Source organism: Penicillium brevicompactum, assembly GCF_028827555.1.
Source record: "Penicillium brevicompactum strain IBT 35665 chromosome Unknown utg000006l_segment0_segment0, whole genome shotgun sequence".
Taxonomy (NCBI): domain Eukaryota; kingdom Fungi; phylum Ascomycota; class Eurotiomycetes; order Eurotiales; family Aspergillaceae; genus Penicillium; species Penicillium brevicompactum.
The window spans coordinates 97,881-341,354 of NW_026623209.1; the positions used below are offsets into that span (position 1 = coordinate 97,881).

General features: G+C 45.4%; 77 protein-coding genes across 77 annotated transcripts; 42 read left to right on the forward strand and 35 right to left on the reverse strand.

Moving 5' to 3' along the window:
• Window positions 1–2,337: 2,337 nt before the first annotated feature.
• N7506_008228 (uncharacterized protein) lies at window positions 2,338–2,988 on the reverse strand (the record flags this gene model as incomplete). Its single annotated transcript, XM_056957521.1, has 3 exons — window positions 2,338–2,471; window positions 2,531–2,635; window positions 2,700–2,988. 3 exons carry the CDS (start codon window positions 2,986–2,988, stop codon window positions 2,338–2,340), a joined length of 528 nt encoding a protein of 175 aa, XP_056806911.1.
• A 12,527-nt stretch (window positions 2,989–15,515) lies between these two features.
• Window positions 15,516–16,347, reverse strand: N7506_008229 (uncharacterized protein; the record flags this gene model as incomplete). Its single annotated transcript, XM_056957522.1, has 2 exons — window positions 15,516–16,141; window positions 16,203–16,347. 2 exons carry the CDS (start codon window positions 16,345–16,347, stop codon window positions 15,516–15,518), a joined length of 771 nt encoding a protein of 256 aa, XP_056806912.1.
• Window positions 16,348–18,771: 2,424 nt separating this feature from the next.
• N7506_008230 (GNAT family N-acetyltransferase) lies at window positions 18,772–19,545 on the forward strand (the record flags this gene model as incomplete). Its single annotated transcript, XM_056957523.1, has 1 exon — window positions 18,772–19,545. One exon carries the CDS (start codon window positions 18,772–18,774, stop codon window positions 19,543–19,545), a length of 774 nt encoding a protein of 257 aa, XP_056806913.1.
• A 2,051-nt stretch (window positions 19,546–21,596) lies between these two features.
• Window positions 21,597–21,797, reverse strand: N7506_008231 (uncharacterized protein; the record flags this gene model as incomplete). Its single annotated transcript, XM_056957524.1, has 1 exon — window positions 21,597–21,797. The coding sequence occupies one exon, from the start codon at window positions 21,795–21,797 to the stop codon at window positions 21,597–21,599; it is 201 nt and encodes a 66-aa protein (XP_056806914.1).
• Window positions 21,798–23,382: 1,585 nt separating this feature from the next.
• Window positions 23,383–24,753, forward strand: N7506_008232 (polysaccharide lyase family 1 protein; the record flags this gene model as incomplete). The annotated part of the gene is made up of 5 exons (XM_056957525.1): window positions 23,383–23,582; window positions 23,639–23,782; window positions 23,842–23,967; window positions 24,043–24,139; window positions 24,199–24,753. 5 exons carry the CDS (start codon window positions 23,383–23,385, stop codon window positions 24,751–24,753), a joined length of 1,122 nt encoding a protein of 373 aa, XP_056806915.1.
• Window positions 24,754–26,115: 1,362 nt separating this feature from the next.
• On the forward strand, window positions 26,116–26,717 carry N7506_008233 (peptidylprolyl isomerase; the record flags this gene model as incomplete). Its single annotated transcript, XM_056957526.1, has 3 exons — window positions 26,116–26,158; window positions 26,209–26,485; window positions 26,543–26,717. The coding sequence occupies 3 exons, from the start codon at window positions 26,116–26,118 to the stop codon at window positions 26,715–26,717; spliced, it is 495 nt and encodes a 164-aa protein (XP_056806916.1).
• Window positions 26,718–28,408: 1,691 nt separating this feature from the next.
• Window positions 28,409–28,881, reverse strand: N7506_008234 (uncharacterized protein; the record flags this gene model as incomplete). The annotated part of the gene is made up of 4 exons (XM_056957527.1): window positions 28,409–28,516; window positions 28,560–28,632; window positions 28,683–28,756; window positions 28,807–28,881. 4 exons carry the CDS (start codon window positions 28,879–28,881, stop codon window positions 28,409–28,411), a joined length of 330 nt encoding a protein of 109 aa, XP_056806917.1.
• Window positions 28,882–33,001: 4,120 nt separating this feature from the next.
• N7506_008235 (uncharacterized protein) lies at window positions 33,002–34,197 on the forward strand (the record flags this gene model as incomplete). The annotated part of the gene is made up of 2 exons (XM_056957528.1): window positions 33,002–34,001; window positions 34,049–34,197. The coding sequence occupies 2 exons, from the start codon at window positions 33,002–33,004 to the stop codon at window positions 34,195–34,197; spliced, it is 1,149 nt and encodes a 382-aa protein (XP_056806918.1).
• A 1,360-nt stretch (window positions 34,198–35,557) lies between these two features.
• N7506_008236 (OS2 protein) lies at window positions 35,558–37,055 on the forward strand (the record flags this gene model as incomplete). Its single annotated transcript, XM_056957529.1, has 6 exons — window positions 35,558–35,613; window positions 35,683–36,039; window positions 36,084–36,540; window positions 36,602–36,677; window positions 36,732–36,915; window positions 36,965–37,055. 6 exons carry the CDS (start codon window positions 35,558–35,560, stop codon window positions 37,053–37,055), a joined length of 1,221 nt encoding a protein of 406 aa, XP_056806919.1.
• Window positions 37,056–46,230: 9,175 nt separating this feature from the next.
• On the reverse strand, window positions 46,231–47,695 carry N7506_008237 (endo-1,4-beta-xylanase; the record flags this gene model as incomplete). Its single annotated transcript, XM_056957530.1, has 9 exons — window positions 46,231–46,320; window positions 46,378–46,443; window positions 46,501–46,589; window positions 46,743–46,831; window positions 46,886–47,031; window positions 47,085–47,206; window positions 47,259–47,307; window positions 47,356–47,396; window positions 47,452–47,695. The coding sequence occupies 9 exons, from the start codon at window positions 47,693–47,695 to the stop codon at window positions 46,231–46,233; spliced, it is 936 nt and encodes a 311-aa protein (XP_056806920.1).
• Window positions 47,696–49,017: 1,322 nt separating this feature from the next.
• On the forward strand, window positions 49,018–50,001 carry N7506_008238 (uncharacterized protein; the record flags this gene model as incomplete). The annotated part of the gene is made up of 1 exon (XM_056957531.1): window positions 49,018–50,001. One exon carries the CDS (start codon window positions 49,018–49,020, stop codon window positions 49,999–50,001), a length of 984 nt encoding a protein of 327 aa, XP_056806921.1.
• A 31,496-nt stretch (window positions 50,002–81,497) lies between these two features.
• N7506_008239 (uncharacterized protein) lies at window positions 81,498–81,884 on the forward strand (the record flags this gene model as incomplete). The annotated part of the gene is made up of 1 exon (XM_056957532.1): window positions 81,498–81,884. The coding sequence occupies one exon, from the start codon at window positions 81,498–81,500 to the stop codon at window positions 81,882–81,884; it is 387 nt and encodes a 128-aa protein (XP_056806922.1).
• A 663-nt stretch (window positions 81,885–82,547) lies between these two features.
• Window positions 82,548–83,730, forward strand: N7506_008240 (uncharacterized protein; the record flags this gene model as incomplete). Its single annotated transcript, XM_056957533.1, has 2 exons — window positions 82,548–82,745; window positions 82,795–83,730. Coding segments are annotated over 2 exons (1,134 nt in total), but the record flags the coding sequence as incomplete, so codon positions are not given.
• A 678-nt stretch (window positions 83,731–84,408) lies between these two features.
• Window positions 84,409–86,147, reverse strand: N7506_008241 (sugar porter family MFS transporter; the record flags this gene model as incomplete). Its single annotated transcript, XM_056957534.1, has 2 exons — window positions 84,409–85,074; window positions 85,161–86,147. 2 exons carry the CDS (start codon window positions 86,145–86,147, stop codon window positions 84,409–84,411), a joined length of 1,653 nt encoding a protein of 550 aa, XP_056806924.1.
• Window positions 86,148–89,168: 3,021 nt separating this feature from the next.
• Window positions 89,169–90,699, forward strand: N7506_008242 (uncharacterized protein; the record flags this gene model as incomplete). Its single annotated transcript, XM_056957535.1, has 4 exons — window positions 89,169–89,325; window positions 89,436–90,139; window positions 90,215–90,341; window positions 90,404–90,699. The coding sequence occupies 4 exons, from the start codon at window positions 89,169–89,171 to the stop codon at window positions 90,697–90,699; spliced, it is 1,284 nt and encodes a 427-aa protein (XP_056806925.1).
• A 344-nt stretch (window positions 90,700–91,043) lies between these two features.
• Window positions 91,044–92,790, reverse strand: N7506_008243 (putative amino acid permease; the record flags this gene model as incomplete). Its single annotated transcript, XM_056957536.1, has 3 exons — window positions 91,044–91,872; window positions 91,927–92,126; window positions 92,191–92,790. The coding sequence occupies 3 exons, from the start codon at window positions 92,788–92,790 to the stop codon at window positions 91,044–91,046; spliced, it is 1,629 nt and encodes a 542-aa protein (XP_056806926.1).
• A 955-nt stretch (window positions 92,791–93,745) lies between these two features.
• N7506_008244 (zinc-dependent alcohol dehydrogenase family protein) lies at window positions 93,746–95,118 on the reverse strand (the record flags this gene model as incomplete). Its single annotated transcript, XM_056957537.1, has 3 exons — window positions 93,746–93,834; window positions 93,890–93,985; window positions 94,071–95,118. The coding sequence occupies 3 exons, from the start codon at window positions 95,116–95,118 to the stop codon at window positions 93,746–93,748; spliced, it is 1,233 nt and encodes a 410-aa protein (XP_056806927.1).
• Window positions 95,119–96,587: 1,469 nt separating this feature from the next.
• On the forward strand, window positions 96,588–97,811 carry N7506_008245 (TauD/TfdA dioxygenase family protein; the record flags this gene model as incomplete). The annotated part of the gene is made up of 3 exons (XM_056957538.1): window positions 96,588–96,690; window positions 96,739–97,318; window positions 97,382–97,811. 3 exons carry the CDS (start codon window positions 96,588–96,590, stop codon window positions 97,809–97,811), a joined length of 1,113 nt encoding a protein of 370 aa, XP_056806928.1.
• Window positions 97,812–98,007: 196 nt separating this feature from the next.
• On the reverse strand, window positions 98,008–99,795 carry N7506_008246 (LipA and NB-ARC domain protein; the record flags this gene model as incomplete). Its single annotated transcript, XM_056957539.1, has 1 exon — window positions 98,008–99,795. One exon carries the CDS (start codon window positions 99,793–99,795, stop codon window positions 98,008–98,010), a length of 1,788 nt encoding a protein of 595 aa, XP_056806929.1.
• Window positions 99,796–100,253: 458 nt separating this feature from the next.
• On the reverse strand, window positions 100,254–101,896 carry N7506_008247 (uncharacterized protein; the record flags this gene model as incomplete). The annotated part of the gene is given in 8 exon segments (XM_056957540.1): window positions 100,254–100,475; window positions 100,486–100,613; window positions 100,676–100,766; window positions 100,803–100,864; window positions 100,926–101,184; window positions 101,251–101,568; window positions 101,619–101,744; window positions 101,795–101,896. The coding sequence occupies 8 exon segments, from the start codon at window positions 101,894–101,896 to the stop codon at window positions 100,254–100,256; spliced, it is 1,308 nt and encodes a 435-aa protein (XP_056806930.1).
• Window positions 101,897–102,444: 548 nt separating this feature from the next.
• On the reverse strand, window positions 102,445–102,975 carry N7506_008248 (uncharacterized protein; the record flags this gene model as incomplete). The annotated part of the gene is made up of 1 exon (XM_056957541.1): window positions 102,445–102,975. The coding sequence occupies one exon, from the start codon at window positions 102,973–102,975 to the stop codon at window positions 102,445–102,447; it is 531 nt and encodes a 176-aa protein (XP_056806931.1).
• Window positions 102,976–104,064: 1,089 nt separating this feature from the next.
• Window positions 104,065–105,464, forward strand: N7506_008249 (Amino acid transporter transmembrane; the record flags this gene model as incomplete). Its single annotated transcript, XM_056957542.1, has 2 exons — window positions 104,065–105,360; window positions 105,411–105,464. 2 exons carry the CDS (start codon window positions 104,065–104,067, stop codon window positions 105,462–105,464), a joined length of 1,350 nt encoding a protein of 449 aa, XP_056806932.1.
• Window positions 105,465–107,704: 2,240 nt separating this feature from the next.
• N7506_008250 (SH3 domain-containing protein) lies at window positions 107,705–109,453 on the forward strand (the record flags this gene model as incomplete). The annotated part of the gene is made up of 2 exons (XM_056957543.1): window positions 107,705–109,174; window positions 109,238–109,453. The coding sequence occupies 2 exons, from the start codon at window positions 107,705–107,707 to the stop codon at window positions 109,451–109,453; spliced, it is 1,686 nt and encodes a 561-aa protein (XP_056806933.1).
• Window positions 109,454–110,416: 963 nt separating this feature from the next.
• On the forward strand, window positions 110,417–111,809 carry N7506_008251 (FAD-binding oxidoreductase; the record flags this gene model as incomplete). The annotated part of the gene is made up of 2 exons (XM_056957544.1): window positions 110,417–111,022; window positions 111,072–111,809. The coding sequence occupies 2 exons, from the start codon at window positions 110,417–110,419 to the stop codon at window positions 111,807–111,809; spliced, it is 1,344 nt and encodes a 447-aa protein (XP_056806934.1).
• A 197-nt stretch (window positions 111,810–112,006) lies between these two features.
• Window positions 112,007–112,819, reverse strand: N7506_008252 (A4/G1 family peptidase; the record flags this gene model as incomplete). The annotated part of the gene is made up of 1 exon (XM_056957545.1): window positions 112,007–112,819. One exon carries the CDS (start codon window positions 112,817–112,819, stop codon window positions 112,007–112,009), a length of 813 nt encoding a protein of 270 aa, XP_056806935.1.
• A 1,452-nt stretch (window positions 112,820–114,271) lies between these two features.
• Window positions 114,272–114,894, reverse strand: N7506_008253 (hemerythrin domain-containing protein; the record flags this gene model as incomplete). The annotated part of the gene is made up of 2 exons (XM_056957546.1): window positions 114,272–114,724; window positions 114,790–114,894. The coding sequence occupies 2 exons, from the start codon at window positions 114,892–114,894 to the stop codon at window positions 114,272–114,274; spliced, it is 558 nt and encodes a 185-aa protein (XP_056806936.1).
• A 750-nt stretch (window positions 114,895–115,644) lies between these two features.
• erg9 (bifunctional farnesyl-diphosphate farnesyltransferase/squalene synthase) lies at window positions 115,645–117,125 on the reverse strand (the record flags this gene model as incomplete). Its single annotated transcript, XM_056957547.1, has 2 exons — window positions 115,645–116,992; window positions 117,058–117,125. 2 exons carry the CDS (start codon window positions 117,123–117,125, stop codon window positions 115,645–115,647), a joined length of 1,416 nt encoding a protein of 471 aa, XP_056806937.1.
• A 314-nt stretch (window positions 117,126–117,439) lies between these two features.
• On the forward strand, window positions 117,440–119,170 carry N7506_008255 (DnaJ domain protein; the record flags this gene model as incomplete). Its single annotated transcript, XM_056957548.1, has 6 exons — window positions 117,440–117,545; window positions 117,604–117,647; window positions 117,722–117,815; window positions 117,875–118,382; window positions 118,423–118,933; window positions 118,991–119,170. The coding sequence occupies 6 exons, from the start codon at window positions 117,440–117,442 to the stop codon at window positions 119,168–119,170; spliced, it is 1,443 nt and encodes a 480-aa protein (XP_056806938.1).
• Window positions 119,171–119,751: 581 nt separating this feature from the next.
• Window positions 119,752–120,451, reverse strand: N7506_008256 (uncharacterized protein; the record flags this gene model as incomplete). The annotated part of the gene is made up of 3 exons (XM_056957549.1): window positions 119,752–119,771; window positions 119,840–119,976; window positions 120,036–120,451. 3 exons carry the CDS (start codon window positions 120,449–120,451, stop codon window positions 119,752–119,754), a joined length of 573 nt encoding a protein of 190 aa, XP_056806939.1.
• Window positions 120,452–122,294: 1,843 nt separating this feature from the next.
• On the forward strand, window positions 122,295–123,854 carry N7506_008257 (histidine phosphatase family protein; the record flags this gene model as incomplete). The annotated part of the gene is made up of 1 exon (XM_056957550.1): window positions 122,295–123,854. One exon carries the CDS (start codon window positions 122,295–122,297, stop codon window positions 123,852–123,854), a length of 1,560 nt encoding a protein of 519 aa, XP_056806940.1.
• A 350-nt stretch (window positions 123,855–124,204) lies between these two features.
• Window positions 124,205–125,992, reverse strand: N7506_008258 (uncharacterized protein; the record flags this gene model as incomplete). The annotated part of the gene is made up of 4 exons (XM_056957551.1): window positions 124,205–125,305; window positions 125,375–125,544; window positions 125,609–125,743; window positions 125,800–125,992. The coding sequence occupies 4 exons, from the start codon at window positions 125,990–125,992 to the stop codon at window positions 124,205–124,207; spliced, it is 1,599 nt and encodes a 532-aa protein (XP_056806941.1).
• Window positions 125,993–126,325: 333 nt separating this feature from the next.
• Window positions 126,326–131,479, reverse strand: N7506_008259 (uncharacterized protein; the record flags this gene model as incomplete). Its single annotated transcript, XM_056957552.1, has 17 exons — window positions 126,326–126,980; window positions 127,030–127,419; window positions 127,468–127,592; window positions 127,639–127,773; window positions 127,835–128,255; window positions 128,305–128,629; window positions 129,146–129,200; window positions 129,249–129,505; window positions 129,832–129,899; window positions 129,947–130,047; window positions 130,095–130,274; window positions 130,325–130,364; window positions 130,418–130,529; window positions 130,576–130,735; window positions 130,783–130,796; window positions 130,860–130,924; window positions 130,989–131,479. The coding sequence occupies 17 exons, from the start codon at window positions 131,477–131,479 to the stop codon at window positions 126,326–126,328; spliced, it is 3,594 nt and encodes a 1,197-aa protein (XP_056806942.1).
• A 361-nt stretch (window positions 131,480–131,840) lies between these two features.
• N7506_008260 (uncharacterized protein) lies at window positions 131,841–132,975 on the forward strand (the record flags this gene model as incomplete). Its single annotated transcript, XM_056957553.1, has 3 exons — window positions 131,841–132,049; window positions 132,103–132,318; window positions 132,378–132,975. The coding sequence occupies 3 exons, from the start codon at window positions 131,841–131,843 to the stop codon at window positions 132,973–132,975; spliced, it is 1,023 nt and encodes a 340-aa protein (XP_056806943.1).
• A 740-nt stretch (window positions 132,976–133,715) lies between these two features.
• On the forward strand, window positions 133,716–135,102 carry N7506_008261 (uncharacterized protein; the record flags this gene model as incomplete). Its single annotated transcript, XM_056957554.1, has 3 exons — window positions 133,716–134,015; window positions 134,063–134,649; window positions 134,703–135,102. The coding sequence occupies 3 exons, from the start codon at window positions 133,716–133,718 to the stop codon at window positions 135,100–135,102; spliced, it is 1,287 nt and encodes a 428-aa protein (XP_056806944.1).
• A 555-nt stretch (window positions 135,103–135,657) lies between these two features.
• Window positions 135,658–137,470, reverse strand: N7506_008262 (uncharacterized protein; the record flags this gene model as incomplete). Its single annotated transcript, XM_056957555.1, has 2 exons — window positions 135,658–136,438; window positions 136,494–137,470. 2 exons carry the CDS (start codon window positions 137,468–137,470, stop codon window positions 135,658–135,660), a joined length of 1,758 nt encoding a protein of 585 aa, XP_056806945.1.
• A 607-nt stretch (window positions 137,471–138,077) lies between these two features.
• On the reverse strand, window positions 138,078–139,984 carry N7506_008263 (Y-family DNA polymerase; the record flags this gene model as incomplete). The annotated part of the gene is made up of 2 exons (XM_056957556.1): window positions 138,078–139,778; window positions 139,847–139,984. 2 exons carry the CDS (start codon window positions 139,982–139,984, stop codon window positions 138,078–138,080), a joined length of 1,839 nt encoding a protein of 612 aa, XP_056806946.1.
• Window positions 139,985–140,144: 160 nt separating this feature from the next.
• Window positions 140,145–142,456, forward strand: N7506_008264 (DNA damage response protein RcaA; the record flags this gene model as incomplete). The annotated part of the gene is made up of 5 exons (XM_056957557.1): window positions 140,145–140,181; window positions 140,235–140,297; window positions 140,353–140,432; window positions 140,485–140,636; window positions 140,689–142,456. 5 exons carry the CDS (start codon window positions 140,145–140,147, stop codon window positions 142,454–142,456), a joined length of 2,100 nt encoding a protein of 699 aa, XP_056806947.1.
• Window positions 142,457–143,419: 963 nt separating this feature from the next.
• N7506_008265 (uncharacterized protein) lies at window positions 143,420–145,152 on the forward strand (the record flags this gene model as incomplete). Its single annotated transcript, XM_056957558.1, has 3 exons — window positions 143,420–143,486; window positions 143,550–143,864; window positions 143,915–145,152. The coding sequence occupies 3 exons, from the start codon at window positions 143,420–143,422 to the stop codon at window positions 145,150–145,152; spliced, it is 1,620 nt and encodes a 539-aa protein (XP_056806948.1).
• Window positions 145,153–145,410: 258 nt separating this feature from the next.
• On the reverse strand, window positions 145,411–146,810 carry N7506_008266 (glycosylphosphatidylinositol-alpha 1,4 mannosyltransferase I; the record flags this gene model as incomplete). The annotated part of the gene is made up of 3 exons (XM_056957559.1): window positions 145,411–145,596; window positions 145,670–145,777; window positions 145,827–146,810. 3 exons carry the CDS (start codon window positions 146,808–146,810, stop codon window positions 145,411–145,413), a joined length of 1,278 nt encoding a protein of 425 aa, XP_056806949.1.
• A 1,958-nt stretch (window positions 146,811–148,768) lies between these two features.
• N7506_008267 (DUF3712 domain-containing protein) lies at window positions 148,769–150,222 on the forward strand (the record flags this gene model as incomplete). The annotated part of the gene is made up of 3 exons (XM_056957560.1): window positions 148,769–148,974; window positions 149,042–149,475; window positions 149,522–150,222. The coding sequence occupies 3 exons, from the start codon at window positions 148,769–148,771 to the stop codon at window positions 150,220–150,222; spliced, it is 1,341 nt and encodes a 446-aa protein (XP_056806950.1).
• A 248-nt stretch (window positions 150,223–150,470) lies between these two features.
• N7506_008268 (uncharacterized protein) lies at window positions 150,471–152,876 on the reverse strand (the record flags this gene model as incomplete). The annotated part of the gene is made up of 3 exons (XM_056957561.1): window positions 150,471–151,466; window positions 151,520–152,591; window positions 152,647–152,876. The coding sequence occupies 3 exons, from the start codon at window positions 152,874–152,876 to the stop codon at window positions 150,471–150,473; spliced, it is 2,298 nt and encodes a 765-aa protein (XP_056806951.1).
• A 1,693-nt stretch (window positions 152,877–154,569) lies between these two features.
• N7506_008269 (glycoside hydrolase family 2 protein) lies at window positions 154,570–157,299 on the forward strand (the record flags this gene model as incomplete). The annotated part of the gene is made up of 5 exons (XM_056957562.1): window positions 154,570–154,691; window positions 154,745–155,695; window positions 155,745–156,175; window positions 156,223–156,458; window positions 156,526–157,299. The coding sequence occupies 5 exons, from the start codon at window positions 154,570–154,572 to the stop codon at window positions 157,297–157,299; spliced, it is 2,514 nt and encodes an 837-aa protein (XP_056806952.1).
• Window positions 157,300–157,451: 152 nt separating this feature from the next.
• On the forward strand, window positions 157,452–158,354 carry N7506_008270 (translin family protein; the record flags this gene model as incomplete). The annotated part of the gene is made up of 1 exon (XM_056957563.1): window positions 157,452–158,354. One exon carries the CDS (start codon window positions 157,452–157,454, stop codon window positions 158,352–158,354), a length of 903 nt encoding a protein of 300 aa, XP_056806953.1.
• Window positions 158,355–158,703: 349 nt separating this feature from the next.
• N7506_008271 (RPEL repeat-containing protein) lies at window positions 158,704–159,299 on the reverse strand (the record flags this gene model as incomplete). The annotated part of the gene is made up of 3 exons (XM_056957564.1): window positions 158,704–158,879; window positions 159,008–159,108; window positions 159,169–159,299. The coding sequence occupies 3 exons, from the start codon at window positions 159,297–159,299 to the stop codon at window positions 158,704–158,706; spliced, it is 408 nt and encodes a 135-aa protein (XP_056806954.1).
• Window positions 159,300–159,805: 506 nt separating this feature from the next.
• Window positions 159,806–161,153, reverse strand: N7506_008272 (uncharacterized protein; the record flags this gene model as incomplete). The annotated part of the gene is made up of 2 exons (XM_056957565.1): window positions 159,806–160,965; window positions 161,033–161,153. The coding sequence occupies 2 exons, from the start codon at window positions 161,151–161,153 to the stop codon at window positions 159,806–159,808; spliced, it is 1,281 nt and encodes a 426-aa protein (XP_056806955.1).
• Window positions 161,154–161,569: 416 nt separating this feature from the next.
• On the reverse strand, window positions 161,570–162,647 carry N7506_008273 (sulfurtransferase; the record flags this gene model as incomplete). The annotated part of the gene is made up of 2 exons (XM_056957566.1): window positions 161,570–161,627; window positions 161,686–162,647. The coding sequence occupies 2 exons, from the start codon at window positions 162,645–162,647 to the stop codon at window positions 161,570–161,572; spliced, it is 1,020 nt and encodes a 339-aa protein (XP_056806956.1).
• A 263-nt stretch (window positions 162,648–162,910) lies between these two features.
• N7506_008274 (anaphase promoting complex subunit 11) lies at window positions 162,911–163,332 on the forward strand (the record flags this gene model as incomplete). Its single annotated transcript, XM_056957567.1, has 4 exons — window positions 162,911–163,052; window positions 163,108–163,139; window positions 163,189–163,252; window positions 163,307–163,332. The coding sequence occupies 4 exons, from the start codon at window positions 162,911–162,913 to the stop codon at window positions 163,330–163,332; spliced, it is 264 nt and encodes an 87-aa protein (XP_056806957.1).
• A 730-nt stretch (window positions 163,333–164,062) lies between these two features.
• N7506_008275 (uncharacterized protein) lies at window positions 164,063–165,121 on the forward strand (the record flags this gene model as incomplete). Its single annotated transcript, XM_056957568.1, has 1 exon — window positions 164,063–165,121. One exon carries the CDS (start codon window positions 164,063–164,065, stop codon window positions 165,119–165,121), a length of 1,059 nt encoding a protein of 352 aa, XP_056806958.1.
• Window positions 165,122–165,435: 314 nt separating this feature from the next.
• On the reverse strand, window positions 165,436–169,102 carry N7506_008276 (putative kinesin family protein (BimC); the record flags this gene model as incomplete). Its single annotated transcript, XM_056957569.1, has 3 exons — window positions 165,436–166,386; window positions 166,437–168,584; window positions 168,635–169,102. 3 exons carry the CDS (start codon window positions 169,100–169,102, stop codon window positions 165,436–165,438), a joined length of 3,567 nt encoding a protein of 1,188 aa, XP_056806959.1.
• Window positions 169,103–169,413: 311 nt separating this feature from the next.
• Window positions 169,414–171,138, forward strand: N7506_008277 (UPF0183 domain protein; the record flags this gene model as incomplete). Its single annotated transcript, XM_056957570.1, has 3 exons — window positions 169,414–169,477; window positions 169,528–170,951; window positions 171,085–171,138. 3 exons carry the CDS (start codon window positions 169,414–169,416, stop codon window positions 171,136–171,138), a joined length of 1,542 nt encoding a protein of 513 aa, XP_056806960.1.
• Window positions 171,139–171,950: 812 nt separating this feature from the next.
• Window positions 171,951–173,589, forward strand: N7506_008278 (uncharacterized protein; the record flags this gene model as incomplete). Its single annotated transcript, XM_056957571.1, has 5 exons — window positions 171,951–172,109; window positions 172,161–172,422; window positions 172,474–172,665; window positions 172,718–173,112; window positions 173,179–173,589. The coding sequence occupies 5 exons, from the start codon at window positions 171,951–171,953 to the stop codon at window positions 173,587–173,589; spliced, it is 1,419 nt and encodes a 472-aa protein (XP_056806961.1).
• Window positions 173,590–175,347: 1,758 nt separating this feature from the next.
• Window positions 175,348–176,808, forward strand: N7506_008279 (2,3-butanediol dehydrogenase; the record flags this gene model as incomplete). Its single annotated transcript, XM_056957572.1, has 6 exons — window positions 175,348–175,431; window positions 175,517–175,550; window positions 175,608–175,856; window positions 175,918–176,004; window positions 176,074–176,565; window positions 176,663–176,808. The coding sequence occupies 6 exons, from the start codon at window positions 175,348–175,350 to the stop codon at window positions 176,806–176,808; spliced, it is 1,092 nt and encodes a 363-aa protein (XP_056806962.1).
• A 374-nt stretch (window positions 176,809–177,182) lies between these two features.
• N7506_008280 (VIT and vWA domain-containing protein) lies at window positions 177,183–180,041 on the reverse strand (the record flags this gene model as incomplete). The annotated part of the gene is made up of 1 exon (XM_056957573.1): window positions 177,183–180,041. The coding sequence occupies one exon, from the start codon at window positions 180,039–180,041 to the stop codon at window positions 177,183–177,185; it is 2,859 nt and encodes a 952-aa protein (XP_056806963.1).
• Window positions 180,042–180,558: 517 nt separating this feature from the next.
• N7506_008281 (ABC transporter ATP-binding protein) lies at window positions 180,559–184,787 on the reverse strand (the record flags this gene model as incomplete). Its single annotated transcript, XM_056957574.1, has 9 exons — window positions 180,559–181,233; window positions 181,295–181,482; window positions 181,536–181,651; window positions 181,719–182,248; window positions 182,306–182,481; window positions 182,529–183,703; window positions 183,755–184,411; window positions 184,463–184,650; window positions 184,716–184,787. 9 exons carry the CDS (start codon window positions 184,785–184,787, stop codon window positions 180,559–180,561), a joined length of 3,777 nt encoding a protein of 1,258 aa, XP_056806964.1.
• An 880-nt stretch (window positions 184,788–185,667) lies between these two features.
• Window positions 185,668–187,689, forward strand: N7506_008282 (fungal specific transcription factor domain-containing protein; the record flags this gene model as incomplete). The annotated part of the gene is made up of 6 exons (XM_056957575.1): window positions 185,668–185,918; window positions 185,990–186,117; window positions 186,181–186,341; window positions 186,391–186,810; window positions 186,883–187,128; window positions 187,279–187,689. The coding sequence occupies 6 exons, from the start codon at window positions 185,668–185,670 to the stop codon at window positions 187,687–187,689; spliced, it is 1,617 nt and encodes a 538-aa protein (XP_056806965.1).
• A 142-nt stretch (window positions 187,690–187,831) lies between these two features.
• Window positions 187,832–190,825, forward strand: N7506_008283 (isoleucine--tRNA ligase ISM1; the record flags this gene model as incomplete). The annotated part of the gene is made up of 1 exon (XM_056957576.1): window positions 187,832–190,825. The coding sequence occupies one exon, from the start codon at window positions 187,832–187,834 to the stop codon at window positions 190,823–190,825; it is 2,994 nt and encodes a 997-aa protein (XP_056806966.1).
• Window positions 190,826–191,162: 337 nt separating this feature from the next.
• On the forward strand, window positions 191,163–192,274 carry N7506_008284 (opsin family protein; the record flags this gene model as incomplete). Its single annotated transcript, XM_056957577.1, has 5 exons — window positions 191,163–191,293; window positions 191,353–191,419; window positions 191,476–191,963; window positions 192,010–192,144; window positions 192,193–192,274. The coding sequence occupies 5 exons, from the start codon at window positions 191,163–191,165 to the stop codon at window positions 192,272–192,274; spliced, it is 903 nt and encodes a 300-aa protein (XP_056806967.1).
• Window positions 192,275–192,820: 546 nt separating this feature from the next.
• N7506_008285 (uncharacterized protein) lies at window positions 192,821–194,449 on the reverse strand (the record flags this gene model as incomplete). The annotated part of the gene is made up of 3 exons (XM_056957578.1): window positions 192,821–193,773; window positions 193,854–194,237; window positions 194,329–194,449. The coding sequence occupies 3 exons, from the start codon at window positions 194,447–194,449 to the stop codon at window positions 192,821–192,823; spliced, it is 1,458 nt and encodes a 485-aa protein (XP_056806968.1).
• A 1,099-nt stretch (window positions 194,450–195,548) lies between these two features.
• Window positions 195,549–196,586, reverse strand: N7506_008286 (40S ribosomal protein uS5; the record flags this gene model as incomplete). The annotated part of the gene is made up of 3 exons (XM_056957579.1): window positions 195,549–195,806; window positions 195,884–196,141; window positions 196,317–196,586. The coding sequence occupies 3 exons, from the start codon at window positions 196,584–196,586 to the stop codon at window positions 195,549–195,551; spliced, it is 786 nt and encodes a 261-aa protein (XP_056806969.1).
• A 577-nt stretch (window positions 196,587–197,163) lies between these two features.
• On the forward strand, window positions 197,164–197,907 carry N7506_008287 (Mpv17/PMP22 family protein; the record flags this gene model as incomplete). The annotated part of the gene is made up of 4 exons (XM_056957580.1): window positions 197,164–197,174; window positions 197,226–197,280; window positions 197,339–197,444; window positions 197,507–197,907. The coding sequence occupies 4 exons, from the start codon at window positions 197,164–197,166 to the stop codon at window positions 197,905–197,907; spliced, it is 573 nt and encodes a 190-aa protein (XP_056806970.1).
• A 550-nt stretch (window positions 197,908–198,457) lies between these two features.
• N7506_008288 (eukaryotic translation initiation factor 4E) lies at window positions 198,458–199,279 on the forward strand (the record flags this gene model as incomplete). Its single annotated transcript, XM_056957581.1, has 3 exons — window positions 198,458–198,631; window positions 198,684–198,755; window positions 198,812–199,279. The coding sequence occupies 3 exons, from the start codon at window positions 198,458–198,460 to the stop codon at window positions 199,277–199,279; spliced, it is 714 nt and encodes a 237-aa protein (XP_056806971.1).
• A 3,911-nt stretch (window positions 199,280–203,190) lies between these two features.
• N7506_008289 (putative C6 transcription factor) lies at window positions 203,191–204,633 on the forward strand (the record flags this gene model as incomplete). Its single annotated transcript, XM_056957582.1, has 2 exons — window positions 203,191–204,285; window positions 204,337–204,633. The coding sequence occupies 2 exons, from the start codon at window positions 203,191–203,193 to the stop codon at window positions 204,631–204,633; spliced, it is 1,392 nt and encodes a 463-aa protein (XP_056806972.1).
• Window positions 204,634–207,235: 2,602 nt separating this feature from the next.
• Window positions 207,236–209,060, forward strand: N7506_008290 (peptide MFS transporter; the record flags this gene model as incomplete). The annotated part of the gene is made up of 2 exons (XM_056957583.1): window positions 207,236–207,276; window positions 207,335–209,060. The coding sequence occupies 2 exons, from the start codon at window positions 207,236–207,238 to the stop codon at window positions 209,058–209,060; spliced, it is 1,767 nt and encodes a 588-aa protein (XP_056806973.1).
• A 936-nt stretch (window positions 209,061–209,996) lies between these two features.
• N7506_008291 (syntaxin) lies at window positions 209,997–211,219 on the forward strand (the record flags this gene model as incomplete). The annotated part of the gene is made up of 5 exons (XM_056957584.1): window positions 209,997–210,002; window positions 210,074–210,227; window positions 210,280–210,752; window positions 210,807–211,086; window positions 211,146–211,219. 5 exons carry the CDS (start codon window positions 209,997–209,999, stop codon window positions 211,217–211,219), a joined length of 987 nt encoding a protein of 328 aa, XP_056806974.1.
• A 426-nt stretch (window positions 211,220–211,645) lies between these two features.
• N7506_008292 (BolA family protein) lies at window positions 211,646–212,149 on the reverse strand (the record flags this gene model as incomplete). The annotated part of the gene is made up of 3 exons (XM_056957585.1): window positions 211,646–211,820; window positions 211,886–211,992; window positions 212,048–212,149. The coding sequence occupies 3 exons, from the start codon at window positions 212,147–212,149 to the stop codon at window positions 211,646–211,648; spliced, it is 384 nt and encodes a 127-aa protein (XP_056806975.1).
• Window positions 212,150–212,316: 167 nt separating this feature from the next.
• On the forward strand, window positions 212,317–214,254 carry N7506_008293 (acyl-CoA synthetase; the record flags this gene model as incomplete). The annotated part of the gene is made up of 5 exons (XM_056957586.1): window positions 212,317–212,614; window positions 212,668–212,963; window positions 213,010–213,875; window positions 213,930–214,156; window positions 214,214–214,254. The coding sequence occupies 5 exons, from the start codon at window positions 212,317–212,319 to the stop codon at window positions 214,252–214,254; spliced, it is 1,728 nt and encodes a 575-aa protein (XP_056806976.1).
• A 190-nt stretch (window positions 214,255–214,444) lies between these two features.
• N7506_008294 (uncharacterized protein) lies at window positions 214,445–215,698 on the reverse strand (the record flags this gene model as incomplete). Its single annotated transcript, XM_056957587.1, has 2 exons — window positions 214,445–215,499; window positions 215,560–215,698. 2 exons carry the CDS (start codon window positions 215,696–215,698, stop codon window positions 214,445–214,447), a joined length of 1,194 nt encoding a protein of 397 aa, XP_056806977.1.
• A 2,210-nt stretch (window positions 215,699–217,908) lies between these two features.
• On the forward strand, window positions 217,909–220,429 carry N7506_008295 (ankyrin repeat domain-containing protein; the record flags this gene model as incomplete). Its single annotated transcript, XM_056957588.1, has 5 exons — window positions 217,909–218,345; window positions 218,423–219,281; window positions 219,332–219,362; window positions 219,384–219,408; window positions 219,469–220,429. The coding sequence occupies 5 exons, from the start codon at window positions 217,909–217,911 to the stop codon at window positions 220,427–220,429; spliced, it is 2,313 nt and encodes a 770-aa protein (XP_056806978.1).
• Window positions 220,430–221,915: 1,486 nt separating this feature from the next.
• N7506_008296 (putative C6 transcription factor) lies at window positions 221,916–223,069 on the forward strand (the record flags this gene model as incomplete). Its single annotated transcript, XM_056957589.1, has 3 exons — window positions 221,916–222,049; window positions 222,096–222,446; window positions 222,505–223,069. 3 exons carry the CDS (start codon window positions 221,916–221,918, stop codon window positions 223,067–223,069), a joined length of 1,050 nt encoding a protein of 349 aa, XP_056806979.1.
• Window positions 223,070–223,561: 492 nt separating this feature from the next.
• Window positions 223,562–224,543, forward strand: N7506_008297 (Frag1/DRAM/Sfk1 family protein; the record flags this gene model as incomplete). Its single annotated transcript, XM_056957590.1, has 5 exons — window positions 223,562–223,616; window positions 223,694–223,775; window positions 223,826–224,095; window positions 224,151–224,359; window positions 224,410–224,543. The coding sequence occupies 5 exons, from the start codon at window positions 223,562–223,564 to the stop codon at window positions 224,541–224,543; spliced, it is 750 nt and encodes a 249-aa protein (XP_056806980.1).
• A 212-nt stretch (window positions 224,544–224,755) lies between these two features.
• N7506_008298 (MARVEL domain-containing protein) lies at window positions 224,756–225,465 on the forward strand (the record flags this gene model as incomplete). The annotated part of the gene is made up of 4 exons (XM_056957591.1): window positions 224,756–224,902; window positions 224,971–225,083; window positions 225,146–225,271; window positions 225,324–225,465. The coding sequence occupies 4 exons, from the start codon at window positions 224,756–224,758 to the stop codon at window positions 225,463–225,465; spliced, it is 528 nt and encodes a 175-aa protein (XP_056806981.1).
• Window positions 225,466–225,635: 170 nt separating this feature from the next.
• Window positions 225,636–228,918, reverse strand: N7506_008299 (exoribonuclease II; the record flags this gene model as incomplete). The annotated part of the gene is made up of 2 exons (XM_056957592.1): window positions 225,636–228,653; window positions 228,727–228,918. The coding sequence occupies 2 exons, from the start codon at window positions 228,916–228,918 to the stop codon at window positions 225,636–225,638; spliced, it is 3,210 nt and encodes a 1,069-aa protein (XP_056806982.1).
• A 2,249-nt stretch (window positions 228,919–231,167) lies between these two features.
• On the forward strand, window positions 231,168–232,907 carry N7506_008300 (FAD-binding oxidoreductase; the record flags this gene model as incomplete). The annotated part of the gene is made up of 6 exons (XM_056957593.1): window positions 231,168–231,424; window positions 231,473–231,705; window positions 231,755–231,868; window positions 231,916–232,282; window positions 232,333–232,528; window positions 232,581–232,907. The coding sequence occupies 6 exons, from the start codon at window positions 231,168–231,170 to the stop codon at window positions 232,905–232,907; spliced, it is 1,494 nt and encodes a 497-aa protein (XP_056806983.1).
• A 1,244-nt stretch (window positions 232,908–234,151) lies between these two features.
• N7506_008301 (uncharacterized protein) lies at window positions 234,152–234,861 on the forward strand (the record flags this gene model as incomplete). Its single annotated transcript, XM_056957594.1, has 3 exons — window positions 234,152–234,313; window positions 234,397–234,725; window positions 234,777–234,861. 3 exons carry the CDS (start codon window positions 234,152–234,154, stop codon window positions 234,859–234,861), a joined length of 576 nt encoding a protein of 191 aa, XP_056806984.1.
• A 260-nt stretch (window positions 234,862–235,121) lies between these two features.
• On the reverse strand, window positions 235,122–235,382 carry N7506_008302 (MoaD/ThiS family protein; the record flags this gene model as incomplete). The annotated part of the gene is made up of 1 exon (XM_056957595.1): window positions 235,122–235,382. The coding sequence occupies one exon, from the start codon at window positions 235,380–235,382 to the stop codon at window positions 235,122–235,124; it is 261 nt and encodes an 86-aa protein (XP_056806985.1).
• Window positions 235,383–235,571: 189 nt separating this feature from the next.
• On the reverse strand, window positions 235,572–236,794 carry N7506_008303 (cystathionine gamma-synthase; the record flags this gene model as incomplete). The annotated part of the gene is made up of 2 exons (XM_056957596.1): window positions 235,572–236,600; window positions 236,648–236,794. 2 exons carry the CDS (start codon window positions 236,792–236,794, stop codon window positions 235,572–235,574), a joined length of 1,176 nt encoding a protein of 391 aa, XP_056806986.1.
• A 124-nt stretch (window positions 236,795–236,918) lies between these two features.
• N7506_008304 (uncharacterized protein) lies at window positions 236,919–240,670 on the reverse strand (the record flags this gene model as incomplete). Its single annotated transcript, XM_056957597.1, has 5 exons — window positions 236,919–236,992; window positions 237,042–237,388; window positions 237,436–237,487; window positions 237,538–237,735; window positions 237,787–240,670. The coding sequence occupies 5 exons, from the start codon at window positions 240,668–240,670 to the stop codon at window positions 236,919–236,921; spliced, it is 3,555 nt and encodes a 1,184-aa protein (XP_056806987.1).
• Between the last annotated feature and the right edge of the window lie 2,804 nt (window positions 240,671–243,474).

Genomic DNA, 243,474 nt, shown 5'->3' on the forward strand with positions numbered 1-243,474 from the left:
TCCACTTGAAGGCTGACAGCTTGTCGTAAATGGGGTGAAAAAGGCATTCGATCAAGGAAGACCCTGAAGTCTCATATCCTGTAGGCTCACCCGTATCCGAGAGAATCTGCCGAAAATTGTCGGATTCGGTGGCGAGACAGGGAGGTGGTGTCGGTATGCCAGAGCACTCATGCCAGATGGCGTGAAGGTCGAGATCCAAATCACAGTCTACCAATATTAGCACATAGTAACCACTGAGACAACGGGCACACACCATTCGTGTTCGATTCGTGCATTTTAGTTCAAGTCGCCGTCAAAGGCTGGCGGCAAATTACACAAGTGTAGAAAGTAGCAATTTGACGAGGGTTGGGAGGAACAGAATGCCGCAAGCCGAGCAGGAATTTTATTTATCTTCGAGTACGGAAGTTCAGGGCAAATAAGGGAGGCTTTATGGCCAGATGCTAAGTTCTTGGAAACCAAATGTTTGGTGTATCAACAGCCGTGAAAGAGTCTGTTCTAGACCAACAAAAGCGACACCAAGACTACGGTAACTCCCACCGATGTACCACTAGGCCTGAGAATAGACCGAACATTTAAAGGGCCAGTAAACAGGTACCACAACTGTTCACCCTCAGTCTCACCCGAATCTTGCCGCGAAGTACTCAATTATATGCGGAAATGAATCACAACCCAAGCGTTAAATAAATCATTGTTGAATTTATCGCACAATAAAAATCTGAATGCAGTTCTGATGAATGGATGCTATGCTTCAAGTTGCAACCGTTGAAACTTTACCGTGACGTTTTGTGACTGCAAATTTTTCGGACACGGGGGAGCGTACAATTTGATTCCGAGTATCGCTATCAACTGACGTTGACCGCAGCCAATATCTCATATCACGAGAGCAACCTGAAGATACTACCACTAACTCTTATAGGCCGCCAATTCTTCTGCTCGACGACGGCGTTAAAGAGGGCTGAAGAGTGTTGTGGTCTTCTATCATGCGCTGAATAGCCCTCCGGATCCAGCGATTCCTTACGAAATATAGCGAGCTCTTCAAACTGCCAATATTCCGTCTACCATCCACCGCGAGCGCGTTTGTGATGGGGAGATGACCACCCTTGGCTGCCAATATCAAAATAGCCTCGAGCCGCCGGCTTTTGGGGTTGAAATCAATATGGTCATGACAAAGCAGAACTTGGACCATCTCCAAATCAATATCATTTGTGACGGTATGCAGGACCGTGTCGTGAGTTGTGATCATATTTTCGTTGATTTTCAAGTGTTCTTCTTGCTGCACCGAGAGTCTGAAGTTTTTGGAGGACGAATTGGCGACAGATGCGGTGAGATCAAAGGCAGCCAGCATGGAAAATGCGAGGAACTTCATTCTGGGATTGGAAAGTGTAGTTCGTGTATGTTGTGGTTTGTGCTTGGAAATTTGAGAGTGAAATGACGAATCGAACTGCGAAGTGAAAAGTCCCTTGACTATGAACCTTCAGGCACTGGCCGAAAGCACGGAACAAAATTTAAGTGCATAGGTTGAATAGGCCCTAAACTTCAACAAATTAACCATGGAAACCTCAAAAGCATGTCTAGAAGCTGTGTATCCCTTGGGAAAACCAACCTAATCCCTAAGGCCCTTCATATCGCTGGGAAACTGAAAGTCTGAGATCTTCGGACCAGGCTCCTGAGTGAATAACGAATTGGATTTGGGGACACATGGAGTGATTCTGGGAGCTTTTCCACTCCTGGAACCCCTACTTCCGGGTCTTAGGGTCAATCTCTTCCCCTGAGAGTTGAGAAAGTCCTCACACGACACCTTCACCAGAGCTGCACACAAACCTAAGATGTCCTTCCCCTCCCCCAATAGAAGGCCAAGTCATATTCCTTCGGACTCACCTAACGTCCTAGGAGTTGATGTGATTTTCGAGGTGGAGGAACAAGATTCAAGAAGCTATCTCGGGTTTCCTGGGGGCTATTTGGCCCCTAGAAGCTGCTTATATGTTCCCATAAACCGTAACAAAGATCCCGGGAGCAGGGGAGCTCCTAGGGACAAGATTTGTGTTCCTAGCACTGGTAGAGCGGTTAATAGGAACATGAATTCCGATCTCCAAGGTGGAGTCAGTCAATACAACCACGATATGATGCGTTGCCTTACATAACACCTTTTGCTTCCTCTAAAAGTGGTTTCTACTATGATATCACGGTGTCACTAGCAGAATTTACATAGCACAGAAACAAGACTTGCTTGAATTCAAAGTACTTTCATATTCACCTTCGCTCGAAATAGCTAATAGCTAGCAGACATTAAGTCACTAGCCAATCATTTAGTGCTATAAAAAGCAATCAATTCCACTGTTACCGTATGTTTTTGATGTGCTCGGCCTTCAGCTGGACCTTGCTGCAGCTGCAGCTGCAGCTGGAGGGGATAGTGGCGTCATAATAGCGGTTCAAGTAGAACAACTGGGGCGCATTGTGGTTCCAGTCGTAGACTATTAATTATTAGTATGAGGTCGTCTTTTGGCGAAGAGTAAGGATGTCGGGGTCTCACCGAGCCATCCACCGAAGCCGTTGGCTTCTGACCACAGGAAGTTGTTGCTTTTGACTGAAAATCCGTTACTACCTTGGCCTGCGTTTATCAAGATCAGATCCCAGGCTGGACAAAAATGTTCTAAGATCACATTCAAATTAAAATGGGACTTTCCAGGACAGGTGCCCACAGGTGTATTTGGTGTTGCTGGTGGCCACGAATCCCCAAGGGAATTTAGTGTTGAAGTCGAAGAGGGCATTTGTGCCATTCAAGTAAACAGAGCTAGCAGTGTTCACATCGTTGGTCAGGGCGACATCACTGAGGCCTGAGCCAGTATGGTATGCATAGATATAGAGGTTGTTGTGCTCTTGGTTGGTGGCACCGCTGGACTTGAGGTGGAAGTGTTTGGAGGAAGAACTGGCGACGGTTGCCGCGATGGTAGAGGCAGTCAGCATCAAAAAGGATATGAGAAACTTCATTTCGGAGGCTGTTGGGAATAGATTGTAGGTTTGACTTAGGGCTTTGGGAGTGAAATAGGTAATTGAGGTGTGAAGGGGAATTTCATAAAGTTTAAAGGCGGGTCAACATCAGGAGGAAGCCATACTTATATGAACAGATTGATTTCGATGACTTTCTTATTGCACTTACATTATTGAGCTGGTTCTTCAGTTCTTTTGCATTTTTTAGTCAAGGGGAATTGAGCGTGAGCCTCATTCCGTACTCATTCCTCTAGTCGGTAATTTGAAATCGGGTGGCGGTGAATATGACAGGGGAACAGACTTCCACAACATGAATCGCAATTTGTGATATCGATCGAGTGTTTTAACATGGCTCTATAAATATGCTAGTTAGATAGTGTACCTCTCTTACTGGTACGGAAAGTTTTCACCTGGTCTTTTAGACGAATGGCTGGCTTTATTGATTTAAAAAATGTATTGAATTTAATCATATTTTCATTATATTTTATCGTAGTGTTCATTCATTGCGTTCACCCTCATTTAATGTATTCTTTCAACAATATTGTTTATGGCAAGTGGGGTTTACAAATGACCTAGGGACACGCAGCTTAGGGGTGCCAGGGTGATACGTGAAGCATAAACGATGAGATGAAGGTGAGGCAGTCTCTCTTGCTTCCTTGCGCTACGGTTTGTATCTAGAAATGACTATATTTAGTCGCCCTTGATATTGGTCGTTTATCTTGAGACGCTATCCACTTTAATGCATACGTGAGAGCCTCACAGAGGAGTTAGTGAGCCCGTCAGGGAGCAGAGCCTCATTTTTCAAGAAATAGACACGAGGCTGCAGAGGCTGCATCAGGTTCCTTGGGGGCTACATGGATCCGGGAATCAACTCACCGTCAACCCAATCTCTGATATGGATCAGAAGTTCACAGACACTTCCACAATGTGGATTATACAGCCGCATTTCTAGCCTAATCTTGGTAAAGGTAATCCCAAGCTCTCTCTCTCTTTTTTTTCGTCGAACATATCATATTAGTTTTCACTCTTGCAGCCCTACTGACTGTGCCTCAAATCTGAAGCTTTTATATCAAGCTTTTACGAAGCCTTTCCTTCGGGCCCGTAATAGCTGGTCCGGGCTTTCACGTGAGCGAATATAACACGTGAGGCCGAAGTTGGTAATCGACCGATATCATAAAATCCGTGGAAGCTGACAACTGTTATGTGCTTTGAGACTAAATCGCCGGGGTAGATAAGAAATCGGATCAAGTCCCATTTTGAGAAACAATTGTATTGTAACCCATGAGAATTAGGTTTATAGTCTCGTTTCCAGCGCGTAGGGCTTTGCCCATGTTCATTTCAATACAAAAGCCTCATCGTTCACACAGTCGTGTTTATTCACCATTCTCTGGTTCTTCAAAAGGGCATTAAAAGAGATATATTGGGTTTCCGATAACCGCTCTCAGTTTCAGGGTGAAACATGAAAAACACGAATAATGGTGGGCTCTGCAACTATTAGAAATTTCTGTGTTACAATTCAAATTACGAGGATTTACTAATTCTGTTTAACTTGTATGCTTCTTCGAATGACTTGACATGCATCATCTCCATAGCGACGACTTTATTAGCTTTTGACTGTTGAATCTCGCGGATAGTTTGGAAAGCAGCGTCCAAACGATCTAGCGCAAGTGAAGTGAAAATGTTGGCCAGCCGCAAAGCCAAATTGGCTGTACTTATGTTAAACGCTGGATCAGCCTGAAGGTCGATTTACTTACTTCTGTCCAAGCATCTCTCTATATTGGTAAGCTGGTTCTGCCCAGTGCTGTAAGTGATATTCTCAGCTTTGCTCAATGAGGCTAAAATCTTTGGTAATAGTGTTGGGTCGAAAGCTAGAAATGCCCGTCGATAATATCCCAGCACTTCTAACTGGCTTTCAATCCTTAAAGTCCGAAACTTCTTGCTGGAAACCCGAATTTCTTTATATTGGAAAGCCTTCTGAAGGCTTAATATCATAGACTGTAAATGGAGCATTGAAACTTTAGGGCCAAATAACGGCGATTCTTTTAGCTGGGATGCCATCATTATCAGGAAACTTTTGTCGCGTGTCTATATTTCCTTTGATTCGTATCCTTCCATTTCATCAACCCGAATGCCCTCAAAGACAAGACAAATTAGCGCGATGCTTGCCCTCGCCCTAAACGGCCGGTACGGAGGGTGCTCGCTTTGGAAGCTTTCAGCTAGAAAACTTGAGTGAGGGGGTGTATTATTGTTCAATTATGAATAGAATGTATCTTGTTTGGAGTTATGTCTGCTAATGTGGTTGTGTGTAGCCCGTCAGATTTGGTTAAAACGTTTCGCGTATTGATAAGCCACCTTTGAAGCTGACCGTGCTGTAAGACAGAGCTCTCTTCCTAGTCACGGTCACGGCGATATATAACCTTCTATAGAGCTTCTAAATCCATAGGGAGCATCGACGAGACGAAAAGGGAGCTCAATACCAACAACAATTAGTGGGTCGTATATAGACCACAATTGTGTCTACTAGATATTATAAGATTGAAGTTTGGTCGTAGAGGTAAAGAAGTCTTGTCAACAGTTAGCCTTGTGGTCTTAGGTTTCTCGTAGGTTGGTATTGATTACTGGAGGGGTTATCTGTGAATAGAGCTGTGCTGGCAGTGATACTAATATGCTTCGCGGCCATTCAAAGATATCTTTATTAGCTACACGGCTATATTCTGGTTGGAAAATCAAAGCTTTCTTCGTAATTATAGTCGCGATACTCTTTGGGGGCGTCTCATAAGCTGCTAAATTGTCTTTTCCAGAATAACTTTGATCTAAATCCTTGTTGTCTGCTTCCTTTGTGGGCTCTATGGAGTGTTGTATCTTTTCATTTGTACTCTTCTTGTGCTGCAAAGACTGTTTGTGTTCAATGTGTTGTGGCTTAATAGCCCTCTATTGAATCCGTTTCTCAATAGATGCTGCTCGTTCCTGCTTTTTCAATTGCTGCTTTGGCTGTGGCTCTGGAAGAGCAGGCTTCCGGTCTGACACTCTTTTACGGTCTGTAACGCTTGCTTTATAAACGCATATCGAGAACTTACCTCGATTGACGCACGTTTGGTAATGAGGAATTTCGCGGGTGCATCGGATTTTTGAAGTATGGTATGGCCGATAGGAGCGAAGAGATATAGTGGAGGAATTGAAGAAAAAGCTGAAGAATGTAGAGACAGTTAGATTGGACCTCATGAAAAAGATTTATGGCGGCTATTTGGAATCATACAACAACTGGTGGCAGATGACCCGCGGTGCTTGTGGGTGGTGCGATGGTGGTACTGTAACGCACAAAATTGAGTGCACTGGCTGTACGTTTGAAATAATGCAAAGTTATACATGTAATAGTGGAGGTTTGGATGAAGGAGGAGCACTATTTATACATGAACCATTCCACGTTAAGTAGGCCGCCAGATTTCTTGATGATTGCACTTGGATTGTGGATCTAGGAGAAGCTCCCAGGAAATGCTTCTCTCGTTCTAGGAGCAATCGAAATGTTCCCTATAGGGCTGACCATGTATTCTAAGAATCTCATGGTGGAACCTTGAGGATGCTTTGTAGAGCTGTGATGGATTGCATGTGCTTGGGCTGAACCATATGCTATATTGGCTGAAAAGACACAATGTGAGATCGCTGATAAAACATTGGAACTGCCAACATGCTTAAGGTCTAACAGAGAGGTTTCGGTTTCTCAATTTGTAGGGAATAAGAAGAGTATCCTAGGAGTTTCTTCGGCTGCTATTAGGGATATACATGAAGTACATAGGACGTATAGAGATATGATTTTCGAGATCTACACGGTGCATCTGGGTCCCTTTGAACGCGAGTAAATCTGTCTCTTTTGCTTTCTCGCGCTACGTTTTCAAAAGTCGAATATAGCTTCTATCAACATTCACTTTTCATCTGGAAGACATTTTTCTCATCTATGTATACGTGAGACACTTATAGCTGCCCTGGGGTCTGCTTGCTGCTGGTGAATAAAATTAGAGGTCCCATGGCTTTTTGACAGGAAGATTGAAACCATTTGAATAACTCAACATCAATATTTCTCTAGGTTCTATCACATCCGCTGGTTCCTCATTGTTTCCTCTGTCAATCTGCCACTTCACATTAGGCCCGATCCTCACAAAGAAAATAAAACCATGTGCTGAAGAAAAGAGATTTCCTTCCACCACCATTATAGTGATAATCTTAAAGAACCCATACATGCTCCGACAGGGCTGTTGTCATTGGTTCAGCTTCAACTTTGCTAAATTCATATGCGAAATGGTCAAAATAGATCGCTCCTCTGTTTTCTAAATACTCACCAGAGCATCTCGAATTTAATGAGACAAACCAATTTGAACCCCTTGCTTCCGCTATTTTTCTGGCTAGAAAAAATTATGGCTTGCTAGGGATAGACGCTTCTTCCCAAAAACGTCAGACACGCTTATCCATGGAGAGAACTGACCCGCCGGCACCGCATTGGGTAAATCCATCTTTACTGTAACTAATTGGCTTGATAGGATAGTCGCACATCTGGTCTGGGGATTTTCTATCTCAAAGAATGCGACATCATTGATCACCTCGCATGATACTTATTGTCAAGGCTCTCCAGATATCCGATTTCTACGTTATTCCAAGACACAACCGAGATTCTTCGCAATTCTATTTTTGTCTGCGGGTCAGCCACCAATAGGAGTATTGAAGGAAACTTTTATCCTTTCCCATAGCGATTGCACAGTAGAAGGCTCGCCCGTGTTCTCTAAAGAGCTTTAAATGCTCAGCCGTATGATATCCGCTTGTAAATCATCCATACAACAAAAGAATCTCAAAAATGCAAGGCGAAGTTTGTTCTTCTCTATCTCTTTTGCTTTTTGCTACGAGATTTTTGAGCAGCGGGGACGCGAGGACAACGTCATAGTTCTTCGTTGATAATTGTATGGTCATTGGTTGACCTACCGAGGAGGCGCTGGGTAATTTGAGCCTACCCTGAGCCCACTTTGAGCCTACCCTGAGCCAACCCTGAGCCCACCTTGAGCCTACCCTGAGCCAACCCTGAGCCCACCTTGAATCTACCATGAGCCGCCCGAGCATATGTCATTTCGGATGGGGGGTAAAATACCGTGAGTTCCCCGCATTGTATTGTCGGTACATGGTCATTCAGCACCATTCCCATACCCACATGTCATGTATAGTAAATGTGAACATACCGGAAGAACTGTGTCGTAACATGCAATACATAGCCCGCAGAGTCAACCATCTTGTCATTAATGCGCCATTCCGAATACTGGCTAGTCCAGGTATACGGCGTCTCGAAAATCTCTTCTAGTTCGAGTGGTTGGCGCGTTGAGATTGTTTCAGCCTGAGAGCCTGTATGCCTCTACAATATACAGCCAATAATCCTCGATACTGATTAACGCTATCATCCGCTGTTTATATTATCCCTGGATTCAATTTCTAAAAAATTTCAAGACAAGTAAAAATCGATGGCCGGGCCTCACGAACTTGACTTCCTATGCGTGGCTACGTTATATCACTTTTGCATGTCTTCTACTATGCATCTCATGCAAATGATCAACCCCACACATATAATATTTTAAATATTCTAGATGCTTCTATCAGTAATAGCTCAATGTCAATATGTCAAGGAATAAGAACAATGGGGAAAGATGGCCGTTTTTTCTTCAGTGTTGTGCTCCAGTACACTTGTATTGACCCCTCGCTCCGCCCGGGGAATTCTCGTGAAAATTGCTTGACCACCTCCGACCAAGCGAGATTTTGCTTGTCTCTGAGCTTTATCAAAAGGCGGTCTTCCTCCACAGACCATGGTAGTCCCTTTCTGGAAGAGGTATGCTACGTGTCAATCACCCAAGTGTTTAAGCTCGTGTGATCACAATTGGCATTTATATCATCATATTGGCTTAAGATACATCCCGATACAGAATAGGCATCGGCGCTAGAGGGCGTGGAAGAGCAATGAGTTAACGTACCCTCAAAAAGCCAGGACAGAAACTATAGTCGGTCTTCGACTGAAAGGGTCGAGAACTGGGCACAGACTGTAGGGAAAGAAATGCTCTAACGATGGCCGGAACCTTTCTTAGGCCGAGCAGAACTATTTCTTAAATGCCTTTGTCTCGTACCCGACCATTTTTTTATTTTTGAGGTCTGGCAGTCAGTGTCTATTATCCCCTTTGAATCCCGTCTATATTGAAGGGACGAGACTTTGTGCTGAGAGTGTATTGACTTCGTGGGGCATTTTTCCGGATGTGCTACGAGGTCGGCGATATCTATAGTTCTTTAAGCCTGTTCGGCAACTGGAGATGCATGGTCATTTAGGATTGCAGGATCGATTGTTTCAATATTTAGAAGCTCTTCATTTTAAGTAGGGATTCTAAGATCAACACTTTGAGAATGCTGCTTGGCAAAATCGATAGGATACGAGTCATCCAATACAAAGTTGCAGAATTGATGCTCTATTTCCCAGGGCATTTCATTGGTAAAAGCTGTAGAAATGACTTCATCAGCACCAAATTTGTTTTATGATTGTAAAATATTCTCGAAGTTGAGAGACTCTAGGTCACTAACAGCGGAAAGTGTCCAGCCTAGGCCCTCCGGTTCTCGTCAAGTGGTTTGAGCCTCCAAATGTAACCCATCTAAGCAGACCTCCGTCGGCGGGCGGGCAGGAAGAGGGTGTCGCTCAGCTTTACAGGAATGAATCTTTTGGCTCTTTGGGCCATGGTCGCTATAATTAGAGCTTGGCGGGGTGGTAGTGATTAAGATCGGACTAGGGTAGCGAGAAGTATCAAGAGGGTCGCGCAATGGCTGACCTTTGTCTTGGAAAGGGTTCCATGGACGAAACGATTCCAGGCGAAAATTGGTGCTTGACATGTTGAGAAAGGTGTATAGCCAGAAGGGTCCTGTGGATGTAGTTTTGAACCTGAACAAGAAAGGGGCACTCAGATATGGGGGTATGGGATACAAAGCAAGTGCAAGGGGAAGGGAAAGGGGGAAATTGATGGGTTTCTGTCAGATTGAGCAATTCGAAGGGATTGTCGTCTCTCTTATAGACGAGGCTTGCCTTTGGCGGCACAGAGGACTCGGTCCACCTCCTTCAATCCGAGCCGTTTCATCCAAGGCGTAGAGCCACACCGGTTTCACAACAAGGGACCGAAGGCCATCGGCAAAGCTTCCGCATACGTGGTGGCGTCATATTGTAACCTGGCTCCACAGCGTCCGTCAGCATGGTCTCCAGTTGCTCATTCGTGCGCGTGGTTAGAGGCCGTCTGTGTAGAATGGACCATCGTCGGCCTCCTGATGCAGTGCTTGGCATCGATTGAGACAAAGCGGAGATGCGGCAATTTCGCCATTGGTTCATATCACGGCGTTCTCGCTCAAAGTCTCGTCGACTGGGAAACAAAGGCCAGATGAAACCAAGTATGACGACAGTCTTACCACGAGGCACTCTCGACCAAGCGGATCAGGGCGCGCCTTCACCACTAGAGGCTGTACGGTGCAACCTCGCATGGAATGTGGCAAATCAGGACATGCGTGTCGCGGATTTCCAAGACACTGTCCTCCGGCCGAGCCAAAAGCCAGCAGAGTAAGCGAGGCGCTCAGCGAGAAAGGCTCGCAAACAACATGTGTTCTCGAGAGCTAGTATTATTGTGGTACAATCCAATTAAGCAGAAGCACTGGTATCGTAGCACACAAGATGATGAGGGCTTCGTGATCTCGAAGCATCAATCTCCAAGGGACCGGTCCGCGGTGCAGACAACGCTGGCTAGAGCCGGCTGAGCGGTGGATCGAGCGACATCTCCGGTGAAATGAAAGGGGCGATGCATCAGGTGGCGAGCCAGTGCGCAGAAGTTGGTGGAGACCAGAGAAAGGGGGTCAGAAAGGAAAAAGAAGAGAAAGTGCGTCGACAAAGCTGCGGAGAGGACGAGCGGTGTTTTATAGATGGAAGACTGGTTGGGGGCGGTAAAAGCGGCCAGCGGCGGCACTAAGCCCGAACGGGAGTGCGGGTGAGGGCGCCAAACCCAAAGTGGTAATGGGATGGCGGAGACGGGCAGGCGGTCAAGGGCGGCAGGACGACCGTGCAATGAGAGCCGTTTTCGGCCCCCCGCTCACCGTGTCAAATGTTACTATCTTTAAATCTTAATTCTTTTAAGTTCTTTAATCTAAGTCTTTAAATATTAATTTAGATATAAAGATTGTAGAAATCTTATTATCTATAATGATTTTTGATAAATCTAAATATTATTTATTTTATTAAAATAATAAAAATATCTAAATTTAAAGAATTAGATTAAAAGTTTAAGAGAAACCATAATTTATAATATATAAAAGGAGATTATAATATTCAGATATATATTTCTATTATAGATATAGCTGAAATATATAAATATAGGATTTCTATATTATTATTATCTAATTTTGTAAATTCAATTAGTAAAATAATAGTAACTTTTTATATAGATCTTATAAATATAATCATTTTATAATATTTCAAATAATTAACTACTCTAAAAGAAAGAATTATTTAGTTATAACTGAATATATATAAAGAATGGTAATTAATTGTAAGTAGTTATCAAGTTGTGTACGTTAAGATCTTTCTTTCTAGGCGATTTATGCTAGCTCTGGGCTAGCACGGGTTTGTTAAGAACCTAAAACCTAACCTGCGGGTAACCCGTGGGTTGGGTACGGGTTTAATTTTTGGACTTGCGGGTTGGGTTAGGTTCTGAAAGTTGGACCCAAGTTGGGTTTTGTTGAGGTCTAATTCTAGGAGTAGATTAGCTTTCTTATTTGGCTAATAGTATCTACCTGTCCTAACATCTTATTTCCTATCATCAAATTAACTCGTTTTATAACCAATCTAGACAAATAGTATTAGGCTACCCTTAAATAGGTCTTCTGTTATCTATAAGGCTTAAAGGACTTATATATTTTCTTTATAGACAAGTAGCACTATCTAGCTAAAGGCTCCACTACTGTTTACAATGCTAAGAATCAAATGTGTGATATACTTAATCCTAAATTAATAGACCCTAATCCTATCTCTAAATATCAAGATTTAAAGCTTATTAGATACTTTAATGCTAATTAGTCTAGCCTTTATTTTAAAAGTATTCTTTCTATATCTAGTTTTGTCTTTATATTTAATGAAGGACCTATTTTCTAGATTTTTAAGAAATAGCTTTATATTATAATTTTGATCACTAAATCTAAGTATATTGTGTAAACCTTTATAATCTAGGAAGCTATCTAGCTTATTTATCTACTTATTAAGTTTTATATCTAGGTCTTTAAATCTATTAAAATCATAATAGATAATAATAGAGCTATTGTATTTATTGAAAACCCTGTTTTTTATATAAATACAAAATATATCTTTATATGATTTTATAAGATTTAGGAAGAAGTTAAAACTAGTAACGTCATCTTTATAAAGATCTCTATAGTAGAAATAGCAGCAAATAGCTTTACTAAATCTCTTATCTATATTCTATTTTAACGTTAAATAACTATATTTAATTTAAGAAAGCTTTCTGACAGTATACTTCGTATAGATATAATCTTTATAGCTCTCTATACTATAGATTTTTATACTAGTAGCTCGTTGACATAACTATATACTAGTACTTTATTAGTAAAAAACACTATCACTAACACCCTTTCGCCTAATTTCTTACTCGTATAAAAAGAAATCGCTTTTTCCCCCTCTCTCTAGAAAGGATTTTTTAATAATTAAGCATCTCTTTACGAAACTATCTCTATTTCCTAATCGAGATATTATTTGATATTATACGCTCTACCTATATAGTCTACTTTACCTTGTTTACTAGACTACTCTTTACTTATTCTTTAGACCCTAGATGCATCTTTTGTTTTACCCCTTTACCCTTTCTTATCTATGAACTTGGTGATGTTGTGCTACGTTTTCTTACATTATTGCTAGCTCTTTTTCGAAGAGATGGATAGATGATCTCGTGGGGGATGTTGGAAGGGAGTTCTTGTTGTTGGTGGATTACGTGATTGTGACCCTCCTGTCTATTAGTTCTTGCTCCTCCATAGCTTCTCTCTTCTTTTTTCTTTTCTCTTCAGACGCACAATACTATTCTTCGAATAGCCTTCTTTTCTTCCTGCCTACATTCTAGTAGACCTTCCAAGATGAGGTCTAAATGTAAAGAAGTCTTTCTGAATCTTTAATCTAATAACACTGGGATAAGGCTTCTTCTAATCTAGGATGTTTGTATACGATGGAATTTGATATTCTTGATGTTCTAGCGGGTGAAAAGACTTTATAATATATTCAATAAGTACTATGAAGACTATATCTAATCCTATTTTATATTGAGTATAGAGGGATGGCGATAGATTGACTATTTACTTTATATTCTCTAGCCTTTTTTTACGTTTATTATATTAGTTTATCGTATTAAAGACTCGAGTATTTATTTTATCTTTAGGATTTATAATAAGCTCTTTGATTATTTTAAAAGATCGATATGATAACTTTGTTGAAAGAAAGTTTCTTAGAAATAGCTAATACTTTCCTTTTTTGAAGTTGTAAAGGAGAAATTGAAAAAATATTATAGTGATATGAATGATATTGAAGGTAATCTCTATATAATTAAAATAATCCTGATACCGTTGAATAAGATAGAGTTCTTTTCAACAAATGATTAGAACCTAGATCCTGAGATAAGAAGAGACTATAAAAAGAAATATTGCAAGAGTTTTTAGTCTTTTTTTAAGAGATATAGCTAATATATATCACTAGATATAATATAGTTTAATAGCCAGTTATCAATAACTAAATCAAAGCTTAAGAAAACCTTTGACAGTGATTCTTTATTATAATTAATTACTTCGTAATATAATAAGCTTATTAAATATCTCTAGAGTAGTAAATAAATAAGATTATTCTATAAATTATATAACTAATCTCTTTATCTAATTAGATATTATTAAAAAATCTATCTAGATCTTCTAAAAAGATTATTAAAGAAAATTCACTATTCTTATAAGTGTTGTCTATGATATTATATTAATTCTAGCAACTAGTATTAAAGTTAAATATCTATTTAATTCTATTTAGGATATATATTACTATTACTAGAGGTTATTAAATCTAGAGACTATTTGTAATATCATGTTGTATATATATATAATAAGATTTAATATCAAGGAGGAGCAATAGCTAATTCTCTAAAAATATCTTTTAGATTATAAGATAACAGCTTCAATAGAAGTACTTAATATCTAGATATATATCTTTAAGACTATTAGTGATAATAAGAAAAAGGATATCAAGATCTATCTTAATATATCGACTATTATATTAATTACGTAAGTAACCCTAGATATATTATTACTCTTAATAATTGCTATTAGAAAACGGCCTATAGTTAATTCTAGCAATAAAGAAGATGCTAATATTAATAGGTTTATAGATCTAGAAGAGAACCTATTATTATCTTTTTCTAATATATAGTATCGTGTATTAGGTAGGATACGAAAGAAGTCGAGGTTACTAGATAGATATATAGTTTGACTCTAAGCTTATTAGAACCATGACTAAACACTATGCTATAGGTACAATATAAACTATTCATAATTAAAACCTCTATTCGAGAATGAATCTATAGTATACACTAAGAAGTAGATATATAGTTTCCTTCTGTAAGATTATATAGTAATGAAGTTTTAGTTTACAATTACAATAGAATACAGTCTATTTCTACATAATTTATGTAATTGACGTCCAGTCATGTTTTTTACCTGTTTGTTATGTTTGACGACCCTCAGGGTCCCTGCAGGTAACCCTCATAAGGGTTGGCCTTGGTACGACCCTCCTCGCGGGTCCAGGTCTCGGACCCTGACCTCCGTATGGTGAGGTGAGGGTCAGGGTCATGGAGGGTACCCGCGGGTCCTAGCCAGGTCTATACATGTCTGCCTTTTTTTCTTCGTTGATACAACCTGTTTGGCGGTGTATGTCCTGTTTGTTATGCTCCTTCCAGGCCTAGATAGCGCAAATGGTGAATGGTGAGAGGTTCTTTCCCTCCCTCTTCTTCCTTCTCGTCTCTCACAATTCTACAATATCGCACATGTCTGTTTGCGTTACTCCCGTCGATCCAACCATTTTTTTGAATTCGGTCGACAAATTTCACTCCAGCTAGGTAACTCTGGTATTTCGCCAGCCGCCCACCATGCTTCCATCAATAATCAAAATGATTACTACCGGTCCGAAAAATCTTTATTCTTGGATCATCATTATATTTTATCTGACCCGAGATAATTATGGATGCACGCAAAGCACTTGACTTGAAAGCTAAATCTTAGATGACCTCGAAGCTCGAACATAGAGTAGAAGGTACTAGGGGTTCACGATTCACAGAAGAACTTGGACAGAGAAGGGTGAGATAGGGACAAAACCACTCAAATATCCACCAACGAAAATAAAGTTTCGCGCCCAAGTATCTCTTTCGTTTTCTTGTGCCTGATGATATTGAACTTCAAATGAAGTTCCCATTGCCCGAGCATCGGGAAAGAGGGAACTCCTTCTTGGCACACATTGTAATTGCCCCAGATACCCACTTTACCCCTGCGTAGGATCCATCTTGGAATGAATCAGCGGAAAACGTACCATCTTGAGTTTGTGACCCCAGACAGCCCCTTAAGACCCTACCATTTTTTCGTGTTTTGATGGGCTTTGTAATCATCGCACCGGAGTAACCGTCTGGGACTGTTGCCTTTACAGTCACAACGGTCTGCGTAGTCCAAGTGCGAGTGTAGTCAACGCCGACTGAGCTTCCTAACTTGTCCTTCACCAGAGACAAATCGAGGCCAGCGCTAACGCTAATCCCATTGCTGACACTGTAACCGGAGCTGACAGATACATCAATCCCATTTCCAGTGCCAATCACAACAGGAGACATTTGAACATCCCAATCGACAAAACTCTGTGTGGTATCAGTGATGACCGCAGTAGTGAGGTCACATGAGTCGCGGTGCTCAATTTTGGATGTATCTTGGCGAACGGCCTGGCTTTCAAGAGACACGTCATTGATCTCGAGCACAGAATGAGAAAGCCCCTGCGAGATGAGAATTTGGCGATAGACACTTTCATGGACGACCTCCACTAGACGACGGCGGTCAGGAGATGGTTGGCTAGCAAGTCAATCGAGCGCAATCTCACTTACTACGGCCTTCTCCAAACAGAATGACCTCCTCGGGTTGAAGAACATAGTCTGAAGTCCATGCGGTGCTATTGAAGTGTCGTTGAACCACAGGCTTAGCAGCCACAGATATGCCTAGCAAAGCACACAGGATGCTGACGAGAAGCATGTTTGAGAAATAAGATTTTGATTGAAAAGCTGTTAGAGGAGAGCCTTGCAGAAGACACACAAAGCCACGGGAGCATGCTACATCTAAATATACAAAATTTTGCCGTGCCTCAACATTTTGTACCCGACGCGTACTCCCTTATTCCACCCAAAATCCTTCACTAGAACCGTGGATAGTCAATGGCTACTGTTTGATCCTTCAGGAAGTAATTTGTTACAAACTCGCTGTCCCCACGTGCGATTAGAGATGAAGAAATGCCTCAGGTGACGCATAGAGAGCCAAAGTAAGCAGCCGACGATAGACCGATGCAATGATCGACACCGGAACCCCCTGCGTTATGCTGTTTAATTTGATTTGCACGGCGTGGGTTTCTCTAATTGCGTTGCATTTGACCATATTGAACTATGAGTTCTGTCGATCCTCATCTTGCCAAACTTATTTATATAGACATCTATGGATGTTTCCGGGGTTGTGGCAGTAGATATGTATGGCCGTAGCTTGCATGCCCCATAGATAGTGAAACATCTTGTGGGATTGAGGTGAACACGATGTCTCAAATTTGGCCCCTCAACCTCAACATTTTCTAATACAGATGAATTGTGCAACTGATTATCACTTCCGTTGTTGGACATATGTTTGCCTTTTGGCATTGTTCCAGCACCAAGATTCTCCGAGGTTTCCCCTGATAGCCGTCTGCTACTCCTCATGCGGCAACCGTTGGCAACAAGGTTAAAGTCTGAGACAGTCAGGATTGCGCAGACCCCATCTGAGCGGATTTAACATAGAGTATTGTCTACAAAGCCAATGGATAAGATCCCATTTGCGAAGCTGAATAAACTTTTAGGATCAGGCGCTGTAGATCTGATATCACATTATATAAATTGAGTGACATGATGCTACTTAAGTACTCAGGCACCGGTGGTTGGTGGCCACTTCAATACCAACGTTGATTCAGTTATTCTTGGAATCCTTTTCCCCCTATCATAACACAAACAGCCACATCAGAGCAAATTCAACCATGCGAATCTCCAAGGTTTCTTTGTTGACTTTTCTTGCCAGAGGGTATGTATGATTTTACCTTCCCCTGAAGTGTACTTCCTAGGTAGGCTTTTAGCACAGTTAACATATTCTTGTACAAACAGTTGTCTAGCTGATTTGCATAACGTCGCGGTCTGTGTCACGGGTAGAAAGTACTCGGAGATAGGTGGCACACCGTTTAGCCCCAGCTACACATGGTCCAAAGATTATGAGATTCTGCCAAGTGAGACCAAGTGTGCGTGTGATCTTTATAGACAGCGCAATACGGGAGACAAGCAATGGGACAAATGTCCGGATTGTACCTTTGTGAGTTACACTCCAAGATTATCGTGAGCGAATGCCAAGTGCCTAACATATCTTGATTGGTCCAGGACGGGAATTACTGCAATTCTGCGGGATGGCATATCGGCGGTGACGAGGTGGGTTTGCATCTGTGTCGTTGAGATACATATGTAGCTAATTTGCTGTGCAGATGACATACTACTGTGAGAAGATGTGTCATGCCCAGGGAGCAGAAGGCAACTAGCACTCGAGTGTCACGTTTGGAGAGCATATACTATGGGTGACATATACTGCGTATGAAAGCAATGATCAAAATCATTCATAATTGTTAAGATGGTGGAGGTTCAGGGAAAGTAGATGACAGGCCTGCTCTATCGGTCTATCGCTCTTTCACCCTTTCGCTCTTCTTTTCTTTCCCCCATCCGTTTAGTCCCGAAAGTTCTGAATCTACTGATTTGCAGCGATTTATGCTCCACTTACGTAGTTCAGTCGTATTGTCAATGATGCGTGAGCTTGGATCAGGATTTGAGTCATCGAAGCTTTGCCAAAAGCCCCACACCCAGCGCAGTCGGTGAGAGGGTGAGAGGGAGAGCCTATATAATAAGCCTGGGTATGAAGTGCCATCGATTGGATTTCATATGTAGTTCAAAGAAAAGCTTGACTCGTAGAAGTCTCGGTCGCGCGTCCGGCTTAAATCCTCAAATTGAGCTGGTAGTAAGCGACTCAATAGATCAGAACATTGTTAGGTTCGAAAGAGAAAGGAGGGAAGAACAAAGATGAAGAGTAGACTGAACTTGTGATGTAAAGGGCTGTAGTCGTGCTCGTCCGAAAGCGTGTAAACAGCCTAGCGAAAGTATAGAGAGAAAAGGAAAGGGAGGGTGGGCGAGAAAGAGAGAGAGAAAGAGAGCTAGCGGAATGGAAGCGTAGTCACTTCAGTTCCTCCCCGGGGCCGTACGTTGATGTAATTACGCCAATCCCAAGTGACACTTTTAGCGCCTTGGCATACGCAGAAGACAAGTGTTCGGATGAACACCTTTCGATCTCAAGGCGACATCCAATCCGTGGAATTACAACCACACCTTTATCTGCGCAGCCAACTTCTCAATGGCGTCTATGAATAACAACGACGGTGATATGGGATTACGGATTGAGCTGATTGAGCAAGCTGATGATATCATCCAAGCGTTCAATTGTGTGTGCGAGGCATTTGGTCGCCAGGTGGAGGACGGGATTTGGATTGCCATGAATCCAGGATGGGATACACAGGAGGGGAAGAGTCGTGGAGCGGCGCGCATGGTGGATCGTTGGCGCCGTACGACAATAGACAGCAACGGCAACCCCAACACGATGTTTCTGAAAGCCACACTGCCGGAGCCACAGGAGGCAGGCAGGCGAAATATTGTTGGCTTTGCAATTTGGATTCAGGCCTCTAATCTTGAAGGACATGGGGATCCGCAAATTGAGCTCCTGGAAAATTCGTCAGACCTCAAAAGCATATACCCTGGGAATCGATCAGAACGCCGTTATCTCTCGCAGGTCATGTCGGCACTGCACAGTCGTCGCAGAGAAGTGGTTGCCGAATTACAAGCATCGTTTCCACCATCACTGTTCGCTCTGGATCTTTGCGCCGTGGATCCCACGCACCAGGGAAAGGGGATCGCCAGACAGCTAGTGCAGTGGGGTCTTGCGGAAGCTTCACGACGTGGGAATCTGGAGTCTGTCACTGAGGCCTCTAGCATGGGACGTCATGTATATGAGAAGATGGGTTTCAGGCCTGAAGGGGTGGACATGGAATATCTTGTTGACGACGAGTTCACTTCGCGAAAACGACCGGCCAACGTATTCATGCGGACTCGGAGCAATGCTCAGACAAATTGAAATTGGGAAAAATGACAGAGACCAGTACCACAGAAACTCGATTTTGGCTTGATGATGCTGTGGCTCACCCCAGAAAAAGAGTCGAAGCCCGTGGCTGCCCATGTGCCTCGAGGCTCCAGGGCTGGTTTACCGACCGTATAATCGTCGACCGAGAAGCTAGCAAGGAAAACTCGAGTTCAATCGGCAAGCTATTTAGTTCCTATTACAGTCCTCACTAAGTATGACACGTCTTTTTCTCGAAAGACTGGCGTGAATCTTAGCACCGTTTTTCAAGGTTCCTCCCGCGCAGTAGAGAGACAAACGAATAATCTTGCTCGATGCCCTCATCTTCTACAATGGCAGTCGTGTATTTCGAATACAAGTGCCATGACCATTCTCATTTCTACTTTGTGAGTATCGACTTGAGAGTCTATAGGGCTGGAGAAGTATCTTGTAATGCGAAATTACTCAATCCATAATCCCGTCGATCCATACCCCCACATACCTAGGTACCTATACAGCAACCATGATGGAAGCTCATACGACGTTTACTGATAGGATATGTCGAGTTTGATGGGGACTCTATTGGCCGCACACGTCAATACCGCAGAGGTTGTGCTCATCTTTACAGTCTTCTGTTCAATTTTCATGTGGATATTCTCCTTCTTTCTGTGAATGATGCTTGGTTGGCTGAGTATATTTGCTGCTCATCACGAATGGAAATTCGATATCACCTGGTGGGCGACCGTATTCCCCTATACAGGGTTTGCGTTGGCGACGATCAAGATTGGGGAGTTGATTGCCTCCGAGACGATAAAATGAATTGGCACTGCAGCCACAGTTATACAGGTCGTCCTGTGGCTGGGCTGCTTTGCTCTTCATGTTTGAGCGTGGTTCACACGCCGAGCGCTGTGGCCGGGGATGGATGAGGGATTCGGACCGGACGGGCATATTGGTCAGGACCTGGGTATGGATGGTGAAATCGTGCCCCATTAAAGTAATGGTTCTTGAGCCGTCCTATCGGGGCCTATGCTGCTTTGAATGCACAACGCTGAGCACCGCTGTTTCGAATGATCCAGTGTGGAAATGTTCTATTGGGAGGTATGATTTCAAAGTCGACCTCAAGATCTCATATATACCTCGTTATTCAAGCAGAGGATCTGTATCTTAAAATCCGCAAGCTGGTGGATAATGAGGGTTAACAAATGAAATGCATCGTCTTATTGTGTCAACATTAGAATCAGTCCGGGTTCACCAAGGGTGTGCTATCTACATCCGTCACCAGCCTTGGAAGCTTAATACCGGAACCAGATGCCTTTTACAGAGTCTTTGCTCTGCAGAGTGTTGTGTTTCCAAGGTTGATCTTTTCCTGGACGATAGAGAATCATCATTTCGAGCCCCAGATTAATTTGAGACCAACCTTGGCATCCTTGGCACGCAGTGTTTGGTCCGCGATCTGATGTTCCACGGTTGTCCCGGGCTGCTCTCAGAGTGGATCGCTTTTCACAGTCGCATTTTTTTACTTACAGTCTGTAGGCACTCCGATTTTTTTAGATGTACTCCGTACTCTGGAAGACTCACAATGAACATAGTACCCGGATGCCGACACGTTGAGTCCATTGAGCCGGTACAGCGAGGTCACGTGCTTCGGTTGAAAAACAGACGCGTCACTCCTGGAATTTTGGGTGCGTTATACTCCGTACTCACCTGTCCCTACCGGTCCCTTTCCTTCCAGACGTCTCGAATTTGAGTTTCCCCAGCAGCAGTTCATGCGACTCCAGGCCGATTCCTTGATTGACACTCGAAGTTCACTCACTTTGTGACACAAATATGGGTATCACAAGCAGTTTCGGTTGAGCACCGCAGAGATTGAGTGGAGTCCCTAATCCCACGCCCCCACTGGTATAAGTGTCCACGGGTATTTCCTCGGTGAAACCTCGATGACTTTGAGTTGATGTTGCTGGATACAGAGAGCTCTTTGCTTTGGTAGCGACATCCCCCCCCTCTTCTACCCTTCCGATACTTGAGTGCAAGCATATGACGTTGAATCCACCTGAAACCGTTTCTTCGCGTCACTGCCACTGATCATCCTCCTCCGAAGACCGTTCCTTTCTGTGAGACATGAGCTCAAATCCATAAACTGGAGGCATCATCTGGACAAGCCTCTCGCGCTCTCTGGCGCTCTCTGGTCGCCCGTGATGTAAGCCATCGCCAGCCCGCGCCTGATGGCCCAACCATAGGTATCTCCGCTTCTCGCGTACGAATCGAGCCATCCTCAAGCCGCCCTTGCAACCGAAGAACCCTTTACCCACCCGCGCAGGTCGCTGCGTGCTGAAGCTGAATCTGTACTCGGCCGCACTACCATACCACGAGTCGATCTTCAGATCCTTGACCTGCAGGCGGGCAGATCAGCCCCCACTGAGCTTTCGAGCCCGCTTGGAATTTCCTTCCTGGCTTTGCTCGCCCCGCTTAGATTGTTCGCTCATCACACTCGCCGCATTGTTCTTGACTTACTCTACGGCCGGGTTAAGAGATAGAGGCTGATCAGTCAGCAAGGAGATACCCCGGGGCCACCGTCGAGGTCATCGTAAGCGGGTTCTCCAAGTACAGACCAGGCAAACGCACCAAATTTCCGACGCCTCGCACGAGCTGGAGGGCGAGAAACACACAGTGCTGTCAGGCATGCAGAGCATCATTCCCACGTCCTGTGGTAAATCTTCACCCTTATTTGACAACATGACACCAGTCTTCGCTACCCGGCAACAGTGATGTAGAGGGAAGGGGTAGGCTCATTGGAGGTGTGAATAACCACTGATCGGTGTCATGACGGCCTCATTGTTTTCCGACGTCAATGTCAGTTGCACTAGAACAACTAAGATACAGTATCCGTGGTCAATCAACGAACTTTCAGCTGTTTTCACACATCGAAATACATTTTCCATCGAGGCGTCTTCAAAGACTGATGGGAATCCGTCCACGTTGACACCGGAATCTGCTTTTCGAGGCTAATGAACTCTCTTCGGGAGAGATCAATGGAAATTGACAGCGGGTAAATGGTTGAATCGTGATTATTTGCTGCGGGAAATCAACGAGAGATGCGTTCGCTATCTCACGCAACCCCGTCACCTTCCGCACCCAGACTACTTACGCGATTCGGGTCTCGGTGATCCAAACTCGAGGTCTGGCGCCGTCCAACTGGGTCCTTCGGTTCACCTGACAGATTGCTCCGGCGCTAGAGAAATCAGAAAGCTGTCGCTCCTGTCTACACGGCATGCATAGTAGACACGTCATGCTGTCTTACCGATCCGGTCTGATATTGGCAGTTAAGTGATGGTTTAGCCGTGAAGACAAATTAAAGCGCCTGACGGTTAATCAAAGACAAGAGTACATGGACAAGCGTGGACACACTTGACATCAAGATGAAACATAGTTAAATGAAGTGCCCCCACCGCTTCTGCACTCCGTTCCGGACCGGCTGAGGAAATGATTGGCCAAGATTGATGGAGGTGTTTCGGAGAAGAGCTTTGCTGACGATCGCCTTCCCGAAGCAACAGTCGCCGAGTGATCGGCGGTGGCATCTCCACTACGGAGACCCAGGTGTTTATTTCATCCATATGGCTCCGAAACCACTTTCGTCGAGAACTAAGCCCTAGAGGCGTCCTGGCCCCCTGAGCCATGGTATCAGATGGTCGAGAAACTAAAGATCGCAACTATATAAGTCCCACAGCCTGACTCCTTCTCTGACAATTCCATTCTTCTTCTTACATTCTATTTGTTTTATTCGCCTTATTCGTTCCCTTCATCGTTTCTTTTGCTTTTCGTTCACTGTCATTCATTATATACTCCCTGACTTCCACAATGAAGTACGCATTTGTTCTCACGGCCATTGCCGCCATTGCCTCAAAGGTCGCCGCTGTTGGCGTCTCAGGCACCCCCGAGGGATTCGCATCTTCCGCCACCGGTGGTGGTGATGCCACCCCAGTCTACCCCTCCTCCACCGACGAGCTGGTCTCTTACCTCGGTGACGATGAGGCCCGTGTTATTGTTCTGAGCAAGACGTAAGATGTGGAGCTTTCTCGTGGACGACCACAGGCTGACAAAGACGACATTACAGTTTTGACTTTACCGACACTGAGGGTACCACCACCACCAGTGGCTGCACTCCTTGGGGTACTGGATCCGCCTGTCAGGTTGCAATCAACAAGGATGACTGGTGCACCAACTACGAACCTGATGCGGCTACCACCACTGTTACCTAGTAAGCATTGCACTGGTTCCGGGGCTACCAACGTTGCCACAATGCTAACATGCCTATAGCAACAATGCCGGTATGCTTGGTATCACCGTCGGCTCCAACAAGTCTTTGATTGGAGAGGGCAGCAATGGCGGTATCAAGGGCCGTGGTCTGCGAATGGTCAGCGGTGTCAAGAACATCATCATCCAGTAAGTTTTGATTGTGCCTTTCCATCATATGGAAATGCGTTTAATCAGAATTACACGCTAATACTTTGACAACAGGAATATCGCTGTTACCGACATCAACCCTCAGTACGTTTGGGGTGGTGACGCTATCACCCTAAATGAAGCTGACCTGGTCTGGGTTGACCACGTCACTGTAGGCGACTCCTCCCCATATTATTGTCCCCCATGAAAGAAGACTGACTCATCAACCAGACCGCTCGCATTGGTCGCCAGCACTACGTTCTGGGCACCGAAGCCGATAACCGAGTTTCAATCACAAACAACTACATTGATGGCGAATCGGATTACTCCGCTACCTGCGACGGTCACCACTACTGGAACGTGTACCTGGATGGCTCCAGCGACAAGGTGACCTTCAAGGGCAACTACCTGTACAAGACTAGTGGACGTGCCCCTAAGGTTCAAGACAACACCTACCTGCATGCAGTCAACAACTACTGGGACGACAACTCTGGCCACGCTTTCGAGATTGGGTCTGGTGGATACGTCTTGGCGGAGGGTAACTATTTCTCCAATGTTGACACCGTTCTCGAGTCCTCGTCGTTCGAAGGTGCTCTCTTCGCTGCCGATAGTGCCTCCAGCACCTGTGAGTCCTACATCGGTCGCTCTTGCGTCGCCAACTCAAACGGAGGTACCTTGACCGGCTCCTCCACCGACGTTCTGTCGAACCTGAAGGGCGAGACCCTCGCCACCGCTTCCGAGGCTAGCACTGACCCTGCTGGAAGCGCCGGCCAGGGTAACTTGTAAGGAACCTTCTGCAGCTAGGTTGGATGATTTCCTATGATTCTGTGTCAGTCTCTACAGCAACTTGAGCCTACTTTGCTACTTTAGAGTAGTCTCGGCAAAACTCACATCACAATCAAATGAAACACATCTGTAAACCTATCAGACTTGCATGCTTTCCACGGTATGACTTCAGGATTCAAGAATTCACCCACTGGTACGGAGTACACAAACTTGGAAGTTCCAAGGGTGTTCCAAGGTTGCTCAGCTGTATGATTTTGGACAAAGCAAGGAGAGACCTCGGGATAAGTAGTAAGCTCGTGTCATTCATTTCAGAGACAATGTGAGACATGTCGTAGGATTGTCGCCCAAATATCCACCAAGCTGACAGCACGTATGTACAAAGACGAAGCTACCGGGATGCCAGTTTGGAATGACCTCGGGAGGCTTTGCCCTCGGGGCCCATGATGCTTTCAAGGTTGAGCGAAAACTACACTGAATCATTCGATTTGACGCTTAGGAAGGTCATATTTGATTGGCGTTTGAATTCTGCAGAGCTCCCATAAACTTTCGCATCTTACGGAGTACGTCTCGATTATTTGCCAGGTATCTCCGAGGCTCCACTTGACATCGTGTTAAGAGCTCAGCACCCAGGTGTGCTTACCACTAGGCCAAAGGCCTTAATATGACGGAACATCGTATTCGACATCCCGGGACCGCTGTATACACATCATGCTACGTCCTAACACATCGCCAGTACTTGTGAAAAATCGACTCACCACCCCGACACCGCAAGACGGCAAGCTCCAACGCAAATGATGGATGAGAGTTTCCGAGGTCGATTTTTGATTTGGAGGACTCCCAAAGCCATCGAGTACAGAGTAGACATGCTGGTCTAGAACATCACACATATATTCGGTGTTATGTCTCAGATACGCTTTACCATGTCGACGACGCTTTTTTGCATGCCGAGAATCTTGTAGAGAGCCTTGGAATCATAGGCCCTGATTCGAACAATTTAGCCTTCAGGAGAACAAGAAGCTGGAAGGCGCAATATGTCAATGCTGCAGGTGTAAGATCATTGTTGGGGTATCATGACTAGGGCAGTTCAAGTAAATCGGATTAATGGACCACCCGACCGGAACAATCAGCCGAATTCAGGCTGTGGTCATGTGACGCCAAGACCTACATCACACCACGTGACTCGGCTTCCAACCTTGGTGGAGACATTCTCCACTTTGGCGGCGCAGTGCTCGGAATTAGTGAATATCATTGGTGCTCAAGCTCCCGGTCTGCAGGGCTCTACAGTAATACTGCCCCGCGCTCTTCCAGAATACCCCTCCATTCCTCACTTTCTCCTCACAACTATCCTTTCATCCTCATAAAATGGCGCCCACCCACGTTTACTTCGATGTCACCATCGGCGGCAGTGTGTAATCCGGGCCTGTCAAATATTGGCATTAACTAACTATTTTCCAGAGCCCGCTGGCCGCATCGTCATGGAGCTATTCAGCGACGACGTTCCCAAGACAGCTGAAAACTTCCGCGCTCTCTGCACCGGTGAGAAGGGCTTCGGCTACGCCAACTCTACCTTCCACCGTGTCATCCCCCAGTTCATGCTCCAGGGTGGTGACTTCACCAGACACAACGGTACTGGTGGCAAGTCCATCTACGGCGAGACCTTCCCCGACGAGAACTTCAAGCTCAAGCACACTGGCGCCGGTGTCCTCTCCATGGCCAACGCTGGCCCCAACACGTATGTCCAAACCAGCCACCTCTTCCGAATAAGCTAATGTCTTTTTTTTTTTTTTAGCAACGGCTCTCAGTTTTTCCTGACCACCGTCAAGACTGACTGGCTTGATGGCGCCCATGTCGTCTTCGGCCGTGTTGTCGAGGGTATGGATGTCGTCAAGGCTGTTGAAGCTCAGGGTTCCAACTCCGGCAAGACCAAGGCCCCAGTTGCTATTGCTGCTTCTGGACAGCTTTAGAGTAGCTTCTGCACGAGAATTTCATATTCACGTACACCCACAATTCTGACCTGGCACGGTGAAATGGAGCAGATCTATTACCAAGGATGTTATTGCAGATATCTGCTTGCTCCCAAACCAGTGGGTAGCAGATGTAGTAGTAATGGTGTAGTAGTAGTTATAGTAGTAGTTAATATCCGGTGGGGAAAAGGACGGAGCCTCTGTCCCCCCAGGGCTGGGCGCTCCCCTGGGATATGAGGATATGTAAAGCTATAATTTTGTGTAAATGAAGCTTCACCATATGGTGAAATACTTTCGGACATACGACCTATTAACCACCTCCAGGGCTGGGCAGTCAACATAGTTTGTTCGTCTTTGATGGGTGGAAAAGGGCGGACGTGGGGTCATGGCTGCTACAGTCACAAGTCGATGGCGTTTGAAGCACGTCGTAGTTGTCATACTGATATCTGGGAAGCTCTGAGCAGTAAACTGTGTATGGCCTATCGCTTTCTTTACGGCAAAAACGGGATTGACCCCAGGACCTGACCTATGTACAGCGAAGCTTGTGTGCAACCACAATCACCTGGGCTCCTCGCCGTACTCGAGCTTATCTACATATTTCAACATGAGAACGTCTATTCTACAAAGGAGACTGAAGATGAATTGGCTGCGAAGAGAAGGTAACGTAGCAGATGGCCCCCTCCAACATGTAGTCTAGTTTACCTGGCATCACTCTTTCGCGGACGAATGTCACAAGGTCCAAGACCCTTGAAGAAGGATGAATGTTCAATTTAGGGCCAATTCGAAGGATGACAGGGGAAGCAAGAAGCAGAGAGGAGGGAGAGCCCGAAGATCTTGCCTCGCCCCGCTGCCTGGAGCACAACCTCTCATTTCCCCCAATCCACACAATCGCGGTAACCCCCGAGCTAGCATCTGATTCCATATTATTACACTACCAGTGATTTGGATAATCTCGTCAAAGATTCCTCGACAATGCCCATAGGCAGCCATGCATAATAAAGGATACCTATTAAAAAAAAAAGAAAAGAAAAGAAAAAAAGATCCTCGACAAACCGATGGCTTGGCCCTTGTAGCTACTAGTTGATTACCGTCTGTCTGGGTGATCGTTCAAGTTTGGGTGATTCCGGCTGCTTGGTGTGAGGGGATAGTTACTGTTGTTGAAAGCACCAGGCGACCAGTGAGTATTGCGGGTCACGTTTCAGATGCCCCATAGAAACCACTTTCGCATGGGGATTATCTTCTTTCCCCAGTTCGAGGGTAGACGGCATGCAATGATAGCTCTTCCCAAATTGATGCTGCTAAGACCCCATACCTACAATGATATTCTTCTAGCAAATAGGCTGAAGATGGTGGATGATGAGGTGACGCAGATTGCAGGCCTGATCTATCGCTCTCCCCTCCGGACCCTCCCTCTTCTCGTCTTTGCCTGTCCGTTTTTCCTTTAACAGTTCGTGATATACTTTTGTATCAGCATCTATGATTCATGCTGTAGACCAGCTCTGTTATCAATAGATTGGTCTACTCTCCGAACCGTCGTGTCAAAACCTCCACTATCCCGAATATCATCTTTCTAGCTTTAGAGCTCTTTATGGTAACTTGATGAAGGTATTGGGTACGGAATACTTTTATTGATTTATTGCGAGTGAAATACTCCGTATGCGATATCTTTATGCAATTCCATGGCCAAGGCACTATGCGGAACAGGTCAGGCTACCAACTTTGAATGGCTTGCTGAATTGTTGCCCCTTGATTCCTCCCTTGGTAGTGAGACTGTACTTGTCTCCATCGCAGTGCGCCCCCTGGTTGTATTAGCGTTTGTCGAAACGATGAGCAGAAAGAGACAAACGTGTAGAAGTCACAGGTGACAGGGCCTGGTGCGAATGCAGAAATGTTGATGCTGGTCACATCTTTCTCCCTATCGTATTGATTAGTCAAAAGTCCGCAAGCACAGAGCACAAAACATACGGAGCCTTGGAAGTCGAACATTCGCCACCGCGCCCTTGGTATCTATCATAACCGGAGTGATAGTTGATATCGACCTATATGAATTGATTAACTCAGTCCATCATGGATTGAAGTTCCCGCATACCGAACCTGGCACCACCTGGGCCAAAGTCGGAGCAACAAGCGCAGCGAGGGCGAGAGAGGGGATAGAAAACTTCATGTTTGGTGAGATAAAATTGATTGAACCATTCCTGACTGCCAGGAGATCTTGATTTATATATTCTAAGCTGCAGCAAGGGTCATATGTGTATTTTGCAGCGGATAGTCAAATTGCAGCCGGGTTGACCGCTACTGCATAATTTGGCATGAGATTTCCCAATCCATACGTACGTGTCCAGCCAGGTGCATTCCTTGTGAAGCGCGGAGTACTCCGTTTGGAGTAGAAAATAACGGAGCCCCATAATTTGCACTATTTATTTTGTCCTGTCTTGATCCACATGCGCAATAATTCTGGTGCTATCGATGTGATCTCTCGTTTTAATTAAATCCCTAGCATGGTGGATTTGGGCATAATTCTACCCTGCACTCCGTCATCTTATATACGGAGAATGGAAGGTGGAGTACGGAGTACAGAGGACGAAGTCCACCGAACGGTTGATTTTCAGTCCTTATTCCGCTTTGTTGGCCTGGGTATATTCCAAGCTGGTACTCCGTATGGGGTTCGGGGTTCGGGGTTCGGGGTACGGAGTGGATACGGAGTAGAGGCATTTTACTCCGTAAGCTCACTGATCTTCGCATGCTTATGTATACATTGTTGACATCTCACATATATCCCTTGCAGTCAGTCTCTTTTGTCTTTTAATATTGACCAGATCATCATTTTGTACCCTCCAGGGCTGTACAGAGCACTCCGTACTCCGTACACTATGACATGAGGTGAGATGCAATAGACGCGTAGGATTTTGGAAGTTGTGTCTTTATTTAGATTTTGATACGGAATACTCCGTATGAGCGACCGTTTTCGTTTTCACTTCTTGTTCTCGGGCATTGTTATACTTATGGAAACTGTTTATACATCGATACAGTGTTTTTGTGTATATACCCTTGGGGGACATATCCCCTAGACCCAAGGTCGCTTGATAGCTACACAAATAGAGTTTGGATAAGCTTTGCAGTAATTCAGCATTCACTTTCCCTATATGTTACCAACCCATTGTCTTGGTGAAAGATGAGGCCATAAAAGGAGAGGGAGGTATACAGAGTACTCCGTACGGAGTGTGGAGTACTCCGTAGAAGTTGGAATTTCATGTCGTGTGACATGAAGCTGATAGTTATTTAATATGGAGTGAGGATTAACCGGGTATAACCATGTAGAGCTAAAAGCAGACGTAAAATACTCGCTAGCTGATCGGTAAGGAGTGTGTGAAGTTAGGGAATAACATTGAATCTCCTTCGGAGTACAAGTTTGGTAATATCGAGTTGTGTCCACATGTATTGATTTCTGTCTCATCCATCGATTGGGAAGTTACTGGACATATCGAATTATCCTTACTCTATGCTTAGGTAGCAATTGAATTATGGAGTAATCATATGTAATATGTATGCACGTCTACTCCGTACACTTCACACTCGTCTTTAGAGAGTTTCTCATGACTAATTTCTTAGTTCCCCGAATTGCCACGGCTGGTTAAATTCTCGATAATATGAAAGAGTCACAAATTAAGGGTTGAAGAATAGACTGATATCTTAGTAGAAGTAGCAATACGCAGAGAAATGACGAGGAAAGAAAAGAAGAGAAAGAGAAAAGGGGGAGAGCGAGAACGACGAGATCAGACCTGTCAACCAGATCGCCAGATCACCTGACCATCCAAAAAGGGTCAACACGGAGTATAAACAATAAAGCTACTCCGTAATACGGAGTATATGCGGGGTAAATAGGAGGAAGAATGGACAAGGGGATGGAGAAGGAAGAATAGAGTTGAGAACTACGGAGTAACCGGCAGCCTGATGTATCGTGCATGAGCTCCTAACGCTCCTAGATACTAACTACATGTTCGCTCTCCTCCTGAATCGGCAACTGATCGTATACTTCATGTTGTCAGCCGAACTATGTAGTACGGATTATTGATTGTAAGCTCATGATTCTTTTTACACATCAAAGAAGTGACTTAATTCAATATACTCCGTACTCTATACTCCGTACAGAGTATACCATGAGCCTTAACTTATACCACAATTTGACGAATGTGAGATTGGGGGAGAGAGGTGTCAACCTCTACTTCATCCTCACAGGAGAGGGATCATTCTTGACAGAAGAGTAAGGAATAAGACTGCGGTGAGACTTCCAATTTTCGTTTTCTTGACAACATCAGATGATACTAAGGCCAAGGTACGGAGTATGTAATACAGAGTATACTAGGTGGGTCAAGCACAGTAAGATGGTAATCGAAATGATAGATGAGGAAAGAAACGAGCCGGCAAGTTACGGAGTAGGCAAGAAATAAGTTGACAGGTGGATTCTGAAATGATGTGAGGAGCATCTTTACAATGGACGGCCTGTTAACCAATTGAAAAAGTGCACAGAGTAAAGCTGCCCTTACTCCGTACAGAGTACAGAGTATCAAAAAAGGAGAAATAGAGGGGGGGAAGGATACCTACGTCACAATACTCCATACAGAGCGATCGATTTATTTCTAGATATAATTTCATAGTGATCTATTTGATCCTTTAGGGGTCAGACTTAATGGCAGCAATGAAGCGTTTTATTTGAAATAGTCCTGAGGTAGCTCTCACAGTAAGAATATACACTAAGTAAGATAGACAAAGAATAGAAAGATCATCTTATCGAACTTGTAGAATTTGATGGTGATGGAGTTATATCACCTGTGCAACCTGCAGTTCCTGCAAACCGGCTTCAAGTTACGGAGTACTCTTTCAATATAGTTATTTTGCCTTCAATATCCATTCAGCCAAGTAATATATAACGTAATGATATGTTCCTACTTTCGTACTCTTAGTAAACAGCTTGTAATGTGTAATAGTCCCTAGTAAGCCTAGGTATAATATAGGAACCATTTGGTTAATGATATACATCATTTGGGTCAAATAGGGTGCTCTATCAAGCAGCCAAGAATCCTTTTGAAGATTACTAGGTCTTGTTGCTGTGGCCAAGAACAGCCCCCAGTATTACATACAGACTTACTATAGGGTAAGTCAATCCATTTTTATTTGACTTTAAACTCTTACACTTAGCAATAATCGCCACCTTACAAAGCCTCTGAGTAGCTTTTGATCAAGTTGGATATCACCTCGGTAGCTTGAATGGACCAACTTAAATACTACTCTAATCTACTAACGCAACCTGAATCACAATATTACCCCAATAATAACATTCTACATTCTACTTGTCCGTGACTTCACGTCGTCTGAACCAAAATTTGACATATCTGTGGGAAGTGGTTGTTGATGTGTGACTTACACATTGTTCACAATTACCTCAGATCATGAACGGTCTTTAAAGAGATTCTGATATTTCTTTCCTTACGTCCATGGATGTTGGACGCACGGGATTCGTTTCTTAACACAAAAATGGGCCACGGAGAATATTCAAGAACACATAGGCGGTACGAGCTCAATGCCTCGTGACGGCTGTGGGAGAGGAATTATACATCCAGGCTCTTCTGCGATTCCATTGCTGACTGTATATATCCACTCCAACCTGGGTTGCGACAGTGACGTTCGGGTTATAGTTTGTCCGAGTTGCCACTTAAAATAGTGCGGCAAAAGAGACACTTACATACATAGAATTTAGACTAGCTTATTCCATACTGTCTCATTCGTAGCTTGGGCCCACAGCGTGTCCCAACAGGGGGAAGAGGTCACTCCATCATCGCCCTCTCTATATTGCCATGCCCAGTCTAGATAGCCTTCACTGCCGAGAATGACTCCCAAGCGAATGCGCTCCTCAAGCTCACGCGTACGGACTGGTTGTCTAACGTGCAAGTATGCTATCAGCACCCTAACCTGCCCACAACGCATCTGACCAGAGCATAGAGCACGACGAGTGAAATGTGATGAAGGTAAACCAACCTGCAAAAGGTGCCAGTCCTCTAGGCGCGAATGTGCCCGGTATCTCAATGCAGAAGTTGCAGCCACGCGCATGGTTCCAGCCAAGTTCACCGTCTACGTGCCAGGCATCGAACGGCCAATGAGTGTATGGGGAATACGATCTAGTAAGAGCAGTATGCACGTAAAACAGATTGTATGATGCGTGAGAGAGAGAAGAGAGAGAGAGAGAGAGAGAAAACAGAGAGATCTATCTACTGGGGAAGCCCTATCACATGACCACGTCCCATGATCTCCAACAGAGTGTATATTTCCCGCAATTTGACGGGGACCAGGATCGTATTGCCTTCGAGTACTTCTTCCTCAGGACGGCTAAATCTTTTGAAGCTGAATTTTCCACCCTTCTACTATCCTTGGTCCGTGATGACCCGGCTATCAGCCACGCCTTGATGGCCGTCGGCGCATACCACAGAGCTCTCGAGTGTGGGAGCATCCACGACACATCATTTCAAAACCCTATCCAAGTCTTCGCTTTCCAGCGATATGGACATGCCATCCAGTCCTTAGTCCACCCGGCTCAGGCGCCCGAAAGTGCATCCTTCCTGGCAGCTAGTGTTCTTTTCGCTACCTTTGAGGGGCTCCTGGGAAACTACAAACTAGCCTCCCTTCATCTGCGATCGGGAATTCAACTTCTCCAGGAGATGCTGAGCGGCCGCACATGTCACTCGTCGACTGAAGCAGTTGTAAGGATGCTACCACTGAATTCTCTGTGTATGCTGCGCGGTTATCCACGCTTGTTCCCATGTGGCCCGTGTCCAGAAATTCCTCTAAAATTTCAATCTCTGGAGGAGGCACGCAAGAGTTTTCATGACCATCTCGCATTGCCATCGCGGCTTCACCTCTTGAAAGAAAAATTGAACTTGGATGGCCTGTTAAATGATGTCCACGCTCGGCTGATCTTGAGAGAGGAAATAGTTCAAGCCCTGGTCCATTGGGAACAATGGGCCTCGTCATTCGGAAACCACGAGACCTCCAGGGGACCAGAATACCTGAATCTCTCTACAGAGGCTTTTGCTGTCCGGACATGCTTTGTGATCACCAAGATTTACTTGTCGTCTGTTGACGAACCCATCACACAAAACGAATCTCAACGAAATCCCCTTGAAAATGGCCGGCTTCCAGAGGTCTACTGGCTGGAGGAATTGTGCTTCAGACAATCAGGCGGGTCCCCAGAACGTCCACCAGGTCTAACCGATGTGCAGTCTCAGAAGCATCGTCTACCGTATCCCTTCAAGAGAAACAAGTTGCTGTTACCTGTAAAGCCGGTGCCTTGGTCGGCGTTTTCATCGGTGCTTTCTACTGTGCGGTGCCTAGTTTCGAGCGTGCCATCGACCATCTACATAGCGTGGGTATGTGGAGTTCGGAAATCAGTATGGGTGTTATGCAACGTATGACCAACTTACGCATTTGAGAATTTTTGTGAGATTCGTATGATTTGCTCTATCTATTCCCATTTATCTCATAATACAATCGGGACATAGATTATACGACGGTTTGCAATAGGTAACTCATTCAATGTGCGGGGATGGAGCTGCCTTGGAGGGCTCATATTGAGGCCAGCCGGCCTGTGCGATTCGAACTTACCAAGGGCCGAAAGAGCAGTCTGGATGACCTGCATCCATGTAACCCCCAAGATCTCACTTTTAATTCGAAGCTCGGACCGTAGAACCCGTTGCCCATCTTTGATACCACTTTTCATCAAGACGACTTCCCTTAACTCCTACGGCTTGTGACACCCCCAACCGACGTGTCAGGGCCATTGAAACTGAACTACAACGAGCAACTGCCGACAAAAGTTTTTGTCTCCTAGCAACTCCGGGAAAGCTAAGGCTCTAAAGTCAGAGCAAAGATTGTGTGGGGCGGGAACGCCATGTCAAATTATGTTGTCCTACAGCCACAAAAAGGGATTGCCGGCTTACGAAACGGTCTCAACAGTAGTCCATAGAGCATTGGTCCCATGGATGAGCTTCGTATTAGACTAACCATATAAGGCATCAGGTATGCCTGGGGTGAGAAAATTGCGCCAAGGAAAGTGTGGGTACGAGCTAAAATTGGTTATTGGCCGCGTGGTGGGCCATTGCCTCCAGTTGGTTAATTCCATCTAGATTGTGGTATGTGAGCTCAGCGGGGGCGCAGATCCCGATCCAATATTGTTTGGTGACAAGATACCGCGAGTCAGGGTGACCCTGTTAGGATGAGCCCCTTGACAATCTAGAACTGCCTGATACTAGTCATGGGAAAATATCGAGCCACGGTCTAACGCGCGGACATGAACGACCCATAGCATGAAACATCCCAACCCGTCTTTTTTTTTAATTTGGACTTTATACACTTCAATTAACTGTTGCAAGCGCGTTTGCATATGGCACAAGAGAAGATCAAACACAGTAAAAGAAGAGAAGACTAGACGGAATAGAACTGTGATTGTCGTCTTAATTGAGCAAACAAAAAGACCATCACCAATGCTTCTCATTGGTCCAGCGGGGGTTGTTCGACCCATAATGACTTGGTGGTATGGAGTAGCAAATCTTGTAGCTGCCGCAATGGGAAGTATCCATGGATGTCATTAGTCGCATCCGCTGGAGCGTGCCGCAGTACGTCTCTACAACATCCATGGATGGAGCGGGTCCCTCATACACAATATATGTTGCTTGCCGGTTGAGTCTTTCGATCACATGGCGTAGTCTAAGCCAACTTATCTACACCGTTTTTGCCACATCCCACTGAAAACTTGTTTTCCTTCGGCACATGTTTCCAGTTGCCACCTCACAATGTCAGGTTCCATACGAACCCACCTGCTGGGCACGGGGTTTGAAACTACAGACAGGTATCTGATGAATCTGAGTTGCGAATCTTGTACGATGATACTAACAAAGCTTATATTCTAGATATACAGATATACAACTCATCGGAATTGGTGTCCACGGGCTCGTTTGGTAATAATACCCCATGCAGCTGGATCTTTTGTCCATTGGCTCTCGAGAAAATGGCTGGGGCTCACAGTATATGCTTTACCCAGCTCCGCAAAAGACAAGGTCACTTCTCACACCGTCGCTATCAAGAAAATAGCGCAGCCATTCAGCAGGCGCGAAGTAGCCAAGCGTACGTATCGCGAAATCAAGTTACTCAAGCAGCTAATGCATGAAAACGTTAGTCGCACAAAGGTCAGAAACTCGACAGTCACTAATATAGTACAGATCATATCCCTCAATGATATTTTTATCTCCCCTCGAGAAGATATGCAAGTATTGATGTGATAAAAATTCCGTACTGTTGCTGATCTACTCCATCAAACAGTTATATTGTGACAGAATTTCTAGTCACTGATCTTCAGACACTGCTCAGTGTACGGCCACTCGAAGAGCGCTTCACGAAATACTTCCTATACCAAATCATGCGAGGATTGAAATATGTTCATTCTGCGGGCATAATCCATCGAGATCTCAAACCCAGCAACCCCCTTGTGAACGAAGATTGCGACTTAAAGATATGTAATTTTGGGCTTGCTCGTCCTTATGAGCATCAGATGACAGGTTATGTCACTACAAGATACTACCGCGCACCAGAGGTCATGCTATTATGGCAAAGCTACGGCAAAGAGGTTGATATATGGAGCGCTGGCTGTATCATGGGAGAAATGCTACAGGGGAAACCTCTTTTCCCTGGCGTTGACCATGTGGACCAATTCCGTGTTATAGTCAATTCTCGCGGTACGCCGCCAGATGACGTGTTGGATCAAATACCAAGCCGGAATGTAAGTATCTTGGAGATTTCTTATAAATACTGGATCTAAATGCTAACATATGGTACGCAAGACCCAGGATTTTGTTCGGTCGCTTCCTAAATGCGAACGGCAGAACTTGTCTTACCTTTCCAACATTACTCCGGAAGGTAGGTTTTCCCAACAAATACCAGAATGACAGTAATGAACATTAGGCAAACTAGGGGTTGAATTACTGGAGAGAATGCTCGCTTTCAATCCAAGGGAAAGAATCAGTGCCGATGAAACGTTGCTACATGAATATTTGGCTGCATACCATGATCCAACAGATGAGCCCACGTCAAAGGAGACCTTTGATTGGCCACTTAGCGGCTATCAAAATGATCCCGAGACATGGAAGATGATGGTGTAAGGTCGCTCTATCGCTATTCTTGATCTCGCTAACATAATCCTATAGTCACTGGGAGATTCTCGACTTCCATTTTGTAGAACAGTCAATGGAAAACTCGCTCTTTTACGCCATCACGGATGATAGCTCAAGTGCCTAGAAATCGCTAGCGCTCTTGTTGGGGGTTCCCTATGATTATTGAGTGCACTACATAATCCCACGCCAAGATATTTTCCAGCTTTTGAATTGAAGCATTGCTCCCAAGGTCCAGACGGAGAGCTGAGGTTAGCCAGGCAGGGCTTGATCCGCCAGATAATTTGCCAAGAAAGCGGCTCGGCAATCTGGCTCCACTCTGAGCTAGCTCATGTGCCTTGCGCGAGTGGCAACCCCCCTGTCTCCATGGAAAACACACCCGGGTGATTAGATCTATTCTAAGTTTAGTGAAATCACGATGCTCCATTAAAGCGGGTTTAGTCCCGGTTATCGGAGAACAGGCCATGTGGTGGTTGATTCCTTGGCCAAATCTTGCCGGCCGCTAAATAGGCCAAACCGACTGAGTCCGAGTGCGACGTTGCAGCTGGGGGATCTGGGTGAGATGAGAAAGTTACGCAGGCTTATAGCGGCCCGGCTCGTTTATTGGTCATCAGGCAGAATCAGGCATCAATATTGCCCAATTTGGATAAAATCTCTACCGCCTAATATACCGCCCTATACAACGTATTGTAATAGGAGTCCCTTCTTAATGACATGCTTCTTCCCGCACCACCCTGGGGTCGTGCCTACTCTATGTCTACTCCCGAGGGGAATGCCTGCTCTGGGGGGCCCTCGGGGCACTGCACCCTGACATCTTCCCTCTCTGTACTACTATATATACTGTAGTGGGGAAACAGCGCCGCACCTCTCTTGCGCCACTGTGGCGCGTTTTGGCAGCTTTTGTCCGCGTTTCCATAGTTTAGCATTCAAGCATCCTACACCTCTCTGGCAAACAGCATCTCATTCCTATTCCGGTAGTCCTGGGGGCCTGCGTAGCTCCCTGATCCCGCCGAGCACTGAGCACCCCCGTCGTCTTGTCTGCGATGTCAGACCGCCAGCGCGCTCTTCCCACTACAATACTTATTTTCTGAGGGCTTTTAGAGTGTTATCTTTTACGAGTTCCTTTTTTTATACTGTTATATAAACTTTTTTTAAGGAAGATTTTAAATAGGCTATTTTCCTAGAGCTACTTTTTTTTTGAAAGATAGTACTTCGTAGAGGGGGTAGGGAGAAAAGATTGAGGAGCTGGAGGGAAGTAATGCTTGCATTGCAAAACTATAGCGCTCATATTATGCTGGGCCATTCATACATTTTCCAGCGCGACCTGCGAAAGAACGGTTCCACAAGCAACCCTACCCTTAGAGATGAGATAGCAGAGTGGACAATAGATTCTGCTTCGGATTTTCTTCACCTTAACTTGAACAAGTCAAATACGTCCAGATCTACCATATCTCCCCATGGTGGTGTATCCTGCACTACCTCATGCAAGTGGCGAGCACCCCCCCATTTCGAGCTATTCTGCTTGACCAGCCATGAGCCAAAAAAGGAACACAGACTTTTCATGCTTGCCATGAAAGCCATCTGGTGTCTTCACGCAATATCAAATCGCAACTTTGCCTCATGGCGTGCATGGAGGCTCTATGATATGACCCTTTCCAAGATGGCAACCAAAATGGCATTTGACACCAGTGAAATCTCCTTGCATTTGGACCAATATCTTCCACATACTGTCTCAGTCACTTGAGACCATCACAAATTTGGGTAAGAGAATGCGCGGCTGTAGCAGTAAATGACTATCGGCTTGAAAGTAGACATGGTAGGTAGTCTAGGGAAAGCTCCGACCTTCGTTTAGTCATGAATACAATTGGGAGAATAAGAGAGTAAAAGATTGACCTAAGGAGGCTGATAGCAGAATGGACTTACAAGGGGCGTGTTGCATAACAAAAGAGTAATTCTCATGAATAAACGACGGACAGAGAAAAGAAGAAGAGGGGAAGAGAGAGCGACGCAAGGAGATATCTATCTGCGCTACTTCCAGGGCTCTTGCGGATGCAAAGGTTTACCGACATTATCAATTCAGTCGAGATATATTATATCTAAATCCTCTGCATATACAATCAGATTTATGTGTAGCCACGTCAAACCTCGTACCTAGTTATATTCCAACTTCTTGATATATAAGAATTATTAGATCCAAACTAAATCGAATTGAGCTTTAGCAATCGCACCAAAATTTGTTGCGAAGGGTCTGTCAGACCACTGGAAGTGGTGAAGATAGAAATATGTGCGTGAATCTCTATGCACCACGCTTTCAATAATTGGACAGCTTGAACATGATAACCATATAATTGATTGATTTGAATTGCTTTTGGCCTGGTTCCATCGACAATTTCCATGATCAATAGTAGAAGACATGATGAATAATAGCAGAGTGGAAAATAAAAAATTAAGAATCCAATGCGCCTTCCCAAAGGATAGTGTCCCTGTCAGTGACAGTAATCCAACAAAATAACTTGTAGGTACTGATCGATATTACTCATTTAGGTTCAATAGAGTTAGTCCAATACACCTTCCCCCCTCACGAGACTCAATATCACGCTTTTCGGGGCTACTCGTCATAGCCTCTTCAAACACAGCATAAAGCTCATCAACCTGGGCATCCTCAACCTTACGAATCTCCTGGACACCACGAGCCTTGAAAATGCGAGACGTGGGGTTTTTACACAACTTGTCTGGGGGAAGCACTTGCCAGCGTTCGGGGCGGGACAGCAAGTGGTGACGCATACACTACCCGGGATAGGACAATCCTTTGGACCCTGGCAGTTCGTAAAGTCACTGCAAGGTCCTGGCTTGTTGCAGTATCCGTTGGAGCCGCCCCGGTCATCAGGCTGGCAAAAGCATGAGGCGTCCGGGCAGGGCGGGTTACCCACACACGAACCAACACTGACGCAGTTGTTTTGAGGGCGACAGACCCCGGCCTCACAGTTGACTCCTGTGGGACACTATACTGAGGTAAATAGTTGAGTTTTATAGGGCATGGATGCTGGATACTCACTTTAGTACCACACTTTCCACAGTTGTTTTTGTCAGTGTTAAGATTAACACATTTCTTCGAGCATAGCTCCTTTGTTGAGATTTTCTTATGCGGCCCGCAGTCGAAGCATGGTCCCTGGCCAAGAATAGAAGGGGCAAAGCATGTGGCAAGGCCAAGTATGCCGAAATTATCTTTACACCAATCAAGGCATCCTGCATTGTTGATCAGGGCGACAGCGCCTAGTAAAATCGTGAGAGATGCCCCTAGATTGTGGTTCAGGTATCCTTACCACCTGCAAAAACGATAATGTTGCAAACTTTCATGATGAGATTATTGCTTGACCTGTTTTAGTACTGTTGTATTGAGTCCGGGTGGGAAAACAGAAGGTAAATTCGATGACACGAGGATGGTATTTATGTTTTTTGTCGGGCACAGGTCTCTGTTCTATAGACACTAGATCATTCGAAACTTAACAAGTACAGCCCATCTAAGATATGACATGTTTCTTTCTCATTTTTATTGCCTAGAACCCCAGAGATGCAGCGACTACGTATGCCAAGAAAAGAATCCTTCGTCATTGTGATTGCAAGTCCACCTCCTTGTATATAGAGTTGGCCTAAAGATATATCTAACATTTGAAGATATTCTATGGCGTAGGGGTGGGGCACCAATCTCGATTAGAGTGGCTCCGCATGAACACACACACGAGACTGACTCGGAGAGGCTTATGATTCGATATCAATACGAGTAGATTTAGCTTAAAGCTAAGTGCCATACCGCATTTTCCTCGCAAAATGATACTTTAGGAACAATGTCTAGATCCCCATCCAAGCTCACATCTCAAGGATTTAAAGTTGATTAAAGATCGTATAGAGATTCTCAAAACTACTGAAGTAGTGGGTTTATTCAATTCTGTACTTTGATTACCTTGATATCACCTCTGTACTTTTGTGTGGAGTCTATACTATTTTACATAAATTCACAGTACATTTATCGCTATTCTAGGGAAAAAAATGATGGGAATTTTCGACAAGTTTATTTGGGCTATTATTGGTACGAGGACTGTTCCGGCGCTAATAAATTTAATTCTCCCGACCGCCACCATCTAGGCGCTGATCGTCTAACGAACTATGGTTCGATTTCATCTACCCGTATTCGCGCGGTCAAATGATGCGGATAATCTATCCTGCAGATATAGAGTGAAAAATAAGAACTGCCACTTCCACGGAACCATGGAGCTATGCTAATTCATTATTTGGGGGTTTTAGACAAATTGGTGTTAGCATTCATTACATTCTCCCCCCATGTTATTACTATATAAACGAATGAGACACTGAAGGACCTGGATCATTCAGTGACAGGATTATTGTAACAGCGTATGTCCAGGCGCGCAGTTGGCCACTAGGCCAAAAGACCACTATATCTGACCTGATGTCAGATATGCCTGGAACCGCCTTATATATGACCAATCTGGCTCCATGGGCGGCACCATTGGAACCCCGTTACAATTATTCAATTTAATCACTTGACTCCTAAAAGGCAGTGACAGTATTCCTGGATCCGTGAAGTTGTCAACTAGAATTGTTATACTTCTATGAAGTCTATCTACAGGGGGTGTAAAACCCAGCCTGGGTGCAGGAATTAATTATGGCGGGTAAAAGTAGGCCTAGTGTCTTTTGATCTAGGTATAACTGGATTATAAAAATTGATAAATCTTGGAAGATCTACAAGATCGTAGGCAGGAAGAAAGGAGGCTATTCGAAGAATAGTATTGTGCGTCTGAAGAGAAAGAAGGAAGAAGAGAGAAGCTATAGAGGAGCGAGAACTAATAGGCAGGAGGGTCACGGTCACATGACCCACCAACGACAGGAACTCCTAGACCTCGCCAAACGCGGGTTTGGGTTGGGTTTTCAATTTCCTTACCCGCCCATGGGCAACCCACCGCGGGTTTTGGCCTTGATGAACCCGCCCATGGGTTCTTGGCGGGTACCCGCGGGTTGCCCAAAATACCCAAAAACATGCATAAATCGTGGATAACCCTGATTAGTCATCTAGTGTAATTTTGGTCATTTATTTCTGTCACGCTTTTGAGTGGATATTACATTGAAACAATGAACGCCATCGACCTGGAAATATATATTCTCTACATGTAGAACACTGCTCCCATCGCCCTGCTTTACACAACTGAAGGGATTACAGGCCACATTGATGATTTTATGTAAATTTATCAATTGAGAATCTTTCGAGTGAGCTCAAAAATATCATCTTTAGTTCGATCATTTAAAATCAGTGATTTGGACCTTCTCAGTGTCCTCCCAAAGTCGTATTCATCTCCGGGCGGGTTGGGTTGGGTTGGGTTGGGTTTTGGGTACCCGCGGCTTTTACGCAACTCAGGAATAGATAGATCCAAACGCACGACGCGACTGAAACAAAATCCACAATCAAGTACTCAAGATGAAAAAAATCTCCCCTTCTTCCAATATCAGTGGCCTTTTACTTCAGTATGGCGTCTTCTTCCTCATCATCGCGATCAATACATCGGCCTTTCAGTCCACTGCTCTCTATTGAGCCGTCATCTGACGGCTTCTTGGATTCTGAAATTCAATCCTCCGTAAGAAAATGGTCCCTTCCACTAGCCTCTGAGTGTTGCGGCGTTATCTACATGTATACTAAGATGGACCGCAGCCTTTGACAGGACCCCGCAAAACCTACGACATAACTACTCGAAGACCTCCAGCGACACTCCGACGTGTGGGACCTCAGCACAGAAAGAAATGGATTGCGTACGAGTCGCATCTAGAGACAGAGTTTCTTGAATGGTGGAAGGAAACAGAGTACGGCCAAAAGCTGAATGGAGAAGGCCAATCCCAGATCAAATGGTCCACCGGATCGCGTCACGCTGATGTGTGGAAACACTTTGACCAGGTTGCTGATATTGATTCTGGGCGTCCTCGAGTCATCTGCCAGGCTTGTCTCACTGTGCTTGATCATCCACAGTATAAAGGGAATGGGACAAGCGCCATGAGTAGACACAAAAAGTCTAACACTTGTCGTAAAGGGAAGAAAAAGGGATTTAATCAGTCATTGATTTCGGATTCTTTGCAGAACCATTCCATGAGAGACTCACCCAGTGTCCACAGAGTGACAACATTTCAAATCGAGGAGCAGATATTGAAGACAATTACGTGTCTTCGTTTGCCTTTCCAGACGGTGGAGAACCCGGTGTTTCAGAGGCTACTCAGCCTTTTATATTCTGGTCCCAAAGAATTGGAACTCCCGTCAGCGAAGACCCTGCGAAGACGGCTCCGGGATGCAGTCAATTGCCAGCAAGAGTTACAGTTACAAGATCTGCCTGAAGATGCCAAGGTTTCCCTCGCTTTAGATTGTTGGACCAGTCCATTTCAGCAGGCATTCATGGCAATCACGGTTTATTTCATCGACAAAGATTGGAACTATAGGGAAATGCTCCTCGGCTTTGAGCCGTTGCACGGTCCTCATACAGGAAACAACCTTAGTGATGTTTTGCACCGGTTACTGGAGGAACGAAAACTTCTCGATCGTATTTTTAGCGTTACTACAGATAACGCTACCAACAACGACACCATGATACGCGCCTTGCAAGAGAGACTGCTCTCTATTGGAGCTATTAGCTCCAGGGAATCAATAGTCCGGGTTCCCTGCATGGCTCATGTGATCCAGCTTTGCCTGAAACAGCTACTGGGACATATCAGGGCAGCACCTAAGAATAAAGAAGTCAGAGCCTTTTGGTCCGACACCCAAGCGCACGGGTTGAAGGATTCGATCAATTATGGAGACGTGGCTCATACACTGACAAAGGTGAGCCAAGATATTCACCTTTTCAATATACTCAGAGCACTGACAGCATTAGATTCGATCCTTTGCGATCTTTGTCAACGCAAGCCCACAACGGCGTGATGCTTTTTTATGCCTCCAATCAGGTGGTACTCGGCTTTTTCCGTTACATGACGTTCAGACACGCTGGAATTCAACTTTTTTGATGCTTCGCCGAGCACGCCGGCTGAGAAATGTAATCGACAAATACTGCTGCGATCATGAATACTCGCAGCTCAAGGTTACCGACGTTGAATGGAGGCAAATTGACTACCTCGTTCATTTGACCAAACCGTTTTTTCAGTTCACCATGGCTCTGATGAAGACCAGAGACGTCACAATCCATAGTGTGTTCCTTGTGTATAGGAAACTACTGGAGCATATCGAACGGTCGAATCGAAGATTGAAGAGAAAGACAACACCCTGGAAGAAAGACATGTATGGCGCGTTGCTTGTGGCGAGGCAGAAGCTGAAAGAGTACTACGAAAAAACCTACCGCGACCACGGTTTTCTCTATGGCACTGGAACATTACTTGCCCCTCAGTATAAACTGAGTGCTTTTGATGATCGAGAGTACTCAACTTGCCATGAAGATACGTCAAAAAGGTACTGTGAATATTTGAGAGCATCTTTCACACAGTATCAGCAGCAGAACCCCGAGTTGCTATTCCGTACAGTCCAGCGATCTTCCAATTCGCATAGCACAGAGCTTGATCGGCTACTCGAGCCACCTGGTGCATCGATTTTCCATGAAGGAGTAGAGTATGACGAAGTGGACCAGTATCTTCGCGAAGGCACGAGCAATCAGTACAACACACTGGAACAACTGACTGACCTTGAATAGCCAATGTCCCTGTGTCGCCGCGACTTTATTGGAAAGAACACGAGCGCGAATTCCCAGTGCTGTCTCGGCTCGCACGAGACTTGCTTTCGGTCCCTGCCACCGGCGCGGGTGTAGAAAGGCTCTTCAATAGCGCACGAGACATTTGTCATTATCGCCGAGGGTCTCTTCACGAAGGGACCATTCAAGACTTGATGATGTACATGTGCTCAGAAAAGCTCACACTAGAGGGACAGCAATTGATTCGTCTGGAGAAACCGTTGGAGAGCGAGAGCCAAGAGGCACTTGAAGAGGATGAAGCGTTGAAGGCAATCGAAGAGGATGCAGAGCCGATCAGCGACAATGAGGAGATTGAAGAGAGCGAGAATCTCGAGGGTAACTCTGAGCCAGAGGAGACATACCAAGTGGAGTGTACGGTGGTAGAGACCGGCCGGAGCTCTATACACAGACATATTCACGAACCTGAACAAGAAGAAGAGAGTATGGAGGAAGACGTGGTTGATTACGACGAAGCAGATTTACTTCCGCCTCCAATCATGCAATTGAGTGATAGAAGCCAGAAGAGATCTTCTGGTCGGGTAACAATGCCCTCCAGCAGACTGCGAGGTTACGAGGTATACTAGTCTTTATAATTAGCCAATTTGATTTTTTCAAGCCCTTCATGTTCCTTTCCAAATATTCACAGCCAGAAGCTAGTAGTTACGCCATCGAAACAATTAGATAATCGAAAATTACTGCATAACTTAGTGTAAAATGATCAGTCAGCTTTGTTTGCTTTTTTGGGTAATCGCGGGTACCCATTTGGGTCTTGGGTTGGGTTTCCCGGATGACAACCCGCCCACGGGTTTGCTGACTAAGACCCAACCCGGCCCATGGGCTGGGTTTTCGCGGGCGGGTTTGGGCGGTGGGCGGGTTTTGGCGAGGCCTAGGAACTCCCTTCCAACAATTAAGTCTAGTCTCTATTAATATCACTTATATATATTAATATTACTTATAGTTGAATACTATATTCTAAATTGGCTCTAGTGTTATATTAGCTATCTCTATTGCCGTTATTAATATCGTCGATATCTAGAAGGGTCATAGTCTAGCTGAAAAGTATGATATTGGTCTCGAGTACTCTGTTGGACTTGTTGGTCTTGGTCTGATTGTGGGTCTTATTATTGTGAGAGAAAAGAGCATCGGGCCCAAAGATCGAATGGGTGCTGGTCCTGTTGTCATCTGATTACGCATGATGTATATACCGTTTGACTTTTAGATGATAGATGACGATTCTCTTCTTTTTTTTCAACTTAGCGTGTTATGATAAAGACTACGATACTTTTGGTCGCAGTAATATTTAGCATTCATGAAAACAAATACAATAAATTGTGTTCCTTGCCAAACTCGATCGCATACTGAAGTAGCCATGTACATCCAAATTCTCTTCGCCTAGCAACTATTCGATCAGAAGAAATCAACTTCGCTTTTGCCATTTCGGTGGATGCACAGCAGTACTACGGAACCGTATCAACGGATTCATTAAATCCGACTGAGTGAGCCGCATCAAAGGGATATTGGGAATCGAAGTCAAACTCAAAGGGCATTTGCGATAGCGCTGTATGCAGCCTTGGGGTTGTAGTTTGTATCAAAGAGCAGAGGGCTGGAGCTGGAGCGCCACGAATCCTGCAAAGTTTTGAATCATCAGTAAAATATTCTTCATGTGCACCGGAATGTAATTACCGCGTCAGACAGTCCCCAAACGGTGATTCCAACACATTTGGACTGGTTCAGGCAGGCGTTCACAACCTATTTGTGTGTTAGCTTTGGAACAAACCGAATTAGGTCAAGGAATAGGAAACATACATTGACATAGTCAGTGGAGCCGGCACCAGCAATATCAAGCTCGGTGATAGCAACCTCCTTGGTTCCTGCACCGGCGAGAGCATTCAGAGCTGTAAAATCCTATGAGCTATATTTCCATGAAGGGAGATTGGGGGGGGACTTATCCAGCAACCGCCGCACCGCCACCGGCGCTCAGGTGGGTTTGAGAACCTAGAAGGGAGTAAGTAGGTATACAAGGAGAGAAAGAGTGGCGCATATCTTACCAATTCCATCAATCGGGATACCGGCAGCAATCCATTTCTTGACATGGCTCACCATACCGGCGACCTTCGCGCTCGAGGCATTATCCAAGCTTTGCAATATCAGCACACAATACACGACAAATGAAATCAAGTCTATAACTCACTTGTAGTCGTTGATGTAAAGCTTCGCATTGGGATCCACAGCACGAGCTGTCTCAAAGGCGATCCGCACAAAGTCCTCACCAAGCACGTTGGAGAAGACGCTTTGACGGAGAGAGCCATCTTCGTTGAAGATTTCGTTCACGACATCCTGTAAAGATTAGCAATTTGTTCAGTAGCATTCAAATTATTAGACTGTTGTACCCAGGCGTAAATCTGGCCCTTGTAACGGGTCATCACCGTGGTGATGTGGTTCTTCAGGACACTTGTCAGGGTTGTCTTGTCGGTGATAGAAGACACCCAGCTTGGAAGCTGGGAGTGCCACACTGCTAAGTTTAGCCTCGATGGCTCTAGCAGTCCAAGATTTTTACTACTCACCGAGAGTGTGGCCACGGATCAGCTTTCCGTTGGATTTAGCGAAGTTCACCTATAGTTCATCAGTAAAATGTAGAACATCGAAGTACAGGGTTGATACAAGATAGTCAGCTCCGTTGAAGGAGAATTGTCCACGGTTTGCTAAACTGTAATCAGCTTTCATTTATTCATTTTTCTTTCAGGTTCTGATACTTACGCTCGGTGGCATCCCATTTCAAGCTGTTCTCCGGGGTCACTTGGCCGAAGTTGGCTTTGAGGATCGCAGGAGTCTTTTGATTCTTGGTCAAGGTGCCCTGATCACCGATGTTGCCGAAGTATTTCTTCCCATGAGCCTTGAACTTGGTATCAAGGCTGACCGAGGCTTGACGGGGTTCAACTGGCCCAGCCAGTGCTTGAACAGCGAAAAGAAGAGCCAGGGCAGTTGTCTTGATGTAAACCATGGTGAAGAGTGGGTAAGGCTATACGATGCAAATCAAAGAATAGTGAGTTGGTAGATAGAAAAAGAACGTGAAGGATTGAAGGCGATATTTATATAAGGCAAGAGCCAAGCTATCCCGTCTTCCAAGGTTGCGATGAGACTATGATGATTTCAATGAGATGGCTCGATGGAGTTGTTCCCCCGAATGCATAGGTCTACAACGGCCGAGGTCCTTCTTCCATTCGTGCTGAATGCTCAATTGGGAAATATTCTAGGTCGACCTTGGCCGCTATAGACCTGCATACAGCGGAGGTGGGTGCGTGCTAATGTTTCATCGATATGGATAAATGTCACTCATACGGGTAGGATATCACCGCATTCAATCGATTTATCTTTTTTTTCCTCCATATCCAATGGGTATAAACTCAACTTGGTGGTGGCGAGGTAAATCAGCCCTTGCCTGAATGTCTGCATAGCTTCCAAAGTTTAGCCTGGACCCTGGACCCTGGACCCCGCTTGCCAAGTTCGGCTAAATCTTCTACCAACTTTGATTAAGGGGGGGCCCACTGTGGATACAATGTATGCTTAGAGATGGCTGATCAATCGACCCTACGGGCGGGGGCATATACAGCATATTGCGGCTGGGTGGACCGAAAAATAGGGGCCGAGTGGGGACGAGGAGCAATATGCATCAAAGCAATCCCCCTGCAAATCTTCCGAGAAACCCCCGAAAGGAATGATACCCAACGTTCGGAGAAGGCCTACGCCATGAGTACTGGGGGCCAAGGATTCTCAAACCGGAATTGTTCGAAGTTAAGTGCGTCTTATACTAAAACAGCCGTGGAATCGTGATGTCTCAGTTCCAATTACACCCGCGGATACTTTCAGCCCGTGGATCCTTTCAACGCTACCCCCGTTCGTTTCAATACTCCCCTTAGCGCTTCCACCTAGCCTCATGAAACGGTCCCAAGGCCAAGTCTTGGCAGACTTGAATTATAGCCTAAAGAATGCCGTTGGTGCAGCATGCACGTCGGCTCCTGCCCCATCTTCAGGAAAGCCATCAATGCAGCCGGTGAGATTTTCCGGCTAATATGCCTTTGCCTGAAGAATTGCTTTACACATTGGGAATTGATTAGAAAAAGAAACGACACCATACGTCAATTGTCACCTGGGCACCCGCCGACTTGAAACAGCGGAGCTTCCCGAGGTCCAACGTAACGTTTTTGATATAAAAACCAAAAAAGATACTCTGTTTTTAAGCGTATTTTTTTATTTGACAGATCAATCCTTCGATCATCTTGCCATAATCCGTATTCAATATTCTGCCGACTTAAATCCTTGAAAATGATGTTCCCCAAGGTGAAAGCTGGGATATTCTCATCCGCTGTGTTGCTGCTCGCATCTGCACCAACTACCATCGCTGATTGCGCGCTCCCGTCAACTTACAGCTGGACATCCACTGGCGCTCTCGCACAGCCGAAGTCCGGTTGGGTGGCGCTCAAGGATTTCACCAACGTGGTCTACAACAACAAACACCTCGTCTATGCATCGACTGGTTCGGCAAGTGGAAACTATGGTTCCATGCTCTTCAGCCCCTTTTCAAGCTGGTCCGATATGGCCTCTGCAAACCAAATCGCAACCAACTTCAATGCTGTTGCGCCCACTTTGTTCTATTTCCAGCCAAAGAATGTTTGGGTCATGGCCTATCAATGGGGCTCCAGCACCTTCACCTACCGAACAACAAGTGATCCCACCACGGGAAGCTGGTCTGCAGAACAAGCCCTGTTCTCGGGAAAGATCACCAGTTCCGGTACCGGTGCCATTGATCAGACCTTGATCGGTGACTCAACAAACATGTACCTTTTCTTTGCCGGAGACAATGGAAAGATCTACCGCTCCAGCATGCCTATCGGCAATTTCCCTGGAAACTTCGGAACAAGCTACGAGGTCGTGCTCAGTGACTCCAAGAACAACCTGTTCGAGGCGGTTCAGGTGTACACCGTCAAGGGCCAAAACAAGTATCTGATGATCGTGGAAGCCATTGGATCCCAGGGACGGTACTTCCGTTCATTCACTGCGAGCAGCCTCGGCGGCGCGTGGACCCCGCAGGCTACTAGCGAAAGTAGCCCATTCGCCGGCAAGGCTAACAGTGGTGCATCATGGACCAACGACATCAGTCACGGTGATTTGGTCCGCACTAACCCTGACCAAACGATGACCGTCGATGCCTGCAATCTGCAACTCCTCTACCAGGGCCGCAACCCGAACGGTGGTGGTGATTACAATGCCCTTCCATACAGACCTGGTGTGCTCACTTTGAAGTGGTAGGGGGCTGGCTGTTGATATGAGATGGGGTCAGAGGATTTTGCGTGAATATCGACGGGGTGACTTGGCGCCAACATGTTTCACAATGTCTGTGGATACAAGATGGAGTGATGTTCGGCAGCGGTGGGCGAAGATGTCGTTCTAGGCCATCATACTTTCGTCCCCACAATTTTTGTAAACATGCAGAACTAGTCCTTTTTGAGACAATATCGCTTAAACCTTGGTTCTTGGAACTCTTCACGAGCAGATCCTCGTAGACCAATCGACAGCTGACGAATTCTCGATGGCATGTCAGCAAGAATTTCAAAATATCAAAAGCAGGGTGCGACTTGATGGCTGGTCATAACGCCAAAGGAGGACAAAGGAGGACATTACCTAAAACAGAGATGGTCCGACATCGAGGCCCCTCTAGCCTGACCTCGAGAGTTTCAAGCCAGAATCTGGTCAGATCTCGTTGAGAACAGGTGAGCAATCCCAAGAAATCTGGGAGCCGTTGATCTTCAGGTCAACCGGGTAAATTCTAAGCGAGCAGACACATTTAAGTTAAGATGTGCAAGTATAAACAAGAATCGGGATATTTCCCGATTTGGTAGTGGGGACAGATACCTACCGAGTTAGGAAATCCTAAAAGGTCATTTTGAGCTCAGGCGAGTCGTCAAAATCTTGACCTAGCTCAGGTGACAGTGAGTCGCATGAGCTATATTAGAGAATCCTAAGCTTCTTTTGTGGTCGCGAAGTGACAGAATCGATCAAAGTTAGGGTAGTCAACGCCCCACTGCAGCGCCTGAGGCTCCAGCACCATGTGACCCTCATATTTCTGCCATCGACCAGACATCTCGCAGTATCTCAAACCACTCGGTCTTCCAAAAGGGTTTCAGGTCTGGCTCAAAAGACTCCGCTATACAAAAGTAGACGCGACCAGGCCGAGCAGTCAGGCAGAACGTCATCTGATTTCCCCACACATAGACTTCCGCAAAACCCCATTTGGGTCGAAGATCTCGACCCAAAACCCAACCCCATATTAGGTATATATTAGGCAAAATGTAGGTCCTATCCACTTCCACAATCACAATCTTTCATAATAAATTTTATATCAGCCGATAGCTAAGGACTAGCTATATTTAAATATTTTCTTTAAATTATAATTGACCCTTTTATTATAGAGTTATAAGTATTCAAAGTTAGTTAAATTTTATACGATATCTAAATTACGAGATATCTTAGACTATAATATTAATTATATTCGAATTTCTATTATATATATTAACTATATTTAAATTTCTATTATATAACTTTCTTTTAACTATCTTTTAATTAATTTCTATAAAACTTTAAAGATAGACTAGAATCTTTTTTAAATATATTATATTAAAATCTAGATACAAAGAGATCTTTTTAAAAAAATAAAAAAAAGTATTAAAAATTATAATATTTTATATATTTTATATATTTATATAATATTAGAGATTAAAATCTTAATATTATTTTACTTTAATAGAATTTAACTAAATCTTAACTAATATTTAGACTTCTGCAGGACCCGTTAAGACCCAGACCCAACCTAGACCCAATCTATAATAGATTAGGTTTTAAGCTTACCCTAAGAATCTAGTAACGGGTCTAGGTTTTTAAATTAGACCTAGCTAGGTAATTTAGGTACCTATTAGGTTACAAATAAGACAAACTTGCCAATATTATAGGATTCATTTCTTATATAGATTTTTACTGAAATTTTAAGTTTTCTTAATATAGTATCTTAGAGTGATTATTAAGTTAATAAAATTATAGAAGCTAATTAAATAAGACAATATTACAAATAGTTAATACTATAAAGACTAGCTTCCTAATTACTTCTCACTAATTATCTTTAAATCAATAAGCTAAAAGATCTTATAACTAGATTTTATATAGGGTATTAAAATAAAATGGGTAATTAAGTACTACTTTAATATAATTATTAAGTTAATAAAGTAATAAAAGCTAGTTAAGTAAGGTAAGATTATAAGTAGTAAATAGTATGTAGACTAGCTTCTTAGTTACTTTTCGTTAATTATTTTCTAATTAATAAAAGTAAAGGTTATAGAAATAAAGTTTATATAGATAATTAAAAGAGATTAGAGAGTTGAGTAGTATTTTAAGATAATTATTAAGTTAATAAAATAATAAGAGCTAATTAAATAAGACAATATTATAAATAATTGATATTATAAGAATTAGTTATCTAGTTATTTCTTACTAATCATCTTTAATTTAATAGACTAAAAGGTTTTATAACTAGATCTTATATAATATATTAAACTAAAATAGATAATTAAGTAATATCTTAATATAATTACTAAGTTAATAAAATAATAAAAGCTAACTAAATAGAGTAATATTATAAGTAGTCAATACTACTAGAACTAGCTCTCTAGTTATTCTCTATTAATTATTCTCGACTTAATAAGACTAAAAGTTATATAATTAGACTCTATATAATTAATTATAATAAAGTAAGTAATTGAATAGTATCTTAAAGTAACTATTAAGTTAATAAGATAATAGAAGCTAATTAAATAAGATACTATTATAAATAGTTGATATTATAAAGACTAGATTCTCGATTACTCTTTGTTAATTATCTTTGAGTTTATAAGATTAAAGGTCTTATAGCTAGATCTTATATAGATTACTAAGCTAGACTAGATAATTAAATAGTGTCTTAAATAATATTTTATAATAATAGTTTTTATCTATTGTATTAATTAGAGAGTAGAAAAAGATATTAAGATAGTAGTCTCTACTCTTAATTTTAATAAGATAAGTTTCCTCTAATAAAAGCTTTTTGAAAGAAGGAGATTATATAGACATATTAGATAATAGACTTGAAGATTTATCTTTCAATAAATAGTTAGCTTTTTATAAAATACTATTAGATTTTTATTAAGTTAGATTACTAATATATAACTTATCTTATTTTAGTTTTTCTAAAGATAATCAAATACTATTAGAAACAATAAATATATTAGTATTAAAATAATACTTATAATCTATAATATATATATTTTAGACTAATTCTTAACTGTTTTTTCGATATTGGAGGAAAGAATATTAAAGATTGTGAAACTAGATATTAAAAAATTAGTTTAAAGTTGTTATAAAATATCTATTTAAAGAAATAGATTAAATCCTATAATAAAAAGACTAATAATTAAAAGATAAAATAAGATATCAAGTTAAAAAAGTTAATAAAAAGAATAATAAATAAAAATAAATAAATAACTATAGATATTATAAGAATAATAATCTAGCTTTTATTATTAAGTATCTTTAAAACTAAAAAGATCTAATAGTTATAAACTATTATTAAAATAATATAGTTAAGCTAACTATAAAATAAGTATTATAATTAATAGATATTAATCTAATAACTAGATTAAAAAAGAGAATAACTACTTATAGTAATATAGATAATCTATAGATTATCTATAGGTCCTATAAATTACCTATAGATTATCTATAAGTTTTCTAAATTATCTATTTAATAAGCTAATTATAATAATAGTATCTATTTATTATAAATCTAGAAATAATAGATTATTTTAAGTAAGAATTAATTTAAAATTAAATTAATCCCTCTTTATAAAATAATAATACTCTAATACTATAAATATATAGTTCTTTTCTATTAAAATAAACACAATTCTTTATCTTATATTATCTACTCTTATACTCTTTCTAATTATATCTATAATATTATAATAAGAAAGCTAAATCTTTTAATTATCTAATATATATATCTTATTATTATTTAATATTAATAAAGTTAACCTTTTATAGATTATTCTTTTAAACAATATCTCGATTTCCTCTAATCCATATTATCTAATACTATTAATAGTATCTAATTTAAATAAGAATATCTTTTAACAATCTTATCTTCTTTCTTTAAAACCTCTATCTTTAATCGAATAATATATATCTAATTAAATAAGATTCTATCTTATTTATCTAATTAATATAGTAAATAAATAAAAAGAATTTATTTAGTAGTGACTATAAACTAGATTTAGATAATAAAGAAGGATCTATTAGAATATACATTATTTATCAATAGTCTAATAATACTTTTCTAAGATAGTAGATAGAAAGATAGACGCTCTAAAAGTTAAATGTTTAAAATATAAAACCTTACTTAATTATCTAAATTTAGATAATAGTACTTTTACAATAAATAAATATATTTAAAAGAGTAGATATTAGTAGATATCTAAAGATCTAGATATTAGATAATTTATTTAATTAGTATAATATTAGTCTTATATTTTTTTTTAGTTATATTAAGTTAATCTATATTGAAAATAAGAATTTATCTTAAACAATTATAGTTATTATATAAGAAAATTAAGAAAATATCTAAATTAGATTTTTTATAAACTCTAATCTTCTTTAGAAGCTTTTAAAATATCCTAGTTTCTATAACCTAATTTTAATAGCTTAATATATAATCTCGAGACTAGATCTCCTCTATTTATAAATCACTTAATATCAAGTGACTATAGAGATTATTTCTTATTAAGAAAAAATTTTAAAATCTTTTCTAATAGAAATTAAAGTATCTCTTATTTTTAATTATTAGACTTTTTTATTTATAAATATATTTATAATTATTACTATTTATTTTCTAGGTTAGAATTAAAAATATCAAAAGATCTTATTTAACTTTAAATTTATTTTTAGATCATATACTAATATAAATTTAAATATAGTAATAATAGATATCTTCTAGAAATATAAGTTAATAAATTAAATACTTGTAATAACAACTAATAATATATCTAATAATATTATATTTCTAGAGAAGCTCTAGGACTATATTAAACTTTTTAAGTTAGATAATAATACTATAGTTATTTATATCCTATATCTTATATATATAATTTAACTAAGTTTAAAAAGTCTTTTTAAAAAGATAAAAGCTACTTTTAATAATAATATAACCAAAAAAATCTAGAAGTAAAGTAATACTATTTATCCTCGAGATTAAAAAGATGATATTATTAATATACTTAAAAAGGTTTAGATTTTAAAATCTAATTTTAAATTATATATTAATATATCTTTTAGATCTAAAAGCTTATTATTTATATAAATAATAGCCTATAATACTAAAAATAATTCTTTAAACTATAATCTAATTTATTAAAATTTGTTCTTATTTAAGATATATATATCTAATAGAATTTAATATTTCTAATATTACATTATATAAAAAGACTTTGGCTAATCTTTAATTAATATTATCTTTAAAAGAATCTTATTAATCTTATATTTGATTAAAAATATTAATACTAAATTAATTATTTATTATAAATTATATAATCTTTTTTAAATTTACAATTATACTTTTAAAGTTAAAAGATATCATTATTTATTTTGTATTTAATATCTACAATATACTTTTTAACTATTTAAAGAAATTAATTAATTAACTTTAAAGAAAGAAAGTTTTTTAAAAGAAAATAATACTTAAAGTTTTAGAAGTTTTTAAGTAGAAACTTGAGGATTACTATTATAATATTAAGAAGATTTATAGTAATTTATTTATAATTATAACTATCCTTACTCTATAATATAAACTCCAGTTTTTTAGTAATTGGATAAAGAATGGGATTGATTATTCTAAGTGATATTAAAAAAACTTTTAAACTCTTTTTATACTATATTAGCAATAGTTATAAAAAAGACTAAAAAAGACATTTATTTAATCTAATTTTATTAAAGATATTAACGTGGATCTTGATTTAATAATTAATCTTAGATATCAAACTAAAGAAAAGAATAATAAGTTTATATAATATATCTAGCTTAGTATATATCTTTTTTTTATTAAAATTTAATATTACTAATATATATTAAGATTAGTAAAATTAAAAAGTATTCGCTAATAATAAAAAGAATATAAGATTAAATTCTTAGTTTTTATAAGTCTTACTTATGATATTTTTATAATCTCTATAACTAGTATTAGAGTTAAGTATCTGTTTAACTTAGCTCATGATATCTACTATTATTAATATAGCTTATTAAATATAAATACTATTAAAGATCTTATACTCTGAAAGTATACTATTAAATTCAAGGTTAAGTCTACTAAACTTATACTCTATAATATATATTTGACTAAATAGGATATATAGATAAGATAAAAGAAGAAAAATTAATCTCTCTAGAAGTTAATAAAGCCTATTAATAAGAATAAAAAGAGAGAGAATAAATCTATAGAGCTTCTAGAGAGATATCTAACTATTATTATTAAACAGAGCTTTACATATAAAAAAGAAGATAAAGAGATTATTAAACTACCTTTTCTTCTATAATCCCAACGACAAATAAGAAGAACCTATAAACAAATTAAAAGAGATAATTTTATAGAGTATTAGTTAATATTTAGAATTAGCAATACTTTGTTAAAATCTCAATCTAATTCTAAATTTCCAATTATTAAATAATCCTAACATCTTTTATTCAATGTATAAACAAAATACACAAAAATATAGTTGAATTATATATAATTTATATATTTCCTATTTGTCTTATTTAACCAACCCATTTTATCTATATAACCCGACAAGTTTTAAAACTAGAACTGTGACCCAACCTGCAGGTCGGGTTAATAACCCGTAAACCCGTTTCTTGGCGGATTTTGGGTAACCCGTAATAGGTAACCCACAGGTTATATCAAGGTCTACCTAGAATTGTTTGACGTTAGTTTTGGATATAAGAATTTTAACTAGATTCACAATGAGAATCATCTTTTTATTTATTAGTATATAGATATTATTTAGCTTATATAAACTAAATTTTAATAGGGTTTTGATAATATAATCCTTTTAAAAAAGATAAATCTCTTTTAGACAATAAATAATATCTATTCTTAGAAACTATTTAACTTCTCTTTTATTAGTAAGGTTAAAATATTTTGTAAGTTTAGTTTTAAATTATATAATAAGCTATTTAGCTAGAAAAGTAATAAGCAGGTTATTAATATAGATCAGGATATAAATAAGGTTATCTTTAGTAAATTTAATAAAGATAGATTGATCTAATTCTAATATAGTGAATCCCATTTTAATTAGAATATCACAAAGAAGTAGATATCATTTATAAGATACCTATTTTAAACTATTTATACTCTAAAGAAGTAGGTCTATTATCTTAGAGAATTACTTATGCTTTTTTTTAAGAAGCTTAATATAGATAGATTTCTTTATTTCTACGTTTAAAAATATAGTAATAATATTAACATAATAAAAAGACTATCTATTTTTAGTTATAATAGTTGTGAAGACTTTAAACAATATAGATTTTGAAATAATAGTATAAAGTTTATAAAAATTGATATTTTTAATCTAATTAAAGTTATAATAGATTAAGTAAGCTTTATAAATATTATTATATTTAATTATCTAAATCTAATAAAAGGTAAAAAGCTATTTCTGACCCTTTTAATAACTAACAATATACTAGGTATTATTTTTATTATAATATTTTAGCTTCTTTTTTATAGTAATAAGTTATTTATTATACTTAAAGTAGGTCATAGCCTATTTCTAGATGTATAGGATATAACTAGGATCTTTAAACTCTAGTTTAGAGGATTTATCTTTATTAAGAATTATAGAAATATAGATTTCTTTAGTAATATTAAGATTACTTACTAATATAAAGATAATATTAATATCTATCTTTATATACTTCTTTAGATATTATAAAATTACAAGAGATAGTAGATTAATTATTGTATAGTGAATTCTATATAAAAGGATTAAAATAAAAGTAGTTAAATAGTGATATCTTAATAAAATAAATACTACTTTCTTTTTAGATAGATATTATACGTCATATATTAATTCTCTACTAGAGATATTAATAATAACTTATAAAAGAATATAACTAGATGGAGATACTATAAATAAGCGATTTAATGTAATTTTAGCACTTATAAGTATAGTTAAAATAGATAGAGTAGCTATTATAACTCTCCCTTAGTGTTATCCTTACTATATCTTCGTGATCTATTTAAATTAGTGTAATTAAAGAACTAAACTAATATTACTATTACTATTTATTTATATTTTTCTTAAAGCTTCTTTGCTTATAACTATTAGATAAGGAAGGTAAATTTGAGGCTTCGAAGCTATTTAAATTAGCAGAGGAAATAGATATGTAGAAATCGGTGAGGATTAAAGATATAAAGGAATTGAGAGTGATTTAGACTTTGTAGGAATCGAAGGAGATCTAGAAATTATAAAATCGACAGATAGCTAATTATCTATTAAAAAATTAATAAGAACAAACCTTATAATCTCTACAAGAGAATACTTAAATAGAATTAAAATAAATCAATCTCTATATATCTATTCTCCTAATTCAGTATTATATTAAAGCTTAGATAAGCTAGCTTTCTTGATTTTATTGAAAATAATATTGCAAAAGTAAGTTATCTTTTTTATATAGATATTATAGATTATATAGTGATTCCTAATATCGTAATTAACTAAACAGCCTTTATTTATATAAGAATTAAGCTTATTAGTATATTGTTTTTTATTAATATAATATTAAACCTAGTAGCCTAATATCTAGAGATAAAAGATGTCTAGCTTATAGCTATAGAAGGCTTTATATAGGGTTATATTAATTCGTGAATAGTATAGTCGATTAATTGTATAATTTACTCTTTATAAAATAAGCGACTAAAAGTATTTTAGAAGCTGATTTTCAATTATTATAGTGATTATAGGCTCTATTAAATATCTATTAAACTATTTAGTTATACTATTTAGCTACTTTATATATAGAGATATTAGAGATATAATAATACTATAATACTTATAAAAGGCCTAAACAAGCTTATAAACAGGGACATTATCTTTCTAAATCTATTTAACCTTAATCCTAAATTACTAGTCTAAAAAACTAATCACTTTTTATAGATTTAAAAAGATTTTAGTCATCAATTTTATTATAAAAACCCATATGTAATAAAAGATATTATTAGAAATTATTATAAAATAGATCTTATACTTATAACCCATATAAAAGTAAGGTCTCTAGATATCAAAGTATAGTAAATTATCTAATTTAATATAAATTTAGCGCTTTTTATTATATAGAAGCTAATAGCTTTTAACACTAATATAGAAAATATAGAAATAGATAATATCCTTATCCTTTTTTAAGATTATACTAATAATATTATACTCTATCTTATAAATTTAGTTCTCACTAGTATAATAGATACAACGATAAACTAAATTAATAGAAATAAGATTATTCTTATATTTTCTAGTAACATTAATATCTATAAAAATAACTATATTTATTATATTTGTAATATCTTGATCGTTTTAAACCTAAAAACTATCTTCTAGACTATTAATAAAATCCTTAGATAAAAGTAGATTAATTAAGAGTAAATAGGTTACTTGTATAATACGAATAAAGTATTTTATTAAATCTAATAAACCCTCTAGATATTTAAGCTAATAGTAATCTTTAACAAAATTAGCAATATATAGATCTACAATTTTAGATTTGTTCTTATACAAGAAAATAACCTTTTTAGTCCTAAAGCTGATTTAGTAATCCTACTTATTAAATATAGAAATAGAGATTAGATTATTATTTAATTCTAGGATAAGCTAGATTTCTTAAAGAAGTAGTTCTTCAAAGTCCTAAGCTATAAGATCCTAAATAGATAGAACAATATTATTAAAGCTTTTAATAAAGAAATACTAACTTATTATAATAATAACGGGCATATAATAAAACTTGAAATTAGTAAAAATTAACTAGAAGGATATTATATATTTAAAAATACTAGAATCAATCATCTAATTAAATTTGGTAGATAATAATAGAGAAATAGCAGCGTTTTTTGATATCTAAATACTAACCTACTATATCCAAAGATTATTATAATGAGCAAATACTAGATTAATAATCGCTATATTAGCCTATATATTATATACTAATAGGATATTAGTTAATAGAGTAAAGGCAATTATTAAATTAGCTAAATTAGCTAAATTACTAGAGCTACTCTTCTTTAAATAGTAGTCTTTAGGCTCATAAATTCTCTAAGACTTATAATACTAACAATAACGAGTATTCTTATTGTTTTTGTATTTTTTAGACTTTGAGAAAGTTGATCCTTTACCTTTATTTAATATCCTTTTTATTATCCTTAGATAAAGAAGTATTAGATAAAGACAGTAAGATATTTCCTAGAAAGATATCAGTGATAGTTAAATTCATTAAGGGTAGATTAATTAATTTATTATTATTATAAGCATACTAAATTAACTTATTGGTTATTTTAGAAATATAGAATTCCTGATATATTATATATACGTTTATTAGTTTAAATATCTAGACAAAAGTATTATAACAAAGATTCAATATAATTGCAGTTATAAAAGCTATATACTCCTATTTAAAGAAGACCTTATTTAGAATAATAGTCTCTTTATAGTTATAAAGTGCTTTTTAGAACTTATTTATAAAGCTAGTAATATTATTATCTTTATAATAAAGTTTATTCTATATCCTAAATCTCTATATAATCGTTTCAAACAATCTCTGTCTATAAAGTTTCTTGAGGATAATAAAGGTTTTAAAAGGCATATTATATATTAAAATCGCTAATTTAATATTAGTATCTATATAGATATTAAGATAATTTATAATTTAGGAATAAGTAATGATCTAAATGCTTTAGTTCTATTAGAAACTATTTTAGAGCTTATTATTAATCTTATCTAAGGATTCTTAAACTTTGCTAAGATTAGATATAGTCGGAGTATCGATGTTTTTTTTGGAATTATTAAAATTAATAAGTTGGGGCTTAGTTATCTTTCTAAGGAAATATTTATATTTAACGATGTCGTTGTTAATAGATATAAAGTATAGCTATACAAGAAGACTAATAATACCTAATATGATATCTTTAAACGTGTTATTTTGTATATTTAAAATATCTAGAAACTTAATCTATTAGTTTACCTAATTAGGCTTCTCTCAAAGCTTAAAGATATTCTTGAAGTAATGGATATTAGCGGAGGAAATAGAAAGGTTTGATTTGAATTATATAGTCTATATTTTAATAGATTTGAACTTTTTATTTACTAGATTAATATAGAGCTCGCAATTGTTAGCAGATAATTTAATAAAAGGAGAGAGGATTTTAGATATATTAAGAGATAAGAATATATCTTTAATAAACGTAGATTGTATAATTAAATTGAAATTGGGGATTAAGAGTAGAGAATAGGTTATTAAGATATACAATAGTTTATATAATAACACCACAATATTAAGATTAGATATAGCCTTGGATAGCTATATGGTACATATATAAAGATCGGCAAATATATTGTGGTATTGCTATTATGCTAGACTGTCACAACGGAAATCTAGCTATCGCCTATTAGTAAAAACTACTTACTAGAAGAAGAGTTTATAGTCATAATATACGAGGAATACAGTTATTACACTAACTCTCAATTTGTATAGGGATTACTGGTATAATAAAATTAGTAGATTTAATAGAGAAGTGATAAGAATATTGTCATAATAAAATATAAGGAATTAATAGGGTAATAAGATATTAGCGAGGATTACGAGGATCGATAACGATAAAAAGAGATATTGTTAAAATAGAAGGAATTAATAACGATAAATAAAGCTATTAGATTACTGGATTAGGAAGGTAGATCTAATAATAAGACGATCTCTTAAGATAACTATTGTAAACAGATAATCTTTTTGATTCATTAGGATAGTTGTTAAAGTAAGGAAGCTTCGATAGGGTTGATTGGTTGGCTTGGTATATAGAGTCGGGGTAAAGCTTTAGTGGTTAATAGTTAATTAATAGCGTGTTAAAGGACTCATAACCTTTTAGAAGGTCTACTAGAATATAGACAAGAAGAAAAGAAGGCTATTTGAAGAATAGTATTATGCGTCTAAAGAGAAAAGAAAGAAGAAGAGAGAAGCTATAGAGGAGCGAGAACTAATAGGCAGGAGGGTCACAGTCACGTGATCCACCAATGACAGGAACTCCCTTCCAACACCTCGACAAGTCCCATAGGACTTAAAAAATTTTGGTCCCAACTCCTGGTCCCATTAGTCCCATGGGACTAAAGAAAATCTTGGTCCCAAAACCCTAGCACTCCCATAAGAGTCCTATAGGAGTAATGGGACTCTTATATAGTCCCATTAGATACATAACTTTACTAAGTACTTCTTATCTAGAATATATAAGCCTGCTGATTAAGTTAATAAATTACTGTTTTTTATTATTATATTGTTTTTATTATATTTAATATACAAAAAACATTTGGAAGTTTTTGATTATAAATTTGTTATTTTTATATTGAGTTATTATCTTTCAAACTAATAAATCTTAAAATAATCTTGATCTTGATTAGCTTATTATATGGTTATTAACTAAAGTTAATATATAATTATCTTTTAAAAGATTATATATTATAATTAAAGAGGTTATATAAGAGATTATTATAAGATAACTATAAAAATATATATTTTTATTAATAACTTATATTTTATATTTCTTTTAATTATCTTATAATTTATTAATAGATTTAATATTAATAATTCTTATTTAATTTTAATATTTTTAGAATTATAATATCCTAGTTTAGCTCTTTTAATTTAAGAATACTAATAATATATTATAGTTAAATAAAAAATTAATATTAAAAATATTAAATAATTTATTTAAGATCTAGAGGAATTTATTTAATCTTAAAAACCCTTTTTTTAAATAGTTAATAAAACTTTTATAATATTTTTATAGGACTTTTATAAAACTCTTATAAGGATTTTATTAATCTATAAGATCATTTAATTAATTAATATAGATTATCTAGATCTATTTATATCTATTTATAATATATTATAAATAAAGACTAAAATCTCTAATAAGTTTTATCTAGAGAGAAATAAATCTTTTATCTTTAATAAAAATAAATATATTAAAGATAATATAATATTCTTTTTCTTATTTTACTCTTTTAAATCTATTAAATATTAAAATATTATATCTTATTATAATACTTATATAGAGATAAATTAAAACTTATAAATTATATCTTTAATAATTAGAATTAATTAATTATCTTCTATTTATAGTTTTAATATTAGAGATAACCTCTTTATACTAAATAAATTAATTAGTTAATAATCATTTTATACTTTATCTTTATCTAATATCTTTAATACTAATATAAATCTTATATTATCTATTTTTTATTGAAAAATTAATCTATAAAACTAAAAGTATTAGATACTTTAGATAATAATAAATAAGATTAAATTTATTAAATAGTAGTGCTATATTATAGGAGTATATTTTAAGCTTTCTCTTTATAAGATAAACTTTAATATATATTATATTTTATCTTTATAGAAGTAATTTAATTAAATAGCTTATTACTAGATTAGAAAACTAATAATATTTTATTAAAAGTATAAGAAAGTGATTATTTATCTATTATTAACTTTAAATAAATTAAAATTATTAAAGACATACTTAAATAGTCGCATATATAAAACTATTGTCAGGCAGGCAAAGCACAAAAGAAAAAGATCGCTTTTATGGTCTAAGAAACGACGATAATAGAACTAAGGAAGAAAGAAGAGGGAGAGAGCTAGTAGGATCTATGTAAATGGGGGTGCTGCCTGAGGCAGACATGTTGGGCTCCCGTCTCTTCCTGTGCAGGGATCTGGTCCCAAGGTCATGGGTTCGAGTCACAGTCCTGTCACTTCCTGACAACTATAGTATAAAATAAGTTAATATAATAGCATATTAAAGAATCCTTTAAACTAGTAATATATACTATTAATATATTTATTTATTAATTTATATTTATCTTTCTATTCTATATAATCTATTTATACGTCTATTTAAAAAGAATTCAACTAATAGAGATTTAAATATACTTAAATTAAATTTATTATAAACTTCTAGCTTCTTTTTCAAATACTAGAATATCAAGACTTCTAAGATCTTATTATAGAGGTTTAACTTATATAATAAACTTTTACTTTACTAATCCTTATGACTATCTAATATTATCTTTATTTAATTATTTAAATAAAGTAATAAAAGTTATTATCTTTTCTTTCTATTAATACGAAACTTTTAATTATACTAGATTATTAGATTTTATTATTTTAATAAATATTTATAATAATTACTAGTTATTTTATTAATTATAAATAGGATTATTATAAGATTCTTCTAAACTTTATATCTATTTATAGTTAATATATTAATATCTATTTTATTAAGATCCTATTTGAGATTCTTTAAAAATATTAAATTATTAATCGAATAATTATAATTATTATTAATAATATATCTAATAATAAAATAATAGTTAATAGTCTTTATAAATTAATATAGTAAATAGATCTCTCTTTTTTAATAGAGATTATTTAAGTTTCTTATCTAGTATATATAATCTAATTTAGTCTTAAAAATCTATTTAGATTAATAAAAGTTAATTTAAGAAATAACTAAATTATAACTATATAGTTAGAAGAAAATAGTAATACTTTATAATAAGTAAAATAATAGAAAAAGATAATCTATATACTAATAAAGATATATCTATTTTTCTTATTTAGATTTTAAACTAATCTTTTCTATTTTATTAGATTGATGTTTTTATTATATTTATTAATATTAGTTTATAATAATAAGATATATTTCTTAGTTTCTAAGATAAAAAGCTAAAATTTATATTAATTTAAGATATATAGATTTAATAGAATTTAATATTGTTAGAAGGGAGTTCCTGTTATTAGTGGATCATGTGACCGTGACCCTTCTGCCTATTAGTTCTCGCTCCTCCATAGCTTTTCTTTTCTTCTTCTTTCTCTTTAGACGCACAAATACTATTCTCCAAATAGCCTCTTTTTCTTCCTGCCTATGATCTCGTAGACCTTCTAAAAGGTTATGAGTCCTTTAGCACGCTATTAATTAACTATCAATTGTTGAAGTTTTACCCTAGCTTTATGTGCTGAGTCAACTAATCAACCCTATCAAAGCTTCCCCGTTTTAATAATCTTGATAAATCAAAAAGATTGTCTATCTATAATAGTTATCTTGAGAGATTGTCTTATCGCTAGATCTATCTTCTTAATCTAGTAATCTGATAGCTTTATCTATTGTTATCGATTTCTTCTATTTTGATAGTATCTCTCTCTATCGTTATTAATTCCTGTGATCTTTACTAATATCTTGTTACCTTATTAATTCTTAGTGTTTTGTTGTGACAGTATTTCTATCACTTCTTTATTAAATTATCTGATTTCGTTGTGCTAGTAATCTCTATATAAATCAAGAGTTAATATAATAATTGTATTTTCTATATATTATAATTATAAACTCTTCTTCCAGTAAGTAGTTTTTATTAATAGATGATAGCTAGGTTTCCGTTATAATAGTCTAGCGTGATAGCGATAATATATTTATTGATCTTTATACATGTATAATATAACTATTAATAGCTATAGCTATCTAAAGCTATAAAAAGTCCTATTATTATAGCTTTGTTGTTATTTAAATCACCTTATATTGTGATAACTTATTCTCTACTCTTAAATCCTGATTTTAGTTTAATTATATAGTTTACATCTATTAAAGATATATTTTTATCTCTTAATATATCTAAAATCCTTTTTTCTTTTATTAAATTACTTACTAGCAGTTATAAGCTTTATATCAATCTAGCGAATAAAGAGTTTAAATCTATTAAAACGTAAATCATATAATTTAAATCGAACCTTTTTACTTCCTCTACTAATATCTATTACTTTAAAAATATCTCTAAGCTTTAAAAAAAGCCTAATTAAACAAATTAGTAGATTAAGTTCCTAGATATTTTAAATATATAAAATAATATGTTTAAAGGTATTATATTAGGTATTATTAGTTTTCTTATATAGCTATATTTTATATCTATCAATGATAATATTGTTGAGTGCGAATACTTCTTTAGAAAGATAACTAAGCTCTAATTTATTAATTTTAATAATTCTAAAAAGGATATTAATACTTCGATTATATCTAATTTTAGTAAAGTTTAGAAATCTTTAAATAAGATTAATAATAAGTTTTAAAGTGGTTTCTAATAAAACTAGAGTATTTAGGTTATTGTTTATTCCTAAATTATAAATTATCTTAATATCTGTATAGATATTAATATTAAAATAACAATTTTAATATATAATATGCTCTTTAAGATCTTTATTATCTTTAAGAAACTCTATAGATAGAGATCGTTTTAGGTAATTATATAAAGATTTAGAATATAGAATAAACTTTATTATAAAGGTAATAATATTATTAGCTTTATAAACAAGTTCTAAAAAGTACTCTATAATTATAAAGAGATTATTATATTAAATAAGATCTTCTTTAAATAAGAGTATGCGACTTTTATAATTATAATTATATTAAATCTTTATTACAATACTTTTATCTAGATATTTAAATTAACAAATATATATACTATATATTAAGAATTTTATATTTTTGAAATAACTAATAAATTGATTTAATATATTTATTCTAGTGATAATAAGTTGATAAATCTTTTTTTTATAAACTTAATAACTATTAAGATCTCTTTAGAGAATATTTTGCTATCTTTAAATACTTTTTTATTATCTAAAGATAATAAAAAGAATATTAAAAATAAGGGTAAAAGATTAATTCCTTTAAAGTCTAAGAAGTATAAAAATAACAAGAATATTTGTTATTATTAATATTATAAGTTTTAGAGAATTTATGAATCTAAGAATTACTATTTAAAGAAAAATAGCTTTAGTAATTTAACTAATTTAGCTAATTCGATAACTGTCTCTATTTCGTTAATTAATATCTTGTTAGTATATAGTATATAGGTTAATATAATGGTTATCGATCTAGTATTTATTTATTACAATAACTTTTAGATATAGTAGATCGGTATTTAGATATCAAAAAATACTACTATTTCTTTGTTATTATCTATTGAATTTAATTAGATAATTAATTTTAGTATTTCTAAGTATATAATATCTTTTTAATCGATTTTTACTAATTTCAAGTCTCATTATATATCTATTATTATTATAATAAATTAGTGTTTCTTTACTAAAGGTTTTAATAATATCGTTTTGTATGTTTAGAATCTTATAGCTTAGGATCTTAAAGAATTACTTCTCTAAGAGATCTAGCTTGTTTTAAAATTAAATAATAATCTAATCTCTATCTTCGTATTTAATAAATAGGGTTATTAAACTAGTTTTAGAACTAAAAAGGCTGTTTTCTTATATAAAAATGGATTTAAAATTGTGAATCTATATATTACTAATCTTATTAAGGATCACTATTAGCTTAAATATCTAGAGGGTTTATTAAATTTAATAAAATATTTTATTTGTATTATATAAGTGATCTATTTATCTTTAATTAATCTATTTTTATCTAAGAATCTTATTAATAATCTAGAAGACAGTTTTTAGACCTAAAATAGTTAAGCTATTATAAATATAATAAATATAGTTATTTTTATTTCTATAGATATTAATACTATTAGAAAATATAAGAATAATCTTATTTCTATTAATTTGGCCTATTATTATATTTATTATATTAGCGAGGATTAAATTTATAAGATAAAGTATAATATTATTAATATAACCTTTAAAAAAGATAAGAATATTATTTATCTTTATATTTCCTATATTAATATTAAAAGCTATTAGCTTCTATATAATAAAAAATACTAAATTTATATCAAACTAGATGATTTATTATACTTTGATATCTAGAGATTTTATTTTTATATAGATTATAAATACAAGATTTATTTTATAATAGTTTTTAATAATATCTTTTATTATATATAGGTTTTTATAATAAAATTAATAATTAAAATCTTTCTAAATCTATAAAAAGTAGTTAGTTTCTTAGAGTAATAGTTTAAAATTAAGGTTAAATAGATTCAAAAAGATGATATCCTTATTTATAAGCTTATTTAGACTTTTTATAAGTATCATAATATTATTATATCTCTAATATCCTTATATATAAAATAGCTAAATAGTATAGCTAAATAATTTAATAGATATTTAGTAAAACTTATAATTGCTATAATAGTTAAAAATCAATTTCTAAAATATCTTTAATCACTTATTTTATAAGAAATAAACTATATAATTAATTAATTATATTATTTATAAATTAATATAACCTTATATAAAATTTTTTATAGCTATAAACTAGATATTTTTTATCTTTAGATATTAGGATATTAGATTTGATATTATATTAATAAAGAATAATATATTAACAAGTTTGATTCTTATATAAATAAGAGTTATTTAATTAATTATAATATTAGAAATCATTATATAATCTATAATATCTATATAAAAAAGATAACTCGTTTTTACAATATTATTTTTAACAAAATCAAAGAAGCTAGTTTATTTAAACTTTAATATAATATTAAATTAGAAAAATAAATATATAAAGATTAATTTACTTTAGTTTTATTTAAGTACTTCTTTATAGAGATTATAAGATTTATTCCTATTAATTTTCTAATAGATAATTAGCTATCTATTGATTCTATAATTTCTAGATCTTTTCTAATTTTTATAAGATCTAAATTATCTCTAATCACTCTATATCCTCAATCTTTATTGATTTCTATATATTCGCTCCCTTTACTAATTTCAACGATTTCAAAGTTTTAAATTTATCTTTTTTATCTAATAGTTATAAGTAAAGAGGCTTTAGAGGAGATATAAATAGATAGTAAAAATAATATTAGTTTGGTTTTTTAGCTATATTAATCTAAATAGATTATAAAGATATAATAAGAATAATATTAAGAGAAAGCTATAATAACTATTTTATTTATTTTAATTATATTTATAAATATTAAAACTATATTAAGCTATCTATTTATAATATCTCTATCTAATTATATTCTTTTATAGATTATTATTAATAACTCTAATAGAGAATCGATATATAATATATAATATCTATCTAAAAAAAAAGTAATATTTATTTTATTAAGATATTATTATTTAACTACTCTTGTTTCGATCTTTTTATATAGAATCTATTATATAATAATTAATTTATTATCTTTTATAATTTTATAATATCTAAAGGAATATATAAAGATAGATATTAATGTTATCTCTATATTAATAAGTAATCTTAATGTTATTAAAGAACTCTATATTTTTATAATTCTCAATAAAGATAAACTTTTTAAACTAGAGTTTAAAGATCCTAGTTATATCCTATATATCTAGAAATAGATTATGATCTATCTTAAATATAATAAATAGCTTATCGCTATAAAAAAGAAATTAAAACATTATAATAAAAATAGTATCTAGTATATTATTAATTATAAAAAAGGTTAGAAATGACCTCTTATCTTTTACTAGATTTAGATAATTAAATATAATAGCACTTATAAAGCTTACTTAGTCTACTATAATTTTAATTAGATTAAAAACGTTAACTTTTATAAACTTTATATTATTATTTCAAAGCTTATATTATTTAAAGTCTTTATAACTATTATAGCTAAAAATAGATAGCCTTTTTATCATATTGATATTATTATTACATTTTTAAACATAGAAATAAAAAAGTTTATTTATATTAAACTTTTTAAAGAAAAGTATAAATGATTTCCTAAGATAATAGACCTATTTCTTTAGAGTATAAATAGTCTAAAATAGATATCTTATAAATAGTATCTACTTCTTTATAATATCTTACTTAAAATAAGATTCATTATATTAGAATTAGATTAGTCTATTTTTATTAAATTTACTAAAGATAGTCTTATTTATATCCTAATTTACATCGATAATCTATTTATCACTTTATTAGCTAAATAACTTATTATATAGTTTAAAACTAAGCTTATAAAATACTTTAACCTTATTAATAAGAAAGAAGTTAAATAGTTTCTAAAAATAGATATTATTTATTATTTAGAAAAGATTTATCTCTCTCAAGAAGACTATATTATTAAAACCTTACTAAAATTTAGTTTATATAAGCTAAATAATATTTATACGCTAATAAATAAAAAGATGATTCTTATTTCTAATCTAGCTAAAGTTTCTATATCTAAAATTAATATAAAATGATTCTAGAAATAAATTGACTCTTTTATTTGACTAATAGTATCTACTTATCTTAATATCTTATTTCTTATTATTAAATTAGCTTATATTATAACTAATCTAGATAAATAATATTAGATTATCTTTAAATAGATCTTCTACTATTTACAAAGCTTAAAGGATCTATATATTTTCTTTATAAATAAATGATACTATTTAGCTAAAAGTCTTATCGCTGTTTATAATATCGAGAATTAAATATACAATATATTTAATCCTGAATTAGTAGATCTAGATTCTATTTCTAAATATCGAGATTTAAGACTTATTAGATACTTTAACACTAACTAGTCTAGCTTTTATTTTAAAAGTGCCTTCTTTATATCTAGTTTTATCTTTATATTTAATAACAGATCTATTTTTTAGACTTCTAAGAAATAGCTCTATATTATAATCTTAATTATTAAATCTAAATATATTATATAAATCTTTATAATCTAAAAAGCTATTTAACTTATCCATTTACTTACTAAGTTTTATATCTAGATTTTCAAATTTATTAAAATTATAATAAATAATAATAGAGTTATTGCACTTATTAAAAATCCTATTTTTTATATAAATACAAAATATATCTCTATATAATTTTATAAGATTTAAAAAGAGATTAAAATTAGTAATATCATTTTTATAAAGATTCCTATAATAGAAATAGTAATAGATAACTTTACTAAATCCTTTATCTATATTTTATTTTAATACTAGATAACTATATTTAATCTAAGAAAGTTTTCTAATAGTATACTTTATATAGATACAATTTTTATAGCTCTTTATATTATAGATCTCTATACTAATAACTTACTAGCAATCTCTTATAATAGTAGCTTATTATTATTAGATCCTTATATTAGTATTTTATTAACAGAAAATATTATTATCAATATCTTTTTATCTAATTCTTTACTTATATAAAAAAAAATCGCTTCTTTCTCCTCTCTTTAAAAAAGATTTTCTAATAATTGAATATCTTTTTACAAAATTATTTTTATTTTTTAATCAAGATATTATCTAATATTATATACTTTGTTTATATAGTCTATTTTGTCTTATTTATTAGACTACTCTTTACTTATTCTCTAAATCTTAGATATACTTTTTATTTTATCCCTTTACCTTTTTTTATCTATAAACTTGATAATATTGTACTACGTTTTTTTACATTATTACTAGCTTTATAGAAGGCTCTTTTTTAAAGAGATAGATAGATAATCTTGTAGAGGGTGTTAAAAAGGAGTTCCTATTGTTAATAGATTACATGATTATGATCCTTCTGTCTATTAGTTCTCGTTTTTCTATAGCTTCTCTCTTCTTCTTCTTTCTCTTTAGACATATAAATATTATTCTCCAAATAACCTCCTTTTCTTCCTATCTACAATCTAGTAGACCTTTTAAGAAATATATTTTATATTTTAATATATTAATTGTTTTTAAACTATATTCTAGCGATACTATATAGAGTATTAATAATCTAAATTCTATTTAAATAAAGATAAATAGCGATAAATTAATTAATTATTTTATATTATAAAGCTTTTTGACAAATTCACTATTAATCTATTAAAAATTAAGATAATAATAATCTATAATATATTTTTAGTTTATAATTAGTTATTTAGCTATTTTAAATAATTTATTATCTATCTTTATTACAAATAGATCTTTTAGAAAAAAGCTATACTTTATATCTTTAAAACTAGAATATAGAAATTATTTATATATTATAAATTAATAGAAAAAGTTTATAATAGTTTATATATTATTAAAATAATTCTTATATTATAATATAAACTAAAGTTTTTTTAAATAATAAAATAATAAAACTAGATTAAATTTAAAAGTAATCTTTCTATTTAATCTAAAATCTATAAAAGATCTCTTTATTATTATTTTAAAGATTATTCTAAAGATTAGTTTAAAAAATAAAGATTATTTTATTAAAAGAATATAATAGTAAAATTTAAAGATAAAATAACAAACCTTCTTATAAAAGACTAACTATTAATATTATTAATATAAAAGATAACTAGATAATAAGAAGAACTAAGAAGATACTTAAATCTTAATATATTATTCTTACTTTATTTCTAATTTATACTAATAGTTAATAGAATAGAGCTTAACAAATCTATATCACTTCTAAAAAGAGAATATATATATTTTTTTAACCTTTATAACTCTAGTTTAGAATATTTTCTTTATCTTTATTATAGATATAAAAATAAAACATCTTTTTAATATTATATATAATATTTATTATTATTATTAAGATTTATTAAATAAAATAATAATCTAAAACCTTATAATACTTTATTATTTATTAAGATTTAATATTAAAATAAAATCTAATAAAGATATTTAAAATAAATCTATATTAAATATAAATAAATATATTAAAGAGAATATATAAAGAGAAATAATATTATCTAAATATATCCTAGATCTAATTAATAATAATAAAGATAGTAATTATATTAATCTAGATAAAGTGTTTTAGACTTTATTAGATATCTTTAATTATAAAAAATCTTTTTTAATAATTAAACTAAATTAGATATATCTATAAAGAATATTTAAATAGTAAAAAGATAATAATTTATATAATTATAAGTCTTAGAGATAATATTAAATATAAAGTATTAGGAATATAATTAAGCCTAAATATTTCAAAATTAATTTTAAACTTATCTTTCCTAGAATCCCTATTTCCTAAAGTAATCTAAATACCCAAAATTATAATCCCGTTATTTATAACTTATATAGGTCACGTTTTTAAAGATATTTACATTGTTTACAGTCTTATAAGAGTCCTATCAAAGTCCTATAGAAGCAGACCGGACCTCTTAGTCCCATACTTGGCACTCCCATAGGACCTGATAGGACTCCTATATAGTCCTATGGGGTAGTCCTATAAGATGACTCCTATAGGACTTGTCGAGGTCTATTTACATTGAGGGCTTCCATTAATATAAATCACAAGACCCCAGACCTATAAGGATGATTAATATTATTAGATTATAATTTATAAATAGAAGCTTTAAGCTTACCTTATTTAGAATATCAGCGATCTCATATTTCTACTAACACGTACGAAGTGAATATATACAATCTTCAGACCATTCTATCTCAGTGTTATTATTCTTTAGCAAGGCCTTGATGTTACTAAGTAAATTAATTAGACTTAATTGAATAATATGTATAAAGTAGGACACTTAGATAATCGTGGAATCTATCTCAAGCTATGACATCTTAATCGAATCATTTACCGCTACAACAAATATCTTATTATTAGACACATTATCTATTGTTACCGCCAATATACAATCAGCAATCTAGTACTTCCATAAGATCTAGAGAACAACCCTACCGAGATTTACTCCAATATAAGATCCAGAAATTAGCTCAAACCCAAATAAAACCTCGCAATACTCCCATTCCTAGTCCAAGAAGTATCCTGTAATAGCCATAAATATTTACTGGAATAGAGAAATCCAACAGTTAAGCGCAATTAACATCTTTACACTAGATAAAAGCCATTATAGTGTCTCCTGTTGATATTCTAAAACAAAACCCTAAAGGCAATCGCGAATCACCTTTCTTAATAGAATATTTGGTGGTGTAGATGCTAGTCATACGTAGGAAAAGAGATTATAGAATTCTTGATACTTAATAAATAGAAAGGATAAATATGATATAGTGATCAGGTTTAAGATCTTCTACTCCCATATTTACTAGGTAAAGGTATATACTAGTTTTCTCTTAACCTAAATAATAGTGATTCAGTATTAGTATTGATATAGAATATAAGCTAGTTTTAACATATCATATCACTAAATAGTTACTAGATATTACCCTTCTTAGATATTCGCTATCAGCACCTTAGCCTATCAAGATATTTCTATATCAATAAGATTCCAGTATGGTTGGTACTTAGATGCTCAAGAATTATATGACATTACTTATATATAATATCTAGCTTCCCATCTTTAGTATTTGTAATTTATTAAAACCCTTTCTTACACTCTACACGATGATTCATATCCCAATTAATTCACTTCTTCTTACCAAAGTCAGTCTCAAGCTATCACTAGATAAATTCTACAGTCATTATCATTATAAAGATGATATACTTATTGATATAGTCTGGTTTGATTTAGATAAGAGTGTCTAGGACCTGAGGTACTATATACAATTGATGGGTTAGAAGGTCTGGAAGATCTAGAACTAATCCAAACTAGCTTTTAGATTATAGTTGACTCTAGCTTTCATGTTAGGATAATTAATCGTTAGGAATAAGGTATTGTAGCGCATCTAACTATACCCCATCAAAGCTAGATAATATATAGATATTGGAGAGCTGAGATATGATAGATTTAATAACTGTCAGGAAGTAATAGGACTGTGACTCAAACCCACGACCTTGTGACCAGATTCCTACACAGAAAGAGACAAGAGCCCAACATGCGTCTGCCTCAGGCAGCACCCCTATTTACATAGATCCTGCTAGCTGCCCTCACTCTCTCTCTCTCTCTTCCTTCCTCAGTTCTATTATCGTCGTTTCTTGGACCATAAAAGCAATCTTTTTCTTTTGTGCTTTGCCTGCCTGACAGTAACCAGAAGATAGTACTATGACTAAGGAGGAAGATATTAAGAAACTTACTGATTAGTTTGTACAAAAGAATACACGATATTCTTGAGACATCCGTTTATCCTTATTCTATATGCTAGAATTAATCTATCATCTTTTATATCTATATAGCTAGATCTAATTAGATAATATAGTGGATAACCTAATAAACGAACCTCAACAAACCTCAACAAACCTCAACAAACCTCAAATAGACCCTTACTTACCCACAACGACCCTCATCGACCCTCCAAGAAACCCTCACTACCCGTAGCGACCTTTATAGGGACCCTCAAAAAAACCCTCAAGTTGAGAAAATTAGACCTCGACAAGTCCCATGGGAGTCATCCTATAGGACTATCCTATAGGACTATATAAGAGTCCCATCAGGTCCTATAGAAGTGCCAAACATGGGACTAAAAGGTCCGGTCCACTCCTATAGGACTTTGATAGAACTTTTATAGGACTGTAAATAGTATAAATATCTTTAAAAACGTGACTTATATAAGTTATAAATAATGAGACTATAATTTTAGATATTTAGATTACTTTAAGAAATAGAGATTCTAGGAAAGATAAGTTTAAAATTAGTTTTAAAATATTTAAGTTTAATTATATTCTTAATATTTTATATTTAATATTATCTTTAAGATCTATAATTATATAAATTGTTATCTCTTTATCGTTTAAATACTCTCTATAAATATGTCTAACTTAATTTAGCTATTAAAAGAGACTCTTTATAGTTAGAGATATCTAATAAAACTTAAATTATCTTATCTAGATTAATATAATTACTATCTTTATTATTACTAATTAGATCTAGGATATATTTAGATAATATTATTTCTCTTTATTTATCTTTTTTAATATACTCATCTATATTTAATATAGACTTATTTTAAATATCTTTATTAGACTTTACTTTAATATCAAATCTTAATAAATAATAAAGTATTATAAGATTTTAAATTATTATTTTATTTAATAAGTCTTAACGATAATAGTAGATATTATATATAATACTAAAAAAATACTTTATTTCTATATCTATAATAGAGATAAAGAAAATATTCTAAACTAAGGCTATAAAGGTTAGAAAGATATATATATTCTCCTTTTAAAAATAATATAGATTTGTTAAGCTCTATTCTATTAACTATTAGTATAAATTAGAATTAAAATAGAAATAATATATTAAGATTTAAATATCTCTTTAATTCTTTTTATTATCTAGTTACCTTTTATATTAATAATATTAATAGTTAACTCTCTATAAGAAGACTTATTATTTTATCTTTAGATTCTATTATTATATTTTTTTAATAAAATAATCTTTATCTTTCAAACTAATCTTTAGAATAATCTTTAAAATAATAATAAAAAGATCTTTTATAGATTTTAGATTAAATAAAAAGATTATCTTTAAATTCAATCTAGTTTTATTATTTTATTATTTAAAAGAATTTTAGTTTATACTATAGTATAAGAATTATCTTAATAATATATAGACTATTATAAATTTCTTCTATTGATTTATAGTATATAAATAACTTCTATATTCTAATTTTAAGAGTATAGAATATAGCTCTTTTTTAAAGAACCTATTTATAATAAAGATAGGTAATAGACTATTTAAAATGATTAAATAGCTAATTATAAACTAAAAATATATTATAGATCATTATTATCTTAATCTTTAATAGACTAATAGTGAATTTATAAAAAGACTTTATAATATAAAGTAGATAGTCAATCTATTATTACTCATCTTTATTTAAATAGAATTTAGATTATTAATATTTTATATAGTATTACTAGAATATAATCTAAAGATAATTAATATATTAAAATATAAGATATATTAAATTCTATTAAATCTATATATCTTAAATTAATATAAGCTTTAACTCTTTATCTTAAAGGCTAAAAAATATATCCTATTATTATAAACTAGTATTAATAAACATAGTAAAAACACAAATCTAATAAAATAGAAAAGATTAGTTTAGAATCTAAATAAAAAGAGTAAATATATTTTTACTAATATATAGATTATCCTCTTCTATTATTTTACTTATTATAAAGTATTACTATTTTCTTTTAACTATATAATTATAGTTTAATTATTTCTTAAATTAATTTTTATTAATCTAAGTAAATCTTTAAAACTAAATTAGATTATATATATTAGATAAAAAACTTAAATAATCTTTATTAAAGAAGAGAGATCTACTTATTATATTAATTTATAAAGATTATTAACTATTGTTTTATTATTAGATATATTATTAGTAGTAATTATAATTACTTAATTAATAATCTAATACTTTTAAAGAATCTTAAATAGGATCTTAATAAAATAGGCACTAATATATTAACTATAAATAGATATAAAGTCTAGAAAGATCTTATAATAATCCTATTTGTAATTAATAAAATAATTAGTAATTACTATAAATATTTATTAAAATAATAAGATCTAGTAATCTAGTACGATTAAAAGTTTCATACTAATAGGAAAAAAAGAGAGTAGTTTTTATTACTTTATTTAAATAATTAAATAAAGACGATATTAGATAGTCATAAAAATTAGCAAAGTAAAAGTTTATTATATAAGTTAAACCTCTATAATAAGATCTTAAAAGTCTTGATACTCTAGTATTTAAAAAGAGAACTAAGAATTTATAATAAATTTAACTTAGATATATTCAAATCTCTATTAGCTAAATCTCTTTTAGATAGATATATAAATAGACTATATAGAATAGAGAGATAAGTATAAATTAATAAATAAATATATTAATAATATATACTATTAGTTTAAAGGATTTTTTAATATATTACTATATTAACTTATTTTATATTATAGCTTTATATATATAATTATTCAAATACATCTTTAATAATTTTAACCTATTTAAAATTAATGATAGATAAATAATCACTTTCTCACACTTTTAACAAAGTGCTATTAGTTCTCTAGTCTAGTAATAAACTATTTGATTAAATTACTTCTATAAAGACGAAATATAATATATGTTAAAGTTTATCTTATAAAAAGGAGGCTTAGAGTATATCTTTATAGTATAATATCACTATTTAATAAATTTAGTCTTATTTATTACTATTTAGAGCATCTAATACTTTTAGTTTTATAAGCTAATTTAATAAAAGATAGATAATATAAGATTCATATTAATTTTAAAGATATTAGATAAAGATAAAATATAAAGCAATTACTAACTAATTAATTCATTTGATATAAAAGGATTATCTCTAATATTAAAACTATAAATAAAAGATAGCTAATTAATTCTAATTATTAAAGATATAATTTACAAGTTTTAACTTATCTCTATATAAACATCATAATAAAATATAATATTTAAATACTCAATAAATTTAAAAAAGTAAAATAAGAAAAGAAATATTATATTACCTTTAATATAATTATTTTTACTAAGGATAAAAGATTTATTTCTTCCTAGATAAAGCTTACTAGAGATTTAAATCTTTATTTATAATATATTATAAATAGATATAAATAAATCTAGATAGTCTATACTAATTAGTTAAATAATCCTATAAGTTAATAGAACCCTCACAAGAGTCCTATAGAAGTCTCACAAAAATCCTATAAAAGTCTTATTAACTATTTAAAAAAGGGTTTTTAAGATCAAATAAATTCTTCTAGATCTTAAATAAATCATTTAATATTTTTAATATTGATTTTCTATTTAACTATAATATATTATTAATATTCTTAAATTAAAAAAGCTAAACTAGGATACTATAATTCTAAGAATATTAAAATCAGATAAGAATTGTTAATATTAAATCTATTAATAAATTATAAGATAATTAGAAGGAATATAAAATATAAGTTACTAATAGAAATATATATTTTTATAATCACCTTATAATAATCTCTTATATAATCTTTTCAATTATAATATATAGCTTTTTAAAAGATGATTATATATCAACTTTAATTAATAACCATATAATAAACTAATTAAGATCAAGATTATTTTAAGATTTATTAGTTTAAAAGATAATAATCCGATATAAAAGTAATAAGTTCATAATCAAAAACTTCTAAATACTTCTTACATACTGAATATAACAGAAGCAATACAATAGTAAAAAACAATAATTTATTAACTTAATCAGCAGGCTTATATATCCCAGATAGAAAGTACTTAGCAAAGTTATACACCTGATAGGACCATATAGGAGTCCCATTACTCCTATAGGACTCCCATGGGAGTGCCAGGGTTTTGGGACCAAGATTTTCTTTAATCCCATGGGACTAATGGGACCAGGAGTTGGGACCAAAATTTTTTAAGTCCCATGGGACTTGTCGAGGTCTAGAGAAAATAGTATTAATCAAAATAGCTAAGTCCAGTAATTGTAACCTTTAAACTGGATTAACGATATACCTAGACCATTTATCTTAAATTCTTAAAGACAGATTGATAGAAGAAGATATCACGATTTAAATGATGTAAGAAAAAGGGGATATAAACTACGTGACCGTCTTAATAGCTTTCTTAAAAAACAGTAGTTCTACAAGAAAAGATACATATAAGTTACAGTATTCACAATATATATCTTTACAACTTTGTATACGATTTTATCAATAACCGTCATTGACCACCCGCCATGTCGATATCATCAAATATTACTTATAATCTATAAGTAACTATACCTTTGGTTTACTTTTATATAAATATTTCTTTATAATTCATTATATTGATAGAGCATTCAGTGAAATATCTGCAAATTAACAGAACAGCTGTAAAAAACAGAGATGAATCATCAATTTTATCCAACCGAAAGAGGTAAGGCGTCTAAAATTTATGCAAATGCGGGTTGTTGAGGGTCGCCGAGGGTCCGCATAGTGAACCTCAACGACCCTCAGGGTAGGTTGAGGGTCGGAAGGTTGGAACCTCCCCTCTTGAGGGGAGGTTCGAGGGTCCCGGGTAGGGACCCATGCGGAGGGTCATAGCCAGGTCTAGACATGTACAATAGAGTATTGTATTGTGGGAGACAAGGAGAGGAAGGAGAGAGAGACCTCAGCTCCCGAGGTCTTGATCTACGCTGACTAACCCGCATAGAGCCTGACAAAGCTGGCACCCACCCCGGGCCGGCGCCAACAGATAGTAGTGGTAACCTTGGAGGTACAAATGTGTGGCTTTGGACTTTGGACAACTAGATTCCCTGGTTATAGCTATATATGTTTATCCTTTACTGCTCTAGTCGGTATTTCAATATTCTGTAACAAAATGCGACCGGGAATTCATATGTTCAATTAGCTTCTCCCCTCCCAAGTGTTTTGCAAACCCTTGGTCTCATGACAACCTTGGAATTGATCGAGCCAACCTCGGACCTCAAAATTTGACGGTGCTCTTATCCATGAATGCGCTGAAGGCTGTGTATGGCTCTGGGCATTCCATCCACAGCAAAGTAAGACATCAGGCGAGAAATACGAACTCAACAGTACGCCCCGCATGATGCTGATGCTGCAGTGATGCATATACACTGGGAAGCGCCTCTTCGTATTTTGTCCACGTTGAGCTTGCATGACCTACGTGCTGCCATAATTCCATCCTCCATTGGCATTCAGATGTTTTCAGCCCTCGGGGCTGGGGCTCGCTTACCTTATTACGTATCGACGGTCCTATAGTCAGGTGCCCTGAAGTTTCTGATTTCCAAGGGACCCTTTCTTCTAGTTTCTCGAACTTTTAGGCATCATTCTAATTCTCAGATATATTGACAGGGTTTGATGTCTACGGCAAAAGGCTACATCTCACGCTGTCCTCGTACAAGGGAGAATTTGACTAATAAGAGGTTGAGGTCGAGATGTATTTATAATGTGAATTAAAAGCAGTACCCAAGCCTAATCAATGGGTCTAAGTTGATGCATGAGTGTGCATGGAAAAGACGGTCAGCTCTGTGTTACATTTAGGCCGCGGGTTAGTGATCTGGTAGGAGTCCATGGAGTGCCTAATGCTCTACGATCCCAAATCTCCCGGATGGTTGAATGCACATAATCGTATCTGGTTAAACAACGAGATGTGAAAAATTGACCATGACTTGGGAACTCATACACAAGCTATCTAAACCTTTTTTTCGCTTTGATGATATAACGATGATTCTAGCAACTTTCGTTTGGTTTTATTTTCTTCATACTTGCAAATAATGCATAGCCATGTATGCAAAGAGAGTCCCTCAAATAGAGTCTAAGCTTCAACAAGCAGAGAACTCCACATTTTGAAGGCTGGGGGCCTTGATCGACGTCTCACCTGATTTATACGAACCACGGTGCCTCGACCTCTGGACTCCGAACCGGGATCTGGTAAGCCAAGAAGGATGTTTAGCCTTTTTATAGACTGATTTCCTAAGAATAACTCGTTTGCAAAAGTCAAGCAGTCTTTTATTTATCAAAAGTTTCGTTCGGAAAGATATATAAAGACCAGCTGTCCTCGGCATTGCATTCAATATACACAACCCTCAACCTTGGAAGATCCCAAAGACACATCAAGAGTCTTCATTCACCATCTAATATATACTCTCAAACATGCAGTTTTCACTCTCTCTTATCCTTCCTCTTTTGGCACTCAGTGTCTCTGCCATACCTCTGGAGGTGCGCCAGTCCAGTGCGGTTACCGTTGCTCTTTCGAATGATCAATCCGGGGCAACCGCTACTGCAACATTCCAGCCCGACAACATTGTGAGAGGCATATTTTCTCTCTATGGTACAACTTCAGTTGGAGCAGGCGGCACGGTGAAGGCCAGTTCAGCCTTTTTGAATTCCGCTCCGCAAAACATCAACTGTGTCATATTCAACGGTGGCGTCAAGATTGCTACGTTGACCAACGACAAATCTTATGCGGATCTCGATGGAAATCCTGGTCAGGCTATCCCAGTCAGTCTTAACAGTGCCACCATTCAGTGTCATGTCTGAATGGCCCGTGTCCAAACCTGGCGGACTTCATAGCTCGGTGAAAGTGGGCTTCGGGTTTTTTTTGACTCGCATCAACTGCGATTTGGTCGTCGAATTTCTGTACGTAGCAAGTTATATATTCTCTTATCTGTTTTGTGTTTGGTTTTGAATTTGATTTGCTTTGAGTTACTGTATCAGAGATGCATACAGAATACAAATAGGAATCCTGATATGCTTATACTATTCCAAACAACCACTAGGAGATGGAAGGAATAAAACTAGGATATCCTGATGCTATTTCGAAATTTTTTGAGTGTAATGGTCAGTTCTGGGATTATATTTTCTTGCGAATCTTGATCACCACTAAGGTCTTCAACCTTTGAGGTAGCCCCCAAGGTCCCTGCGGATCAGGAGCAAAACAAACTGGAAAATCACATTGACGTGATCATCTCTTTCTCGAAGAAAATCTTGGAATTTGGGATTTGAATCATAGCGAAATATTCTTTCAAACATTACGATGAATCAGCACAGCGAGATGGGAATTCGTAGCCAAGCGAAAGCCAACTTTTCTGACTATCCATGCCGGGATCACAACACAAGGATGTGCGATTTCCAACTTTTAACCAGAGCTCAGTCTCTCGGGGCGATTCACCTATCTCACTAACCTCAAAATGAACATCTAGAGCCGATCGCAGGGTTCTGCCACTTCTACTACTTGGTTTTGCTGTGTATCAATTGGACCGAACTAATATCGCAAGCGCACTTACAGGAGGCTTCGCAAGAATTATTTCTGTTGACACAAACACAATAAATCTTGGAAACCAGCTGATGTTCTTGGGTGTTATTTTGTTGGAAATTCCATCTAACATGATGCTGCACAAGGTATGTCAATACCACCGACTCTTGTTTTTCTCGTTCCTGAACGACCCAGATAGGTCCTCGCCGATGGATAAGTGGGCAAGTCTTTGTTTTCGGACTTGTGGCATGCTTGCAAATCTTTTTGCACAATAAGAGTGGATTTCTTGCCACGAGATCAATTTTAGGCCTCACTGAGGCTGGATATATTCCATGCGCAATGTACACATTGTCCACATGGTATGATGCGGATCAATTGACCAAACGAATCGCGATTTTTTTCTTCGGCATGTTTGGTGGAACTGCCATTTCCCCATTGCTCGGGGCTGGCCTGTTGAGACTGGATGGAAAGGGTGGACTGTTTGGTTGGCAGTGGATCTTCCTCGGTAAGGCTGAAATACTTCACACGCATCATGCAATCTTCTCATCGATAGTAGTGGAGGGTCTTTTTGCCATTGCGGCTTCGGTTGCTTTGTTCTTTTTTCTGCCTGAAGGCCCGGTGACTGCCCCAAACCTGGAAGACCAGGAGTCCGGCTCAGCCAACACGCCTTCAACTGACGCTCACCGACCTCACATATCTCTGCGTATCGTCTGGGAGACTGTGACCAATGTCCGAAAGCTGACCCACTTCGTCGCAACCGGATGTGTTTTCTCAACATGGAATCCACTGACCACATACACCCCAAGTATCATCGTGGAGCTGGGATTCGCAGCTATTGAGGCGAATGCACTTGCCGCAATAGGAAGTTTGCTCACTCTTCCTATTATTTTATTTTTTGCTTGGATGAGTGACAAGTCAGAGAGAAGAGGTGTCGTTGTAATGATTTCTATCTCAATATACTTGGCATCTCTGGTGATTTTGAGAGTCTTGCAACCCCATGTGAACGAATGGGGAAGGCTCGGGTTATGGACGCTGGTTAATGCCTTTGCTGTGGGATATCATCCGATCCACAATGCTTGGATTCAAGTCAATTGCAAGTCTAGCGAAGAGAGAAGCATCAGTGTGGCGTAAGTAATCGAGGCTATCCATGGATATTTGAGATGCAGTATGCTAACTTTCCGGTTTCGTGTGTAGGATGTGTGAGTATTTACCCTATTTCACTATTTCAGTCATCCACTGACTCTGAACCACCAGTTGTCATGTCTGCTACGGCTGGGCTAATGGCGGGGACCCAAATATTTCGTGGCGATGAGTCCAGTTTATTGTATGCTTTTCCTTTCTATCCCCGGGGTCACATACCATGATTGAGGTACTAACGGAGATTCGACTCATTAGTTATCCACGGGGACTTGCGATAATGATCGGTTTGGTTTTGTTGGGATTGGTACTAGTGGGACTACAGATTTTGACATTTCATGTTCTCAACAAGCGTGTTCCAACCATATCTCCAGGTGTTGTGGGGGCGTTGTATGTTTTATGATTTTGACTGATCCTCGGAAAGGTACACATACAAAAATTGTATAATCTTTCAGACGTTGATCTATAATCTATAAATGCAAGAGGTATATGGAATGTGGTATAAATATACAAAACGGGCGCATAAAAAAAGAAACCTTGGAAAGTCCACCCAGAACTCCAGCCTCAGGGTGATCTGAAAATGTGCAATCAAGTCATGCTACCACAGCGAATTGAAAATACAACCCCGGTAATTAAGAAGAATATGTAAATTTCAATAGAGCGGTGGTGTTCTCATGCGTTCTCAGTGTGAGAGGCACGATCTCCCTTGCGGCCGTAGGGGTTCTCCTCCGCAATCCAATCTTGGTGACGCTCGGGAATTTCGTAGCTGCTGCTCTTCCATGGGACAACTTTGTTGACGTACATCCAGTCAAGTTCTTCCAGGGTACGACCTTTGCCTTCGATGACAAAGAAATAGACGATGCCAACACCGACAAAAAGGCAGCCAGCAAACACGTATCCATAAGCAAAATCAATTTCCTTGGTGATGAAAGTGGTGAAGAAACTGATCAAGAAGTTCCAGAGCCAGTTGGTCGCGGTGGCAATAGCCATGCCCTTAGCGCGGTACTTAGATGGGAACAGTTCTGCGACGATAGCCCAAACCATCGGTCCCCATGTCATGGCATAAGCAGCGATGAACAAGCAGGCCACGACAATCATGCCTTTGCCTGCGTTTGGAGTGTTTGTGGGGTTCTTCACGTCGAGGACGAAGTGTCCGATGGAGGAGAAGATCATAAACATGACAAACATCCAGATGGCTCCAAAGATGAGAGACTTGCGACGACCGAAGTTCTCCACAACGTACAATCCTCCAAATGTAGTACCAAAGTTCACAGCACCAAGGATACACTGCGTGATGAAGCTGTCCGAAATGCCGGCGCCTTCGAAGATAGTAGTGCCCTATTGAATAAATTTGTATTAGTGACCCATTCGTTTGCATGGTGGAAAGGGAATCCAGGATGAATCAGTTGCGCGCTGGAACTCACGTAGTAGAAGAAATAGTTAGCGCCGGACAACTGCTGAAGTGACTGCAGGACCATGCCCAAAGCGATTCGGTAGAACATGCGGGGGGCAGTGATGAATTCATGCCATTTCTGGTCATCCGACTCGGCTTCGAATTGCTCTCGAATCTCATCCATCTCTTCCAAGATGCGCACATGGTTTTCCGGGATGCCGTAAAGCATGGCCAGGGTTCGTTGGGCACTTTCAGCCTTGCCGTGGCGGAACTCGTAGCGAGGGCTCTCAGGGAAGAACACCATCCCACCACCAAGGACCAGAGCGAAGAGGAAGGTGAGTCCAAGAGTGATGCGCCATTGGCCAGTACCATCCATGGTGTGGGTGCCCAGATTGATGCAGTAGGCCAAGAAGATACCGAGGGTCACAAACAATTGGTAACAACTGATCATGGCACCACGGATGTGGCGAGGAGCACTTTCACCTTGGTACATCGGCACGAGCAGCGAGCAGCCACCGACGCCGAGACCTGTGACCCAACGGCCGACGACCATCTGATACCAGTGTCCTGTGGGGGAAGAGATCTGAACGATCAGACCAACGTTCAGGATCATACACCAAAGAGTAATGGACCACTTGCGGCCCAATTTGTCCGCAATGGGTGCTCCCGCGAGGGCACCAATCATGGTGCCAATGGAAAGCAATCCGACGATGAGACCGGAACGGACTGTGCTGAATTTGTAATCACCGTTCGAATCGAGCTGACCGTACCGCTCCAGATAATTGCTCATTTCCTGGAACCCAGAGATCTGTCCAGTATCATATCCGAACAAGAGACCTCCCATGGAAACGAAGAGGGCCATGATGAGCGACCGCATGGTGATCCGAGGAATCGGGGTGTCAACACCTGCGGGCCCCATGGGCTTCTTCTCGGGGCTGGTTTGATAAGGGGACTCCAGGACTGGCTGTTGAGCCGGGGTAATCGACTCCCCATGGTGGGCAGACGTTTCAATGCCCATGGTGGTATGAGGTAAAGGAGTTATGACAATTGGCCTCGACGTTCAAGGTTCATGCAAGTAACAAAAAGGGACTTGAGGACCAGCTCAAAAAATGAAGTAGAATGATGAAAGGATAGAGGGAAACAAGCCCATGGGGAACAAACATGGGGGAACATGGGGGAATAGGGGCCCTTTTGTAGATCAAATGCCGGCACCAGGAATGATAATAAAACAAAAAAAAAAAAGAAATTTTGAAAATAATAGGAGGGACCAGTCCATTGGAGACTAAGTGGAGAGGAGATTACTCCGTATGGAGAGAAAATTCGTGCGAGATGACGATGTCCACCGCATGCTGTGCGCCAGAAGGAGGATGACAGCCAACCAACAGCCAACAAGCCGGCCGAAGCCGACACTCGCACGGCCCGGGGGCACTCCACAAACCAGGAGAAACAACCATACACGGCAGGTTCCATGTGGTCATCGGCTCTGGTTCGCCATTCAAGCGGATAGCCGATTGCCCGGCCAAGTCGGGGTCGGGCAGTGGCAAACGCAACCCGCGTCGCAGCCCAGGACCGAGCTGATAAGGTTCCAGATCGAACGGTCAAAAGTTTCGGGGCCGACGATATCGCTTGAATACCTTGCTCTGTAATCCGTGGGATTTGAAGTACTGACACATGGCGATATGCTGAGTTAGAGGTCGGATAAATTCTTCTGGAAGTCTGGAGAAAACGCGGTGGGCCGTGTGTCAGCGAAATCCCGAGAGTTCCGACCCCAGGCACGTTCTCCGGTTTCTCTCCGGACTCAAACCCAGCTCATACCCGATCGGTGTCCCGGTGAAAACATCCCCGGAAGCCATGTCATCTCCAGAGCCGGGCAGGAGGGGAAATGCGGAGTCTGGGGGTGAAACCCTGAGATCTCAGACGACATATGATTCTAACATTGGTCGACACACCGAGCACTACTGCAGGCTAGGAAGCAAATTCAAGCCCCAGAAACCCGATATAACCCCATCTCGGCACGCTGAGTACGGTACGGAACATGGAGGACGTGTAAAGAGTCTGTTGAATTCCGATGCCGAGTTTTCGTCAGTCCCGCGCCACACCCGCCGCCCCCCGTCTCTCCTACGTCATTGACGACTTGCGCTTTTTTTTTCTCTCTCTCTCACTCTACTCTGTGATGATTCTGCTTTTCCTGCATTTCTCTTCTGTGTCTTGTTTATTCTCAGTGGCATTGTTGATTGCTGTGCTGTTTCTTTAATCGTTGCCCCTTTCATTTTACCGCTGTATTGTTACATGTATGAATTCACTCAATGTAACCTGGCTGATCCAATATTCTTTAGGTAATAGCCTATGACAGCCTTGACTGTGGATTATCTTCTCGTACAGGATCTGTCTATGATCGAGCCTGTGTTGGCTCCGTATTTTCCATCCCGCATCCTTTCCCCCTTGGTCCCTGGTGTGGCAGTACTCTGTACGCACCAATTAAATCTGAAATATAACAACTCCAACATCTTTAACCAGCCATTCCGTAGTCACGCTTCGCTCCTCTCACTCTGTATTGAGTTCCAATTTGTCAAAGTGTGAGTGCTCTCTTCCCCGGAATAGCACTTCTCCGCCATCTCCAGGCTTCCAATGTTGCTTCAATGTTGCTCCACCCTATTGGTCATCCCCCGTTCCGACCTTGGAAGGCAATAACCCCGTGCCAAGTCCGGATGAATATCGGGTAGAGAACCCGCTCCATTGATTGACTGAACCATTGAAATAAATTGTAAAATTCGAGAATGTAAAACGCAAAGGGCGAGAGGTTGAAATGGAACCAATCGGTTGTCCCCGCGAGCAGGTAACCGTCATTTTATGTAGAGTCAGGTAGCGAGGTAGAAAGAGCTAAATCCCCGCTGTCTAGACCATTCGGTCATTTTCGGCATCAATTTGTGGAACGCGCATTATGCTGAGAATTCACCAAGTAAAGCTTGTTCTCTAAGCGAAGACCCTCTTCGGGGCTGTCGTCCCTTTCGGTCGTACGTCTAATTCACCACCAAGTGGCTTCGCGGAGACTTGCGTTCTGTGTAGGGTTTCTGACCCACCACGAAGAGCATCCAATGCTAGGTACAGTAGTTTAAACTTGTACTTAGACCAGGTCTGAGCTTAGTGGATTTATTGAAGGTTCGGCGCTAGCGATAAGTAGCAGGTGCCAGTCTAGATCAAATCAACAAACAAGCGACAAGCGGAAGCCAATATGTTCCTCTACCTCCTCCCCTCTAGGGTTAATCAGGGACCACACCCGTCGTATGATCGCAGATTCCACACATATCTCGTACTATCCGTTGACCTTGGCGTCACAATTACAACCAGAGCTCCGTTTCCATTCTCTATTTGCTGTGCCTCTGTCAGCCGGTTGGTTTTCCACATGCAGTGCTAGTTTTTCCAGACCCACAGTCCACTCTCGTCACGAGATTCACACTCAGGTTTCTACATGAGCAATTTCATGAGACATAGGATACTTATATTACAATGATATCTGGATGGCTAGAGATTCTATTCGTCTAATTCCTCCGTCGGGTACGCGGCTGAAACGCCTTGACAGATTGAGACAAGCGTGGCTCTGAAAGCTTCCGCTCAGCCAGCGCCAGGATATTTCCTCGCGACTGGAATTTACTCATGCCATTGCTGTCTTTTGTTTGCCTAACAGCCAAGAGAATATACCCATGTTAATTCCTGCCAGTGGTTTCGCGCCCTTGTTGTGGACTGACCACAACGGGGTCACCTTCGCTTTTCCCCATGCAACACGGAGGCCTTTAGTGCCCAAATGGTTTGATGCAAACAACTCGATTGGAGATTTTCAACTTCCTAATCAAAAGCGGACCCTTGCTGACTCCCATCACGGCAAAGTTCAATTGTTTGAAGTTGAGGTTCCATGACTCAATCCATATATATATCCCTACCCCGTCCTGTTTCTTTTCATGCTCATACCTATTGGATATCAGCTTTGGCGGGGAGATCGGGATTTTGGACCGAAACGTCACCTGAACATTCGACTAGGACCATGAAGCAACTGACAATTCTGGCATTGGCCACCCTAGCCTCTGCACAGGTAGGGGCTTATGGCCAGTGTGGGGGAAGTGGTTATTCTGGGTCTACAACGTGTGCTTCGGGCTACAGTTGTCAATACCAGAATGAATGGTATAGTCAATGTCTCCAGGGTGAGTCTTCAGCAACCTTGGAATAGCTCCACCTAGGCAGGGCTTGGATTTTGAGACCTCCCGAGGTCATTGGATGTACTACCTACCTAACTTACGCATCTTAATGGTAGCTTCTGCCGGTGGTACTACATTGACAACAAAAACATCGACCTCAGTGGCAACATCAAAATCCAGTACTACAACATCGAAGACAGCAACCACCAGTGCACATACCGAAGGCACTGGCTTCCCCACCACCAATGGACTGCAGTTCGAAATCGATGGCAAAACTAGCTATTTTGCCGGCTCGAATTCGTATTGGATCGGGTTCCTTACGAACAATGATGATGTGGATCTGGTGTTTGACCACATGGATGAGACTGGACTTCGAATTCTCCGTATCTGGGGATTCAACGATGTCAACAGCGTCCCATCCGCTGGGACTGTTTACTATCAACTGCTTCAAGATGGAACCGCCACTATAAATACGGGAGCGGATGGCTTACAACGTCTGGACTATGTGATTGCCTCCGCCGAAGCCCACAAAGTCAAGCTCATCATCAATTTCGTGAACAACTGGTCAGACTACGGTGGTATGGCTGCCTATGTGACAGCATTTGGCGGTAGCCAAACGAGTTGGTATACAAACACAGCAGCCCAAACGGCTTATCAGGCTTACATCAAGGCGGTTGTGTCCCGATACAAGGATTCGCCCGCGGTCTTCGCCTGGGAGTTGGCTAATGAGCCTCGCTGCAACGGATGCGATACTTCAGTACTTTACAACTGGATTAAGACTACGAGTGCCTATATCAAGTCACTAGACTCCAAGCACATGGTCGCAATTGGTGATGGTATGGATCCTTGATTACGTATTCGTTGGCCCTTCGATTGCTGACAATGCTTCCTAGAGGGCTTCGGGCTGAGTGTGGGATCGGATGGCTCCTATCCCTACAGCTACGGCGAAGGTCTCAACTTCACGATGAATCTTAGCATCGACACCATCGATTTCGCGACCTTTCACCTTTATCCTTCAAGCTGTATGTTTACCTTGATCCATCTCTTTGTCTGTCACTGAATTTTGCTAACGGTATTTCTCAAGGGGGAACTACAAATGATTGGGGTAATGGGTGGGCCACGTCTCACGGTGCCGCGTGTGCGGCAGCTGGAAAGCCTTGCTTGTTTGAAGAATACGGAGTAACTTCCGACCATTGCACGATCGAGGCCCCATGGCAGAAGACAGCGCTGAACACGGTCGGCGTAGCAGCAGATTTATACTGGCAATATGGTGACACACTCAGTTATGGACTGTCGCCTGATGACGGGAACACATTCTATTATGGTACCAGTGAGTTCACCTGCTTGGTGACCGATCACATTGCAAATATCAACTCCTGAGTACGGAATAAATGATGCAATGATTCGAGAGATCGGTCCTTTCGGGGTTGGGAAGAATTGATCTTCTCAATCCTAGACTTGGACGAAGTTTCGGAATTCAGGTCAGTGTTTGCCAGCCTCTTGGCAAGGCCGAGATAAGGGGATTTTGGGTTCGAAAGTTAAAAGGGTTCTTCGAGCCGTAAGACCTTTTGTGGGTATCAATATCTTTATTTACACGAGAGAAGCAAAATGTGACCTCGGGAACCTCACCAAGGCGCCGAACACTGTGACAAGTCGTACTTGTTTTTGGTAAACCAGAGCTCTCGATGGTGATGCAACAGCTGTTGCATGATAGCTCTTAAGCCTCACATCTTCTTCGACGCAACCTTGGGCACAACTTCACTGTAGGTCGGAGGTGAGGGCGATGATGATCCATCCCGCTCCACGGCGTCGGTTGGTGGCCCTCGGTAGTTGTGGTATCCCCATACACCATACCAAATAGCAGCGATGGCGATAAATCCGGCGAACACCACGGAAGCATAATTCATGCTTTCCTTGGTGACAACCTTGAGTGTTGGCATACAGAACAGAGGAATAGCGAGGATGCTCCAGCCGAGAGCAATGACATTCGCGATCAAGCCGAACACACCAAAATTGAAGCTCCCGTTCTTGATATCCTCACGGCCACGGAAAATCAGGGAGACAGCGATTGGACAAGCATAGCTGGTGGTCAAGAAGATGACACCAACACCAGAGAATGCATTGTAAGCAGCGGTGGAACCGAAATAAATCACACCAAGGATGATTTCCACCACCATGCCCAGAATGAGGGCATTGAACGGAATATCCAGTTTAGGGTGAACAGTGCTCCACCAGCCGGAACCGGGGATACCGCCATCACGAGCAAACGCCCATGTACAGCGGGAGGTCGCAGTGACGCAGCCCACCCCGCAGATAACTCCCAAAACGAGCAGCGGGATCAGAAGGCAGAAGGCACCAGCGGAATTCCCAATGGCAGCCTTGAAGATGGCCGGAGTCGGTTGACCGGAGGCCAGGTTGACCAGGTAAGTGAGATCGGGTAACACGAAGCAGACTGGGATCAAGAAAAGAAGGCCGGCGATGAAGTTGATGATGATCGTTCCGACCATTGCCTTGGGAACCATGATAGCGGGCTCTCGGACCTCCTCGCAGAGACTGCAGTGGGTTAGCACAGGAGCCAATCCGGGGTTTACAAAATTTGGCACTCACGAAATAATCATACCAGTTGCCGAGGTGGCGTAGGCTGCCTGCAAGAGACCGATGAAGAATGACCACCCTGCGGGCCACCCTGCCTGGGGTTCAAAGTGGCCAAACACCCAGGCAGCGTCGTGGCGGCCTTGCTTCGCGATAGCTAGCAAACACACGATAATGGCGAGCAGACCGGCCATAGTCCAAAAAATGGCGAATGTCTATATGGGGCGGTCGTCAGTATTGTCACCGACAGTATGTTTACACGTGCGAAATAATTCGTACCTCCAACCAGGGCAGCCATTTATTTCCGAACGCCGAGATAGCGTGGGTCAGCAGGGTGATGGCCAAGAAAATCAAGAAAGTCTGATAGGTCGCGAAGTCATCGGTGATGCCCGCGCCGGAAGAGGTCTCAAACACATTCAAACAGGCCACAAAGAGCAAAGTGGTCCCGAAATTGACGGCGAGGGTGATGGTGATATTTCCGGCCACATAAGACCAACCGCAGATCCAAGAGGCAACCCGGCGGCACCACAGTGGCGACAAGACGAACGTTTGATAATACACACCACCAGCTGTCGGATACACCGAAGTAATTTCTGCCAAGGAGATGGCCACACATAGAATAAGGAATGAGATGATGACCCAACCCCAGATAACATTGGCAGGTCCACCGGCGGCGAGTGGGTAGTAAAATGTAGTGGAGAGACCGTAGGGAACGGAGGAGAGGATAAAGCACATGAAAGTAACCTGCCAGACAGATCTATTGCGAGATAATTCGGGCTTATAACCCATGTCCTCGAGGGTTCTATCAGCATTGGTGCTGCTCACGCCCTGTTCAACCGACAACCCAGAGGGGCGACGGGACCCATCGTCAACGGCCATGACAAAAGTTGAATTAGTATGGATGATTGTTGATCTGCATACGGTGCAGATTATTTTCGAAATGGGATGATTTCAGAAGAAAAAGTGCAGATGAAGAGTGAAAGGGTTGAGAAGGTAGAGAAAAAACAAAACAAGATCAAGTACGGAGTACGGAGTAGTATAGTAGAAAGATGGAAGGGAGAAAACACAAGGGCAAAAAAGGAAGGGAAAAAAAAAACCGCAAATGCAAATCAACTGGAGAGAGAAAACGGCAAAAAAAATGACCAGCAGATTGCACGCGAGTGTAATCCACTTCAGTGCCCATTCCATACGAGGGCCGCGATATAGGGTTTGGACCAGTTAACGTCCGTTGAGGGGCCGAGAATGGGAGGGAAGATCCAATCATACTGCTTCTGCTTGGTAGTGCCACTGGCTAGTGAGCCTTGTTTCGAAGCCTTCGAGAAGCCACCGATTGGCAGTGGGGGCGAATTAGAATTAATTGTCTCGTGGTAGTCTGTAGTCCGTGAGAGATCGGGACCCCCGTGAGGTCCTTGTTATCAGAAGATGCTCAAACAAGGTAATGTTTCCCTGTTATCTTTTGAGGTTCTCTATCTTTAAAACTCCCGTATCTCGTTCTCTCTTTCTACACCCTATATCAGCACAGTGATACGTGAGGAGCGCCCTGTCATTGTCGTTCGGGGGCTAAAGGGCTAACGGGAAAACATCGCCTAACAAATCAGAACCAAACCGGACTTTAAGCCCAAGGCGATTTAATACATATGCAGAGAGACTAAGACACGCTAGTATGCAGGGATGGAGTCAGCAACACGACCGGAGGGCCGAAAGTGCCACTCACGCCGAGTTACGGCAAGTTGGCCATCCCGCAAGTACTCCGGATCGATCTCGAGTTAAGGGGCTGTGGTAGGATACCTACCCTTGGCTCTCTTCTGCTTTGATTGGTTTGTGCATCTTTCAATCAGAAATCAATAGCAACTTTGAGCGCCCGGTGCCGAGAGGCTGCTTGGAATGTATCGTAGGCTTGGGTTGCCTGGGAGCAAGGGAAGTCTAGACGAAGCAACGGGTTAGACAATTAATTCAACATGGACTTGGATAAACATACGGTGAGTCACTAGAGAGCTAATGTTCAATCTTCCTGATTCCACAAGCCGCAGGAGACGAGATGTCGTGGTAGCGTTGACAAGGGACATGTGAATGCCTGAGATGTCAGTGCAAACTTTGAAACAAACATGCCGTTTTGGGCGGAAGTTTGGGGGCCCGTTGGCTTGGACTTGTGGACTCACTGATGTTTCGCTCCCACAACGTCTCCAGGTGAAGATCCACCTTGGTCCCGTGCACACCCACATTGGCGATTCTACCCCCGATACCCACCAGCTTTTGACACAGGGCGAACGTCGCCGGAATGCCGACCGCTTCGATGACCGAGTCGAATCCATGACCCTCGCTCAGCTCCATGAGCCGTCGCTCTGCATCTTCTGATCCCGAATTTACCGTCGCGTGTGCCCCCAATCTGCCCGCCGTTGCGAGTCGCGTGTCATCCAGGTCAACCACCACAATCAAGGCGGGGGTGTATAGTTGGGCCGTGAGGAGGGCAGCCATCCCCACCGGGCCCGCTCCTACGATCACTACCGTCGCTCCCGGTTGAACATTCGCACTGAGCACGCCACACTCGAGTCCAGTAGGGAAGGCATCTGACACCGCGACTGCGGCGCGGGAATCAATCGACTCGGGCAGCGGGTAGAGTGAAAGGGTAGCGTGTGGCACACGGACATATTCCGCCTGAGTGCCATCGATCTGGTTTCCCAAAGTCCACCCACCATTCGTGCAGTGTGCACAGAGACCTCTTCTGCAAAATTGACATGCCCCGCATGAGGTCATACACGAGATGAGGACGCGCTCGCCGACCGCGAATGCATGGACAGCAGAACCGAGGGCCTCGACAATCCCGACTCCCTCATGGCCGAGAACCAATCCTGGTTGGATATTGGGCACGTCACCTTTGATGATATGCAGATCCGTGCCGCAGATAGACGCATGTAACAAACGGACAACGGCATCGGTGGGTATCTGAACGGTCGGCTTTGGGCGGTCCAAAAGTTCAACCGTTCCTGGTCCTGTGTAGACGAGTGCTTTCATGCTCATATTGCGATGTGTCAACTGACGTTTGGATATATTGTCTATGTTAAATTGCGGGGTAGATGGAGGGATCGATGGGGTATTCATGTCATACTCTCCATTGTACAAAGTACGCGGACCTACTTCGGAGGTATCAGCGAACACTTCGGAGAGTGAGCCGACATCGAAACCGGGGCGGTCAGCTCTTGGAGACATGGTCAGCTTAGACACTTGTCTGGACCCATGCAGGCTATACAAGTGAAGAGAGACCACAAGTGACCTTGCGATGTGCTCGATCTTTTGTAGGCTCTCCAGGCTCCTCGCAATATCTCGCTCCAACCTAAATTTCCTGAAGACGTACACAACCTTGGAAGAACCCAGGGCCTTCCCAAAGGCTACGCCGATGGTCTGCTTCTGTGTCCCTCTCCATGCCTTGTTCTTTCGTGTCTACAATTACGGTCTTCGTCCATGCTTAAGAGGGTTCGCTTTCTCCGTTCCGTGTTCACCACCTGCGCTGTTACCAATGACTTCTAAGTCAAGCGACGTACTCAGGTTAGTCAGAAGCTCACACTTCCTGCCTGTGTCGACGAAAATCAACAGCATCATTCAATAGGAGATGCACGTCGGTGCTAAATCGTTCCGTCACAAAAGACTGACCAAATATCAAATCCCGATCCTGTTCCAAGGTTATCCCCGCAAAGCCCCACTAGTGCAGATTGGAGATCAATCAGATTAACGTCAATCATTTCAAAAACTTGGAGGAAGTTATCTAAATTGGTACACAAACAACATCTGGGTCGCGATCCTCATGATACAGTTGGGACTTCCGAGGTCGAGCGAGGGCGAACAATGCTTGCGATCTTTGGAAATACTCAGATGCCCATCGATGCATGGAAGAGGACTCAGTAGAAACACTGCACAGGAAGCTTGTTGCATCTGGCGTCAGGAACCTTGGAAATTCAATTGGCAGAATTTTCACAGGATCACCATCTAGAAACCGACAGTCGCTTTTTCCTGGGCTAATACGAGCAATACGAGGGACCTCGATCAGTTCCCGGTCCATTCCAATGACAGGACGCGAACATGACAACTAATTTTTCTCATTGTCATTCAGGGCCCATAGATACCTAGCCCCCTGTTGGATTCAAATTAATCAGTGTCTAAGTAGCATAGAGAACCGTGATAAACATGACACCTAGGGGCAACTTGCAATATCAATCTTGGAAGTACAAAGCGGGGCGGAGTACGGAGTACCACACAAGTGACATATACTTGCCGCCGCTGTGGAATTGTCTTGCCTACATACATAAACTGGTTCAAAATGTGTACCATCCATGTATATTATGTGCAAGGGGGTTTTCAAACCTGTTTGGAGTGCAGACGTGGAGCAGATGGAGTCGGAGCGGGTGTGTTGTCCGCACTCACCCGCCTTATCACATTGCCACAAAATTGTCTAAGTATAAGTATAAGTATAATGGACCTTTAATATCTACACGAGCAACTGATTTGCGGCAATTACTCCTTCCAAATTTCTCCTGTATTCTTTTCCATTTCCCTGAATATTTACCACTCGACCCAGGTGGGGAGACTTTTGATCTATAAAAAAATTGGAACTACCTCAAGTGTATCAAGGTATAGCTTCCAAGGCTGCTCCTGAACGCAGCTTGAATCAAAATAGACAAGCTATGGCCGTGTCACCACTCACAGTCACTCCGTTTTCGCCTCCGGCTGGCTCGGTCATTGACTTCGGGGCAGAGATTCGAGGAGTCGACTTGGAAAATTTGGATAGTACGAACTCCACAATCGTTGCACGGGCACTCGACTAATAGGCTGTAGATGAGCAGTTTCAATTGATTAGAGGTGCGCTCTATACGCACCAAGTCGTGGTCTTCAAGAACCAGAAGGGTCTCTCGCCCAAGGCTCAATATGAACTGACCAAGCGCTTTGATCCGGTTTCGGAAAACTATGGGCACGGAAAGGCCATCGATGCAAAGAGAAGCATTCTGCATCCCGATCTCAAAACAGTCCCCCACCAGCCCCAAGTCCAGGTGATTGGGAACGGAAAGGTTCAGTCATATGAGGGCCTTAAGGATATTCAGTTGCGCCATCCTCATCACCGAACATTTCATCAAGATCATATCCCTGATGACAAGGATTATGATTTCACCCGGTTCTACCGCTGGCACATCGATGCTGCTTTGTACGATTTATACCCTCCTCAAGTGACAACACTTCTTGCAGTCAAGGTGCCAAAGGGTCGTCGTCAAACACTTTTGTATGACGATGGGACAGGGGAAACGCTGGACGTTCCACTTGGAACAACTGCATTTGTCAGTGGTGAACGGATGTTTGAGCTTTTATCGCCCGAGGATAAGGAGTTCGCCAGAACGAGCAATGTTGAATATGCACCTCATCCGTAAGATCTCGTCCTCGAACTCCCTTTTGCTTCACCTCCTACGGCAGTTAACCCCGGTGACAGGTATATTTGGATGAGTGCAGCCCGCTCTCGTTCAACCGGACTGGGTATGCAGTCGGAAGGACTCGAGCTGTCGAACTCGGAGCTGCCACCCATTGACCCTAGCAAAATAATGATCTTCCCAATGACCTGGAAGAACCCCGTGACGGGAAAATTGGCTCTGCAAATTCACCCGTCCGCCGTCCTCCGGATTCACTGCGGTGATGGTACCACGATCGATGATCTGCCCCGAGTTCGGGAAATTGTTTATAAGCTTCAGCGACCAGCCATCAGCCCACAGTATGTGTATCCACACGACTGGGCCGAGGATGACTTGGTGCTGTTTAACAATCGTGGCGTGCTGCACTCGGTAGTTGGTGCATTCAAACCAGACGAGGTTCGACTGTTCCGCCAATGCAACCTGGCGGCTTCCGAACCTCCTGTTGGACCATAGCCGAGATAAGAGGGCCATCATGTGCGTGTAGGAGTTAACGTGTTGAGATGGCTCCACATTCACTTGAGAATCATCGAAGACGAATTGGGCAATATGGTCTCAATCGAGATCGCTCATGATTTGCTATAATACATAAGATATTGTACATGTTCAAGGTTACTGTATAGTTAGAAGAATACAAGCTGTTGGCCATCGCTCACCGGACAATAAAAAAGCCGTTGACAGCGATCTGGCTCTCTCTGATCTCATCGGTAACAGATCGAACTCCGACCTTGTGCAATGGGACCTTCTCGGCCAACTTTTGCCCGCGTGTGATAATGTTGGCGAGACCTTCTTGGGTACGGTCGACCCAATTTAAGTTTGGTTGAAGGTCCATAGTTTGGTGTTCCGCAGCCCATGCTGGATGGGCAAGAGTCTCCTGCACGACGGTAACATCGTAGACATCGGCAAGCATAGCGGCCTCCATCGCCGCAGCTTGTGCATCGGCTAGTTGTTTACTTGTGTTTCCGGTAGGCGGAGGGATCTCAGCTCGAAGGTATCCTAAAACAAGAACCTCGATTCTCTCGCTTTGAAGGGGGACATTTTGTAGAAAGCGTAATGCCACCGTGCGTTTCGCAATTTGGGCCAGGTTCACACTGGCAGCTTGTAGAGGGTCCATCGCCCTCACGGACAGGATAGTCGGATACCACGAACTCACCGCAGAGCCCCTGTTCGCTGCAGCATCAAAACGAGCCCAGCCAAAATAGTATCCTCTCAGTTGTTCTGTTACCCAGTCGGGCATTTTTGTCAAATTCAAGTTTGGCTGATCTTCCTCGCTTCTGAGTGACGGGGGTGGTGCGGGTTGAGAACGAGCCTTGAAAGACATTGGAAATGGTGGCTGCGGGCCAACTTCAACAGTCACCGGTTCATTGCTCATAATCTCCGGAGTCAACCGATTTGGCTGAAATTGACCAATAGGACCATGGTGCCCGTTGATTATACCGCCAATCCGATTTTGGGCACCACTGGTGGTGTATACCTTTTGTGCCACGGCTTTCGTCACTCGGGAAGGGGCCAGGCGATCGACTCTGGCTTGGATGGCTACAGCTGCCGGCGCAGCTGCAGTACGTGCTGCAGTATTGGCATAGACACTCAGAACCATGGCTCCAACCTCCATTGGTAGAGTGCTCAAGCTCGCACCGCGGATAGAGCTCGGAGCGGTGGATGCGGACAACACGCGGAACACGGGGCTATTCCCGAGCACCTTTTTCTTGGGTCCTTGACAAAGGACGAGCTGGAAATAACCATCCCCCGCCTCGGCGGGTATGCGTACTACGGAAGTTTCCCGCAGCACATGCGCATTGCGTGGACGAGTAGTAGCCTTCTTTCGAAACTTCTTGATGTCGCGTTGCCACGCTCGCTCATCGTTTGGAGGTACTTGATCGGCTCTTACCGGCATTCCAGGAGTCACATCCAGCCAGCTGTCTCGGAGGCGGAGAAATGATTTCACTTGCATCCCAGTCTTGCCAGACCAACCTCGGTTTTGTAGCCAAAGAGTACGGTCAGCTGGTAGGTGAGCATCGGAGAATATTGAAATCGAGACTGATGTTGTATTTCCACGATAGAAGACGATCCCATGAGAGTGTCGGAGTATAGTAACATGTTTATTCGATTCAGTGGGATGATTGATGAGACCGCCGAGGAAATGCCGAGCTTCGGTATACGCCTTCTGAACAGATGTCGCGGGTTGGGGGTTTGGCGAGGCTGGAGGCCCGGCTGTCCGAGGCCGCGGAGGTAAGCCTGGACTTGGGGTCCTTGGGGTTTTTGGCGGTGGGCCGTAAAGGTCGGCGTATGATGGGGGCAGGGTCGATGGGGCCAGAGTTTCACAGGAACCAGCTGTCACATCCCGATGATCGGCACGCGCCGTAGCCCGCAGGTTCGGGTTGGACACTGGCTTCCGCCTCAATGCTGGGTCCAGGTGTTCTGGTTTCAAGTATGAAGACATCTTTGGCCGAGAGATTCCCTCCACCATCAGGAAAGGGGGCCCCAAGGGGGTTCAATCGGATAGTCCGGGGTCGTGACTGTTGTTGGCCCGAGCTTGGCTTACGGCCTAAGGCATAAACTTCCTAGGCCAACCTTGGATGTATCTCAATCTACCCATGCTAAGGGAGTTTATACTTCAAATGACATACCTAGATAATTATATTACCAGGTACTCAACACTTCTCGTGTTTCCTCGCCAAGGCGTTGCTAGCCCGAGGATCTCAGGGCGTGCACATGCAATCATTACAATTTCAAAATGCTAACCAGCTCCAAACAACCTTGGGGACATCGTTTTGGTCCGCTTCTGCTCGACTCTGTGGAGCATTGCTCTATGACCGATTCTGGGGTTCAACTTTGATATGTATGGCACCGAATTCCCCTTCCTCCACAAAGAAACAAAGAATACCTTGTGAGTAAACATCATCTCATGTTCGTGCTTGCGTTGGACTCGTTTTGAAGCAATGTTTGCGAGTGCTCAATTTCGTTGTATGAAAAACAGATTCCCATGAATTTGACCATCTCCGCGGCTGGATATATGTCAGCTTGAAGTCCATTCTCATGAATTCGATGCAAACTGACCGCTGATTCTGGGCCTGGAAGGGTCATTCTCGTTTGCTGCATTCGCTCGAGTGAAGTGGAGTACTAGATCAACTCGTGAACGGCGGGAGGTTTCATACATCTGAAGCCGGGTAGGTACAGTTTCGTTTGGAGTTCCGCAAGGCAACAGGGTCGCAATGCTAACGGCATCTTCAATGGCCATAGCTGCCCCTTGGCCCATGACTATCGTTCGGTCAGTTAAACAGATAATTGCAAGTCAGTTTCAACGGGCCCGGTATGCTTACATGGCTGGAATGGATGAGCCGCATCTCCAATCACCGCAGCATGGCCTCGGGTCCAAGTTGGTAGTCCAAGCATGTCGTAAAGATCCCAAACCTTCGGATTGTCTGCGCTTTCAATGATCTTTTGGACACCGGATGGGAAGTTAGAAAACGCCCTCTGAATGGAGGATTTGTTTCCATTTGCCTGCCAGTCTATTAGATCGAGGTACAAATTAGCATGTTTTCATTGATTGAGCAGAATCATGGCAATCACCATTATCCACGGTTTCCGCCCTCGCTTCACTTGAGGGCACGAAAGCACACAGGTTGAACACTTGATTGTCAGAGCAAGGGTAGGCTACAAGCCGCCGATCCTCAGAAGACCAATCAATGAAAACACCTGGCTGCTGCACAAACTTCATCGTATCGTCATGCTGTCTTAGTTGATCCGTTGGCAAAAGCCAGCGGAAACATGACGTGCCCACAGGGTACGCACCTGGAGCATCTGGAGCAACGCTCGAACGGACTTGTGACTAAAGAAGATCAATATTCAGCCTTCTGGAGGGGGTCTTCACCAGTGATTGGTGCTGATTGCATACATGTAGGCCATCTGCACCAATGAGAAGGTCACCATCGAAACTCCGACCATCGCTCAGTCGGACCGACGGCCGCGGCCCTTCCAATTCTACCTCGTGGATGTGACACTGGGTATGCAGCGTGGCGGTCTCAATGGCACGGTTCTTCAGGTTATTGTGCAAGTCAACTCGATGTACGAGATACCATTCCTGTCCGAACATCAGGATTTGTGTCGTATGCGTCTGTCTCACACTGTTTTCACTCACTGCTTGCCATGAATGGCGGACGCTGTCGAATTCCTTCTTGTATTCCAGGTCACCATGAGCCCCGTATCGATGTATCTATGGAAAAATGAGCGCACGCTAGGTTGTCATTGGTTTCCCGTACTGACCTCGCTGAGCAGCGTCCCGCCAAATTCAACTGGGTCGACACCCATCCATTTGAGCAATGCTGTACAATTCGGCGGCAAGTGAATTGCCGCGCCCGCTTCCCTGAGGAAAGCCGACTTCTCCAAAATCTGGAAGACTGAGTAGCTGATTCGCCGAGCTGCATGAAGTGGCAACATACCACGACGCGATGGCCTTGCTTTCCGAGAGCGATAGCAGCGGAGAGTCCGGCGATGCCGGCACCGATGACGAGAATATCCAGAGGTCGGTTTGATATATTCATCTTGCGTCGAATCGTTGGCCGAGACCTGTGCCTGGGTGAATGACAGCTCAAGCGTCCTATGTGGATTTATATGCTTCGAATTGTCCGGCCGAATCCCTCGATTTGGATAAATCCGATCGTTGTCTCCGAGTTCCCCGTTGGCCGCTTCGATGATATGAGACGATCTGTTTCGCTCGCTTCTTCACAGCCCCGTCCTCCGAAGAGACGATTAGTAGTGATCAAGTGGCACTTCGGCACTTCGGGCTACGCGAAAAGCGACTCAAATACACCAAGGGGTGTAGCCAAGGGGTGTGATGAGACATGATGAAACCAAGCGCGCTATCTGCGGTCTCATGCCGACCGGGGGTGGGACGATCGCCGTGCAATGATCTTTGCATCCTTACGGAGTGCTACATGTGAACTTTGGACCCGGGACAGCCTTTATTACTGGAAATGTGAGGGATGGAATTGAATTTGATTTTATCAACACAGCTTGATAGGATAGAGGGTGTGGAATGCCCCTCGATCTTCAGAGGTCACGATCATGGCCACATATCTCCACACCAGACTCACGGATTCGAAAACGCACAATTCATAAAGACAGTGTGTGGGATGGGAGTGTCATAATAAGGCGAGGTTTCCACGAAACCATGCTTGCGATATAATGCTTGCGCTGCTGACATTTCAGGCAGTGTGTCCAACCGAATTCCGCTGTAGCCCAGGGCTTTGGCCTGTTCCAAGATGGCTTCCACCAATCTATCCCCCAGGCGTTCTCCTCGCGCTTCTTCCCGAACGTACAGACGTTTCATTTCACACCACCCTCCGGAACTGCGGCGTAAGGCGACGCAACCCAGCACCTGGGAAGCGCGCGGAAGCGGTGGGGCGGTAAGCGTTGAGTCGCGTTGAGTGGGCCCTTCAATGGTTGCGATTAAGAGAGCACCCCCTTGAGAGGCTGCATATCTCCCAGGAAGGGAACTTAGCTCCTCTTGGAATGACTGAAATGTTAAATCGATTCCAAGTGATGTCGAATACCCACAGAACAACGATCGGACCGACTCGGCATCTTGGGGGTATTGTGCCTGGACTATGTGGATTGCCATGATATTGAGGCGCAACGCGGTAAAAGAATCCCGGTGTGAGGTACGGACTAAAACTAATGTGCGGAGTACGGCGTACGGAGTTCTTGTTCCAGTAGAAGTCCCAAAGTCTAATGTTAGAATGGTGACTCAGAGGTGGGAGATTGAAGCCTTTGGTGATTGCTCAACTTTAGCCCTGACAGGCCAAAACGGTCTACTGTCGCGGTGCAAGTATGACTCAAAACCCTCCTACTCCGTACTGAGTACGGAGTACGCTTGTACAAGAGACCCCCCCTGCATCACGTGGCTCTCTTTCAACACGTGACTCCACTTTTCTTTTCTCGTGACAAAACATGGATCCTTCGCAAATAGTGTCCCTGGCTCACCAATCGGAGATCTCTTCGCGCCTGAAGATCCATGGGCATCTCCACACCGAGAAACTGCCCGGGTACCTGGTTGGCCAAGACGCGATGGCAAAAAAAAATAAAAATAAAAATAGGCACGATAAAACGCGTGCCTGCTCGGAATTGTGCCGGTGAGGCGACAAGGACAGCAGAGAAGAATCTGACTGGTGACCTGGTCACGTCCTCCAAGGGTGGTACTGTATATTTGCAAAACAAGTGTACAACATGCAATATATACGTGTGCTCGTTCACCATGATTATAAGCTTTGAAGCCAAATTGACTAGGGTACCGCCATTGGAGAAGCTTGACATCAACATTGTTGATCAGTTGGGGGTGACGCCGTGTACGAGATTCAATATGTACCAGTGGAATACTCCGTACACTTGTGCTCTCTAATTGGAGTCTCGTATTTGAAAAAATGGAGTAGCTTGAGAGAACTATACCCACCTAGGGAGGTAGAAAACGTGGATGGTGTGATGATCCGAGGAATTTGACCGAAACCGGGCCACACTGTTTCAGGAAGGCGCTGACTGTGGACATCTTTATATCCGATAAGGTAAGATCCGGTGCAGATTCGGAATATTGGTTCTTGCTGCCCCCGTCGTCATTTTTGATTTTTTTTCCCTTTTGCTTCGCGAGGCTTGGGTCCTGGTTTCGAAGTCATCATCCCACCCTTCATACTTACCTCCGTTTGACTGTGGTGATCCAATGTCGGCGATCAAGGATGCGAGCAAGATCTTCCCGGGCGATGGCCCCGATATGACTGATCGGGAGCAGCAGATCTACGAAAGTGGTGTTGAGAAGTTCAATCAGCTAGGATGGAAGCGTCTCACCATCGTCCTGATTGTGGAGGCTGTGGCACTCGGAACCCTCTCCATCCCATCGACCTTCGCGACTCTCGGTATGGTGGCAGGTGTGATCTGTTGCGTCGGTCTCGGTCTCATCGCTGTCTACACCAGTTACATCATCGGCCAGGTCAAGGTCAAATTCCCACAAATCTCCAACTATCCCGAGGCAGGCAGGATGATGTTTGGCCGGTGGGGATATGAAATCGTTTTTATCATGTTGTGTTTGGAGTTGCTCTTGTCTGCGGGATCTCACTGTCTCACTGGAAAAATTGCATTCGAAAACATCGTTGGTGGCCACAAGATGTGCTCAGTGATTTGGGCCTTCATCTCCGCTATTATCTTGTTGCTTTTTGCCATACCCCCAAGCTTCTCGGACATGGCTATTCTCGGATATATCGACTTTGTCTCTATCATCATCGCAGTCGGAATCACCATCATCGGAACTGGTGTGGAGGCGAGTTCCACTACAGGCCTCGCAGCTGTCAACTGGTCTGCCTGGCCTAAAGAAAATCTTACGTTCGCCGAGGCATTCATTGCTCTTTCCAACATCATTTTCGCCTACAGTTTCGCGCTATGCCAGTTCTCTTTTATGGATGAGATGCATACGCCTACCGACTTCCCCAAGTCTGTGTGGGCCCTTGGTATGGCTGAAATTGGTATCTACACTATTACCGGTGCATTGGTGTATGCCTTTGTCGGCCAGGATGTCCAGAGCCCTGCTCTACTTTCCGCCGGTAATCTTTTGAGTCGGATTGCATTTGGTATTGCGCTTCCGGTAATCTTTATTAGCGGTTCCATCAACACTGTGGTGCTGGGTCGACTAGTTCATGGTCGCATTTTCAAGAACTCCAACGTCCGCTTCATCAACACGAAACTTGGATGGGGCACATGGCTTGCTCTCGTCGCGGCCTTGACTGTCCTCGAATTTGTCGTTGCCGAGGTCATTCCATTTTTCGATGATCTCCTGTCCCTGATCTCATCACTCTTCATTTCTGGATTTACCTTCTACTTCCCGGCTATCATGTGGTTTATGTTTATTCGCAGTGACAACACTTCAAAGGGTAGCAAAATCCTTCTCGGGGTGGTCAATGTCCTCATTTTGATCATTGGCCTGATTGTGTTGGGCGCTGGAACTTATTCCAGCATTGTTGACATTGTAAGTCTCATCCGGTGTTTTTTCACCGTGCCATTCTGACTCTTATACAGATCAACTCCTATGCTGAAGGTACCGTTGGGGGTGTCTTTTCATGCACGTCCTAAGCTGTAGAAGCGAACGCCCGGGCTGTTTCCAAAGTTTTGTATAAATATAGATATAGATATAGATATAGATATGATAGATATGATGGACATACTGTATATTTTCAGCTGCTCAAGTCTCGAAACGTCCACGGGTCCACCTGGGCAATACCTCGACCTCGGGAGTGCTACAGATACCCCTGGATCTAGCCTACCGCGGGTTCCCTACGGGTGTCGCATTCACTATTCTTTTTTTTTTTTTTTTTTTTCTGGAGGTTGATTACCCTCCAGTGTTGTTTGTCAGGTGAACCTAAATCCAAGGATGCTGCTCGATGCCCAGGTAGGTAGCTGTTTACCCCCCCCCGGCTCGGGGTGGCACCGACATCCATGGATCGACTCCCGAGCTCAGGAGGTTGGCTTTGATATATATATCTCGACCAAGTCGGAATCCACAGTTGGGGCCTCGAAGGATCTTCTGAGTTTTTATCCATGGAAGTCCTGGAGTTACTACAAAGACATAATGTTGAAATTTTGGAACACAGTCGATACCTACAAATAATCCCAAGGTTACCTAGGTAGCCCCCAGGGCTTGAAAGCCCGCCTGCATTTGACGGACTGCCGATGTAAACCAAACACCCGGGCACTACTCCGTACCTTCGTACGTCAGAGCCCCCCCTCCATGTAGACACTACACAGACCACGACTGTAGCGAGCTCCGCACTGTAGTTTGATTTTTTTACAGCCCGTAGCTCTGACCTGGTTTGAATCCTAGGTCACATTTGAGCGAGCTCCATCAATCAGGAACATTGTTGCGGACCGGGAGCTATAAAAGATGTCGATAAAATGATTCGATGCTCGACTTATGTCACTACGTATTCCATAGACTCCGCGGGTGGACTTTGGACACCCAAGAAATTGACCAGCTGGGCAGTACTACTCCGTAACTATACTCGAGTTTGACGTTCTTACCTTGCAAGGTGACAGGGGTGAAATTCTCGAGGTCCGAGGTCTGAGGTCTGTGGCTCAAACACACGTTGCGGTAAACCCACCTGGGCAGTACCATGTCAAGATCATTTGGAATCGATCTTACGAGTTTGGTCTGATACACCTGGGTAGATCCTCAGGCTTTTTCACTTTTTCACTTTTTGGGTTTTTCTTTTCGGGTGTGTTGTGGAGCTTAAGGGTTCTCCGTTGGAGAGTACCTTGACTTGGGGTTTGATTTGTCCGGGTCAAGAATCCTTGAAGCATAACATTCAGCCAAGCGAAAATTAGCACCAACAATCATTGCTTTAATTGGCTGGGCTGTGGATTCCGGGTTAACGAGATCGCTCACTGCCGGGGCGGCCCCTGGCAATTGGAGATATCTGCGTATTTTCTGGGATGTGATTGGCCTTCGGGAGTACAGGGGCTGCATGAGCCTTCCCATTGGCGTGAATCATCAAGTGAACCGACCGGTGGGGGCTTTCACTAGTCGATATGTACATCATCAATCAGGTATGCGGGAATGGTCAACATTGAGGGATTACATTTTTCGGTAGTCGTCCATTGAGCGCCAACCAATACCGAGCCCGGTGTGTCCCCACAATGCTTGGGTGAGATCCCCCTTGTTAGTGATAAAGCAAAACTGCTATCCTAGTATACTAGAATCGGTTGCCGTGAACGTCTTGTGAGTTACGAACAAATCGTGTGGTTAACGCCGCCAGATACGATCAGCGTGAGAGATTCGGATATCAACTCTTGTTGGGTGCTCACCCGAGATCTTCGCTAGTCACTCTGTGCATTGTTCGTGGCCTTACCGAATTGCTGGTGCGGTATGCGCATAGCATGCGCTACAAAATCTGTATGATGGACAGTCTTTACATCAACGTAACCCTTCATTCTTTCAAGATTATTATGGTGAGATCGTCACGTCTCAGGATACAACCTCACATGGCAAGGCTAGATTTTAGGCATGTCCCAGTGCACCAAGACTACAACAAACAAACAAATGGTACCTCAAGTCAATTTGCCGAACGGATAGGCAGAATGTATGATCTGCAAGCCATTTATTTATGAAAGGCTATCGCAGCCCTGAAATCTTGTCGTCTTTCGTACATGTCGCCAAACGCCAACTTTCGTCAATCTTTCGCCAATCAACGCCAACTTTTGCCAATCTTTCGATAACCTTGCAATCTCTCGAAAATCCGACATCGGGTAGTCTGCTATTGCGTTCCCGATTTAATTATCCGACTCAGTTCTTATTTTAGCCGCAACCTGCTGTGGCCATGTCAATCGGCGTGTCGGTAGACTTCTACAATGCCCGTTCACAGGTAGACCAACAGTCTAGCTGGGCAAGTCCTGTACCAGCAGCTCATATAGTTTCCAACACGGGTGCGACAGGAATCGGAGCTGGACAGTCCTCTCCCAATGGACCCCAGAGCTCTTATCAGTTGTCAGGGCAGCCGTCGACACCCAACACACAAAGCCCCGCTGTACCTGATGATGGCCAATACCACCCAAACCAACAGGGGTCAGCTGACAAAGGCACAGCATCCAACACCCAAAGTCAACAAGGTGGCAAAGCTCTATCTTCTGCAAGCCAGCAGGTGGGCAGTGGTCAGCAGACAACGGCTGGACAGCAAGGTGCTCTTGAAGGAGGACAGAAGGCACCAAGTAGCCAAGGCCAACAGTCGTCCTCGCAAAACATGACACCAGCGCAAAACCAAGATGGACAATACCATCCCGACTCGGCTTGGAATCAGCAAAATTCCGCGACTGACAACAGTGGCCAGGCCAGTCACGCTCCCTCGCAACAGCAAGATGGAAGTCAAGTCCAGCCAAACCAACAGGGCGCACCAGTGCAACACGGAGCAAGCATGCAAGCGGACAAGATTGATCAGTCCAACTGGAACCAAGCTGCTTCCACCAACGATTGGACCTCGCCAGCCAGTTCAGCTCCGTCACCCACTGCGACGGAGAAAGAGCCACAGCACACCAGCGCGGAAGCCTCGACCAGCGCTCCTTCCCTCCCTGCATCCCAGTCGTCCCAGTCATCTGATACATCTGCCACCTCAGCTGCTGCAAGTGCAGGCATAGCTTTGGCAGTCATCGCTGCCTTGGGGCTGATCGCAGTTCTTGTCTTGTTGCCCCTGTACAAGAAGCGGAAGCGTCTCCGCAAGGTACTTGGGCACGATCAAAAGGTCGTCGTCATGGAACAGCCCCCGAAGAATCGTATGCAGCCCGTGAATGAGTTCATGGCTAGAAGCTATAGTCACAGCCACCGCATGGTCAGGTCCGCTACTGGATACTTCAAAAACAAACGGCAAACTCCACCTCAATTTCCGCAAACCAGCCGAGCCCCGTCGAGCAGCAGTCGCAAGTCTTCGAATCAAGAGAAGCCACACCCCACTATTACTGCTGTTCAGGCTTCACATAGTACACTTCCTCCCACGCTCCACTACTCTCCTCCTGCTTCCTTCGCGACCTGGTCAACGGAAGGATCGAAGTCGAGCTCGAACAACTCTGTGGCCCCTTCGCACGATGAGCGACAAGTGGAATCACCAACCTCTAACCTGGGTCAGTTCTATGGGCTCGGTTCGGTGGAGAATCTCAGTATGGGCAACTTGGTCGCTGTCAATCCACTGATGAACAAAATTTACTCCGTGGAGATGGATTACAATTCCGGAAAGCCAGGCCAGCTTGTGCTTCGTGTGGGCCAGCGATTGACTATTTTGCAAGTCTACGATCATGGATGGGTACGAGGTTCTCGATTTCCACCACTCCTGCTTCCTATGCTGACAATTTCTCCTTTGCTGTAGGCAGTCGCTGTTCGCCTGGACTCACCCGAGGCCGGATTAGTTCCTCGCTCGCACATTTCCGCGGTCCCTGATCAGAACCCGCTGCAGACCAGTGACGCGATTCCCAAATCAAACCGGAACTCTTTGGTACCCCAACCTATCACTGCTCTAACCTCGCGATTCTATTCCTTGTTCTCCCATAATTCCCAAAACCGCCATCCTTCGTCTCCTGTTTAGCAAAATCAAGAAGTTTCTGTCGTGAAGTGGTTTAAATCGCTCTCCTTCTTTGTGATCTATACATCCCAAATTGAAGTACATACATGGTTTGACGAAGGATTCCAAATCCCAATCCCACCGCAAAAGGCCGCTCAATCCCATAGTGGTATCCAACAGATGTAACGCACATTCCTTTCCACACCTACATACATAAGACAATGGGGATGCTACGTAGCAACGCGGCACATTCCGTGACGATCATCGCACAATTGGCAGAGGAAAATGTACTGCCGAGGTCCTTCCTACCTTTGGGTGAGTACGCAACTACGAGTGTTCCACCTAGATTGGGAGCGTGACAGCACGAGGTACTCCGTACAGAGATAGAACAGATCTTCCCAGACAGCCGAGAATTTCGCTGCTCCATTCGCCCTCCAGAGCTTTATTTCAAGGGTTTGACACGTTGTCATGGCAACATGGTAATGAACCCCCCCTTTTCGGATTTGATGTGATGTATAAAGTGGAGATACGGGGGTTCCCCGATATCTCTAACCCAAGCCATCCTCAGCCCAGACCTCCGGGAGTACGGTACTTCCATAGATCACATTTGTTTCACCAAGTCTCCATAATCCCAATATCTCGGTCAAGCGACAACAAAATGATTGGATCCTAGCCTGCCAACAATTTGGCCCCCAATGTGGGATGGGTCATGCTTACACCTACTCCGTACAGTAGTGGGCCCCTTTTCCGAAGAAGCTAATGTTGCCACGAACCCATCTTGATCTGTTGACATTGGGCAGTTGGAGTAAACTCGTTCCGAACTCGCATTAAAAATCGTAGATGCTGGTGAAGTTTATGGTCTATTCCCGATCGTGCCAAGTAAATAAGCCACACCCAGCCAGCAGCAAAACTGCTCAACTCCAATTCCAGCGGCGCACCAAAACCCTCCAGGGCTCGCACCACCATAACCAGAAGTGTAAAAACATGATGCAACGACTCATCGATTTTCTCGATCAACACCCTCACATCCCTTATTCCACCCCTTCCTCCTCCGAGTTCAACACCCTTCGCCCAGGCTATGTGATCGACTCTACGACGCCAGCGATAATCCTGCGACCTCGCACGGCCGACGATGTTGCCGGTCTGATCTCTATTCTCAAAACAAATTCCCTTCACTTTGCAATCCGGGTTGGTGGACATGATATGTTTGGCAGATACCAGGCGGAAAGTGCGGTTACCATCGATCTCCGTGAGATTGCCTACATACATGTGGATCGGGAAGCCCGAACTGCGCGCATAGGAGGAGGTGTTATAGTCTCGGACCTGCTCTCGGTGCTAGATCAGTATGGTATGGTTGTGCCACATCCGATCATCTCAAGTGTCGGGTTTGTTGGCTGGGCCACACATGGGGGCTATGGCCTTATGAGTTCTGAGTATGGCCTGGGAGTTGATCAGATCCTGCAGGCCAAGGTGGTTGGCGCAGATGCAACTGTCTGCAACGCAAATGACGAAATGTTGGCCGTGATTCGAGGGGGAGGTGGGACACTTGGCGTGATTGTCGAGCTGACCATCAAAATCTACCCCCTGGCCCAGGTAATGCGGACTCCATCTGATCTTGACCCGGTCCTGATTGTCATGACAGCTGCTCGCAGGATTCATACTATACGATTCCAACGACCTCCCCGCGGCGATCAAGCGATACAACGATGCGTATCGTCAGCAGAAAGCTACACTCCCGAAGGAATTGAATCTCTTCCAGTCCGTTATGAACGGCCCCGTTGGAAAGGGATTTGGGGTAATCTTTGTTTGGGCATCCTCAGACCTTGATGCCGGACAAACATGGTTGTCCCGAGTGAGCTCCTGGTCACCTGTATCCCTGAGTACCGTATCGTCAACAACGATGGCTGCATTCAACGAAACCACAAAGGCCATTGCCCCTCAAGCCGCCTTTGGGAAATCTTTGACGCTGAGCTTCAAGGATCTTACCTCAGAAGTTATCAATGTCATCTGCAAGCATGCGGTATTGCAACCCAACAGTCCAGCCACTATCTTGGGTATGCACGAGCTGCGGGAGTGTGCCCCAAAGCCTACAATGGACACCTTAATTGCCGACCGTACCCCCCATTTGGTGATGGAGTTGCTTCCTACTGTGCGGGACGCTGCTTTGCTGGACGCTGCGCTTGCATGGGCCGAGGACCTTTACAAGGATCTCGTCAGCACGGATCCTGACAACAAGCTGATCTCTACTTACCTCCCACTGACCGAGCCAGATAGAGTCAATATGCAAGGTATCTATGGGGACAAGTACCAACTGTTGAAACTGATCAAACATAAGTATGACCCTGATAATGTTTTTGCGCGTGCTCTAGCTCAAGTGTGACATTGAAATATGCCAAAACCTCAAAAAGAGAGAGAGAGAGAGAGAGAGAGGAAGAAAGGAAAGTTGGACCAAACGGACCATACCAAATTACTCTCATTAAGATACAAGATTTGTCCACCACGAACCGTTCAAAGCCAGATCCCCAATGCCAGAAATTAAAATTAACAATTGTCCCCCCAAGCGCCAACCAAAAAGCTCTACTGGTAGGTGACAGTAAACTCGCTGTCGCTTTCAACGACCACGTGGGCCTTCACATCACCGTTCTGTTGGATATCCAAGAGCGCCGCATTGTCTACACCATAGGTGGCCCCATCGTCGGCCTTGGCCTGAGCACCGGTGAAGTCGACCCTGTCAAAGTCGGCCAAGGGAACCATGGTGTTGCCAGAGTTGAAGTCCTCAACAATCCATTCAGCATTTTGGCCAGCCAAAGTGGCGGATGTGGTAGGTGCACTCAGAGTCTTCGTGACACTCTTTCCGCTAGACTTGTTCTCAATGATAGCGACTCCCTTGCTGGGTGATGAAGATTCGACCTTCGCGACGATCACATCACCAGCGGTCAATTCCAGGTCAAAATTCTCAGCGTTCTTGGGGTACCACTCGTACCAAGCATCGAATGATTCTTCGCCATTCTGAATGTATGAGTCGATGCCAGTCTGAAGAATTGCCTCAGTATAGGTGTCTCCGTCGATGCCGACCCAGGCAGATACAGCTTGCAGCTCGTTGGAGTTATCGGTTGCCGTTGGTCTTGGGACGGTGAAAGTTGCCGAGACAGCAGTGTATGTAGCACTCGGAGGAGGCTGCTCACGCACGACTCCGGCCCAATTTTTGCTGTATTCGACGTCGGCACCTTGAGACCCTTGCTTAAGAAGAACACCGTTCTTCTCGGCTGGGATGGATTGGCGTGACAGAGCTCCGCGAGCTTGCAAGCGTTCGAGCAGGCCACTGCGAGGGGCCGCAAGGGAACCGCTCGTCAGCATGGCGGTGGCCAGGAGGGTGGTGGTAAACTTCATTCTTGCGTTTTAGGTTGGGTATTGGGGCGAAGCTTGGAGTATGTATATGAAGAAGATAGATGGTATCGGGACTCTGGATGGCTGACTGACATGGTCCAAGACAGGCCTTCTTGTTACTTATATTTTGAACTTCATACATTTTCGCATGCGTACACTGTCATGTTGAATCCGCATGGGGAAAGTCAAATCGCAGCATAGGAGTAGGAGTGACCGTATGCACCAGCTGAGACATGACCGTGGATCAGCCATAGTGAGCATGCGAGACATGCGAGTAGAAATCAAGCAAGAGCACGTTTCCGCAGGCATTTGAAGGGATGTTTTAGGCAAACCAGAGCCCCTTGGCCTTTGTGTGTTTTGACATGTGCTGATCTTGTCTATTCTCCTCCGGGTTGCCTGCAAATATTCTTCAAGCCGGGGTGTTTTTCCGTTATCGTCATCAGGCAGAGTTGAGATCAACCAAATTCGCTAAATCGAGCTTGCGTGTTCCAGTGGAAGAAGCATTCCTCCCGACAGAAACATCCGTCTGACAGCGACGGATCTGATGAAGATCGGCCTTAAATCCCGACATCAAATCTCCTGGCTGCAAGATTCACCTCACACCAAGAGCATCATACCGAAAAAGAAACGAAATTCAATTCAATGTCAACTCTGCTGATAATTGCACTGAAGTTGACGTTCAGGGGCGCCAAGCTTTCGTGACGCACTCCCAGCGTGTCCTCCGCTAGTGTATAGGTCTCCAGAGAGATCTGTAATTCTGCAGTCTTGCGATCTTTCAAACGGGGTTCGAAATATGATGGAGCCGGAGAAAATGTTAAAAACCACACATCCTTAATTGATAAGTTGTGTGTCGAACGTCATTTGGTCGATGTATTCATTTTGCTAAACAAGGGATGGCGATGAATCCACATTCCTCGGTATTTCTCAGCCTGGTGCCATCAACTCAACTTCCGTGAGCAGCATGCCTCCAGTCATAGTCAGCCGGTACAATGGTCTTCAGATCGCAAAGCGCATCAGGTTTGTGCACACGACATGTATAGGGCGGATGCGCTACCTGGCTGAGCCAATCTTGCGTCCACTGATTGCTGAGGTGTCCTTGTGCTGCCACATGAGAAGGCCGATCCCTGTTACTCGCGAATACTCCCAAGATTGGATTGATTTGTATCGCATGGCATTTGCCGATGACTCTAGGCTATCATGCTCAGACATGTGGTTAGGTAGCCAGAAGGAAAAATGTCCGGGTCTTTGTTGGAAGTTGAACCAGCAGGCCTTCATGGAAGGCCAGAGTAGAAGAATGATATATAGAGCTGGAAAACAGAAAGCAGCCATCTGGGCAGAGAGAACAACAGATTCAACCGGATTAGTTCAGTATACAAAACAAAGGCATTTGAAACCATTCGGATGTCATGTCCATGTTTTGTTTCTTGGCGAAAACGCGTGCTTTCGTGATCATCATTACATTGGGAGACGTCGCATCTCATCAAGCGACCAAAATTTCCGCATGTTGGCGGCTTCAAGTGTTTTGACCTCTTGGTCCAAGTGGGTCCATAGAACCTTTCCAAACCCATCCATCAGTCGCTTCACTTCGTCGCGGCGCATATCTTCCTCGCCGGAACGGCATTTCTCCAGATAATGCTCGAGTTTCTCAAGCCCAGCATGGATCTGCCGGTGCTGGCTTAACAGCTCAAGCTCTTTCCGAAACTCGGGCATCTTTTTGGCCAAAACAGGGAAAATATGCTGCTCTTCAATGGAGTGATGAAAGTCCAACTGCGAGCAAAACTGAAGACCCATCATAATCATTTGCCTGGCTGAGAGCGCCCCCTTCTTCTTGCTTTCGCAGGCCTCCCAAAGTTGATTCCAGGTCAAACGGAAATGGCTATGCTTTACCAGAATTTCAAGGTCAGTGATCTTGGCTCTGTTGATTCAAGAGAAAACTCTTGTATAGGTCAACTGAGGAAAAATGGGAGGCTTACAAATGCTTCCATTTGCTCGGACATGCGGTTATATATTCGGAAGTCACTCGCTGACAAGGGCAGAGGCTCGCCCGATTCCGAGGCAGAGGTCTTTTTGGCACCCATCGAATAGTTTGACGACAGTCTTGATGGAAGATGAATGGGAGAGTTGAAGTTTGCGCGAACAATTAGTGGGCGCAGAGGTAGGCGGATTCCACGCATGAGACGGCAGTTGAGACTTATTCAATGCCGAAGTCAGTGGAAACACCAGAAATGATATTATCGAAGTATACTTGATCTATGGAGAAGGTGAGAACACATGAGACACATGAGAAAGCAGAAATTTCTGATTCGGCGAGAGCGCCAAGACCGGGACTCCCTTTTTGGCAATCATCTCAGGTTGTCTGTGTCGATGTCGCCGCAAGACCTAGGCGCTTCCAAGGTTGGTTGTGTTACTGACGGTAATATTGTTACGGAAGAATAGGAACCCTGATGGGAAATCTGACACAAAAAACAAGTAATTTTGTTAAAAAACAACAAAATAAAACTAGTGTGCCCAAGTAAGCCGAGTCTCAACCCCATGAGCGTTGTGGCGAGACAACTTTGGCCATCAGAGGGATCGCTGATTGGGAGGCGTGCAAGAATTCACTAGACTAGATACGGGAGACTTTCAAAAAGTACAGGCGGAGAAAGAGAGAGAGAGAGAGAGAGAGAGAGAGAGAGAGAGAGAGAGAGAGAGAGAGAGAGAGAAAATGTATGTTATTATCAATACACGTCGGGGCACAGGGCGAGAAGATAAAAAGACAATGTGCCACCGGGAGGGGGAATCGAAAATTAAACAGTTAAAAGTCGTAACGCCGTGGATATGAAGTCGAATCAAAGCTCGCCATGCTCAACGGGTTTGGGTGGGCGGAAGTTGCCTTGGGAGAGTTCCTTAAAAGCAAGGTCAAACCGAGCACCCATCATCCACGCCGCAAAGATCATCAGGCCAGCGACGATGACGACAATAACACCCATGAGCGCCATCATGAACCAAACGTCATCCTTGTTCTGGGCGTCTTCCTGCTTCCTTTGGGCTTCTGCCTCAGTAAGCTCGCCAGTAACCTTGCGTTGAGCGGCCTCGGCGCTTTGTGTCGGGAAGATCGTTTCGATGAACTTCTCGATCTGTCCACAGACGATGCTGATCTTGAGGAAGTTGGGGTCCTTAGGGGTGTTCTTCTTGTGGATTTTGCGAGTGTAAACCCGGAAAGTGTCGCAAAGGACGCTGAGGTTCTGGGTCGACTTGTGCATAAGATCACAAGCGTCACCCTTGGTGATCTTGATGTTCTTCTTGAAGATTTCGGGGTTACGGAAGCACAATTCCATAGTTGCAATAGCCATAGACTGCGGGATTGCACAGAAGTTGAAAACGCTCTGCTCGCGCAGACCAGCCAGGTAAAAGAGACACTCCTCGGCGTGCTCAAGAGCGTTCAAAACCATCTCGGAGTTACAGTTGAGAGCGGCATCAAGGTGCTCAGGCTTGAAAAGATCCTCAAAGTTGTCAACGTGTTTAGACCAAATCTCCTGGGGCCAGAATCGGCGGTTATCGTCGAAGTCCTCCCGGATGTCGCGGATGATGTTGGTCTTCTGGAGGAAAAGTCCCATAGACTTGTGGAGTCTGGGACGCTTCAGAAGAGCAGGGTTGCCGAAGTCCGCCTCCACAAAGAGGCGAGTGAGACCCTCGCCAACCAAACCAGCAACATAGTGGCAATACAGGTCGTACTCCTCCTTAGTCTTCACGCTGGCATCATCGTGTTCGGCCTTGACCGCGTAGTCGGCCATTCCATTGCCCATTTTGTCTGTGATGTCCTTGATGATGACCTGATATTCAGGCTTCATGTTCACGAACTCGGTGATGACGTGGTTGAACCGAACCAGCAGCTCACGATCCTTCTCTTCCGGTCGGTTGCCGGTGAATGTCCAGCCCTCTTGCGTCAGAATGTTCTTGAAATCCCTGAGAAGGGGTTCCTTGGTGGCCAAGGGAATGGAAGTGTCATCCTCGATGGTGTCTAGTCCACGAAGGACAAGGTAGAAGATGCAGATGGGAATCAAAAGCTCAGGGTGCAGCTCCTTGATCACAGCACTGAAGCTTCGGCTGGTCTTCTCAAGAAATTTGAAGCAAAGCTTTTGGTTTTCGGTCTCTTTGCTTTCGTTGCGCTCATGGGGCGGATTGTGCCAAACTTTCCTACACGAAGACAATACATTAGGCCATGGAACAACGACAGCAGCTTCGCGCGGATATGAACGAACCATTGGATAATCGCTCTCAATTGCATAGGGTGGAAGGAGTAATAAAGCGCATTGCCGATGAAACCCATGGTGGGCGAAGAAGACGCGTGCACGTCGGAAGCTCTAATGGCAAGACGAAACCCAGACCGGACAGAGGGAATTTCAGATTGTAAGAGGAGAAAATGAGTACCAAAAAAGTTTGGAGTCGAAACAGCCAAAAATCCGGGGGCGAAGGCAAAGGAAAAGGGGAACTGGCGTAGAGGAGATTAAATGCAGAGTTAGCCCGCGAGGCACGTGACCACCATTACACCCCACATGATATCAGCGCCAACTCCCGAAAAATGATTATATCTTCTGCCTAACTTCTTGGCTTTTGATCTGATCTTTTTACAACCTCTTAAAGATGGTTGCCGATACTGCTTACTACGATGCGCTTGGTGTGCCACCGACAGCCACCGAGCTCGAGATCAAGAAGGCCTACCGAAAGTTGGCCATCGTCACTCACCCGGGTATGAAAGACCTCCTCGCGTTTTGACCTTTGGCGCGTCTTCTCATCCTATGCTACAGACAAAAATCCCGGAGATGAAACCGCCCACGAACGATTCCAAGCTGTACGCGGATACAATACCATTGCGTCCTCAAACTTATCGAGATGAGCTGAAGCTGAGACTTTACTTCTACCTAGATCGGCGAGGCCTACCAGGTTTTGAGCAACGAGGATTTGCGAAAGCGTTATGACAAGTTTGGCAAAGAGGAGTCAGTGCCTGGTGGCGGCTTTGGTTGGTTCTTCACATGCCTGCAATCGTTAAACCTCACAGTTCTAACATTCAAGTTACAGAGGACCCCTCCGAGTTCTTTAGCATGATCTTCGGCGGCGAAGCTTTCGTTGATCTCATTGGTGAAATTTCCCTGATGAAGGACTTGACCGCGACCATGGATATAACGATGCAAGAAATGGAAGAGGAAGAGCTGGCCCAGTCCGCCGAGGAGAAGCTCAACATCCATGACGAAGAAGTCAAGGCTGCGGGTGGTGATCCGACCGCTACTTCTGAGGGTCAAGATTCCACTCCCGGAGTTGCGACTGCACCTGCACCTGCACCTGCCGCTGCTGGTCCGTCCGAGAAACCCATCTCTGAACAGAGCTCCGGCCATAGTACCCCTCGACGAAACCTCGGCCAACAAGCCCTTATGGACAAGTCTGAAGAAGAAGCTCGCATGGAGGCAGCAGGTCTGTCTCAAGAGGAGAAAGAACTGCGCAAGAAGGAGAAGAAGAAGGGCCTTTCCAAGGAACAGCAGGAACGTCTGACCGCCTTTGAAGAAGAACGGAAAAAAAGCCCGCGAGGATCGTGTCAACACATTGGCAAACAAGTTGATTGATCGACTCAGCGTATGGACCGAAACAGACAAGGGCAAGGATGTTTCTCATGCCTTCGAGGAAAAGATTCGCCTTGAGGTGGAGAACTTGAAGATGGAATCTTTTGGCCTGGAAATCCTTCACGCAGTCGGTCAAACTTATGTGCAAAAAGGTACATCCTTCCTCAAATCTCAAAAGTTCCTCGGTATCTCCGGCTTCTTTTCCCGCTTGAAAGACAAGGGTACTTTGGCCAAAGAGACCTGGACTACCATTTCCACCGCTATTGATGCACAAATGACCATGGAAGAGATGGCCAAGATGGAGGAGCGTGGTGGCGAAGATTGGACAGATGAGAAGAAGGCCGAGTATGAAAAGAGGGTCACCGGTAAGATCCTGGCCGCAGCGTGGCGCGGTAGCAAGTTTGAGATCCAAAGTGTTTTGCGCGATGTCTGTGACCAGATTCTGAATGACAAGCGAACCCGACTCGAAAAGCGCGTGGAGCGCGCGCATGCTCTGGTGATTGCAGGCAACATATACGCAAAGGTAAGCAACACACCCTTTCTGCTTAGTTTTAAGCCATGGCTAACACAAATTTTCCAGGCTGCACGTGATCCCGAAGAGGAAGGTGATTATATGGCCTTTGAGCAGCTTATGGCCGAGGCTATGAGTAAGAAGGGCAAGGAGGGTAAGGATGAAAAGGACAAGAAGAAGAAGAAATCCAAACACGATCAAAGTGAGAGCCACGATGGAAAGGAGACCGTGGAAGAGGCCACTGCCTAGTTGGCAACATTGAATTTTGTCTCATTTTCAATAATGTTCTTCCGTCGTCGGCCTTTTGCACCTGGTCATAAATATCCTGGACATACATATTTGGCTTCCTACTTTTCTTCGTCTTTACAATTCTCCGACCAGGCGATTCCATTTATTTACAGCAGCTGGATGGCTGCACCTCATAATGTGCACGCAGTTTGTTCAAGCGATAGAATGCCCTTTTTGCCTCTCATGCCTCCTTGGATTAGTTGCAGCATCACAGTGTCGGCACAATGCAAACCTTGGAACTGTATGGACATGGATTTAGATATTCCTCCAGGGTTATGGTTATGAATTAGAGAATCAATCATTGACATGGCTTATTAATTATTAAATGGTACCTACATGAATCGAGTGAATACCTAGGTATGCCGCAAAAATGAATATCGGCGAGTAATTAAAACCACCACTCCATCACAGAACTGAATGTTGCTATGGTAAATGCTCACGTTGGGACGAGAATCAACCTTGGAAGCTGAGCTGGCCTCAGGTTGACAATGAGGTCTCGCCTTTGAGCGTTGCACCGTCGGTGGCTAACAGATACCGATAAACTAGGCGATTGATTGCTCGGCTGGTCATTCACATTAGCATTGTGATACACAAACTTTGATGGGATCATGGGAGTCACAAGGGGCGTACTCATGGACAGATCATTGACTGGCTCAGTTGGTGCGTTTGACTTGTTCTTTCTCACAGGCTGATATCCAGCCCAGTTGGATGCCATGACACCACACATGGCAAGAATTGTGAAGACGAGAAGGGCGACAAAAAGAAGCCTATACACGGAACTACTATCAGTATCATCCACCAAAGAAAGGAGGGCAGATCAACGAACCAGAGCAGCACGGCAAAGGCAATCATCGCATTATAATAATCGTTGGAAACATAGTCAAGGTAGGTAGCCAGGTCGGCAAACGCTGCCAACCAGAATACCATGGTCACAAAGTAAGTGGCCACGAAAGAGGCAGCGAGAACTGTGTTCAGCTTTGGGGTCACCGAGCCTTTACGGGTGTAGAACCAAGGCACCACCAGCGCAGCAACGGTGATGAGCATCGTCCAAAGTGAAGAGAAAACAATGAAGTCGACGATGGCTGGGGCTTTCACCTTGACATCAACATAACCTCCCCAAGTATCATGTTCTTGAGTGGTATTATCAAAAGCCGAGACCACAAAGGCCGAAAGACCCAGCTCTACAACCCCAAGGACAAACGATGTCCCTAACAGGGCATATAGGATGATATTCAGCAGCATGACCAGGTATGAGCAAGTGGTTTGATTGTGAGGCGAAAGGGTATTCCGTACTCGGTTGATCAAGTGGGAACTCAATAGCCCAGGAGCCCCAAGTGGGCTCGTCCTTGCGCTTTATGGCTTGCTTGTGCGGCTCTAGCCCAGATGCATGAGATTCTCGTAATCAGCAAAAATGAAGGATCAGTCTTTATTCAAGCTCAACAGCCAGTCATGAATGGGCTTGGCGCCTCGAAAAACCGTATCTTCCAGTCACTCGTGTTGGATACGAATCTCCACATCGACGAGGCGCCGCGCTGTCCCCGATTCGTACCTGGTTTAGCGAGTTCGTGTTTTGGATCGGAGAATATGGTCCAGCTGAGGACCGTAGAAGCTGTACGGGCTTGTGAAAGGAAATCCCCCTGGGCGATGTATCGGCACTAACGGCATCGGACGTGACAAGTCAACATCGGTTTGACCCGCGGACATTCTCACCCGGACAGGTGGCTCGCCCCCTTTATTCAATACAAATAATAATACGGAGTAGATATCCGGCTGCTGTTTCGTGCATGAATTGTTCAGGTAAAGAAAATTGGCAGACTTGCCGCAATCCTGAGCGATCTCCAAAGCTCTCATGTCGGAGCCTGAATCGACCCGTGGACCTGATCGGCACTGCACATGCCTCTCTCGGGATAGCTGTTTGCCATCGCCCCAAACGGGACTCATTCTGCGTAGTTCACGCATAGCTGCAGTCCACCAAGCCCTGAAATTATGTTTGGCAAATTTGCTCGAACACCTGGGCATCTGATCCGAAAGCCAAATCCTCAGGATGAAAAACGAAAAATGGGGAAATAAAAATATACAAATGGAAGTTTGATCAGTGTTGAAGAGGTACACAATGCAGACAATACGACTTTGGTGAATGTGAATAGGACTACTCCGTACTGGAATCTTGGACGTATATTCTCATCAGTAGCGCCAATGTGAAATGGCCCCGGGGGGGTCACGAGGACTCCGTAGAAGCCTGGCTTCTACGCTTTATTCTCGTGGGCGCTTTGATAATTCACAATTTCGACATTAAGGGATAGTATTGAAGGCACTAGCACAGGAATTTCGGAATATGCAATATACTGCGGGAGATGAGAAGAAGAAGGTGAAAGAGAGCGAAGGTCTGGCCGGATCTACGACTAGTTATCTACGTCAGTTGAAGCCTGACACATCGGGCAGCTACTCCGACGGATAGTCAAGTTACTCCGTACTCGGGTATCTACTCTGCACTTGACTCTGGACTTCATCTGAGATGAGAAATGCCCTTTCCAAGTCTTGTGAGATGATGATCCACCTTCTGCCCCAAGGTCAAGATCGAGGTCCCTTGCTTCTAAGCCTAGGACTCCAGGAGTACTCCGTAGAGGGAGTTATTCTATCTGAGATGCCCCCTTGGACTAACCCCCAAGACCAACCAAGGACTCGGAGCTAGCTCATATTGGGCGAATTGCCCAGACTATAGTGCACTTTACGGAATGCTTAAGTTCTGCGTATATCGATGCAGACCTCATTGGGCATAGGTGTATCCCTGGAAACATGGCGACTGTTGCGCTGGAGCACCTTTCCCCACCGTGTCTCGTTTTGTTCAATCAGGCTAGTACATGCAGATGGTTTTGGTTTCTACGTCATTTGATGTGACATCGTGCGTGGGGAGAACGGTGAGAACGGTGAGAATGGTGAACGGAGCCTCCGGGGTTCCTCACCGGGAATGTATGCCGCCGATCCCCTTTTCCCCTCCCCAAGGTATAACATTCGCCCTGCCAGGCGCCGTGGGCCGGTCAGGAAGGGAATAACAGAACCGAAATTGGTCGCGTGCTCTTCCACCATGGCCTCCCTTTTTGCAATCGCTTTGTTTGGCCTCACCGCCGCATTGCCATCGGCTTCCCCTGAGCCCACTGGCCTTTCATACTCATCGGGCTTTGACATGAGAACGAGCTGGGGGCATCTCAGCCCTTACAAAGATGCACCCGAATTTAATGTATCCAAGGGGTTCCCCTCGGAGTGCGAGCTCTCCCAAGTGCATGTGCTCCACCGCCACGCTCAACGGTACCCAACATACTTTGCTTTGGATGGTGAAGGCATGGAGCGCTTTGCCCAAAAACTGGCAAATTATTCCAAGAAGCATCCGGAGTCAAAGATTGCTTCGGGCCCGCTGGACTTTTTGAATGATTGGGAATATCTTCTTGGCCTAAATACCCTTCTTCCCACTGGTGCTGCTACCGAAGCCACTTCGGGCGCCTTGTTCTGGAGCGAATACGGCCGACTACTATATCGTGCAAACGCCAGCCAAGCGACTTGGAATTCCTCATTGAATGTATATCCCAATGGTACAGCTCGACCGAAACCAACTTTCCGTACAACCTCATACCCCCGGATCTTGGAAAGCGCTCGATGGTGGCTCAGTGGTTTCTTCGGGAACACCGGGGCCAACAGCTCATACGCTGAGTATGATCTGACCATTATTCCTGAGCAAGATGACTTCAACAACACGCTGTCATCCACTAGCTCCTGCACAGAGGGCCTGGAGCCAGGTGACGTCTCTGGTGAAGCCTTTGCCTCGTCCTCTTTAGTGAAAAATGCCGGCAAGCGTTTCGCTGCGTACTTGCCCGACGACCTGAAATTAGACACATTTGATATTGTGGCAATGTTTAACATGTGCCCCTATGAGTATGCCACTCTGGGACAATCATCTTTCTGCGCACTCTTTACCGAACAGGAGTGGCGTGACTTTGAATACTTCATCGATCTACAATTTTACGCTAGATATGGCTTCGGTTCTCCTAGTGGGCGTGCACAGGGAATCGGTTACGTCCAAGAGTTAGCTGCTCGCCTGAAATCCAAACTTATTTTCAGCAGTCAGAGCAGCATCAATTACACCTATGATGACAACACCAAAACATTCCCCTTGGACCAACCATTGTACATGGACATGTCCCATGACGATATCATTGTCTCAGTCCTGACAGCCTTAGGGTTGAATTACTTCAAATACAGTCCCCGGGGGCTCCCTGATTCGGTTGCACATGCTCCACACCGCAGTTTCCACCTCAATCGCATGACCCCGTTCGGGGCTCGCCTTTTCTCTGAGATTTGGACATGTCCTCAGGGCGCTTCACTAGAGTACCTTCAACCGCAAAAGTACAAGAATCCAGACTTATCCTCCGAGTCTAATACCACTGACTATATCCGTTTTGTCTTGAACAATGCCCCTTTACCCCTTGATGGGTTGAGTGCCTGCGATGGGGCAGTGAATGGATTTTGCGAGGTAAACCGCTTCCTTGGGGCTGTTCCAAATTTGAACCACGAGGCAATGTACCAGGAGGCTTGTTTTGGTGATTATAACATCACAACTCAAGTTGGTAATGGACAACCCATCAAGCGCTGACCATGATTTCGATATCGGACATCAGCTACACGGCCATAGTCGGGACTGAAAAACCCCGCAGGTTTCAGATTTGGACATATCTTTGAACTACAGTCATTACATTACCATGGCTAGCTCACATAGACCTCCTACAGGTCCCTTCCAAGGTTCGACCAATGCCTAGTTCTTCATTCAGCTGTGTAGCTACCTACTTCGAAATGAAGATGTCTGTTACTCCCCGGCTCTTTCCAGGGTTTGTGCGCCTAATGAAACTATGCCTTGAGTTCCCACCGGGGCTTTCCAAGGGTTTGTTTGTCTGTTCATGCCGCTCGTAGACCCTGTTTATACCGGCGCCACTGATATAGTGTAAGTCAAGACGATTTCAAAACGAGTGAAGAGGAACTCACAGCCGGATTCAAGAAGTAAACAGGAACACCAAGTAGAAATATTGCCCCGGTAACTCCAGCCAAGATACCCATTGCAGTTGAATAACTGTACTTGGTTACCATGGGAGTCAACCCATAGCTGACACCAAATGCAATGATGTTCTTGGTTCCCACGACAGCCACCAAGGCTGGCCCGGGGTTTCTTTCCCATGCTTCTGCAGCAAATGATGTGGACAAAATCAAGACAGAAACAAAGGAGACTTGAAGAAGGGTCCATCCCATGTATGGCCCTCCCCAACTTGTGTTGTTGTCCGCTGTGAATCCGTAGAGCAACAGGGAGACCACGGCAAGTATACCCGGGAAGATCAGCAGGAGTAAACGGCGCTCGGGGATATGTAAGCCACCAGAACGTTTTGCCATTTGCAAGATAAACCAATCTCCGAAGACTCCAGCATATAGCATGCCACCGAATCCACCAAACACACCACCGAGGTTGATAAGACCGACATTTTTAGCAGGCCAGCCATAGCCCTGAAGCACGGTGTCATAGGTCAGTGACATTCCTACCGAAGATCCCAGAACGACCGATGATACAAGGGTGGCATAAAGAATTCCCGGTGATGAGAATGCTTCAAGCATGTGGAACCACGCCATAAGCACTGTCCGTGTTGGATTCTTTGTTGATTTTCCGACTGGACTTAGCATCTGCACATAAGTCTTCTTTTTTGTATTGCCATCCGCAATCGTGATTTCCTCGGGGATTTGCATTTGCATAAAAGCCTGAGCCTCTGCACCAGTGAGAACATGAGTGACCCCAAAGTCATCGGTGATTATGATCTGGTCATTCAATACTTGCATGCGCCGTTTGTACCTAGTCTCAAAACATCCAAAGAGCACAATGACCAAGCCTACTCCAATGGCAATCACGTATACCCAATAAAACCAGCGCCAGCCCAATGAAGCGGCTTCATAAGAGCTGGCCAAGTTCAAGCAACTGGTGACGACATTTTGTGTCGCCCAATATACGCCGAATACCAGCCCGCGTTGATGTACAAATGTCACCTCGGATAACATGAGAGGAAGTAACTAAATGGAATTGACACAAGTTAGCGCATGATAACATTGTGTGAGATTTCAGGACATGGAGTCACCGACCGATTCAGTAGCACCTGTGGCCAGACCTTGGAGTATGCGTAGACCGAGATGTTGCTCAAATGTGTTTGACAATGCACATCCGATTGTGGATCCAAGCAAAACAATAATTGATATGATTGTTGCTGCTCGTCGGCCATACACTAAGCCCAGTGGGAGTAGTAGGTAATTTCCTTTGGTCTGTCAGTGAGCTTTCAAGATGATGGCCCGTATTGAGAAGGAGAATGAAAAGCTCACCAACTCCAACGAAGAGCGAAGGAAATGTCCCCAGCCAAACGACCTGCGTCGGCGTGACACCCCGAAGACCGTAAAGCTCAATGAAAATACCGAGAATAGCTCCAAGTCCTCCAACCACTGACAAGGACATAACGGCTTTTGAAGATGAGCAAAATGCTGGAATTTTGACAATCATTGAATGTGTGACTTACAAAACCAGCAGCAACTGAATACGATGCCGAACTTCTCCCATCTCTTGAAGTTGAGCGGGTCATTAGGATCATCACTGGGTACAGGTAAGCGCTGCACCGCTCCCCTGTTGTCAATCAACACATCTTGTTTTGTTTTCTTAGTGCCAACTTCCTCCAGAAACTCGACGTGGGGTTTGAGGTCATTCGTTGACATGATGATAGCGGCCGTTGAGAAAAAGTCCCTAGAAGCCCCTAAAAAAAAACAGAACACAGAAGACAGGAACACCCGCAAATTTCTGTCTTTAAGCACCCTCGGCAGTCCTCGTTGAAGGAGACTAGCTGGATGGCCATCAAGGCAGGAATCTAGACTACGTGGAGATTGCCCACATTTGCCGAGACGGCGACCCCGTGGGGAGCCCCCACAATCCGATGACATTGTGACTCAAATAATAGGTCATTGCAAGACCGCTTCCGTTTGATTAGCCTAAAGAATCCCTCTAATATTTTTGGAAAAAAGAATCTGGCCTAGTGGCTTCAATGATACGCGCTACGGCAAATTTCCTAGATCTTGAATGAGCTCACAGATGTTCTGAATCATCGGTGGTAGGCTGTCATCCGGAAAGAGACGGGGACAATTTCCTTCCAAAACTTGTCGGGCAATAGTCATAACTGATCGAGGCTTGTTCAGCTCACAGAAGGCCAGAGAGTCACCAGTGCGCCCATTATGGGGTTGGGTTACGGTCAATCCCGGTAGACCATGGCCGTGCCCCACAAAAGTTTTGGCTAGCCGACCCCATGACCCATCGAGGGCAATGTATGGAAGAGGTTGATTTTCGCTCATAGGGGTCTGAGCTTCATATCGCGTGGTTTCGCCGCACTGAAGTAAGCCGAAAACCCACAGAACCAACGCAGCGTGGTAAATAGCCATAGCATCAAAACCACGAAGTTGGTGGGCCGCAACTGAGCGGGCAGCGCGTAAAACCTGACCGGCATGCCATATCCCTGCCCGTGCCTCTTTTGTGCGACTCCACTCGCGAAGACCTGGGTATGCTCGACGGGCATCGAGCTCTCCCAGCTTTCCGACGAATCGTTGGATCGCATCCATGTCAATATGAAGATACATCATGACGAACTCATTGAGCAATGTAATGACAGGTGGTGGATTTGAAGCATCGTCTTGTACTGCCTTTAAAGTTGAATACCTAGAGAGTTGTTAGCAGCAAGTAATCTTTGAATATTGGGTACAACTACATGTCATCTTGTCTGCTCTGCAGCCAAAGCTGAGCCATGGCCCGGGGGCCAGACGGTGATCCTTTCGACAAAATCATCTGCTGGCGAAAGTCAAAAGTTTGACTGGCCAAGCCATGGAGTAATGCTGATTTTGCAATATCAAAATCTTTTTCAATGGAAATGTTTGTTATCAACGACGGGTCTGATAGCAAATCTCGCAGACTTATATCAGAAAGCTCTATCTCTCGATATTTCTCCATCCAAAGATTCCTCCATGCGATTGCGGTTGGTGCCAGCCACAGATCTCGTGCGGCAGGAAATGGGAGGGTCAACTCGGTATACGACGTAAGAGCTGGCCGATTCATTACCATAGCAACTTCTATATCATGACCAAAAAGATGATAGGCTAGGCTTATTGAAATCAGCATTAACGTGGTTTGTGAGGAGCTCGGGCTATACCGTTTCAAAGATTCTTGCTTTATCCATTCGTGCCACACTTTGGTCAGTAAATCCTCGTCATCTTCCATGGGTGGTATGAGGGCTGAATATGTTGATCGATCAAATGCAGCAGCACGTCGAAATGCCTACATGTGTAAGTGGCGCACGACTTTCATTATAGCAAACGCATACCGTGCATAAGGGCTGCAGATAGCTTTCAGCTATTTGCATCTTGCGCTTGTACCCGCAGAATATGCCAATATCTAACCACAGCATTGAAGCTTGTAGCCATTGTAGATCCCGAAAAGCGCTGTTGTCATCTTCCACCTGATATAATACACATTTCAGTATTTCAAGAACTTGACGGAATTGATCGGATGGATCGTACCAGCTGTGCCAGAGACGCCCGAGTGATCTCTTGTAGGATAATACCTGTCTTGTTAATGGAGGACAGGCCACAGCAGACACACCCAGCAGCAACAAGGCCAGTCAGCAATTCCGGCCGTAACTGCTGCTCGTAAAAAGTGTAGGGATGAATCCAGGCATCAGTTTCAGTTCTCTTTCCAATGCCAATCTTGATGAGAGTGTCTAGATAATCAGAAGATGGGAATGAGGAGATAGAAAGTCGGGACCCTGCAGTTTGAACAACCAGCTTGAAGATATCATCACGTGCCTGCATGGAAAGCTTCCCTGGTATCTGGAGGGCGTCCAGTCGATTTCTGTGAGTCGGTGAGATGCTATCACCATCGCGAAGCGGGATTCTTCGCTCTTCACTAAACGCATGTTGGTTTTTTCCAGGAACCCACAACCTGGCTTCGTCAATGTCCTGTGAGAGATCGCCTTTGGTGAAGGACGTACCAGAAAGAGCGTTCGAATGCCGCAGCCCGCCGGCTGGCCGATTCATGATGACCAGGCTGTGGATCCTGTAGATTTTCATATTCGGAAAATGGCGCTGTGTTATCAAGAATGCGATCCAGGTCTGGAATAAAATTGGTGCCAAAAAGGTCGTTTCCCGCGAAGCCAAAATCAGTGTCCAGCATAAAGTCAAATACTCCACGAGGCTGGTGAGCTTCTTGGGGGAGTGTTTCCACATTGACATCTGGAAGCATTACCTGTTCAAAGAAGATGGGATAAGCGCTCAAGCTGGAGTATGACGGGACTGTATCTTGTGGGAGTAATGAATCTAGAGCCATGTCATCGTTAAAGGCGGAACTGTATGTTTCGTGGCAGCTTCCAGAGTATGACACTGAAGCCGGGGGGCCCACCCAGCTCGGATAGACCCGAGTCCGGGCTGGTCCCCACAATTGACACGCGAGACGTATTTTCGGTGGGAGAAAGTTGAGGCCGCATAGATGAAGGATATGGCAAGCGATCACTCGATTGGCGGGACTGGTGGGATGAACGTGCAACACATTCAATCTTCTTCTTCTGGCATCTCTGCTTGATTTATCAGAAATGGTGGACGAATGACCTTAGATTGGGAGCTCTGTTTCGCACTTGACATGGTCTGTCGTTGTCACAACTCAACTTCGCAGTGGCGCAGGACTCGCAGGCCTCGATTGCTCGCTCCCGTGGGCGATTTATTGAGCTAGCTCCATCTGAAACATCTTTATCATGGACCGCTTGGTGTCGTTGAAGAACATCACTGTTTCGTGAGCCCGCCGAGCTCGTCCAGGGGATAGATAGTGTTGAGACCCACCGACGATTGAATCCGCGAAGGCAGACCGGACATTGAAAAGTGCGCTCGTTACGATCTGCGTATTTAGCTAGTGCTATTAGTAGTCAGTTGACTGGGGAAGCACCAACGAGAGTCTAGATGACGCGCCAGATGATCGGGGCGCTCGTATGCTTTGTTGCAGTGAGGACAGTGATGATTCCCAGTCTTCCCCCTCGAAGAGCGTCGCGGAGTCTGAGGCGTATCCATTGCGAGACATGATATCAAAATGAAGTGCAGTTGAGGGGGTGGAGAAGTACGGAGTACAAGTATGCGAAATGCGAAATGCGAAATGCGGAGGTGATGCGGAGTCGGGACGCGTTGGTTTTTGCGGGCCACTTCGCGCTTGCCGGCAGATTCTGACGAGTCTGACGAGTCTGACAAGTCTCTGACCAAAGTCCAATTTGCATTTCTGCTGCCGATAATTACTCCTTTTACATATAATCACTTCTTTTTATTCCACTTGATTTGTGTGCTTTGTCAGGACATTCGGATTTCGGCTCTTCAAGGTTCCCTACTCGGGTGCCAATTTTCCGGGTATACCTCAGTCTCCGTTTGCTCGTCTATGCATACACGATTGATTATGCGACCCTTAATGAAACCCAAGAGAGTCTAGGTTTGTATTCACGGATTATTCTGCCTTAGAATGCTTGCTCTTCATCTCGTCACACCCTGCCGACTCTGCCAGTCCTTCGCTCCGTGATACTGGCAATTGAAATCCATAAATTGCTCCGGGTTCCTATCAGCATTAACGAATAGCCGGCAATCAATCCTTTTCATACGTACATGGTTACCGACTTATTCCCCTGTGCCGTCCCAGGTTTGGCTGCTTCTCGGCTGTATGCCTGGATCGAACTCACGCGTGAATGTCGAGATTGGAAAACATCCTATGGCTGGTTAGTCATTGCGCGAGCTTTCAGGAGATGCTTTTTACTTCGAGAATTGTGGACAGATCTTGGAAAGCAGGCGATTCATGTATTCCCTCAAAGAAGGATCCCAACGCTTCGGAATCTTCAATCGCCTGACTCGCGCCTTGTCCCTGAGTCGGTAGCATCGCATGTGCAGCATCGCCGATGAGAATCACCCGGCCCCGATGCCATATTTTCAACGGATCCTACGTCTCATAAGCCAACAGTTCAATCTTACCACAGCGTGAACACTGACCATGTCTCTAAGCTGCCACAATCCCAAGTCGACGGAATGCCTGCCCGTGATTGTTTAGTAGTGCCCTGGGCGTTCAGACGCTAGAGGACTCACCTGAAAATCCTCGTGACCCAGGGTGGAAAGTCGTGAAATGTGTGTAACATTTTTTCTAGATCTCCTTCCGATACCCAAGACTGCTTGAGTGCAGGATCCTCGTTCATTTGATCTGTACTTGTCAACCCTGCATCCACGATACTTTTTCTTTAGCATACCGTCTGGCACCAATGCAACAATACCGTACACCTCACCCTGTCTACCAGGGCCCATGATAAGACGACAATTGTGAGCAACAATCATGGATGTGAATGGCTCGCGAGGATTAATCTTTGAACAGAACTCAGGCTCTTCCCGTTCGAGGACTTCGGTCGGCACCTATACCAGTCAGTCGAGTGAGTGATTATCTGAATAGTACGACACACCATCAGACGATATGCTGCAAGAATGTTCAGTGTTCATTGCGACCTTGGAATGCTGTGAGGATAGGGAACGAACTCACCAGAGTGGCCGGTAAATGTAGGAGTTGCACTATCCACAATAACATGTTTGCGAAGCACGCTATGACTAGACATTATGTATGTTAGTGATCCATACTGATTGATACACATGACTCAGACGTGCTTCTCACATTCCATCCGCGCCCACTATAAGATCACCCTGGATGCTCTCGCCTCCATCCAGGGTTACTATGCCATTCACCACGTCACACCCGGTCACTCGCGATGATGTCCGCACAAGAACTGGATCGCCTGCTCTTTCAGATGAGACGGCAGCATTCTTTAGTGCCTCATGAAGGTCTCTGCGATGGAACAGTAGCCGCTCCGCCCCATACTTTTCCTGGGTCTTCAGAGGGATGGTGTTTACAAGATCACCATCGGTGTTGTATACACGGAATCCTTCATCAATCATCTGTTGTGCGTCGAGGAAATCCCGCCGTAAGTTCCATTGTGATTCAGCAATCTTGACTGCATTTGGCTGAAGAGATATCAAAGCACCAATTTCTTTGTTGAGAGCCGACTGCTCCAAGACGATGATTTGCCGATTGATGCCCCGAAGAGCGATAGCTGCAGTGAATCCGGCGATGCCTCCGCCTACAATCACAATGCGGAATGGGGCCATTTCAATTTTGCCAAATATTTGACTTTCAATTTGAAGATAGAAAGGCGAATTTGTTTACTATCTATGATTGGAATTGCTTATGGGGTAGGTTGCCGCCCACTTTCCATTTGCTCTCCCCCACCTCCACTTGCCGAATGGCCGGGGTGCTTTGAGTGAGATTGCCCACGCCAATTAACAACATTCTTGTGGATCTTGGGATCCACTGTCATGTATATTCATTGAAATGATGTGGGGGGAGACTTGACCTGGTTTCCCGTCTTGAAGCGGCCGACTAAGCATATTTAAATGGTTCAAGACTTCGTTGACCAACACCACTTCTGAAAGACAACAGATACCAGAGGCAATTTTTATGCGGTATAAAATGTCCACCACCGAGACTACCACCCAGACAGCCGAGCAAGTCTCGAGTCTGCATGGTTTTGGAAGGATGCGGGTCGATGGCACCGATAGGCATTTCGGCGACTTTCGCGATGCCTTGACTCGAGATGGATTCGCCATCGTGAAGGGCGCTATTCCGAAGGGAAAAGCGCTGGAGTACGCCGATGCGATGTATTCTTGGCTGGAGGGGTTGTGAGTTTTCGAAGAAAGCACCAACGAGTCAAAGAGGCTGACATGTAGTCCAGCGAGCTCGGATTCGACCGAAACGATCCGTCTAGTGTACAAAAGGACAACTTGCCCGTTCTCAATGAGAAGGGTATGTGTCTGCACTATGGTCTCCCTCATGAGAACTTTGTTTGGGGCGTTCGAAGTGAGCCTGGTGTCATTGATGCCTTCGAGAAGATCTACGATGATGAAGATCTCATTGTTTCTTTTGATGCCATCAACATTCAATTCCCGAAGTGAGTATCCGTCAATTCTCAGTTCAATGTGGTGTTTTTGTTCGCTGATCAACATATAGCCGGACCGATGTTCCTCCAAATACACCCTGGCCTCACCAGGATCAGGATCCCGAGAAGCATGGTTTCCGTTGCATGCAAGGGCTCGTGAATTTGCTCCCCAACGGACCCGATGACGGCGGTCTCATCGTCTGCCGGGGCGGTCACCTTCTCTCCGAGCAATTTCACAAGGAGATGGCCGATGAGGAGCGAATCCCAGCCTGGACACCAGAGTGGTATGGTTTCACTGACCGCGGAATGAAATGGTTGGAGGATCGTGGTTGCAAGTGGGAAAAGGTCAGCGCTGAGCCGGGAGATCTACTCCTCTGGGACTCACGTACGCCGCACTACAATCTCAGTCCGAAGAAGACTCAAGACCGCCTCGCCATTTATACCTGCTACATGCCAGTGGCAGATGCAACACAAGAAGATCTGCTCCGTAAGAAAGATGCCTTTGATCGCCGTGTTGGCACCACCCACTGGCCCAATGCAAAGCATACTGGATCAAATGTGGCAAATCGCAATGGCGAAGATGACCCTCATAACCGCCTGCGGCCACTAGTTGATCCTGTGCTTGGAGAGAGGGCGTTCAAACTGACAGGCATTCCTTACATTAAGTGATGGGGGTTGCGATATTTGCCCAACAGTGTCTCTCCGGGTTCAGAGTGGAACGAAGCTCTCTACATTTTGAAGTTTGCAATTCATCCTATTTCTCTCTCTTGTTTCTCTCTCTTGAATAAGATGCATAAGACGTATAGTTGCGTATCCCCCATAGAACAACTTGATCTGCATGTGATGCAGATCTCCTCGACTCGGCCAACCACATCCCCCGCAAAACACTGTGTTGTCAGCGATGATCCCGGCATTTTTGTGATCCGGGAGGGCATTCCCCTCCATTGGATCTGCCGTCAACTTGTGATGCCTATCGACAGGTCGTATGATGTCGGTTGCTGCCACTCCGACCTTTAAGTAACGGCTGGTATGTGTGCTGCGAGATTCTCTGATTGGAACAATCAATCTGATCACTCCGGACCAGATGCCATGAGAGTCGAATGATTCGGGCTTGATTTCAAACCTCGGTTGTGTGCTATTGATCTCACTTTCGTGATGTATGCGTCGTGAGTGCTTCACCTCTTGAGGTTCAGCTTGGTGGGGTTTCCCCGCGGGTGGAGATTCCTCGGTCCGTAGGTGTGTGTGTATAGCTCATCTTGACATGCCCAGGTGCCCAAGTGCATAGTGATCGCTTTCATAATGGATGTAAGCCTCTTGTGTATATAAAGACGACAAGAGTCAGATAGTCTAGCTTTGTCAAAATCAAGCCCTGGAGACTTCAGCAAGCTATCATTTGAACCCTTTCCAAAATGGTGTCGGTCCCTATGCCTCAAGAGATCATACGAGGCGACGCGCAGGCTTTCCCACCGATCGAAATTCTGCAAAAGAACCTCGTATACATGCTGCTGGCTTTGGTCACCTATCTAGCTTTTGTAGCTGTGCTACGCTTTCAGCGACGGCACACCCTTCATAAGACGTTCAGCCGATATGCAACCAGGGAATCCATGAGAAATATGACAGATCACGATGCTTGGCTTATTCAAAAAATCATAATGCAGACCGAGTTCCCTTTTATAGTTCTCAAATCACTGCAGTTTGCCCTTTTCCGAGTACGTGAAACCCTTCCGAGATCCATACATATGATTGATGAGAACAGACATATGGCATTCCCACGATATCAATTCTTCTTCTGAAGACATCCCAGTTTTCGGACTCTTCCACGGCATTCAAGCGGTACGCTGATACAGGCACCTTGATCGGGGAATTCATGGCCTTCGAACCAAGCTCTGAGCGGGCACAAACCGCGATAGCTCGAACAAAGTTTCTGCACAAGGGCTACAGAGCCAGTGGAAAGATCCTCGAGGCTGACATGCTATACACACTTGGACTGTTTGCCATTGAGCCCATTCGGTTTGTGAAATTGTTCGAGTGGCGGGAGATGACTGTAATGGAGAAATGTGCCGTGGGAACATATTGGAAAAGCCTCGGCGATGCACTTGAGATAAGCTACGATGCGTTACCCTCTGGCAAAGCTGGCTTCCGGGATGGAATACACTGGTTGGAAGAGATCAGCGCATGGAGTCATGCTTATGAAACCCAGCATATGAAGCCGCATCCTCGAAACAAGGAGATCGCACAGAAAACCATCGACGTTCTCTTGTATAACATGCCCGGGTTCATGAAGCCTTTGGGGATGAACTTGGTGTCACATTTGATGGATGAGAGATTGCGTAACGCAATGATGTAGGTCTCTTTGGCCTGGCAAGTGACGGTGAAACTAACATGTGCCTGGTCAGGATCAAGCCACCGGCGAGAATATTCAGCAGCGTCTTCGCATCCGTCTTCAAACTGCGCCAGGTGTATTTGCGACATTTGGCCCTTCCACGACCAAACTGCATGCGACTAGATGTATTTGCGCAGAAGCCTAACAAGCACGGTCGCAACTGGGTAACGATATATGAGGGGGCACCGTTTTATGTGCAACCGACAGTCTGGAACCGATGGGGACTTTGGGCGTGGTTCAAATGGGCACTTGGTCAGGCTTTGCCCGGGGATGAGGGAGAAAAATATCAACCCCAAGGATATTACACACCAGATTTAGGACCGAAATACTTTAAGGGGAAAGGACGGAAGGAGATGGAGGTCATTAAACAAGCTCTTCGTCGCCAGCGGAAAGGGCAGTGTCCGTTCCCGTGACAGGCTGGTCGCTGTAATATAGAGTCTGCTTGGCTTTTATCTATGGTCTTCGATCCAGAGAATGCAGTAAGCCTAGTCATTTTTAGTTGAGCTTTGGAAGTCATGAGAAGGGAATAAGACGAGCAGCGGAAGTCTATCATTATCAACTCTTGAGGGCAATTAGTACTGGCGCGTAGTCGCTTCAATATCTCCAGTGCACGAAACAAAATCTCAAAACAAATTGCAAACACACACAGACAGTAATTGCACATCGGGTATCTATCAAAGTGACCGAAAATGAAGCATGGAAGATTGAGCATGACATGTTAGGGTATAGGTATCGAACATCGACCATTGCGTAGAACGGTGAATGGCGAACGCAATCAAGGAAAGGCATAAAGTCAGGAGTCTCATAGTACAATTCGCGGGCAAAAAAAGAATGGTTAATAAGTGGCATCAAGCGAGAAAAAAGAGGGAATGATTCAGATTGAAAGAAATCGAAGGGGTATTGTGCAAGATATGAGCAAATTAGAATAGAATGAATCATCCCACCAGGAGACGAGGGCAAGATTGGGATCATATGGTCGGTTCAGTGGACACATATGGCAAAGGGGATGGCGGTTCAATAGACGGGGAATTGACAAAGGACACCTCGGCAGACGAGTCTACGGGTGAGAAGATTTTGTTGTACTCAGACGAAGGACTGAGCAGCCCACGACTGACTTCGCCAACTTCTCCCATTTCTTCTGGCGCGAGGACACGACCACCCAACTCAACGTCCTGCACATGCACATTATATTCAAGAGCCCTTTGTCCCTCCTTGATGAGCTCTTCGGTCCAGCCTAGACAGCGTTTGAGACTCTGGTTCATCTTCTGACTGTCCGCCAGCACTTCTTGATGTTTCGCCAAGTCAAGCATCACGCGCTTCTCATCATTTGCGCGGTGCTTGGCATCATGCTCAGCCAAAGATCCAGGACTCAGAATGCCTTCGTCGACAATAGAGTCTTCGTCGCTGATTTCAGAATTGTCGTCAGGGGACTGAGTGGAGTACTCGCTTTCACCTTCGTCTATCTCACTGGTGACTGAAAGAGCCACCCCGGAAAACGAACGGGCGGAGGGGGCCATGGAGATCCGGCCGGAACGGCTCAATCTTCGGAACCGACGAAGTTCGGCCTTCTGCTGCCGCATCTCTCGTTCGAGGGTCCGATTTATGGCAAGCAATGATGAGTTGCTGATTTCCAAGTCCATGATCTTACGTTCAGTCCGCGCATTTAGAGCTGCCTCACTGGGGCCATCGGACTTTCCAGGGCTGAGAGGTGCGGGGGGATAAGTATCAGTCGAGACAGACGAGCCATTGCTAAAAATGCGGGGGGCGCAGAGGAGGTATGTTTTCCGACATCATGGGGACGGACCCATCGCTGGAGTAGGTGCCGGAAACAATGACTGGGCTCGCACGTAGACTATCCTGCGGCTGAGGGAAATGGTGATTTGAGTCAACACTCGAGGATTTGGTGTGTCGGATGGATGGCTGAGATCTGTCGCCGATCATGCTAGATGGTGACCCAAGACGCGGAATGATCCCCAACCCGTTATCATGCCCACCGAGAAATGAAGTTCTCATATCCTCCGGCGGGGGCGAGGCCGCATCAGAAAGTCTGGGGGAGCTCAGACGCGGGGACGACGAAGCGGTCGGTTTACCAGCGGGCAGGGGGCGAGGACCAATACCCCCCGATCGACGCTTCGAGGTCGCTGAGATTGTGCTAGACTGATCGCCCAGGGAATTTCGTTCTTGGTCCCCATTGGCATATACAAAGCTGGACGCTGGAGAAGTCTGCCCCTGAGGCCGCGGGCGAGGGGCAGTTGGCACCTCAGAAGGATGTGATGACCGTGCGTCCGACGCATGGAAGAACAATGGGGCCCCCGATGCTATATCAGAAAACGAATTGGGACGTGTGGCGGGCTGGTTATCTGCTGTCAAGGTCTTGGCCCTTAGACTCCTTGACTGCTCCGGTTTGACCCCGCGAGCCGGGCTACGGTCTCGGCGGCCATAACCAACTGTTGATTTGGAGTAGGGTGTTTGAGGAGAGGGCAGGGGGGGTGTGTTGGTCGGTGAAGCGAAAGCGCCATCTCTGCGGGTGGTTCGAGGGCCAGATCGCGGAGTAACATTGGCACTGAGGAAGGCCGGGACGGCGGGGGAGTCGTCTTTGGAGGGGGTGGAATAGGGGTTGTCGGGGGCGAGGCGACGGGGCGTTAGGCCTGAGCCAGGACCTGCGCCAGGACTTGCAAGCTTAGGTGTCAAAGGGGTTTTCTGACTGCGGTGGAACGCAGCGCTCAAGGTGGGCGTGAACGGTTTGGCGAGATGGCCATTGTTTTGTTTATCGTAGGTCATAGTTGCGGTGCGGGGGAATGCAGATTATGGCATTGCATGCCACAGTTCATGAGCATGGTGGCACCAACAAGAGAATTACCTATAGCACTGACAGGAAGTTCTCTTGTGGCCTGATGAGGAGAGTCAAAAGACAAAAGAAAGTGACGAAAACATTCCCACCCGATTAGGTTTAGGCCGCCGCTTCACCGCAACGTGGAATTCCTTACTTCCTCATGGCTATCAAGGGGAGACACTATGTATTAACCCTCGATATGCCCTCATATTTTCACATTAAGATTATGATACATCTGATCTTCTATCCTGAGATTCGGCAATTATTGTGTATGTAAATCCACATCCCTTGTTCTCCCTGTGCTTGAACGGTCTTCCGCTTAGATGGACCTAGTGGGTGTGGGTGGAGCCTTGAAACAAGGTGAGTCTGCAGTAGAGCAATGATTGAATAACGGGGATCCCTGTAATTGTATTGTCTCATGATTAGGTGGGCGTTTTTGCAATGTCGCGAATGCTGCTGTGGAGAAATCGCTGAATATCGGTAACAGATACCCCTTGGTCAGGGAACTCCAATATCGTTGAGAACCCTAAGAGATTGTGTGATCAAGTTCTCATATCATTGGAAAAACAGCCGCTTTTGCTTGGGGTCGGATTCGGATACACCTGATGGAAGTGGCAATTTTCGTTTTTTGATAGCGGTTGGCATTGGGATGGTCTCTGTGTCCTCCGCATCTTGCACCACTTCGCGGATGGTTTGCTTGGAGAGGCAAAAATCAACATGCGCATTGAAAGTCCTATCATCCGCAATCTGAGGCCGGCCACAGATTGGACATTCCCATAAATTGGGCTCTTCAGCGGCCTCGGGCTCCTCGGGGTCCGCGGGTTGACAAGAAGAAGACACATGAGGGGCATCTTGGCTCAATTGCTCCAAATCATTCATTTCGTCTTGTACCTCTTGACGAGCGGCTGTTTCGAATGCCTCCTCGGCATCAATCTCATGGTTTGCGTCGATGCTGACAGTTGGCTCGTTAACACACTTGGAGCCAGGCCTGGGTTGAGCGACCGGACCAAAGAAGTTGATTCCAGCCTTTTGGGTGCTGACCAGGTTTGAGCACCGTAAACCGAGAAGACGTAGTTTCATGCCCGGGATGTCTTTCTCCAGTTTCGTCAACATAGGAAGCGCAAAAGAGTACAAATCCTTGGCTCGTGAAACGGTACGAGATGGGGCCGTCTGACGAGTTAGCACTTCGAAAGTGTGAAGCTTGACTTTGAGAGCAAGCGTGCGGCCCTTGAACTGAGTTCGGGCGAGATCCTTTTCAAGCTCTTGGGCAGCCCACCATAACTTTGCGCGAAGTTCCTCCTTGTCTCCGAGTTCATGGAAGGTGGTCTCAGTGCTCACACTTTTGCGTTCGTGATTTTCGACCGGCTCAATCTTTGTGCGTCCTAAACCGAGGTAACATTGAGCTAAAAATTGGAAAGCCTTCTCACCAAAGAGCTTTGTCAAAAGTGCTCGTTGGGGGAAGATGTCGCCACATTTCTTCACGCCTATTGATTCGAGTTCGCGTTCAAAAACTCGACCAACACCATTGACTTTGCGTACTGGTAGTTCACGCATAAATTCCATGATCGCAAGACGCTCGTTTGGGACCCGGAACTGCCCATTTGGCTTGTTGGTGTTTGAACAAATCTTTGCGATCTTGGCATTGGCAGCGATTCCGGCGGAAACAGAAACCTGAGTGGTTTCTAAGATCTCCGCTCGCATACGTTGGACAGCCTCGTCGGGTTCGAGTTGATTTTCATCGCAGTATGCAGTAATGTTCAGATAGGCCTCATCGATACTTGCACTCTCAAAGAGAGGGTCGTACTCTGCCATGATAGCACGGATTTCCTTTGCTTTATCGGTGTATTTTTCATAGTTTGCGGATAACAGAACCAGCTGCGGGCATAGCTTTTTGGCCACGAACGAGGCCATCCCACTTCGGATGCCAAATTTTCTTGCGACGTAATTGCAGGTAGTGAGCACACCTTTGCCGACTGCCATAGGCACGGTCTTTAACTCGGGTCGGTCCAGCTCCTCGACTGCGGCAAAAAACGCATCGCAGTCCACATGGATGATGTGCTGCGACAGATCCCGGCTGAGTTCCAGCTCGGCAAGATACTCATCTGCTCGCCGCAGATCATGGCTGAGATCCAACTTCTCCAACCGGGCTTTCTGTTTCAATATCCGCTCAATCTTGGATGTGAGGTTCCGATCACGATCCTGCTCGTGGCTGAAGAATTTAGACCCCTTGGAGGCATTGTAAATGATTTCCGACACCTGCATACCAAACTCAGCCGTTATAAAGCAATTACATAGATACAAGATTGCAACAGCAAAGGGCCCACCTTTTGCTGATCAACTGAGTCTTGACCCGCCTTGGTGAGAGAGGGACCTAGCAGTTGGTACTTCAGGGTCTCAAAATCTTCATTTGAGACAACATCGGGATTCGCGTCGCTACCAGGCGTGTCACCCGAGGGCTCCATGTTTTCAAACGTCCCATCGATGAATTAAAGAGGAAGACTGGCGATGAGAGATGCGGAACCAAATTGACGCGAGGTCACGTGTACACGCGTTTCAATCTGCGCGCTGATGCCTAAGCTGACCTCAACTTCCAACAATTCTCCGACATGCGGGCCCTTCGTGATGTGGGTTCTAGATTCGACCGGTGATTTCCTAGAAGGTAATGTGTGCGAGTCTGCTGATGAGGGGACATTTTTTTCTCACATATCTTAGGGAAGCGCGTTTGGTTGCGCCCGGGCAAGAAATACCTCTTTGGTCGATTCCAGCGAGACGGAGGTACACACTCTTACTGTATCGAGTACCACACATAACGACTAACTTCCATGAGCAGTACGCCATGTGGTAAATCACAACTCCATTTCTCGCAAGCACATGACCATTGAGATATCCCCGGTAAACCCAAAAGATGGCGTACGTGCACTGCCGCTATGACAAGCCTGCAAGTTACTGATGTTGGCAACAGTCGTCCACTCGAGCACGATCTGAGATTACAATCACCGACTTGAACTCGAAAAAAGGGACAGTGGTGGATGGAAACAGCATTGAAGGCGAACACAAACTCCAGAAGAGGGACGAACATACCATTCAGCTCGGTAGATACGAACATTCCCTCCGGTGCGCACAACCTTCTATCATGAGATTGAACGCAACTGACTGTGAATGTCAGTATCAAATGGGAGCCAGTGGTACTTAGCTTTTCGCTTTCTTCCAAGGAAATGAGAGGCGAAGATCCCCTAGCACATGTTCGCTCACGTCTCGAAGATCTCGATGTGAAGACCATCGTGGACTATATCGTTGATCAGACTACCCACGTCGTCTCAAGCAAAAGAAATACCGCGAAGGGTCTTCAGGCACTCGTCAATGGCAAGTATATCGTCGATGATTCGTTCATTGATGCCCTCGTCTACGCGGCTACCCCGAGCGACCTCGAGAACATGGAGTCTCTGAGTCCTCTGGAAATCGATTTCCAATCAGAGTGGCCCGACGCAACGAAGCATCTTCCTCCTCCCGGCAAGGAGATGGTCGATCGTCCCGCAACGGCCTTTGCCCCGAATCGCGCCCGTCTCAATATTTTCGACCAATACACGTTCGTGTTCTGCGACCAATCACAGTTCGATAACCTACAGGGACCCATCAATAACGGTCAAGGCAAGGCTCTCTTCTTCCAAATCACTGAGGGGAGGACACTTGCTGCGGACATACTTCGTTTCATGGAGAAGACAGCAGGACGTCAAGGTGTTGGCGGCGAGCGGCGAGGTCCCGGTGGGGTGGTGCTTGTTCGGTTTCGATCAAAGGGTGAATTTGAGCCATGGGCTATTGAGGTAGGGAACGAAGTCGCTTTGATGACAGACCAGCGAGTGATTGAACAACGAGAATTTCTCGATGCCATTCTGGGAAATGATGCGTCATCACTTTGTCGCCCGTTGCCTGCAGAAGAATGCCAAAGTCAATCTCCTCAATCTCCGGAAGTAGCTGCTCGGCAAGCCTCTCCGGGAGCTCCTGCCATTCCTGCATCAGCTCCATCTATTGAACCGGAGCCTTCACGTCCTTCACATCCCTCTGCATCTCGTCAGTCCCCATCGCGCCCATATGTCAGCAAGATGAAAATGTTCGATGACGGGTTCGACATGGAGTCCATCCCGATGTACGCCCCTGAAGAAGATGATTCTATCGTTGACCCTGGGATAATGGATGTGGACACCCAAGCGGCCTCTCAACCAGCTCAACAACCTCTTGACACATTGAAAGAAGAGGAGCCCGAAGAGGATGTTGTCTCCGATCTTCTTCCCGGCGCACGTGCAATGAAGCGTCGTCGAGCCGAAATGAGCCAACATCCTACCGAAGGTCATACCACAGCGAAGGAGGCTGAGCCACCGAAGCGGAAACGACCAAAGCTTGACGTTTTAGAAGCAGCACGCAAGCATCGAGAACAAGAAGAGGAGCAACGCAAAGCCGAGGAAAATTTACGTCTTAGCGAAGCCGACGTTGGCGTCGATCAGTTGAAGAATTTGGCTATTGTGGAAGAGATGGAGCTCCCTGTTCGCAATCCACCAACGCGCGAAGAGGAAAATATCGTTCGGTGGGAGGACAGATGGAACGGTCGCAAGAACTTCAAGAAGTTTCGTCGCAAAGGCGAGTCGCATGGTCGTGCTCGCATGCAAGCCGTCATCGTTCCCCTCGAGGAGGTGACCCGTAAAGAATATGGAATCGGCGATCACTACTGGAGCACTAACTCTCAACAGCCCAACAGTGTTGACGAAAATCGGGCCAATGTAGAAGAGGACAGTGAATCCCGGCCCCAGGAATCGGCCACAGTCAACTCACCTGAGCCTGCCCCAGTGCCAACTCCCGCTCGTCGTCAAAAGAGGGCTCGCGAGTCCCGTGACTCAGATAGCGATGATGGAACTCGATTCCGGTTCAGACGCAAACGCTAGTCCATCTTGCCTGTCTTTCCTGTATGCATTGATAATTCAGTTTCTTTCGATACCCCAATTTTACATCTTTGCTTCCGCAAATCGGCTCTTTCCTATGGATACAATTACTCGCCGGTTTCCGATTCTTGTATTTTTAAAGCTCAGGCAGTATAAATCATTCGTAATATACCCCCTAACCTTGGAATCCAACCGAAAGTATGGAATATGCTTTGTGTAATTACTGTGCATGCCTGTTCCTTGCGGAGACCCACCAGCGTGTACATCTTCCAACCTTCGAAGGTTTGATTCAACATGTTGGTTGTGCTCCAGGGCCACCCGTGGACGTCAAACTCTCATTCTATTACCATAATCCAGTATGAGAATCTTCTAGGTACTAGTCAGCTATAGGTATGATCAAATGTTATTTTGTCATCACAATTGACTCAGGTAGGAACATTGGAAATCTATAGGGTTTTGCTAGCTTGCTTTTCATTCATGGGCATCTTTAAAGGTTTCTTTCATCTGGATTGGGTCTGAAGGGTTACCTAGGTATTCTTACGATATCCATAGATGTCAAAGAAGCGGTCAGCACCTCGGCAATTCACAGATACATTATATCCATCCCTAAGTATGACTGATCAATTACCTTCACAGTAGTACCAACTATCACATAGACATAGATTATCCCAGGATTCTCACCCTCACAATTCATTCAATCATCTGTCAGTTAGTAGTGACTGTCACCTAGGTTTATGATCGGCACGGGCTCACTTCAAACCTTGGGACTCATCTCTCCAGGGCTCTGGTGTGATAAAGATTGATATTACTGACAAGTGCCCTAGTATGATAGATACAATATATTCAGTTCCAAGGTTTGATTGATGTAGATTCAACTTTGAAATTGCATTCCGCGGATTTCCATTGAGCACAGGTCAGCTAATTATCTTACTTCACTTCCAAGGTTGAAACTCTGCTCTACAGGCAATGCTTATGAATGGCACGGTCTACTTTTTCAATTATTCAAACAATAGAACGGCTGTTGTTCTTGTCAGTAAATGTACAATAATAATCATGCATGGTCGCCAATGACAAGTGAGCAAGGACAAAAGTGCAGATGTGGGCGACGATGTCGCCGGCGAGATCGACGATGTAATCATTTTGCAGACTAGAAAGTGCCGTCTCAGCACCCAGCTGTTCCTCCTTCTTCTCTCTCTCCCCCTCTGCATCAACATGGAATTCCGCGTCGTCGACTTTCCGGTCGAGATACAGGAGGTCATCTTTGACTTCCTGTTTGGCGAGAAGAACCCGGCGCCCCGGGCCCCTGGCGAGCAGCCTAAGAGCCGCCAGGCCCGGGGCAAGAGCTTGTCGTGCCTGGCAATGGTTTGCCCGCTGTGGAGATCACTCGTTCAGCGGCGAGTCTACCATCATAGTGAGTTTAGTCTGATTGCTGACTGAGCCATTCATCTGACAGTGAAATAGTCAAGATCCGGGGTAGCGTTGCGGAGCTGAATGACAGTGTGGAGTGGTTTCGGGCGCATCCACACCTGATGGAGTACGTCAAGCACATTGAGATCTGGGTTCCTGTCTGGGGTAGACCGTCCGTTCGCCGGCGTCACTTCACGGTGCCACGCCAACCAGTTCAAGGGTGGACAGTCGATGGTCAGGCGATTCTGGCCGACAACAATCGATACCAGCGGGCGCATGACAATGCCTCATTGAATGATATCTTCCGCGTCGTGAAAGCGTTTTTTGCCTCGGCTCAAATCTTCACTCTGGAAGGTGGCGACAACTATCGGTCTTTGCGTGTCGAAAAGTTCGCAGACGGACCCCTCGTCTTTGGGTTTCAGGATCGAAACGAGAGACGACGTCTGCCTATTCTTGACCATGTCAAAACATTTGTGATGCGCGGTGCATGGAACGTGATGCGAGATTCGAAGGATTGGTATGACTTTCGACAAGCGCTTCCCAACATCACGGAATGGCAATGTTCTTACACCCGGGTTCAAGTATTAGGGTATGTAACAATGATGAACATTCTGTCAAGTCAATTTGAGAGCGTTCGTCATATCACAGTGGGCCTTGAGGGGTTCGCCAACAACCAAGATAACGTGCACAACGTGGGTCCGAAGCCCGTTCTCCAACCAATCTGCCACAGGCTTGCTAAAGCTGCTTTCAATCTCGAGACTGTCAATTTCACCGGCCGAGTCTGTCGTGATTTATTCTCCGGGCTGATAAGTGAATCAAAAAAAAGCAACAAGGTCTCGTCCCTCCGCTCCCTTGATGTTCTGGTGAAGGCTTGTTGTCGCAATGAGGTTAGGTCGGAATACTGGCTCCCCCTCACCTATCAATTAGCAGGGATCAATCATACGGAGTTCAACGACGCCTTTCACGAAATGGTTCTTGGTGCCGTTCAGGCACTCACTGTCCTCCCAAAATTGAGTTACTTACGTATTCGCTTCATGGATTTGGACTGGACAGACCCTTTTCAGAATCCATACTTCGAGCTCAAGAACGACAAATGTACAGGTCTGTGGAGTCCAGCCATCCTCGATGCGCTCCGCGAGAGCCGACCATCGGCCAGCTTTGTTCAGCGCAGCAATGGGATTGAGCCTGAGATCGTGGATAACGTGCTCGTGGGTGTGCAGGCTTTGGCCGCTCGCCCTGTAAGCATACTAGCAAGTCAATACGTGATCATCGCTGAAAACAGACTGCCCTGAGCCCGCTTCTATTTCCGCTCCTCGCCATCTCATTCCTTACTGGGGCTATAGATGCCGGTCGCATATTATTACTTTGAATACCGCGGACACGATGTCTTTGTCTGATCCGCTTTTCTGATGCCCAGGTGATTTGTTGTGATGAGTTTCTTTTCGTGTTTCTTCTTTCAAGTAGTGATTTCAGCTGACTTGAAAAATTATTCATGCACTCAACTCATTCCAATCCCCTCATTTCTCTATAGCAGCATGATGACACCTGGTCTAAGGTGCCTTGCATTTTATTACCGTTCCTTCGAATTCACCTGCTGGTCCACCTCCATCTCGAACGATGAGGCCCAAGATCCACACGTTCACAGAGAAGAAGAAGAGGCCAGACAGAAAAAGGCCGGGCACAAACGATGGCAGCCCCAAGAATTCAAGGTTATAACCTTGGTGTAGCCACATTGCCTATGTTATAGTTAGCATGGCAGAACCAGCTGACTGCGGAATACAGGACAAACGAATGTCTTAAGCTACTCACTTGTCCAAGAACCCAGAAAATCGCGGCCGATATCCCAAGGGCTGGTTTCCGGATAAGAGACGAAGAAGGTAGGTAGAAAGGAAGAAGGACAAGGTACCACAGGAAGTACTAGGAGGGTCAGCAATCAGTTTGGGCAAGTTGACGCGCGATCACATACTTGACTTGTGCAAACTTTGTTGAAAGTCACGAACGCAAAAGTCTGCGCTAGCATAGCGGTTGTCAAGCTCTTCTTCGCTAAAACAAGGGGAAGGGCAATGACCACCAACACGAGCTGAGGAATGAAAGCCAGTGCCTCGAAGTGAGTTTCAGCGCCACCGGCCGCGGAAAGATAGAGCAACGTGCTATAAGGGGAGAAATTATGGCGGTGATCAATGCGAGTGAGGTGATGGAAGAATGTATGCTGCAAGAATGGTTGTCCATACTGAATGAACATGACAGCATTCAAGGACGCGAAGCTAACGAGTGCTGCTGCAACAAATTTCACCCGAGAGATAGTCACAAAGCCTACAGCCTTGGACACCAGCCCGCGACCAGTGGACTCGGTCCCATCACGCTCCGCATCCCACCACCAAAGGATAGACACGCCATATATGAATGGGTAAATTTTGAAGTGCACAGAGAGACCTAAAATCAATCCAGCCAGAATGGGCTTTCTGGTCAAAGTCGCCCAGAGGAGAGCGGCCACGAGCACACCAAGGAGTCCCTCGGAGCTCCCTCGAGTGCTAATATTAGCAACCATGGGATTCCACAGCCAAACAGCAGCAACATAACGCAAGGCACGTTCCACAGGAAATTGATAACAGCGAGTCAAGAGCTGCAAAACAAGCCATCCCGCCAAGATATCTGACAATGCAAACAAAACCTTCCCAAAGGCGAAAGCGAATGTTGACCAAGGGGCGGGTCCTTCCCATGCGGTAGGGATCAACATCCATGCCAGAAGCGGCGTGTAACGATAGGTATCACGGGTATAAGGCGATTCGCCCTTGGCAACATACCGCGCTGCGTCAGTAAACACCATGTAGTCAATATCGGTGTATTTCATGGCGGAGTGTGCATCCTGCCAGCCTCCGTAGACTAGGAGTACCAGGCGGAGAACCGTGGCAGCGAAGAACACTCGCGGAGCAGAGCTGAAAAGAGCCATTCTTTGTAGGCCTTTATCTCCGGCAGAGAAAAAAACAACAAATCAAGAATTGGTTGATGGTCCAGCGCGCATAATTTTGCTCAAAAAAGATAATCAAATCGAATGACCGCCGGAGGTTGTTTGCGCCTGGTTATTCCGGATCAAAACTTCAAGGCCTCGATTTGATTCAGATCAACTCCATGATATGGGCAGTCCTATGAGAGTTGAAGTTGAAGTTGAAGTTGACGTGGAACCCTCCAAAAGGAGTGATGAGTCAGCATCTGGATCGCCTTGCCGACTTCTTCTTTGGGAAGGATTCGAAGTAAACGAAAATCGAGCGACTTTCGACTTTCAATGCGACATGGAAAACTCTGCAGGTTCAAGAGAGAGCATCCTCGAGAATCTTTCATTTCAACGTTGATTCACTAAGCACTAGAGATCCCTCCAGTGGGCAGCTATGTCTTCCAGAATATTGCCGATAATGTAGCATCCAAGCTCGTTGCATCCAATACTTCTGACGGTTATTTACAGTGAGTTCGGTGTGATACTCCGTAGCACACACAAGATTATTCTAAGGCTAGATCACCTTGTATCTGGGGTGATTTGGGGATCCGACTTTTACCAACGTGAATACATCCAAGGGGAGGACAGGTTGACTTGCTTTACGAATCTAGACGGAATTCAGCTGCTAGTGTGACAATCAAGACACACACGCCACATCATTCGGGCCAATGATCTTTTCAACGCATACTCCCTATCTCCAGGGCTATCACTGATCGGCGGATCAAGTTTGAGAATGCGGGGAATGGTGAAATTGCGGGGTTGCAGATCAACTTTGATGCCAACTTCGCCCCCCCTGGGAAATATACACGTCATGTCATACATTTCACTTGAATCTAATAGGCTAGTTGTCTTGTTGCTTTTCCTTGACGAGCTTCTTTCTTATAGCCGATATGGCTCTGAGGGGAAGTCGCTTGGATTCTCCCAAATTCCCCTGCATCGGTCTCGGTCCCTTTCAATCGTCTGATTTGAGCTTCGCACTACCGAGCTATATCACCATGTGAAAGATGAACCATCCTAGTCTCTGCACTTTACAGCTGGATTCCTTGCTCCATGCGAATCGAATATCCGACCCCCGGCCACGACGTTCAGACCGCTGGGCCCCTACCGCCAGCACTCTAGGTCTATACAGTATATCCAGTTACACATCTAAAAGCTTCCAGGATGTGTGTTATTTGCACTATCCAAAAATGATATAAAGCTGGCCGACACGTTCTAATCTAAGGATGGCGTCGATGCTAGCTTCATCTACCTACCTGAACACTTGACTTCCAAGGTTCTCATGGGTATTCCACGGGTGGAGGGCAATCAAAGTTATAGCCTCCTGTCTAAATAGCCAGATTGTGAAGATAGCAGGTCCAATAAGAACGAAATCAAGATTGTTCACCGAGGTAGCGAGCAAGGCGAGACATTTGGCACAAGGCCCGTGCAGCGCTAATGTATACTCGAGCACGCCGTCTGGGCAAAAGAAGGTCCGCCAGGCCTGCAGGCAGCTCTAGGTTTGTGAGGCACCTCGCGTAAAGCGCCATGTCACACCTCTGGACCATGCTCAGCCAATCTGAAGCTGAAGGCTTGGGAGATCAACAGTGGCTCTAGGTAGGGCAGGGGTAGGAAGTGTTCATACTCACCAAAAGCAACCTTGGAAGGAATTCTATCACAAACAGCTCCTGCAGTGAAGTTCTCTCAATTAAGGTCAGTGCCCAGTAGATCCATTCATAACATCGATACATGACCATGCTTGTAGACAGGCTTTTCCCCGCAAACCTTGAAACAAACTTGCGTTCTATTGCATGTCAAACCTAATTGCTTCCTGGTCCTCGGTATCATTTCTGGGCATATGATAATTGCCCTGCAAGTAGATACTCGAATATATAGAAACGACCCCTCGTGGAACGTGAATGTTTTCTGCAAATCATATCATGGCGCAAGGCACTGAAAAATACATCATCGGAGGCAATCGGGGATTTTTGAATCCAGGCCCCGACGAGCTTGCCAAACTTGAGAAAGTCGAGTCTTCAATGAGCTCTAATACCAAGAAAGAGAAATTCAGACGCCATTGCAGACGATTTTGGTGCATATATCTCATCGCCAATGTTATTTTCCTAGCAATATTTCTGCCAGTTTTGTATGCCATTTTCTTCGCAACTTTGAAATTAATACTTCCTGAAGTTCAGAAGCTGACGAGCCTCAAGCTTTTTAGTTGTTATTCCTGCTGTCGCCCAGCTTGTTGTGAACAAGTCAGACTTATGGATTGTCAACGCGGAAGTCATGAGCCCGACTCCAACAACGGTGGAGATGACCCTGGCAGCAAAGGTGAACCTGAAACTTGCGCTTGGTGTCAGGCTGGACCCCGTGATATTTTATACTTTCGTACGCTCGTATGGCCACGAGGACGCCTGGGGAGCAATCAACATACCCGGGCAAACGATCAAAGGAAATTATACATTGGGTGTCGATAATCAGCATACCCCCTTGCTCAACCTGACTACATGGGAGGCTTTCGTCAATCAGACTGTGTTCCAAAAGGAAACAGCGCTATCGCTCTATGGAGTTACTGATGGGTATCTTGGAGTCCTGAAATCTCACATTGTACTAAACAAGGACGTGGTCATACCCAGTGGGTTTTGTATGTCTCTTTTTGTGGCATCGCGAGCTAATTCATCTCTCAATAGCTCTCAACAGATTCGAGGGGTTTTTTATAGCAGACAGCACACTCATGCTGCCAGCCGAGGACGATGGGACCAATTTGATTGCTAATCTCACGCTTCCAAATCCCACTGCCCTCAGTTTCCAGGTGGGTACCATTACTCTGGATCTCAAAAGCGGCGACACAGATCTTGTTATTGGTAATGCGACCGTCAAAGACGTTATACTTCGGCCTGGAAATAACACATTCCCTCTTCGAGGGGTGCTAAATCTCAGGAATATCCTTTCAAATCTCGGGGAAGTTCTCGCCTCACAAAGCTCCGCTATCAGAACCGGCGATCTATCCCTGACAGCGGTCACCAGAACCATCGTGTCGAATGGCACCTTGATTCCTTATTATACCAAGGTCTTGGGCTCGTTGCCCTTGGTAGCAAACGTGGGAATTGGCGATGTTCTCAAAAACACACTCAAGCACCTGAGCACAGATGCTGGTCTCAATCTCACCGGCGCCATATCCGGTCTGATTGACAATGACAAACGCAGGATACGCCCTGCACTTCTGGATAGCCCAATTAAAAAAGGCGGTGGATTATTTGATCATCGGGCTTTCAAGGAAATCGCCAGTCTGAAAAACAACAAACATGTCCAAAGAATCTTTGAATATGAAGATCCCAACAAGCGAGATGCCATGATAGATTCTTTAGCTCGATATTACGCTTCCCTGTGAGCGTATTGCTATTTGAATACATACATTCAGAATTTGGAGTAATAAGCTGGAGCTTCGGTTTGTATATAAACTTGTTTTCTTGCTCGTTGGGAAATGTAGTGTGATATGTTGCTTAGCTTGCCAATTCACCATCCTTGGATGTGTGCCAAACCATGTCTCATCATACATTCATTCCAGAACAATGCCCTATGCTAACATGCTAAGTTGTGATAAGTCCAGTTATATCTCATGATAAACAATAACAGTATTTAGTAATAAAAACCCGCATGAACACCATATCCAGACTCCGGCATGGGGTCAAAGTATGCCGGTTGATCTCCGTATTTCGGACCTTTGTCATGATCAGGAGTCAGCAAAGCCATGGCATCATTTCTTCCATCAACTTCTGCTACAATTCCAGGCCAGAGGCTATTGTCACTCCAGCTCAGATACTCCCAGAGATATTGACCACCAGAATCGTCCGTGAAAGGGGTAGCAAGGGGATCAAGGAACCCGTTTTCTGTCATTGTGGTATTACTGCGACACGGATCTGATGGCGACGTGAATAGGAGCGACAAATCGCGACCAGCAGGATAAGAGCCACCAAGGCCAATAACTGCCGACTCAGGCTCGGCAAGGTCCTGCCCGCGCTTGCTGGCTTCGTATATACGAGATATTGCATCCAGAGAGCGCTTTGCTGTATGTCCAAAGGACTGCATGCGCGCAAGGGTCATCATAGCCATCTCAACTTGTGCCTGGCAGGATTCAATCGAGGCGCGAGGATCATCTGCAGTAGGATCATGAAGGAATAACCCGACCAAAGGAACCATCGAAGCTTGAAAGGTCCACCAGACAGCATTCCAGCCGCAAAGCTGATTGAGCTGAGCGGTCGCAGCAATATTCTCAATGGATTGTTGGGCAACCTCGCGGCATCTCTCTATTGCTGTGCGCTCTTCAGAGCGTAGTGCAATATATGGGACCCGACGCATTGCATAGCTAAGTAATGTTGGCCGGTATAGAAGAATCCGTTGATTGTAGTAACGCCAGCGCATGACCGTTCGGACGGTGTTAATTGACTCCGAGCAAGGTTCGTGGTTTTTCAACACAGATGGAAGGTTGTCCCACCATTCGAGCAGCTGAGTATCGGCGTGTGCCATTTCCTGGTGTTTGACCAGTGGCGCTGCGGCGAGTGATTCTTGGACTTGGGTTGCAATTTTGGCGAAGCGAATATTTTCGACTAAGGGTAGAATTTCGAGAACATTCTCCTAGAAGTCTGTTAGCAAGGATAAATAGCAGTTCGCCTTGAATCGAAGCTTGCCTTATCTCGACAGAGAGGTGGCTTCACGGTAATGGTCGAGCCTGTGCGTCCCATACTAGGTCGACCTAGCGTCATACCTGCCCAGGTGTCCATGCAGAACAAAGACCACCACACACGGCGCTTGAGGTCCATTGAGGCGAGTTTGGCTGGACTGGGAAGTTGTCGGGTGTCTGCAAATTCCTTGTGAAGACCCAGGGCAGCCGCCATGCGAAGCGCAGCACCCATCAGAGAGTATGCCAGATTTGGCTGGCTGATGTAGTGACAATACCAACCACCCACCAGGCCAAGTGCTTGAACGATCTCGATGTGAGAGCTTCCTAATGAGCTGATACTCAAGTGGCTCTTGCATCGAAGAAAATATGTCTGGTGTGTCACATCATCAGGGCCAGTGGCCGCGATGCTGCCCAGAGCAAGAACAATGTTCAGCAATGCAAGCCAATGGTCATCTCGACGCCGGCCAGCACAGTAGGTCTCACGAAAGGATCGCTCATCGATCATTGGAGCAAAAGCTTGGAAGTAAAGGAAGTAAGCATCGAGCATCTGCATCTCTGACGGCGGAATACATGGTTGTGGTGGTGTGATAGGCGCACGATGGGGCCAGCCTATCCCCCCATCCTGCTCGGCCTCTGGGGTTCGTGAAAAGTAAGAAGCACAGCCTGGGTCCAGCCAGACTATCACTTTGATCACTGCCTGTATTGACGATACACCCAAGTATGATGAGGGTTGCCTTGCAGACAAGGACAGTGCATTGACATCGTCAGAAACGCCTTCTGCCAAGTCCGTTGAACTGGTATTGCGGCTGTCCGGTAGTTCCTCCGGCATACTCTGGAGGGACTCCAGGTTATCATCTTCATTTGAACAAGGTGAAAGATGAGCGTCTAATGAAGCCGATGTTGCAGGGGACTCGGGATGTTGAGAGAGGGTTTGAACATGAGAGCCTGCCGAGGCGGTGGTGAGCTCAAGTAGTTTCTCCCGTGACAAGTTGACCAGTGACTCTGGTGGTAAATCTGGAAACAGTCTTCCTAGAATACTCCTGTACTCTTCTAGGGTGGTAGACAATTTTTCTACGTGCCTATAGAAAATTCTAGTCAGTTGACTGAAAAGAGAGTCAAGGGCAGTGGACTCACCTTCTCGACGGCCGCGGGTCTGAATAGTGGCATTGATCTGATTTCTTATACCATCGACATGCCTCGCAAGGTTTTTCGCCATCGCATTTGATCTTGCGGTGCCGACACGAGGTACAAGCTCGGAGAGTGGTGACGCGACGGCTGATTGACTCACGTCTTTCACTGGTAGCCCGGTTGCGGACTGCGCTTGTTGCGGTTGGGTTCTCAAACCCTTCAAACGTGTGGAACATTCTCAAGCACGTAACACCGAGTCAAGTACTTCGTACACATAAAGCTGACCACACCGCATGGAGATGGAGTATAAGATAACGGGGTGTGAAGTGGGGTTCAAAAAGAATAAGATTAAAAAAGAAAAGCAGAGAGGAGCTAGACCAAACTCGATCAGAGGCACCAAATGCACTTGATGAGAAATAAAACGTAGCCTGATCCGCTTAATATCCCCCCCCGCATTTCCTGACTCCGGTTCGCCCGAGGAGGGTTGATTGGTTGGAAGTATACCATTCATGCGAAGGTGTTCCCCAGCTAGTGGCAGCCTATGCATCTCTCCGTCTGCAAAGACCGCTTTTTCCATCACTCGGATGAATGGGTCCTTTAATGAGCATCTGCGTCATCCTAACCACCGACATACTGAAGCCAGAGGTGATGATGTATCACGAGTCCCGAAACTTGCAGACTACTAGGCTAGCAGGGCATTGCCACGCGCCAGCATGGTCAGGGGGTACAGAAGTGCCGTGGATAATCTCGCTTCTAGCGCATTCACGCCACAAGGTAGCATGACAGGGATGACAACAGGATGAATGTGTTCTTCAGGGGGCCTTTTCCCCGGACTTGTGAGAAGTAGACCCTGCAGGTGGGAGACGATCGTCTGGGGAAGACAGCCAAATGATGAAAGGAATTCTCAGCCCAGTACTCCATATCTGGGTGGGGGAACCGGTATGTCTACTCCGTACATTTGATCGTCTCGGGCTCTTCGGTAGCAAAACCCGTAATCAATCCGGCTAAATAGCACCCACATGCCTGGTGGTCATACGTTCCAAGTCTTGAGGGAAATTCGAAAAGGGGCTTCGCTTACCCCATATGAGGGGCAGTGTACGGAGTACGGAGTACGGAGTACCTGGTTCTGAACTTGCCACTTGGGGGAGTTGAGTGCCGAGGCGCTTTCGCGGGCGCCATGTCTTTTTCTAGTCAAGGGCCCGAGTGGAGGGGACGGCGGTTAGAAATTCCTTGGCTCCAGTCGCTTCGATGAATGGAGAAATGAAGGACTTGGTGAGGAAGATCTCGAGTAAGGACATTCGATGGAACTCATTCTTCTGCCTTCATCTCAGTTTTTGCACACTTGATGCAATGTAGATTACGGAGTAGACCTGTCAAGTCTACATGAGGGGGCTCGTTACTTGGACATATTCGACTGGTCGACCATGGTTCGATTGGATCAGACAAAGCCCGTATGAGCATACTTTCAATAAATTAATCCTGCGATGCGAACGGTCCGAACAAGTGGCTCGCAACGCGCATGGTACTCACAGGCCCACGATCGAAACTTGAGCTCTTCGAGGTGTCAAAATAAGTATGAATGGCCCCAATGCACGGCATGTAAAGCTTGACGGAGTGGTATCCGTGACCAAGACAAATCTCAAGTGATGGCCAAGGTCTTCACTTGAAGTGGAGAGGATGAGTGACTATGCCGGCTGGAAGGAAACACGCACAGAATTCACGACTGTGGTATTTTTCGTCTTGATAGTTGAAATTTTGACGTATTTGAGCTTCTCAGGTTGCAAATATACGCATCATGTGCGAGACTAACCTCATTTGGCACGGCTGCCCCGCCTTTCCCCAAATGGAAGGCGCGTGGAGTCTTATCGATAACAGCCTGTATAAATCCGGAGAGCTTGCGGTCATACCATTGCCCAATTGCTTCTCACAATGTCCATGACCGTGCAGACTTTGTCCTCAGGCTGGTCCTTCAAGGACCGCGACTCTAGCGAATGGCTCCCGGTTCCCACAGTTCCGTCCGTGGTGCAGCAGGATCTCATCGCAAACAATAAGTCAGCTACTCCGCTCAAAAGCAATGCTCAAATTCTAATGGGTCTTCTGGCAGGCTCGATGATCCATATCTTGGGTTCAAAGAATTGGATGCTCGCTGGGCCAATGAAAAGTCGTGGGTTTATCGGACTGTGTTCGAAAGACCAAATGCTCCGGCGGGTTCTACGATTGCTTTGGTGTTTGATGGTTTGGACACTTTTGCGAAAGTAAAGTTGGATGATCATATCATTCTCGAGAGTGACAACATGTTCTTGGGACACCGTGTCGACATAACAAAAGCGCTGAGCGCCGACGGCGAACACGTTCTCGAGGTCGAGTTTGACTGTGCTCTTCTCAAGGCACGCGAGCTCCGAGCCCAGGATCCAAAGCACAAATGGGTGGGGTTCAATGGAGATCCAGCACGGATGGCTGTGCGAAAAGCGCAATACCACTGGGGCTGGGATTGGGGACCAGTCCTGATGACTGCTGGCATTTGGCGAGCCGTGCGACTAGAAGTGTACAACGCTCGTGTGGCTGATTTGTGGCCGCAGGTTCGGCTTGCTGAAGATCATCAGACAGCTGAAGTCACTGCAGTTGTCGATGTAGATGGCCTCGTGGATAGTGACTTCACGATCCAATTTACATTGAGTCTGAAGGGTAAAGAGATCGCTTCCCAGAATATCTCAGTATCTGGAAAGACGACTCAGGTCACATTCAGGGTCAATTTTCCAGATTTATGGTGGCCCCATGGATATGGTGAGCAGACTTTGTACGAGGTGTCTGCGTCGCTATTTCACGGTGGTCAAAAGGTCGACCACGAGTCAAAGAAATTTGGCATACGAACTGCAGAGGTAGTTCAGCAGCCAGACAAGCATGGAAAGTCTTTCTTCTTCCGCATTAATGGGAGAGATATTTTCTGCGGCGGCTCGTGCTGGATCCCAGCTGACAGTCTTCTCCCCGCTGTGAGTGCCGAACGGTACCGTAAGTGGATTGCGCTCATGGTTGCTGGCAGACAAGTCATGATTCGGTATGTCACAAGATTCCCGGGGTCCCAAGTCTTCTGCTGATTTGTTTAGTGTCTGGGGTGGAGGCATCTATGAAGATGATGCATTCTATGAAGCCTGTGATGAGCTGGGAGTGCTTGTCTGGCAGGACTTCATGTTTGGCTGCGGCAATTATCCTACTTGGCCCGAGATGCTCGAGTCTGTACGCCGGGAGACAACATACAATCTGAGACGCATGCGCCACCACCCATCAATCGTGCTCTATGCCGGCAACAATGAGGACTACCAGGTGGCAGAATCAGAAGGTTTGACGTACGATTACGAGGACAAAGATCCAGAGAGCTGGTTGAAGACGGATTTCCCGGCTCGTTATATTTACGAGAAGCTGCTTCCAGAGGTGGTGGCTGAACACTCGCCCACCACATTCTACCACCCCGGTAGTCCATGGGGCGATGGTAAAATCTCATCTGATACAACTGTGGGAGACATGCATCAGTGGAACGGTCCGTATCTCAAACCTTTGGTCGACTTCATCACTAATAATCAGTAGTGTGGCACGGAACCCAAGAAAAGTATCAGATCTTCGATACTCTCGGTGGGCGATTCAATAGCGAGTTTGGCATGGAGGCGTTTCCTCATATCTCCACCATCGACTATTTTGTCGAGAGGCCTGAGGACAAGTTCCCTCAGTCGCACGTTATCGACTTCCACAACAAGGCAGATGGTCATGAGCGGAGGCTAGCAACATACTTGGTCGAGAACCTACGATCTGCCACAGACCTTGAGGTATGAATACACGTATGATGATCAGTGCAACACTCACACATTCTAGACATACATCTACCTCACCCAGGTTGTACAAGCCGAAACCATGATGTTTGGCTATCGAGGTTGGCGTCGACAATGGGGTGATGAAAGACACTGCGGTGGCGCACTTCTTTGGCAACTGAACGACTGCTGGCCAACCATTTCTTGGGCAATTGTGGACTATTTCCTCAACCCCAAACCGGCATATTATGCCGTCAAGCGAGTACTAAACCCGATTGCTGTCGCAGTGCGGCGCGAGCATCATGACTGGAGTGTGGCCCATGCACAGCCTCCCAAGAGCAGTCGTTATGAGGTTTGGATTGCGAGTAATTCGTTTGAGCCTCTTCAAGGCAAAGTCGAACTGCGGTTCATCTCCATCAACACAGGCGATGATATCAGATCTCCGATTGTGCGCGACGGCATTACTATTGTCCCGAATGGCACCACAGATATCGTCGACGGGGTCATTGACCATGTCGCGGAGCCAGAACCTCATGTCCTAGCCGCACGGCTGTGGGTAGGCGACAAGATTGTAGCAAGGGATGTTGACTGGCCGCAACCATTCAAATATCTTGACCTATCAGACAGACAGCTCCATGTTCAACCAACTTCTGAGCATGAAAATGAGGAGATTTTGGTGGTTAGCGCACGCAAACCAGTTAAATGTCTTGTCTTTGAGGAGCAAGATGGAGTGCGGCTTGAGGACAATGCGGTGGACATTGTGCCGGGTGGTGAGCAGACGATCAAAGTGACTGGCCGTGGAAGTAAGCCTTTGAAGTATCGGTATCTGGGGCAAGAGTCATGTCAGATCGTCGCATAAAGTACAGTAATCATGACCTTTGCCGTGGAAGCAAGATGACCCATAAACTTGTGCTCGTAGCCCCCGTATAAAATGCCAAGACCGACAGGATCAGCAATCATATCTTATCGCGGAGCTCTGAGCCTCTTTCGCAACTGCAACCATTTTGCTCAATGGGTACCAAACGCTCCTGGGAAGGACAGCCACTCGAGCTTCATCCAACAGTCGACGGCTCAAGCGACATCACCATGGCGGAAGCAGAACCACAGGGTGCCTCCATCATCTCGATCTTCGAGAACTTCCGCGACGAGCTTGACGAGCACCACGATCGCCGCGAACGAATAATCAAGAAAAGTCGCGACATAACAGCTCTGAGCAAGAAGATGTATGTACTCGGGCTTGGTACACCCCATCGCAGACTAACAGAAACCAGCATCTTTGCTCTCCAACGAGTCCGCGCGACCAACCAACCCCTCCCTCCTAAAATCGCGCAAGAAAACCAAACCCGCTTTGATCAAATCCGGGGTCTCTTTGAAGCCATTGTTCCAGAACAACTTGACATTAAAGGCTGGCGCTACCAACGCCAAGTCAGCCCCGGAATCCAAGAATACATCGAAGCAGTTTCATTCGACCACTACCTACGCACCCAAACACTCATCTCACATTCGGAATGTCAATCACGTCTACCAGAAGGAATCTTATTGTCAGAAGAGGACTATCTGATGGGACTCTTCGACCTGACGGGTGAAATGATGCGATTTGCCGTGTTGTCACTTAGTTCAGGAAATGCTGCGGCAACACAGCCAGAGGGTGGAGAAGGCGACCACCGACCAACACTGGCTTCATCGCAGGGTGATATTGTCGTGGATTTGCGAGCAATGCGGGCTGGGTTTGAGGCGCTCAGCGTGCCGCGACGACACTACATGTTGCGCGATCTGCAGAAGAAGATGGAGGTCATGCAAAATAGCGTGGAGAAGGTCGAGAGAGCAGCATATGGTATATTAGTTCGTGGAAGTGAGAGACCCAGTGGGTGGACTCCTGATCTTTCTGGGCCAGTGGAGGTTGAATCACACTAGATGTGAATTTACACTCGTGGACTTTCAGCTATGCCTTCCAATTTGCAGGTCCGACCGGACTTTTATGCTGCTTGGACCTAATTTCTCCGGTTCAATCTTAACGTTCGATGATGAATTTACCAGAATATTCACAGGGTGTGCATTGCAGTACATGATAACGGTGACATCACCACCCCACAGTAACGACTGGAAAAGTGCAAAGCGCAGCCAAAGAAAAGCATAAAAAGCAAAACGTAACGATCGTATCCCACATTAACATAAACCATGTCTCATATCTCATACGGTCCATGTGCACGTTGGTGTACTTTGGTGCACTGCGTGGGCCGCATGAGCACCACAATCAGACTTATCAGACAGGGGAGCGCGGGTTCTCATCTTCGGAGAGAATTCCCTGTGAAATCAACTCTTCAGGCTGTGGGCGGTTCTGGATCTTCTGTTCGAGGCTATCGGCCAGCATATGTTTCTCGAGTTCGCGGGCGTGGGCCTGCAGAGCTGGGGCGGCGGAGGTTGCGGGGAGGATGTTGCCTTGGCGACGTTAGTTCCAGTAAGTCTGGGGAAATGGTAGATATCAACATGCAAAAAGATAGATGTAAAACAAAAGGAAAGAAAAAGGAATAGAAGCGATATGTGTGTTTCCAAGTGAAGACACTTACGTTCAACCAATGCATCCTTCTCCGGTCGCTTCTCCAAGTGCTTCTTTAGGTTATCTGAAGCACGCTGACGGTCAAGCTCCTGGCGAGCGGACTGGAGGGCTCTGTATCGCATTGATTATAATTAGCACCTTGCTATTTCCAGAAACACGCACAGCACTCACGGAGCCACATTGGTGTCGAGTAGGATGTGACGATTCTTGAGGTCCTGTACGTCAGGGCGAGTCTGGAGATGCTTCTCGAGGGAGTTGCGACGCTCGCTGGTGGGAGGGAGGTTATGCTCAATTGAAGACATTGTGAGAATTGATAGTAAATGATAAGTTACGAAGTGTATGGAAGTTCAAAGGGTGGAGGAAGAAAGAGGAGGATATTTGAAGAGAAGAGAAGTCAAGTCAAGTGATGCGGATCACGCGGGGAAGTACATCATGTTATTTCAGTTGACCAGGAGACCGGACATCATCTACACACATTTTCATTTTCATAGAGAATAATCATTGGGGTACAAATGCCAGTAGATCCAATTAATCGCCTCTCAGAGACTCCCATCGTCAGGACTTCCAGAATCCAAGCAGCGCAGAGCCGCGGATTGATTCCTTGGGATTCATGTCCTCTGGAGAGGATCATGGGTTCTGTGGTTATGACTGATCATAAAGCCGGGGGAAGAAAAACACTCTGTAAGGTGCACAGATCCAGGTGGTGGATTGTAAGGCGAGTCGTGCAAATACCCTGTCCGGTTCGGTTGGTTCGAAACACACCGGTCTACTCTTCGTAAAACGTTTGTAGACCGTCTGCCCCTTCCAATCAAGGAACCCAGAGCTTGCCCCGACCACGGCCTGTGCCTCGTGCACCACGAGATGCTCCTCGGCGACCGTTGGATGAGCGGCGTGAGGCTCCGGGGGCACCACGGGCGGCTTGAGGTGTGCTCAAGTCCACAGGAGGTGTCTTGGACGAGCCGCCTAGTGATCGGCTGAAAGAGTCTGGGTCGATGGGTTGGGTAGGTACTTCGACGGAAGCTGTGGGTTCGACGACAGCAGGTGCAGGCTTAGGGGGAGTCTTGCGCGACCCGCCACGGGGGGCACCGCGCGAGGAACCACGGGGAGCCCCCTTACCACGACCGCGGGGGACGAATACCAACTCATCTTCATCGCTTTCTTCTTCGTAGGAGAGAAGAGTCTTCGGCTGCTCGGGCTGGGACTGTGTCTGCGTCTGCGTCTGCGTCTTCTCCACGTACTTGCAACGGTTCTTGTACTCGCGCTCCTCGTATTGGATAGCGGTGCGCAGCTGGAGAATGTTCTTAACTCCAATGCCAAACTTCTGGGCCCAAACCTGAGTCGCGCGATCATTGGTGATCAAAATACAAGTCTTCGCCGAGTTCTCAGCATCGGGGCCCTTGTGCAAACGCCAGAGCAAGGCACTCAGCAGGGGGCGAAGGGTGGCAGGTACGGTCGGAATGACCGAGCCTGAAACGGTGCGCTGGTGGTTGGACTTTGACTTGGTTTTGTCGTTCTTGGTTCCATTGCTGCCGTGCTGGGCGCACTCCGGGCTCGTTCGAGAGCTGCGAGAGGACGTGCGCGATCCCGGTCCACTGGGTGTGCCAACTGAAGTGATTGACGCAGCCTCCGGGTCCTTCTTGAAGTTCAACTTGGAAAGCAGCATCTGCGACAGGTCGTCCGATTCGTTCTTGGGCTCGTTCCCGGCTTCGGTGGGATCGGTGGGATCGGTCGTAGGGTCGCCATTGACAGCATCGTTGATCGCTTCGGGCTCCTCCTCGAATTCCGGCAGGAAGAATTTCTCGGCCTCGGTCCAGCGATCATACTGCTCCATCGGGCCCTGGAGAACAACCCGGTCGGCGGCGATATGGTCCTTGCCTGAGGTGACACGATCGAGAAAGCGGACGGCCTCGCGGGCGTTGATGGCGACCTGGGAACCGGCTCGCTTCAGCGCATGAAGTCGTTCAAGGGCTGAGCAAAAAGTCATGGTTAGAGACAAAAGCCAGCGCTAGGCCGAGGCCTGGACGCCGATACTCACTGTAGAGGGGGACCACCAGGTCAATAGCGCCGTTGGTGGTCCATTTCTTGATTTCGGAAATATTGGTGGACAGAGCAGTCTCATCCACAGCGCAGTGGAAGACTTTGCGTCCGGTTGACATGTTTGAGCAGGGTAAAGACCCTAAATCGGAAGAGAATAGACCACTGCAGCCCGGTCAGCTGGAGTTGAAGGAGGTTTGACAAAAGAATGTGGGGGCGGGTAAAAGCTGGTCACTCACGATGAGAAGCCAGTTGACAAGTTTTCATCTGGAGCATCTTTGTACAACTATGCAATCTTCTGGGCTCTTTGAAATTGCTGGCATCTGAAGAGTCCATAAATGATGCGATGGCAGAGATCTGAGACTATGCTGACTAAGCGGGCCAGGAACAGCCTGGAGGGCGAGAGGCGCAGAGGGGCAAAAGAGATGTCAAACAAGAAAAAAGAATTGGAAGATAAGAAAACAAGAGAGAGAGAAGATTCTATATTCAATACAATCTAAGAGCGGATATCATGTATCCCGGCTGCGGTATCCAACCCTTATGACTTCACTTTCTTGATCAGACCGTCCGATTCCTTCACACGTTGCGCCCATTCGCTATGAAAGATTAGCCCCAATCGCATCAATTATTCAGAGATTTGGATCATGCACTCACGTCCAGCTGCCATCATAGACCCGGCGCAGGTTAGGATCACCATATTCTGCTACGGCCAGCGCCGTCTCAATGATCGAAGCAGTCACACCAGTACCACAAGAGCTGATGATCGTTTGGTTGGGGTCTACCTTGCGCTCCTCAAAGACCTTGCGCAAATCTTCCGCAGGTAGATATGCCTTGGTCTCTGAGTCCAGTAGCTCTTGGAAGGGGAGACTCTTAGAGCCGGGGAGATGACCGGAGGACAAACCGGGGCGCGGCTCTGGGTCGGTTCCAGCCCAGCGACCATAAGAGCGTGCATCCAGGATTTCGATCTCCTCGGCTCCTTCCTTGCCATAGTCCAGAGCCAGCTCCTTCATTTCTCGGAAAGAGATCACCAATCGCGAGTCATAGACTGGGACGGAGTACTTGGACTTTTCCACAGGCGTAGGTTCCCCGCTTTCAGTCGGAAGGCCCTCTTTCACCCACAGGCGATAGTTGTTCAAGATGTGTACATTGGGATGACCAAAAACACGGAGGGTCCATCCAACCCGCGGGGCGCTGAAGATTCCCAGCTCAGCGGTGTCGTAAACCACGATCTCATCGTCGCGACGAATCCCAAGCTCGCTCATGGCCTCGGCGAAGGTTTCGCATGTGGGGAGCATATGGGGGTAAGGCGAGTCGGGATCCTTGATGGCATCGAGGTCGAAGAACCGAGCTTGGGGGATGCGAGAGTTGCGAAAGGACTCGATCCCCTTGCGACCCTCGGGGTCGTTTGGCATGAACCATGCTGCGTTGAGAGGAATCACGCGCGGGGAGGTGGAGATCTTGGTCCCGCCCGGAGGGTTCTTTCTCAAGGCTTCATTCAGTTGCTTAGGGGTCACCAAATAGGAGGAGAAAGAGACATTACGCGACTGAAGGTGGTGCGGGGAGGAAGACATGGTGCGGAACCGAGCGAGCGAGGATCGAATGGCTGTGAAAACCATGGTTGTAGTGGAGGAGGGGGAAACCCCAATTTACATAACGCGGTGGAAAACCAAACAGAGCTAGCTGCAAATAGAAGGCAATTCAAAAGCAGAACAGAAGGACCAGCGTAATAAGAGCAATAAGAGCAATAAGAGGAGTAGTATGGCGTTAGTTCCGGGGGAGATGCGGGTCTCGTGATAAGCGATAAACAGACCGCTTATCTTTCGCTCTCTTTTTACTCCAACCTTGGCATCTTTGGCATCTTTGGAACCTTTGGAACACCATGAAGGTCGCCATTAAGGAATGGAACGCCATCGCTACTTGGCACTGGGACATCCCTGAAGATGAAGTCTGTGGCATATGTCGTGTTCAGTTTGATGGTACCTGTCCGACCTGCAAATTCCCCGGCGATGACTGCGCCCTCGGTGCGTCCACTGCTCCTATTTCGGTGTTTTTGCGAATGCTGACTGTGTCAACTAGTCCAAGGAAGATGCAACCACGCCTTCCATATGGTATGAATCATCCAGCAGAATTCAAGGGGCCTCACTGATTGTAATCAAGCACTGTCTAATGACCTGGATTGACCTGGAGACTTCCAAAGGCCTGTGCCCAATGTGTCGGCAAAGTGAGCTATTCTTCTCTTCTGTTGATATTATATCGCCTGACTAACTCTTTGTAGAATTCGAATGGAAGGCAAAAGAATGATCCTATTCGAATTTTGCTCTCTTTTCCTTCTCTTCATGTTTACCAAGGCGTTGTGGGATGATCCGAGATACCCTTTTGTGCCTGTTTTTCTCGAGCGAACCTGCACTGGAAGGCAAGCTTATGCCTTATACCCGAAATACCACGGTCATGGTGTTGGCTACCGAACTGAGTCGGCTGGCATAGAATGACAATACATTCCAGGCCGAACATGTTTCTTGCGTTGGTCTAGTTGCAGGTGTTGACGAACATTTACTATCAAACCTCCATTCTGTGGGGTTAAGTGTAACCTCATTTGACAGGATACACAGTTCAGGCCCATAGTTGTAAAGGGGTTAAAGCTTAGTATTGGTCCGAGAAAGAAAAAAACCCATCCGCAGGCACCGTGTGTGTTTACGGCTTCGGGATGTATATCCTTGACATACACTACACCGTACCCGAGGTCGTTATGTTGGGTATGCGGAGTAGTAAAGGACCAATTTGAAAGCCTCCCCACAAAAAAGCAACACCAGAAACTATAGCAGTTTCAAACCCGGAATCAAATTTCAAGGTTGGATATTCCACTGCTTTGTGCCAAGTATGACAGTTACAAAAATAATCGACCGACTTCGATTTACTCCGAATCGACCGCGGGATGACATGGCATCACGTGGTGTTATCGATAAGAGGCTTCTCCGCACGTCGATTGACCTCAATCTGTCTACGGGTCACTTTGCCATAATCATGTAGCCTCATGGAGATGTCTCTGAAAAATCCGCCATATGCTTTATCCTCCTCGTCGTCTCGGCAGTCGCTTCAAAAAGACGCTCCTGGGCCTGATACGGCCTCAACGCGGCCAGGTGATCGACACTCCAGATGGCAACTGCCAGAGTCACGATTTGCGGACGAAACTAATCAACTGCCAGTGTCAGTCGCATCCCCATGCCGAGATGAAAACGCGGACCACACCGAAGGCCAGCCCGAAGAAGGCCAAGATGAACACACATCCCACCCCGCTTTTCAGCCCTTCTTCACGTTGATCGAAGACGCCCATACCTCCGATTACTACCACCCAACCGTCCATTACATATTCTCCGACGATGACAGCGACATAGTGACCGAGGCAGCATTGCGCAGCTTATATGCACAGCAAGAATCTCTCTCCGATTCCAAAAAGGAGCAGATCGCACACAACAACGCTTCCCCCTACGATGAGACCAAAGACCCTTCAGACTCTGTCCCGGCTAAGACAACCCTGCTACCACCATCCGTGCCAGGTGTGTGGGAGAACTATATAGTCTTAGACATAGAGCCCACTCCCACGGCAGAGCCACAGGACCCCATTCTTGAACAGCTTGCACCAGGCAAAACCGATTACAAGTCTCTGTCTTCCTCACCGGCCAACCAGCCCACAATATCACAAGATGGGCAGCATCAGTACCGTGTGATCGGGGAACAGAGTTTCTCATCGACATGGCAAGTCCTCAACACCGAAGTCATGGCAGCACCAACATTCGAAAACAGCAATCCGGGTGAATTACCAGGACATGGCTTGATGTTGAAGATTCGTGGTACTGCCGGTCTTCCTGATCAGAGAACAGCAAATGGGGAGGGCAGGGGAGGGCAAAGACTTGAAGAGATGATGGACCAGTTCGCGAAGCGGATGAGTGAGCTGCAGGTTGTGATTGATGCGGCAGAGACTGCGAGCATCAATGCATGCGCGGAGGGAGAAGAAGTAGAGCATCCCGTATCCTCGGATGCAGTCGAAGCCACTCAGCAACATACCGTCGCAGTGGGGGCGGAACAGACTTGAACATCGTCGTTGTTGTAAATCCTGGCTGTGAGAGGCTTCAGTCTAACCTTTGCTTATGATACTACTCTGGAGGGTGGAATCAAGATCATGTCGGCTTTTTTTTTCTTGCCAATTATATGCCTATAAGAACAATAGCAGACCGACGACGCCTAGGAAGGACCCTTTAAAGAAACTCAAACAAAAGAGATACAATGAATGACCCACCACTGCTCTCTCAGCCAAAAACTCCGAACCAGAGTGAAAAGCCCAGCGAAATAGGGTATCAAAATAAGCAAACAAGTAGAGGAATAAGGAAAGGAAAAAGAAGTGAGAGATCACGTTTGATCGGAGCGGTTTCTGAACCTCCGGCCTCCAGCCGCAGAGGGGTGGAGATTTTCACGACCTTCCATCACACCAGTCATCTTTTTGGAAAGCAAGGTTTTGGGTAATTTGCTCTCAGCAGGGATAGCTGAGTTGGAGCGACGGCGTTTTCGGGAAGGCTGCTCGGATTCTACCTTCTCGGGAGTCTCATCGAGGTCCACGGCGGATGTCAACGTGGGGGTTTCGGCTTTGTTGGGAATATCTTCGAGATCAGACACGGCCGGTCTGGCGACGTTTGGGTTGACTTCTCTAAGACCGGTGTTGGAGGGTGTAGTAGCGAATGGAAGAGGGTGGCCTACCTCTTCCGGGGTATCGTTATAAACAAATTTCTTAGCCGGCGAAGGCATTTGAGGGGAATTAGGCAAGAGTGAATCCTGTTGATCTTCTTCACTAAATGGCAGAGCAGTGAACTGCTTGGATGTGCGGTGTCGAGAGCGTAGACCATCGTGGGGCTCGGTCTGGGGCAATTCGGAGGGATATTCGTAGCGACGCTTCTGTGGTGTGATGCCAGTGGAAACATACTCCTTCATGGGATGGGACTGGATCTGGGAGCGCATGGCTGTGAGCGGCTTGCGAACCTCGGTGTGTAGAGGTACCATGCTTTGCGCAAGGTTTGCAGTGCGTGTTTCCACGTCACCTTGGAGTTGCTCAACGCGCCCAGCTAGTCCATCTAGTTGACCATAGACATTCGTGCGAGATTCGCGGACATTTTCTGCCATGACATCGAGGCTGCCGATGTGTGACTCGTGGAAACGACCGTTTTGTGAACGGGCCTTGGCGACGAAGTCATCCAATGCTGCCATCTGTGTACCCATGTCACTCATTTGAGCGTCCACTATACGCACAGTCTCCTGATGCACAGACTCGGTTGCCCGATGGATCGACAGGTTGCGCTGGTCGAATATCTATCGTCGTCAGTATTTGGCTTTTCACCGAAAGTATTGTTCATTCTTACCTCCCAATCGTTCTGCATGCGAGTCTTGATCTCATCCTTGGAAGCGGCAATGTCTTTGGCGAACTGTTCCTCCTTGAAGATCCATTCATCAATATGCCTATCATGTTGAGCAGTGGCATGCTCAAGCGAGTCACCTGATGTCGAGATGTCATTGCGAAGGGTGTCGAATTTGCCTTTGAGGCGGTAATTCTGTCGTTTTGTTGAGTCATCAAGTAGTCCTCGAATATGAGACATGAGAGTATCACGTTCTGCTTGTGCGCTGGCCTGTTCTTCATCCAAGACCTGAGCGAGATTGGACGAAGCCTTTCTGTTGGCCTCCACCGTCTGGCGGTTAGCTGCCTGCAACTCCAGACGTAATTTGTTGACTTCCGACTTCTGCTCATCGAGGTGTTTTGCCATGTTGTCAAACATGGACTTGAAATCTCTACCGAGCGTGCTGTATGAGGTATGCAGTTGAGAGTGGAACTCAGAGAACTCTCCAATGACCTCCTTAGAAATTCGAGCCGCAGCGGCGGACAAGCCATTCAGACCTTCACCAACTTTGGATTTGACTTCTTCACGCAGATCTTTGATTTCCTCCAAAACGTGGTTCATGTCGTCATGAGCGGTAGATGTGTTGTTCTTGGCTTCTGCTTCCACCTTGTCAAATGAAGTACCCAGATCTCGGAGTGTTGTGCGAGTGGACTTCACGGTGCTCAGCTCGTGGTCGACAAATTCATGGATCTTGCCCGACATATCCTCCAATAATTTGGCATGCTGGTTCTGGAAGACCTCCATTCGAGCATCGATTTGCTGTGTCACATCTGAGACCTCGCCAGTCGAAGTTTGCCAGGTTTGACGGTTGTGTGTTTCCAAGCTATCCTTGCGATCCAATTTTGCATGAAGCCCATTCACGTCTTGGACGGTGCCATTCAGTGTCGAGACGAGGCCAGCACCAATCTGGCGGAGCTGCTTTTCAGTGCTTTGGTGGGCCTTCCGGACGGCCTTCTCCTCGTCCAGCTTGTCCTGAGTTTCTTTCCAGAACTTTTCAGTCTCGTTAAGAACCTCTTTTGTGTCGTTCAGCTTAGACTGTGTCTCCTCATTGTCATGCTTCAGTGAATTGAAGTTTCCAGTGATAGAAAGTAGTTCAGACACTTTGTGTTTGAGACTCGATTCCATAGACTCGATCTTGGCACGTTGCTCTTCGTTAACTATACGTCGTGACTCAATTTCCATAGTCATCTCTTCGTGGGCGTCGGGTGTCATGTATACACCATTGCGATGCCGTGTGGCGATGAGCTCACTCTTGAGTTTTTGAATTTCCATTCCGATATCACGAAGAAGCTTGTTCTTGGATATGGTTGAGTTGATTTGTGGTTTATTGCGGATGTTCTTTGCTCGGAAGGCATAGTCAAGGGTAGAAATAGTCTCTTCAAGGTTGTTCCGCGCGGGGGAGACTGTGGCGATAATGCAAGTTTTTGTTTGGCCTCCTAGTGAATCTTGGAGCAGTCTCGTGAGCTTTGACTCTCGGTAGGGAATGTGCGAGCTTTTGTCCACCAGCGCATTGATAACCCTCCCAAGAGTGAGCAGACTCTTGTTGATAAGACCAGCTTCTGCCGCGCGCTTGTTCTCAGCACCGCTTCTCCCGATGTTCTCACTACCAGCCAAATCAACCAGGTTCAACTTTCCCGTGCTGATGTTGTCCTCACCAGACTCAGTCGTACGTTTAGTGAGGACGGTGATCGTGAAAACTGTGTGACTTCGAGAACTCAAGTCGTTGCATTTTGTCGCAGCAACTTGACGCTTGTGACTGCCGGTTTGCAATAGTCGGATACCCGTGGAAGCAGAGTCAATATAAGTCTCTTCCATGCCTTGGACCATCACGCTGTGCCCTCCTTTCTTTTCGTTCTCGAAAATTTTCAGTTTCGTGCTGTCATCGTAAGACAGTAGATCGCGCAGTTCCTCGTTATAAAGTTCAATGAATGAGCACTTCACTGTACTTTCGGTACCCTCTAGTTTTTGAAACAGGGAGTAAAGTGTGCGCGGAATGATTCCCGCATCATCAGATAATATGCCTAGTGTATCATTCATGTCTCCTGACATGGTGTAGGTCTTTCCAGTTCCGGTCTGTCCGTATGCGAAAATCGTACAATTGTAACCTGCTAGCATCTGCCGAGAGTTAGTAGCTATCTAGGCGCAATGACTCTTGTTCATCTCACCTCGTCTAGAGTGGGTGTCACCACATCATCAAACACGGTGGTTTGATCGGCCGCTGGAGAGAAAACTTTATCGAAAGCGTACGTTTTGTTTGAAACCGCGTTTGGACCCATCGACAGATCGAGAGTCTTGCCCTTCACACCTTCTGGGGTTGACAGGACAACGCCATTGTTATCCTTGATCTCGCGATCACTGCGCCCACGACAGCGGACCACCACGTGAATGCTTGTGTCTTCGTTGACGCCTCGCTCGTAGTCCTTCTCTTTTCGTTTCGTCGCAGGGTTTAGCTTCTCTGGGCTTCTTGGTGGCGCGCGCGCTGAGCTCATGGTAGATGATCGCACAGAGGGCGTAGATATCGCTGGCGACGCATGGCGCTCTGGGACCGCTGAGCCCGCCCGTCGAACTGGCTGTCGCAAACCCGACCTCCTCGTGGCAGGAAGGGTAGAGGGAGGCCTTGCTGGGCCAGGCATGGTGAAGAGTTTTCAATTGCAGTCTGATGGTATTATTTCCGAAGACAGCGCGACACTTGGTTAATTTCTTTGGAGTGGTGCATGTCCCCGGGGTCTTGATCTCAAAATAGGCCCACGAGTAAACAAACAAGATGACATAATCATCAGTTTGCATGATTTGCATGGGCCCCACATGACCTGCGTCTTATCGCTGTCCACGGGTGCGTCCCCTCATGAGCTTCAACTCCCCCTGTTCACTTGCTTTTGCTTTCAAAGATTTCTGATCGCATGGAACTCCACTAGCTCATAGCAATAACACCATTCAAAGCGAAATGACCACTCCTACAACATCAACACAGGCTCATATCTTCCCCAGCAAAGGACTGGGGTTTATCAGTACGTATCAGTGACTTGACATCATGCAGCTCAAGCTAATTTTGCGACAGCCTTGGGGGCCTCACTTCATAATGTGCTTACTCGAGTGAAATCTTATCCACAAACATATCCAGCTATCGACCTTGCATATTCCCCCACAGATCCTCTTCGGAAACCCGTGATACTTCAGCTCCCCTCGAACGGCTTGCGTCTTCGGTTCGACGGCCCTGATCAGAGGCTGCGTTTGATCGAAGTGCTTGACTTTTCTCGGATAAATCTGGTTTACAAGAGTCAAGATGTGGTCAAGGGAGTAAAGTCATCAGAACAACCCGTGTCTTCACCAGGCCCGAGCTTCCGGCACGTCTATAATCGCCTGTTTGGTCCCTCATACCCAGGAGAATATGTACCGCCGGCAGACAAGTCTCCATATGGCACATACGTGCTCTCGTATCCTGGGATCGCGTTTTCCTTCCCCCTCCAGCACTCAGCCTGGTCCGACCAGTGTGACTTCGTAGCGCTGCTGTCTTCCTCGGCTGCTCTGCCGGCCACGGCCATGTCTATCTTTCAAGGCTCATCGTGGCCAGAGATTCGCGATAAGCTTTTTACACAGCAACCCCAGTACCCACGCTCATCAGCTCTGATAGGCAAGTCTCGAGAGTCCCTTGCCGATGAAATCGAAGAGTGGCAGGTCCTCGGTGCAGGCAAGCTCGGGGTGATACGCAGGGCAGGATCTTCGGTGTGCATCAAACTGGGGGAAACAAGTTTTCAGGATTTGATTGCAGATTTCGGGCCACCCGATGCCATATATCGTAAGAATGACCGTCGAATCTCGATCCATCGCGCAACCGGCGGGAATGACATACACCTGAGCCCTTCTCCAGGCAGTATACAAGATGGTGACCACTCATCTAACAACAGTGTGACTGATGATTCTGACGATGAAATGGCTTCTTTCAATATCGGTGACCCTACCTCACTACCCGCAGAATGTTTCTTGAATTATTTCCACCATGGCTTCGATGCCTTCATCTCCCACCCAACCACACCTGGGCCCGCATTCCCGGCTTCTGGCGTTCCTGACCCTTCGGTCCAGCCCCCATCCTCCCAGTTGACAGTAACCAAAATTATCCTTCATGGAAATGTTCCAGGTTCTTACCCATTTAACCGCCACCGCAGAACTCGGTGGATAATTCCCCTGGATGACAACAACTGCCTGACCTCCGAGTCTCCTTACAACGAGATCTCTGAGCAGCTACGGACTGCCTGGAGAGGATACTACGCCAACCCCGCCGAGGAGCGTGCTTTGCAGCGACCGATGGTACTGAACCGCGGCTGGGGGGACAGCCCCGAAAGCAGCGTCGAGTTCCTTGGCGGATGGGAGGAAACTACCTCCAAAGGTCACCGGGCCAGCGGCGACGGTCAGGATGGAGGATTGGGAAATACCGAGATGTTCGGGTTCCCGGGCTTACTATTCGAGGTGTTGAAGAACGGCGCCGTGAGTTGTTTAACCGTGTATTGAACTGACTGGGATTGGCGTTTTCATTTCATTCCTTTTTTTCGATTTTGTTGTTACCCACCCTTGAATACATTATGAATCATGACAATTGCAATCTACTGCAATCGAGTAGTTTAGGGCAACGGGAATCTTCGCAGATGACCTCACTTCCCAGGTGGATACCTAGGTATATCCTGTGAAGGAGCGCGAAATGGACCTTTGCGGTGGCAGTCAAGTCCCTCTCACACTCCACAACTTCGAAACTAGCTTCTGATACCCATTCCACAAAGCTTGGTCGTCATCAATCATGGAAATACCACTATCGGATTGCGGACCGGTCCTTGGCAGATGCGCAGACGAACCAAGCGGGCTGCAATGTTCAGACCCAGGGTGTCTCATGGCATGCTAAATCAACAGCATGGTCACTCTTCTCGAGCAACTTCCCAATCTGACATTTTTTTCTCTCCTTTTTCCTTCTTCGAGATGTTTTCATCTTTGATTTCAGAGCTGCTTCAGAACAAGCAAAGACGGCAATCGGCGCCCCTTCCGATATCTTAATACAATAGCGCAACACCTGTACATGCCATTGTGGCGAGCGTCGGTGTGGAAAAGGATTCACCCAGTCATTTTCTGGAAGATCAGCGAATTTGGAACAGCAAGATGACGCATTGCGAAAATGCAAGATGTATATCTCTCTCCCCCGGTGAACCTCCCGAGCAGTCCCCCGGAGCATCGTGCGCGGATGCGGGGGATGCGGGGGGACTTGCGGGGCCGCACGGGGCGTTGGCGCGAAACAAAAGGCACAAAAAAGAAAAACCAGAAAACTCGAAAAAAAAAAAAAAAAGAACGCAAAAGCAAACCTGCTTATCTTTTTACGAAGATAGGCAACGCTATGAGAAATTATCCATACGCCAATGGGTCATTGGGTGGATATCGTGGATATAAAAGGTTCCTTCCTCAATCGAAACCCCCTGGTTCTCATCTGCACAATTCTTCAGCATGAGTGCTATCCATGAGTCCCCCGAGCCCAAAAAGGAGCATCTGGATGATGATCTTATAGACGATGATCTCGCGATCAAGCCCACACAAACTGCCCAAACCGCACATCATGATGTTGTATTCGGCGAGATCACTGAAGACGGTCCTAATTATCGCAATGTGCATATAGAGTCAAATCTACACTCTCAACCCAAGCTGACTTTGCCTTAGGTCGGTTTCCTGGGAACAGTGATTCTGATGATGAAGAGTCAGATCGGATTGGGGATTCTCTCAATCCCAACGGCCTTCAATGCACTTGGAATGGTTCCTGGTGTCATCGTCTTGGTCGGTATCGCCGCGATCACCACCTGGTCTGGCTATATAATTGGTCGCTTCAAGCTCAACCACCGAGAGGTCTATGGAATTGATGATGCAGCAACCTTGATGTTTGGCCGCATTGGCCGGTGGATTCTGTCCGTGGTGTTCTGTCTATGTATGTTTCCAGGTCCCTTCTCACCAAGTCTACCTTTTACTGACAGTAAAGACTATATCTTTGTGAGCGCGTCAGGTATTCTCGGAATCTCAATTGGCTTGAATTCAGTATCAACACATGGCTTGTGCACCGCCATCTTTGCCGTCATCGCAGCTATCCTCGGTTTAGCGACCGCTAGTATACGGACCCTCGGCCGTGTTACCTGGCTTGCATGGATCGGACTGCCTTCTGTGATCATTTCCGGTGAGTCCAAAGTGGAGAGTGGGGAGAAACGGTAGATACTGACCCCACTTAGTGATGGTCGTTACGATTGCTGTCAGTCTCCAAGACCGCCCCTCTGCCGCACCCAGGACCGATGGGCCCTGGACCTCGGATTTCAAGATTGTGGGTAATCCCTCGTTCGTTGAGGGTATTACCGCAGTGTCGAATCTGATCTTTGCCTTCTCGGGCACTCCCGGATTCTTCTCCATTGTATCGGAGATGCGGAACCCTCGCCAATTCACTCCAGCCCTACTTATGTGCCAAGCGACTGTGACTTCCGTCTATTTGATTGTGGCTTGTATTATATACTACTACTGCGGCTCGTATGTATCTTCACCAGCCCTCGGATCCGCCGGTGGACTGGTGAAACAAATTTCATACGGACTCGCGTTACCCGGCTTGGTTGTTAGCACAACTATAGTCACCCATGTAAGCTCTGTCAACAAAGAGACGGGTCTTGGAACTCTCAAGACCGTCTGCTAACACAGGAACTAGATCCCGGCAAAGTACATATTCGTTCACATCCTTCGCGGCTCTCGCCATCTGAACACCAATACTTTCACACACTGGGCCTGTTGGCTCGGCTGCACCTTCGGCATTACTGTAATAGCGTACATCATTGCCAGCACTATCCCCGCATTCGATGCCCTGGTCTCTTTGATTGGAGCCCTACTTGGAACAATCCTTTGTCTCCAGCCGTATGGTTGTATGTGGCTGTACGACCACTGGTCTACGGGGCGAGGGCACTCGAAATCTTGGCTGCCGATGGTATGTCTCAGTATCTTTATGGTAGTCTTTGGATCGTTTGTCACCGTTGCGGGTACATATGGAACCGTCGTCGGCATCATAGAGACCTCTGGGAACTCGGCCCCCTTCACCTGTGCAGACAACTCAAACTCAACTTGAGAGTTACATCTGTGGGATCTCTTAGAGGTATCAGACCTCAAGTGTCATATAGAATGAAAATACTATTCAATAGACATGAATTTCGTGCGTTTGAATTCTGTCATGTCCATATCAGAAAGCGTTGTGCAAAAATTACCTAAATCAGTAAAACAAAGCGAGTGAATTGATGCCGATGTCTGCTATGATCATAACAAAGAAAGGGAAATTTCGGATCCACAGGCTAGCATGTTATTTTAGCCTGAAGCAGGTGGAGGAAAAGGAGGTGTAAGACTGACCTCTCAAAAGGGGCAAGGATCGCGCACAAGGATCCTGGAAGTTCCACCAACATGGAGACGGTCAAGCCAATTCTGTCGCAGAGCCCGACGGGGGCATCTGCAGACATGGAACCCCCAGGATGGAGTTGACAAGCATGGTTTGGTATGGGGTCGGCAAACAGCCGAGACCCAGTTTCCCCATCTACCCGCGAACATCCATGGATACTGAACTCATGAGAGTGGGCAGATGGAAGGATTTAATGGGTCAACATCTCATCTTGGAACCTTGGAAACAGAAAGACCATAAAAGACACCTGGGCAACTGGACCGAAGTGTAGAAACTTTCCCGGGGATCGGCCGGGAAACATAATTTTATACTCACTTAACTATCCACCTGGGCACCCTTGCGTTCTGTTGATTGAATTCCCCCGGGAATAGACCCGCTCTGGATAATATTGTCAATGCGTCGGATTGGGGTTTCTCAACATAAATGGAAACCCAAACTTCCCCCTGTTAACCCCCCACATTCCCCTCAGCGGGAGGGAACCCGACGAGAGAGACGGGGTACTCGGGATCTCTCTGTAAGGGGTTGACGGGGATGGGAATACCCAAAGTGGAAGCCGAAAACGCCCCGAAAGCACTGAAGACACCTGTTCTTAGCCTATTGTAGATCCCGGCAATGACGTCGCATCGGACCACAGTGGCTTCGTGCCGAGAATATGCAGGAAGACTGTCACAACCCTGGGGTTAAAGATGGTTCCTCTTGTCCCTGTTCTTCCTCCTTTTATCTACTATTTCTTCTAGTCGGAGTATTTAATATATGCAGGTATAATGGGGGAATTTGCGGGGATTATTATTGCTTCTGTTCTCGTCGTTTCAGTTGCTCTTGAAGGCTGCGACCTAAGTTGAGCAATGTGACAGATCACAATTGTAACAAACGCTGCATAAGTTGACTGCCTCAAGCCCACAATTATTTTATCAGCCCTCGTTGACACAATAAAATGATTGATTGGTCAGATGACTTGCTTGAATTGTGTTTGAAGCAATGCCGTGCTTTAGGTTGGCTTAAGTACCAATTGGTCACTGTCTTTGATCATGTCTAGTTATTGGCTTGGACGGCAAAAGACTCAGCCGACTAAGCATAAAATGACATGCTGATTGCTCTAGGCCGTTTATGTACACAAAATCATAATGTGTAGAGTCAACGAGATCTACAACGTTAATATACTGATACTGTTACGATCTTTGACAGCACTACAACCTTGAGGTGACTACTTAATTCAAACATGACGTCCAACACAGCAAAACGTAGCTTGATATATCCTGCACAGCGATATATGCCGAGGCCCGCGGTAGTTACCAACTACAACTCCTCATGTCAATAGTGTCCAGGCAATCACTTGGGCGCCAAACTTGAACAAAGAGGGGTTCCTTGGTGCGTCCGAAATCTCATACATCTACACCAAAGAAATAGCTAGGTTTTGCCTTTAACATCACTGACATAATGCGTGCGGTTCGATTCCATGGAGCGCGAGATATTCGTCTTGACGAGATCGAGGAACCTGTATGCGGGGTTGACCAGGTCAAGGTGAGACAAAACGCTGGACTTCCACCCGAGAGTTCTGCCTGGGTAGAAAGCCCCATCAAACGCTAATTGCTCTATCCTTTCAAAGATTCGGCCAGCCTTTGTAGGAATATGTGGGAGTGGTAGGTGGCTCTCGATCTAGGTGAAAAGAACAAGCCGTCGCCATTCTGACGATGTAGATCTCCACGAGTACCTGTCCGGGCCTTGCGCCGTACCAGTCACTCCACACCCACTGACTGGTGAAAAACTCCCGACTACTTTAGGCCATGAGCTCAGTGGAACTATCGAGGAGGTTGGAAGCATGGTATCCGGGTTCAAAGTTGGCGACAGGGTTACTGTCATGCCGAATCTCTACGATGGAACTTGTGTAAGATGTCAATCTGGAAAACTTCACCAGTGCGAGAAGCTAGGCTTTATTGGCTTCAGTGGTAAGCGTGCATCGGTGCTTATGAGGCCGCCGAGTACGAGCTGATCGAGATCTCTCTTCAGGCAGTGCTGGTGGCCTATCCGACCATTTAGTCGTGAGGAAAGAGCACGTTGTCCTGTTGCCTGACTCCATTCCACTCGAAATCGGTGGTTAGTTATGCTTGAGTGACACACGCTCTTTTCAGGATCTTATGGAGTAACTAATAGATCGCAATCTAGCCTTGGTGGAGCCTCTCGCAGTTGCGTGGCACGCAATCAGCCAAAGTCCTATCCAGAAAATGGATCAAGGGAAGTTGATAGCACTGGTAGTTGGGGTGGGTCCCATCGGCCTTGCGATCGTGCAGGGTTTGAAAGCCCAAGGAGTGGAGACTATAGTTGCAGCGGACGTATCCTCAAAGCGCAGAGAATCTGCAGCGTACTTTGGTGCTACTCTGGTGCTGGATCCGATTCAAGCAGACCTTGTTTCACACGTTCGTGGACTTACAATTGACGGCGGTGCTTCTATCGCCTTTGAATGCAGTGGAGTACAGGCCGGGTTTGATTCAGCTGTCGCAGCTACGCGGTCCGGCGGAACAACGGTCATTGTGTCTCAATGGATGCAAAGAGCAAGCTTTGACATATTCGATGTAATGCTACACGAGAAACACCTTGTCGGGGCTGTCGTATACGAAAGGAAAGATTTTGAAGCTGTCATCAAAGCAATTGACTCGGGTATGTCCGACACACTCGGCCCACATTGCCTTTGGCAGAGGCATGATCTCAACGTGGATTTGGAATGTTCGGCTAACGTCCTCACTCATGTTTCAAGGGAAAATCCAACCGGGCTCAATGGTGACCAGCAAGATCAGAATGGACCAAGTGGCGGAAAAGGGATTCAAAGCTCTCATTGAGGAGAGAGACCTGCATGTCAAGATTTTGGTGGAAGTAGGAGACATCCCACCGTCTGATGTATGATACCGACATGTGGAATGGAACTCATCTCTCACTTGCGGAGGGGGTATTGAGCCTGTATTCCAAGCTTGCCTGCCTATATGATTTGCATGGAGATCTCTTGGTCAGATGAATGTCAGAGGCTTTGTGTGAATCATGTTGATTGCAAGATAGCGACCTATAGGGTTGTCCAAGATACCATGCACATCTACTACGGTTAACCATATTTTTATTTCTGGTCAACGATTTCGTGACACTTAGTCAAACACAAACTTTTGAGACTATGAGAATTTATCAACATCACAATTTCGATAGCCAAGTATTGAGTCAAACATCAGCCGTTCTCTGATAAGAAAGGAAACCAAAAGGGCGATAGAGGTGGGGGAATAGAGAAGCCACTAGGATACTTCAAACTTAGGCAGTCCGTCAATGAGCGCTGTCACAGCTTTCCGATCCACAGAGCAGAGCGCATTCAGTTGGGCTTGCACCCAGTTCTCTGCTTTGATCTTCATCAGCTCCCAAACATCCCTTGATTTGGACTCTCTCATCTCCAGGAACAGGCACACAATGGAAGTGGCAAGTATGTTCCACCAATCTTGAAGCCCAGTCACTGGGTCCGTCTCAGCGGCCTTTGAGGTCTCGTGTTGATCTTTGACATTAGCGCGGAAGATGGTCGGATTCAAGCCCATGGTCTGGAAAAGCACGTCACTCATTTCCCAGTAGCCTGTAAAGGACTGCAGGCTGATGAGTTTGTTCAATGGTGGCATGTTTGACGCGATGTCTGCTTCATTGCCATAGTGGGTGTCTTCCTCGTCATCTTCTTCGCCATTGGAAAAGACTGGGGGAGCTGGAGGTGACCAACTGGGGCTCGCAGGGGAGTAACCCGGACTAGTGGGGGCAAACTGCGGGCTCTGAGGGTAATGCAGGCTGTGTGGGCCAGACTGGCTCGTGGGGTCATATGGCGACGGACCGGTAGGAGAGAAACTTGGACTTGTAGGGGTGTGATGTGGACTCGCAGGAGAGAAACCCGGGCTTGTTGGGGCATATTGCGGGCTTTTAGGCGAATAGCTCTCGAACAGGCTATAACCAATGTCTTCATGTGGCGGAGAGTCTGGTATATCACACGGTGAGGTGGTCATTGCTAGCCTTTTTGCGCTGAACTTGGCTGATCTCTTGGCCTTTTTTCTTTTCATCTGCACAGGCATCTGGTCATCGATAATCAGCATTCTGCGGTCAACTTGAACGGTTTCAAATTTCCAAATATCAGCATATTTGCATACCGGAGAATCTTCTGAGTAATGGTCGGCCTCAACCGGGGGTTCGTCATCCACTGCGACGAATGAACAGTGTTTTCCTGCGACCTGGAACCTCAGACCAAGTCGCTCGCATTCTCTCTGGTTTAGCTCGGCAACACGGCTCTCCCATTTACTTGTGATCAACTTGCCTTGGATATCCCTTGCTGAATTAATCCAGCCTTGGGACTCTTCGAGCTCAGTAACAACCTTCTTGGCCGCAAGCTGATGGATCGTCTGTCCTTTACCGACATCTTGAACAGGAATTTCCAGCTCAAGTGGACCGTGCTTGCTGTCTGCACGGAGTGTAATTGTCTCTGGAAATTCTGCGGACGCATGCGAGAGAAGAAGGTATATGTTAGAGCGAATGAATGGGAAGAGAGCCGGAAGATTTGCGGGGGCTTGAAGAATACTCGGTACGGTCAGTGCAGGAAGTGCTTCACGCAAGTCTCCGGGTGTTGGTTCAGTTTCACTGTCTTGGCTAATGAGAGACATTGGCTTCTGTGTTTCCGCAGGCTTCTGATGGTTGCTCGGCATTTCAATGTGCACGAAGTCTTCCTCAAGCTCAGGAATTTTCACATCCAGCCTGGTGTCATGTAGCCGTGGCATCATGGCGCCCTTGAGCATTCGAACAACTGTCTTGTTCAAATCCTCATTGTTGAGAACTGCTTGGGAGAATCCCTTACCTGCCCTGGAAACACCATTGACGAGGGCATGGGATGCATCGTTTCCGATACCAAGGGTGAAGAATCGTGTGGAATCATTCTGGTTCGCCTTTTTGACAAACTCAAAGATTGCATATTGATTCCAAGCCCCACCGTCCGTAAGGAGCAACACTTCAAGAGTCTTGTCTTGGTAGCGGTTCCCGACGGCTGCCTCGAGGCCCACCAGAATCTCGGTTCCTCCCATATCGGCTTTTACGCGTTTCGTGTATTGAAGAGCCTGTGTCAGGCTTTCCGGGGTGCTCATTTTGCTTCGCGGCCACAAGCTTTGGTGAGAACAGCCAAATGATACTATGTTGAAAGGAACACCCAATGGAAGGGATTTGAGGAACAGTTCGAGCGCCGATCGCAGGGTTGGGATTTTGTCTTCCATGCTTCCACTGCGATCAATGACAAACACGATCTCAGAGGATTCCAAGGGGAGATTAAATTTTGGTACCAAAGAGACCATTAAAGCCTTTTGATCTGGAAGATCGGGATGTGTTTCTAGGAGCGCGAAGGGGAGGTCTTGTTTATCTGCGTTGACAGTGATGACGAAGTCCTCTGCAATGACTGCATTTTGATGGAGTTTGATCGAGGCAAGATGAGATTCGAATGCTGAATGTGGCATATCCGATACTCGTCCTAAGTCCACCTGAATTGGGTGGCTTGGGGACCGTACGCTGCGAATATTCGAGCCCTTCTCCATCACAAAATCTATCTTGATCGCTGTCTTTGTCAGGGCCCCTGGGGGCGGATCTGAGTTAGCATTTCTAGTTCCGTAGCGATGTCCAATGGTAGAAGGAATCGTGTATCGAATCCCATCAGTTTGCGCGTCCTGGGTCAACTCTGCGATCAGCGTGATCTCAATAACAACAGTTCCCGCTGCGGGGATATTCCCTATACGGGTGCTAAACACATCGGCAGCATCAACCGAGCGATTGAGAATAGCGGCAGAGATGCCCTTGGACTTGGCCTCCTCGTAAACCTCGGTCGCTTTCGCTTTGGGCTCGACTCTTCCCTTGATTACAGTATCGGCAATGCGACAAGTGAAGCCGACGACACTGGAGCTTTCATACAGCGGGAAAGAATAGAAGACTTCGGAAACAGCCTCTGTGGACGAAGGGTTCACGAACGTCTGAGTCACGATGGTCCGCGAGTTGGTCGCGAGAATAGTCGCGTGCGCGTCCAGTTCGACCTGAGGTAAATACTCTGGTGCAGACCCATCATTTGCGGCCAAGTGGTAAAAACACCCGTGTGGCATATTGGCAAATAGTTGTAGGAGGGAGAGCCATCATGCAGCCAGCAACAATACTTATAGGGAGGAGGCTGTAAAGGTGACTCAAACGCGCTAGGGAATTCGATGCGGGGCCAGTACACGCTAGGCACGCTGTGATACGAGGCTCAAATGATAGGCTGACTCATTAGGTGGGTTGGGCGTAAGCGATCCAAGTGAAGTTTGAGAAGTTGGCGTGAAGAAAAAAAGTAGAGGTTACGCTTAATCGAGGATAACTGCACTCCAAACAGCGGAGGTCCACGGGTGTAGTAAATCGGTGATGAACACAAGCCTGGGGGTGTGGCCGCAGAAACTTCGGCAAGTTCGGAGAAAGTAAACAAACATACAATTCAACTATAGGAAAGACTTTAGAAATGCGAGAAAAAGAGGTGAGAATTGGAAGCTACCTTAAAGATTTGTCTAGTTCTTATTATGTACGATTGTTATATGCACCCTGCCTGTTATTCTGAATTATACAGCACAGCCTTTCTATTCCCCAAACACCTCAAGTGCCAAGGTTTTGAGCCTCGCACATCTTTGGGTAGAGTCTGCCGTTTCTGAGTAACTCCTCATGCGTTCCAGACTCGACGATCTTGCCACCATCAAACACGCAGATCAGATCCGCGTGTCGGATAGTGGATAGACGATGAGCGACTGCAACCGTGATGCGATCACCCTGCGCAGCGGCCTCATTGAGCGCATCTTGTACAATTCTTTCTGACTGCGTGTCCAATGCGCTGGTGGCCTCATCCAGGAGCAGCAGTTTGGGATTTCGGAGAAGCGCTCGTGAAATTGCAAGACGCTGCCGCTGCCCTCCCGAGAGTTGCGTGCCGTTAGTTCCACACGTAGTCTCGAGGCCATCTGGCAATGACGAAATGAAGTCCCAAGCGTTAGCGGCCCGACAAGCAGCCTCGATTTCGTCCTCAGAAGCCATGACTTTGTAATCCGTCGGCGCTCCGAGCGACACATTTTCGCGGATAGTTGCAGGGTACAAAGTAGGCTCCTGTTGTACAAGTGCAACCTGATTGCGATATAGCCACGGATTCAAAGTCTCTAGGTTCTGAGAGTCAACCTTGATGTGGCCAGAGATTGGGTCGTAAAAACGCTCAAGCATGCTAATCATGGTACTCTTTCCGCAGCCAGATGCACCGACGAAAGCGACGAATTGCCCTTCTTTGATCTGCATAGAAGATTAGAACTGGTCGGAGGTTGGGAATCGGGATGTAAGGGGGTTGACAAACATGGAGGTCGATTCCCCGAAGAACCCGGGCATTGGGTCTCATTGGATAGGAGAATTGCAGGTTTTCCAACTCAAGAGACTTGAAGTTCTTCGGCCCACATTCTCGGTTCTCATCGGTTTCTCGGATGCTGGGTTGAAGCTGTTCCAACCAGAATATGTAGTTCGCCGCGTTTGTTGCTTTTGACATACCTTATCGATCATCAGCTATAGTTCTTTGCTAAAAACATGGAATCAAAACTCACTGCTTGAGAAACCAAACAGGATAGAAGCCTGCTGACCAGCGAAGAAGACACTGAGGAAGGCGATGAAGAAATTGACCATGGTCAGTTCTCCAAAAGAAACAAGCCGACAACCGTACCTGGATATTTCGAACGAGTTAGATCAAAGGTTCTCTTCGAGCGCCTCCAAAAATTGAGGTGACATACCAGAATCCGAGCGCCATAAATGAGTATTCAACAGTCTGTGTGAATGCAAATGGGAGCATTATCATAAGCAAGGGCTTCGTGGATGCAGCGATAGCATGGTCAATCTCTCGAGTGTATCTCTCGAGGACAGACGTCTCAATCGCCAAGGATGATACCGTTCGAATCGCATTCATGGCCTCCGAAGCAATTGAAGCACTTTTTGAGAACCGCTTCGAGATCTTGTTATCCATTGAAGCTTCCAATTGAAGGCGGATATAACCAGAGATCAGCATCGGGGGAAGTCCTGCTAAGACAATCACGAGCCCGAGTTTCCATGCATAGGCCAATGCCAGGATCGAGCACGATAGCACACCAATTCCGGCGATGGTAATTAGTGCAACATTGAAGCCCATAAGCTCAAGCACAGCCTGTGGGTACGAGTCCGCCCGGCTGGTAAGGGCACCGGTGGTGTTTTCGGCGCGGTCGAAGAATCGCAGATCCTGCCTCAGCATGTCATCCACAACTTGCCTCCGGTATTTGTGGTTGAGTGACTTGGATGATGAACGGTCAGCAGCATTCGCAGGTTCAGGTTTTCGAATTCAACTTACGTGTGCCACAATGCTTGCCATCCACCCAACAATAAAATATATGACAAAACATCCAAGGCCTAGCACAAAGAACATGAGAGCAAAGAAGTTTCCTCTCTTCTCCATCGCTGAGCCAGTGAGCTCAAATACTTCGATGAACTTGGACATAAGTATAGACTGTCCAGGGAATGAGGCAGCTTTATCTTGGGTTAGTTGAATCTCGAGTAAAGAGGATGATTCTTACCTCCGCCTAAGCATGCCAGAAGCAAGATTGCAAATGCCCATTTGATTTCCGGGTTACATTTCACCAGTCGCCAAACGACATGGAACAAACCTATCCTCTTCCACTGGTCATAATCATACACATCCGACTGTTTCTCCGGGCCTGATGTTGCAAAGGTCGATGTTCGAGTTAACTTGCCAGTCAGCTCGGTCTTGCCCGCTTCATCTGCCTCTTCGCTCTCGGAGGAGTCATCGGGCTGGTTCTCAGCCACGGACAGGTCTTGGGCTCGCACGAGACGAGAATATGCGCCGTTGGCTGCCAAAAGGGAGTCATGGGTACCTTGTTCGAGAATGCGACCAGTCTCCATGACCACGATGTTATCAGCATCTCGAATAGTTGCAAGCTTGTGAGCGATAGTGATGGTTGTACGCCCCTGAGACACGTTGTTGAGCGCTTTTTGAACAACTTCCTCGGAATGTGGGTCTAGCGCACTAGTTGCTTCGTCGAGTAGGAGAATCCGCGGCTGAGAGACAATGCTTCGGGCGATTGCGACTCGTTGTTTCTGACCACCAGAGAGAAGACCTCCTCGCTCACCGATTATAGTGTCATATCCGTTGGGAAGCAGGGTGATAAAGTCATGAGCAAAGGCTACTTTCGCGGCTTCTTGTATCCGGGCCATTTTTTTGGGCTGGGTCTCATTTTCCCAAGGTGTGTCCACAAGACCGTTTGCAATGTTTTCGGCGATTGTTCCATTGAATAAAACGGGCTCTTGTTGCACAAGTCTTACTTGTTGTCGTAGCCACTTTAAATTCAGCGTGTCGATGGGATGGTCATCAAGCTTCACGGAACCCATGCCTGGATTATACCACCTTTCGAGCAGGCCGACGACTGTGCTCTTTCCAGAACCGCTTGCTCCAACAAGCGCAGTAGTCTTACCAGCTGGGATCTTTAGGGAAAATTCTGACAGCACTTTGATGCTTGGGCGGGTTGGGTAAGCAAAAGAAACATTGTTGAACTCAACGACGCCCTCAATCGGTTCTAGCTTGTGCCCCGACTCGTCAAAAGGATCGATAGCTGAAGTTCGATCCATAAGGCGGAAGAGCTCTGCTGCTGCAGAAGCTGCACGGGTGAATTCGATCATGTGGGGAGCTATCGAGGTCAAACTGGTAGCTGCCACGATCACCGACATGATTACACTGTCTTCTGGTCAGTATACAGAATGAGCTGAACACACGGTCTCAACTCACACAAAGATATCCCCCGCATCCGGCACTTCTCCCCTAGCTAACATCTTAATACCCTGCCAGAAAGACAGCCCAAATCCAGCATAGATGATAGTGTACTCCGAGGCAAACAAAGTGCCCCAGAGAGGGGCTTTCTTGTCTCCCAGTTTCTTTCCCGTTTGCAAGAACTTGTCCAAATCGCCTATCAGTCGTGACCGAATCCCAAAGGCATGGACAGTTCGTGAGCTCGATAAGATACTCTCCACAAAAGAGCCTGTCTGAGCTTGAACATTGAGGATGCTCTGCTCAACCTTCGCCTCAATGGTGGAGACAATACCGATGACCACAAGCATAGCTGGGGCAATGCAGCATGTGATCAGGGTCAGCTTCCATTGGGTCACAAAAGCTAGCACAAAGGCAGATATAAAAGCCGAAAGTCCCTGGATGACCAGTCCCAGCTTCTCTGAAACACCTGATTGTATGAGCTTGCCGTTGGAAGTGGCCTGCATAGCGATGGAGCCACTGGTCCCGCTGTCGAAAAAGGCAATTTCTTGACCGAGGGCGGCTTTGAGGTATAGGCGACGAATGTTCCGCGTCATTCGATAGGCCGCAAGCGTAAAGGAAGTACTGTAGCCATAAGTGAGGAAGAATCGTCCCAGGCCGATGATGAAGAAATAAAGACTTCATGAATTAGCTACTGGCATTGATGACCCTGTGGATAGGATCACTCACCTGAGTCTACCGGCACCATTTCGAAACTCAGCCGGATTGGAGTGGCCCGTGATATAATCCACAATCAATGTGATGAACTTTCCAAACACCAGATTGACTAGAGCCATGCCCACTCCCGAGGCGAGTGCGCAGGCAACGGCAACGGCATGCATGGTGTATTCCTTGGATGTGCCATAGTGAAATATTCTCTGTTTGGCATCAACCCATCAGCATTGTGGCCCCTGATAGAGATGGAAGTCTCAAACTTTCTTACCATGTAACTATTGAGTGCCCCGGCTTCTTTCTCCGTGGATGCGACCGATTCGGTCTTTTCAGGGTCACCCATCGCGAAGAGTTGCGAAAAAGGAAAAAGAAGAGTGCGGGCTGTTTGTGCAAATAGTGTAAACTGTCATTTTCGAATTGTTGAGTCTGGGACGATCGAATTAAATACAATTCAACATTTGATCTAGACAAGGTGCGAGATGCTTGGCACGCGTCGCGGAGTTCCGCCACGCGGGTCATTCGCAGTCCCTTCGGGGCCCGCGGGCTCCGTTGTCTCTCATTTATCCCGTCCAACAATACGCAGCACACTGCAGCCTATACTTTTTCAATATTTTTGTCTATTCTGGTTGATTCCATACTCATTACGGAGTACGGAGTACTTCTCGATATGACCGAACGTTTCGGGAATGATGTGTCCGTGGGCCAAGCGGTATGCCTAACTTGCCAAACCCGTCAACTGATAGCTGACAATTCCCAGTGCGATCGCTGTCGCAAGCGAAAGGTAAATTTGATCTGCAAAGTGTGATTCTCATATAGCTCATTATTTCAGATCCGCTGCGATAGGACATCTCCATGTTCAAACTGTCGATCCGCCGCATCCGAATGTAAAGCGTCCACTCGTCCTAGGGAGAAGCGAGCGCGCGTGCTGCTGTCCTCGCAATTGTAGGCCTCCATCGTTGACTCATAGTCCAGAATAAATCTCTAGCTACCCTGTACTTACACATCTTTTCAGCGAAGAGAAGATCGATCACATTGACAAGCGTCTTGTTCGACTAAACCGCCTTGTCGAGTCACTACTCGCAGACAAACTGACAGCATCGAAAGATACATCGTCTCATCACACACCATGCACTATTGCTCAGCCCAAACCATCCCCTAGCACATCTTTGGGACACTCCAATGTAGATGGCCTCAACCATAAGTCGCCTTCGAGCAACAATACCATGGGCCAGTCCTCCTTCACGGCACATTCGGCTTTTGCTATTGATCTCGCGCAGACAGTAGTGGGCTCCACTCAATTGACTGGGGGCAATCGGGAAGTTGAGACTCTTCTGGGTATGCTGAACCATATTCGAACCGCATTCACCGAGACCCACGATCCCACAAGTCATTTGTTTCCTCTAATCCAAGGCCCAATTTCTTCCGCAGAATGTCAGATGCCACCACTGAGCACCGTTGTTCAGCTACTGCAAAAGTCGCAAGGCAAGTATTCTTCGGGAGCTGTATTTGAAAGAATTGCTGATAATTTTCCCTTACAGATGAAAGATGCTTCATGTTTCTTGGCTTATCATTCTTGCTCAAGGCACGAAGTTTGTCGGATTTATGCTTGAAGGTTTACTTTACCTCAGACTACTCAGATGCAGAGTTCATCATTGTCAATGCCGCTCTTCATTGTGAGTAACCACGCCCCCTACTCCCCGCCACCTCTCATATACTCACATTGATCTGAATCTCAGTTATGGCCTCTGAGACCGACATCCGGAGAACTAGCTACCAAGAGAGCACTGAGCCGGATAGTTTGAGCTCGATGTGTCAAAGAAATCTTGAAATTGCTCTCTCTAAGCTGACACTCTACGTTCAGCCTAGCTACGACATGACTTTGGCCCTCACACTTGGTGTACGTTGAAATTGTGACTGGCAAATTTGTGCTGACTTTAAAGCCTCAGGTAAGTTACGCGGTACATGTCTCCAATGCATCCTTGGCAGGAGTACTGGCAAACTCAGCGTACCAATCCTCATACTCTCTTGGGCTGCATAAACAGCCCCCGGATGGACCAAAGCAAGAGCAGTGCCTCTTTTGGATGATATATTTTTTGGAGAAAACTTTATCGGTTCGACTTGGTCGCTCCTCTATCATCCTGGAACATGATATTGAGACTCCCTCCGCGAAACATTTCCGGACGGAGAACCCTCATTTCTCTGCCTATGCGTATCATACAGTGCAGGTGGCCGGGCTAGCCGGTCGAATACATGAGCAACTATACTCGCCAAAGGCACTCAGCGCTTCAGACGAGACGCGGACCCATCGAGCACTGGAGCTGTCGCAAGAGCTACACGGGTATCATGCACAGGCACGCAACGCAAATGTATGCACGACATCTTTTCCAATCTACATTGACGCAGAATACCCACTAACCATTGCTTTCTGGATCATGTAGCAATTTTGGGCTGAATCAACCAGCAATATTCACGAGAAAGATCAAATTGAATTTACTACTGCCTCTGACGAGGTCATGCGTCTCTCGATGCTCACGCTGATCTATCGAGCCATGCCACAGGGGCCGGGCTCTAGAACCACATTTGGCCCGGAGTGTATCACATCTGCGAGATGTGCTCTTGAGTCTCACCAGGCAGTCGTGCGAGCCTTCGGGATGCAAGACTCGCCTTTGTTGTTGTCGTCATATGTCAATTGGTATGTCAATATGCTTTTGATGGACTTGACCTTTTCTCGTTGCCACTGGGATCCGTGTGATCAAAACTTACTTCCTTTGGATAGGACAATCCTTTTTACACCCTTCACCCCATTTACCATTCTTTTCTGCCATTGCATTGAGACAAGAGACAAAGAAGACCTCACCCAAATGCACAGCTTCCTCAAATCGATTGAATCTGCCTGTCCACATTCAAGCACAATTACCAAGCACCATCACCTGTTCTCGGTATTCTACAATGTCGCCCAGCGCTACTACGAGCTGGGGTCCCCCTCGCCTACAATGGAGGAAGAGCAGATGCAGCTCAGGAGTGATGTGGATGCACAGCTGGCTGCCCTTGGGCTGCAGACACACATGATGGCGGGTTCAGACCAAGATCCTCAGCAGGGGATAGTCGGACAGGATGCTTCCGGCACGGCTATGGATCACCTTCGAGATGAGGGTGACTGGGAGCAGGACCCATGGCTGGCGAGGTGGTTCTCATTTAATCAACAGATGATGGGATTGGTAGATGGCAAAGATCTGCCGTTTTAGAGGCTAGAATAATTTATTGTTAGAACTTGAATATTTTCCTGGTCTCAATCAAACGTTCAGGAGCAAACGGGGTTTTGGGGCGGTGAACGGCGTGCAGTAAACATTTCTCGGCGATGATCTCAAACTTCCCCAGAGATGGACAATGCCGGAACTGGCGCGGTCAATTCCGCGTTCCTGGACCTCGACCTTAAAACTTCCTAAATCAACATTCCCTCCACGCGTCTCACCCGTCGACCGGACGAAGTATCTGAAACGATGCACCGATGACCTCTACGCCTGGCAGCAGCGCGAGCGGCCTGCCGACCAACCATTTGTCCTGCACGACGGCCCACCTTACGCGAACGGAGAACTACACATCGGACATGCCCTGAACAAAATTTTGAAGGACATTATATGTCGTGTACAAGTGGGCAGGGGCAAGAGAGTACGATACGTGCCTGGGTGGGACTGTCATGGACTGCCCATTGAGCTCAAGGCACTGCAAAACCTGCGGGATGCAGACATCGAGAATGGGTCGGTCAGCGCGGCGGTGATTCGTAAAGCGGCGCGACAGTTGGCGCGACAGACCGTCAAGGAGCAGATGAAAGGATTCCGCGGCTTTGCGGTCATGGCTGATTGGGACAACCACTGGAAGACAATGGACAAGCAGTTTGAGATGCGACAGTTGAGCGTCTTCCGAAAAATGGTCGATCGCGGTCTGATCTACCGAAAGTTCAAACCTGTGTACTGGTCGCCATCAACGGGCACGGCTCTGGCGGAGGCGGAATTGGAATACAAGGACGATCACATCTCGACTGCCGCATTGATCGCCTTCCCTCTTGTCGATATCCCAAAACACCTCTCCGAAAATCCTCTTCTTCGCGGAAAGAAATTGAATGCTGTGATTTGGACTACAACACCTTGGACATTACCTGCCAACGCTGCCATTGCGGTTCATGAAGCTCTGGAATATGCTGTGGTGCATTCGGAAAAGCACGGTCACTTGATCATCGCTCAATCCCGATTTGAGTACCTCCAGAACATGCTGAAAGAAGAACTGTCTATCATTGTTCCCTCCATCTTGGGCTCTGAGCTCGCTGAGAAAACTACCTATCGGCCTCTGTTCAAGGGTCCCAACGGTGAGCCCCAGCCCATTATCGCGGCTCATTTTGTCACCGCGGACTCTGGTTCTGGCATGGTTCACTGCGCGCCCGGTCACGGAATGGACGACTACGAGGCATGTCTCTCGCGCGGCATTCCCGTATTTGCCCCGGTCAATGACAAGGGTGAATTCACGGAGAAGGCCATGCCCCTAGACCCCACAAGACTCACCGGAAAGTCTGTCTTGGGAGAAGGTAACACCGCAGTCTTGCAATGGGCTGAGTCGTGTGATCAACTGCTTGCCCAGCACAAATATGAGCACAAGTACCCCTACGACTGGCGGTCAAAGCTTCCAATCATTGTTCGGGCAACTGAGCAGTGGTTCGCCGACGTGGCTGATATTCGTGGTCCCGCCCTTCGAGCACTGGAAGATGTGCGATTCGTCCCCGAGGCCGGAAAGCAGCGACTGGAAAACTTTGTCAAGAACCGCAGTGAATGGTGTATCTCACGACAGCGTGCGTGGGGTGTCCCGATTCCTGCGATCTATCACCGGACTACAGGGGAAGCCGTTCTCACCAAGGACAGTGTCTCACACATCATGGCCACTATTGAAGAGCGGGGAATCGATGCCTGGTGGACCGACAGCGCGGACGATTCCGCGTGGATTCTTCCATCCTTGCGCGAAGAGTCCGGGGCCGGGTATCGACGTGGAACGGATACGATGGATGTTTGGTTTGACAGTGGTACAAGTTGGGCCGAGATTGATGTCCCCATCGAAGGACGCAGTCACCCAGCCGATGTGTATCTTGAGGGTACCGATCAGCACCGTGGCTGGTTCCAATCTGGACTTCTCACGTATATCTCCCATCAGCTCACTTCGGGCCAATCCTCCACACCTCATGCCCCATTCAAGAATTTGATTACCCACGGGTTCACATTGGACGAACATGGCCGGAAGATGAGCAAGTCCATTGGCAACACCATTCAACCGCAGGCTATCATGGACGGAATTTTACTGCCTCCTCTCAAGCCACGCAAGGTCAAGGGCAAGAAGGCACCTGAGAACCCGGAGCCTGTGTACGATGCGCTTGGTCCCGATGCGCTCCGCATGTGGGCGGCGAGCAGTGATTACACGCGCGACGTGGTGATCGGTAAACAGGTACTGCAGACTGTCAACACTAGTCTTCATAAGTTCCGTGTCACCTTCAAGTTGCTGCTGGGCGCCCTCGCCGATTTCCACCCCGATCATATCGTCCCGTATGGGCAGCTGCAGCTGGTAGATCGAATTGCGTTGAAGCATCTCTCCGACATGGTCCTAGCCTCGCAAAAGGCAGGTGACAACTTCGAGTTCTACAAGGCCGTCAACACGATGAACCGGTGGGCCAACCTTGAGTTCTCCGCTTTCTACATGGAAGCCATCAAGGACCGCCTGTACACATTAGGTGAAAACAGCACTAGCCGCCGGGCCGCGCAGACTACCTTGTTCTACATTTTCGGACACCTCCAAGAGGTCCTGGGTCCCATCACCCCGGTACTTGTAGAGGAGACTTGGGAACATACCCCAGAAACCATCCGCTCTCTGACCGAGCACCCCTTGCAGCGCCTCGTCTCCGCCCCCGCGCCGGAATGGCAGGACGCTTCTCTCGACAGCAATTACCAGGAATTGACCATTGTTCACTCCGCTATCAAAAACCTGCAGGAGCAAGCGCGCAGCAAGAAACAACTCGGCTCATCTCTGCAATCGTTTGTTCACCTGGTTCTCCCCACGGATAACTTCCAACAGTATCTGTCGGAACTCCCTGACCTTTTTGTTGTCTCCTCCATCACTCTCGCCTCCCCGAATGACCCTCTTCCTGCAGCTATTGCTGAAGCTGAGTGGCAATACTCGGAGACCTTCGAGCTCGGTGGCCAGGCCCAGGTGCACGTGTATGCACCCCAGGCTTCCAAGTGCCCCCGATGCTGGCGGTACGCTCTCCCGGTGGCGACGGAGGAGGCTATCTGCGAGCGCTGTGATACAGTGGTGCATGAACATGAACATGAACATGCACTACAGTAAATCCGATCTCTCCACTATATGTACAATATGACCTTCTCGATGTGTATTAGATACTTCGATACTTGATGTAACACATAATGTCAGTGTAACTCTTAGCCAAAAAGCAAAAGGCAAAAAGCAAGAATTAAATTCCAGAAACCAAAAGACCAATAAGAATCAAATTGAAGAAAAGTAGTGGCAATGGCAGTGAAAGTGATGCCTCAGTAGGTAAAACAGGTATCGGCTATGACGACAATCAATGACGCCCCTCATATAACACCCAGCTTCTCCCTCTCAACCCTTTCTACCTCTTACTCTACCTACTATCCTCCATTATCTCGCAAAATAAGTCTTCATAATGATTGATCCTGAGTTTTTCCCTTCACTGACAGCTCCTGCGACAACCTCCTCGGTGGCACCTATCCCCACGGTGCTGCCGGGCTCCGAGGTCTTCCAGGAGCTCCATGACGTCGGCAAACGGACCCTGTGGTATGTGGCTATAGCTGTTTGAGAGCTCGGAGGTGTGTAAGATTCTAATAAATTTATAGGGTTGTCGTTGTTCTTATGGGCATCTCCTCTCTTGTGTTCTATTCTTTAGCTGCTCGAGCTCCACTGGTACATACCCCGGATTTCCCCCAAATGATCGACGGATCGCCACTGACAGCTTCCAGCCCAAGCGCATCTTCCACGTCCTCACTTCCCTTATCACAACTATTTCTTTCATTACATACCTGGCTCTTGCGACCGGTCAAGGAATTACCACCAAGCACGTTCGCATCTATGAACACCACAAGCATGTCCCCAACACCCACACAGACTTCACCCGCCAAGTGCTGTGGCTGCGATACCTCAACTGGGCATTGGCAACCCCCTTGTTGTTCATTAATTTGGCCCTGATCTCCGGTCTTCCCGGTGCGAACCTGCTCATTGCCATCGTTGCCAACTTCATCATGCTGGCTGCTGGCTTACTCGGCTCTTTCGCCGGTCATGGCCGCGAGCGCTGGGTCTGGCTGACCATCTCTTGTATTTCCTACCTGGTCATCGTTCACCATGCCGGATTCCATGCCCACCGGGCCGCGAACAATAAGGATGCACAGACCCGGAAGTTCTTCGGTGCCGTTGCAAGCTCCGCTATTATTGCATTGGCACTTTTCCCCATGTAAGTCTTCACAACTCCGATGGATGATCGAGGCTAATTTGTGTAGTTCCGTCGCCGCCGGTGCCCTTGCTCTCAAGCTGAGTGTTGATACCGAGACCGTCATCTTTGCTGTTCAGGATATCTTCACGCAGGGTATCCTTGGCTACTTCCTTCTCCTGGCTCATGATAGCTCGGCTGGAATGTAAGTACAAACAGACACCATACTGAGGCAACACTCTAACCTCATTAGTTCTCTCTACCTCGATGGATTCTGGTCGCATGGAGTCGGCAATGAAGGAACCATTCGTATTGCTGACGAAGAGGGTGCCTAAATTGAGTAAACGTTTGTGGGTTTGTACCTTGACGGCGTACACCTTCGCTCCTAAATTGGGCTCTCACTTTCTTCTGGCCTACGGGTCTTCTTGGTTTGTTCTTCCTCATGATTGATCCTTGGAATATTTTTTTGAATACGCACTGGCGTATCTCATCTTTTCTTCCTTACTTCATTACATATCTTGTGATGCAGGGTGTAGCTTATGGGATTTTCTCTTTTCTTTTTTCTCGCTTTCGGTATGTGTTGGTTTTATTTAGTATTTATGAAACTAATTCACCACTTCTGCAATGACATCTTAATTGATTTCTTGTCATTTGTAGTTTACTAACCCATCGTTCGTCTCTTTCACATGTTTAACCTCATGGTGCCTGGGTATACCTGGAGCATTAAGTGAGCAAGTGAGCCACCTGGGCATCGTTTCAAGTTGACTTTACCAAGCTGAGCCATGGTCTTCTCTACGCTCATTTCCTACGATATACGGGGGAAAAGATTTCAATCTCAGATCACTTCCTACATAACTCTTACATGAGAAGTTCCTCACTTTTCAGCGGTGGCCTAGGCCCCGGCCCCGCATCGCCTCCCGTGTTTCCAGACTCGACGCAGAATGTGATATCATAATAGGAACGCGCGGACGAGTACGAGGGCAAGTAATAGAAGGTCCGGCAGTGTCAATGGGGGATCCATCTGGAGACCCCGAGGGAGAGGCCCGGGCTGTCCGAGATGAATCTCCCAAAGCAACACCGGTACGAGTGCGAGGGCCAGCAGGATAAGAACGCGCGGCGGGCGTGGGGGATCCATCTGCTGCTGTAGCTTCGGGTGTCTTTGGGGTCGACGTAAGAGATGGGGTGTTGGCGGCAGAGTTAATACGGACACCAGACGCGTTGCGAGTGAAGGGACTCTTTAAGGCCGATGGAGACCTGACGCCGGAGGCTTTGGTTGGCTTGCGAGTAACTGGGGTTGTAAGGACAGGGGAAGATCCACTCTCTGGGATGGTTTGGCTGCCGGAGCCTTCAAACGTCTTCTTGGTCCGTGAAGATGCAGATGATCTGACGGACTTGGGAGCGAACGGGCTTCCAAGGACAGAAGTTCTACTCACAAAGACTGGTGAGGCGTGATAATCTTCGGGCGTCTTGGGGGCGGGTGAGGAACTCGATGCTTTTTCGAGATCGCGGACACGATCGCGGACACGACCACCAATGTTGCGATCTTTAGGAGAAGAAATTGGTGGAGTCGACTGAGCTATTGCATCCGTGGGAGTCTTGGGTTTGGCAGGAGATGAGACTGGTGTGGTTATGATCACCTGTCGAGCGGGGCCAGGAAGGGGAGAATAAGCAATGGAAGTGGCTAAGCCGATAAATGCCTCCTCTTCATCCTCTAGCAGGGACTCTTCATTCTCTAATGGGGGTAAAACGGCATCCAAGACCAAGCCCGGTTCCCGGTGCAGCTGCGCAAAAGCAAGACGGGGAGCACCAGGGGGTCCGGGTAGGGAAAGGGTGACTGATCACCGAATAAATCAGGGGTGGGAGAAGAACAATTGGAAGAGATGGACAAAGGAGAAGAAGGGTGGGGGTAGTTACCACCAGACGCAAGAGTAAGTTCGGGACGATAAGGCTGTGGTCTGAGGGGGGACCTGGGAGGAATTGGGTACTCAATGTCTATCGCAAACCTGACTCGCTTAGTCGGGGTGACTGGCACAGTACGTGCGGCTTGCTCTGCAGCTCGCTCCGCGGCTTGAGCTTGCTGTGCGGCGTTCTCTTGTTCGGCTTGCGCTGGTGCCTCCCTGGCCTTCCAAGCAGCTCGGGTGATGGATGGGAAGTCAGGTGGTCCGTAAAGTAAGTCCAGGGCCAGGGTGAGGGGCCCCCGATGAGCGACGACACGCATTATACTCCATCCAATCGACGGCTCGAGGGTTGGTGGCTCGAGGGTCAGGGCCTCGTGGTTAACGGGGTTAGCAGCCCTCGCTTGGTCTAATGTTGTCAGTTCAAAGCCAGAACGTATTATGAATCATGATATCTAGATAGATATCTTGCTTCAACCAATTGATCAACATACCATTCAAGATCAACTGAGCCTCTCTGGCTCGCATTTCGCGTATCTCCTCGTAGGGACGCATACGTAGGCAAGACTCGAACTCTTCGGTCCGCCAATCAGGGTCCTCTTGAACGTCTTCCATCTTGATGTTTGATTTGAAAAATGAGTAGGATTAGGGCAATTCGGGGCTCAGAGTAAAGTTTCTCCGATGCGAATTAGGGGTACGGAGAGGAGAGGAGAGGAAGAGGAAAAGAAAACGAGGGAAGGTACTTTGCCTTGCGGAGCCCAGGCGGGCGAGTCACACGTTAACGTACGCATGGGGAGGTACCATTTCTACTTTTTGGTATCCGGGGCTGTTTTTACTGTTCTACTGCACATAGATTAATCCCGACATTAATTCTCCGTTCTTTCTCGGGTTAATATAGTATATTTAGATGGGAAGTATAAATTCTAAGGATTTCTCTGTATACTTTGATGTTTATACTTCCGCTTCGGGCAAAGTTCCAGAATCCATCTAGGGACCCACATTTGTGAGAGAATCCAACCTTGTACAGAGTAAGGTGATTGAACGTAAGGCAAAAACACCTGTGCGCATCTAGAACTGCCCAGCATATTGTATTCCCTAAATCTTACGGTCCTTTGATCTTAGACCAGCTGCCATCCTCTCTCAAAATCCCCATATGGGTTTCCCAAAAGCGCAAACTTCCATGGTTTGATCTGAACTGTACATAGGCACCACCTACGGAGATGATTGTTACAATGTCCACATGTGGGTCATTCAGATGGATTGGCTTTCATATTTGCCTTTCCAAGGTTCTAGACAACTGCTCTAGCTTTCCCCCGCTATCTCAAATTTCGACAGGACCCCGTGGTGACTATCCCTGGATGTTATATTGCAAGAAAATCGACAGATGGATCTGTTGATCATTTCTGATAGAATCACAAACTTGGAGCAGGAGAGTCCCGGAGATGTAATTCCAGCGCTGGAGGCCCGAGGGAATACTTGGCTTACTATTCCCATACATAAATCGACACAGTTACTGTCTACGGAATGGAAACCGATGTGGCTGGTAAATGGCCCGTGGACTTCGCTATTTTGTGTCCCCTCCCGTAAATACAGAATGGCATGGAGATTCCTCACACGCACGAACCACCTCTACTTGCCAGGCACAGAGGGATAAGATTTTTTTTAAAAGAAACCCATTGGAATTGTCGAAAAGATATCATGCATCATCCATAACCTAGTACTTCTTGCCCTGGCGGAGGACATCACCGAACTCCTCGAGGGGAGAGCGGATGAGCTTGTTCTCGGCCCACAGGTTGGGGGTGAGGAAACCGTAGGTGTTGACAACGGCAACGAAGGTGGCCTTGAGGGTGTTCTCAAGGGTCTTGGTGGAACCGGAAGAGGAGGTGTAGGCGTCCTGGACACCGGCGAGCTGAAGCAGACGCTTGACGGCGGGGGAGGCAACAAGGCCGGTACCGCGGGGGGCGGGAATGAGCTAGAAAAATCGAACCGTTAGAACCCCGCCATTTTCGATCAAAAGACTCTCCAATCTGGTTGTTTCGGGATACTTACACGGACGGAGACGGAACCACACTTTCCACTCTGCTTGACGGGCAGAGAGTGGGGCTCACCAAGGTTGGTACCCCAGTAACCACGACGGACGGGGAGGACAGCGAGCTTGGCGATGGTGATGGCGGCACGGATAGCAGTGGCGACTTCCTTGGAGGTCTTGATACCGAGACCGATGTGACCCTCGGAGTCACCGATGAGGACGATGGCCTTGAAACGGGTACGCTGACCGGCACGGGTCTGCTTCTGGACGGGCTTGATCTGTAGGTTGCGAGCGAGGTTAGTGGCTGTCGTATTGATAATGGTTCAATGCACTGTTTCGCTGGAGCTTTCAAGTATGAACTGCGCAATGGCAAATCGGTGCACATGTCGCATTCAAGTCGTATCCCGCTCAATCCTCCGCCGCGAACCGGTGTAATCCAAAGTCGATCCGTACCTTCATAACCTCATCCTTGAGCTTGGGGAGGAAGAAGTCCACAATCTGGTACTCCTTGATGGGGAGAGAGTGGAGGTAGATCTGCTCCATGGAGGTGATCTTGCCGGCCTTGACGAGACGACCGAGCTTGGTCACGGGCTGCCATTCCTTCTCTTCGGTCTTGGGGCCACGACGGCCACGACGGGCACCACGGCCACGACCGCCACGGTCACCACCACGGTCGCCGCGCGATCCGAAACCACCACGTCCACGGGGAGCAGCGTCAGCCATTTTGATGTTGTATTGACGGGGGGGAGGTTGTCGAATTGAGGTTGGTCGTCGAGGATCACGGCGTACTGCACTGTTGGCCCGAAATTTGCGCCGGTGGGTTTAGCGAGCTAGGGCAAGTTGGAGTAACCCTACCGTGGGCGGTCAGCGCCGCGGGAAAGTGGCACGTGCACTTAAGGTTTAGTCACCTGACAGGGTGCCGCCGGATCGTCGGGTCTTTTTGATACTGTCGAACTTCGATTGAAGATCCAAGTGATCTTATCCTAAAGACTGAACGCAGGAGCAATTACATACAGAGTAGAATCAATGATCATCTTTTCTTCCTCATTGACTCTCAAGTCCTGCCATGTGTGAAAATGCCCAAATCGGTGATTCATACGTCACTCCGAAATCTTGTTCGGCGGATGCACTTCCTATTTTGGTAATGCAACAGGGCAATCTCTCTCCAGGCAGTTTGACTCCGCAATTTAAAGACCCATCTGCCTTCTGCAAGCGCCTCATTTTGCGATTGTTTGATTGACGTATTTGCATTCATCCTGTATAATATTTGTACTTTCTTCCTATCTACCTTATCACGATCATGTTGCGCTGGTAAGAACCCCTTGCTACGAATTTCGAATCGAGGCTCAAAAGATGATTCAGGTACCAGTCCAAGTTGGCCAAGAGGCCTATTCTTACAGCAAGCATCACCAGTGCAGTATGCCTCCGTTGGCCCCTCTTCTCTGGAATCATCGATCGCTCATCATCTGTCCCAGGTTCTTTTCGGTAGCGGTGATGCCCTAGCACAACAAGCTGTTGACCGCCGAGGTCTCGCAAAGCACGACTTTGCCCGTACCGGTCGCATGGCCTTGTACGGTGGAGGTATGTTCTGCCAATTCCCAGCACTGAGGCTCATCCATTGCTAACATGTATATCCGTTCCAGCTGTCTTCGGTCCTGTTGCGACCAAGTGGTTTGGAATCCTCCAGCGTCATGTCGTCCTCGGAAGTGTCGCAACCACCACCGCCGCCCGAGTCGCCGCCGATCAAATTGTGTTCGCTCCGATCCAGCTCACATGCTTCCTGTCCTCCATGGCCATCATGGAAGGCGTTGATCCCGTGGAGAAGTGGAAGCACGCATTTGGCCCTGCGTACAAGGCCAACTTGGCCGTCTGGCCATTCGTGCAGGGTATCAACTTTGCATTCGTTCCTCTGGAGCTGCGTGTTCTTGTCGTCAACGTGATTAGTTTGGGTAGGTTTTCCTGTCGGCGTGTGATTGTCAGTGTTACTAACCAACTCACAGGCTGGAACTGCTTCTTGAGCATGATGAACAGCAGCGAGGAATGAAAAAAATATAAATGGGAAGTAAAATTGAAGGCTTGGATTTGCGATACCCTTCTTGTTTGATCGAGCATCTGCTTTTGCTTTTCACATTGGCGTGTCATAGAGGATTCCTGGTGATTTTCGGGTTTGGTCATTAGGCATCATAAGATTTTTCGATTTTTCTTTTCGTTAGCGCTTGTCACCGTAGGAATTGATTGATACCAAGTGAAAATAACAGATTGAATCTACAATCAATTTCACATGAAAAGCAATTAAAAACAAGATCGGACAGTAGAGGTAAGTAAAAGCGCAAGTAGAAGTAGAAGTGAAGTCGGAGATAGCCTTGACGGAAGAACCCAAACAGGCAAGGCAGTTTTTTGTGGCTCGAACTTCAAAACTTCCACGCTTTACCATCCTCACCTCCACTGTCACTTCACACTGCCTGGAGCAGAATATAGCTGCAGACTTGATCTCTGGGCTTTTGGTCGCTCTTTCCTTTGTGTGAATTTCCGCTTTTCCTGAAAACCCAAACCCCTCCGTCTTCCGAATCCTCCCCTCCACACCAACTTTCACTATGGCTGCTGTCGCAGAGAATGGTGCCCCGGCCGTGGCCGATGAGAACGCTCCCTCCACCGATATCAAGTCTGGTGATGCTGTCACCGTCTTCCACAACCCCGAGGAATTCAACGTGAAGCACCCTCTCATGCACGAGTGGACCCTCTGGTTCACCAAGCCTCCCAGCGGCAAGGTATGCGCCATCAACTGCATCTAGAGGGGTCGGATCGCTGACTCAACTACAGGGCGACAACTGGAATGACTTGCTCAAGGAAGTCGTCACTTTCAGCTCCGTCGAGGAATTCTGGGGAATCTACGTACGTCACGTCCGAAGTGGGCTGTGGAACTTATCGCTGACAGCAATCGCTTACAGAACAACATCACACCTACCTCCGAACTCGGACTCAAGGCCGATTACCACCTCTTCAAGAAGGGCGTACGGCCCGAGTGGGAGGACCCTCAGAACAAGCACGGTGGCAAGTGGTCATACCAATTCAAGGACAAGCGCTCCGTCCCCATCGATGAACTGTGGCTCCACGCGCAACTGGCCGCAATTGGTGAGACTCTTGAAGGCGACGCCGACAACGAAGTCATGGGAGTGGTTGTGAACGTGCGCAAGGGCTTCTACCGAGTTGGTCTGTGGACACGCACCGTGGGCAAGAGCATTCAAGGCGACAAGACCACCCGCACACCCGCACAGGGCAAGGAGATCCTCGAGGCGATCGGACAGCGATTCAAGGATGTTCTGCGTTTGAACTTGGCCGACGTGGTGGAATTCTCCGGCCACACCGACAGCGCACACAGCGGCAGCACCCGTGCCAAGGCCAAGTACACCGTTTGAGAGGTGAACATGGGTGACTTGCAGATCGAAAACGACAAAAACACGGGATGCAGATTACACGATTATGGACCGAAACGAATCGAGGGGGAGTGGGCTCGACTCGAGCTGCGGTGGAAACGGGGTGGATCACATACACTGTGCCTCTTTGATGCCCCCATCCGCATAGTTCTGCAGGGACGACCCGATTGCCTGCGACTTGTATCTTACTCTAAACACATTTTAGCTTATGCCGTGGAGTTCAAGGTCCTACACCGGGCTATATCATGGTATCTTCCCTTACTTTATTTTATTTTTATTCCAATATGAGAGAGAGAGAGAGAGCTATCTAGCCGTGGGTAGTTACCTGGCATCCCACTATCTAAAGATGTCACAATGCAGAGCATGCCGACAGTTGTAAGTCAGCATACAGTCCTACTCACTGTTTTGCTACTCCGGATTTCTTTTGGAACTACCTCTGTTTGTTATGGGGGGTGTACACAGGTCTACCCTTCCCAGTTCCTGCCTTCCATGGTACTTTCTTGGTTCCCTGTCGCTTTATTCTTCGTTCTACGCCAGAAGGCTTCTAACGCTGCTTCAAGGCAGTTCGTCTTGTTCTCAGTTTTCACTTTCCCTTGGTCTGTCATCATTTGCCATAGGTGAAATGGAGATCATCTCTGGCTTTTTCTGTCTTCGAGCGGGGGTGGGCTCGATGGAGGCTCTGAATATTCTGTCGGTGATGCTGGAAGCCACGGGATTCTGGAAGAAGCCTCATGTCCGACAAATTGGCGACTGCTAGAAGTCCTGTGGGCTTCGTCTTCAGGCGATGCCTTGTTTATACCGGCAAGCTGATTGTGTACAGGTCCCAATCCCCGATGGCGCTGTTGTCTCTGCTATCGCATACCACCTTTCCAATCTAACATTCTACGTCGGAGATGCTAATTTGCGAGCCACCAACAACCCCGTCAGTCCAACATTGTATCTCATTCGTGAACGTGGCTTCTCTTCATTGCTTTATCTTTGACCAGACATGCTGAAGACTAAGCCGTTGGGATCTTCGCTATCTCAAGGCCGAGGAAAGCGACAGGTCGCACCGTGACTTTATCAGTACAGTCTGCCAGAGCACGTCTGATGAAACTGTGGAAATATTTTGGGACCAAGATGTGTGGAATTAATTAGATAAGGCGGTTGCTCACGTCTAGTTCGGCTCACGCTATGGAGGTTCTTTGAGTCGGTTCGACTCCGTCTCGAACCCTACGAGAGCCACAGTTTCTTGAAGAGGTTCATGGTTCAAGTCTGTTGTCCTCGGTTCTTCTCTACCAGTTGTCTTGCTAGACTTGGGTATGAAGCTTATACATATCTGGGAGTAGTCCAAGATCCAAGTATGAGGATCACTCTGCACTTCCCAGTTTAGCTGGGACTGAATATTTTCAACCTAAGCAGCCTCTTCGCAATAACTGTTGGATCTCATGTTGAGGAGGGGCTATAAGCAAAAGCAATCTTGGGAACTCCAGAAATATCCTTACGGTATTGTGTTCAAGGCGATCCAGGCAGTTCGAGGTGGAGAGAGATATCGCGAAGGGGGCGCTGCAAGAGATAGGAAGACCCCTCGGAACTTGATATGTGGTCATTCGAGACCTATGATTGCACACTCCCAGAAAAAGGTATCAGAAGATGCTATGATAAGGAGCCGGGATCATATTTACTGTTCTGCAACGTTCTTTTCGCCTGTCACTCACAAACGGAGTGTCCTCGTCACAGTAAGAGAAGTGACAAAGTCGCTAGCTTTCTTGTGATTTTCCAACAGCTCCGTCGAGAATTCTTATTCAACGATATAATACAAATCTTCAATGTTGATCCAGAAGGCTTTAGCACCTTAAAGAAAGAAACCCAGTCATCATACTCGTACCCACGATAGAGATCTGTGGTTCCGGATCAATAAGCAGTCAGTAAAGCCCTCGGAGGAGAGGAGAATAGAAGCCTCCAAGGATAATACTCGCAAAAGTAACCTTCCCATCCTGGGTATATCAAGCAATATTTGAACTTCTCAAGCAGGCTTGAAGAGGTTGGGTGACCGTGGAGTCCACCTCCCAACGGGTACTTGTCAGTTCCTTGGTACTCGAAAAGAGAAGAATTTTCATGCTTTTCATGCTTTTCACACTTTTTCAATGGCTTGTTTTCTTGGAGGTGTGCGCTCGTCAGGAATACCTCTTCCATAATGATATTCCGGCCTCCCTGCTCCGGAAAGTGTTGGAATAAGTCAGACCATGCAATAATGGATCTCGCATGAATCGCACTTCAAGTAATGTCAAGTTTTGTAACCAGTCATCCTTAGTCAGTATGGCCGAGTGGTTTAAGGTAAGATTCACCCCTCATCGCTTCATAGCAATTCCATCCTAACAATCTCATAGGCGCTAGACTTGAATGAATTCTCTGAAATTCGAGTTATCTAGTTCATTCGTGATCCTAGGTTCGAACCCTAGTGCTGACGTTTCTTTTTTTTTGTTTTTTTGTTTTTTTGTTTCTCGGTAGGTTCCGGCAGATAACATTCATTGAGAAAACTAACAATGGTGAACGGCAAGACGGTCTGCATTGTGGTGCCTAGGTATAGAGCTTAAGAGGTAAAGAACCTTTGAGAGAAACACCCGTGGAGTCGCTCTTCATTGGAGCTGCGTACTCAGGATACGGCGCGCCGAGCCCACAGATCGACAGAGTCCCATTTGGGGTCCCGTACTATCTCGATCAAACTGGGAACATCCGACGAACGTTTCGTGGCTTAGTCGAGCCTGAGCAAGCGTTGTTTCGGTGACGATCGGGCTGGGCTCGTAAAACAGCGCCGGGGTAGACCGTAGGAATGTCTACAGATAGGACCATAGGTAGCTTCCAATGTTGGAGATGTAAACTTGGCGGTCAATATGGAGACACTTCTTTCCAGTGAGAGCACCTGGAACTCGTTCCAGTGTTGATTTGATCGCCTCATGTGCAGACTCCATCTTCGCAGGGAGTCGTTCGTTGTGTCTAGGTACCCTCTTCATGCGCCAAAGAGTGTGCCGGGTCAACTTGACCGTATTAGGTAGGTATTTCTCGGGATTAGGTACCAAACGGTCTTGCGTTAGGTAGGTATATTTATTTGACAGTCTCTGTCTTTGATCTTTAAAATGACTATCCCAAGACCGACTTTGTTCACCACATCTATTCGATATATATCGGGCGCGTGAACCTTGATTGGGGAAACACAATATTCGAAACCTCCGAGCAACGTCCACGGGTGGAGTTGGAACACGAATTCCGCTATCTATGGACATAGAACCCGTGAGAAATTCGATAAAGGCAGCCTCAACGTGTAAATATCCCGAAGGTGCTTGATGTTTGCTCGTTTGCGACACATCTCCAAGGTCACTCCGCATTATCCGATTAGCGGCCTCCACTCAACTTCTCCCCGGGCCATCCTCAAAGTTCTTGGGGACCCCACACCACCACAGATCTCTGAGCATTCTCCTTGAATTGTAAAAATCGAGAATGGCGATGGGATACATGCACCTTGGACTGGTGAATGGCCAGAATCGCCTGATGTGAACAACCTCAGAGACACGCCGAATCTCATCCCTCATTTTCAAGGTTGTAATGGCTGACCGCCCGAAAAGAGCCAGGGCAGCCGCCTGCGTCAATTGCCGGTAAGCCAGGTGCTTCCAGATATTCTGGCCCGTAGAATGCTAATAAGGCTAGCAAGGGTCCGCAAAAGACGATGTGTCCCAGCAGAGGAAGGGCGTGGCTGCAGATTGTGCAAGTCACTTTCAACCCAATGTCCCAATGAGCCCATTGAAGTTGCTGGATCGTCCAACAGTCCGCCGAAAACCGACTTTCAAACAAACAGGGAAATATACCACGACTTGATCCCCTTGTATTTTCGTTACATTCACAACGTTGCCCACACCATGATCCACGAGGCAAGCTTCAGGCATCGCCTTCAGATTGGTAGGGCATCCATGCTGCAGGTCCATGCGATGTGTGCTCTTGCCGCCAGATTTTCCGATAGTTATCATCTCCAGAAATTTGCCCGTGGACAGCGGGGGAGGTTCTACATCTCCGAAGCCGAGCACCTCGCCCAGCAATCTCTTATCGCTCCAAGCCTGGAATCAGTCCAAGGCCTGATCTTAATTGGCTACTTCTATGGAGGGGAGGGCGACACGAAAGCAAAGCACATCTATAGCGGACTTGCCCGATTACACGCAGAAGCGTTATCCTTTCCGGATATCCCCAAAGATGCCAGTCCCATGCGACAAGAGGAGTACCGTCGAACATGGCTGTCTGTCTTTATAGCCAGCCATTGGACTACAACTGATATGTCCATTGAACCCGTGTCATTCACACATACTCCCGACGTCGTTCTACCGGAGGTAGATGATGTAACTTTTCACTGCCTCAACGCGGAGAATATACAAGAAAATACCTCACCACCATGCAATATGTGGGCTCACATGGCAAAGACACTTGATATATTCAACAAGACCAGTGTCTTGCTCCGGCGGTTGAGCCAATGTCTGATCGACTTCAGCGATTACTGCTTACAGGCGTCCAAGCTGCAGGCTTCCCTCGATCAATGGGAGCAGGACCTACCACCGGGTCTTGCTTACAACGAAGAAAACATCAAGTCCCTAGTGAAACAAGGACTAGGTCGAACATTCCTCGCGATGCACATTGGACCACATCATTTCCGTCAAATGCTATTTTTTCCTTTCCTCGACGACCGCGAGAATGACGGCACTCCCCAACTAGCACGAAGAACCGCCCAGTGCAAAGAAAGTGCTAACAGAGTGTCCGATATCATCAAAGACAGCACACACATCGAAGGATGTGACTTGAATTACTTCATCTACGGGCATATTGCCGTGATAAGCTCATGTGTTCACCTCCATGCTCTACTCTTCAGCGGTGATTATGATGAACTTTATATGGCGCGGAAACGATTGGTCTCGAATTTTGAATACTTGATGGACATCAAGTCTTATTGGCCCGTAGTTGAATATTCAGTAAGTCTGAGATCTATATAGAGCGGTTGTAAAGCCACTGACTACAGACAGGTTTCACGACTTCGAAATTTCCAAAAGTCTTGCCAAGATTCCATGGCGGAGTCTTTCGTGTTGGACAACTGGATGGTGCGATTCTTGACGGAGCATTCCTCCAATCTCTCTGAGCGCCAGATGCCCAAGTTGCAGCTATCTGGAAGTTCAAAGATTGGTCTCACTGAGTTATCCGGACCCGAAGCAAGTGATACTCAGACAGGCACTGGAATTCATGGCCTGTCAGATCTGCTGCAGGATCAGCAAGTGACCAGCACAGCTCTGGTGAACCATGCTATTGACTGGCTGCTTGAATAATGCATGGCCCGAACAGGATTATGGTTCTTTGTGTATCATAATGAACGTGTTACCGACGCTTAATCCTGTCTATGCAGATGTTTCTCGAAGAAGCTTCTGTAGTATGCTGTACCTGAGGCTGCCAAGCTTCCACAAGAAGCCAATGAGCGGTGGGCTTTTTTTCGAACAGCTAAGCAGGATGTTTTCTCCGACAAATCGCCGGTCACCGGGAGTCAGCTTTCCCACACCTCGAAATCGTTCTATGATTTGTTTTGAAGTTTCGGTCGAACTGCCTAATGTGGAGAGTGAGTCACGATCGTAGCTTGAACGGCGACTCCATTAAGAGAGCTCAACACATTGAAGACACTCGATAGAACTCCATCATGCCTAATGCTGTGTCCATACCAAGCAATATACGAAGATCCACCTCCCATCCCTGAGTGGCTGTTGATGTCGCAATATCAGAGCTCACCTCTCCATTATCTCGGATAGCGGCCGCTGCCTTGCGATGTCGGAACGGTCATACTCTCATGTTGGGTTGAACACGCCGGAATAAAGTAGAGTAGCCTTACTCAGTATGGATTTCACCATAACTCGCCCAATGACAGCAGATTGTCCTCGGGAAAAGAATATCAAGAGTTGTAGACAGTGTTGAGACCTACTGTATGAGTCCAATAAGACCAATAGGAGCCTGTCTGATGTGGATTGTAGACACTTAATCACGATCGTAAGCAGTTATGGATCTGATAAATCCTATCCGCGACACTCCGTCATGGGGCTCGACGCGTGTTCCAATATTTTAGAATCCCTATAAGAAAACTTAAGCGATTCCCAGCACACGCGAGGAGTATCAGTTATCTCTTGGACTTAGCTTGGCAGCCAACTGCCCAGGGCTTGGGAGCTTGCGCCATAAGGGGCACCGATTGGGGCCAAGACGGATACCAAGATGATTGCTGACGATAAGCAGTTCCTGTTGGTGGACCTGGAGGTTGACTATACCTATCCAGTGAGCGAAATCGGAGCTCCAAGGGCGTGGTGACTCTTGGAGTTTCTTGGAGGTCTTTCTTGGTGGTTACTTATGCGCGGTGTCTCCCCGTGATCTTCACTTCCTTTTCCCCTCCACTTCTTTCGTTCACTACACATAATGTTGTTGTTATTTTTTTATAATAACCATTGAAGATGGTACATCTGATGATTCAACCTCTGACCACGAAGTTACTGACTACTGACCATGACCAACACTAACACCTTATCGGCTTGGCAAGACACAGATCCACTCCATCGTCTGCCCTCCAAGTGCACGGAAACACTGTTACGAGAGATTAATTACCCCGGAAAGGATGGAACCTGAACCGAGGCATGCCCAGATATGCTGGAATCACCAATTCATCCGAACGAAGGACATTGGCTGGCTATTGCCGGCTTGTTACAACAGTCCCCCGCATCGCAAAACCCAGAGACTCCGGGGTAACAGCAGCTCGAAGCGTGAGACAAGTCCGAAACTCAAATCGCAAACAAGACCTTGAAGGAGTCCAAGTGCATGCACTTTTTGGAACACAAAGGGCAATCAGCGCGGGGAAGAGCCCCAACGTTACATGCGGACATGCGGACATGCGGACCCATTATTGAGATGGTCCGGGGTCAATCATATCAAGATACACACATTAACAATCAGTTTACTCATCTGACAGTGTTCTAACAGTGTCCAAATCCCCGAAAACGGTGGTGTCCCGTGTGGTGCGTGGCCCGGAATGCTATCCCGTCAATTTTGCCGAAGGCGTCGCGGTTCGATTTTTTTCCCCCTCGCACCCCATCACGAATTTCGGCCAAATCCTCACATCCCGAACATCTCCCGATCCTTGTCAAGCGTGGGATATGGCGCGGAGTATAGGAAGGACTCCGGTGGATATGGAGACAAAACATTGAAAAAAAAAAAAAAAAAAGAATCCGACAGGCATTGTTTCGCCACGAGGGCAAATGCGCGAGGGACTGCCGGAAACATACGACTCGAATGGGAAATTTTCAAGCTCACCGGCAATCTCCGACTCGCCTTGCAGATATGATTCGTTGGTGATAACAGTGGAGTGTCGGACTGGCCCTTCCAGAATCCCCAGATGCCAAACCCGACAGCGTTAGGGCCATGGGTCTCGCCACGCTGATTGATCAATAACCCTGCGATTGTCCACTCCGGGCGTGCTTCGGCCCTATTGCTTGTCACTTCTTGACTTCGTTCGCTTCCGTCTGTGCCGTTCTGGGGTTACATCCGTGGGTCAGGACCTCCCTGCAGCCATTCGCCGTTGGTCGATAACCGCTGCCGATCGCATCCACGGTAGAGCTGCGAACAATGGCCAATTTGGACCTTCTGATATCGCATTAGTGCAAGAAGCCGGTGATTAGCTCGGTTTTTTTTTACGGCTTTTTATTATTTCGATTCGCTTTTTGGTTCATGCGCCGATAAGACGGTTGTGATACTCCACTGTGTCCTCGGATGTTGGGTAATAAAAATTGCATATATAGTACAAGCTCACTTTCGCTGTTTTTCTGATTCTTTTTCTGTCTACTCCTCTGATCGATTTCCCACGGCCCTCTCGTAGAGAAGGCTCATCTTGGTCTAGTATCAGCCATGTCGACCACACGTGAGATTGAGCCCACCCAAGGGACTCAGTAGGTCTTCCCTGCTTCGAAGCGTTTTTTTCGAGCTACGCTAACCGCGATCGTTCAGACCTCCAGTCTATAATGAGCCCGAACATGTGACCCAGCAGGTCGTGCTGAACGAGAAGACCAGCATGGATGCCGATTTCGACAAGGAGAACACCGTCACTCCCGATGGCGGAGAACCCACACTCTCAGAGAAGTCTGGTCTTCGTCACGTTGCCGAGAACCTGCCCATCTCCGCCTGGTTGGTGGCTATAGTCGAGCTCTGCGAGCGTTTCACATACTATGGAATGTCTGGTCTGTTCCAGAACTACGTCCAGCGCCCTCTGGACGGTAGTCAAGGACGTGGTGCGCTGGGTATGGACCACCAGGGAGCTACTGGTCTCACAACCTTCTTCCAGTTCTGGTGTTACGTTACCCCCATCATTGGTGCTGTTGTTGCCGATCAATACCTCGGCAAGTATAAGACTATTGTGCTGTTCTGTATTGTCTACATGGTCGGTCTGCTCATCCTGGTGTGCACTTCCATTCCCACTGCCCTGGAACATGGCTCGGGTCTGGGAGGTTTCATTGTTGCGATCTTGATCATTGGTCTGGGTACCGGTGGTATCAAGAGTAACGTGGCTCCCTTGATTGCGGACCAGTATAAGCGAAAGAAGATGGCCATCAAGACCATCAAGACCGGCGAGCGGGTCGTCATCGATCCCGCCCTGACCATCCAGCGTATTTACATGATCTTCTACGGATGTATCAACGTTGGTTCGCTGTCTCTGCTCGCTACTCCCTACATGGAGAAGTACATTGGCTTCTGGTCAGCCTATCTTCTCTGCCTCTGCATGTTCATGGTCGGCACCCTGGTGGTGATTCTCGGCCGCAAGTTCTACGTCGTCCGCCCTCCCCAGGGATCCATTATCACCGACGCCTTCCGTGCGTTGTTCATCATGATTAAGAACCGTGACATGGACGCCCCCAAGCCCTCGTGGCAGACCGAGCGCCACGGCTCCACTGCCGTTACCTGGGATGACCACTTCATCGACGAATTGAAGCGCGCCCTCGTCGCTTGCCGCGTCTTCGCCTTCTACCCCATCTACTGGGTCGTCTACGGCCAGTTCTCCAGCAACTTCGTCACCCAGGCCGGTCAGATGGAAGCCCACGGCATCCCCAACGATCTGATGCAGAACTTCGACCCCATCTCCATCATTGTCTTCATTCCCCTCCTCGAAACCTGCGTGTACCCCATCATGCGCCGTCTCAAGATTCCCTTCCGCCCCATCACCCGTATCGCTCTCGGCTTCGTCGTCGCCTCTCTGGCCATGATGTACGCCGCGATCGTGCAGCACCTGATTTACTCCGCTGGACCTTGCTACGGCCAGCCCCTCTGTGATGCCTCCAAGATTGACGGCACCGCCTACGGCAACAAGGTTCACATCGCCATTCAGACCCCGGCCTACGTCTTCATCGGTGTTTCCGAGATTTTCGCCTCCGTCTCCGGTCTCGAATACGCCTACACCAAGGCCCCACCCAGCATGAAGTCCTTCGTGCAGTCCATGTACCTCCTCACCAACGCATTCGGTTCCGCCATCGCCGAGGCCCTCACCCCAGCTGCCTTCGACCCCGCCATCATGTGGATGTTCGTCGGTCTTGCCTGCGCTTCCTTCATCTGCGGTATCATCTTCTACGCCATCTTCTACCACTTGAACGCCCAGGAAGATGACATGAACGCGCTTGATGCGGATGATGACATGCCTGAGGCGCCGATTGCCGAGGAGCGTCGTGCTTCCCAGGCCCATTAATTATAATATTGCGTTTGCTTTCCAAGGTTCGCCTTGCTGGTATACGATATCACGATACCATCTATAAATTCATATAAGAATAAAATTATTAACTTAACTCTATACTCTTACATTTTCGACCATCTCGAGTAGCCAAAAGATTGAAACTCAGCCTTAACAATGCAAATTTAAAGGTTGTTTCCAAGGTTCTCGTGCGATGGCGAACTTGACCAGCCTCGAGGATGGCCGGATGAATGGCCGGCCATAAACCGTTGACGCTCGGGGCCACTTGGGCAGTTGATCTGTCTCATCTCCCGCATATGTACAACATGTCCATGTAAGACAAGAAAAAGTGGACGCCTGGGATGCGGCTCAGATTTGGCAATATTCAGAGATGCTGATTGGCCATGTATGGGGCTGCCTGGACAGGGAAATGCTGTGGACTATTGTCAATGTCAATGCCTGTGAACTGGGAGACCGTTAATTCGTTAGTTCGACATCTGTAACCGCGCAGATGCTGGGCGTGGTGGGTTGGTACTGGGTACTTCCCCCACAGTGTGTGCCCATACTATCATGCAGGTACCCAGTACATAGGAAATATCTGCCGATCTCGACCAGCTGTCATAAATAGCAACGTCAGCCACACAGGGTCGACTCCACTGCAAGGAGGCTATGCGACACGCAGGAACGCAAAGAATCTGATTCAAAATAGGGGTCTTGACTCAATTTTAGAAGTGTTCTTGAATTTTGTTTTCTTTTTTAACCTACAGACTACCGAATATACTAGGGAAGTCGATTAATGCTTAATTCCCCTAATCCGTCCTCTTTAATTTTTTCCTGGACCATCTCCTGAGACACCGCCAGCGCTTCTGCCACCTCCACTTCTCCCGTCTCACCCTTCCTTCATCCCCTCTCCAAAGTAACATCATTTGAGACTCTCTACCTAATACCATCATCATGAGTGTGAGTCATTGACTGCGATCACCTGCGATCAACCATTGGAAGATTTGGCTTTCTGACCCGACTTTCCCTAGTACCAGAGCTTGGGGGATAACAACCAAGGCGGCTACGGCCAGTACAACCCATACGGAAGCCAGCAGCAGAGCAATTCGTATGCCAACCAGCAGCAAAGCTACGGCTACGGTGGTGGCTACGGAGGTGATGCGGAGCAGGGAAACGGCGGCTATGGTATGTTGTGATACATCGATCCCCTCTACTTCCTGCGCTAACGGCCCGCCAGAGATGGGCAACATCAACCAGGGTTCTTCCGGAGGCCCCACCGCGATCCTGAACAAGTGCAAGGAGATCAATGAAGGTATTACCGAGTTGACCCGCAAGCGTGAGGGCCAGTTGGTCTCTGCCCAGAAGGCCCTTTTGGACTCAAGCACCGGAAAGGAGGACCAGTCTTCGCGTCAGACCCTCGACTACATCGAAGATGAGATCAACACTGCCCTGCGCTACCTGCGCGATCAGTTCAAGCGCGTCAAGGAAACCCCGGGATCCGGTGACTCGCGCGTTCAGGGTCAGGTCGAGAACGTCAGCCGCAACCTCCGCCGTGAGATCGAGTCGTACCAGCGCACACAGAGCGACTTCCAAAAGCGCCTCGAGGAGCAAGTGCGCCGCCGTTACGAGATCGCCAACCCCGAGGCTACCCCCGAGGAATTGGAGCAGGGCGTGCAGAACGTGCTGATGGGCCAAGAGCAGAGCTTCGTGGTACGTATCGCGCTCGTCGGGCCCGTGAAGCCAGTCAGCTAACTCAGGAATCAGGTCCCCGGTACCCGCTCTCGCCAGGCCAACGATGCCCGCCAGGCAACCCTCCAGCGTTCCGCCGCCATTCGCAAGATCGAGCAAGATCTGATTGAGCTGAGCCACCTGTACAACGAGGTCGCCGAGCTGGTGCAACAGCAGGAGCCCGCGGTTCAGCAAATCAACCAGGGAGCCGAAGAGACACACCGCAACGTCGAGCAGGCCAACACCAAATTGGACAGCGCCATTCAGAGCGCAAAGAACGCCCGACGCTGGAAGTGGTACGCGCTTATCATCGTTAGTAAGTTATTCGTCTATATTGTCTACATCGTCGCAGAATTACCCGCTAACCCCACCCAGTCATTATCATCGCCATTGTCGTCGGTGTGGCCGTCGGTGTCACCGAAGCCAACAAGGCCGCGAACAAGAACTGATCAAACTTTGTACGACCCCCGGCGGGGCATTCACGCATCATCCCCTTTGTTGTTCCTTCATTTCTCTCTTGTCACCCCTCGTTGTTATACCACCCTTTCGCATTTCTTTCTCTCTTGTGTAAAAGCAATGACTTTTCAATCGTCTTTTCTTTGTGTCTCTGCTTCCCAGCTGTGCGCGTTGTACAGCTCCGCGCAACGCCCTTGATGATTGTGGCCGGGGTCGTCGCGCATGGATGTATATACTAGATTGTTGCTTTCTGTTGGCCCCGTTTGGCGCTAGAATCTATGTAATACCGTCTAATAATCGATTCCTTGCGTCATTCAACTCACCATCGAAAAACATAGTAGTGGGTAAATGCATTATTCCAGTTGTACGGGGTATTCGACTCAATAGTCATGCAAAAATCAATCCTTCAAAATAGCTGTTCATGCCTTCTGTTTCCTCTCCTTCTCGCGCTGTTCCTCGGCCGGGGTCTGCGTCTTCAGCTGTAGTGCATGGAGTCCTCCTTCCCGAGCCATCTCTTCCTTGAACAAAGCGTAAACCATCCGGTGTCTCGCGGGCTGCATCTTGGACTCGAAGGCATCGGAAACAATTGTCACACTGAAACAAGTGGTTAGAACCCCACATGACCATAGCGTATTGAATGCAGGTAAGATAGAACGGACTGGAAATGTGTTTCCTTTGATGTAGAACCCTCCATGGCAGCATGATGAGCATGAAGGCGGGAGTCATTGCGAATAACGAGCGACGAGGGCGTGAATGTGTGAGCGATCTAGTCAAGCCTATCATTAGCAACCCAATCATCATGCCAGCGAAAATGGACGCACCTTGTCGCGCATCGCATCCTCCAGCGGCGTCATTGAAGACATCCTAGCAGAAACAGAGAACAGACGACGGGAAACCAGACCCGGGAGGACACGAGGAATCATTTGCGAAGAAGATGAGGAGCGATGAGTAGGAGGGAGAAAGTCCGAGGGTGGCCGGATGTTTTTTTGGGGTTTCCGCGGAACTTCTCATGACATCAATTTGACCGCCGTTCGCCGCTCGCCTCCGCATAAAACAGTGCCTCTCCTCGTGCGATGGTCTAGCGACCGAAATGTCTCTACTGTCGATCCTGTCGCGCTCGCGAGCGCGCATTTTTACAGTCCCGCGAACGCCGCTTAGACGCCTGTCCACGCTACCGAACACGCATATCTTCCGCGCTCTGCAGAACCATGACCCGGACAGCTTGGCTGTGGTTCATAGTGCCTCTGAGCGCTCTTTCACATATGGAAGTCTGATTGGCGACGTTGTCCGAGCGAAGGATGACCTCGAGCGCAAGGCCGCCAAAGGACAGGGCACGCTGGTCGGCGAGCGGGTTGCGTTCCTTGCGGAGAACAGCTATGACTACGTAGGTACTGTGATCCATTTCTAAAGGCGGCAAAAAGGAGATATTAATAGCGAATAGTCACAATGCTTGCCATCTTCGCCAGCGATGCCATTGCGCTACCGCTATCCCCGGCTTTCCCAACGGGAGAGCTGAAGTATATCTTGGATAATTCGCAGGCAAAGATGCTACTCGTGACCGAGAAGTACTCTGACAAGGCTATGGAGGTTCTGCGAGAGGGTCTGGAACATGATCCTATCTTCAATGTCCGCACTAAACTCCAGGGTACGAGCGGCGAGCCCGTCACCCTGAAAGACCTCGAGCAGCCTTCAGCCGGTGGAATGATGTTATATACCTCGGGCACGACAAATCGACCGGTAAGATCGCCCACGGCAGAGAAGAAGGTAGACTAACTAGCCACAGAAAGGAGTTCTCATCCCTCAGTCTGCACTAGCAGCACAGGCATCTTCGCTGTTAGAAGCATGGAAGTACAGTCCATCAGACCGACTTCTCCATCTCCTGCCTCTGCACCACATTCATGGCGTTGTGAACGCCATTGTGGCACCTATCGTGGCTGGATCATCTATCGAGTTCATGTACCCCTTCAACCCGGAACAAGTATGGAAGCGACTTGCGGCGCCATTCCAGTCAAGCTCCAAATCACCCATCACATTCTTAACCGCCGTCCCAACAGTATACAATAGACTGATGACGACGTTCAACAATCTACCCCCAGATCTCCAAAAAGCCAGCAAAGAAGGAATATCTCCTCAGAACCTTCGCCTAAACATTTCCGGCTCCGCTGCACTGCCCACACCGACCAAAACCAAATGGACCGAGCTCAGCAACGGCAATGTTCTCCTCGAACGCTTTGGCATGACCGAGGTCGGAATGGCAATTAGTTGCGGTCTCGACAACGCGGACCGTGTCGACGGTAGTGTTGGATGGCCTTTGCCAGGCGTTGAAGCACGACTTACCGATCTCGAGAGTGGAGAAGTGATTCCAGAGTCTGAATTAAACCGAGAAGGTGAGATCCAGCTGCGCGGCGAGACAATCTTTGCGAAGTACTGGGGGAATGAGAAAGCGACCAAAGAGGGATTTGTAGATGGATGGTTCTGTACTGGTGATGTTGCGGCGAGAAAGGTTGTCGAAGGAGCCGGCAGCGGGAAAAGTGGACAGTGGGCCAAGGGGCCCATGTATTTCATACAAGGACGCAAGAGCGTCGATATCATCAAGGCGGGCGCTGAGAAGATTAGTGCATTGGAGGTTGAGAGAGAGTTGCTTTCTCTGTGAGTTTCATTATTCTTCCATCGCCTGCACTGGTCCCTGTGCTAACTACGCAGACCCCAAATCATCGAAGCGGCTGTCGTTGGCCTTCCCTCCGAGCAGTGGGGACAGAAAGTTGCCGCAGTGGTTGTTCTCAGTGGCGATGCTGCTGCGTCGGGAAAGAGTGGACGATCATGGGGGCCGATGGACATGAGACGTGCGTTGAAAGACCGTCTTGCCTCGTACAAAATCCCACAGGAGATGAAGGTCTTGGATGCCATCCCGCGGAATGCGATGGGCAAGGGTAAGTTCTGAAACTTTTGTACTGCTGCTGGGAGATCTGACACTGACTTAATTGCAGTCAACAAGAAGGCGCTCATCAAGGAGGTCTTTGACATTTAATAAAGCTGTTCTGCAGCGTGTACAACAGGGCGTATATCTAAGATGAGGGGCATTTCTCTACTCAAAAGACCACTACAATCTCAAAATTCCATTGTATTGTTACGCTAATCTGCTTCCTTCCAATTGCTTCACATCTCAAATTCGTATCATCGTAGAGCCATAGCAAATTTCGTCAAAAACCGTCAGATACCTAGATCTTCCGCTGAGTGCCATCGGCCTGAACGTGCGAATCAACAGTGGGATCGAGCTTGTTCGCAATACTCGAGTCGTGGGGACCAGCCGTGGCAGTGGTACCAGAAGTGCCAGTAGCAGTTCCAGTAGGGGTGTTGTAACTGCTACCAGCAAGACCCTGGCTAGGGGCAAGACCAGAGGCCGTGTCACGGGTGTGAGAGCCATGGGTGACAGTGCCAGCACCGATACCAGAGAGAGACTGGTGAGTAGCGCGGGCGTCAAGGTCCGAGTCGACACGGGGGTCGAGCTTATTGGCGATTTCGGTGTCATGGGGGCCAACTGTGGTGCTGTGGGCGGCAGTGGTTCCGGTGCCAGAGCCTAGGGTCGAGCTGGGGCCGTGGGTGCCATGGGTGGAGCCAAGGGCAGGGGCAGTACCGGCTCCGGAGAGGAGAGCACGGTTGTCACGGTCCGAGTCGACGCGAGGATCAGCTTTGTTAGCGACGTTGGAAGCGTGAGGACCAGCGTTGGTGCTGCCGATATTCTCGTGGCGAGCACGGTTATCACGATCAGAGTCGACACGAGGGTCAACCTTGTTGGCGATGTTGGAGTCGTGGGGACCGGCATTGGTGCTGCCGTGGGTTACTCCAGTAGTAGCACCGACGTTAGTGGCTTCATGACGGGCACGGTGGTCGCGATCAGAATCAACACGAGGGTCGGCCTTGTTGGCAATGTTGGAGCTGTGGGGTCCCGCGTTACTGCTGCTGCTACCGTAGGTGGTAGCTCCAGTGTCAGTCACAGGCTTGGTACCATGAGTGGTCGAGCCCAGGGTCGAGCCATGGCTGGTTGTGTCTCCAACATGGGTGCCATGGGTAGTGCCGGCACCAACAACCCCAGATTCCACTCCGTGTGTGCCGGTGGGCACAGTGCGTGTGGAGTCGACGGTAGGATCCAACTTGTTGACTGCGCTCGACTTGTGGGGTCCGGCAGTGGTAGTGGTTCCGGTAGAGCCACTTCCATAGTCCTTAGAGGTGCTGAGATGCTTGTCGTCGACATCAGTGTGAGCAGCACGGTTGTCTGGGGATAGTTAGTATTCAAGCCTGTCGAAGAGCAAGGGAGGTATCATGTAGTACATACCACGGTCACTGTCAACACGAGGGTCAAGCTTGTTGGCCAGGTTGGAGGAGTGAGGTCCATGGTTAGAGGACTGAGTCGACTCACGCGACTCATCCTTCTTGCCTGTCAGGGCTTCTTCGGCTTTGCGTACAAATTGCATGATAAAAAAAATGATGATCAAGTTATGCTAGAGATGCTAGAGTGTGGATGTGTGGATGTGTTGAAGGAGCGAAAGGGAAAAGGAGATCCACCTAGGTCTTTTATATCAACGAAGCAAACATACTTGAGATGACGTTTCTCGCAAACCCCTTTGAGCAACGTGCTACAAAGAAGTATTTGTCGCATGCTCCTATTTGCTATTGTGAATCCGGCTTTGGCAATTGTGAAGTAGACGGAAACTGGCCTCTATCCTGGAAATCAATGTCAACAACACGTCATTCCCCAGGTATACTTTCTACCCTGTACAGACATCCTTGTCAATCCATACCGTCTGTGTAGAGGCTGATGGAGTTGACGTTAGCCATGACATCAGTGTGGCTAAGTTTAGTGTCACCAATAAGTGAAGATCTTATACTCTGAGACTTGGCGGTAGGTACTCACCAATACCCGAAGACTCTCTGGGTAAACCGGTAACAGCAGAACCTTGAACCCTTGAAAATTGAAATATTCAGGCGCATAATGTACATTCCACTTCAGACCTCCTTTGCTTGGCATTTTGCTTTCATGAATTAGCCCCGCCTGGGCAAGGTATCAAGTGGGATTGCTCACCACAACACATAAGTGCGCACTGGGCTTTAGATATTTGAATAGCCAGTACAGTAGGCTTTATGAAAGCCTGAAGATAACAATAAAGCGGACAAGTGAAACATGCTTGAATCATGGACTCAAATATGATTGATCTTATTTGACGTTATTACACCCTGAGCCTTGGCCTACGCAAGGCCGGCCGTTAAAGAGATGTTTCAAATTCTGTAAACCAGATGGATGTGATATTATCAAAATGTAAACACATGGCTGGGCTTTCTCTTCCAAATTTCCATGTACAAGCGAAAAGAAGGCCATATCTCGGGAGTGAGAAAGGTAGAGAGGGAACAAAAAAACAAAAACAAAAAACATACGAGGTAGTGATGAGATAGATGGACATGATGGACGCAAGATGGAATATAGCCACCTTGATAAATATCAGAAAGATGCATCATTATCTCCTGTGTTGCTCCGCTGGTGATAGTATTTGTATTGCGAACCATGGGCGTTAAATTGAGCGCCAGAGTCAGAATTGATAAAGGTCATGACTCCACGCTCTGTTGCATTTTGGTTGTTTGGCCTCAATGGGTGGGTGCCTTGGTCGATTCCAGGAATGTGCTTCTGGGGATATGAAGGAGCTGTGAGCCCATGGACCGACATGTTAGCCCACTGGTTCTTTCTTCAGATAACCATACATCCTCGTAGCTCTTAGATGGAGAACGGGCAGTCCCGGACATCGTTTCTCAAAAGTCTTTCCTGCTCGTAAAGTAAAATTTACTTACCAAAGGTGGAGCTTTGTTGATGCGATAGCTCAGACCGTGCCTTCGAAATAGTCCGTGGGTCCTGCTTTGGAATGATCTCTCGAGGCAGAGCTCTTTGCTGAGAGATCGATTCATCGGTACTGTAATGCCCAGATTCATGGTAACCAGATACCGAGGGTTCGAGCTTCTGTCCTGCCTGAAATCTCGGTTGAGATATCTTCTCACTAGACGCGAACTCTGGAGGCTCAGGTCTATTGTGATAGTATTGGGCCGAGTCTCTCTGTGCTGGACGTTGCCCATATGCTTGCCGTCGATTATAGTAGTACTGTGTTGAGTCACTGCATTTAATTTGCTGTCTTCGTGCCTGCAACGGAAAATGCTCAGGTCTGTTGCGATAGTATTGTGCCGAGTCTCTCTGTGCTGGACGTTGCTCATATGCTTGCCGTCGATTATGGTAGTACTGCGTTGAGTCACTGCATTCAATTTGCTGTGACGGACTGCCTTGTGCCTGCAATGGAAAATACGTATCAAATGAATTCAGTTGACCCTGTTCAGATGCATTGGCAGGCAGAGCAGGATCCATGACAAATTGGAAGTCAGCTGCATATTGAGAGTATTCATGGCCCGAGTGACCCGACATGCTAGAATCAGAGAAATAGGTTGGCGAGAACTCAGAGAGAAATTTGAGATTCTTGAGAGCATCGTTGGGTATTTATTAGCCCTTGGGCCTCGACACGGGTGAGGTGCACACAGCGCTATGATCCCTGCATCTTCAGCACAGCCCGCTCTTTTACGATCGACACAGCCCCGCCCTACATGTTTGACAACCACAGTCATTCTTCGTTCTCTATCCTTCCTCTTCTTGATGGACCCATTGTCTGCCGTTGCGAATATTGCGGCCCTGATCGGCCTGCTAGAATTATCATGTCGGGTAGGGAAGAAAACGTACGAGCTAATATCTGCAATCAAGCATGCGTCCGAAGAAGTTGCGAAACTCAAGATTGAGCTGGAGGAAATTGAGTTTCTCATGGTTAATCTGACACGATATTGCCGCAAGTATCAATATCAGCACCCATTGACCGTCCCGGAGTCGCATTCTGCTTTGGAGCGGATATGCGACACCCTTCGAGGGCTGAGGGTCGAATACGGCTCAATCGAAGAGATGATCAAGAAGAACACTTTAACCCGCGCTGGAGCTAGGGACAAATTAAGAGGAATCAAAGAAAAGATGCGGTTTGCTATTGGGGGGGAAGTTGGCCGCCTCACAAAATATTCTGGAGAGGTACAAGCTACAGCTAAGCAGTAGCCTCCAAATCCTTGCTGGGTAAGTCTAGCTCCTAATCCCTAGGAACCTCACACTAAGTCATATAAACTCACAGCTTCAACGACCTTGCAATGTATGAACGGATCGGAAAACTGGCCCACACATTCTCTGGCTTGGGCCACGCCACTCAACCTACTGCAGACAACGCACCTCTCATGAAGAATAGATCTTCGGCAAAAACAAAGAAACCGACAAATCACGAAAAAGGCTCGATACGAGCTCCGAATGACCGAAATGACAGTTGCTGGATGGGAAATGAAGAAATGCGATCGGCGGTTTTACCGTTAATGCTCCTCAAGCCGAATATCGAAGAGGCACTGCATCTGTTTTTATCTCAACGATCAGGCCAGACATCACTCTCATCTCAAGATGCTGCGTGGATTGGAGACGAGCTGAAAAATCTACTTGCAAAATGCCACGAATCCGCCGCAACGAACTTGAGGAAACAAGAGACCGACGATATGAAACCGCATGTCCAATCCCACGGCTTGCACAAAACAGCAATAAATGTGACTGGCCTGGATCTTCAGAACCAAACCGTATCCGTTCAAAATAAAGACATTACGTCGGCTTCATGTCTACTGCAGGAGTCTCCTACAGGCAAGACTTCAGTCCGCCTGAAGTTCATTCGAAATGTTCAGTCAGGAGATACGACCATCTCAGATGTTCTATTTCTACTTGCTCCAAAACCATCAATAAGCAGAGATGGGGTCATTGTCTCATTGTCTCGACTTCATCATGCTTTAGTTCAGCCCAAGATCCAACGATGGATGTCAACATACCAAGTGGTCGAACAAAATTCTCCGGGGTTTGCTTGTGTGAAATCGAATGACATTGAGAAACTACGAACCCTGATCAAAACTAGACAGGTGAGCCCATCTATGCGGAGTACTGAAAATGAGAGTCTTCTATCGGTGAGTCTTTCGGATCCGCACAATTTCGTTCTAGTCCTCACATCCTCTAGCTTGCGGCTCGACTCCTGCGCTTCGAAATGTGTGAGTTACTCCTCAACGAAGGCGCAGACCCCAATAATTGTCGCAGGTATGCCGAGTGAATCTCAATCCCAACTGAGTATGTGAATCTCACGACTTACAATACCAGCGATGGAGCCAGTGCAATATATGACGTTCGCAATGCCTTTTGGTATCGGCAAGAAAATCATCAAGTTCCCAAAGCCCTTTTGAGCCAAATCCTCCGACTTTTGATTCGCTCAGGCTGCGATATGAACTCTGTCGCTCTAGCTGGTAGTCCCCTTCATTTTACTATCAGCCCGTCGATGTATGGCGATGAGGATATCCAAGAGGCCGAAATCGCAACACTGGTGAACCTGATCATTTGCCTTGGGGGTGAAATCGAGCATAGAAATACCGATGGGCTCACACCACTACTTCATAATGCCTGCAACCCTGGAGTCCATGGAAATACTGTCCTCAGGGAACTATTGCAGTGGGGCGCCGATCCACATGCCCAGACTCTACTAGGAGAAGGAGCTTTGCATCTGGCCATAGCTTATTCTGTCCCAGTTTCCGGTCACGATATCCCCGGACTCAGGTCATTGCAGGGTCGTCTCGATCTGCTACTTCAAGCTGGCTGTGATCCAGGCCTGAAAGAAGGCAAGGGACATACTCCGTCAGATTTTGCCCTGAGTAGCCCTAGGATCTGGTTTCAATGGTGTTTTGCCATAATCAAGATCGAGAATCTGTCGATCGCTCATATCCTTGGCCATGAGTCTCCGTTGAGTGATAAAAATGGGCCAACAAATGCAGAAAAGATGCCAGACTCCGGTCAAGGAGAACGTGTAGGTCAGAATCCATCCTCTGACTGGGAATTCTGCAGTGATTCAGAGGGTGAGTTATGTGATTTGAAAGACATCAGTTCGGCAAAAGCCTGTTCTGATTTGAAGCATATCTTTATATCTTGGGATGGGAAATTTCCTTGGAGTGTTGATCCGTCTTGTGCAGACTGTGGGCAGTTGTGTCGTGTCGGAGACATCCAGCGAAGGAAATGGGCTGCGTGGAGAATTTTCCAGGGATTGTTGCGATCTACACCAACACCTAGGTAGTTTAAGCGTGAGATGTTGTAAAAAAGAGCTGAAATAATTAAAAAAGAGACATCCAAGATCCACACCTCTGGGTGAGAGATCGGGAGATTTTCCAAGATTGGGTTTTCTGAGCTCAGATCATTGAAGTACCCACTGCCAATCAACTGCAGCCGGAAATACTTTCCCGTCTCTTACTTCGCGATCTATATCAGAACATACATGCCACAAAGAAGACTGGAAAAGGACTGGAATTCGCATTCTCCTCCTGTCTCATCATTTGCCTCCAAGGCTCGCGTTCGCCACTGCACGTGATGTGATCTCGCCAGGCTTGGCGCGCTCAATGCTAGTCCAGTCTCTCACCAAATCCCGACAACCGAAAAAAAGGAAGAAAAAAACAGGAGAAATGCAGAATAAATTTATTTCTTCTTAAAATTGTGCCAAACCCCAGAATTCGTCGGCTAAACTAACCTCTTGATTTGGACAGATGGAGAGCTCCTCCTCCTCCTCTGATAGCCAGTTGAGCCTCACACTTCAGAGAAACGAGGGAAATATTGACATTCCTCGCACTCCTAATGAGCCCAATGAAGCCAATCGCCCGAGAACTGTACAGGCATGTGGGGCATGTCGAGAAAGAAAGGCAAAATGTGATGGCAACCGTCCCAAATGTGCCACTTGCAAACGTTTGAATCGGGTTTGCGCCTACACCGGCTCCAAACTAGACAAGCAGCGACTCCAGCTCCAGAGTCTGCAGCGAAAAGCTCATATATACGAGAAATTGCTGGGAGAAATCATCCCTCAAGTTGCTGTGCATGAGAATATATCCATCGAAAATGTTTTCAAGGTTTGCCACCGAATCCAGCTTCTTTGAGTGCCCCAACTAACGCTGGGATAGAAACACTTCCAGCAATCTCCGGAAATCTTCAGTGATCTTCTCACCTCAGAACATCTAAGCAAGCTCCACATCCCAACGCCAAATTCAAGGATCTCATTGGGTCACATTTTCTTTGAATCTACATCCGAAGGTGCCAAGTCACTGAGACCGATTCTCAAGGAGCCACCAATCCAAGTCAACTCGATTGAATACTGGACAAAGCTTGTGCCCAACGATACCGCAAGTCATTTGCTGTCTTTCTATTTCACCTGGGAGAACCCAACGTGGAATTTGATAGACCAGAGCACGTTTCTTCGGGACCTAGAGAGCCATGGCGGAGAATCCTGCTCTCATCTGTTGGTCCATGTCCTGCTATTCTTCGGAATTGTATGAACCTGATACTATCCCTCGACCGAGACTTCATACTGACTATATCCGCAGAGCTTTTCATATAGACTAAACCAAATCGCAGATCGGAGAGAGGAAAAGGTACTGGGGCAAAAACTGTATGACGAAATTCAACCGCTCTGGGAAAATTACAAGGGGAGACGGGATCTACCGACCATTCAATCTGGTATCCTGCTGGGACTTCTTTCTTGCACCTTTGGACTTGATCGACTGGGTACCCAGTTCATCATGAACGGGGCAAAATCCTATTCCCAGCAGGGCCTACACATACCCCAGGACGGTGGAAGTGACGATCAAAGGGGTTTTTCCTCATCAGAGTTATCCCGGGAAATGGTCTCATGGGCCATCTTCGATGTTCAGGCGTAAGTTCCTTACTCCCTTATCGATTCCTTTCTGACCGCAAGATAGACTGGCATCGCAAGTCTACCGGAAGGTATCCCCGTGGCCAAACCCTCCTCCCCTCAACTGCTCGCCTGAGCAGGCGGAACAACTTGACAAGAATGATGAATGGAGTCCATATCCCTTTGAGGGACCTACCTCTCGACCGAACTATTATACTACTCTCCAGTATCGGAGTGCACTGGCAGCCATCGTGAACGAAATTGCTTCTTTTTCTCTGAATCTCGGAGAAAGGTCTATGACCCCTCACGATTTGGACTACTGCCGTCAGATACACCAGAGGCTTATTCACTGGAAAGCTAACCTGCCACAATCTGTCATGCCCGAGTCCAACACCACCCCTCACATTTTATGTCTACAGTAAGTGTTTCATTTCAATGCTTACCAAAACATCGGAAATGAATATTAACCAGATTAGTTTCTACTACCAAGCTACCTTGATCTCTCTAGCTACTCTGATATCAACAAAGTCAGACCCAACACTTGATTCAGAAGAATTGGTAGTTGGGCAGCCCGACTTCGAAGAAGTCAAAGACCAGGCGATGGAGACTATTGGCTCTTTGATTCTCCTGTTCAAACACCGCCACGGTTGGAAGTCGATACCGATCGTTATGCTCCACTACTTCTGTCTCGGGGGTGTGCACGCTACCTCGCGACTCGACGCCAATGACCTGAAATGGACCCTTGTACTCGAGAGCTGTGTCGTGGGACTCTGGCATATGAGTCTTGGCTGGGGCAGATTATGCAAAGCGTTCCTGCGGACGATCGAGCTCGTCCTGAAGTCGAATGACCTCGACCCGAATCTCATTCCAACCAAGGTGGCTGCTATCTTCAAGCATCTGAACTCGGACTTATGGTCCGAGACTGACATCACTTCACTTTCGGCGGATTACGTGGTGCAGCGGGTTACTAGGAAAGTTGACGCTTCTGCTGTCAGTGCGCAGACCCTGGAAGCTCTGATTCGAGCCATGGAGAATTTGTGAGGGCCCGGTGTTTGTGTATAGATTCATGGCTGTCCCACTTCTCCGAGCTTGTCCCAAGCTCCACCGGACCCTGCAGATCGAAGCCCAATTCATACAGAGGGCTGCATTTGGCTAGCCACCAATGTAGTACCGCTAATTAGCTACACTTGTAGAGTTGATTTCAATTAGCTTCATCAAGTATAAGATCGACAGGTCCACTGTGCTGATGTCATCAACCCGACGCATCCGAGCCGCTCAGAAGCCTCCTTTTCAGTCCGAAAGCCACCAGTTCCTCCAAGTGCCACAAAAGTTAGTACAACCCGATCGCTGTTGTGAATGCCCTCTGATCGTGCATTTTAGGGTTTGGCGTGATATCCTTGCTTGCGACCCCTGGCTCAACAGCTGAAGATCCTCTCTTTGCAATCTCAGCATCCCTTGCGGCCAATAAAACCAGGGCGCCCACCCCATTTTCGAGAATTTTAGATCTCAAGATTTTTCCGGGGGTCGCATAGCATGTGGATAATCTCCTTCTGGGTGTTTCCCATCGTCGCAGGATGCGTGTGGATAGGTAAGTTCCAAGTTTTTGTGTGTCGCGTGATCAGCGCAATCAACGCGATCCGCATGGTGTAGCTAACCCTCTTTCAGCGACGCTGGTCGCCATGCTTGGGGCATGGGCGGCGGATGGGAAACCGCATTACACTACTATGAGCCATGGACAGACCATTCCGTGAGTTTTATTCAGACCAAGCGCATAGGATGGCGACTTATTCAGAACAGGTACATTTCGCATATTGGCGCCGAGGGAATTAAGCCGCTGTTCATCGCCGGTAGTGCAGTAACAGTCGTTTTTATGGACTTATCTCTTCTTGCAGAGCGCTGGCTCCGACACGCCGGCCAATTGGCCAAGAATAGAGGACGATTCGACAAGGCCTGCGCTATTGGATCTATCGCGTTCTCGGTTACTGGAGCTCTGGGGTTGATCTTGCTGTCCATCTTCGACGCAAAACGCCACCATAACCAACACTACGGCTTCTTGATTATGTTTATGTACGATTGACCCTTGGACTCCCCTCGATCAACACCATACTGACTGACCTCCCAGCGCGAGCTACGTGATTTCCGCCGTCCTCATATGTCTGGAATACATTTACATCGGTCTTTACTACCGCCCTCAAGCTCGAATCTTGCTCGTCAGTTTCGGCATCAAGGCGCTCTTTGTGATTGGCGAACTTGGCGTTGCTATTGGATTTGGTGTGTGCATGGGAGCCAAAACCAAAAACCGCAAAAATGTCGCCGCTGTTTTGGAATGGGGTACGTTTCCAATTTTTCCTATTCAAAGCGATGTATACTAACTGAAGCAGTCGCTGCTCTCATTTTCGCATTCTTTGTCTTTTCATTTGTCATTGACTTGTTGCCCTCTGTGCGGACGAAGAAACGTGTTCCCCAGGGCGAGAAGTACCTTCGACCCACACCCGATGGCCCTGTGGACTTCTGAAATCTATATTCTATATGTCATTATATTATACATAATACTTAATTATACTCGATTCTTGGAACAAATCAAGGCCCAGAGAGCCTGGACTTTGGTACGATCCCATGTGGTGACCTCATACATTTTCATTACATCCACTCCCGTGAATATCCCTTAAGAACCCCCATTTCAGCAAAAAAAGGCACAGAATTATTTTCAAACATTAACTATTCACAATGACAACCTTCTACGAACACCCTTACGGTACAGTCTCGACTCTCGCACATGTAATACAATGTGTCAGCTCATTCGTTGTCCTCGGCATAACGGCTTGGGCAGTCACTGAGACGAAGACTCTCACTGTGATATTTTCATTGGTCATAGTATGTTTCTTTTGTTCCAGTTTCGTACCTTGGACCTGCATGAATAGTTGTTTCTAACTCAAATCCAGGCTGTCCTCACCCCGGTCGTCTACGGCATAACGTTGACTACAAGCTGCCTCACCAAACGCCGTAGATGGCACGTTCTCCCTCTGCTATTTATGGATGTAGTGATTTCTTATCTGTGAGCATGATTCGTTCTCTCCTATATCATCGTAAAGGTGTGATTAAACTAACCATTATAAGCTGGCTCACTTCCTTCATTTTCCTGGCTGAGAACTTCAACCGAGTCAGCTGCAGTGTCCATCTTTGGAACAGACAAACGGTTTGTAGCCGGAAATACGCGGCGGAAGCATTCAGCTTCATTGCATTGTAAGTCGAGCTTGAAGCCATATTTTACTATGATCGCCTGCTAACGACAAAGCTTCACCTCCTTTGGTGCCATGATATTCGAGCTCTTGTACATTTACCGCCACAATGACGATCTCCCGATGCAGGAAAGGAAGAATGGTCATGCGAACTTGGAGCATAATCTTCAATCCGCCGGTGTGATGGACTCGAGGTAGATTGGATGCACTTTTCTATTTTTCTATTGGACACCCGGGGCCGCAGTGCACCTTTTCTCTTGAATGAGGGGGAATAATCTGGGGATTCTTTAGTTCCAAGGTTGATCTTTAATGATACAGATTGGACGCCTTCTGAGGACGCATATAATACAGTAATGTACAAGTCGGCCTTAAGCCCACTCGCCCGTTCTCTCGAATGGCTTTACAAATCGAGTAGCCTCGAGTGTGACCTCAAAAGTAGCCATATCGACTGCGGTAATACGGGCATCAACAAGACAGAAAGTGTCCAGTTTGTCTTTATCGGCAAAGTCCTCTGGAATCGTCACCGCGCAATTCAGTCCCATGTTGGCAATCACCGCAGAATATTCCGTGTCGAACTGTTTGGGCCTTTGACGAGGCGTACGGAGTACACAGGGGAATGTATCGGGAAGAGCACATTCGTCGAAATAGAATGCGCGGAAGAGAAGCATGCACGCCCAATGTTGGGAGGAGAAGGTATCGAGCCAGCGGAGATGTGTGCGGAGAGGTTGTGTGTTGGAAATGTAGGCGTCCAGTGTGGACTTGGAGAAGGGGAGGAGGGAGGTTGGAGTGGAAGAAGAATCGTTCGGAGAGACCCCATCAACGTCGGCCAGGTCGGCAGCGGGATCAGGGCTGTCTGTCAGGGCGTTGAATTGACGGCCATGCTCATGCTCAAAGCGCAAAGCTGCCTCAATCTGATAGTGTGCAACTATGTCTGTATACCGACGTAGTGGACTCGTACTTTTGACGTATGCCGGAAGACCCAGGAAGTGGTGATGAATTGGGCTGGTCGATGATCGAGCCAGAGGGGCAACCATTTGGAAAAAGCCTTCGCCACCAAACTGATTGAGGTTCTTGTTGGTGAGGCGCCCGTATTCTGGATCATACCAGGTTCCATCGAAGATGGCCGGGATGTTACGGGCAGCACAGAATTGGCCAGAGACGTGTCCAGCTAAGTTCATCACAAGCGAGATCAAGTTGTCTTTGGATTGGTCACGAACCTCGTACGGGTCGAATTTTTCGTTGAGGGAGAGGCGGATAACTGGGTCTCCAAGATAGTACCGTCCTTGTGAAGCTTGCATCTCATAGGGTTTCATTCCCTCGCTGCCTGCCTGGACTGAGATGGCAAGGTTTGGACGAAGAGGCGTGGAGTCCATGGCACCATTCCCCTTTCGGATTTCGCGGAAAGCCAACATCAGTTGTCGCATGGTGTGGAAATTCTCCAGTTCCTCGGGGCGAAGGGACTCTTGAATGATTTTGCCTTCAGGTTGCTGTGGGCTGGTGTACTCACCACCCACAATCAGAGGCTTGGAGGTTGCATCGGACTCGGAATTGAAGACGCCACGCAGTGTTTTATGCGTCATGTTGATGACGTTGTGAATCGTGCCGTTTTGAATTTTACTATCCAGGAGTTCGCCTTGCAAGTTCATCTTGGCACTGAACGTGAGCACAGGCCGGCCAGCAGCCAAGCTGAAGTTAGGCTCAGTGAGGGTATTGGGAAGCATAGGATAGGTGCGTTCTGGAAGGTAGGATGTGGACAGGCGTGTCGACGCATATTCAATGATAGGGTCGTCATGTTGAAGGAATGCCGTTGGATTGGCCACATGGACGTGCACCCAGAACTCGTTGCTTGAACCTGGAATCTTCTCCAATGAGATACCATCATCGATCTCCTGTGCTGTCACATCATCCACACAATACACAGGCATATCTCCCCAGTCCTTCCTCAAGTCTTGCATGGAATCTTGCAACCGCTCAGTTGCGATATTCTGGCATGACTGCACAACTTCTTCGGCCTCCAAATCCTTTGCAAGTGACACCCCGTGACCAGGAAGCATCAGATATTGGTCAAGTGGGAACAGGTTTTCCCATGGCGCGATCACACCAAGCTCTTGCAGCAGAAGCCGCGTTGAAGCCTCGCTCAGACCAATGGCGTTGTACATGCCCGTCGCTCTCATGATGTGTGTTGCGGTCGATCTCAAAGTGCCAGAGGGCATGATGATAGTAGGGACAGCATAGAGCTGCAGATATTCAATGATCATCTGATCGTTCGCGTTGAACTGCTCAGTGGGCATCTCTCGGTAAACCATCGGATTTCCGTCCTTGTTCGCCGGGAATCTCTGGGACGATGGACCGACGCTGGACATTACAGTGGGAGAGCGAACCTTTCGGCTCAAACGAATCAACCGCTGTGCCTTAGACAGGAATTGCTGCATGGGATGGCCGCTCATTTGCTTTTGGGTGCTCTTCGCCAATACACTCTGAACGCAATGATCTTGGTGTTCGTGAGTCCAATCGACAACTTGCTTGACAATATTGGCAATTCTTTTCGGTTGCACAATGTACATCCGACTGAACACAGAGCTCGACTCTTTTTCAACGAGGAAAGGAAAGCGACGGACAGCCTGATGAACAGCAAAGATATTGACGCTGGTGAGCTCGTCCTCTTCGATACCAAGAACATTCATTGTCAATTGTTCGAGTGTGAGATGAAGAATTTCTGTCTCATCTGCCACCTGGCTGTGCAGATCATCCAGAACCTGGGAATTTTCTCTGTAAAACGCCAAGGTGTGGGTTTTGAAGTTATTCATCATCTCCAAAAGTTGACCACCCACTGACCGAGGTAAACCACCCTCTGGCGCTAGTTGAAGATCTTCGTTCGCAATAGCTTCTGTGTCTGGGAACCAAGGCTTCAGAGGCTCAATCAGTTCAACCGGAGCAAAGTCTTTGATCACATAATCAAGTTCCATGTTAGAGCAAATGCGCCAATTCCCGTTGGAGCTATAAAACTGCTTTTGCTTATGGACAGACCGGACATAGATCGCATAATTGAAGATTCCATCGGCGTTTAACCGGGCAACAAGATCGCCTGGCTCAAGAAATTCGCCTTCATATTCCTCTGTATGTAGGCTCTCCTGCTGCGGTCGGTTTGGATCGCCCCAGAGTTCTCTAGCTTCTCGGCCGTTTGGCATGTTGCCCACGATCTGGCCGGAGTCTTGAACTGACTGATCACCGGTTGCTCTCATGAGGGGATCCAATACAGGAGGATTGGTCTCCTGCCATCTTCGCAAATATTCTCTGATATCCCCGTGAATTTCGAATTGGGATTTGAGGAGCAAATTGTTGTCGGAAGGAGAAAGCTGAGGTATTTGGTTGTCGGTCGATTGATTCTAGTACCGAGATCGCAGAGGTTAGCTTGCCGTTTTTTTCTTCACTCCTGTAATGTTTCAATATCCCACACACCTTGCTTTCATCGCCAGGGGCCTTATTACCATTCACTGTTGTCGATCTGAAGGAGCGTCGCCCCCAGGGCAACGTGGATGTGGCGGGCGTGCGGACAACCCATGATGCGGGTGTCTGTTTGGACTTGTAGCTGAGATGAGAGCCATCAAGAGCTCCTAGCTTCTGCAAAGCCCTTATTCTCGTAATTGACATGGCCAGCCGTAAGACGTTGGTCAAGGTCACTTTCGCATCTCTCTTGAAAACTGGATCATTCTGCCTGTCATTGCGATACCGCCCAGGGCGGTATGTAGTGGGTCTCGTGACCACAGCCAGTGCTTTAGCCAATCAAATCACGGGAAGGAAGTATACCAGCCAGTTTCAAAGTTGTTTCTTGAATAATTACTCCGTACCAAACCTCCAGTCAACTCGGAGACCGTGTACGGAGTACTCCGTAGTATGGTATGTCATGAAGAGCTAGTTGGTTCGTCATATGTCGCTTTGTGCTCCCTCAACTATTTCTGTGTTCACTACTCCGTATTGCGCGGAGGGAACTCCAACCAGTGACATTTGAGTCTACCCATTTAACGTGTCTAGCCTCGAGATGTGGTAGCTCACTTTCAAGGCGTTGGTTCAAAATACTCCGTACCGTTGCATACATTTGACTGAGGACTTCTCTTGTTTCTCACCAATCGTATTTGTACCCCACCTCGGGATCCGATAACCTATCTCGTCTCAATTCGATCCATGGATGCGTCTCTGCTTTGCCCATTAGGAGGCTTGCGGTTTTCTAAAGCCCAACCACGAACCGCTTGCTAGACTCATAAGAGGTACCTGTCTTGAGCCGAGAGTCTTGATCTATTCGCAAAGACGGTTTCTATCTCCGGCAATGTCCAAGAAAGGTTCCATCGGCTGGCTAGTAAAATGACCTGGGGCACCATGGTGCCCCAGCCGTTATGTGTGAATTGACTCATCAGACTGTGCCCTATATAATTTTTTTTCAAATGTGCCTTTGCTTTGCAACAATTGGAGAAAGTGTGACCGGGAGCATTAGAAACGGAGTCAACGCGCCTAATCGGTTTCGACGCAATTCAGGGGCTGGTTGCACGGGTTCTGATCGATTGCTCGCGTGGTGGACTTGTACTAATATTTGTTGCTCTAAGCGAAGCGTTTTCCATGATGATCATCGCAGTCTTTTTTTAAAACAGCAGCTAACGACTCCAGCGTGCTCGCAATCGTTTACTGGTACCCACCTCGGTCAGTGTTCGGAGCGAACCAAATTCATGTGATGGTAAGCCCAACTCCTAGCAATAATGGCACAAGGGGCCGAACATGTGGATCGACACACATCAAACTTGACAGGTCGTGAGCATCCCTTCCTCACTTGTCTAAGCGAGCTGGCCTTCAGGAACAGGAACCTTTTCAAGGACAATCCCCCGCGAGATCCACTTTGGCTACTGCGTTCCCGGTAGGCTCACTTGTCGATCGTTCCACCCGTTTCACATCATCGCGCCCCACTGGGCTTTTCGGTGTCGTGTGTGATGAGAATGATTCGTGCAAAAGATGGGAGGTTCTTGATTCATTTGCGCTGTGGCTGCGCTATTCAGTGTACGGCAGCAAAATCCAAGCTAGCTTTGGGCTCGGCTCTTTGTCCGACAATACCGCAGAACTAACTCAGCTAAACTTCAACATGCCAATGCCCCGAACTAAAGTCAAAAGCCTTGGGGAACCTGACGATCTCTGGGTCACTCTGCTTGTGCTAGTACAAGTCGAGTCTCAAGCATTGCCAGAAACAGTCAAAATGATCGCCGAGACGTCGATTGAGCGTTGGCATCTCGGTTTGACATTCGAGAGCGACTTGTCTGATTGGGCTTACTGCTGCGTACACTCCAACCCTCGCCCATAGCTAGTATTACTTGTACACCAAGTTCACGCGGATCGGGGCAAGATGGGCATTCGGCTAGAAGGCAGAGTTTGACCCGAGCGCAAACTTCAGACTCTCCCTTATTTCAAAGTTATGGAATATCCGAGGGTTCATCTTTCGGACGCCATGTGCTTCCCTGATGAGAGTACAGACTCTTCAGTGCCGAGTTCCGCAAAAAGAAAGCCATAACATGAAGCTCCTTGATGTAAGATGGAGCCCACAGCTGGTGAGATCTTGCCCAAGTGAGTATCGCCTAGTGGACCCGGGCTCCCTTGGCTGAAGAATGGCTCTGCGGAAGATTCTTACCCGATCGCGGTGGAGCCCCTATTGGGTCCATCCACTATCCAAGAGGGGCTTGAAGGATAACCTCCGATCAGGAGTCTCTGGGTCATTGCTAGGTAGTGCTCAGGGTTATATACCATGGGTCCCGCATCCTGAAATTCCGAAGCTGTGTCTCTATCAAGGCTTGCACTGCCAAAATTCCGTCGCTTTTCAAGATTTCTCTTGTATATTGCATACAGTATAAAGTAACATCGCGCTAATGTTTGGAGGTAATGGATGGCGCGCTTTGGCGCTTTCCCTCGCCTTTGCGCCACAGGCACTGGCAGACATCTGCTCAACCCTGAAAGACGGTGGAATCGATATCGAATACCCTCTCACGTTGGACTATTCCAACGACCTCACCAAATATTGGTCCGCAGCATGTGGTGACCTCAAGCCAACGTGTATCGCCGCTCCTTCTAGCGCAGCGGAGATGGCGCAAGTGATCAAAAACCTCCACGACGTGGAAACTCTTTTGTTGGTTTTGCCCCTTCCATAGCAAGGATCCGATCTAACCTCAAGCAGCGCGGTCAAGAGTGGAGGTCACATGCCCAACAATGGGTTCGCTAGTATCCAAGACGGCCTCTTGGTTTCGACAAAGAACTTGGATCAAGTTGACTATAATCCCGACGATCATACCGCCATCATCGGCCCGGGTCTGTCATGGGAAGAGGCCCAGAAGGGACTTGATGGAACTGGTCGGTGCGTTGTTGGCGGCCGTCTCGGTGGTGTCGGAATTGGCGGATATATGCTTGGAGGTATGTGGAAAGAGGCTCTGTGCGTGCAATCAAATCTAATGAGTTCCAGGTGGCATGAGCTTCTTGAGCACACAATACGGCTGGGCGGCCAACAACGTCGTTGACTACGAAGTTGTCCTTGCCAACGGCACTATCGTCCACGCAACCGAGAAAGAAAACACTGGTGAGTAGTGATTGTGGCTGCTCAAGGCAACGGCTGACACTGGATAGACCTCTTTGCAAGCTTGAAAGGTGGAGGAAACAACTTCGGTGTTGTCACTGCATACACCATGCAGACTCACCCCCAAGACCATAAGGTCTGGGGTGGTAACTTCATTTTCACATCCGACAAAACCCCCCAACTCCTGAAAGCTCTGCGTAACTTTGTCGATGAGTATCCTGATGACAAGGCCGCAATCATTTTGACCTCAGAGCACGGTCTGGTCATCGATTTCTGGATCATGTTTGTCTTCTACGATGGACCCGAGCCACCTGCGGGAGTCTTTGATGAGTTCACTGACATTGAGCACACCTCTACCGCCAAGACCTGGGATACTTACTACGACCTACTCAAGAACAATAACTTCTTCATTCTCCAGTAAGTCACTTCGGAAGTGCATAATGGGAAAATTATTGACTGGCTATTAGTGGCCAACGCTACACCATCGCCACCGAGACTACACCTCTCCCTAACAAGACGGTGGGCTCAGGAGTGCTGCAGGAATACTACGATCACTGGTTCAATGTCACCCAGTCAGTGCTGGAGGTGACCGGTGTCCTGGGCTCAATTGCTTTCCAGCCCGTCCCCAGAACTTTCTCACAGAAGGCCAAGGACCGCGGTGGAGTAAGATACAAAATTCCAAGTTGCGGATCTCATCAAACTAACTCTTTCTCAGGACCTTCTTGACGTGCCCTCGGACCAGCCCTACATCTTCATTGAACTCGATTTCTCCTATGGGCTAGCCATCGATGACGAGAAGATTGATGCAGCCAACGTCGAACTTTACCAAGGCCTGGACAACTTAGTCCAGAAAAATGTCGACAAGGGCCTATTGCCCGACGTGTACCGTCCCTTGTTCATGAATGACGCCTACTACCGTCAAGATTATTGGAGCCGTATCAGCCCGGCATCCAAGGAGCTGGCGCTCCAGACTAGGAAGCGATATGATCCCGATGGGTTCTTCCAGAAGCGGACCAGCGGTGGATGGAGACTGACCGAGTAAACGCCCCCAAGGCAAAATTTCCGGGTATACACAACTATATAATCATTTAATATTTTGTCTCATTTCAAGCTCATGAGACTAAAACAATCTCTTCTTGATATCTCGTGGAACCTATCTGTTTCTCACTTTCGCTATGAACTGACCTCGGACGATCTGAGTCACCATGGCAGGTGTAGAAACCATTAATTATCGGTAGAGGGTGGCTTCCAAGGTTTATCACGGTATAGGCTTTATTTTGCCCATCTGTCTCGCTCAAAAATTACTTCCAAGGTTTCCCTTTCAGATTTAGATAAAATAGTTCCGACCATGGAAGGTTCCAAGGTTGAAGTAGATATTAACCTTTCAACGTGGGCATCTTGACCATAAAGACGCTGCCCAGATTTTTGGCTTCATCCCTCACCCAAGAATCGTTGGTTCTGTCATATTTCTCCTCGACGAAGATCTCACTGAGAATAGAAGGAGATGCATCTCGGGCTCACCAGCGATCCGCCCAACAGTTGCCGTTGAATTTGAACATATTTCAAGAAGCGGCTCGGAAAATAGATTTTCGAGCTTATAGGCTCAGAGTAATATCATGAAACATGATCGACCATCCCCAGCTCAAAATATTTATTAAAGTAAGCGCCCGTGTCAGATTTAAACTGGATCGCAGAACGAATGGCTGAGAAGCGCCGGGAGCAAGTTAGGGTTTCTCCCAAGCGCCTATATGCGCCGGGGTGGAACCGCCGCTATTTCCAGCTCTATCAACTTTCTTAGTGAATTTCTTTAGTATCAAGGGGACATAACTCTAGATTTTACAGCTCTGCCACCTATGCCGATCGCTTTATTCGGCAGACAGCTCAAAGCGAATCTATTCGTCGGGCCATCTTCCCCAGACAATCTGTAACACACAAAGCATGGCCCACCGAATCAACTCAAGGTCTAGATTGCAGAACCCTGGCCTGATATGGTCTAGAACTGGAAGTCTGAGGTCATCTTCAAAAGGGCTGCTTTGTTCAATCGGTATAAATAGTTAGGCCGCGCCAGTCCATTCTTCAATCTGACAGCCAACTTCACTTTCTTTCAGAACACACTCCCTTTGTTCTTCAAGTCTTTTCTCTTTTGTTCAAGTACTCAAAAGCCTTTGTCTTCGACTATAACTATCGCCCGCAGCCCTCTAAAGTCCGTGTCTCGACTCATTCATACGTACACCAATTCGAACCCGTCGCCTCAATCCCTTCATTTGTATCATCCGCTATATCAACATGGGTCCTCGCTACGGTGCCCTCGGCGCAACCTTCCAGCTTGCTCGCCTTTTCCAAGCCTGCTCTCTCATTGCAGTAGTTGGAATGACAGCCAAATTCATCAGCGTGATTGTTTCCAATAATGGCACCCCGCCTAATGTCCTCATCGGCACGATCAGTGTGGTATGTCCCTTGCTTGCATTCAAATACACCATAGCCCCAAACCTTGAGTTGAGGATCTCACTAACAGTCTCAATCGTTCACAGACGTGCATTGCTGTGATATACTGCATCATCTCGACTATTCTTTACATGGATGACATCCTACCTTTCCTCATTGTGGCAGTGTTGGACTTGCTATTGCTCATCGCCCTGATTGTTGTCGCCGTTATCGTTGGAAAGCCGCTTTCCTACCTTAAGTGCTCTACATTGGCCGAGCTAGGCGATTCCGATGCTACTCTCTACGCATTTGCATCTCGAGTGTCGAGCTATATTGCCAACATCACCGGAAAGATCGATTATGTTGCATTCGTCGGGGCTTCAAAGGCGATTTGCGTCGAAATGAAGGCCGTTTGGGGATTGGCCATTGCGCTTTGGTGAGTTTGTCTGAACATCAAAATTTTGAGAGAATACTGACCTCTTTGTAGCATCTTGTTTTTCTTTTCCTCTATCTGTAGCGGTTTGCTGTGGCAACAGAAGAAGAAGGCTCTCGCAACCAAGGAGATGGAGTAGAGAGAATCTACCAAATGTCAAAACAATGAGCGCGCTTGATGGAAAGACCTCGGGAACTGCTGCCTCTGGAGTCTAGTTATTTGGCAAAAAGCCAAGTGAGCGAGTTGGTATCTTGTTGCTTGTTTTGTGATATTTACAGCGTATGCATTAATAACCTGAGTTTGACTTTAATCAATCCAATCATGTGAGCGAGATTTGAAAAAAAGAAAATAAATGTACAAAGTAGATTGATTCATGCAGTTCAAATCGCAGAACCTCCTTCAGCCGGAGCTCACAGGTGGAATGACAGCCACTTCGCCACCGGCTTGAATCACAACGTCCAAATCCTCCTCGACATCAACATATTCCCCATTCAAGCTGACACCACAGCTGGAGAGGACCTTGGCGACAATTCCGGGGTACCGCTTCTCGAGCTCGCCGAAGAGGTCGGATAGCCTCTGTGGGGCGGGTAGACTTTCGGTATGTTTTGAAGTGTATTGTGACGCTGAAGCGAAGTAGTGGATTGTGAATGTTTCTGGCATGATTGAATAGACAGCCCTGACTCGAGAATTGAGACGAAGAATGAGAGAAGGGAGTGTGAAAGGGGAAAAACAAAAGCTTCCTATCAGTTCGGAGTTGCGATAACAGCGGGGTAAGTTCGGCAGTCCCCGAAGTCAAGGGCAATGCTATAATCTATGTAATGCCAGTTTCAGTTTCATCTAGAGATCTATTTACTTGGCAAGCTCTTGAAATGCGCTCGCCAAATCACTCTTCAGGTCTTCCCAGTTCTCCAAGCCCACACTGATCCTCAGCAACCTCCGATCAACCGTACTATCCGACATGGCCCTCCACTCAATGAGCGTCTCCACACCACCCAGACTAGTAGCGTGCTGGAAGAAATGCAGCAAACTGGGCAGTTTCTTTGCGAACTGTTCTTCCTTCATATTGATTGCGAAAACAGGCCCAAACCCATTCGGCATCTGCTTCTTCAGCCATTCCCCGCCGTCCTGCAATGAGGCGTGAACCACATCCCGAAGAACCGCCTGCACCGCCGCCTCAACTGAGCCCGGGACTGGGTTGGGCGCATGTAGGGAAGCGTCCAGCCAAGATACCAGCTTAGTAGCGTTATCGCTCTGGCGCTGGACGCGCACTTCGAGGGTTCGAAGACTGCGGACACCGAGCCAGGATTCCATATTGCCCATCACGGACCCAATGAATAGACGGTCGGTCTTGAGCTGTGCGGCCCACTGCTCGTTCTTGGTTACCAGTACACCGGAGAGCAGATCGGAGTGGCCACCGAAATACTTCGTACCAGAATGCATGATGATATCGGCGCCAAAGTCGAAGGGCTCTTGGAGACCAGGTGGGGCGAAAGTAGAGTCTACGATAAGGATAGCACCGCGAGAGTGGGCCTTTGCAGCGTAGGATGCTATATCGAAGGCCGTTCCGAGGGGGTTGACGGGTGTTTCCAGGAGGATGACGTCGCCTTCCCCGAGAGACTCGGCGGGGCAATCGAGTGGAAGCTTCTTCAGGCCATTATTGCGGGTGAAGAGAGCAATGACTCCGTGACAACCGTGGTAGCCATCGCCGACGGAAATATTGCGCGGGTTGAGGAGCGTCAAAGCTCCGTGGAGGGCTGAGAGGCCCGAGGAGTAGCTTACGGCTTGACCATTGAGCAGGGAGGAGAGGATCAATTCAAAGCGGGTGGGATTGGGCGCGGACATGCGCGAGTAAACGTGAGAGGTGGGATCAGGGGCGGACTACATGGTCAGAGATGGAAGAACCGAGCAATACACATGATTCATACAGTTGCATCGGCGGCCGCGACTAGCTTGGAAGGATCATTGGAGTAACGAAATGTGGTAGAGAGATGTAGGGGAGGGGCGACATCGGTCACGATGTTCAGGGCATCATCGGCATGAAGGGAGCGCGTGGAAGCGCCGTAAGAAGACATGGTTGAAGTATGCTGTATGCTATGTTTGGATATACACGAGGTTCAAAATATAAGACTCCGACAACGGCCCGCTTCGTAGGTGCGGGGATCCCACGTAATCAACGATCACGTAACCGCCCGGCTATTATCGGCGAATGGAGCCCATTCGCGATGGCTCTCGTACTGACCCGGGAAGAGCTGCTTTGAAGGTGGCACGAGCTGCAAAGTATTAGTGATAGTCCAACGATGTTTGCGAGAGCACACATACCAGATTCAGTATCAAAGGAGATAGCAATGTCGTCGTGTTCAATAGGATACTCGGGCATGTCGAGGCACACAAAGTTTGAAGAAGGGTCTTCGTCCTTCTTTGGCAGCGCAAACTTGGCATCAACCATACGTATGCCAAATTTACCAGACCGACCGAATGATTCCATGATATCTGTGCCCTTCAGGACAAAGTTCATACAAGTACCATGTTGGAACTCCCCGAAGAAAGCGAGCAGTTGAACGACCTTTTCCTGTCGAACGATCTGAACTCGAGCTAGAGAAGCTTCCCATTTCTTATAGATGGGGACCATACTGCGTCGTCGGGAGATTGAGAAAGATGAAGCCATCCTATTCTTGTTAGTAGGGAGTCCACTAGGAGACAATATTCCACTTACCCATCATAAAGCACCTGGAAGCCGGTTACTGCTGCCTCGAATGCGTGAAGGTCTGTAGCAAGTTTAGTGATCTAGCACGCAAAGAGTAACCAATGAACATACCTTGCATAGTAGGGAAGTCTAGTCGTCGAATCATGGGCTTGGTCGTGATCTTCTCCAGGAGTCCGGTCATTTTCCCGGGCAGTTCTGGGGGGATGAGATTATCCGCAAGGGAGAGAGTCATATCATGCTGCGCAGGGCGGAAAAGACTCATGCTCGTTGGACGTTGCACGTCTAGGCCCACCTTCAATTCTCCGGGCCCTGCACACAGTTAGCATTTTTTCAAGGACAAATCCTGATATCAAAACTCACCTAAATTGATACGATCTGTGACAGAGCCCCATTCGGTTGCAACAAGGGCTCTCAGATTCTCTGAAAGAATTGTAGGTCCATAGCCATGATCAACGTAGGCATGCTCCTGATCAATGACGCATACGCTCCCCGCAGGGAAGTCCAGATGTTTGACAAGGGGCCGGCCGCTGAATGGATCCGCAGGCTGTTCGATGCTGTAGGAGGTAAGGGCAAACTCGGGCGACTTGATTTCGCCATTGCGCGGTAACATGCCAAGCAACACGGAGTGTATTTTGGAACGCTCCTCGTCCTCGTGGAAAGTCATCAACATTGACCTCGTGCGGCCATCTTCGGTCACCTTCAGCAATAGCGCAGGGGCACCGTCCTCGCCCCGTAAAAGGCCGAATACAACTGGTGACCCATTGCCCAGAGTATGGCGGATACTACTCAAGGTCTTCACCCTGGGACTAGTCAGGACAGCCAATCGGAATCCACGGTGCGCGTTGCGAGTGCCTGTTCCCTCGGTGATAGTGACAGAACGCTCAAATAAGCGCACGCGACACCTTTCCACTGGATCTGGAGGGAATGCCTTTGGTGTGCCTGGATCCATGTACTGGAAAACCTTCACGGTATTCTCGAAGACAACAGTCTCCCCTGCCTCGGGATGAAGACTGTCCTCCGACTTCTGCGTGTACTTGACGATGTTCCAGAGGGTCTTGAAATCTTCTTCTTTGAACATAACATCCAGCTCGAACCCTCTGGGGAGCTTAACTCGCATGGAGTGAGACCGGACTTGCCAGTCTACATCCTCCCACGTTGGACCTTGTTTGCGATCGGATTGGATCATGATGTTGACCAACTGACTTTGACTGGTGATGGCAGCGAAGACATACCAATCGGACCGTTCACGTACAATCGTCAGGGCACAAGGCATAGCATATTGCTGTTGCCCGTCGTCATCGCTAGAGCTGACACAAACCTGCACAAACAATGTACCGTAGCTGAAGTAGCGACTGGTGTCACCCAGTGGCATCATGTGCACTAAGCTTGGTGTTTTGCCTCCATTATCGGCTAGCATTGACCTTGTTGCGGCACCGGACAGAACTGCCGATACATCAGGGGCGTAGAAAGGGTATCGTAGCCAGATAGTCGTATCCAGTTGTGTAGGAGAGCCTTCATCTGAGACAACCAAAGCAAGAATGTTGTTGCGTTTGATGGACATAGAAAGCGAGCGTAGGTGATTGATTATGGTTTGATGCAAGCTGAGGCTATCAACCATGTTTTTGTCGCCTGTAGTGTTTGCAACGGCTATCAAGGAGTCAATGCTCATGGAACCATACCGGGAAAGTTCGGGATGGCTGGGAACGATATTTTCATTAATCCACAACGCCTTTCCGAGGTCAATGACAGCCTGTTTTGCAAAGCTGGGAGGCAATGTTGCACGCGAACGGGCATACACTTCCAGTCTGGTTTTCCCTCGCAGGAACCACCACACCGCGGCGCGAACCCATTCTCCCAGCGAGGTCTCCATCAATGGCTTGACACTCTCAGCGGCAAGCTGGATAATGCTCTCATACAGTGCATTATATTCCTTGAACTCGGCAAATGCGGTATCACCGACTTGGTTGGCGATGTTGCGGATAGAGAACTTAGGCGGTTGCGGGGCGCGGACGGGCTCTGGATTAGGCGCTTGGCCTTCGCGACTGGGTGGCGAGACAGGATTTTGATCGGGCAGATGTTGGGGCGGAGGATCGGTACGCGTGGGCGAGACCTTACCAGGGCTACCGGGGATAAGATTCGGAGGCATTCGAGGGTCAATGGGACTGAGAGTTGCCGGTGCGGGGGCACGTTGTACTGCGGGACTCGGAGGGTTCCGAATGGAGTCTACAATCGATCTCATTGAGAGCGAGACTGACGGCGCATGCGATGTGACTGACGTTGGGGCTGTTTCGTAGGCAGATTCGGGGTCATTATGGTCGTGATGGCCTTTCAAAGGCGGTTCAGGGCTTGGTGGGCTCGGGGGAGTAGGCAGGTCCTCATCATCAACACCCGGGGACGATACATCGTCATCATAACGGTGATGGAGCGCGCGACCTTCCTCTGCTTGCATCTTATCACGTATCCGCTGCGCGAATGCGCTTTCTTCGCTGTCTCCGCGGAAAGATAACCTGGAGCCGCTTTCGCTCATCGGCAAAGTGAGCAAGAAGTCCGAATCCTGCATGTTCTGCATGAGAGGCGGCTTCCAATCGTCCCGCCGAGGTGAAGAGCCAGCTCGTCGAGGTCGGGACTCGCCATCGCCCAGCGATGTGTCAAGTCGCAGGTCCGGCAAATGGGACCGAGAGGGATTTTGCGACGAAATATTGCCCAACGGGGCTCGGTTCTGCGATTTTTGACGAGCCCATGAGATCTCAATGGTAGGTTGCTCTGACTCGTCACCACCTTCACCAATCACATCCGGTGTCTGGTTGCTGAAGCCCACGCGTAGCCCTTTGCCTTTGCGACCATGGGGCTTGGCAGAGGCGGGGGCAGGGGCAGGGGCAGATTCATGCTGGCGGTCTGCGAACTCGAACGCGGAGTAATCGTCATGGGATGGCACCGGCGGCGGGACGGGAGCGGGGGCTGTGGCTGGCTTGGGCTGATAGCCTGGGTGTTCTGGAGGGGAGTAGGCATTCTGTGGAGGGATGTATCTCGGGTCGCTAAGTGGGGGTGCTGGTGCTGGTACTGGCGCTGGCGCCGGGCCCGGTGTCCTCGACGTGCTCAGGAAATCTGCGATCTCTCGGTTTGTCTGCGCAGCAGCTTTACTCTTGTCCTTGGAAAAGAGCTTCTCACGCCAATCGCGCTTCTTTGGTTTCGCTTGTGGTTGAGGCTGCTCGGGCAGAAAGGAAAACGGGTCATCAGCGGGCATGTCGAACAAGTTCGCGAGCAGACCCTGTCCACATCGCACGACTTGAGGTTAAAATGAACAATGAGCGCCAGTTTCTGGAACCCACCCCTGTGCGGTTCTGGAGGATCGACAGGGGCTTTGGCGCGTAGGAGGAGTTGGCAGCGTAGTGAGGGTGCGATTCGAGTGGTGAATCGCGCAGGGTTGGAAGGTGGAAATTGGAGACCGAGGGAGAGTTGGAGGAGTGAAGTGTGCAGAGTCCCAAAGTTAGGAAGGAGGGGTGTGTATAATGAGATAGCGCCCGTGCTCTATGAGAAAGGAAATTAGACCACACCACGAAGTATACTACTGCGCAGAGGTCGGAGAGAATAAATCGCACATCAAAACAATATCAACACTTACAAACAAGACCCAGTCCGAATTTCGGTTCTACTAGGGAAATTGACAACGAAACTGGACCAGCAGCCGATGTCGATAATATATTCAAAAGAATGTCTTCTATCAGGGGGATACTCCGCAGGTACCAGGATTGCCGCGGTGGAGCTCCCTTAGTGCAAGTTTCTGGGGAGTACTATCCTTCGAATAGAGTGCAACGTGGTACCGAGGCATATTAATAGTAAGGATGTCTTTTTTTAAGCACCAGTATACTACTTTTATATTCCCCGAATATTAATATCCATTCTCCAGCTCTATACACCTTAAAACGTCGACGCCATCAAGTTTCTCCCCCGGACCAATCAGCACAGACAACCCGCTCGTCTCAGAATTGAAACCGCACTAGTCCGGATCGGGACAGCTGACCCACCGCTGACGACTTTCTGTCGCACGCGCAACCAGCTGTCCTTTGCTGTCCTTCGTATATTACCCCGATACATTACATCGTAAGGTCGCGAGGGCTACAGAATCCAATGATAATATACATCCTGGATTTGGTATCTTATGCAGTTCTCCCAAATGACTCTCATGCACTCCCACAACCTAATCCTCTTGGCACCTGTGGTATCTTATCTAGGGCCGTTTTAGCGCCCGAAATTATATACTATTTTGACCCTAGCCTGGGAAGTAGACCCTCGTGGCTTGAGACACTGGGCTTCAACTGTGGCTCATTCTGGCATTCGATCATATGCCCTTTTTTTGCGCTCTTCTGCTCACTCCCCGGCTTCCCCTTTTGGTCATTCCGGAATTCACCGTTCGCATGCCGGATCCCTGCTTCCCCCCGAGCTTCTCATTCGCCGTGCTCTAATTTCCGCTGAAATATGTAGGGTGTCGAGTCGCTGATAACGAAATGCACGCTTCCTGCACCGGTAGATCGTTCTTGGATCGTCACCGCTACGTGTCTTACTCAGATCCACCGGGAGCACTTCAGCCCTGGAGATAGCCATTTTCTCGCCAAACCCCGCAAGCGTTTGGAAGTGTCTTGTGCAATTGCTCGTCAATTGATAGAACTGGAGCCTTGGAGTCCGGTAGTTGGGTTCACCCCGCATGGTTGCCCTATTACTAAGGCCATCATGCCCTTGTCGGTCTCGTGCCAGGGGCCGGGGTTGTGTAGATCTGTCAAGCATGAGAACTGCAAGACAAGGAAACGATCGCTGGTTTCACCTCGCTGTCACTACGTATTTGACCGAGCATACTCCGTATAAATATATAAATAACGAAGATGTCTCCACCTCCGAGGACAAGCCTTAGACCACACCTCCAGGGCTGCCCAGGTGGGCATGTTGAGTGGGCTTCGGGCTTGGGCTGACCTTGTGACAAATCTTAGCCCTACATTGGAGCACTCTTGGCTAGCCTTGGCCCGGGGAGCTCAACACTACCAAGTTATTGAAATTACCTACCACCTTTGGGCCCAATGTTCTAAAACGGAGGCATTTACAATCCTGATAGCGGCAATTCTGCTTGGAGCCAAAGACTAGCTATTCAGTACGCGACAGAAAGTGTTCAAAGCAATGCTTTCGAACCAGGTGTTAATGCAGAATACATAACAAGCCTCAGTGCCGCGCTCACGCGCGGCCAAAAGACGATGATAGTTGCTTATAAACAGATGTAGTTATGTATTAGTTTAATCTCATATTTCGATTGGCAAAGGAAGAGAGCTATCATCAACTTCGTGACCTCTTTCCAACTGTCTTTCTTAGTATCTTTCTTAGTATCTTTCTTAATGTCTTTCCAACTGTCTTTCCAACTGTCTTTTTGGCTGCCCATCCAAGTTCCAACTAATTATCAAGTCATCATGATTGGTCGAGAAATGTAAGTCTTGGCTAAGCCGTGAACAGAGAATTAGGGATTGGGGAAACAAATCTCGAAACAGCATTGTGCGATCCCCAAAGAAAAAGGAAACCACGAGACAGAGCCTTCCAAGGCTAGAGTATACTTGTGCAACAAACCCTCCTTAAGAAAAATCTTCAAGCCTACCAAGCATCACAACTGCAGTACACCCGTGGACCTGGATGACCCCGAAAAGCTCTTGCACCCACCTGGGCAGTAGGCCTATCCTAAAGGCATCACCAGATTGCAATGAAGAGGCTGTAGCTTGTGCATCGTATAGACGCTCCTCATGCTAGAGAAGTGTATGGATTCGGGGCATCCGGCTCTATCAGGGGATGCAAGGTTGGGAACGTTGGAGACTCGGGCGAAGGAAGAATTCAACAGGATGGCGAGGATTCCTAAGACTATGCCAAAACGATCCAACTTGATTAGCATATGTATATGGAGTAGATCACGCTGAGTTTTCAAAATGGGTACTTCTGTGGGAATGAACAGCCCCGTGGTACAACCAAAGTTGCTGAGATTCGAATCATCGAGCTCAGTCAACCCAGAAGCCACGCTCA